The sequence below is a fragment of the Acinonyx jubatus genome, chromosome C2 (assembly GCF_027475565.1).
Source record: "Acinonyx jubatus isolate Ajub_Pintada_27869175 chromosome C2, VMU_Ajub_asm_v1.0, whole genome shotgun sequence".
Classification (NCBI taxonomy): domain Eukaryota; kingdom Metazoa; phylum Chordata; class Mammalia; order Carnivora; family Felidae; genus Acinonyx; species Acinonyx jubatus.
The window spans coordinates 148952125-149238650 of NC_069384.1; the positions used below are offsets into that span (position 1 = coordinate 148952125).

Here is a 286526-nt window from a genome sequence, read left to right on the forward strand (position 1 = left end):
CCAATTAAGGCGTGATTAGCTCCCAGGCAAGAAACTTGGGGGAAAAGGTTGTGATAGAGAATCAGGAGAATTCGACTCGGTAAAGCATACTGGAGCTTTGAGCATACTCCAGCCATCCTTCGTCTATGTTGCCCCGTGCCCGTGGCCCTGCCTCACAATTGCAAGAGGGAAAAAGGGCAAATATACACTTTCCAGATCCCTGGGAGTGCTCTGCATGCCTCCTCACTTCTGCCCAGCCCGCAAACCCTTTACAAATGTCATTCTGTGACCAAGGAGTAGGGCACCCTCAGAGACAATGTTGTATAGGAAGAAGAATGAAGATATTGGAATTAAACCCTTTAAATGTGAACCTTGCACTTGCTAGCTGAGTTGCCCTGAGCCCAGTATCTCCCTTCACTGAGCCTGTTTTCCTACGTAGAGAAACGTGAACCTGATACCTACTTGGCAACATTGGCCCAAAGCCTAGCATGGCACCAGTTGATATGAGTTGGATCTCAGCTTGCCTCACTCACTGTCATTGTCATTGTCCATTGCCTGGACGTGGCTAGGACTTGAGTTTGGAAGCCCTAACTTGGTTCAAGCCCCAAGCCATTTACCATTTGTGTGGGGAAGCTGAGACCCTGATAAGTGTCTTTCTCTCCAGTACCATTTAAAATACCCCCATCAACTGTGTCCTCTGTATGTCCATCAGGGCAAAGAACTGTTAGTGGGCAAAGTGTCAGGATTAAAAGTATTCCTGAAGGACTAGTCAGAGGGTGGTCCCCAGACCAGTGGTATCAGCATCACCTTGCACCTGTTAGAAATGCAAATTCGTAGGTCTCTTCAGGGACCTAGTGAATCAGAAACACTGGGGAGAACCCAGCAATCCGTGTTTTGCCAACTCTTCCAGGTTACTCTATTGCATGCTGGAGTTTGAGAGCCACTGGTCTGAGCAAGGACTGGAGACAATGCACACGCAACTTGGTGGTCTCCTCCCTGGGAAATGGAGGTGCCTGGTGTGCATACTGAGGGTCCCAGGCAACCATATGCAAAGCTAACAGTTCTCGCAGGAGGACCCCACTGAGAAACATGACACGACACATCAGCTTCCTCCTAGGAGTCCTGACCCTTTAGCCTGGCATTCAAGGCTCTTCAGGCGGCATCTTCTTCCTCTTAGAGAGACTGCAAGGCTGCTCTGGTCTGCTCATGTTTCCGCTGAGCTATGTTTATATACTACTATCTTTTACAGGCGATTCATACCTGGCATAGCCCTTCCAAGGTGTAAACATCCAGATCAGCATTGCCAAACTGTGTTCCTCTTGATGTCAGTGTAGGTTACTGAAAACAAGTTCTATAGTCAAGTGCATGTGGGAAATCATGGCTTTCATGGGTTCCCTGCTGTAAGATTCACCAAACGTTCAATAAATTAATATCCATTGTAAATTCCCAAAGGAGTGGATGCAAGAGACAGGATTTTCCAAACTGATTTAAACATAAAACCCCTTTCTTCAAAGTATTTTGAGGGACCTCTTCCGAGGGCCACACCTTCAGAAAGGCAGCTTTCGACTCATATATTTTCACAGACTTCTTTGCATAGATTTTATCCATGAATCCAGTCTCCACCTGGGCTGATGATTAAAGCTGTGCCCATTGTGCTAACACCAAACTCTGTGTATCTTAGGTGTTCGGTCAGATTTTCATGCTGCTGTTACTACGATTTTCCATTTGCATAACATTTCTCAAGTAACTATTTAACCTTCACAACATCTCCTTTTAATCATTGTACAATGAGGTCATCTTTAAGGTGCTTTACGGTCCAGGTAGGGCAAGGGCACCTGGGTGACTCAATCAGTTGAGCATCTGACTCTTAATTTCAGCTCAGGTCATGATGTCACCGTTCATGAGTTCAAGCCCTGCATACGGCTCTACGCTGACAGTGCAGAGCCTGCTGGGGACTCTCTCTCTCCCTGTCTGTCTGCCCTTCCCCTACTCACTTTCTCTCCCTCTCCGTCTCTCTCAAAATAAATAAAAAACATTAAAAAAAAAAGATCTAGGTAGGGCATTAGATTTCATCAACTGTTAAGAAGTGGTATTTGCAGGGTGAGCTGGACAGCAGTCCAAGTGCCTTGATCCCCAGTCCACGTTCATCTGGCTCTTAACAGGCTCTGGGGGAGGACCAGGTCTGGGACGTTCCCCTATGCTTGAATGGCCCACGGTCAACAGAGGGAGGAACACGAGGGTGTAGGTGGCAGCAAAAGTCTGTCTGGTTGTTCCTCCTCCTCACTGCCCAGCGTAAAAAAATATTTGATACAGAAGGTACAAACTTCCATTTATAGAGTAAGTCATGAGGCTGTATATACAACACAGTGGCTACAGTTAATAATACTCTATTGCTATCTGAAAGTTGCTAAGAGAACAAATCTTTAAAGTTCTCATCACAGGAACAAAATTGGAACCATCTGGTAATAGATGTTACTAGACTTCCTGTGGTGATCGTTTCGTTGTATCTACAAATATTGAATCATGATGTTGTACACCTGAAATGTTACATGTAGATTACACCTCAATAAAAAGAAAAAGATAAAAAGATTGGATTTCACAACACGTTGTACACCTTAAACTCACACAATGTTATCTGTCAGTCATACCTCAATAAAGAATGAAAAAATAATGGTCGTTAGCAAGCACAACGCGGTAATTCTGGCTTGTCTAGAAACCTGGAAGGAGCCTTTCCTGAAAAAATCTAATCAGAAGAGCTGATTGGCCCAGCAATAAACAAGTGGAGACAGGACAGTGATGAGACAGCAGCATGAAGCCACTGATTTCTCTGCTGGTTCTAAGACTTAGTTGGCCTCCCAGAAAACGAGACACCAGTCTCCCAGTCACAAGCCATTCAACAGAGGCAACGTGACATCTCAGCATCTGCAAACACGGATTCGCGGGGCGCTAGGGCCTTGAGATCCGGTCGGGGCGTGGCCACTGCCCAGCCATTAGGTCTATCTGCCTCAGTTTCACAAAGGCAAAATGATGATAATGTTCAAAATATTCCTTGACTTCTTTAAGTGAATCTATTTTTAGCACAATGGCGCAATAGGTGTTTTGCTCCCTGTCCCCACTTTCCCCAGAACACCCAGACCTTAAAGGAAATTTACTTTTGGGGTTTTGTTTGCAGGAAGTAGGGAAAATCTCTGAGGAACTCTCCCTCCTAAAGAAAGGGTGACAAGCTATGATCCAGAGCCAGAGCTGGAAGCATTGAGTGGTGAATAAGTTCCAGGAGGGAGGTTGCCCTGCGGGCGATGCTGGGATTTGCAGTTGTGACATTAAACCTCAGGCAAGGAAGGGGAGTTGAACAGAAATCTTGCAAGCCTCTGGCTACCAGCACCAGCAGATGAACGTTGTGTTAATGTGTTTCCACAGCTGCAAATATCGTCCCCCTGTGCCCCACGCTTCTTCCTTTCCAGGATTTTTGTGTTTATCCTTACGCGCGTATTTTTTAGATGAATTTTATATTGTGGTATCAAGTTCCAACGCGATTTTACAGATTGTTTTCAGAAAGATTGACATTTCTACAATGTCAGACTTTCCTGTGTGTGGACAGGATGTGTCTGGAGACGCTGTCTTCAGGTGACAGAATTTCTCAGCCCTGCTACAGGTTATCACTGTTCATTGACAAAGATGACTTTAATGAGGTTGAGAAGGCTGATCGGAGGGAGAGTTGGTTCAATATGTCATTGAAATAAAAAGGCATTCCATTTAAAAGCCTCTCACTGTGGTCATCCCCTGGGCCAGGCACCGTATCATGTGCTGTTGCGGAAAATACAAGGTGAGCCACCCATTAGGGGGGCTACTATCAAAAAGAGCAGAGGGGGACCTGGGTGGCTCAGTGAGTTAAGTGACCAACGCTTGATTTAAGCTCGGGTCATGATCTCACAGCTTGAGCTCAAGCCCCACATCAGGCTCTGCACTGACAGTGTGGAGCCTGCTTGGGATTCTCTCTCTCTCCCTCTCTCTTTCTCAAAATGAATAAAAGATCTTTAAAAAAAGAGCAGAAAATAACAAGTGTTGAAGGATGTGGGGAAATTGAAACACTTGCACAGCGTTGGCAGGGATATAAAATGCCGCCGTGCAATGAAAACCAATATGGCAGCTCCTCAAAACATTAAAAATGGAATTACCCTACGATTCAGTGATTCCACTTCCGGGTATATTCCCCAAAGAATTGAAAACAGAGTCTCAAAGAGACATTTGTACATCCATGCTCATAGCAGCGTTATTCACAATAAGCAAAAGGTGGAATCACCCCAAGCATCCATCGACAGATAAACGGGTGAACAAAATGTGGCATATACATAGCTTTTAAAAAGAAGGAAATTCTAGCCCCTGCCAAACATGCATGAATCTTGAGGACATGACCCTAAGTGATATAAGGCCAGTCGTGAAAAGACAAATACTGTGATTCCGCCTATGTGAGGTACCTAGAGGAATCAAAATCATAGCGACAGAAAGTCGAATGGTGGTCGCCAGGGGCTGGAGGGGAGGAGAGATGAAGAGCTGTTGTATAAAAGGTGTCGATCTTTCAGTTTCCCAAGGTGACAAGAGTTCTGGAACTGGGTGGTGGTGATGGCTGCACAACTGTGAATGTCCTTAATGTCACTGAACTACGCATTTATAAATGATTAAGATGGGGGCACCTGGGTGGCTCAGTCGGGTGAGCGTCTGACTCTTGGTTTCAGCTCAGGTCTTGATCTCACAGTTTCATGAGTTCGAGCCCTGCATCTGGTTCTGTGCTGGCAGTAGGGGAACCTGCTTGGGATTCTCTCTCTCCTCTCTCTCTGCCCCTCCCCCGCTCTCACTCTGTCTCTCTCAAAATAAATAAATAAACTTTAAAAAATTTTTTAAAAAACCTCTCTCTCCCTCTGCCCCTTCCTGGCTCTCTCTCTCTCTTTCTCTGTCTCTCTTTCTCTCCCTCTCTCTCTCTCTCACACACACACACACCCCGACAACAAATGATTAAGATGGTAACTTGTATGTGTGTGTGTGTTTACCAGAATTAAAAATCAAAATAATAAAAGTAATTTTTAGAAAGGTGAGCTAGAAAATGTGTATATGCTCAGGGAACTCAGGGGAGGAAGAACAGTGGCAGGAGTCACAGGACACAGGCCACCAGGAGAACAGCTGGGTGGCATAGGCCTGCTTCAACAGAAGACTCACTCCCAGGCTCCGGAGGTTGGAGGCCACAGGGAAGGACTCCAGGCTAACAGACTAATGGCCAGAAGAGGCCATCCCAAAGACCACCACCACATTGGCTTGGTCATTTGGTATGCTCAATGAGCTTCTGAAACATAAAAATCACTCCTGATTTAGGGGCGCCTGGGTGATGCGGTCAGTTGAGCATCCCACTCTTGGTTTTGGCTCAGGTCATGATCTCACAGTTTGTGGGTTCAAGCCCCAAGTCAGGCTCTGCACTGGTAGGACAGAGCCTGTTGGAGATTCCCTCTCTCCCTCTCTCTGCCCCTCCCCCACTGGCGCACACACTCTCTCTCAAGATGAATAAATAATAACTAAAAATATCTATATTTATAAAAAAGATCACTCCTGATTTGTGAATTCCCTCCTTTTCTCCTTCTCTGTGTTCACACTCACACATTTTTCTTAGCTGCTCTGACCTTTGGTCTTGCCACTGACAGATGTTGGAGCTCGGGCCGAGTTCTGGCCACCATCCACAGCACCCCAGTAAATGACACACATTTCCGCTGCTCCGGAGGCTTCCATGTCCCATTTCAGAAAGTCACATTGTTTATTACATCGGGCCAAGGCACATTTTGGAAGGTGAATCTGTTGGCCTGCAGGGACTGCAGAGTTGACAATTAATTGGAGAAGTAGATGCTGGCATTAAACATCCAAAGGAATCCATTAAAATGTATCTAAATATATCTAAATACTGAGGAACAAATGCGGCCAAAACGCTCTCAGCAGGATTCCTACGAGATCACGAAAGCCTATGAAACCAAGCTCGCATGTCAGTGCCAACAATAGTTCATAAAGGTAAAAAGAGGCCAATCTTCTTAGTGAAGTTTTTTTTGGGGGGCTTTGGAAATTATATTAAGTATGTCATGTATGGTAACATGTAATGAATGTATAATTGTTACTTTAAGATGAATAACTGAATACATATTTTTAATGTCTGGCTGTTAATTTCTAATACTCTAAATATCAGTAGCTATAGCCCATATATAAGCAAGCTCTTTTGTTGGGGTAGGGGGGTTCATCCATAACTTGTAAGGGTGTAAAGAAATCCTGAGGCCAAGCGTTGGGGGAACCACTGATGTAGAAGTTCCCCAGGAGAGGAAAGATGTGACCCAATGGCTACAGCAACCCAAATGGGGGGTCGTCAGAACTACCACCTGACGGATGTGGGCCATCAGGGAGGTGTCAGTCCCTATATGTGTCGTGACTTGTCCTGTCAATATGGCTGGTCAACCCCCGTTACATCACTCCCTCCTGTCCCACTAGGTCTCCTGTGAGACTAAGAACAGTGGGTTCTGAGTCCTCTCTGCCCTCATCTTCTGCCCTGGAGAGCCCCCCTGGAATCTGGCCAGGCTCTCCTCTTCAGTGAGTCCCTGTGTGACCTTGTCTTTGCATCAACCATCCACGGAGCCAGTTCTCCCGGCAAGACCACATGCTCTCCAGTACTTGCTCTCCACTTGATGAAGAATCATGATGACCATCAACATTGTTAATGTTTAGAAAATAACGGCCCCTCAATTCAACTTCCCTATCTGCAGAATAAGTATAGTATTTCCCGACTTCCGTGCCTCCTAAGGTTGCTTTAAGAAACAAACTGGTTAATGTGTCTGTCAGATAGGTGCTCGTGGCCCAACTCTTGAAAGCGGTCAACACAAGACACAGGAGGGAAGCTCAGTCTTCCTCTGGTGTCAGGCTGGTTGGTGGGGCTCCCGATGCCATCATGTACTTGTGAGCTTCTCTAGGTGACACTCTAACTTCCCTGTGCATCTCCATCTGTAAAATGGGAATGATGGAAGTCCCTGAAGTTCAGGTTGTAGCTAGGACGGAACAAGAGAAGGCGTGGAACACTGCGTGTCGGTGCCCTGAACCTAGCAAGCATTCAGTGGGTGCTTTTCCTTATAACATGAAGGGAGACACCTGGTTTTTATTACAGAGCTTCACCGGATGGGATATTGTCTCTGTTTCTGCATGTTCTGCCTGTGGCTTTTCGCTGGATTCTCACAGCAAGTCTGTGAGATGAGTCTCATTACCTGCATCTATCTGACAGATCAGTAACCTGAGGCTCAGGAAGGCCAGGGGACCAAGTCACACGGCTCGTGACAAAGCCAGAATGCCAAGTCCTAGCAGATGGAGTCCAAGACCCTCCCTCCTTCTCACCTCCGCCTTGGCTGTGGGATCTTCTCTGAGTACCCTTGGTCTCTGAACTGCTGGACAGCCATGGCCACCCCCTAAATCCAGCCCCACCCACCCAGGTCTTTGTAGATCCTCTGTCACCAGAAATACTTCTCAGGGAAGAGCATGTGCACCGTGGGTGGGCTTCTGGGGACACGTAAATTCCTGCCCGTGCTCAGGGTTCAGTCATTCAGTAAACATTCCCTGAGGACCGACTGTGTGCCAGGCCCTGTGTGTGGTGGTGAACCACACATTCACACACACACACACACACACACACACACACACACACACGAGAATTCTGCTCATTTTCCTCCCTTTATTAATACTAAGAGAACCCTGGAAATACTCATTTTGAACCTACTAAGGCTAATTTCAAAGTCGCCCAAGATGAGGCTGACCGAGGGGCAGCAGGTACTGTGGCTTTTTGATCCCCCACAGCCTTTGGGAAACGCCTTTACATGAATAAACAGTTTGCTGAGCAATGTGATGGTGTAAATGAAATTGTTAGGGAGGCTGTTAAACCTCCTCAACAGATTAACCCCCTGAGCATTCTTAAATGAAGCATTTTATAGAAAAGAACTCTATGGGGAGCCTAGGTGGCTCAGTCAGTTAAGTGTCCAACTCTTGATTTCGGCTCAGGTCACGATCGCACAGTTTGTGAGTTTGAGCTCCACATCAGGCTTTGCACTGGCAGCGTGGAGCCTGCTTGGGATTCTCTCTCTCCCTCTCTGTCTGCCCCTCCCCCTGCACATGCTGTCACTGTCTCTCTCAAAATAAATAAATATTTTTTTAAAAAAAGAAAATAACTCTATGTTAATTATAAATCACCCTTATCTATTTCTTAATGTATCTCCCTAAGCCCCACCCGCTTCTTTAAAGATATAGAATAATCCAGGCTTTCTCCGATTCAGCCTCCATCGCAGAAATGGTACGGTTTCTATGTTTGCACACACCATTCATCTTCAGAAAAGGGTATTTGGCCCTTATCTTTGTATCTTTGTCCTCTGTTACCAACACGTCAGCTGTCATTCTGCTTTGTGCAGACTTCCCGGGGTCCCATCACCACTGAGCAAATGACGCAATTCTACGTGAAAAGCAGTGATGGGAGAGTTGGCAGAGGGAAAACGCGTCGGGCAGACGTGTTCTTTGTGACCATGCTTTCCCTCAGCCACAACTGTAAGCGAAATGGGAGTACCATTAGGTCAGTTTCCAACAAAAACTGTTGCCAGGTCTCTGCGAACACGGCTGTCCAGTCTGCTCCTGTGCTCATCCGCCACGTGAGGGGGAAATACGACATCCTCGTGCACCACAATTACTAGCGATTTCCTGGAAGTCACTCCTACTGTGTTATTAACGTCAGCTAACGATTTGCAACAACGTGGATAGAGAGTATGAAGCGAAGCGAAGCGAAATAAGTCAGAGAAAGACAAATACCATATGACCTCACTGATAGGTGGAATTTAAGAAACAAAACAGATGAACTATGGGACGGGAGAGAGAGAGAGAGGGAAACAAACCATGAGAGACTCTTTTTTTTTTTTTAATTTTTTTAATGTTTATTTATTTTTGAGAGAGAGGGAGAGAGAGACAAAGTGCGAGTGGGGGAGGGGCAGAGAGAGAGGAGACACAGAATCTGAAGCAGGCTCCAGGCTCCGAGCTGTCAGCACAGAGCCTGATGTGGGGCTCGAACCCATGAACCACAAGATCATGACTCGAGCCGAAGTGGGACGCTTAACCGACTGAGCCACACAGGTGCCCCAAGACAGACTCTTAAATTAGAGAACAAACTGAGGGTTGATGGAGGGAGTCGGGTGGGGGATGGGCTGAATGGGTGATGGGCATTAAGGAGGGCACTTGCTGGGATGAGCACTGGGTGTTGTATGTAAGTGACACGTCACTGAATTCTACTCCTGAAACCAATACTACACTATATGTTAACTAACGAGAATTTAAATAAAAACTTTAAAAAATTAATGTCAGGTAACGTAGTAGCCGTGGTCTAAGTTCACGGAGCATTTACCATGACAATCAGAGTTCTAAACGCCTTTCACGCATCAGGCCATTTAATCCGCCAAAGATCATAAGATTGTAACTATGAATACAGCAGTCCCCGCTTATCCAGGGTTTCACCTGCCCGGGTTCATTATCATCGTAGTATCTGACGTATCATCAGAAAGTCATTAGCAGCCTAACACTTCGTCACATGCCTCCATCATTCGCCTGGCTCGTCTCATTGGGCAGGCATTCATCACCTCACACCCTCACAAGAAGGGTGAATACAGCACAATAAGATATTGTGAGGGAGAGAGACCACCCATGTAACTTTTTTTACAGTAATATGTTATAATTATTCTCTTTTATTATTAGTTAGTATTGCTATTCCCTTCCTGGGCCTCATTTGTAAGTTAAACTTTACCATAGGTATACACGTAGGGGGGGGGGAAACGTATATAGGGTTCAATACTACGCATGGTTTCAGGCACCTACGGGGTATCCCCTGCAGATTTGAGGGGACTGCCGTACTCCCCTTTGTCAGAGGAGGAAACTGAGACGACAGGAAGTTGGGCAACTTACCCAAAGTCAGTAAAAGAGGCCAGTCTCCCACACTCCCACTAAACACCATGCAACACAGCTTCTCTAGAGATCTCTTGGTCTGTCTCTCCATCTGGCATCTCGATGCCAACTTTCCAGTCGCCCTGGAGTTTCTGTGTTTGGGTTCTGTTTCAACCAACTCTGTAGGTCTTTGTAAACAAGTTCATGTAAATAAGTTAAAATACGTTACCTTGTTTAACTCAAATGATGTCTATCTTCTCGCACAGGTCACGTCAGCTTCATTTGAATAAGTTTGGGAAGATAAACAAATTTGCTCCTTGTCACATTGCTGTATTTTATAGTTCAGCCTCCACTCCCTCCCGCCCTGGGACACCAGCAGACACAGCTGTGTCGGAGAAGGGACACGGATATGGGGGAAGGGGGGGCTGGACAGCAGGAGCAGATCAGCTGGCATCATGCTCCCCCTGGCCTTTCTCCCCACCGGGACCCCGGCTAGGACTCCGGGCTCCTGAATCTGAGTCTGCCCTCTGACCCTGGCCCTTTCTATCCCAAGGTTTATGTATGGCAACTCTCTTAAGGTGGTGAGCAGTGACTGGCTTACTCCTGGGGGAGCAGGGGTCAGGACGCTTGAGAATAGAGAGGAGAGAACCAATCCCACTCGCAATACAGAACCGACCTCTGCCGGTCCCCCGGATCGCAAAGGAGAGCCGCCAAATGCGGCGATGGGCGTTAGTCATCAGAGAAAACGCACTGAGCTCTGGTGCCGTGTCATCAGCTTTACGTTTCTTCCCTGTCACTTTCCTTTGCTCTAAGTCTCTTTTATCCTCATCCCTTATTAAATCTTCTTGGTATTCTTTGGTATTGCCCATGCTTCTCCAACTGCCTCAAATCTCCTTTGTGAAAAGCTGAGTTGTAGGGAGATAAACGATGGTGAGGGACGCGCCCTTGCCCCTGTGACGCCTCCTGCCCCCTCAGAGAAGCGTTTCAGAGTCAGGAAGGGCCTGGCCCTGGAAACCTCTGCCGCCTGAGGAACAGCAATGAACCCGACTGCACGCTTCCTTTCACGAACTCAGCCATAGGTTTTGGGGCAGCTTGTTTCCAGTGGCCCAGCTAGGAGGCACCTTCCCACAACAGGGGACCCCAGATCCCCAGAAGCCTGTCTCTGGATCTCTGGTCAAGCCATTCCGGAGGGTGAATATCTGAAAGCTGACCATGAATCTGGCACCTCTCTGAGCGGGAACGTGTGCAGGAAAGACGTGGCTGCCTGTCCGGTCTGTTGGGCCAGAGAGCCTGCTTGGTCTCTTCTGCCTCTGCCAGCAACAAAACGTGTAATACTGTCAGTACAAAACCGTCTCTGAGCAGAGAAGGCCTTGGGCACCCGAGGCAGAAATCCTATAACGGGCAGGGCTCTTGGCCAAGACACATTTGAACAACGGTGATAATTGCGCGAGCACTTTTGTTTCCCCGACGTGGCGTTCTTTCTAAGCAGGGATCCTGCTAGCTGGGCAAGAAGCCACCCCATCGCCCCACATTTATAGAGGGGAAGTTCAAAGTGTGGACGCATCCGGGACACTAACCAAGGTCATGGTTACGGAGGGATGGTCGACGATAGAGGTGACTTCCCTCCGTAAGGCTGTGTCCTCTTTACCAGGACATCTGCCTTCAGGCAATATCAGTGCTGGATGCAAGTTGCATTCAGCTTGCAACGTTGCTGCAAAGGTGCTCGTTTGAAGAAAGCTCATGATGAATCCTGAAAAGGAAATAATCCTGAAAAGAGGCTCTAAATACACCTACCCGCCTCCGTATCAGTGCACGACGACCCAGCAAAGTCCCTCTCCTGGCTCAGTCAGCTGGCTTCCCCGCTGCTTATGGCTTCTGGGAGCACAGAGCTCCAGAGCGACGCTCCAGCAGGTGGGGCAGGTGGCGCCCTTAGATGCTTTTTTGGTGCCTTGGGAACGTGTCCTATGTTTGATAAGTTCCCGTAGGGCTGCCTCAAACAAATGTAGCAACATCAAAACCAGAAATTAGACCTATGTCCCTGTTCCTCTTCCTTTGTCATCACTGGTCACCCAGATATGGCCTGGTTGCCACAGTTAGGCTCCCATGGAAGTTGAGATTTTCCTTGAAATTAATTGACAGACTATGAAACCAGGCCCAGGCAGCAGCTTTTAGAGGTTCTCATGAGGGCTAAAATCAGCACTGTTCCTATACCGGGTAGGCCCCGTTGTTCCTTTTCTGCCCACATCACCTGCTGGTGGGGGAAGTGATCACATCCACAGGTCCTACTGAAGGGATAGCCTGAAGTCAGCCATAGTTGACTAAAGATAGACCTCAGACCAGGAGGTGGGGGAAGAAAGCGAGAGGGCAGTTCCCTGCGCTGGGTGGAGTCTAACAGGTTTCTCTATCAAAATGTGAATTACAAAACCCAGATGCTGTGATCAGATCCTGGGTCATGTAGATCCGGGCCCAAGCTGCTGCCATGATGAGCCAAAGTCACAGTTATCAAGTCATACACCCTTCGTGTCTATGATGGGAAGGAATCAGAAGCAGAAATGGGAAAGGCCTAGGGCCCAAGAGTTAGAGAGCCCAGGGTCTGACCTAACAGACTCTGTCCCATGAGACTTTACTTTCGGCCCTTAGAAGCCTGCGCAGTTACCTTCTGGGCCTTCGTGAATAATCTCCCTTTACTCAAACCTGCACAGAGCAGATTTTGTTTCTTGCTGCTCTGCGTAACCCAAACAAGGCAACTCCTTACCCCACTGTGAAGGTCAATCGTGGTGGGATGTGTGGTCAGGCCAGTGAGGCTGCTGCTGGAGCAGCCCCTGTCCCCTGAACTAATGCTGTGTCTCAGGATTGCAGGCACACACTGGCCAGGTGGTGGGGATGTTTATGGAGGCAGAGCTGCTATAGAAAGTTCTCAAGGAGGAAAAGCAAAATTGTTACAATGAAGCAGATCCGAGGTATTTCTTTGAGTCTGAAACGTATCTTTTTTTTATCTCAGTCCGGTTCTGTGCTGACGGCTCAGAGCCTGGAGCCTGCTTCGGATTCTGTGTCTCCCTCTCCCTCTGGCCCTAACCCACTCTCATTCTGTCTCTGTCTCTCTCAAAAATAAACAAATATTTAAAAGAAAAATAAATAAATAAACATTAACAAATCAAAAAATAATAAAAGTTAAAATTAAAATATATCAAGAAAATACATGTATATGTGTGCCCTTGATAAAGCTTCCCAGTCTAAAATACCTCCATTTGCACCTGTCAAGAATATACTTTGATGTACGTGGAGATTAGGAATCCTAAGATTGCATCCTTTCTGATAGAAAACAACTTAGGCCAGCATTGAATATTAAATAAACACCAGAAATGAAAAGCCAACTTGGCCGCAAATCGGTTCTCATGCATTCTCAGATTTGTATATGGATTCTGCTCTATCCCCACAGACTCCTAGGTTTACCATTATATCAGTTTCAATAAGGTTTATACGGTAAATTGTAATGGCTGATAAAGCACACGTGCAATCATCATTTTACTTCTCAAAAGTATCTTTGCTCTTCTTCCTTGTGAATGGTCAAGCGATTCGAACCAGTTAATTAAAAATGGTTGGGATTCTTACTGGAATCGTGTTGTGCCTGTGTGTGTACACGTATAGTTTGGAAAGATTAATACTTTCATATATATTTTCCCAGCCAGGTATCTAGCATCTCTCATTGTTTTTCCGGTTTATGTATTTATTCTGAGCGAGACAGAGACGGCGTGAGTGGGGGATGGGCAGAGAGACAGGGAGAGAGAATCCCAAGCAGGCTCTGCACTGTCAGCACAGAGTCCGACGAGGAGCTAAAACTTAACGAAACTGCACGATCATGACCTGAGCCGAAGCCAAGAGTCGGACTTTCTTGACTGAGCCACCAAGGCGCCCCCTAATCTTACATTTTTTTCTTATTTTCAATGATGTTTTATAGCTTTCTCCATTTGGTTTTGGTAGCTATGGTATTTTTGTTGCTACTGAGAATTGGGTATCTTTTCATTTCTGTTTCTAACTTAGTGTTGTTTGTGTAAAGAAAGCTGCTAGCACTTGTATATCGCCAACCAATCCATTCACCTCACTGTATTTTTTATTAATTCTCATATTGTCAAATAGATTCCCCGGATGTTTCTAACAATTTTCACACAGGCACGTAAAATCGTTTTTTCTCTTCTTTTCCAAAACTTGCCTATTATAATTTCTTGCACATGAATTAGCTAAAATCTTGAAAGCAATTTTAAATCATACAGCATCCCTTTCTAGATCCTGACTTTACTTACATTGGCTTTGAATTTCTTATGATGACTGGCATTGGTTTTTCGTGATGAGTTAGGAGGCTTATGTTTTACTTTTGCTTGTAAGTTTGCTTTTTTTTTCTTCTTGAGGTCAAGTTAATGTGCAGTAAAATGCTGAGAATGTAAGCATACAATCATGAGTTTTGCCAAAGGTATGTGCCCCTGTGACTAGTAGCCCAGAAGCTTTGGTTATTTACTGCTGCAGAACAAAGTGCTCCAAAACTGAGTACCTTAAGAACAATTTATTATTTCTCAAGATTCAATGGGTTGACCGTGGAGTTCTGCTTCACATGGTGGCAGTTGGTGATTGGGATGGCTGGAAGGTCCAAATAGGCTGGCAATTGGGACCCACTACCAGCTGAGACTACAGACCTAGGCCTCAGCTCTCTCTGACGTGGGCCTTTTCGGGTGACTGCTTGGGCAACTGGGCTCCAAGAAGCATTCCAAGAAGCCAAGACTAGAGCAATGCTCCGTTAGGGCCCAGCCTTGAAAGCTACGTGAAAGTTACCCTAATCGGTAACCCTTTCTTCGGTCCTTATCTGTGACAGTTTTACTCAGTAAGGCGAATTTTCACTGTTCTTCCTGTTCAGAAACTAAGCCGTGAGCACAGTAACACGTTTTATTTTCCGCAACTCATTCAGTCCAAGTCTTACAAACCGAAATAGCATGTGGTGAAAAATAAAGTTCAGTGATTATGAAAAGGATCTGATGGCTTCAGTTTTATCAGCCAAATCTCCTTGAAACCTAGGAAACAAAGGCCACCATCACTTCCTCACTGGTTGGTCAGAAAAGGTCATTGCACTGGACCACATCCAATGAAGAGAAGACTTATGGTGGAAGAGTGGTGAAGTCACACTACAAAAGAACATATGGAGTAGGAAGGACTGTTAAGACCGTCTTTGGAAGCACTGCCAAGCTGCTCTGGATATAGGACATGTCTGTCATCCTAGATAGTTTCCATGTGTTCCTTCTGGTCATTTCCCACCCATCACAACCAACCAATGTTCTGTCCCAATAGATTAGCTTTACCTGTTTTTACACATCAGGTGGGGTACCTGGGTGGCTCAGTCAGTTAAGGGCTGGACTTCAGCTCAGGTCATGATCTCACGGTCCGTGGGTTCAAGCCCCTCGTCAGGCTCTGTGCTGTCAGCTCAGAGCCTGGAGCCTGCTTCGGATTCTGTCTCCCTCTCTCTCTGCCCCTCCCCCACTCACACTCTGTCTCTCTCTCTTTCTCTCTCTCTCTCTCAAAAATAAACACGAAAAATTTTAAAGATAAATAAAAATAAATAAACATCAGGTACATGGAGCCATGTGCTTATTCATTGTACTATTGGTAGGTATTTGGGTTGGTTTAAGGTTTTGTCTACCACAGCCAAGGTAGCTATGAACGTTCTTGTGTGTTCATTTTTGGGGATGTATGTTTTCAATTCTCCTGGGAAACACCGAGGCAAGGAATTGCTGGGTTGTATGGTAAGGGCATAGTTAACTTTATGATACTCTAAAACTATTTTCCAAAGGTTACACCATTTTTTTACTCCCACTATGAGGTGTGAACGTTGCAGGTGTGGCACATCCTGGCCCGCATTTAGCGCTATCAGTCTTTTCCATTCTTTTAAGTGTCTTTCACAGAACACTTTTTTTTTTTTTAATGATGTCAGATTTATCAGTTTTTAAGAATGTCTATGGGGATTAAGGAGTGCACTTGTGATGACCACCGGGTGATGGATGGAATTGTTGAATCACTATATATTGTACACCTGAAACTAATATAACACTGTGTGTTAACTATTCTGGAATTAAAATTTAAAAATATCTTTAAAAATGGATCAAGTCTAAGAACTCTTTGCTTTATCCCAGCTCATGAAGACTTTGTCCTGTGTTTTATTCTGAAAGATTGATAGTTTCATATTTCCCATTTAGATCTGTGACACATGTTAAGTGTGGAGTTTAGGTCAAGATTAATTTGCATGTGATGTCCGGTTTTTCCAGTGCCGTCTGTTAAAAAGAATAATATGACTCCATTGAAATGTCTTTGCCCTTTTGTCAAAACTCAACTGGCCACATATGTTTGGGCATATTTCTAGACTCTCTGTTCTGTCCAGTGGATATTTGTGCCTATAGCTTTGCCAATAGTGTACTATTTTGATTAGAGTAGCTTTATATTAACCTTTAAAATTGGGTATTTGTAATTCCTCCAACATTATTTTACTTTTTCAAGTTATTTTGGCTATTTTACTTCCTTTGGCTTTGCAAACACATTTTAGAAGCAGCTTGTCTATATCCCAAAAACTCCTACTTGAATTTTTATTTAAATTCCATTAAATCTGTACACCAATTTGGGGGAATTGACATCTTTACTATGTTGAGCTTTCCAAATCATCATTACAATATATCTCTCCATTTATTTAGGTCTTCTTTGATCTCTTTCTTCAGCGTTTTATAAGTTTCAACACAGAGATCTTATACTTATCACAACACAGAGCTGTTGTTAGATTTATAGCTATGCACTTCATTTTTTGGAACCATTATAAATGGTATCATTTTTTACAATTTCAGTTTTCAATTGCTCATTGTCAGTATATAGAAATACAGTTGATTTTTGTGTGTTGTCTTTGTATCCTGCAAACTTACTAAACTCACTTATGTTCTAGGACTTTTTTTCTACAAGATTTTCTACAAAGGCAATTATGTCATCTGCAAAGAAGAACATTTTTATTCTTTTTTTCCAATCTGTATGCTTTGTTTTCCCCCCGCCTTGATGATCTAGCTAGGTCTCCTAGTGCAAAGGTAAGAAGAGGCATTCTTGCTTTGCTCCCAGTCTTAAGGGGCAAGTGTCTAGTGACAGATACCAAACCACAGATCCAAGAAGTTCAGAGAACACCAAGCAGGATAAATCTATGCATAAAAGGAAAAAGGAAAAAAAGAAAACACACATAAGCATATCATAGTCAAACTTCTGAAAACCAAAGACAAAGACAAAATCTTTAAAGCACCCCCCCCGTCCAAAAATAACAAGTCACCTATAAAGGAACAAGGATAAGAATGATCACCAATTCTCATCAGAAACCATGGCTTTTTTTTTTAAGTGCTGACAAAAACTACTGCCATTGCATGATTCTATACTCACCAAAAATATCCCTCAAAAGTAAAGACCTTCTCAGACTGACAAATATCAAGGGCACTCATTGTCAATAGATTTATTCTACAAGTTCTTCAGACAGGAGGAAGTTGATATAGCCAGAAACTACTATCCACACAAGGAAATGTAGAGCATTGGAAATGGAATAAATATAGGTAAAATAAAACATTTATTTTTAATTGCTTCTCTTACCTGTTTAAAATCTGTTTAAAGCAAAAGTTATAGCAATGATTGTGTGCTTCTAGCATGTGTAAAAGTAAGAGGTGTGACAGAAGGCACAAGGGATGTGTCTTAGTCCATTTGGGCTCCTGTCACAAAACACCACAGGCTGAGTGGCTTGTAAAGAACAGAAATTATTTCTTACTGTTCTGGAGGCTGGAAGTCTGAGATCAGGGTGCCAGCATGCGTGAGTGAATACTCTCCTCCATATCACAACCTTTCCGTTGTGCCCTCACAAGGCAGAAAGGGCTGGGAGACTCTGTGGGTCTCTTTTATAAGAACATCAATCCAATACATGAGGGCTTCACCCTCATGACTCAGGAAACCCCCAAAAGCTCCATCTCCAAATACCCCCATTGGACATTAGAATTTCAACATATGAACTGGAGGAGAAACACAAACATTCAGACCATAGCAACATGGGTGGGAGGATAAGGAATGTAAGAGTTTATACTACATGCAGAGCAGTATAATATTATTTGAAACCAGATTCATATTTTATAAATGTATACTGTAAACCCTACAGTAACCACCAAAAACATTTAAAAAGAGATGTAATATTCTTTATCCAATAGAGGAGATAAAGAGAAATCATAAAAATGTTCAGTTAAACCCAGAAAAATCAGAAAAGGAGGAAAAAAACACAAAAACAAATGTAACAAACGGAAGACAGCTAGCAAGCTGGTAGATCTTAATCCAACCATATCAATAATCATTTCTTTTTTTTTTTTTTCTTCCAACGTTTTTATTTATTTTTGGGACAGAGAGAGACAGAGCATGAACGGGGGAGGGGCAGAGAGAGAGGGAGACACAGAATCGGAAGCAGGCTCCAGGCTCCGAGCCGTCAGCCCAGAGCCTGACGCAGGGCTCGAACTCACGGACCGCGAGATCGTGACCCGGCTGAAGTCGGACGCTTAACCGACTGCGCCACCCAGGCGCCCCTCAATAATCATTTTTAAGTGTGAATAGTTTAATATGCCCATTGAAAGACAGGCATGATCAGGTTGGATAAAAAAGCAAAACTCAACTGTATGCTGTCTAAAGAAAACCTACTTTAAATATAAAGACATAAATAGGTTAAAGGTAAAAGGCTGGAGAAAGATACACCATTTTTTTAAACTAAGCCAACGAAAGCTGGAGTAGATTCATAGACTTCAGACAAAGTAGATTTTACAACAAGGAAGATTATCAGCAATAATATGAAACCGAAAATAGTAATTTAAAGTCTCATTTAAAAATGCATTATATCACAGAAGAAAAGAAAATTTAGTTTTAGGGAATCTTAACGTTCAAACGGAGCTTTAATTTCACATATGTTTTTACTTAGGTTGTCTTACCGTGTGCATGCATTTATAAATAATGACTGACATTTTGTCACTCAGAAATAAAGTCACATATCTTTCCAGTTCACACATATCTTTAACCAAAGTCACATATCTTTCCAGTTCACACAAACAGTTTGTTACTTTGCATGAAGATTTCATCTTTTTAGGCAAAGTGGTAGGGGAACATTCCAGCGGTTCATTGAAAATGTTTCAGGCTGTAGACATTGAATGTGTTCTCTTCCCATTGTTGCTAGATGCAAATCCAATTGGGAATCCAAGTAGGAGTGAACTGGGTTACATTCTCTGGCTATTGGGAATATTTTCTATATGCTTGTCTGAAGGTAGATAAGAGAAAGGAAGCTAGGAGTTTGTTCCCTATTCCTGCAGTGTTTTCTGTCTTAGAGGTATTAGAACTGGTGCAAGAATATCTGTACATATCCACCAGTAGATTTTAAGTCACTTTATCTATGGGTTAGAAGGTAATATTGCTTTATAAATTTATGTAGGATAAATTGACTAGTAATCCTTGATTTCAAGGCTGGATTATTTTATTGCTAATGTATAGTAATATTCAAAGGGCTTATAAATAATGAACATACATTTGTGACCTAGAGCTGTGATATCGCCCCAGCAACCAATTTCAGTTAATCTGATTTAATTGACATGATGTCAGGGGTTTTGAAGCTCTTACCAAAGAGACCAGAATAAAAGATTCCCAAGGTGGGCAACTCCAGGTAGTAATGATTCCAATATGTTCACTAATCCATTTATAATGAAATTGTTATTGGCTGGATATTATAAATGATTAAAGTACCTAAAAGAAAAGAATGCATGTGGGCAGATTGTTACCTTAGAACACCTTAAAATAGATTCCTGGGTGTTGATAACATTAATATTAATGAGCTTCATGCAGGACTGTAGGCAAATAGTTACTGCAGGTGGCACAGCACAGCCCATCTGGGCGGGGGAACCTGCCTGGCCGTGCAGAGCCTTGGCTTCTGCTTTGTCATTATCTTGTACAACTTCAGGCAAGACACGAAAGCTGTGTGCACGTGTGCCTCAGTTTCTTCGCCTGTGAAAAATATCAAATGATTTCCCAAAGTGATCTGTAGGCTCTCCTCAAATGAGAAGACAGCTAAGAATTTATGTGGGAGGGGCACCTGGGTGGTTCAGTCAGTTCAGCGTCGACTCTTGATTTTGGCTCCGGTCATGATCCTAGAGTCATGAGATTGAGCCCTGCACTCGGCTCCACACTGAGCGTAGAGCCTGCTGGAGATTCTCTCTCTTTCTCCCTCTCTTCCTCCCCCACTCGCATTCTGTCTCTCTCTCTCTCAAAATAAATAAAAATAGACATTTAAAAAAAAGAGCCTATGTGTAAGAGGATTAGAGAGAAACATCCCCAGTGTGGGTGAACAACAGGGGAATCACCTCATAATGCAGAGGCACAAATGTCTCCGTCTCAGTTATTCCGCTGCTTGCCTGGGCAACAGGACTCTTGGTGTCGGGCTTCATGTGACCAATTGTCTTTTTACCAGACCAGAAAATACCTGAGTAGTGTCAACACGTGATAGGGGTGTTCCTTTTAAACTACCTTCAAAATAAAGGAAATTTTTGCCTTCTTTCTGGGATTCTGAGTATACTACAAATCACCCCAAGTGCACCATTTGAGACAGGTGAATTTGAATGATATTCACAGAATCAAAGGATTAAAGTGATTGTTTGTTTTATCACATTTCCTTTTATTTTCGAAATGCATTTTTCTCTGGGGAGAAAAAAATCTATATAAATATTTTATTTTATTTTATTTTATTTTATTTTATTTTATTTTATTTTTTAAGTAGACTTCATGCCCAGTGCAGAGCCCAGTGTGGGGCTTGAACTCACAATCCTGAGATCAAGACCTGAACTGCTATCAACAGTGGGTCGCTTAACTGACTGAACCACCCCAGTGCCCCCATAAACATAATTTTTATTAAAAAAATTTTTTTATTAGTTTTTTCTTTATTTTTGAGAGGCAGAGAGAGAGAGAGAGACAGAGCGCGAGTGGGGAAGGGCCAGAGTGAGAGGGACACACAGAATCCGAAGCAGGCTCCAGTCTCCGAGCCATCAGCACAGAGCCCGATGCAGGGCTCAAACTCACAAACCACAAGATCATGACCTGAGCCGAAGTCGGAAGTTCAACCGACCGAGCCACCCAGGCGCCCCAACATAATTTTTATTTTAAAAATAAAAGAAGACAAAGATGCTGCAAAAGGAGGAAATTAACATTTATGGACCACTTTTTGCACATTATGCTTTGACTCCTGATATCATCCCCCACATTTTCACTGTGGAGCAAAGCAAAATTCAAAGAGAAGTAAAACCAGTTTGTCTAAGCTCCCGTGGTTGGCTCTCCTACTTGTTTTGACCAGCACCAAGCTCATTCTCTTTCCAACACATCACAGTCAATGAAAGAACCTAAACAGAAAGCCAAGAGCACAGTGAAATTCCTTTGAAAACGATTCAGTTTCCCCATGAAGAACACTGTCTCAAAATATTTACTTTTAGTATTTTTAGTCTTAATTCCCCATGGCAGACACTGAGTCTTGAAAGTTTTAAAGTCCTTTTAAACTTGACCTATTTCTGAAATTTAAAGAAGTTGATGTTGCAGTCAACAGACTCTTAGAAAATGCCATCTTGGAGGCGTCTGGGTGGCTGAGTCGGTTGAGTGGCAGACTTCGTCTCAGGTCATGATCTCACAGTTCTTGAGTTCGAGTCCCGCGTCGGGACCTGTGCTGACAGCACAGAGCCTGGAGCCTGCTTCAGATTATGGGTCTCCCTCTCTCTCTCTGCCCCTCCCCAGCTTGCACTCTGTCTCTGTCTCTCTCAAAAATAAATAAACATTTAAAAAATTAAAAAAAGAAAATGCCAACATGAATACCAACATTTCCGATGGCTCCCCACATGGAGTTACCTTCACCTATTTTAGCTGAATCTAAAGCAATCAGAGCTCTTTGATCAAAGCTTAGCTCACCCAAATTCCTAGGTGAAGTGAGAGAGAAACTCAGGACAGTAACAATGCCTTTTGTTTATCCTTGAAGTTTATAAAGTTCTAGGTTTGGACTTTGCAGCTACAAACTTCAAAATCTACTGCAGAACCAGGAATTCTGTTTATGATTAAACCAAGCTACAAGCACTTGATAGAGACTTCCCCAACCTAGAAATACTACCAAAATTTGGAAACTCACAACTGCACTGAAACCAGAAGTTGATGGGTAGTCAATTGCCAGGATCTAGTAAAAGTTTTCACTACAATAAGGCAGAGGAGTATAGCCAAACAAATGTCACTAGGTGGCCCCTGCTTTATCCCATGTACCAGCCCTGGTTGTTGGTTTTTTATTGTTGTGGTTGTTTGAAAGAAAGTAAAACTTCCTTCCCTTCTCCCTCTGTGTGTCTTCTGTAGCTTTCAGACATCAGAGTAGCTGCTGGTCTGCCAGCTGGGGGCTGTATCTTATGGTGACCGAAGTGTTGTTCCTGTGTCTTTATCCCATGGAGGCCTTGTACATCCACATGGAACCTAGAACTTCTAGAAGGTGTCAGGGCAAGAAGTGGTCGAGAAGGACTCTGAGCCTGGTGGCTTTCTAAGACGTTTGGGGTTCACATAGGGGAAGGGAAGGAAAAAAATAAGATAAAAATATAGAGGGGGGGCAAATCATAAAAAACTCCTAAATATGGGAGAACAGACTGAGAGTGGCTGGAGGGATGTTGAGTGATGGATGGGCTAAATGGGTGATGGGAATTAAGGAGGGCACTTGTTAGGATGATGCATCTTCTAGATTAAACTATATTGGAGAGTCTAACTAACTTGGACTTAAATAAAATTTAAATACATACATACATACATACATACATACATACATACATCTGGGAGTAAAAATAGAAGTTTGGGGTTCATGTTGTGAGAACGTGGGAACGAGAGAAATAACATTTTCCCTCCAAGCCAGATTGTAAATTCAGTGGGTGATGAAGTGGAAAAAAACCCACACTATGGAGTCAACACAGATCTCTATTTGGCAGGTTCTCACTCTAATCAGATCGAATGTATTGGCATCTAAAGGAGGAATCTCCATTAGAAGAGGGCTTGCTTAGCCATGCAGAAACAGGAGAACCAAGGCAAACAAGGATGGTGAGACGCTACCACAATCCAGCGGAGAGAGGTTCACACGTAGTAGACCTAGAGCATTAGGGTTGGGGGGTGAAGACATCTCTACTGTGATGATGGATGTAGACTTGGTAAATCATGGCTAACAGACTCTGAGTATTCTTGGATGGCCACTATGAGACTCTCCCAACCATAAGAAGAAAGCATCCCGCTCTGATGTCCTTAATGGCATTGAACATTTCTTTTTTTTTTTTACTCCCTTTGTTTTGCTTCTACCCTTACCAGTCGACCGTAGAATTACTTGGCTCCCTGCACAAGACCGCCCATGGGAAATTTATAGGCTCCCTTGGGCTTCAGAATTTTCTCTCCACAGTAGGGATTTCTCACTGCAAATCAGATTTGGGGCTCTGGTTATGGTTTAGCTTTGGGGTAACTCTTCTCCAGGGAAATAGCATGCTTCTCAGCTGGACGTGAAATATTCTACTTCTTGAGATGGTTCTCGTCAACTATTAATCTGGCCTGTTTATTTTCAACTTCGGTCCCATTCGTGAGCTTTGTTAATGTGAAACCTGCCTGAGAGATGAATCCATTCTCAGGGGTGCTGATAAAATGAGCGCAGATGAAGAAGCCGAGGATCAGTGAAGGGGAAGAGTGCCACCATGTGAAGCCTCTTTGGGAAGGACTTTGTGTCCCCTTAATACCACCCACCATCACCATAGGCCTAGAGCATGTTCACAGCCAGAGGTACGTCTCTGGAGGTTGGGACAGAGAGGGAAAGAGCACCGCAAGCCGTGTGACTCAGATTATCATTTCCATCACCCTTCATTCATCCCAGATCATCAGAGAACCAGACACTGGGATGGAAAAAGCTCCTGACTCACAGAGCAGTGATGCCTGGAAGGCTCTGAGAGGTGAAGAATCCTTGAGGCTACAGCACGAGTGCACAGCTGCATGTTGATAAAAATATTACAGAAGGAGAATACAGAGCATTAATGCTTGGATGAGTTCGTGTTAGAAGGAAGACCAAAAACAACATCCCATAATTGGTAAAAGAGCAGGTGTGCTTCAACAATGACACAGAGGGGAAAGGGGAAAGATGCTTCAATATGAATGTGAGTCTTCTGGTAGATGAGAAAAGAGTTAAAGAGACAAGGGGAAGGTCCAGAGGCAAGGGCTGCAGGCAACACCAGCATTGACTTGGAAGGATTCAAGGACAGGGACATACTTGTCACAGAAAGTCACATGACCCAGCCTCCCAGAGGAAGGCCCCCTCTCAAGTCACCACAAAAGAAGGAAACTAGGTTTGTTGGGTTGAATAGTCCTAGTGGAATTTTCCCGAAGTCTCCGGACATCCCTTTCCCCACTGGGCAAGTCTGCCATCAAAAGGCTCTCCAATATAGTTTAATCTAGAAGATGCAACTTGGTGAGTTTCTCTGGCACAAGGCGATGGCTGTTTCTTTCCCAGAGTGAGGAGGGCTTGGTCACCCAAGGGCATGGAGAAGAGATAGCAGGTCCACAGGCATCTAGGGACCTAAGGCTTGCCACTGAGTTGGTAGAAAAATAATTCAGACAAAAACCCGGGGAGACAGGGTAACACCCCGCCCAGGACACGTGATGAGAAGCTCCATAGAGAGATATTTTGGTCTTACAGCTGAAGAAGAATCTATTGTGCTTTACATCCTGGACTTGATTATGTGCCGCACGTTGGAGTGAGTGTTTTCACCAGAGCACATCCAGAACCTGTGCTATATTTGTTCAGCCAAGAGTCTTTCCATAAACCTGAGAGAAAGAGTGAAGTTACAAATATAGTCTCTAAATACACTTACGCGATAAAATTTGACTGAGAGGAGCCTCAAAGGGCAGGTTCTATTTATGTGCAGGGGGACAGAACTGCTTTCCATATGACAGCCAGGCAGCAGGACTTGGGAGAATTGATATGTTCAATGGGAATTTTTGAGTGGAATTCCAAAAACTACACAAAGTGACCCCTCCATGGCTTCAGACCTTTAGCAGAGGAGACAAACATCTTAAGAGGCTCGGTATAGACAGGAGCAAAATGGCTGCCTCGGGCAGCACAGGAAATTTGACCACTGATATCTGACTTTCACATTCAGAGCTCGCTTCAGGCAGCACATATACTAAAATCAGAAGGATGCAGAGAAGGTTATCATGGCCCCTGTGCAAAGATGACACGCAAATTCCTGAGTTACACACTCATTTGTGCAAATCAATACTTAGCGAACACACATGGGGCCCCGCGTCAGAGCCTGCTGGAAGCGTTCAACCATTCCTCACTGATAAAATCCGGGTGGGAGTTAAACAGAGACACTAAAGGATTGCCCCAGTGCAACCAGACTGAGATCAGTGAAGGGACAAAAGGAGTGACCTGAGAACGGTCAACCAACATCATAAATCCGTATATCAGTATCTGGATTTGAAGTCTTCCCATGAAGAGCACAACCCATGACGTTACCGGTGCAAGCGACCATGAGAACATGCAAAGAGTGTGTATACTTTTTAGGGGAAATCTTAGTATATTAGTTTCCGTTGCTGTTTTAACAAATTACCACAAACTCAGCAGCTTAAGAAAGAACACAAGTGTGTTACCTCAAAGTTCTGTAGGTCAGAAGTATGAGTTGGCTTAGCTGGGTTCTCTATGCTCTGGGTTTCGTAAGGCAGAACTCAGAGTGATGGCTGGTGGGTTCGAGTTGGCAGGCTCTGGAAGAATCTGCTTCCGAATTCATTCAGATTTTTGCAGAATCCAGTTCCTTGCAGCTGTAAGACTGAGGTCTTATTACCTTGCTGGTATTCATGTGGGGGGCCACCCTTAGCTCTTAGAGGCCACACTCAGGTCCCGTCCGCAGCCCCTACATCTCAGAGGCAAGGGAGTGTTGAATCCTCCTCATGCTTGGAATGCATTCGATTACTTCTGCTACGTTTCTGACGCCAGCCAGAGAACGTTCTCTGTTTTTAAAGACTCATGTAACTAGAGTGGGTCTACCCAGATAATCTAATATTATCTCTATCTTAATCTTAGCTACACAAATCCCTTTGCCATATTCATTAGTTCTAGGGGTTAGGGGTGGACACCTTTTGAAGAGCCATGATTTTGCCTTCCATACTAGACAACATGTCTAATTGGGTTCTGCAAAGGCAGACCTTGATATGAGAATTCAGATGAAAGTAGTTAGGAAATGCTTCTGAGAAAAACCTGGGGAGGTAAAAGAGAAGTAGGATCAAGAAAGGAAAAAAATGCCGGGGCACCTGAGTGGCTCAGTGGGCTCAGGTCTTGATCTCACAGTTTGTGGGTTCGAGCCCCAAGTCGAACTCTGCACTTAGAGCATGGAGCCTGCTTCAGATTCTCTGTCTCCCTCTCTCTCTGCCCCTTCCTTGCCTGCTCTCTCTCTCTCTCTCTCTCTCTCTCTCTCTCTCTCAAAAATAAATAAACATTAAAAAAAAAAATGAAAACATGCCAAGCAAAGTATGACATCAAGCAAGGTCCCACAGAGTGAAATTGGGCTCAAACTTGCAGGGGGCTCTGGAGACCGGTTAGGCACACCTCAGGGACAAGGAAGATGGAGTGTTCATACCCCGCATCTCTCAACAATTGGTCAAGGGCTGACCCTGGGTTGGGAGCACATGTCTGGCTCTTCATGGGCACTGGCCAAGGGGACCTGTAGCCCGAGGGCAGACTCTGACATAGCGCAGGTGCTGGCTGCTGGGAGGAAATCACACAGGGAGCCAGTGTGCACACAGTAACAAGAAGGGGGGATACGGGCACAGCGCGCTAACTATGGGGGAGACGCCATGTGCTACAACTTGGCTGCAGGGGATCCCAGCAGGAGGTGACAGGACCCAGTGCTCTGGAGAGCACCCCTGGCAGAATTGTTTCTGGGGAAACTAACAAGCTGGGAACCAAGTAGTCACAAGGCCCCAGAATCTGCAGAAACTATTAGCTACCAGCCAACCGGGGGCAGAAGTTAAACTCCAGAGATGGCTGAACAGCATCGAAATTGCTGGGCTGTCCATTGCTGAGTTTGAGGAGCCTTTAACAGATAAACTCCTTGCCACAAAGCCTCGTTCTTGTCTCTGTCCATGTGGCTCTTTCCTTCTGGAATGTTCTCATTCTCCACTTATCCAAATCTTACATATCAGTCTAAGCCTCCTCTGCCATGAAGAAATCCTGGTTCCCCCAGCCCCGGATGCCCAAGGACCTTGTCAGAATCTCTTCTGTGAAACATCTGACATTGTATTTCACACTGTGCTCTTCACATCCAGGTTTTGTCGACACAGCTAGACCCAGCTTCTAGGGAGCAGGGCCCTTACTGCTTCAGCTCCGTGCCCAGGGCCTGGCACAGCACCTCGAGGGCTGAGAGTTCGGGGGTGCTGAAAGTCACCTGAGTGAAGTCTTCCTGCTCCCCGCCAGCACATGGCAGTGGGGGGGGGGGGGGGTGGGCGCGCACATCAGCACGCGGTTGCCTTGGGAAGATGTGGACCCCCTCCAGCGTTCAGGCTGCCGCAGGGCCTTTGGGGATGCCCTCGCTTCTTTCCTTCCACCATCCCCGCCCGTCCACAGCCCATTTCCCGGCATTGAGCTGACGGCAACAATTCTTTCTGCAATTGCTCCCAATTCTGAATTTTCTGCCCTGACCAAGTAGATCTCACCAGTGATGTTTCTACATTTCCAGCAGTTTGGGCTTCCAGAAAGCAAACTAAGGACCGAGCAGAGAGGCACTTCATCTCTGTGACATGCCCGGTGGCAATCAGGGACACAGGCAGTCCCGATTACTGCCCATCATGGTTGACAGAGTGTGATGAGGAAGAGCCCCAAGCCCACAGGTTCCAGGCTTCCCTTCACTGACCCCTTTGCCAGGCTCCCCAGGCTGTGCGGATGAAGCGTCAGACCTCTGGACAGCAGAGAGAGGTCCAGAAGTTCGCACCGGGCTTCCCTGGCCTTCAGTATCCCACTGCCAGAGCTGCTCTCTGAGGAGCACACGTTCCCCTGAGCACGAGCCAAATCCGGCTAAACCGGGCCAGGCTTGGGAGGCCACGGGCCTCTGCCTGAGCCCTGCCTCTGCTCCTAACAGCCTCGGTAACCCTGGGAAAACCACTTAGCCTCTCTACCTCTGTGCAAAAGAGAGACTCAGTTTCCAAAAAGGGGCTCCCGAAGGTGTCTATCTCATCGGGGAGCGTGGGGTTCAACTGACATGAGTGGCATGCAAATGTGTTCAAAGCTGTTGGGGCGGCACATGTCAAGGAAGTTATTCCAAAAAAAAAAAAAAAAAAGCTAATCCAGTCCCAAGTTCAAAGAGAAGCAGCCCCCAAGTCGTTTCTTGGGTCTTTGGAAGACACAGGTCTAGACAGACGAGGCTCCTCTTGACATGGCTGAGTCACACACTCATGTGTGACTCTCATCGATGTAGAGTCATGTGTTCATTCCGTCTGCAATTAGCGAGGGCTGGCCACATGCCAGACACGGCTCTAGGTGCTGGGGGCCAATCTGAAGGTAGGGAGACTCCAAGAAATGTGATTTCTGTAACGCAGAGATGACAGATGAGCGATGATGATGCCCTGAGTGAATGAATGCAGCAGGAATGGAGGGAAGTGCATAGATCTGACTGACATTTGGGAAGCTGATGTGACAGAGTAAGAACTGGGGGACCGGGGGATGAGGGAGAGCGATGTTGGTAGGAGAAGACCTGAAACTAAGGATGCCTTCCATTTTCTGGTTTGGGCAAAGAGGCAGAAAATGGTACCACACACCGAGTAGGGGGCCCTGGGAGAGGAGCAGTTTGGGCAAAAGACACGATGAGTTCAGGTTTGGTCACGGAGAGTTTAAAGTCCCTGTGGGACATCAAATGAAAAATATTCATTAAAGACTAGGTCTAGAAATTGGGAAAGAAACATACAGATCAGGATGGATGGGACTATCCGCTGAGTTATCACCACACATGGACATACAGAGATGGAGGGTCTCTGCCCTCAGGAAGTTTACAGTCCAAGGGTGCCTGGGTGGCTCAGTTGGTTAAGCATCCGACTTGGGTTCGGGTCATGATCTCATGGTTCATGAGTTCGAGCCCCGCGTCGGGCTCTGTGCTGACAGCTCGAAGCCTGGAGCCTGCTTCGGATTCTGTGTCTCCTTCTATCTTTGTTCTTCCCCTGCTTGCGCTCTGTCTCTTTCCCTCTCTCAAAAATAAATAAAGATTTTTAAAAATTTCTTTAAAAGAAGTTTACGGTCTGAAGGAAGAGACAGACACAAGAGTTGATGCGTCACTTCTGCTCACAGCTTACAGCTAGTTACATAGCGCCATCTGCATAATCCCTGTCACGCCGTGTAATTAACCATACTGTAACTAGCCACGAATAGTTGCATGACTCCATTTAACTGAAGGGAGACCAGGGGATATGGCGGAGCCACAGATATTGGATGAATACTCAACATTTCGGCCACAACTTTCAATCAGTGGTGACTTACAAACTCTCTCGTTTATACCAAAAACAAACAAACCAAAAACCAAAACAAACAAACAAACAAAACCCTTGGTTGGGAGGGTTAACAGAATAACCAGAAATATTAAAAATAAACTAGGACCTTGCCTAGGGGTGTCAGCTTTGGTCTTATAGATGCAAAACATTTCTTACCTCACATTCAATGTGTTAACAATCCTGACATATCCTTTTCCTTTCCATATTGTAAGTTTTGAGCTGCTCACATCGGGTTTTTGTTTTTCTTTCCTTTGGGACAAACTAATGGAATTCTGGCACTTGACCTTGATACTTACAAACTTTTCTAACAACTGGTAAAAACAGATCCAAATAAGACGGAAAAATGTTCACCTCACCCTAGAGCTGCTGAAAAAAGATAGTAGCCTGCTTCATAAAAGTGTTATGCGGGGCACGGGGGAGGCTCAGTCGGTTAAGTGCCTGACTTCGGCTCAGGTCATGATCTCGTGGTTTGTGGGTTCGAGCCCCGCGTCGGGCTCTGTGCTGACAGCTCAGAGCCTGGAGCCTGCTTTGGATTCTGTGTCTCCCTCTCTATGACCCTCCCCCGTTCATGCTCTGTGTCTCTCTTTCTCAAAAATTAATAAACATCAAAAAAACTTTTTTAAAGTGTTATGCTATTTCTAACAAAGGACACTTGGAAGAAGGGTGAAGTTTAGTAATTGTTGCTATAGTCTATGAAATTTGTCCTTGACCTCTGAAAAGTCTAGAAGTATGCTTCATCAATTAATTAATTATTAATTGTTAATTAGTTAATTAGTAATTCTGTATCACATTGGTAAGAATATTTAAGTCAACATTCTGGGAGAGAGAGGTTGACTAGGAAGGTGAGATTTTAGAGTACACGGTATATGGTATAGAGTATCTTTTAAAATCTCCATAGTGCTCACTTTAATGCACCTGGAATTGACTCTTGTGTATGTTGTCAAGATGCATCAGATTCCTTTTTATTTTATTACATGGATAACCAGACCACACAGTATTTATTGAAAAGTCTTTCTTCTTCCACTGATTTTCAATGACTTTTCCTTATAAATGAGACACTGATATAAGAACGGGTCTGCCTCCAGACTCTCTCTTCTGTTCCACTGGAATATTTTTCTCTCCTCGGTTCAGTTCCAAACTGTCTTGACTGCTAAAGCTTTATAGCAATCTTGATATCTGGTAGGGCAAGTCCTATACCTCGTTTTTCTTCTTCAGAACTATCTTGGTTCTTCTTAGCCCCTTGCAATTCCATATAAACTCGACAATCAGTTTGTCAAGTGTTGTAAAAGACATCTTCAGAATATACAAATTCATTTGGAATGTCTATATCTAGATATATCAACATAGATACAGATATTCTGTAGCAAGTAAATTGCAAGATTTATTTATTAATTCTAATTTGTCTATAGATTTCTTCAGCATTTCCTGTGCACATATCTTTAAAAACGTCCACTTTGCTTCTTTATTTCCTTTCCGGCTGAGAACTCCAAAACCATGTCAACGCACAGTGGTGATGGTGGGTATCTTTGTCCTGTTGTGGACCTCAAAGGTGACGCTTTTAACTTTTCACCACGGAAAGGGGTATTTGCTGTGGCTACCCATAGATACTCTTTATCAGATTAAGGAAGTTCTTTTTTTATTATTAATTTTTTTAATGTTTATTTATTTTTGAGAGGGAGAGACAGAGATAGAGTGTGAGTGGGGGAGGGGTGGACGGAGAAGGAGACACAGAATCCGAAGCAGGCTCCAGGCTCTGAGCCGTCAGCACAGGGGCCGACGCGGGGCTCGAACTCACAAACTGTGAGATGATCATGACCTGATCCAGAGTCAGACCCTTGGACTCTTAACCAACGGAGACACACAGGGGCCCAGGAATCTCTTTGTAGTATAGATTTATTAGCTTTTTAATCACAAATCAATGCTGAATTTTATCCACATCAAACTGACAGGAATAATACAGGCGTGCCAGTACCTTCTACAACTCAGGCACAGAGCTCCTTTCCCAGGGTCCAGGGGTTATGACGGCAGAGAAGAGGTGACCGCTAATCCCCTGGGATGGGGGGGAAGGAACCAGAGCTGCATCTCCGAGGCCGAGTAGCTGGGAATCTCGGAAAGGTCTTCACAAAGCAGGGGAGTCACAGGCTCAGACCCACGGCCTGGCTCCCAGAGTGCTAGCAGTAGGAAAACAATCTGGGAGCTTCCTCCTGACAAATCGTCAAATGCTACGGCTTCTGTCATTTTTGAGCCACTTCGTCCTTGGGCAAGAAACAACAGAAGATGATACCCAAACCCCAACTGCCCGGGTGGAGAAAACACGCTCCCATCCTCCCAGTGAGTGCCGACGGAGACATCTGCTGGAGTGCATCCCACAGAGTTCCGACCGTCTGGAAGGGCCGTGCAGTCGGATCCCACTGGTTGCACGTTCGTCTGCACCCCTTTGCCATGGATCCATGCATTTTCCTGAACATCAAAACTGAGGTGGAGTGAATGTGTGCCTCTCCTTGAATGAATGTCTCCTCTTGGCGTTGAGAACAGAATTGCCTTCTGAGGCAATTAGTTAACATGGGAATTTAGCTAAAACTTGAGTCACGTTTATGGGACAATGAGCTAATCTATAAACAGTCATTGCCCCCCTAGAACACGGCGACTGAGTTACACTTCACATGGGTAACCTGAGCCCGACCAGCCCCCTGGGCAGCTGTACTCAAACCGTCTTGTTCACCCCAAAGATGTCATCGCTACGGATAGAGGAAACAGTGTGGTAGCAAAGCAGAGATGTGGAGGGGCCCCAAAGGGGGTTTATTCTGCGTAGCATATTGAGCGTGTCCCTTCATGCAGGTTTTGAAGTTGTTGTTGGTTTTTAAAAGTTGATGGAGGGGCGCCTGGGTGGCTTAGTCGGTTAAGCGTCTGACTTCAGCTCAGGTCACGATCTCACCGTTCATGAGTTCAAGTCCCACATTGGGCTCTGTGCTATCAGCACAGAGCCTGCTTCAGATCCTCTGTCCCCCACCTCTCTCTGCCCCTCCCATGCTTGCGCTCTCTCTCTGTCTCTCTCTGTGCCTCTCTCAAAAATAAATAAATAAATAATTAAGTTTATGGAGAGAATTTTTATTAAAGCTTTACGGACTGGAGTTTTATTTCCCATCCACTTCTCAGTAGGCTCTGCAGAAATGATAGATGGACTTATCTATGGGGAAGCAGGGTTCAACCCAATTCAGTTTCAAAAAGTGGTCGTAGTTCACACAGAATGTACACAGCTCTGGGTTTGGTCTGTGGGAAATTAGGAAATGAACCTCATATGATTCCTGCCCATTTTCCTGGAGCTAGGTCTAAATAGGGAGAGACACACAAAAGGGTATTTGATGTTCTTGACTAAGGGATCTGCACCCATCTGACCGAGAGCTCTGGAAACCTATTGGCAATTATTTTAAGATACGAAGGGACAGCGTCTGTCTTGGCACTCCGTCCCTTACACTGGCTCACCCCAATTTCACAAGCGATGGGGTAAACCAAAGACAGAGAATGTTGATAGGATCACACTTCATTTTCAGATTTCTCACTCCCGCCCCTGCCCCGACCTGCCAAGGAGGTCAAGGTCAAAGAAGGCAAGAGTGGAGAGGAAGGTATTTAGGAGCCCACTGATGCTGCCTTTAAAATATACAATTTTATGGGGCATGTGGGTGGCTCAATTGCTTAAGCGCCCAACTCTTGGTTTTGGCTCAGGTCATGATCTCATAGTTTCGTGAGTTCAAGCCCTGCACCAGGCTCCGTGCTGACAGTGTGGAGCCTGATTCTCTGTCTCTCTCTCTCTCTCTCTCTCTCTCTCTCTCTCTCTCTCTGCCCCTCCCCCACTTTCACTCTCTCAAAGTGAATAAATAAACTTTAAAAATGACTAAAATAAAATATACAATTTTATGATGGTGGAAGTCCCCCCGTCCAGATGCAAATGTTGTAAGTGAATAAAACCAGAATGCAAATTGTAGATAATTTGTGAGTAATACAAAGTTGAGCTCAAATTTTCCCTCAGTCACTTTTAAGCTACATTATCCTGGGCTAGATACTGAAACTCACTAACCTCGGTTTTCTTATCTGTAAGATGGGGAAGATAAAAATTAATCTCATAAGGTTAAGTGAGAATTAAATCACTCACTTAAATGAATGAAATGAGACCTGGTATCTGTAGTTTACTTAGTCCCCAAGTCTGCTGGCAATTAAATATGGCAGACTTATTTCCATAAGTTCCATAGTTCAGGCGACCAATTTCCATAGTTCAGGCAGGAGAGAAAGACTGACCCCTCACTCCAAATTCCTCCTGCTGATGACCCTATTTGTTGTCTTGCTTCTCTATGCACCTCACTTTGCCCCAGACAAGAAACAGCCACCTTCCCTTCATTCCTCAGATTAGCAGTAGCCCAAACAGGTGTGTATAATCTACTACCTTACTGAAGGTTCTGCAATTACAGTGGGTAAGGAGTCAGAGAGAGGACATTTTGCTACACTTGGCTCCCTCTTACTCTAAGATCCTGTGCTGTTGACTTCTGGTCACCCCGACCTCCTCCCAACCTTGTTGCCCTCTCCTCCCGGCTTTGTTCTGGTGTGGATAAGCCCCTCCCCATTTCCCAGAGTGCCCACGCCAACCTAACGCGTATTACAGACTTTAAGTGGTTAATTGGGAAAAGTGAAAGGTGACTGGAGGGACAGGAAACATCAAAAATAGAGTATTTGACATTTTACTATTCTTCACTCATCGCCCCCACAATCCATCCGTTGATGTCTTTTCCCTGGGACACTGTTTACCAGCGCCCTCCTTGTCACGATTTTCTCCTTCTCAGAGTTTCTTCTCGTCCTCAGGAGCCCCCAGACCTCCCTGTTGGAGGGCAATTCCTAAATTTGGTGCTTTGTTTCTCAGAGTAATTAATTCTCCTTCTGTTCTACTTTCCCAAGTCCTTCCATTTCACAACCATAAAACCCATGTTTTCCTAAACATAAGGGTTCCTTGTTTATACTCATTTTATTTATTATCCCTTTACAGCCATTATACTGGGGCTTCTTGGCGAAATGGAGATAATCATGCATGTTAAGTCTGCCATATTTAATCAAAAGCCTAAAGCTTCATGTTTCTAGATCCCCTGTACATTACCAGAAATCTGAAATAACATTTGATCACTTCCTGAAAGTCCTACAGGCTTTGGAGAGACCAGCATATTTGATGTTTAGTATGAGGGCTGCTTCTTCCTGGTGATACAGAAGAATATACTGTATCCCTATGCATAAATATCTCCAAACCATATTATAGGACATAATGGCTTTCACCTGCCCAGGAGTCTCTGGCTCTTGTCAGCTCAGCCACCCACAGAGTCAGTGGGTTGCTACTTTGCCATATGACATGGGGTGAGCTTCACTTTTGAACCCCTGAGCCCTGGTCCCTATTTCCGGTGAGCCAGTAGAAGTGAGGGGCATCTTCTCTTCCCATCTTCTCTGGGGTGAACTCCTGGGAAGTCCTGCCCGCTAGTCAGAAGAGGATTGACCCAGAGTCTAAAGACTGGGATTCAAGTTCCAACCTTGGCACTGACCAAAGGTGGGAACTTGAGCAAGTCACATGATCTCCCTGTGCCTTGGTTTCCTTGCTTGTGAATGGAGGCTTATGGATCTCACAAGAATTTTGTGAGAAGCAAATGGATGAAATATGTGCCTGGCATATAGAAAGTGTTCAGCGGATAGTGATCTGGATAGGGGCGCCTCGGTGGCTTAGTCGGTTAAGGCATGCGACTCTTGATTTTGGCTCAGGTCATGATCTCTCGCGTGGATTGCGAGATCCATGCTTAGCACAGAGCCTGCTTAAGATTCTCTCTCTCTCTCTCTCTCTCTCTCTCTCTCTCTCCCTCTCTCTTCCTCTCCCCCCCCCCTCTGTCCCTCTCCCCTATTCATGCTGTCTCTAAAATTAAAAAAAAAAAAATAGCGATCTGGATATTCTCCATGCAAGTCTATTAAAACTTACACCTGCCTTGTTACCTGTTACAGAAATGAATCCACTAAGTTTTATTCCTTAATTAAGACGGTGAGCTTTTAAATTGATGGTCTTTTCTCTTTTCTATTGACAATAGATCCCTAAAATTTGCATCGCCATCTAATTAGGTTACTTGAGTAGGTTTGAGCAGATTTCTCAAACCTTAATGCTCTGGCTAATCATACAGGGATCTTGCTAAAATGGAGATTCTGACTCAGTAGGCGTGGGGTGGTGTAGAACATGCTGCCACAATGTGTGGGTTATGGATCTTGGCTGCAGTTGGCATCCCCCAGTCACAGAGCTTCAGGCTGTGCCCAAAGTCTGCATCTCTTACCTGCGCCCCATTAGTCAGAAGGGCTGCAGGTAAGAGGGAGGAAAGCAGACGGAGAGTTTAGGAGAGATAGAGAATAGAGGAGAAGGGTGGTGTGGTGAGAAGGGCCCGATATGGGTGTCAGGTAGATTTGGGGTTAAAGTCTAGCCCTGCCACTGGCTAGTTTGACGACCTTTGGCAAATTCATGTAAGCTCTTTGAGGCTGACTTTTCTCAGCTTTAAAACAGGCATGGGGATCACCTGGATGGCTCAGTCAGTTGGTTTCAGCTCAGATCATGATCTCGGAGTTCATGGGTTTGAGCCCCATGTCAGGTTTGGCACTGACAGTGCAGAGCCTGCTTGGAATTCTCTCTCTCCCTCTCTCTCTGCTCCTACCCCGTCTCTCTCTCAAAATAAATAAATAAACTTAAGAAAAATAATAATAAAATGGGTACGATAATCCCCACCTCACAAGATTGTCATGAAACTTAAACATCATGTTCACATACCCATATGTGAACTGTCATTGTTTCAGCAAGATGTTCTTTACTGTTCTCCTCTGGCCACATTTGATCCATCCAAAATACATCTCAGATAGGCACCTGCCTCTTCTCCCTTACCCTCCTACTTCTTTTACTGCCCACCTGCTCCCTCCACAGGGACCCAGTTCCGTCTTGCCCCGGTCCCTTGGGGAGGACTGGTAAGACCTAATCTCAACTTCTTTCTAGGAGGGGTAGAGATTCTATGAGACCAGTAAACACACTCTTGATAAAAACTGATGGCCCCTCTTAGCAAAAGTTCAATATAAAAGTTCTCAACACCAGTAAGAATGAGATGGAATATAGGCACTGAGAGTAAACACCCTTCTCCTAAAATGTAAATGACCCTAGATATGGAAAGTCCCAGTAAACTGTGGCCCCCTACGCTTGTCCTTTCCCTTTTAGTCCCAAGCCATTACCACACTTAAGAATGGAATATGCAACGTTTCTCTCTAATTCCAAGGTTTGCTTATTCCGAGGTTTGCTTAACACTTTCCTGCATGTTCTCTTTCTTAGCATCTTTTTGTGAGTCAAGACTTTGTTGAGTTAGGGCCAAGCTAGCAAAAGGAGCTCAAAGCTATATTTGCCAGCAAAACACCATCAGCTGTTGTCTACAGAATCATGTGCTTGAGCAGAAATACCAGAATGCCGACTTAGCACGGCCCAGTCCATTCCCAGTGATCTGTAAATGGATTAACCACTTTGAAGAACTTTCCTGCTGACCCCAGCATTTTCTGTTTTCCTTCCATCTAGCCAGGTTCTAGGACAGTGCAGGAGCAGGAACAAGGCTAAGACCACAGAGCAGAAACTCACGGAAGCCATGCCAAGGGCATGCATTCTTGATAAGCAGCAAGGAGACTTGGTGTGAACGCAAATACATAATTAGCACCTTCTTCTTGACATGATGTATTTTCGGGACAATAGTTCGGAAGCAAAACTACAAAACTGCCTTCATTCAAATTTAGAAGTTTAATGTTAAGATGGGTGATGCCGTTTTGCTAAACGAAAACGTGGATATTGGTTTAAGAATAGAAAAATGTATTTGTGAAGTTGGTTTTTTTTTTCTACCTGTCGGCCTATTCTAATTTTCTTTTTGAGCATGCTGAGTCATTGCTTTCTTCTTTTAACAACGATCTATTATTATAACGAAACAATCGATAAAATTGTGCAGTCTAAAATAATGAGAACTTACTGAAAATCTTCCCAGCTACTGCTACTAAGCTGCTCTGAGTTGATGGCATAAAACCAAGATCTGTACAAGGTTTTTACTTTCTATGCATGTATTTCCGCCTGCTGTGATCCAGGTCTGAGTTCGGCTTGTCTATCACACAGTGTTGAAGGAGGACCGAAGGCTTCTTTTCTCTTTCCAACCCACCACCAACTTTCTAAAACTCTTTGTTGTATGTGGCTTGTTCAGTACAGTCTATTGTCATGTGGCTTTTACTTGCACAATGTCTTGGTCCCATAATATTGTTCTGTTCTCTTCTCATTAGCCCGAGAAGCGAAAGACAGGAAAGTAGTCGGTACATCATTCTTCTGCAATACTTTTTATTATGTCATATCAGAATCTCAGTTTGCAAAATGACTTATGACTCTGAAACCTTCTTGTATAACAATGCTTTCAATTGCATACAATCTCTGCTGAAGAGAAAATTTGTCTTTATAACACGAGTACAATGCTAATTATAAGCCAACTGTCGTCATTTTGATAACACCAACCTGAAGCTTCCAGAGAGGCTTAGCAACACATTAAAAGTTCACTGCTGTCACTTCAAGACAGGGATCACTCGGTACCAACATAACTGTCAACACATCTCAGGAACTGCAGGGCAGAAAGCTGGTTTTGACTGTGAGTGTATCATCCACGTGACTTTCGAGAACGTAACATTTTCAAGAAGGTTGTCTTTTGAAAAAAGAAATGTTTAAAATTCTCCTAACATTATTCCATCCACAGGTACTGATGTGTCGTAAACACTAATCTCTGTCATCTTCATTGTTCAGCAGAGGAAATAGGCCAGGGGAGGAGAGAGGTGACTGACTCAAGGGTACACATGATGTGGCTGGAACTCAGACCTAGCACCTTTCCCACCCCACCCAGCCTTGTCTCTACGTTGTTTTGGATCTCATGCCCTGTGAAGCAAGGGTGATCTCACTAAGGTCAAATATACAAAATGATGGTGTTAGAAGATACTTATTTGGTTTTAATTCAGGGTTTATATACATACATAGATATGTGTGTGTGTGTGTGTGTGTGTGTGTGTATTTATATATATTCTGTGTCTCCTTAAAAACATGGAAACTTGGAATTCCAAGTTAACACTATCAATTCATGGAGAATAATTTTGTTTCTACGCTGCAATCAGAGCTCCCTCTAATGGCTATCTATTTGGACAGCAAATTCTTGGGAAAATGAAATACCCCTGTTCTTTTAGAACCAAGGACTTTTTTTATTATTGTTGTGTAACGAGTCCTTATTTGCCTTCGCAATTAGATTTTCTATATCCATTTCAATCTACAAGTTCTAAAAATCTGCAATTTTCCAATCTCTGAAAACCGTATCAGTATAAGTGAAAACAAAACTTATTTGATGTAATGTTTAATTTTACATATCAGCTGGATTGGGCTACAGAATGCTGATATTTGGCCAAACATTATTTTGGGTGCCTATGGGTGTTTGGGGGTGAATTTAACATTTGAATAGTAGACTGAGTAAAGTAGATTGCTCTCCCTAATGTGAATGGGCCTCAACCAATCAGTGAAGGCCTACATGGAACAAATAGGCTCTCTCAAGTAAGAGAACTCCTGCGTGGATGCAGATTTGCCTGCCTTCTGGGTTGAACTGAAACATTGGCTCTTCTTGGGTCTTGGGCCAGCATTTGGGCTGAAACTTATACCGTCAGTTTTCAGGCCTTCAGACTCAGACAAGAACTACACCATCAGCTCTCCTGAGACTCTGGCTTACAGCCACAGGTCTTGGAACTTCTCAATCTCTATAATTGTGTGAGCCATTGATATGTGTATACACACACACACACACACACACACACACACACACATAATCGCTTGGTTCTGTTTCTCTAAAACACTTGCCTTCAAGGTGGTTTTGAAAAACCTAAAAATTTAAAAATGTTTGGATCCTTCTCTTACAGGCAGTAACAGTGTAAAGTTGCTCTCCTTGAAGCATCTATCTTTCTGCCATCATAGATGGTTTTGACTAATTCATTGTCAAGTCTTGCTGACAAGTGAGGAGCACAAAAAAAAAAAAAAACAAAAAACAAAAAACACCGAGATCTGTGATCACTGCATTTTAGAAGTACCACATAAAAAGAATGTCAAATATAAAAATATATACAATAGAGGCAATATCAACTCTAGCAATACTGCATTTTATTTACATTTAGTGTCACATTTTATTAGGTCCTCACAGCAATCCTGAGAGAAAGAGCAAATATCCTGAGCTCAATATGCAGATTCATAACTTGATCCCCCAGAGAGTAACTGACTCTAACACTGTGCCTTTTCCATTATAACCACATCACTCTGAGTCTTTCTCTGCCACAAACCATTAAGACAGCATCTCCAGTCATTCCTCTAACCACATAGGCTATTGATGATTTTTAATCCAAAATGTGCTACCCAATGGCTGTTTTCTGGCTGATTTGGTTCAACAGCCCAGAGCACAAGGTAAAAAATTCCAAGCTTAGGGTTAGAATTTCTGTTTAGAACAAGTGACTTTCCTCCATTGAATGGGCATTGAATATACCTGGTCACAGTCTAAGTAAGTGATTAGGATCTCCTATAAGTGATTTGGATCCGAAGTGATTTGGAGTCTGGATAAAACAGTTAAATTGTACCTCCCCAACAAAAATGAAACTTCCTAGAAGTCAGGAAGCATATCTTAGTCATCTCTGTCCCTCAGAGCCTTTGTGCAGAGCAGGTGCTCTATAAACACTAATTGTATAAATAAATGAATACTTAATAATTATTATTACCATCTGGTTATCATTTTGTGTGCACCTACTAGATGTCAGGACCTTTAATAAACAGTTTACATTTATTACTTGGAATCTTTTCAACCATCCTCTTGAGAGGATAATATTTTTTTATTATACAGATGAGGAAACTGAGACTCAGAGAAATGATGTTCTCAGGGTCTCACAGATGAAAGTCATGGTGCTGAAACCAATCCCTCAACTGCTTGGTTCCAAAGCCCACATAGTCTCCACACCACCCTGAAAGTTGCCCACCACTGATGAGGGAAAAAAAGGCAACTTCCAAGCCTGTAGAAAGTATATCAGTAGCATCATGTTGGTATATAATCTTCAGAAATGACCAAATAATTCATGGTTTGGGACCAGGGCCCTCCTAACTGATCTCAGTATCCTGGACAGCTCCTCCTTCTATGTCATCTGCTGCATTTGAATAAGGAGAGCATAAGGGCTGGGAGAAAAGCACACAGAGCTGGAAGAACAAGAAGAAGGTTAGGTATGCACTCTGGAATGTAAAAACGTCACTCATGAGAGTGCCTGGCTGGCTCAGTCAGAAGACCATGTGACTTTGATCTTGGGGTTATAATTTTGAGCCCCATGTTGGGGCCAAGAGCAGAAAGAGGGTCTGTTCCCTTTCCCAGTTGTGTGCCCCAGGCCTGTGCTGGCTCACCTGGTCTGAGTGCTCTTAGAGATGATGGCTTTGGGTAGTTGTTCTCAGAACTACTTTATAATATAAAAAAGAAAGTCTTTGTAAGACTTACTATTTGATTTCTAGACTTTAATAACAATCTGTAGAAGTCTAGCTTTATTTAGAAACTGATATACATCTTCAATGTTTATTTTCTAGGAGTTTTTTCTTGTTTCTAATCCTTCCCTTCTAAGTCACCTTTTAGCTACAAAGGTTATAATCATCAGCAAAGGTCAATAAATTTTCACTGCATTCCAGATAACATCAATACCTTGAGAAAGAATTTGGCAGGAAGAGGACCTTTCCTTCCTGGAGAAGGAAATTCACAAATTAGCTTTTTTAAGGTCAATTAAGATAAATTGTTACTGATACATATTAGAGGGTTGACCACTGAGTGAATACATATCGATGGTATTCTTAAAAACAATATTTTGCATCTTTCCTAATCTACTCCTATAAAATGAGCAAACTCTGAGACAGCATATCCCAACCTGTGCTCCATGGAGTATTAAGAGATGTTATGTATAAAAAGGATTCTGTGGTCAAATCACTTTAGGAGATACTGTAGAAACTTGTTTGCTTGGAAAGGTAGAATCCTTACCAGAGTTTCCTAATATGCTACTCGGAACTATTACTCCCCATAAATGGAATACAGTTTGTCGTGCATTAGTCAGGGCTCTCCAGGAAACAGAACCAATGAGGTACATATGTATGAGAGGAAATAAATTATGAAGAATTGGTTCACAGGATTGTGAAGGCTTAGAAGTCCCAGGATCTGCTGTCTGCAAGGTGGAGACCCAGGGAAGCCAGTGGTTTCATTCAGTCCAAGTCCAAAGGCTTGAGAACCAAGGGAGCAGATCATGTGTATCACAATCTGAGGGCCTGAGATGAGATGAGATGTCCCAGCTCAACCGTGAGGTAGAAAAAAGAAGGGCAAACTCCTTCTTTCCCTGCCACTGGCTCTTTCTGAGCCTTCAACAAAACGGATAGTGCCCACCCACACTGGGAAGGGCAATCTGCTTTCCTGAGTCACCAGTTCAAATACTAATCTCACCCAGAAACACCCTCACAAAAACGCCCAGAAATAATGTGGAAACTGGACACTCCATAATCAGTCAGCATAACACATAAAATTAGTTTTTTGCCCCAAACTATTCAACCACAGAACCAGTCTATTAAAATTGAGTGAGGTGAAAGGCTGGCATTTTTTCAAATACCTTTGAGAAAGGTGTTTTGGTTCCTTGAATTTTAATGAATTTCTTCTCAGCCCACAGCATCATTGGCATTGTATTGGTGCTCTGGCAAAGCACTGAAACAAATTCGATAAATGTTGGCTAAACACGTTCTCTTCCTAATCCATCAGGTTGCCAATTGGCAGTGAATTTCATTTGACAACATCAATTACCTTGGTATTTTTCTTCAGTTTGATGAAAGCTTGCGCCACATTTTTGGCCTGGGGTGCAATCATTATTTAAGCTCTCTGTGGACCACTCAGAAAACACTTGGTTTTCTCTTTTCCACTTGGTCAGTTTCTGCTTTTATGTTCATTGTTCCTTTCTTCTGCGTTTCTTTGGATTACCTGTTTACTTTTGAACATTTGAGTAAAGTGTTTATTTCACTTACTTTCATTCTTTTTTTCTTGAAATTAGAGTTTAAGGCCTACTTAGCTGTATCCCTTATGATTTGTAGTATTTTTATTGTTTTCTCAAAACACTGAAATTTTGGTTTCTATTTCCTCTTTAACCAAAAATTGTTTGAGAGAGATATGATGGTGGTGGTATTTTTTTTTTTTTACTTTAAAAAAAATTTTTTTTAGCAGGCTCTACCCCCAATGTGGGGATCCAACCCATAATCCCTAAATCAAGAGTCACCTGCTTCACCAACTGAGTCAGCCAAGCACCCTCCTTTTTTAATTTTTAAATTTTATTTGAGAGAGAGAGAGCAGGGGGTGGCAGGGGAGGCAGAGAGAGAGAGAATCTTGAGCAGCCTCCATTCCCAGTGTGGAACCCTACACAGGACTCAATTCCACGACCCTGGGATCATGACCTGAGCTGAAACCAAGAGTCCAATGCTCAACCAACTGAGCCACCCAGGCTTTAAATTCTTAATTTTATTTTTAGTAGGCTGTGGTGGTATTTTTAAATTGGAGGAGTGCCTGGGTGGCTAGTTGGTTAAGTGTTAGACTTCGGCTCAGGTCATGATCTCACAGTTTGGGGGTTCAAGCCCCATGTCCGGCTCTGTGCTGACAGCTCAGAGCCTGGAGCCTGCTTTGGATTCTGTGTCTCCCTCTCCCTCTGTTCCTCCCTGCTCACTCTCTGTCTCAATCTCTCTCTCTTTCTCAAAATTAAATAAGCATTAAAAATTTTTGATAAATAAATAAATAAATAAATAAATAAATAAATAAATAAATTGGAGAAGGAAAAGGTCTTTCTGGGTTTCATCATTATTAATCTTTTTCTTTTTTTCTTTTGCTTTTTTTTGTTTCTTTTGCATCGTGGAACTTATGGATTGTTTTCCAGCTTTAGCGAGGTATACTTGACAAATAAAATGCAAATTATCTTTAAAGCATACAGTGTGATAATTGGTATATGTATACATTCTGAAATGACTCCCACAATCAAGCTAATTAATATCTGTTACCTCACAGAGTTAATTATCCCCTCTTTTTTTTTTATGAGACTGTTTGAGATCTATTATCTTAGCAAATATCAAGTCTACAAAACAGTATTATTAATTATAGTCATCATGTAGTACATTAGATCCCCCAAATTTATTCGTCTTGTAACTGGAAGTTTGTATTGGCTAACATCTCCCCAGCTTCCCCACCCTCCAGGCCCTGGCAACCACCATCCCACTCCGTTTCTATGAGCTCGATTTTTTTTTCCACATATAATGTGATCGCACAAAGTATTTATTTGTCTTTCTCTGTGTGGTTTATTTCTCTTAGCATCATGGCCTCCAGGTTCATCCATCTTGTCACAAATGGCGGGATTTCCTTCTTTTTATGGTTGAATAATATTCGTGTGTGTGTGTGTGACATTTTTATATACATCCATCCATGGACAGACACTTAAGTTGTTTCCATATCTTGGCTACTGTGAAGAATGCTGCAACAAACAGGGGAGTACACATCTCTTTGAGATGGCGATTTTGTTTCCTTTGTATATATATTCAGAAGTGGGAATGCCAGATCATATGGTAATTCTATGTTTAATTTCTTGAGGAAGCTCCATACTGTTTTCCGGAGTGGCTGTACCAGTTCACATTCCCACCAACAGTGCACAAGTTTTCCCTTTTTTTTGCAACCTCACCGATATTTGCTATCTCTTATCTTTTTGAGAATAGACATCTAACAGGTGTGAGATAATATCTCATTGTGGTTTTGATTTGCATTTCCCTGATGATTAGTGATGGTGAGCATCGTTTCATGTACCTGTTGACCCCCTGTATGTGTTTAGGAAATGGTCAATTTTCTTGATCTTCCATAGTCACCTATATTTTCAGGAATAATATCTGTCAATTACATCCATACGTGACAATGACATCTATCTCACTAATTGTGTTAATAAGATTTCTATACTCCGGCTTATTTCTTCTGCCTACTTGTTCTGTTATGGATGAGAGAAGTCAAAGCCATCTACTATACTTTGATCATTATTTGCTTTCATATCCTGTAGTTTCAGTGTAACAAATGTTAACGTTATATTGTTTTGTGAGTAGATATTCATTACTTTTGAATCAAGCCCACACTACTGTTATATAAAAAGCACTAGTCTCACTTAATACTCTTTGGCATGAACTAATATTCTTGTTTGATATTGAGATCGTGACAGTGCTGGTCTTTTCTCAGTCGAGGTGGGGACCTGTTTCAGTGTAACTTTGCCCTTCCTTTTATTTTTAGTTTTTCTGAATCGCTCTATTTTCGATGTTTTGCTGGTATAGTTTGCTTTGTGATTTAATCTGAAAATATTTTTTAATAGGTGATTTGAACCTATTCACATTTAGTAATATAAGAAGTATACCGGGCCTTTGCTCTATTTTATTACTAAACCTTCTTGAGTTTTGCAGTTTGCAGTTGTTAATTGTTGGTGTGTATTTCTTCCGCAGAAGGTTTGTGGGAAAGATGAGGTGACAGTGGTCTGACCTTGCCCCTCCCTTCTCGGGGATGCCTGAGGCCGTTTTGACTCCGGCTGGAACTTACAAACGTTCGCTGATGGAATTTACTGATTAAAAGGAAAACGAGGGTGTGTTGGAGAAGGTCATGGAGAGATTAGAACTGCGGGCTGACCCGTGAGCTGGACCTGGGCACTCAGAGTTCCTCACCCCCCACCCCCGTCCTCGGAATGCGCTTCTCTGTGCATTTCCTGCTCCCAGACCCTGCGCCAAGAAATAGCGAGGTGGTATTGAGGACACCTGCAGGGTACGTGTGACCAAACCCAACTAAGGCCTCTCTCTGTGTAAGCTTTTAAGGTTTGGCAAGCGGGCGCAAAAAAATCCGTTCGTCTTGCTGCCTACCAAGACAAGCCTCATTCGTTAAGTTTCCTTCCGTATTAAAGCAGCCACCTACCAACCTGGAGTGGCTGCCCTGCCTCTTGCTTTCTCTTCTCTCCCTGCCCTCTGCATTCAGGGCCCAGATCTACAGGAAGTGCATTGTTGACATCCGCTACCAGAGGGCCACCTTTCTACTCACTTCTCTCTCTCTCTTTTTTTTAAGTTTATTTATTTATTTTGAGGGGGGAGGGGGGACAGAGAGAGAGGGAGAGAGAGAATCCCAAGCAGCCTGATGCTGCTCAAACTCACCAACTGTGAGATCATGACCATTCATGACCGATAATGACTGATCATGACCCATCATGACAGAGCCGGAGTCGGACGCTCATCCAACGGAGCCACCCAGGCGCCCCTCTACTCACTTCTCTCCAGCAGCCTCTGTGCTTATTTCGGTTGCCTTCGCAGCCCCAATTTCTTGAAATTTAGATCTTACTTGTCTCTTTTATTTGCTTAGGTGATATTTAACACGTTCCCCCCTCATCCTTCGTTCTCATAATACACAAGACAAGATCACCCTCTCACACAAACAAGCTCATATTGGAACTGCAGGTATATTTTTCTTTAAGGAGATTTATTTTGATTTTTTTTTTCTTTCTCAGAAGTTCCTGAGTAGAAACCCAATTATGTGGCTCTCATAGAAGACTTGGCTTTCTCTCAAAACAAAACAAAATAAACACAAAAGGGTTGGCTCTCTCTTTGGGAAGGGAGCAAAGTCTTCCCATTACCCTCCATCTGAAATTGAGCAGGCATTGCTAGGAATATCAACCAGGACTTGCTTTAACGTCCCTGGACCTCACTTTCTTCATTCAGGTGTTGGAGATTACTCAGTAACAACAAACAAAGCTTTAATTCTTTTTTCAATATTACACATTAGTCTGATACATGAATTTCCATTAATTAACCTGACAAGTTTTACTAATGAAATTCAAGTCAAGAAATCTCGTTTTCTTTTTTTTTTTTTTTTTTAATTTTTGAAGTTTATTTTTCCTTGAGAGAGAGAGGGTGTGCACAGGCAAGTGGAGTAGGGACAGAGAGAGAAAAAGAGAGAGAATCACAATCAGTCCAGGGGCTCAAACTCCCAAACCGCAAGATCATGACCTGAGCCAAAGGCAGATGTTCAACCAACTGAGCCACCCAGGTGCCCCCAAGTCAAGAAATCTTTATTCAAGACTGAAGGTAGAATGAAGAATAACATTTCAAGGGAAACGAGAAAGACCCTGCCTTTTTTTATATGGAATGTTTATAAATACAGTGATTTTTATTGGCTCTGTCTTCATGAAAAAAATCCGTAACTACAATTCCAGATAAGCATGGATGTTCCCTTCCTCAGTCATCTACATCTATAATGTGCCTGGTCTCATGAAGGGTATCCGGTTACCCAGATTACAATTATAGAAATATCAATAAAGAAGTGAGCAACGTCCAGGGTGCATCCTAAGTCCTGTACGATCCGGCACGTTACCCATATGTAGCCCTTTCTTCAAAACCCAACAACCTACTATCTCCCCATGTTCCCTTCCACAGATGGATGAAGAATCAGGCATCCTCTTATACTTCATCATACATTCTTTGTACCGTCACTCACGTACTTAATTTCTTTCCTGCCACCTGCCACAGACCTAAAAGAACAAACCCACTCGATGAAGTAGAAAACTATAAATACATAACAGTTGAGCCCTGGAAAACTCAGAAAAGCAAACTGAAGAAGAAAGTTAAAGCACGAAGATGCAGACTGTTACTCATCAGAAGGGGACCGTGGCAGGGACAGTTTATTGTTCATCAAAATCAGGTTTTCTTCTTGGGCACACGTCTAACTTGCCTTCCCCAGCCTCCTCTGGGTTGCAAGAGCTGTGGTCAGTGTCTGGAGTTAGGCAAGGTGGCAAAATCAAGAACCTCAGGGGATGGCAGGTCAATACGGAAGTCAAGAAAGCCAGGGTCGGGTCTGCTGGGTTCAAATCCCAGCTTCACTCCTGACTAATTACGGAACCTTGAGTGACTTATTAATGTCTCTGGGCTGATTTATTTCTTCTCCTATAAAACTTGGATAACAAAGCTATGTGTCTCAAAGGGCTGTGTGAAAATTAAATACAGCTAAAGTTCGGTATCTGGCCCATAGTAAGCCATCAATAAATGATGACTTTTTTTTGTATTTAAATTAAGATGAACGAGACAGATGATGGAGCATACCTGGGGAGAATAGGCTGTGGCCCAAATCAGGAGCAAGGCCGGAAGGTGTGAGAAGCAGGGTTTTGGCCAGTACAAATTCCCATGTGAAGCTGGGGCCTCTGATCTTTGGTCTTGCTCCAAAGAGCAGACCACGTAGGAGCAGCATGTAGGAGCAGGTCAGCCACTTCCACGGGGGAGGGGACAGCAACAGCGGGAATCACCCGTCCCTGAGGGAAGGAACCCCAAGGCCTGGCAGCCTCGGAGGCGGACACCAGGCAGCATCAGCTCTCTGAGATTTACCGGGAAAAGAGGGCATGCCCATGTGTCAGAATCTCGGATCCTCTAAATGTCAGCTATGTGACTTCTGGGCGGGTCTCTGGACCTTCTTTTCTTCTCATCTAAAATATGATGTTTAAAGAGCTTGAAGTATGACTAAGTAAGGTAGCCTGTCAGCTTATGAAATACCTGATAGGGCGTAGCTCAGTAAATCCTTAACACATGTCAGTGAAAGGGGAGAAATGGTGGCTATATGGTCTGTGCTGATGGGTAAGTGGCTCGGCCGGGCATGGGAACGATCGGTTTGTTCTGAAAACCACATTCGGAAGCATTACTCATTGTGAGTAAACACTTAACAGTGTCCAGTGTGTGCTGAGTTGGCTCTGACGTATAAATACATTTAAGACTCTGTGAACGAGTGTGTGCTCCATCCAGTGGGGCAGCCTCAGACCCTCCTGTTTCCTCAGCACTATTCCCCCTGTTCTCAGGACTGCTCTTGGCCATGGTCTGGGACACCCACTTCCTCCCTGCTCCAGGTGTCCCCCCATGGCCTCCATCATCGCCTCCTCTGCCCACTGTGCTATGGCTCCCGGTTCTCAGACGGAAGCTGTGGTCGTTGTGTTTGCATTCTCTTTAGGTGGAGCTTTCAGTAGTTCCAATCTGTGCCGGATCCTCCTCTGGAAACTTCCCAAGGGCTGAGCCCTTGGGTAAAATGAACATCTGTTGCAGACTTTGCGAGGAAACTCTAATTCCACAGAGTGGATTATCTCCCCCTTTGCTCCTACATGCATCCTACATGCTACCCATGCTGAATCACCTGGAGATCCCTTTCATGGTTCCGTATATACAGCATGACCTCGGCTTGGAATGGTTGATCCCTGGGAATGGTACAGATGGGGTAGATGGATCTTTGTGTCATTTGCGGGTGAGGAAATTCGAGTCCAATGAATGAATGACTGTCTACTCCTTCAACATTAGCCTCCATTCCCTCATCATCTCTTTCCTGGACCTTCAAAACAGCCTCCTAGATGTTTTTTCTGCCTCCCTCCCTACTCAAAGTTGTCCTCACGATCTCCAGAATGATGTACCTTACTAAAGCATTCTTTTTTTTTTCATTTTTTTTTACATTTATTTATTTTTGAGAGACAGAGACAGAGCACAAGTCGGGGAGGGGCAGAGAGAGAGAGGGAGACACAGAATCTGAAGCAGGCTCCAGGCTCTGAGCTGTCAGCACAGAGCCCGAGGCAGGGCTCGAACTCACAAACTGTGAGATCGTGACCTGAGCCGAAGTCGCACGCTTAACCGACTGAGCCACCCAGACGCCCCCTAAAGCATTCTTAATGATAGAAAGTGTCTCGAACAGTGGGCCAGGAAGTGTGGCTGCCAGTGAAGCTTTTCTGAGAGACTCATGGCAATTCATCTACCCTCTCTGGAGCTCGTTTTTTTCTTTCCCCTGTTAAATTAGGCTCGTTGGACTATAGACTGATGTCTATACTCCTTCTACAGGTCTGTGGTTCTAAGGAATTGTTTTAGAACAGGAGCTCTCTTACAGACTCAGATGACGCCTATGCATGGGAACATTTCTTATTCCAAAACTTCACCCACTCTTGTAAGAAACTGTAGGATCCATTCTGTGTTACACTAATATTAGTGAAGAATTAATTCAAGCAAAATTCTTTCTGCAATATAAGAGAACAGAGAAAGATTGACCCACGATGAGAGAGATGAGTAATCTGGTCCACTTGTGCCTTGGGATGGGGGCATGGAGGCCCATGGGTATTAGAATTTAGTCAGAGGAGCAAAGCCAAGCAGATGGCCCAGATCCTCAGTGCCAAGTAGAAGCCATGGCCCAGGACCTAGAGGGAAAGCCACAGCTGGGCCACAGAAAGGTCAGATAGTGATGGCAAGAACCAGGAAGCAGTGGGGCATCATCAAAAAACTACATAATATAAACCCATTCAGTATGAATAGAGAAGCAAAGAAGGGAAGTGGGAGAGTGAGGGTAGGAATGAGTGCATTTGTAAGTAGAGCATTATTCGAATTATCGATTCACCAGCCTATGACTACAGAAAGGAGACAGCATTTACATATCTGTTCCAAAAACAACTTCAAGTCCCCAATCTGTGAAGCAAAGAATTTGAACTCTTCAAAATAGCCCTAAGTTTTTCTGAGTGTACATAATGGGGCTGACAACCCAGCCTTGCTCAACAATCACCAATAAGTCAGCCTTTTCTTCTCTTCAAGTTGCTGTTCACCGCCTGCAAATGTCCCTGTTTCTCCCGCTTATAGAAGGCCTAGGGAAAGAGCCTTCTGGATTTTTTTTTCACGTACATCCATGCAGTAGGTGTTCAGTGGGGTCCAGAACAATATCCCTCAAATTGCTACACGTTCTGTTCAGTTATTTAAAGAATCAGTAAAGGAGGGATGTTCATATGCTGACAGCCTCCCTTTTTACCCTCTCTCCAGGAGTCCCACTTGTCTCTCAGAGATGGTGGGAGCCAGGACAGTTTATTTAGAGCAGTAGTCTTTCTCCATTACCATGAAGCCCATCTGACTTGTAATCCTGACGGTGACCCCCATGGCGGAGAAGTCTAAACAAAGAGAACCTGCCAATCCCAAGTCATTGACACTGACCATGGATGGTGCCCACAGGCTTGAAGCCCCCCTCCTTGGATCTATGTGTTCTACAAAGCCAACACCCTCTTTCCTTTGTTCCTCCCTTAATCCCACTGTGTCTTCACCGGGTGGCTCCATCACACATCCATCAGACTGTCCCACAGCGCTGCTGACTTCTTGCCCAAAGCACACCTCCATTACCACCTCCTTTGGGGAAAGTGGTTTGACCCCCTACTTGCATATTGCAGGCAACTGTGCCATCCTTTCTTGATGATAAATCTGTTGTTAGTTGGTCCTATTCCAATTTTGCAGAATAAACCACAGTATGTGTCTCAGATACAAATTTTGCTAAGAGCGGGATGTTATCAGAGGCACCAACTGGTGTCAAATGACCTTTTCTTCACTGGTTTCATCGTACCTTTAATTCTTAGTTACAGACACATCAACCCTCATGGTGTTGACCCATTTTCCACTTGGTTTTGGTACTTTTGGTTGTTTTTAATGCAAGAGTCTTTTCCCTCATATATTTATGACCAAACTTACTCCTTATCATTGTACTTTCTGTTCCTTCACTTATTTCTTTTCCTTCTTTCTTTATTTTTTTTCCACATCAGACGGGTAATGTGCCAACATCGTAACAAGGTTTAAGGGAGGCACATGTCACACAACGGCGTGAACATCCAATCGTCACACTATGAACTACAAAAGGATCTCTTTTCCTTCTTTAATTTTAAAATCTCCTTAGAAAGAAAAGCTCGGTTAAAATTTACATTTTTATGGCATATTTTCCCTTTAATTTATCATTTTCCTTTTTAAATACCTTTGATACTTTTTTACCAGCATGCTTTTTTTTTTGTTTGGTATTGCCCACTCAAAATTTTTTGTTCATCAGTGTCCATTTAACGTTTTGTGACACCTGTAGGATTTTCTCCCCTTCGGGTGAGGCTTAGTCAGGTAGAGAAGCTGGCTCCGATTTGCTATCCAAGGCACATAGCCACACGGTAATAAAAGTGATACAGAGATAGGATGTAGAGCCCCTGCCTGTGCACAGTGAATCCTTGTTGGATAAATGGCCAGCACAACATGACATAATTTGCAATAGTGCACATATGCTGGCTAGTTGATAAAACTTCGTGTGAATTCCAGGGGATGCCTCTATCCACCGTGCAATCGCTGCTGGCAACGCTTAGGGAAGATCGTGATTTACTACTGGAAAGATGAGGCAAAGAACTCTTACAGGTCATTGCTGGAATATCCAGAAATCCTGGTTCTCTCCAATCTGCTGGCATCCTTGACTAATCAAGCCAACCGCATCTCACGGAGATCTTTGGCACACTGATAATGTCCTGCGATACCCCTTCTGACACCCTCCTGCTACCGGCCCATCTCTTCATAGAGAAAACCAGCATCTGGCATTTTCCAACTGTTGGTTTTAAAACCTCAAGCGTAGGCCTCACATAATTTGTAGTCATCAGCACACAGCTTTTTAAGTAAACAATTTCAGAGACCAGGTATGTTTCTCAGCCAGTTCTGTTTTATCTTTTTTATTTATTTATGTATTTTACATCATTATGGACTACAGTTCTCTGATACCCTGAGGCAACCTTGTTTTCTTTCAACATCCAGGAGCCGCAAACTAATCCTGATTTTTTTCCCTGCCCAGAAATATGAAATCAACTATCCTCCAAGGGCATTTGTTTTTTTCACTGGAGAATAGCTTTAGAAGCCACAGGCTCTAGCTTTACAAATAAGCTTCTTCCACATCCTCACTGGAATTTGGCAGGATGATAGCAAAAATGTCCAACAGCGTGAATCACTGTAGGGACAAAACAGATAAAGCCTCCCTTAAAAAATGCTTATCATTCTTATTGAGATTTCCAGTTCACCTCTATTTTAATAAGTTCTTCTTGCCCTGCCCTTACAGAAGAGTTTATTAATCCATTTCATTTGTTCAACAACTAATTTTCCTTGTTTGTATTACTATCAACGTAATTTAATTTTTTTTAATTTTTTAATGTTTACTTATTTTTGAGAAAGAGAGAGAGAGCGAGCCAGTGGGGGAGGGACAGAGAGAGAGAGAGGGAGACACAGAATCCGAAGCAGGCTCCAGGCTCCGAGCTGTCAACACACAGCCCAATGTGGGGCTTGAACTCACGAACCGCGAGATCGACTTGAGCCGAAGTCAGACACTCAACCGACTGAGCCACCCAGGCGCCCCTCATCAATATTAATTTTTTCAAAACCCACCACATTCTCATACCAAACCATGGGTCTAAATTGCGTTGTCTCCCCCAAGTTCAGAAGGCTCCATATTTTTTCTTCTGTCTTGAACCTCAGCTCAGCCGCCCCGAAACTGGCTTCACGGTAAGCAAGTGCCATTGCTTCTTGGGTCATATTGACTTCACACCGACATCTGGAAGGGAAGAAGCCCTAGCCTTTGTCTAGGAGAACACCAATGAAGCAGAGTTCCGAACACTCAGTGTGATACATCGATACCCCGTTCGCATAATAAAAGATAATAAAATGCGGAAGATACACAAATACCGCTTCTTAAAAAGAAATCCACTGTCAATAATCACCATTTGAGCTCCCAACTTGAATTTATTTTATTTTCCCTTTATATATTTTTTCTTTCACTAGTGCCTTTGTCTATCTATGGGGCAGAAGTTTTAGTAAAAAACTGCAGTTTCACATACGCCCTTGGGTACATACAGTGGCCTACGCCAACTTACAAGGGTCGGCGGTATACATGGCTCCCGATTCTGCATTCAGTGACATCACGCGCATGGCTTGCAATCAGCCATGGTGGACATATTTCTGCCACGGAAATTGGCAAACGCTGCAAATCAGGGCTTTCCACCCAAAGAGCCAGCTGTTAAACATTTACCAGCACAACTCTGGGTTCAACTTTGGGACAATTCAGTTTTCCCCAAACCAGTCAAAACGTCAGAACATGAAATCAATTAACATACAGAATTATCAGAGTTAATATACCAAAGATTATGGTCAAAAATCCCCCACTCAGGAAGTTTACATAGAACAGCTTTTGGGGCTTTATGTAATTTTTTTTGCATATTCACTGCACGGTGCTTGCCAAAGCCAACCCTTAGAAGACAAAAAAATACAGTTGGATTATAGCACATTTTAGTTGTAACATCCATTTAGTTATCCACCGGTTTCAAGTAATTTCCAGATATTTTTCATCCATCCCCAGGGGGTTTTATTTCCACAACAGACAAACACAGAGAATTCGGTAATTTCTAGTTATAAACATTTCTGTGCTAATATCCAAAGTTTACATGAATTAATACACACCAATGTATTGGCTTCTCAATTTTGCATTCCTTTTTTTTTTAATTTTATTTATTTTTTTTATTTATTTTGAGAGAAAGTGAGAGACTCAGCAGGGGAGGGGCAGGGAGAGAGGGGACCAGAGGATCCGAAGCAGGCTCCACACTGACAGCAGAGAGCCCAATACGGGGCTCGAACTCAAAAACCGTGAGATCATGACCTGAGCCGACATCGGACGCTTAACTGACTGAGCCACCCAGGCACCCCAATTTTGCTTTCTGTAATAACTGTATCTTCTGGATGATATGGAGGATAGAGCCAAGCAAGCTCTGAGTACGAGGTCTGGCTTTGCCAAAATCTAAAATGGGCCGAAGGAATATTAAGTTTCCTTATTGGATCTGAGTGGGACTGGCCCACTAATTTGTCTGTCATGGCACCCCTTGGTGTCATTCCCAGGAATGTAATGGCCTCGCATATCTATCATTGAAAAGTGTTCATAGTAGAGGTTCTCATTTTGTTGTTCGTTTAGCACCTGAGTTTAGGCAGGAGAAACATTTGTACCTGAAGGCTCTGTGTAGTTCAATTCCCCTGCCTTGTTATTGCCACTTGCCCAGAGAAGTGGCCTCCTCTGGCCTCACCTTCCAGCTGCCTTGGGACAGCATGTGGCCTGATCCTTCTTTGTGGAGGTATGGGCTTCTGAGCTGTATCTCATTGGAGTCCAGCATTCTTCCTCCCTAATCTCTGGTTTCCCTCACCCCCCAGCCCCACACCTTGAGCAGACTTCCTCTGGCATTACCCCCGTATTCCCACTTGCCTTTGAAACTTGGCTGGATCGGGCTGTGCTCGCTCAAGGACACAGAGCCACGGCCTTGTTGGAGCTACAGACATCTGCCTGTGCTTGGCCACCCAGACCCCAGCACAAGACTGTTTCGGATGCCCTCACTCTCCTGTACTCTGAGCTTCCCTCTCCTAATACTGCCCATTTTACATCCCTCCACATTCTACAACATTCCATTATCTTCTACTATGCTTTCCCACCTATTACTATAGGAAGGTTGGGAAGGAGGTTATATTCTAACTCTACGCCTTTGTCCCTATGTCAGACACCTGCTGAAGCCACAGCACCAGCCAGGTCCAAAATGGACTCAGGGAAAAGGTTCTGTTTTCTAAGACCTGTGACCTTGGAGAGACCCGAGGCTGATCACTAGTCTCCCACTTATCCCTCCAAACACATTTGTGTCTGGCTAATAATGTTGACCGTTTCTATACAGGTTTTAATTTCTGTTTACTTAATTTTTGTTATTTCTTCAAACCAGGAATCATTTCAGATCTTCCTTTTGACTTCCAGGGGGATAGATATTTCTTGGATATTTCTTGGATATTTCTTGGATAGGTTTTCATTTTGTTGTCATTTTTTAAAAGTTGATTCCATTATAGAGAGCATTTGAGAGCTCATGGTTTCTGCTTACTATGGAAATATAGTACTCTGGGTGGTTAAAAAGTACACAGAGGGCATCAGATTGCACTTACCATCTACTATTTGCTTTTTCTATTCCTCATTTGTCTTCCAAATTTGTTTATCTGGTGTAGGTATATATGTTTCACTTTGTCTTAACTGCTGTTCAAAATTTTATTTATGAACATACCATCATTGATTTACTCATTCTCCTATTAGTGGACATTTTTATTAATTTCTTTCCCTTTCTCTCTCTTTTTTTTTGCCAATGGCAAACAAGGCTTTGCTGAACAGCTGTATGTGTGCCTCCTTTTCCTATAAATGCAAGTTTTCTCCAGGATCCGTACCTAAAATTATAATTGCTTTTTTAAAATAATTGCTTGATCATAAGTTATACAATATCCTGTTTTGCTAGCATCCCCAGATTGCACCCCAGAAGTACCACGATAATTTATAAATTTTCATCGATGGCTTATCAGAATTTTCCCCAAATCTTTGCCAACACTTGATAATTTTTAATTTTTGCCATTATGATGGTTATACAACAATCTCTCTCTTTTTTTTCATGCATCCCTGAAGAAAGATATGTATCTTCAAATTGAAGAAACTTGAGTCCTGAGCAAAATAAATAAAAATAAATCCGTATTTAATGACATCAGAGTGAAACTTCAGAAAATGAAAGACAAAGAGAAAAATCTTTCAAAGGGAAAATACGGTTTACTTACAATGGAAGGACAGGCAGACTGACAACGTATTTCCCATTGGCCGTCAGAAGACAGTAGGATGACATCTTCACAAGGCTGTTGGGGTAAAAGAAACCTGTCACACTAGAACTCTATATTATTCTCCCAGGATTGTATCTGCATGGCCTCGATCGGCCTCCCCCCACCTTTTTCAGAAACAGGTACTGCTCCTTGACCACGGTTGGGTAGGTGTCTGAAGCTGGGCAAATCCTAGAACCTCATGCCCTCTGGTCACATGATTGGGTCAAAGAGTATGTATATAAGCAAACATATAAGCTGCATCCTCTTTCTTTTGGTCGCTTCCATCTGAAAGGAAGCTTTCTGAGGAAGAGAGAGAGACGCACAACTTAAGAGGTTCCAGTCAGAGCTCATTTTTTACTTAAAAAAAATTTTTTTTTAAGTGTGCATTTACTTTTGAGAGAGAGAGACACACACACAGAGTGCAAGTGGGGGCCGGGCAGAGAGAGAGGGGACACAGAATCCGAAACAGGTTCCAGGCTCTGAGCTGTCAGTCCTGAGCCCGATGTGGGGCTCAAACTCACGAACGGTGAGATCACAACCTGAGCTCAACCAGGGTGCCTGGCTGGCTCAGTCGGTTAAGTGTCTGACTTCAGCTCAGGTCACGATCTCATGGTTCATGGGTTTGAGCCCTGGGTCAGACTCAGTGCTGACAGCTCAGAGCCTGGAGCTTGCTTCGGATTCTGTGTCTCCCTCTCTCTCTGCCCCTCCCCCACTTTGCTTGGTCTCTCTCTCTCTCAAAAATAATAAACATTTTTAAAAATTCATGCTCAACACGTTAATGCATCCCAAAAAGGAAAAGAAAATCCTACTCAAAAAAAAAAAAAAATTGGAGATTTCAAGAGGCACTGAAGCAAAGACTACCTCACAAGCCATTTGGTAATACTTAAATTTTGCCATCAAGTCTATTGTATTCTCTTTCCAAAGTCTTTCTCTTCATCCATCTTATTCCTTTGGAGTTTCTTCCTGCTTCTTCTGTCCCATAATTCCTGAACTCCCCCTGCTTTGTCCAGAGCCCTTTGGCTCCACAATCCTACAATCCTACACTAACATTGTAAACCCCACTTGGCAAGATAAAGTGTTTTGCTTTGCCAAATATCTCATGTTCCTCAAGGCCGTCCCACCTCAGGGTTTGTTTAGCCGGTGGGGGGGGGGGGGGGGGGGTGGTTACAGGTAGTGCATGCAAGGTTCTCTGTCCAGAGTATGGAACCAACACATCCTTCTCCCAGTCCAAAGTGCCTCCAAGTATTGTCCTATACCAATCAACAGGCCACCTAGACTCTAATCACAGTACTGAGGTTCCTGGAGTTCTATGTGACTAAAAATGCAAAAGCTGACCTCTGTCAACTAGCACCCTTTATAATATTCCTTCTGAAAGCTTATTTCCATGTATGTGTGCTAAATCTTTTAAACTCAAATTTTTATCTTCTTTAGTCCGCAAGGCAGCCCTGAGAAGGGAACGTTGGCTTAAACGACTTGTCCAAAGTCATGCAGCTAGTGAGAAACAAAGCCATGTCCCTGCTCAATTTCTTTCCTGCACACAAGTGCCCTTTCCAGAATCCAGTGTCCTTGCTCATTTTCCTGAAACTTTCTTCGAGGCACTGCTTTCAACACCAACAATTGGAAAACAGGCTAATTTACTATATTTGCTCTTATCTGAAGGTATTGAAATTTTGCAAAACAGCCAAGATGTAGATGACACGATAAGAAATACCAAGAAATTGAGATAATTTTTTAAAAATCAAGATATATATTAAGTCAGATTATACTGAGAGGTTAACGTATTCAAATGAAGTCTTACCTTATAAATATTAATTGTGGATAAAACCTAAATAAGAATACCCGTATACTATTGCTCGGGGCAGAGGAAAAATGATTTGGCCCATACCCATACACTTCCCACCGCGACACTATCAACCAATAAAGCAAGCACTCGTCAACACAGGGCATGCTCAATACACCTTGTGAACCCTGGGCTCCAGTCCCGGATGAATGGAAGAAACGGCAGCTTATACTTAGGTGAACTCAGTTATCCTCTGGAATAGTTGTGTGAGCTTGGGCTCTCATGCTCTGATGGTTGGAAATTTCATTTCTAAGTCTTTACTAAAATACTCAATAAAACTCTAAATGATATTTTTCTTCAATATATTTTCCTTATGTATTCGGTCAACAAATATTGGCCTTGTTGGCCAAGGACACTTGTGATGAGTACATTTGTCCCTGGACTTGAGGGCACTTTTATTTTGATCTCTTAGATACAAGCACAAAAGTGCTTACTGCTCCAAGGTCCCAAAGAAGGAGGGCTCCTAAAAAAACACGGGTGGAGAGCAAAGTCCAAGTAGTCGCCTAAACATTTTAAATGGGGACTCAGAATTTAAGACAAAATGAGTTCTATATCTAGGAAGAAAACACACACACACACACACACATGCCTGATTTTTCTCTGGTGTAAATAATGTCCTAGGTTAAACGGGTTTGTTGGTATAATGCACCCTTGTATGAGAAAGTCACTAGATTACATTGTTCTAAAGGAGTCATATCCCAGAGAGGGTTAAAAATGTTCAGAACACAGAGCTGCCTTAAGAAGCAGCTATATGAAGCTTTCTTGGGTGATGTATGTACATGAACGCTTTTTCATCTCACAGCAACTTGCATTTCACAAGTCAGAAAAGAGAGGAAATTGGAATGACATGCCAACCAAACCTCGTTCTGCATGGGTAAGAGGCATCACTAGGTTTACCCTTGCCACGGGGCCTCTACCTTCCACCTGCATATGATTTTGAGCAAGGGGAAGACAAGGAATGGAAGAGAAAGAAACCACCTCTCCCAAGGCACATGAAGCCACAGAAGGAAAGAAGCCACAAAAAGGGAGGAATCTCTCTCCCTCTCCTCTCCCACCCACATGCACATTTGGTGCGAAGTCCTTTGGACTCCAGAGATTCTCTTATTAGGACTCCAACAGTTCACCGAAGTGAAACTTACACCAGAAGAAAAGGGTGGGGATTGCATGAGAACCTGGGTTCAAGTATGTGACTGAGGACTTTTGGAGACATGAGACAATGCAAGTACCAGCAAATTAAAACCGCAGGGGAACGCAAGTTAAGGAGGTAGAGTCGGCCATGATGTAACCATCCCAACTCGGATGACCACATTTGCAAGGCCTGGTGGCACCACGCCATGTGGGAAGATGAGGAAAACTGGAATTGGAAGGACATGGAGTGAGAATGAACCGTCTGTGGGTCCCCAGCCCATTTGGATCATCCTTGGTCTCCTGACGGTGGGGATCTGGGTGACTCAGGCTTGGGCAGAATCTCAGCAGCTGGGAACAAAAGCTGGGGCGGGGGCGGGGGGGAGGGGCAGTGAAGATAGCGTGAAACCAGAGCAATAAAAATGCACGGAGGCTGTTGGTAGCCCTGCTAGAAATCTCAAAACCCGGGGCGCCTGGGTGGATCAGTCTGTTGAGTGACCAACTCTTGATTTTCAGCTCATGTCATAATCTCGTGGTTGGTGAGTTCGAGCCCTGAGTTGGGCTCTCTGCTGTCAGAGTGGAGCCCACTTCGGATACTCTGTCCTCCTCTCTCTGCCCCTCCCCCACTCATTTTCTTTCTCTCTCTCTCTCTCTCTCTCTCTCTCTCAAAAATAAAATAAACACTTGAAATAAATAAATAATTGCGGCACCTGGGTGGCTCAGTTGGTTAAGCATCAGACTTCGGCTCAGGTCATAATCTCACAGTTCATGAGTTTGAGCCCCACATCTGGCTGCCTGCTCTCAGCTCAGAGCCCACTTCGGGGGCTCTGTCAGCCCTCTCTCTTTGCGCCTCCCCCCTCTCTCTCAAAAATAAATAAGCATTAAAAAAATTTTTTTAATAATAAAATAAAATAATATTAAAAAAAGAAATCTAAAAACCATGGTCCTTTGGGGTGGCTGCCTGGCTCAGTCGGTAGAGCACACGACTCTTGATCTCAGGGTCGGGTTTGAGCTCCGAATTACACGTGGAGCCTACTAAAAAAACAAACAAACAAAAAAGATAAAAATAAATAAAAATAAAAACCGAAGTCTTTTGTGAATGTGAGTTGTAGGAAAACAGATGAGTGACAAATGAGATGGAAACCGGAAGACATGAGCTGAAGAGGAAGGCGTAGCTGTTGGGGGAGGCGGAGTGGAGGGAAGGCTGTGGTCCCCCCCACACCCCTGGTCTCTACCCTCCCAGCCGTACCTACTGAGATCAGCAAGCAAATCAGGAGAATCTCCAGGCTCAGAGAGAAGCTGTGGCTTAGGAAAATAATGAAGCTGAAGTTCTGAATAAATGTGCTCTGCATCTCAAACCACTCGCCGTTCATCTTTGCATCAGCGGAGAAAAATCACAGGGAGGGAGATAAACAGGGTCATTTTAAAAATAGGAGCGAATTGGCAGATTCCCACAGGAAGAAGGGAGAGAGTCAGGGATATCAGATGGCACCAAAATCCACAGTAACAAGAGTTGAGGAAAACAGACACCATTTGCATTCCAAGCCAAATAATGAGGTGTCAGCAAGACATCAACTGGAAGACAAAAGTTGGAAAATTATTCTTTTTCTTTTTATTTTTTTTTTACTGCTTGTAGCCAAAGCTCTAGTTGAAAATTAAATGCAAAATCTTGCAGCTGGCAGTAACGGTCCTTCATGATCTCTATCAGCAGAAGACTAAGATTCCATCAAAGGGTCTGACTCAGAAAGCTTATAAGCCAGAGAGAAAGAACAGAGGCTGTCAGCTGCAGAAAGGGATGTTTACCGAGAATTCGAGAAACAGAGGGCGAATGCAGTGAAAATAGATTATGTAGCAATCTGTTGGCTCACCACGTGGCGGTAAAGAAAGCCTAAGAGACCAAACTCTTTCCTTTTGATGCATTAAGAATTCTTCCCGGATAGGAAGAGAGTGCTGCCTTCCTGAGACAGGAATTGCAAGTAACAAACCCATAGACTGGTGTACTTCAGAGGTCTCAGAAATAAAACCAAACCCAGGAAGATCACCAAGGAACTCCTGTCAATAAGAGGTCCCTAAAGCCAGGCTGGCTCCCATGGGACACTCCTTGTGAGTGACTGCCCCGGTACTCACTGCCCACTGTGCCATTCGCCTTTCTCCCGCTATGGAAGAGGCATGCCTAGGACTGAATTAGCTGTGAATGGGCTGCCACTTGGGTAACCTATGAGGTGTCAGGAAAAACTCACCCTCTGATCTGCAGGCAAACATAACTTCCTTGATGGAAAGTTGCCAGAATGTCTACTGAGTCTCACACCCACTGAAAGACAGACTCCCCAACCCTCCTCGATGGCATGGTGATGGCGGTCACAGTAAGGGTATCTTCACTTCAGCATTAATCAAACAGATTTGCCTGGAGGTCAACAGGGGGCTGTGTGTGAACCACCACCTGGGCCCATTTTCAGTATCTGTTAATATATCTGCCTTTAATAGTGGCCCTAGAGGCTTCATTAACAAAGGCTGGCCCAATATCTCTTACTTTCTGCAGGGAGGGCGGGTTTGGCTAGCGCTGATGCAAATCACTTCCTATCTTTATAAGGAACATCCGTCATTAATCAACACACGAAAGACTTCCAGCTGCCATCACCACCTTCTCAAGCGTGGACCCAGACACTCCCAAGCTTTCCTCCTTAGAAGGAAAGGAAACCTTAGAAACCTAGACCCTCTTGCTGTAAAAGTACCTTCTTTCGAGATCCTAGTTACTTGAGGTTATCTACTTTTCTCTCTACAAAATACTTACAACCTTTGGGTTCTAGAGGGAAGTGCACCAGCCTCTCAAGATTCGACCCCTGGACCTCGCAGCCCCCAGCTGTGGTTACAAATGGACTCTTGGGAAAATGAATGTGCTTCAAACTCCAATGTGAATATTACTTTGGTACTTAGATTTAACACTGTTTTAGAACTTAGTTCTATTGTGCAGAGATCTTTTTGAACCAAATGATTCAAATCTGATAGATATTTGATTTGCGATGAAGACCACCATTTACGCTATGGCTTCCCATTTTCTCCACTCTCCGCAAACCTATTTTATGTATTATTAATGTAGTCTATTTAGTTCACGTAGTTTATGCAACAGAAATGGATTTTTAGTACCATGTTGAATAGAATACTTTCACATAAATTTGCTTAAAAATAAAATACAGGTATAATTATCAAGACTCTTTGCTAATCTAGTACTTTTGCTCATCTGTACTTTGGATAAACCTAGCCAGTTGATCAAAGGTCAAAACACTCAACTTGGTGGTGGGTGAATTGTTGCCTAAAAGGAAATGTTGTGACTGAAATAGCAGTCAATTAAACCCAAACCTATGATGCAATGCCAAATAGTACACTCTTTGATTTAAAAAATCATATAGAAAGTCACTAGCATAATCATTTTACCAGTATTTGATTTCAGTCATGACGGTGAAGATTGTCAGACTCTTTTATCCCAGTGCAACCCTTTATCTATATGAAATTGGAAGTCAACATAGACCTTAAAATCTGCCTAGTCGATGTGGGGATGCAGATTGGAGCCACGTTGGCTCCACCTCCTTCTCATCTCATAACATGGCACCCCAAGCACCCCTAAGGCTCCATCAAACTCATTTTGGAAATTTCTAGATCGCAGCATGATAGCAAGAAGGCCAAGGTCATGGTTCCATGGCAGCCATTTACAAACACAAAACGCTATGTAGTATAGGATGGATGCATAGTTGATATTTAATAGAAAGAAGATATTTTTATCACTACCCTTAACCAACACTCCTACAAGTGTGTACCTATGTTACAAACAAGAAGAGTGAGTATGCAAAATCTCTCCAAGTTGCAACTGCACACTGTACTGTTGGGTCAATGGAATCATCTTTATCCATTAAGAACACTTCATTTTGTTTAAGCAGAGCTAATAAGTACCTCTTAATGGTATTATTAATGAGACGGAGACTTGTGCTATGGAGTCAGTCCAGAAGCCTCCCTGGACCCTTCCAGGCCTGAGTTTCTACATCTTTCTGGTGTTAGAACAGAGTCCAGATGGACATTCAGCAAATTACTGTCTCACAGCACAGCCCCATCTTGCTATGATTTGTCAGAATTTTTGCAGCTTCCCCTTGTGAAAGCTTCCTCGTGATTCTTTATTCCTTGAGAAGATTAGACTCTGCCTTTCTTTCTCCTATTCCTTCTTCTTCCATCTGAGACCATATGGGACTCAAGTTGAGGCCTAGGATTTACGTCTAAATATGAAGTTGTATGCAGTGACTTAGTGGCAAAATGTTGCTTTGAATTGTTAATTAATTGGTTAATTAGATTCCTCTGGCAAAGGGTTTTTTAAAAAAATATGTATATTTCAAAAGAGATGAAGTGATCTCTTTATAATTGTCTCCACCATCCTCATATTTCTGACCCCTGACACCACCACTAACCCCGTTGTGAAGAGGTCACTTCACCTCCAAGTTCAAGAGAAAATCAAAGCCACAGGCAGGAACTGCCCTCGAGCCCCTGCCGCTGACCCTGCCAACCCACCAGAATCTACACACTCCTTTTCTCCTTCCCCTTTTCCCACTGAAAAGGGACTCCTGCTACATGCCTGATCCCCTCACCTGTGCCCCAGATTCTCCCTCCTGCCTCCTCAGTTCTTGACTCAGTATATCCTCCTCCTTCGCACACCTCTGCTGTTTCCTTCCCACCAGACTTCACCAAGCTCAAGTGTCTCCTGAGTTCATGGGACACCCCAGCTACTGCCCTATGCCCTGCTTCCCTTCATGGTCACATCGCCTCCTATTTACTCCAAGAGCGCCCTCAAATGTCACCAATGGTTCCTTGTTACTAAGTACAGTAGACACCTTTGACTTTTCAAAAGAATCTAAACTTCTGAAAAACCATTCCTATTTTAAAAAAACAACAAGCAAACATCTATTCAGTCAACAAGTGTTTATTGAGTTCCTCCTAGCGCTGGGAACTGAGGATGTGGCAGGAAACAGGTGTTGGTGGTCATGGAAGTTACATTAGGAGCAGAAGGACAGCCAAGCAGTAAACAAGCAAATAAATGAACAAGATAATTCCCGAGGGTGATGAGTGCTGTGAAGACAAACACAACTGACAAAACTAGAGCGACGAGATAGAGAGTAACTATGGAAACCACAGTGAGTTTCCAAGGGAAACATCTCCGAGATGATATTTGAGCTGAAGTCACCAGTGCAGAGATCTTGGACGAGAGCATCACAGGCAGAGTGCATAGTAAGAACAGACCCGAGTGAGTATAAGCACTGAGTAGCTATGACAACATATTATTTACACATACAAAAGGAGACAAAAGAAGGAAGACAGGAAAGTGTGGTCTTGCTGGGTAGGCAAAGGGCTTCTGAATCACAAGTGGGGTGGGCCAGACCTGGAAAGGCAATGAGCCTTATGCCCTAGGGACTGGGTCATGGCTTCAGCTTCCCTCCACTGGCCTCCTAATAGAAAGCATTGGAGGGGTTGAGCTTGGATCTATTGCCTGTATTTCTCACCCTTCAGGCCCAACTTTAAAGCCAACAAACAAATTAGCCAAGCTTGGGCTTAAAACAAGCAGGGATGGCTTCTGGAATGGATCCCACTGGAGACTCAAGAGAGATGAGCCTTCTCCAACCCCTCTCCTTCCATCCCCCAGCTCTGAGGTGAGTAGGGAAAGTGATCCATGATGAAAGACTCTTTCAAAGCCACTGCCAGGCAAATGGTGGAACCCTAAGTCAAAGTCAGGTCCCTGAAGGGAATCTATTAGTGTTCAGTCTTCTCTCATAATCAGCTTCAGTGGTCAGGGTCCCCAGGGAGCACGGAACTGAAATGAGATTTGGAGGGTCTCTCTAGTATTTGTGCCTGGGAAAGAACATGAGAGCCCAAAACTATTCCCCCAAAGCCAAGTTTCCCAACATATACACAAACACACAAGCCAGTCCACAGGAAAGCAAGATGATCTGAAAGTCCTCCACTTAACCCAGGGGCAAACCCCACCAAGCATCTGTGTGTGTGTGTGTGTGTGTGTGTGTGTGTGTGTGTAGGGAACGTGATCTAACCAAGGCAGAGTCAGGGGATTATTTCCTATGTCCCTGATGGATATCCCATACTCAAGGTCAAAGTTCTTTCCACGAGTTTGGGGCTATAGATAGTGGGAGCAAATCAGAGATGAAAAATCAAACCCTAACCCTACTCCGTTACAATTGGTTTCAGACTTACACATATCATGGGATAACCTCCCACATAGGGAGAGAAGTCTTGGACTGCTTATCTACCCTAACTTCCTCTCCTCTCCCACACTTAATTCTCCTCTCCTATTTTGCCTGACCCCACTATAGTATGTGGAGGCACCAACCAGGGACAGCATAGAGGGATTCAGCCCTCCCCAAGAATTTGGGGCATTGTGGCCTGGAAACAGCAACTCTCTGAGTACCCCTTCTGGTCCTGTGAAAGGCCCTGGGGCCACCTGCTGGTGTCCTGAGGTGGGAGGGTGGGAGAGTAGCAACTTGGCCTCACAGAGGGGCCCTCTTAGCAGCCTGGTCTCCAGGAACCTTTGGGAGAGGGGCAAGGGTAAGTCATTGAGTGAGCCCAGATAACTTTCCCAAGGTTACAACGAATTGAAGCAATTAGTTCTGAATCTGGGACTGTCCAGATGAATTGGACAAGGCTCAAAGGTAGTACCTGAGAGTGTATGCTCTCACCCAGGCAGGGATCAGAAGAAGGCATTCACAAATCCCTGTGTGAGGTTGGAGACAGGGGCCTGGGGAGTGGGAAGGAGCTACTTGTTCACAATGTTACTCTCAGCTCTGACACAGCACGTTGGCTGCTTCCGACATGTGGACTTGGACAACCCCTACCCTCCCTGGGAATTTCTTTGCACACCTGGTTCATCTGCTCACCTAATACCTTACTCAAAAGAACTTGGATCTTCCCCAGAGCTAACTGTGTCTCTGGCTGTGTGCCAGTGCGGGGAACTGATTAAGGAGGTCAAATGGGAACCCGAAGGCAGAGGGGAAGAGAGGAACCAGGCAGAGGATTAATTACAAAGAAGAAGGTCAAGGATCAAAAGTCAGATTAGGCAACAGGATGCCAGAGAGGGAGGAGAACAGAGGTTGGAGGACAATACAAGGGCTGTCACTTGACCATCCTGATCCAAAGACCTTGAAACCCTGTTCTCAGGGAGAAAAGACCGCAGCTGAGACCATAGAAGCCATGCACTGGGCTCTGGAGCCCGAGGGCCACTGCTGGGACCCGCCAACTGGAACATGACGCACAGAGATGCCCCCTCTCACCTCCAGGCGGCCCCCGCACCGAGGGGCCTGTGGGCATCAGCTGTTGCCACATCAGCCAGTGTCTGTCCCTGCATCCTACTGGAAGCCAGATAACTTGCCCAAGGGCACGGGGGTCAAGAAGCAGTGAGTCCAGGTGCTGAGGTGGTCCATTCGCTTGAAACTGCGCCCTCACTTCTTCCGTGGGGTCGGCTTGCTCCTCCTTTTCAATCTGGTTTACAAAGAGAAACAAAATCCACAGTGTTGCTAAGTGATGAACAAACACTCTCTGTGCTCAGTTAACATAATTGTGAATTTGTAGACTACCTTTGGGGTTGTTATTCTCCCGGGAAATCTAACCTTAATCTCCCTTTGCTTAATTTCCCAATTCTGGCAGCACCTGGCCAAAATAACGTAATTTTTCCCCCCCCGGCTCAGGCTAGGAAGAAGATATTCTTTTGAAGTTCTTCTACGTTTATGTACAATAATTCTTGCTTTACACTTTAATCATTGCAGATAATTTTAAAATACATAAAGCCACAAAGGAAATCAAAATACCACTCCACTCCAAAAAAAAAAAAAAAAACAAAAACAACAACAAAAAAAAACACCTAGTTTTACCGGCCATAGACATAAAGAAATGAATGTATACATATATACACTTAGGGTATATGAACTCACATTATGAAATTGTGACCATATTGACATGTTCCTGTTTTGACGGGGAACAGACTGTGTTTCAAATAACACCACTAAAACCATTATAGGTGCAACTGGGCAGTTCAGTCTGTTAAGCATCCGACACTTGATTTTGGCTCAGGTCCTGATCTTGGGGTTCATGGGATCAAGCCCCACGGTGGGCTCTGTGCTAACAGCATGGGATCTGCTCGGGTTCTCTCCCTCTCTCTCCCTCCCTCTCATCCCTTCCCCTGCTTTCTCTCTCTCTCTCTCTCTCTCTCTCTCTCTCTCTCTCAAATAAATAAATAAATAAACTTACACACGTGCGCATGCACACACACATAAATATGTGGCTCTTGACAACAATTGCTTGCAAACTTGCTCTCCAACTGAGGGATTGCATTATATTAACCACAATTTATTTAGACAGCAGAACTCTATGTGGCCACCTTGGAAATGAGGCCATGTCAAATAATTTCAGAACGTCACCAAAGTTCTTAATTTAAAAAAACCAAATGAGGAAGAAACCCCATCAAGATACGTGCATCAGGAATGCACAATACTTTCACACTGAAAACTAAGCTTATGAGAAACACAGCTTTTCCTATAATCTGGGGGGGGGGGGGAGGGTTAAAAATCAGAAATAAACTTTGTATTCAGGTGTTAGCAATAACATGTTTCAAAACCCCTAATTACATATCAAGCTAACAAGGCTGGATACCGAGAAAAATAAACGAAGAAACACTCGGCTGGAATTCGTAGAATGAGAAGGCTGGAATGCATCCCTTGAAATTTGAGAAGAAAATCACTGTACACTTGCTGGATCGCCTGCATGCCCTTCAGACGGGGGACTGCCCGCTCATATTAGACCCCCCCATAAATCATGCCAGATACAAAACCCCGGGTGCTGGCAGTCATATGGAAGCCCACAGATCCCAGGCATCACCTGTGCAGGTCGCACTGCAACCAGCCACTGCGGCATCTTAGATGGTGTGAGCACCTAATTTTTTTCATTAGCACTCCACTGACAATGGCAGCCACACGGATGCCGCGGGGGATGGCCAGTTTGGGCAGCAATCGCCCCTGAACTCCATTTCAACCAGAGGAAGCAACGGAACTAAGGAGGATCTGCTAGGCGCCACGATGAAGTGACACAATGTATCTATTAAATAACAGTTCTAATAACATCAACTTACCTAATAGGATTAGATGATGAACTAAGTCCTTCACAATGATAACTCACGAGGAAGATAACATCCTCATTTTACAGATGGGAAAAATAGAGCTTTCCAAGAATAACTTTGACAGAAGAGCTCAGACTCAAACCTCGTATCAGAGTCCTTGCCCTTCCCGCTGTGCCAGAATGACAGCTAGGTTGTATTTCCAGGTCTTATTCAGTCAATAAGATCAGCCAAGCCCTGAGTCAGACTCTGGGGATATAAGAGTTTCAGGTCCAGACTCAGGCACACTCCAGCAAGAGGGATGCACACTATTGGGTCTGAAATGTAGCAGTGGAAGGTTCCAGATGAGCCAAGGGGGGAGGTGGCCATCTGATCAGCCAGAAGTGTGAAGGCTCTTAAATCAAAGGGCTATGCAAAGGCTCCCTAGCATAATGATGATTCTGCAGACACAGGAGGGGACTTCTTTGCCTACATGAAATACTCTGCACATCATCCCCACTGACCAATTCACAATAGGAAAATAACACGTAGTTATTACACAAGAGTCAAACCCTATATATAAAATGCCCTAGTCATCTTCTTGTAGCACAGCTCTGAAGAATGAAAATTATAAAGACTGTCCACATAACTGATCATCTAATTTGGGCTCTAACTCCTTTTAGTAATCCAGAAAGCCAATTTGGCAAGGACTTAAACTTGTTAAACTATTTCTCTAAGAAGAAAATGTTCTCAGTGAAATAATAGTTTAAACCATACAAAAACTAGGCATACATATTGAAAGGGGGATAAAAAAACACCTCTCTATTCACAGACAACATGATTGTCAATGTAGAAAATACCAGAATCTACCCCAGAAAAAAGCTATAATAAGTGAGTTTAGTAAGATCACAAGATACATGATCAATATACAAAAATCAATAATATTTTATATACTGGAAATGAACAATGGGAAATTGAAATAGAAAAAATATTATGTTAATAGTACCTAAAACATAAAGTGCTTCATTATAAAGCAAACAAAATATGTACAAGATCTATATGCTAAAACCACAAAACAAAAAGGATCTAAATGAGTGGAGAGATATATACTATGTTCATGTATTAAATATGGTTGCAATCCTCACCAGGTTGATTTATAAACTCAATACAATCCCATTCAATTCTACCAGGATATATTACATAAATGGACACAGTGGCCCTAAATTTTGTATGAAAAAGCAGAGGAACTAGAATAGTCACAACCAATTTCAAAAATAAAGCACAATGTTGGAGAATCCACATTAAACTGATTTCAATATTTACTATAATGCGACAGTAATCAAGTTGAAATTTGAAAGGAAAGATACATAGGTTAACAGAACAGAATAGGAAGTCCAGAAATAAACTCACACATTATAGTCAACCCATTTTTTACAAAATTGCAAAAGTCATTTAGTGGAGAATCTTCTAAAAAAAAAATGGTCTTGGAACAATTGAATATCCATATGCAAAAAAAATTGAACTTCAATCCGTACTTCACATCATTTACAAAATATTAACTCAAAATGGACAACAATGTAAATGTAAACCTAAAGATTTAGATTTCTAGAAGAAAACATCGGAGAAAATCTTTGTGACCTTGTGTTAGGCAAAGAATTCCCACATACAATACAAGAAGTGTGATCTATAAAAGGAAAAAAATGATAAATTGGACTTCATCAAAATTAAACCTTTGGTTCTTCAAAAGATGTTGTTAAGAAAATGAGAAAGCAAGCCAAGCAAACCACAGACTGGGAAAAAATATTTGCAAAACATGTATTTGATAAATATATTAAATTTGATATATTTGCATATACAGTAAAATATATCCAGATATATTTTTTAAACTTCCAAAACACGATAACAAGAAAATAACCACCCACTTTCTAAAATGGCCAAAAGATTGAACACACACCTGACCAATAAACAAATATCACCCATCTTTAGTGGATGATATATAAGTTCATTTAAAGATGCTCAACACCATTAGGCATTAAGGAAATACAATATTAAAACTACGATGAGATAGCACTGCACACCTATCGGAGTGGATAAAGTTTTTAAAGCTGACAATACCAAGTGCTGACAAGCACGCAGAGCATCCCACGTTGCTAATGGGAATACAAAATAGTACAACCACTTTGGAAAACAATTTAGCAGTTAACATGTGGTCTAGCAATACCAGGTTTAGGTATTTACTCAAGAGAAAAGAAAATTTACACTCACATGAATGTTTACAGCAACTTTACTCATCAAAAATTGGAAATAACCTAAATATGCTTCAACTGGTTAATGGAAAACTATGATAGGCACATGCATATAATGGAATGCTACCCAGAAATAAATATGAAAATAGAACTGCTGATTTGTGCAACAAATAGTTCAATCTCTAATGCATTATGCTAAGTGAAAGAAGACAGACTCAAGAGGGTACACACTGTATGATTCCATTTATATGACATTTTAGACTTATAAGACAAAACCGTAGGAACAGAAAACAGATTGGTGGTTGTCAGGGGCTTGGGGATTGACTGCAAAGAGGAAGTATGAGGGAAATTGGGGGGAGAGGGTGATGAAAATACTCAACATCTTGATTGGGATGGTAGTTACATAATGGTGTGCAGAGAACTGTTTGCTGAAAAGGTCGACTTCTGCTGCATGCAAATTATGTTTCAACAAACCTTCTATACATAGGGTATGTGTTTGGGTGGTGTATTTCACATATATACATGACCCTTTTGGGGTCCATGGCTTCCTCCTTTGTCTGCATGCAGGTAACTTAACTATGACTGCACAAAACTAACACTTAACAAGCTACGTGATTTTATGGGCATAATTCTACTTATGCCCAACTACCACTGCCCTGCTATGTGTTATTTTCCAGTGAGACTCAGCTGCCTGGAAACCGACATGGTGAAGACAGATGGCTGGGTTCATCCAAAGTTAGAGTTTTTCCAAAAATATGAGACGGATATTCAGAGGGTAGGGGGGTGTAGGGTATTTTTAAAGAGATTAAAATGTTGAGCCACAGCTTCTAATCTGCAGAGGGAGGAGAGGGAAGAAAGGAGTCTGAATGGACATTTTTTCAGAGAAGAGATAAGATGACCAACAGGTACATGAAAAGATGGTTAACATCACTAATCATCGGTGAAATACAAGTCAAAACCCCATGAGATATCACCCACACCTATGAGAATGGCTATTATCAAAAAGACTGGAAATAACAAGTGCTGGTAAAGATGTGAAGAATAGGCAACCTTTGTGTACTGTTGGAGGGAATGTAAATTGGCACAGCCACTATAGAAAACAGCATGGAGATTCCTCAAAAACTCAAAAATAAAACTACAATATGATCCAACAATTTCATTTCTGGGTATTCATCCAAAGAAAATGAAAACACTAACTCAAAGAGCTATATGTAGCTCCGTGTTCATTGCCATATTATTTATAATACCCAAGATATGGAAACAGCCTAAGTGTTCATCAATGGATGAATGGATTAATAAGTGTTCATCAATGGATGAATGGATTAATAAATGTATATATACAATGGAATATCATTCAGCAATAAAAAAGAATGACTACCATTTGCAACAACATGGATATACCTTAAGGGTATTACACTAAGGGAAATAAGTCAGAGAAAGACAAATACCAAGCTCATAGATAAAGAGAACAGATTGGTGGTTGCCAGAGGTGGAGGGTGGGGAGTAGGGGGCAGGAGAAATGAGAGAACTTGGGTTCCTTTTAGTTTCATAAATTGAATAATTTACAATACAATACAATGCTATACAATATAATAAATATAAAAATCAAACCACCTAGAGAACAAAAGGAGAGTCTGGTGAATGGAGAAGGAAAAACAAGGGTCAGAGCACTAGGGGTTCCTGGTGAAGTTTAAGAACAGTTGCTGTGGGAACGTTTGGCAAAGCAAACTGGAAGAAAAGAAGACTTGATGTGGAGTTGGATGATACTGCTGGAGACTGTGGAGATGGTAACTGGTTTCCCATCCTGGAGAATAATCTCCATAAGAACAAAAGATTCATATGCAGCTCCATGGATCAGAGCTCAGCTAACCCTCAGTACTTTCCCCAGCCTGGTCTCTGGTGCTCAAAACTCTAACCTTCTCACCCACCCCCTGGCTCTCTCATCCTTGAGTAGGACTTGCCTTCATCTTAATGCCCACTAATGGGTCTTTCTCATTCCTTTGCAAAACCAAATGGCTTTTCCTGCTCCCATCAAAGGCCAATCCCTCCACACATACTATGAAGGAGCGTTACTCTATCAACAATCTCCATGCCCCCTCTTTTGTTTCCAGTCTCATTCTCATGTCCATACCCCTTCCCATTGGCCCTTAATGTGGTCTAAGTTATAGGGGAAAAAAATCTAGAAGTAAAATTGGCAGTCATGTGTTAGGGGGGAAATTTGGAAGTTAAGATGGCGCTTAGCTTTTCAATGTGGATGCTGGGAGGGGTAGTAGCGTTACTTGCTGAGATAGTAAATAAGAGGAAGAGCAAGTCTTCGTGGGAAAGAAGTCAAGTGGAGATGGTTGGGTTTGACAACATCCAAGTTGATCTGCTGGGCAAATGGGCCCAGAGTTTAATGTCAGGACTCAAGTAAGGTTTGAAAGTCATCAGTGTGCCCATCATGAAAGAACAAAAAATTACCCAGGCAGCAAGCTCAGGATAAAACCCCAGAGGATCCCAAGGTTTCACAATTAGCAGAAGAGCAAGGATTCACAACGGAGGCAGAAGAAAAGTTCACACGGTAAACTAGGAAATAGAAGGGTCATGGAAGGCAAGCAAGCAGAGAATTTAAAAGTTTTTTTTAATGTTTATTTATTTTTGAGAGAGAGAGAGAGAGCAGGGGAGGGGCAGAGGGGGAGGGGGACACAGAATTGGAAGCAGGCTCCAGGCTCCGAGCTGTCGGCACAGAGCCCGATGTGGGGCTCGAACCCACAAATAGTGAGATCATGACCTGAGACAAAGTCGGATGCTTAACTGACGGAGCCACCCAGGCACCCCTAAAGAGAGCAGAGAGTTCAATGACTGAGTGAGTAGTCAACAAATTTGACAGACAGCACCATCGATGTAAAGACTGGGTTGAGCATTCATCTAGCAAAGCAACACAAAGACCACAGGGAAGCTGTTAAAGCGGGTGCTGCTAGTACCTGGCCTATGGCCCCTCGCCTTTACCACTGTGTGCACACTGGCTGAAATTCCAGATGCCTTTCTCTGCCTGTGGGCTCTTTCCTGCTACAGCAGCTCACTTTGCCATCTGCTTGGCAGGCCAGAAGTGTCAAGGAATTAACACTATCCTCAAAGCAGCATTAGTTGACCAATGACTGATGGCCTGGTGTATAAATACCCCAGCTCTTTCACCCCTTGGCTGGGAAAACTGAGTGCACGTCCTACGTTAGCAACTAGGGCTCCCTAGCAGGACTAAGCCCTGGGAGCCCACAGTGAGAACTGGTTTGATAACACACTCTCTATCAGCTGCTTCTGTCTCACTTCCCCGTTCCTCCAGCATTCCCTCCCTCTGCCTCCCCCCAAATGAACTGCTTTCCCGAGCATTGTTGCTTCTGGAGGAACCTGCACAGGAGAGATTTCAGTGAGGTGCTCTGGGAAGAATCAGGGCACAGTCAGTTGAGGAGTAAATGCAATTTAGAGAAGTAAAGGTGATAAATTTACGCTACTTTTTTTTTTTTAATTTGCCTGAGAAGAGGAGAGACCAGACAGGGCCAGAGGCGAACTCAGTCATTATGAGACGACTGAGCATGTTTAAAAGCTAAAGCACTTTCTCTTGAGACCATAGAAAAAGGCTGAAGCTGTTGGGGAAGTGCAGCAAGACCCCGGAGGAAACACGAGTTGGGGGAGGAAGATCACGCAGATCACACATGAGTGGCAGAAAGGATTTAAAGACAGATGCATATCCTGATAAGCATGTTGGGGCTGGTGGAGGCAAACTAGTCTGGAGAGAGGCTGGTGCTCACCATTCATGGTGGCACCAACCCTTAAGGCTACGGGCTTCTCCTAGCTGTCTGCAACCGTGGAGCCTTACTCTATCAACAATCAGCTGGAGGCTGGAGTAGTGCATGTAGGGCATCAACTTGATCTAGGTGAGGGATTTGTGGGACGAGCGTGGCCAGAGGATGGGCAACAATGGCATTAAGGTTGTTAGAGAGAGTGGTTAACCATGTGCTCTAGACTGGGGACATGGAACCAGGCAGGAGCTGTCCAAATGGAAGAGTACCCACAGCTCATGGGACCAGAGGCCTCTCTGGCTAACCCCGGCCTCTGTGACAGCCTGCTCTGCTCAGGCACCATGCTATGGGGACAGCCACGATGTGTAGAAGCCTGCTCCTGGACAGGAAGGGATCTATGCCTCAGGTAGAGCAAGACTCAAGAGTTCAGTCATCCAAACTCATAAAAGCAATGATGCAATCTGAGAGGCAGGCAGACCAGAGCCCGATCCGAGAGTTACCTTTCCCTAACTCCACTGTTACCTGGGAAATGGTAGATGCATTTCTGATTCTGTTTGGCTGATGAGCCCAAAAATAGATTGCCAGGGTGTAAACACTGGGTTGTGATTAAGCATAATATATGCCTGGGTGCGATTTTTCCACAAGCACGTAAGGAATAAATTCTTTCTAAGACATGAATACAAAGTCAATGCTTTTGCTTGTGTAAACTCAGGGAGGGCTCAGAAAAGGGACCAGAAGGGTTAGTTTGGCCAATCCTGCACAAAGAAAGAGAAAATGGTCTGCGGTTTTCCAGAAGTACAAAATGGCAGAATGTACCTCTTGGCATGAGGAAGGACAAAAAGAGGACAAAGTCATGTCGTAGAAGGGTCTGGAATAAACTTGGGTCTGCACACCTGAAAAGCAGGCAGATGCCCCTTATCTAACAGTCTGAACCCCAGCCCCAATACGTGGTTCTGTCAGTGCACACTCTCAGACCCTCAGAGTAATTGCTCTGGGTCAGCGCTCTTTGGAAGTAAGTCCCAGCTTGTCAAGTATGTAAGTATTTAGAATTGGATTGTTGTTTGGCAGTCCCGATAATTCCAAACAAACTCGAAACTATACTATTATAGATAGATAGATACAGATATAGATAGCATGTAGTCATTCAGTGGGTGTGTTTGTCTTAACCTTTAGAAGCAATGCCCTGTCACGCCTCGGCCAATAAAATACCGAACCCTGTTTGCTTCAACTTGAGACTCAAAGCTAAAGCACCCTGTCTCCGAAAGACCAAATTCTGTGGAGAACCTGAGAGCCACTTAGAACCTTTACCCTCTAGCAATACGGTTGTCTTTCTTGGGCTTTGAATTTATCACCTGCTGAAGTGAGACAAGAGAGTGAAAAAGCAAGCTGGGGAAGGAGATGAACCAGGCAGGTGGGACCCCTGAATGTGGGCTGGGATAGAGACGCCGAGCTCAGCGTGGTTCCTGGAGGGAAGAACAACATCATTGAGGGAGGGGCCGCTCCGAAATCCCATCCGGGTGGCCGGACCAGGGGCGAACGTCATTTCCTTTGATTGCCCAGAGCTTGGTGCATTGCTGTGCACATGGTCTTGATGAATAAGCTAGAAAATACACGTGGGAAGAGATCGGTCCTCCAAGCTCCTGGTGTGTGGGGCCCAATGTGGTACAAGAAATTCTGTGAAAGAATGAGTCAAAGGCGCACACGGCACTGCTCGAAGATGTGCACTTGGCCCCAGTCACTCACAGGCCACAGTGGCTTTCAGAGAACCGCAGGTCCTTCGCTCCCAAAGCAGAGCCCTGCGGGGCCAAAAGAGGCTTGGCCCAGGAAACATGTGTCAACGCTAAAGGCAAGGGTGACCTGTGAATCCTAAAATCTTGAGGAATTGAGAGTAGGCTAAATTAAGAGGGAGATGCCAGGGTTTCCTCCCATCAGATATGAGAATGTTCAGTCGGGCTGCAAGGAATTCTACCAATCCTAAGTCTTGAATATTCTCTGATTCTTGAGATCTACCCAAGGGGGTTACTAAGGATCCGAAAGGCCTTTGTCAATATCTTTTTTAACCTTTAAAGGTCAGAATTCAGGAGTGGCACCATTTCAGAAGGGAAGTGTGCTTCAGAAAATCTTTTTTTGAGCCTGTCTTTAAGTGCAGCTTAGTAGCTCTGCCTAAGAGTGAATTTTTTTCCCATTAACCTTCCTCCCACCCCTTTGATTTGGGATAGCCAATGAGTGTCAACAGGGGGAATAAACTCGTGGCAAAGCAATGGCTCTAGTGCATCTCCTCAGGGAATCTGAGAAGGAAAAATGAGGATCTCAGGAAGGGCTCAAATCGCGTATCCTCAGTGTCGTGGGATCCTAGGAACAGAGGCTTGTGGGTCCCCCATCCCAGGGGAGCGACAATGGCTGAGGAGGCAAGGACAGCCTGATACCCACTGAGAACAGTTAACTGAGGGAAGCAAATCACACCAGCCTCTTGAGTTCCGCTGGGCAGAGACAGATGAACTTGGCATTCATGGTCTTCCTCTCCTATCCATGTCCTGCTTGAACTCCCAGCCACCCAAGTAGCCATCACACAACTCACTACACATGGTGTGGCTTGAAGCCACCCCCGCAGATGACAGGACTCATACCCAATTGGTTTTCTCTACTTCTCACACTTCCTAACCACTTCCATATATCACAACTTACCTGGCCAGGCCCCCTGGACTCAGGCCCCTTGGGGGGCCCTCATTAAGGACTCGGTAACCCGGCACACAGCTTCCTATTCCAGAGTTAGACACTGGCGGGCTCTTACCTCCTTCACAAACTAACCTCACCCCATCTTGCACCTTTCTAATGCTCTCACTTTTAGTGCCACGCGTGTGGCCCCTTCCACATGTCTTTACTGCACATCACAGACAACGTGGGTCACTTATTTATGGATGACGTAGGTCAGCGCTTCTCAAAGGGTGGTCCGCGTACCAGCGGAGTCGCTATGCTGGGGTGGAGGTGCTGCTTGTTGGAAAGGCAGATCTCCAGATCTCATGGGTCACCCAAGGAACTGGATTCTTTGGGGGGGGGGGCGTCTTTAATCCGCTCCTCCGTGGATTCTTCTGCATAGTACATCAGTAAACAGCAAGTGACATGCACCCCGAGTAACGGGCTATGCAGAGTAAGGATGAGAATCTCAAACACAATTAGCGCCCGCCATTAACCTACAAAGCAGCTTCATTTCCACATATTAAAAGAACTAAACAATTGGCCTGCCATGCGTGTGGGCAGGGACTATATGGGAAATCTCTGTACCCTCCACTCCATTTTGCTGTGACCCTAAAACTGCTCTAAAAATGAAGTCTATTAAAAAAAAAAAAAAAAGCTGACCCTCCTAAGATGAGACAGACAAACACATCTCTGCCTCACCTTCTCTCTGCATAGGTTCCTTTTTATTCTCTACTTACCCTAGCCTAACCTCCTCTGTGAAGCCCAGATGGGTCGAACCCTGTTCCAGGCTCCCATAGCCCCAGCGTACTTACTGATTATGACAACGTTAAGGTACATACACCCTACATTGTGACCAACTACTCCCTTGTTTCATCCTGGTGAGTCACAACCTGACTTGTTCACTGCCGTATCCCCATCCCCCCACCATGACATATGGAACTCTGTGGAATGCTATCAAGTTTGTTGGATGAGTGCACGAGTGAATGGATGATGTTGCCGCTGAGATTAACAGCAGCTGAAGTGTGTCAGGGGGACGGGTGGATGAACTGGCTGAACCTCTCCTTTTCTACACGTGTGCAGCTATCCCTAGAGTCACCCTTCTTATCTCTGAGGCACAGCGATGGAGGGCCTCATTTGCGTGCTCTGTTTCTGGGGTGGCTACTCTGAGTTTATACAGTAATTGGTTGCAGTCCTCTCGGACCAAAGAAGCAACAGCTACTGTCCCCTGAAGTACTACACCCACAGCTCGATGAGGAAAACAGAAGCCACACTAGGTATTTCAAACATGGGGATTTAATGCAGGGAATTGACACGGGTTGGGTAAGGCCAACAGAGGGCCATTGAGGTAGCCCAGACGTTAGTAAACACAGGACGCAGCTACTAACCTTAGGGCTGGGGCAACAAAAGGGAAGAGATGGTGTTACCAGAACCTAGAAGCTTTGATGGGGGACCCCCCACGGCTGGTGCCCGGCCCTCTGTGGGGGCTGCTGCGCGGCGGCTGCTTGGACTTCTGAGGGGGGCGCTGCTTGGCTGGTGGTGGTCGGACCTCTGGGCGGGGGCGCGGTTGACGCTCGGACCTCGGAGGGGACCGTGGCTTGGCCGGTGCTCTGACCACCGCGGGGGGTGCCGCTGGCTGTTGCTTGGGCCTCTGAGGGGACGTTGCCCGGCGGCTGGTGCTGAGGGGGCCAAAAGAAGCTGGAGGCTGGAGCCATGGCTCTCCTCTGCTCCTTAAGGGATGCTGACAGGAGCTGGAAACAGGGAGGCAGGCCCTGCCCCCCCCTCCCACCTTCCAATCGCCCTCTGGTACCTTCGGAACCTAACAGGGAGCGGACCGCAGGGCACTGGGGGAAGAGCGGCCCAGACTCGCGGAGCAGAGCAGGACTGGGCATGGAGCCAGCGCCCAGCCGGATGCCCAGTGGGCAGTGCAGCCCACTTACCTGGTCTTCTGGCAAGCACAGCAGATCCAGTCCTCTTCTTTCTTCTGGTAGAAGCAGCCACTTTTACAGATGCTGTACTTCCGATCCACGATCTCCCGTTTGGAGTTGAGGAAGGTGAATGGCGGGCAGCAATGTATGCTGAAGTGCTCCGAAAACTTCTGGTTCTTGGAGAGTCTGGGGCCCTCCTTAACCGTTTTCTGACTCATCTCACTAGAAGTCATTGATGCGAGGAGAGGTGGGGAGACACGAAACAGCACGTCAGGGGGGAGCTTTCTACTCCAGGAGCCTAGCGCCGGCCATTCCCGCGGTCCAAAATTCACATTCAGCCTTGTCCTACACCCTGAATCTGGAAGCTCAGTTTCTGGCCCGGCTCTACAGAAAGGGATTCAGGGCTTATTAATTATTTATTGGCCTACTTTTCAATCATGTTTTCCGAAAACGGACACTTTTTAACTTACGTGTCGATGACCCGTTTAGGATAGGAAAAATATTACAAAACCAAACGCACTTGTGGAAAAATAATATTCTAGGTTTCAGAAAGACCTTTTCTTTAAAATAATGATAATAATAATAATAATAACAGGTTGGTACTAAAACCGTGGTCACTGTTCATACAAAAAAATACTACACGGTCATGAAAAAGAATAGTCGCCATGTTTCCATCTCATGAACACAATGTTGAACCAACAAAAGACTGAACACAAAGGAATATAAGCTGTATGATTCGATTTACATGAGGCTCAAAAACAGGGAAAGCTTAGTCTACAGTGCTAGAAATCCGAACATAGCTATGTTTGGAGAAGGTGAGGTCTGGCTAAGAAGGGGCATCAAAGTGCCGGCCGGGAGCAGATGTTCTGGGCCTTGATCTAAGAGGTGATTGCTTGGGTGCACGTGTATGTACAAATTCAGTGAGCTACACACTTAATTTTTGTGCATCTCACTATTTACTTGGGTTAAAAAGAAAGAGGAGAAGGAGGAAGATGGGGAGGAGGAGGAAATCAAAGAGAAGTTTGAGTCTTGAAAAAAACCTCCCAAACAGGGGTAAAAAATTGAATCACTACAACACCCTTTTGGACAAATACAGTAAGTGTCCCACCTAACACCACAACACTGTAGCACGCAGGGCATGTAAATGACTATTAATCAATTAAGAGTCAACAAATACACACGGTGACATGCATATATTAGACACTGAGAAAGTCCTTGCTCTCAACAAACCCAAGGTCAAGGTAGACACACAGCTGTGCCATCCGTAATTACAAACTGTGATGGTGATCAATAGACGTATGTACAAAGGCAAGGGAAGCACACAGAGAAGGGATGAATTGTTTGAAGACAGAACAGATGATCTGGGTTTTAAGGATGAATACATTAAAAACAACTGCGTTACTCTGAGGGGATATGTTCATTGTTTCAGGACATTCATGTGGAAGGTGGGTGGGTATCCAAAACACAGCAGCTACAGCCGCCATCTTGAGAGTCCCTCACCTCTGGAAGAAGCCCAGCCTTGGGAATGGATGTGATGAGTAGGAACTGAGCAAGAAGCCAGGCCAGGGAAGGCTCCCAGGAGGGGTAGTGGGCCTACCTTCACACTTCAGGGAGAGGGGCAAGGGAAGAAGGAACAGCAGAGGCAGCCAGAGAGGTGGGAGGAGTAGCAGCCTCTTAGAAGAGAAATTTCCAAATTTGCAGAGGAGATGGGCAACAGTTCTCAAAGAAACCCTTGGTGCAAACAGGCATTTTTAGAACAATGAGAAACTGAAGTTGATTTTTAGGGTCTGATTCATTGTAAAATCCTTAAAGACGTGCCAAATCCTTACCCAAACCCTACACAATGTGGCAAAAAGTTCAGCCCAGGGTTGAAAATAAAGAAACACTGCAAGACTAACCTGTAGGAGTCATTTCTTTTCACTCCTGGCACATGGAGACAATGTTATCCGGCTTTTCACAGTCAACCCAGACACCCCCCCCCCCAATTCCTCCAGCTTTCTGGAATCCTCTTTTCCCAAAAGGGTCAGGCATTCAACACAAACAGCAGAAAATCTAGCACTTGCCCCAGATTTTTAAGAATGACTGGCATGGGGTAAAAGGGGGACTTAAAATCTCTTGTGACTCTGAGCCCCCGCTCTGACTGAACTCTCAATTCCTACCCACCTGACGTGATACCTTGGCCCACGCCATGCCTGTCCAGACCCGCACCCAGCCATTTCTTCCCCCAGCACATCAAGGGAAATTTTTTAAATTCTCATTCCATGACATTTCTCACCCTCTGCCTTCCCCAACCATGTCCAGCAGGGGGCAGCCTCACCTCCTGCTACCCTCCGTGTGTGATTCCCTAAAGGAAAAGAGGTTCTCTTCCGTGGAACCTTGACATTCTTCCAGGGCAACCAGCTAAAAATCCACCCCTCCCCCCCCTTTACCTTAGTATAATATTTATAGTCTGTGGAAAGGCTCTGGCTACTATTTCTCCTCGTAGTGGAAATGCAGCGTTTAGCTGGGGTACGTGATTAATTGCATATGCGCACTGCCTCTCCAACTCTGCCCGCACCATGTTCCAGTTCAGGAATGTTGAACCCCACACGCTAAGCAACAGCAATACACACGCGAGTCATTCTTTCCCAACACTCCAGGCTTACTAGTATATTAGTTATAACCACAAATAACAGCACAGGAAAGAACTCACATTTACTGAGCACCCATTGTATGGTGGTTGCTTTCTATACCTCCTTTTATAACATGGGTATTATCACCAACAAACTAAAGACGGGAGAAGCTAAAAATCATGACCAACTTCATAAAGCCAGAAAGAAATAGACAGGGGATATGAATCCATGTCTGTGTGACCCCAACATCCCTGTCCTTTGACGAGGTCCAACACTATCTGTGCCTTGCTGTGCTCAACCCTCCTCTCCCCCAAAAGTCTGGACCTTGGGGGGCTGGAAATGGGCCAGAGAATGGGATAAGGCTGCATAGATGCAAGGGTCTGTGTCTTGGGGTGAGAAAGACTGTAAGTTGGGAAAACAGTTCACCGAAGAAGGAAGGATAGAGACTGGGCTTGGGGACATCACACAATATGGCGGCCTAGACCTCCCTGCCAGAGCAAGAAACACATGATGGAGCACTGGGATGTAAACCCCTAGTGTCCTGAAGACAGTGTGTCCCACGGGTGCTTCCTCTGCCCTTCCCCAATTGGCCCCTTAATGGGTTTTAAAATCTATATTTACTGTTGAAAATTAGAAAACTTGTATGGATAAAAATAACAAAAATCCCATAGTTAACCACTTACAAAATATTTGGACATGTTTTTTATTTGGTAATATTTAGAGACAAATATATAGTTAATAAAAAGCAGGACCATACCTTACATACTCTTCAGATTTATATACCTGGAAAATCATCCATTTTAAGTTTTACAGATATACACATTATTTATAGTATTCTTATGCTTTTTAAATCTGTGATAAATTTTATAGTTACAGCCCCCTTTATAGTTCATATCATTTATTTGCATCTTGTCTCATTTTTCTTAATTCATCTTGCCAGTAGTTTTCCTACTATGTTATTCTTTTCAAAAACAAGCTCTTGGTTTTCTTGCTTGTCTTTGCTCTTTTTAATTTTTTTCTAGTTCATTAATTTCTGTAGGGATATATTATTTTCTTCCATTTTTTTCTAGGTTTATGTCCTTGGGTCTTTTTTTTTCTATATTCTTTTTTTTTTTAATGTTTATTTATTTTTAAGTAATCCCTACACCCATCATGGGGCTCAAACTCATGACCCTGAGATCAAGAGTCACATTCTCTTCTGACTGAGCCCACCAGGCACCCCTCTCTATTCTTGAGTCAAACATTTCTCACATAGGCTTTTATGGCTACAACTTTCCCAGTAAGTACAACTTTAGCTGGATACCACGAGTATTACCTTAAGCCATTTTCACTTCATTTTAAATATGACTGAGTTCTTTGATTCATCCATTGTTTTTAAAAATCTGTTGCAAAATTTCCAAGTGTGCATTGACTTCTAACTTTAATGCATTCTAGTCAGGGAAAGTGGTCTGTATGATAATGACTCTTTGATAATTGTTGAGATTTGCTTTATGACCTCGCTCATAGTCAGTATTTTTAAATGTCCCACATGTGCTTGAAAGGATTGTCTTTTCCAGAACAATTTGGAATTATCTATGCTTGGGCACAGCATAGATAGTGGACCATGGCTCAGCCCGACAAGGAAGCCATGTTGAGGAACACAAAGCCTGAAGGAGCCTGAGTCTGAGGACCGTGGAGCTGCTGTTCTAGGCCTGACTCTCAAACACTGAACATCTTTTACATGAGAGACAAAGTTGCATCTCCTTTAAACCACTATTATTTCAGTTGCAAGTGTGTACAATTCAAATTAAAATGCTCAGTTTCCTCATCTAAAAGAGGGTGTCTTCGTCCATGTAGGCTACCATAACAAGATACTATAAACTGGGTGGTGTACAAACAACGAAAAATTATTTCTCAAAGTTCTGGAGGTTGGGGAGTCCAAGATCAAGTTGCCAGCAGATTCCATGTCTGGCGAGAAGCCCCCTCCTGGTTCAGAAGTGGCATTTTTCTTGCTGCGTCCTCATGTAGTGGAATGAGCAAGGGAGCTCTCTGGGGTCTCTTGTATGAGGACTCTAACTCCATTCATTAGGGCTCCAACTCTCATGAAGTTCTTCCCAAAGGTCTACTCCTAACACAATCACATTGGAGATTAGATTTCAACATATGAATGTGGGGGGACACAAACATTCAGTCCGTAACGGAAGGGAAGAACAAATAATAATAATGCTTAAGAGATGCCTGGCCGGCTCAGTCAGTAGAGCCTGTGACTCTTAATCTCAGGGTGGTGAGGTTAAGCCCCACGTTGGGCATGGAGCCTACGTAAAAAGTTTTTTTAAAATAATGCTTAAATCAGCAGCCCTTTGAAGATAATAAATAGGAAGAGAACCTAGCACTGTACCTAATGCAAATAATTTGCTTAATAAGTTCCATTTCCCTCTCCCGAGAATTCCTTCGAATGGTCTAATTCTACAACTTTGTCAGACACATTCTCTAAGAATCTCAATGTGTATCTCTGATGACATTTAGTCCAAACATGAATTACATCTTTACTGACATTAGTGGCTAATGGCAAATCTTTATAAACACTACACGATGTTTTCACAAAAGATATCAGCTACTTGTGGGGCGCCTGGGTGGCTCAGTCCGTTAAGCATTCGACGTTGCAGCTCAGGTCATGATCTCACAGTCCATGAGTTTGAGCCCCGCATCAGGCTATGTGCTGACAGCTCAGAGTCTGGGTCCTGCTTCGGGTCGTATGTCTCCCTCTCTCTCAGCCCCTCCCCCACTTGCACTCTGTCTCTCTGCCCCCCCCCCAAAAACATTAAAAAAATAAATTTAAAAAAACATTTAAAAAAAGATATCATCTAATTGCACAGCAAAGATAATATGAACTATCTGGCAGGATGAAGAATTTTAATTCAAAACTGTAAAATATTGTCTCAAGGCTTTCCAGATGTTTCCACATACTCTAAAACTAAAGAGGAGGGAGTGCCTGGGTGGATCAGTTGGTTGAGCAACCGTCTTTGGCGCAGGTCATGATCTCCCAGTTCATGGCTTTGCACTGGCAGTGCAAAGCCTGCTTGGGATTCTCTGTGTCCCTCTCTCCTTGCCCCTCCCCTGCTTATGCTTTCTCTCTATATATCTCTCAAAAATGAATAAACATTAAATTTTTTTTAAAGAATAAAAGAGGAGGGAAAGTAAGACAGGTATTTGAAGAAGAAGGAAAAGGAAAGGAAGGAGAGGAACCAAAGAGAGGGGAACAAGAACCCCCCCCACCCCTGCCACTATTTATTGACTACCTGCTATGTCCCAGATGCTTTATAGCCATCATTTCTAATTTCCAAAGTAACCCTTCTAGCTAGTCCCTACTTAACCCATTTTAGAGATGAAGAAATCAAGGCCTGAAGAAGTAAGCTCTCCAAGATCATATAATACTACTAATAATAAAATAGCAAACTCATTTCTGTCCATTTGACTAGTTGACTGCCAATATCCACTCTTCCCTTCAGTAAGAAACCTGGATTTTGTTTGGCACCCTAATAATGTCGAGTTAAGTACATACAACTGTGTGATCACACTGTAGCCAATGAGATATAGACAAAAGTCCATGAAGAACGTGACCTTTCTTTAATAATAAGCTTTATTCAAGAAGGGACTGCCCCCTGGTGAATGCATTCAGCCCAACTCAGCTGTTCCCCCGTTCCCAAGTGGTAAGATTATTTCAAGCCCTTGGACCTTGGTCCATAGGGCTCCTTCCCGCTGCTTCCTACCCACCCAACAATTACACAGCAAAACATCTCCATCATCTTTGCTCAAAAGCAAGTCACTCCGAAACTTTGCAGAGCCTTCCCTTCCCCCAAAAAGAAATGATAGCTTCTCCCTCTTTCCAGCGCCAACTTTGTGTGCTATACATAATTTTAAGAAAGCATCTGGAAATTTTATGTTACGCCTGCTTCACCACCTCTTTAAATTTTCTGTCCTTGGAGGCTTGTTCAATGCCTGATTCAGAACAGGTGTTCAGTTGATACTTGATTAAAATGAGAGAATGAATAAGGACATTTCTCACAAGTGCTGCCTGTCCCCCGATGCTCTTTAGCAGTCCCCTCGTCCCCGCAGGGACCTCTGCTCTGGCTCAGGCAACAGAATCTGTTCGATGAGAAGGGCAACACAGGAAGGGACCCTTCCACCTGACCCTGAAAGTTATAAAACTGGGCTCTTTAGAAAGAGCATTTCCAAAGACTCTGTGAACCTGCTACATCTTTTCTTAATTTATGCAAATTAATTAGCAAGCTTTAGCCAACACACACATTTAATTACACATCTTAGAGATGGCACTAGCATCTCTGTATTTAAACATGTGTTTAAACATGGCTTCACTTTTCCCTAAGGGGACTGCAGGTGGATACTAGGACCTTAAACGTAAGTAACATGGATTTTCTTGGATGGAGCTAGAGTGCATTATGCTAAGCAAAATAAGTCAATCAGAGAAAGACAAATACTCATATGTGGAATTTAAGAAACAAAACAGATGAACACATAGGAAGGTGGGGCGGGGGGAGAGAAGAGAGGGAGACTCTTAACGATAGAGAACAAACAGGGTTGCTGGAGGGAGACGGGTGGGTGATGGGCTAGGTGGGTGATGGGCTAGATGGGTGATGGGTACAAAAGGAGGGCACTTGTGATGAGCACTGAGTGTTGTATGCAAGTGATGAATCACTGAATTCTACTCCTGAAACCAATATTGCTCTGTATGTTAACTAAAATTTAAATTTAAAACATAGATCCAAAAACTAAAATGGATTTCAGGGGCGCCTGGGTGGCTCAGTCGGTTAAGCATCTGACTTCAGCTCAGGTCATGATCTCGCAGTTTGTGAGTTCGAGCCCCGCGTCAGGGTCTGTGCTGATGGCTCGGAACCTGGAGCCCGCTTCACATTCTTTGTCTCCCTCTCTCTCTGTCCCTCCCCTGTTCGCGCTCTGTCTCTCTCTCTCTCTCTCTCTCTCAAAAATAAACAAACATTTAAAAAATTTTAATACTTAAAAAATTAATAAATAAATAAAATGGATTTTCTTCCTCCCATCCATCTGCCCTTCCTACCATGTTTCTTAAAAGAGAATTGTAGGTATTTAATAGAAGTGGAATGTCGCCCTTGTCCCGGGCCGTCCCTCTGGCAAGGAAAGACAATGCAAGTAGTGAGCTGATGTGGCAGCACAGGAAGTCAAATGTGGAAATGGGTGCAGGCTCTGTGAAGAGTGGACACAGGTCAGCACTTGGGAAACACACTAGTCCTTCACTTCTTAGCAGTCAGATCCTCAGAGCCATGAGCAAAGATCTGCACTTATCTTGTTTAAGGAACTCAACATGCGAAGCACAGGAAGCAAGCCTTCACCCCGATCATCTAGGGCAGGAAGCCCATGTGAGAACAATACTCTGGCTTCAGATATCAAGACTCCAAAAGGGAGACAATGATCCGTCCCGAGGACTTAATGTGTCATATGGATTAAGGAATGGGATGTTTAATATGCTCTTAGGGAAAATTTTTCATTAAAAAATGAAGCAAGAAATTCTTAATTTATTTAAAATCAGCTCTCTTGTATCCCCCAGAAAGGACTTTTTTCATCTCACTATAATGGCATAATTGGTATAGCTGTATTGGCTGGGAAAGAAGAGAGAAAACTAACTTCTGAATTCATTCCACCGTGATCACTTCTGGCATAAGTTATCTCTTCCTAGTAAGTGGTCAGTTAAAGTTCAGCTCCCGGGCAGAACTATTCCCCACCTCCCTCTGATCCTTCTCATGGTGGATAAGGGTACAGGGAGGCTGACGGTCCTCATGGTGGCGAGGGAAGGGGTGGCTGGTCTGGGTAGTGTCCTCGTCTGCTAGCCATGGGGTGCCATAGCATTAATGACACAAGTTACTGCTGATCCCACCAAGCCACTGCTCATCAGCGTCCCTGCTCAGTAACCCCCTATTCTGGTCGAGCTGAACAGGTGGACCTCTCAGCTTCTCCATGTCTACTCAAGGTAACTCCTGGTTCCCATGCATGAGCTACAGGTGGGGAACGGAGAACCCTATCTTGGGGCCATTGGCCTAGACAGCTCCCCAGCACTCACTCATGGGCCACATTGGACATGGCTGATGGCAGGCCTCTCCCAGAGACTTGAAGCCTCTCCTCACTGTTCCTGTGTGTCAGTAGGTCCTCCCCATCCCCCCCACACACACACCCCACACGCATACACACAATTTCACACCTATCTGGACCTTTCTACGACACCCTACCACGTCCCCTGCTATGATTCTCAGGCTTCATCTGGAGAAAAGAGAAAACATGAATCCTTAACTTTCCCTCTCTCCCCCAACCTTGAATAAGCTTCACAAGGTGAAGAGTTCCTGCAGATATTTGCAAAGTGGAGAAGGCTTGAGCAAATAAGGACATATTCTTCCTAGACCTTTTCTTTCCTTTACTCAACTCCTCCTGATACATGGTTATAGATTCTCATTAAATCCCACCCCCCCCCCCACCGCCACCCTCTCTGCCTTCAAGCGATTAGGAAATCGGTAAGGAAGAGATGGAAAGTACCAGCAATTGTAATTCTCATAGACTAGTTTCGAGAACAAGATGAAATGTCTGGTATTTTTTTCTTAATTTTGTTTAACTTTTATTCATTTTTGAGAGAGCATGAATGAGGGAGGAGCAGAGAGAGAGAGAGACAGAGAGACAGAGAGACAGAGAGAATCTGAAGCAGGCTCCAGGCTCTGAGCTGTCAGCACAGAGCCCGACATGAGGCCCGAATCCACAAACCATGAGATCATGACCTGAGCCGAAGTCAGACGCTGAAACGACTGAGCCACCCAGGCGCCCCTGAAATGTCTGCTATTTAAAATACTAGGGGCACCTGGGTGACTCAGTCCATTAAACGTCCGACTTCGGCTCAGGTCATGATCTCACGGTTCATGGGTTTGAGCTCTACATCACATTCTGCACTGACTACTTGGATATCTCTCTTCCCCTCTCTCTCTCTCTGTCCTTCCCTGGCTCACACACACTCTCTCTCTCTCTCTCTCTCTTTCTCTCTCTCAAAAATAAGTAAAAATAAAAACGTTAAAAAAATAAATAAAAATAAAATAAAATACTAAATTTAGGGGCACCTGGCTGGCTCAGTCAGTGGAGTATCGTGACTCTTCAGGGCTGTGAGTTTGAGCCCCACATTGGGTGTAGAGATTAGTTAAAAATAAAATCTTAAAAACAAAACAAATAAAATAAAATAAAATACAATACTAAATTATCTTGGAGCATGGAGAATTAACTTCAAGTGCTTAAAATATTTATAAATCTTGAATGAATTTCTGTTAAACTTACCTCCACTTTACAATTTAACATTTACTCTGAAAAGCAAAGCCCTTGAGAGCAATAAACTCTTTTAACCTTTCATTCCTTCAGAGGAGACAGACATTAAATACATTTTCAGTAATAATGTAAGAATATGGAGGGAAAAAATTGTAAATGGGTTTTTACTTACTGGGAGGGACATTCTCTGGGGACAATGGTAGGAAAACCCCCAGCTTCATTCCTGCATATTCCCCCAGAAACAGGGGAAGGTCTTTCAAGAAGTTGTCAGAACAGAAAAAGGACAGCATTCATTATTCTACACATTTCTTAAAATCAGACTGGCTTTTTTTTTTTTTTTTTTTTAATCAGGCTAGCTTATTAGAAAGAGAAGGGAGGCAAGGGGATTTCCTAGCGTTTTTGTGCAAATACAGTGGAATCAGTCACACTTTGATTTTTGTTGAATTATTAATATTTTATAATTGATTAATCATGGAATTATTCATTGGCCATTTGAAGATTGACTGAATATTAGGCAGCCCTTTCACAAGGTGAAAGAGATTGTACTGACATAGAAAACATGTCCAAAATATCCAGTGAAGGCCACAGGAAGCTAGATTATTTATTGCATGGCATTGACTCGGGGCACCCAGCCAGCCCAACTAAAACCAGCTGATGATCTATATGATAGTCTCTCAAGTACCCCCGGACACCTCCAAAGCTAGCAGCCTCAGTAGGGGCTGGGACAAGAGCTAGGGGGCCCTCAGCAAGGTGGCTGCACACTCAGACCCTGCCTTTATTTATTTTTTAAGATTTTATTTTTTAGTAAACTCTACAGCCAACGTGGGGCTTGAACTCACAACCCCATGATCAAGAGAGTCACATGCTTTTCCAAATGAGCCAGCCAACCACCCCGTAGACCCTGTCTTGAAGAGATGAGATACTGGTCCTCTGGAGACCTCAAGCAATCTTGGGCAAATCTTCAAGCTGGCGAGCTCCCTCTGACGTGTAGGAGGGAGGGGCTTTTAGAACAGTTTGTGACCACAGTGGACTCCAATGACAGAGGGGGCCAGGTGACATCAGGCTGCCACATGTAAAAATTATACACAGCAAAAGACCCGAAGTAAATGTGGCCAAACACAACACCACCCCTCAGCCATCCATTCGAACATTTACTGAATGCTGAAGTGCTGAGGCGAACAAGACAGAGAAGGTCTGGGTGCCCATAGAGTGCAGGGGACAGGGATGGAGACTGGCCAGCCCATCTCATGAACAAGATAACACATGTATGACTGCAGTGTAATGAGGGCTCTGAAGGAAAGGAGTGGGATACTAAAAGACAATACAGCAGCGAGGCCACTTTAGACTCAGGGGCTAAGGCGGGGCTCCTGAAGGAGAGATCATCTGTCTGAGATCTGAAGGATAAGTGGGAGCCAGAGGAGGACAGAGCTCCAGACAGAGGTCCCGAGACTTGATGTGCTGGAGAAAACAGAGAAAGGAGATGGCTGGAGCGTTGCGAGGCTTCAGGGGGAGGCGCGGGGAGGCCATGAAGGGCCTTGAAGGTGAGATAAAGAATAGGAAGAATGGAAGGCATTGAAAGATCTTGACTAGAAGAGGTAAGTCTTCCTGTTTATGTTCCGTGAAGATCCCTCGGGCTTCCTGCAATGTAGACTGGAGGCAAGGGGGAGTGGAAGCAAGGAGACCAATGACAGAGGACAGGGACTTCAGCCGGGGCAGGGGAGCAGAGGTGGATCTTAGAGGCAAAACCAATAGGACTTGAGGATGGGTCGGATGTGGGTTTGTTGGCAGTCATCCTTGCCATGCCTATGACTTGAGCGAATGCCCAGTGGAACCATTTACTGAGGTGAGGAAAGCCGTGGGGGAGCGGGGTAAGGGTACCGTTGTGAACACTCATTTATTCAACATATCAACTGAGCGCCTACTGTGCCCCAAACATGTTAAATCGGAGATGCTTATGAGGATCTAGGGGTGATGATGACACACAACAGACTAGAAGGATTGGCAGATGCCTCGAAATTGTTAAGGATCAGAGCCTAACTAGTTTCCTACAAGTGAACAGTCTGGTTGTTTCCCATCTGTTATTATTGCAAATGGTGCTGTAGTGAAGAAAGCGATACACCCTTCATTTCCCACGTGTGCAAATACCTGAGGGGTGAACCGCTAACAGTGGGATCACTGACTCAGGGAAGACTACGCATTTGTAATTCTAAAGACTTTGATGGATTTTTTTCTAACTTGCTCCCCATGGGATTTGTACGAATTACTATTCTATAAACAATGCATGATGGAGCCCATTTTCCCATCACCTCAGCAATAAAAGTAGGTTATTACACCCTCAGATTTTTGCCGATCTGATAGGTAACATGTTTCATAGCGCAAACCAAAGATGCAAATCTCAAAATGTTTTAGATTTGGAAAGGCTATACGTCTGATTTACCATATTGACAGAATAAGGGGGGAAATAAACACTAAGTAACAAACACTAAGAAAGCATTCACTAAAATTCAATATCCAGTCATAACAAAAAAACTCTTAACAAAGAAGGAAGGGAAGGGGATGTTCTTAATGTTATTAAAAGCTAGCTACCAAAATATCTATAAATAACGGCTTACTGTGGGTGAAATCTTAGAAACATCTTCATCTGAATCAGATACCCCAGGAAGGATGCTCTCACTACCACTATCCACACCGTGCTTGAAATCCTAACCAGTCAAACAAAACACCGTGAAACTCTACAAACTGTTAGAACTGAAAAGAAAGTTCAACAAGATTTCTGGACACAAGATCAATATTCCAAAATCAGAACCATTTCTAAAGAGGAAGAAGATTGAATCAGAAATGTAAAATGAAAGAATCCATTCAAGCCGGACACAACACCACAGGACATCTACAAGTAGAAGGATATCTGATCAAAGAAATGCAAGAACTTTATGAAAAAAACTTGCAAATCTTTTTTTGAGGGCTGCAGAAGAAACAGTATAAGCAGGCTGAATATGTGCTAATAAATATCAAATTTTCATGTCATTGACAAGACGATTTCATACTTCTTACGGACCTATAAAGACTGAGATGAGCCAAGACAATTTTGAATAAGCACTGGGCCTTGTTCTACAAGATGGAGACACTTATCATAAGCTATACTAATTAAGACAAGAGAGCGTTGCCGTGGAAATAGAACCAACAGATCAAGGGGACAGAACAGAGAGCTTAGAAACAGACCCACGTAGGTAGAGTAACATGGTTCATGACCAAGGGGGCATTTTTATTTTTACCGGAAAATGGAAAAAGGGAGACGAAACGAAAGCAGACCAATAACCCCAACGAGAATAATAATCGCGAACACATGTTAGGAGATACCAGCCAGGCACTGTTCAAAGGCTTTATGTGTGTAACTCACAGAATCCTCACCCCCTCACAGTAGCTCTCGCGGCAGCAAAGATACAGAGAAGTCAGAAAACCAACCCCAGGACACAGAGCTAGCAACTGGATCCCCAGGATCCCAACCAAGGTAAGCTAGTCCATGTTCCTAACCTTGACACTCCGTGGCTTCTAACACAGCGGACGTGAATGGAAAGAAGAGAAATCATAAACACAACGATGTCATAGAACAAAAGATGCCATGAAGTTACAGGGCAAAAGACCTGTGCCATGACAGAAGAAAAATACAGGAACACAATGAAAGGGCAGTGTTTTCATAATCAGAATGTTAAAGGAAAAAAAAAAAAAAAAACAGACAATTTTTTTTTAATATGAAAACAGGCACAAAACAGGAAAAAGAGGACACTTTAAAAGCCACTAATTCTATACACACGTGGGGCTGGAGGACTCAAGAAAATGACAGCGAGGAAACGTAATAGATGCCCATTCCAATTGACCTCCCTCCAAAAAAAGGAGTGATAAGGGACTCCCAGAAGCGCACAGGGATGGGAAATCGGGGAACAAGGTCTGGGCTGGAGTTCAAGGCGCACCAGGGAGGAATGCACGGGGGCGCTTTGCGGAAGAGATGTTTCTGGAATAAAACCCGGGCGGGGGGCAGAGGCCTCACTGCAGACCACGGCTTCGTTCGCTACCACAGCCTTCCAAAGCTCCTCCGCTCTGGAAAACAGTTATCACCGCAGTGCTTAGCCATTCCACGCTTAGCACCTTCCTCACAGACCTTTAACGGTTCCTAAAGCCTTGCTCATTGTCTCAGGCCGAGGGTAATGCTTTCCTCTGAGTGTCGATTTGCGCGCTAAAAGGCAATGGCTTCCAAGTGGCTTAGTTCGCAGCAGCAAAAATACATGCAGAAAGTAAACTTGGGTTGTAACCACTGCGTGCTGTCTCTAAGGAGGCCTTTATCCGTTTGACCTCATTTATCCATGTGTCTATCTCCTTGGCAACCAAGATGTCTACAAATCGGTAGAAGGAATGTTGAGCGGTGGATTCTTGAACTGGGAAACCGGTTCCCGGTAATGGAAAATTTCATCTAAATATTTATTTTGATTCAGGGTGCTTTTCCACAGAGAGCATCATCTTGCCAAACTCCGACACTGACTTGGGGAACGGCTGACGCTATAAAAATAACAGCATAGAAGTGCCTCGATTATCTTGGGGTTGACAACCCATCTGGGGAGACAGAGCAAAGCCCGCATTGCTTTGCTCTGTGCCAGGGGACAAGGACAAAGGACAGTGGCCCCAGGACCACCCTACTCACACACCACTATCTCGTACATTTGTGCAGAGCCCTTTCTGACAACAAACGCTACCTGACTCCAGCTGTTCTAGGAAAAGGAACAAGTGTGACCCAAGTTTGATATCCTTAGCACATAGATAATATATTTAGCAAATGTTTTGGGGGTAAAAACCTTGCTTATTATAGCGGAGCCACAGAAATGTGTAAGAAGTACAGTAGTTTTCTGAATGTAATTTTAATAACATGATATTGTTTCTTCTAAAAAGTATGCAACACATTGTTTTAACTTATGGGTATGTGAACTTTACACTAGAATTTTATATAGATCAATAAGTCCACAATTTCCTATAACTGGGGGGGGGGGGAGGGGGGTGGTGGGCAGGAGGGTCCAGGAGAAAGAACCAAAGGCATGAGTTTGTCTCCTCATGTATCCATTTCCCTACTCAACAGAGTCTTTCCCCAGTTACAAGGCAAACGCCTTGCTTCTTAGTTAATATGTCACACAAGACTCCTCATAATTTGGTCTTTGCCTAACTTTTCCCTGTACAGAGAACCCATCTTCCAGATTTGCATTATCTTATAGAGAAACCTAAATGTTAATTTGGCCTGTGGTCACAGCAAGGGGGTAAAAGGAAGAACCTGGATTACCTGATCAGCTGATTTATTGTTCCACTGACCACTCGGGGAAGGTGAGAGCTGTGAAGCTGCCTTGGGTTCTCCAAGGGCATCAGTTTCAGGGAGACAGAGAAAAGAACCAGCCAGAAAGAAGCTGAAATAAGCACTGGGCTGTTGACTACCCTTTACCTAAATTTTGTGTCCAAGGACACAGTGTGAGTCACCCAACAGCAGCTATGCTGGTAGGCTGCCACTTAGCTTTGTTCCATTTTGCAATTTATTTCCTTCCATCTTTATATTTACTTATTACATTGAAATCACTCATCTAACCAAAGAAGCAGGAAGGGGAGTCAAGGATGAGTCCAAGGTGTGTAGTTCAAGGAACTGGCTGAGCAGCAGAAGCATCTACCAGAAGAGAAGTTTTAGGGGAAGAGGCTGACTCATGAGTTGAGTTTTAGGTGCACTTGAGTTGGGGTGTTTGAAGGGCATCTAGGCTGAGATGTCAAGTGAGCATTTCGAAGAAGATGGAATTTAAGTTGTGGGAGTATAGGGAACAAGTGAAGCCCTGGGATGGGATTGCCCTGGCATCAGACTGTGGAGTGAGGAGAGGGTGGGGTGTGCCTGGGTGCCCTCCCGTGTTTCCAGGCAGGCAGAGGAGAGGTGATCGGCAGAGGGTAAAGAGAAGAATTGGGGGTGGGGGAGGTAAACTGGGCTGTGTGGTATTGTGGGAGCCAACGGGAAGGAGGGTTTCCAAAGAGTGAGTGGACACCTTGGTGGAATGATTCTGAGAGGTGGTGTAGTAGGAGGACCAGAAAAAGCGCATTGAATTAAGTGATACAGAGGTAACTGGGGACTTTGACAAGAACTGTTTCCATGGCGTGGTTGAGACAGAAGGTAGATTAGAGGATTTGTGGAGAGAATCGGGGCTGAAGGCATGGAGAGACACTGTAGGCAACTCAGGCCAGAGATCTGAGAATGAAGGGCAGGAGAGCAGTGGCAGGGAGAGGAAGATGTAGTTTCCAGACTTTGGGCAAGTGGAGGGGTGACTGGTCAATTTGTTGATTTGGGGGGGGGGGGTTGTTGTTGTTATAATGAGACAGATAAGAGCAGCATGAGTGCTGATGGGAAAGGAGTAAGAGAGGAAGAGACTGAAATCAAACAAGAGAGAAAGTAATTAGTGTCCTTGAGGAAACCCCGAGGAGACGGGAGTGCAGAGCACACACAAGAGGCAAGAGGGAAAGCAGCTGGCTGTATGAAGTTCCCACCGAATGGATTCCATTTTTCCAGTGAAATGGGAGGCAAAAGGAGCTGAGAATGAGACGGTTGGAGATTTGAGAAGAATAACATGCGTTTAAAAGAGATTTTGTAGGGGCACCTGGGTGGCTCAGTTGGTTGAACATCCGACTCTTGACTTTGGCTCAGGTCACGATCCCAGGGTGATGAGATTGAGCCCCACTGTGGGCTAGATGCTGAGCATGGAGCCTGCTTGGGATTCTCTCTCTCTCCCCCTCTTTAAATAAATAAATGAGATTCTGTAGACATTTGAAGGTCAGGCTGCCAGGTAGTTTAGATGGCTTGGGTGGGGTCACAGACTATTCATGTGTAGTGATAGAGGTAGCCTTCTGCCTCACTGTGTTTTTCCCCAGTTGTTCTCAGTAGCCAGGGCACAGACAGGGCAAAGACACATGGTTCATCTAAGGACGGGATTTGCCAGAGAATTTGCAGGAAAATCATTGACATGATGGATTCCAGAATCTACCAGTAATAGGAAGAAAATAGATAGAAAGGGGCAACTGAGGAATAGATACATAGAGGGACGGGGAGACGAAAGGGAAAGTCAACTCAAAGCACCTGGCCAAAGAACAGTGGTCGTGGGGAACGTAACAGAGCAGGTTGAAAGAAAGGAAGGCTGTAAATGAAATGCTAGATGTTGGCACCATTTGATTCAGAAATGGAGTCGTTTCGAGTATTGTTGAGTGCCGTAGCATGCGATGGACAGATGAGGCAGACTGGGTAATTGACTGGAGTAGTGAGTAGTTCATTCACAGGAACATTGAAGTCATGTGGGCTGATGGATGGAGTCGGAGCGGAGAGGGATGGGGAGGCTGACCACAAAAACATCGGTGGAGGAGGCGTGACTGGAGGCCAAGTGAAGACGGGCACAGGGAAGGGAGCACGAGCTTCCAGGGGGGGAAGACCAGCTAGGGAGTGAAGGAGTAGTGGTCTGAAAGTGGCAATGAGGAGGACACCAGCTCACTCAACTCTGGAGCCACTTGGAGCGTATATGTCCCCCATTTGACCGGCTGACAGATGAAGCCTTGTTATCAGAGGACTGTCCCGGTTCAGTTAAGACAAAGAAATAGAAGGAATCCCCCGAGTAGGGTGTAAAGACAGGGGAAGGAAGTCTCTTTTTCACAGAATGGCTCCTCCCCCATGCATAGGACATGAGTTTGCCAAAAGTGGACAAATGGTGGCCAGGGTCATGGTCCCTTTGCTGTAGAGAAGTGTTTTTGTTCTTTTTTTTTTTTCATATTTGTATGTCCCCAAATCCAGGATACCGTGAAACACCTGCAATAGTTTCTTTTTTTTTTTTTTTTTAAGCATTCAACTCTTATGGAAAGTTTGATTGCTCAGTCTTTTGCTGATTCTGCTTTGACGTTTTGAATACTAGGAATCATTATACAATAATTTAGATGCAGACCCAAAAGAGTGTAAGAAATTCATTTTGTACCTGTGTTTTCATCCGTACACGTCTGGCGATTAGATCTCTGTTATGAGCTTGTCTTGGTATCATTTGCTCCTTTTTTCCCCTGAAAGTGAAGCAATAGAATGCGTTCTGGTTAATTTGGTGTTTTGATTATTGAAGCTGTCATAAATCCAAATGTGCTATACACAGAGCTTCACTCTCACCGCCCTAAGAAGGATTATGATGTTCAATTTAGATGTGAACTGTCAGTTGGGGGCTAGGGAGAGGACAGCATTACAAAATGGCAGGCAAACTTTTTAAAGACCATCTTATCATTATAGAGGAAAAGTGCTCCAGTTGATTCACTGTCATTAAGGAAAAACTCTTCAGTCACTTCTAGTAAATCTGGAGCTTTACGACAAACCTGGTGTTTTGCTTATAACACTAATGAATGAAATTCCTAAAATACATGAAATGTTGGAGTCTGGCTTTAAAAATGCAAGCCATAGCAATTAAGCGTCTCAGGAAGAGAGTTAGACTGTCCTCCTCCAGTACAGCTCCTGAGGAGAGACGTTGAAAACTCAATGAAGGAATCCAATTTGATACGGCATTACATTGAGAATTTCAGAATATCAGTTTTGTTTTCCCATGCAATATGGAAATTTATGACCATCCATAACCATCTGTGCCCTTCTTTCTTAATATATATCAAATCCTGGAAGTGTCGTTTGAACAAAGGGGTCTTATAGTTCCAAAAAATAACCTGCAAAAGAAACCTGTAATTCCCATTAGTTGTTCTTTTAAGGTTCCTGGACCCAATCCCAATGTTGTGGGGGGAGGGGTGTCCTCCCACCAGGCACACAACACCAAGCAATTCTTGGACATCGGCAGGGTGTCGGGGAATTCAAGTCAGTTCTGACGCTACTCGGAAACAGCATCAGATTCCACAGGTTAAGAGTTCTGTTCCACAAGACTGTCTCTCACCCCCCCATTTCAGACTCCAGACCCGTGGCAAACCCCAGGATGTTACCTGTGCTTCTACAAAGTGGCTACAGCTTGGAGGTTTTAACAACCTCTTTGGTAAGTTCCATTAATTTGCTAGAGTGACTCACAGAACCCAGGGAAACAGTTATTACATTTCAACAGCCAAGTGAAGAGATACAGAGGACAAGGTTTGGGGGGAAAGGGGTGGAGCTTCCCTGCCCTCTCCAGGCACTTTGCTGCCCCACATCTCCAAGCATTCACCAACTGGGAAGCTCTCCAAGCCTTTGGGGTTTTAGAGAGGTTTAGTTATACAGTCATGGTTGACTAAGTCACTGGCCATTGGTCAACTCCCTTTAGCAGCTCTCACCCCAAGGTCAGGGAGTAGGACTGAGAGTTCCATTCCTCTAATCACCTGGTTGGTTCTCATGGCAACCAGGCCGGTCCTTAGGGTACTTAAGGGCTTTCCCAACTCACCTCATTAACATAACAAAAGACACCTTTATTGCCCTTATCCTAGGAAATTCCAAACGTTTTAGGAGCTGGGAGTCAGAAACTGTAGATAAAAACCAAATACACAACAAAAATTTATTTTGGCCATTTGAATGACCAAATGTATATTTCTTGTAAATCACAATATCACAGTTGTCTTGGTTGATAATTTGTCTTAGTTGACAGCTAATCATTGTAATAATGATGCAATTGACACTTCTGTGTCACTAACTGTAAAAATTATTGTAAGATTGCTCCGTCAAATCAGATGATCATGTTCCTTTTAAATTTAAATTAAGTTAAAAAAAAACTTTTTATTTTTACATTTATTTATTTATTTTTGAGAGACAGAGAACAAGTAGGGGATGGGCAGAGACAGAAGGAGACACAGAATCCAAAGCAGGCTCCAGGCTCTGAGCTGTCAGCACAGAGCCCGGACAGCCCCACGCAGGGATCGAACTCAGAAACCCGTGAGATCATACCTGAGCTGAAGTCGGATGCTCAACCGACTGAGCCACCCAGGCGCCCCAATTTAAATTAAGTTTTAAAAAGTACATTGCAAAGGGGCGCCTGGGTGGCTCAGTCGGTTGAGCGCCTGGCTTTGGCTCAGGTCATGATCTCATGGCTCATGAGTTCAAGCCCTGAGTTGGGCTCTGTGCTGATGGCTGGGAGCCTGGAGCCTGCTTCGGATTTGTGTCTCTCTCTCTCAGTCCCTCCCATGCTTGCACTCCCTCTCTCTCTCTCTCTTAAAAATAAATAAACATTAAAAATTTTTTTAAAGTACATTGCAAAAATAAACTATTGAGACTACACTAAAATAAAAAGCTTTTGCACAGGGCAGGAAACCATCAACAAATGAAAAGCCAACATACCGAAAGGGAGAAGATATTTGCAAATAACATACCTAATGAAAATGAGATTTCAAGATACAGCAAGCGAGCCAAGATAAAGGGATCTCTTTAAAAAAAAAAAAATAGGGCAGGGATGCAGGTACCTACCTAGCTCAGTCGGTAGAGCATTCAACTATTGATCGTGGGGTTATAAATTTGAACCCCAAGTTGGCTGTAGACATTACTTAAAAATATAAACCTTTAAAATGAAATAAAATAGGGCCAGGAGGCCATAAGGGAGAAGGAATTTATGCACGTTCTCCTGAAGGAACTGTGAACTCTTCACCAGCTACAAGACCTAGGGCTGGACTCCTTCTCACCAAGACACCAGAATCTTCACCATTCTTCAACTCCCAAAGGAGCCAGTGAGATTTGACACATCTCAATCCCTCATTTGCATATTAACCCAACCAATCCCAGTTCACCTCGCTCCAATCCCTGTTTTGCATAACAGACCTGACTGAGAACTGCACTTGTAACCTTTTGCCTTTATAGCCCAGTCCCCTCTTAGTCTTTCTCTGAACATAATTCAGGTTTCTATCTGAATCTGTTTCCCTTATCACAATTCTACTTGCTCGGATACGTGCCTCTTAAATTTTCAGTGAATTCTTATTTGGTCAACACCCATGAGGGGTTAATATCTTAAATACAAAGAGAACTTATGCAACTCAACACCCCCCCCCAAAAAAAAGAGGAATAATCCAATTTAAAAATGGGTAGAGGACCTGAATAAGCATTTTCCCAAAGGAAACATACAGGTGGCCAACAAGACACATGAAAAGATGCTCAACATCTCTACTCACCAGGGAAATGCAAATCAAAATTGCAATGAGATACCACCTCACACCTGTCAGAATGGCGAGTATCAAAAAGACAAGAACAGGTGTTGGTGAGCGTGTGGAGAAAAGGGAACCTTCCTGCACTGTTTTGGGACTGCAAATTGGTGCAACCACGATGGAAAACAGTACGGAGTTTCCTCAAAAAGTTAAAAATAGAAGTACCATACGACCCAGTAATTCCACTAGGGGTTATTTGCCCAAAGAAAATGAAAACACTAATTTGAAAAGGTATATGCACCCCACACTTATTGCAGCATTACTTATAATAGCCAACATATGGAAGTAACCCCAGCGTCCCTTGATAGATGAATGAATAAGGATGTGGTATGTACATATCCATGCAATGGAATATAACTCAGCTATAAAAAAGAATAAGATCTTGTCATTTGTGACAACATGGATGGACCTAGAGGGTATTATGCTGAGTGAAATGAGTCAGAGGACGACAAATATTAAATGATTTTACATCTAAATGTGTAATCTAAAAAATCAAAACAAACGAAGAGATACTCTCCCTTAAAGAATATTTCAAATGAGTACATGTAGAAGCAACGAGGGAAATAGAAAATCATCATTAGAATACCTGGGGACGCACAGGACTTCTCTATGAGTATGTCTTTCATACACAAACCAACCAATCGAGAGCCTACCCTTGTCAATTACCCTCTTTATCAAGGTCCCGCAGATTAAGCCAGCATTCCTATCCTAAACACCCCAAGGCCAGGAACCAGACAAATCAGAAGAGCCCTTCTCAACAGGCCTTCCCAGAACGCACTGAAATTATTCAAACTAGCTCATCCTGAATTTACCTAGCCTGTTTACATTGCCTTACCCAGTCCTCCCTCCAAAACACACAATAAAGCTCTTGCCAATATTTTCCCCTCATTCCCTCTGGCTTCTGATCACCCTGGTGCTTCCTCATGTGGCCCTGCATGGTCAGGCATATGCCCTCCTTTTGGTAACTGTGAGTAACAATCTTATCAATGGCAATCATCTTCTGATCTGCTGCCCTCCTCAAGCCTAAATAAAAACAAAATCCTGAGTACACTTTTAAACAGACTGGTCTTTTACTCACCCAGAGCACAGCTAATACCTCCAAGTTTTTACCTGTACATTAGGGGTAACAGGGTTACAGAAATCAGAGAGGCCTGCACAGCCAAAAAGAGGTCACTTTTGGAGCCTACACAATGGAACCTAATCCTAGGGTCCCAGCCCAGCCCAGCCCAACAGACTTCTATATTGTGGAAAGAAACTCAATTCCCATCCATAAGACTCTTCTGGCCTTCCAAGGCTTCCATGTACTGGCCCCCAATTCTTTTGGCTAAGTGAGAGAAGGAGGACCTCATTTTTCAACCCAGGATGGCTCATTATGGGAACACATAATCCTCTAAGTAAAAATCATTTCTTCAAACTCCAGGGTGACTTCCAGATAAGACAATCAAAACAGCTAATGCTACATTTTCCCAAAAGCTGAGTTCCTCCATAGTAAATAGTTGTATGTCCAGAACTCTAAATTTCTAATCTAATTCCATATTTAGGAAAGAAAATATCTATCTACCTCATCTATCTATTTAACAGTCCTGTTAAAGCCATAATACATTTACTTGACTACAAAGATCATATAAGAAGTTAACAACTGCTTTACATTTATGTTATGATGACTTCAGCATTTTCTCTAGAGGGAAAAAAATGGATGCTTTCTATTTGGAAATCTTAAGAATCTATTTAAATAACTTTCCCAAAAGAGAGGAAGTCTGTTAAGAAGTTAGTCTCCACCTTCAGAATGATAAAACTGTCAGTCACCTCCAGACAGAAGTTTTCTCACAAATAAAATGAAATTTCTTTCTTTTCTAGCACACTGCCAATGTGCTAAAGGTCACCAGCAGGCCTGGAGTGGCTATCCAAGACCACTCTTTGTGAACTGTATGTTTTCAGTGGATGCTTAGAAAGGAACGATCACATTCACGAAATGAACACTCATAAAGCAGCAGACATGAACCTAGCACATGCAAAGAATGTACGTTAAAAACTTCACTATATACCTACCAAGTTCATGTACATATTGTTGCAATGTTATTTTTAACAAAAGGGCAGCACTTACACCCTTTTGGTGAATACTTGAGAATTATCTGTAAAAGCTGTAGATTTTAGATTTTGTGTGTGTGTGTTTTCTTGTAAGATTTTAGGTACTCCTTTAAATTTTTTTTGATGTTTATTTATTTTTGAGAGAGCGAAAGACAGAGGTGAGCAGGGGAGGGGCTGAGAGAGAGGGAGACACAGAATCCGAAGCAGGTTCGAGACTATGAGCTGTCAGCACAGAGCCCAAAGCGAGGCTTGAACTCACGAACTGTGAGATCATGACCTGAGCCAAAGTCAGACACTTAACCGACTGAGCCGCCTAGGCGCCCCTAAGAACTCACTTAAAATTCTAGTTACCATTAGCAAACCCAGACCCCGAGTTAGAAGTCTGTACAATCAGATTCAAGGATAAATTTGGAGACATACAGTCTGAAATGCAAGGATATTCCTTACAAAACGGCCTAATCTGGACCCAATCATGTGAAGACATCAGATCAAACCTATACTGAGGGACATGTAACCAAAGAAAAGGCCTATACTCTTTAAATTTCTCTATACTCTTTAAATTTCTAAATTTCTCAAGGTCATGAACGAGAATGACTGTCTCAGGTGCTCTTCCAGACTAAAGGACACTATAGACACATGGCAAGTAAAGTGATGCATGATCTGGAACCGAAACCTTGGACAATTGACAAAATCTACGTGAAAATAACAGTATTTTCTCAATGTTGGTTTTCAGTTTTGATCGTGCCTGGAAATTCATCTCAAATGGCTTAGAAAAAAATACATATAGTGTATATAGAGAAAAAGGAGAGAGACTGACAAAGAAAATGTGGTAAAATGTCAACATTTGGGTGATCTGAGTACATCTGGAACTTTTGTACGGTTTGCAGTTTTTCTGCAAATCTGAAACAATTTCTTAAAGCAGACTCAACACTCAACCTGGGGCTCGAACTCACAACCCCAAGATCAAGAGTTGCACACTCTACCGACTGAGCCACCCAGGCACCCCCGAAACAATTTTTAAAATCTACTCACGAAGGCATTCTCCCGCTAATCCAAATAAACATAAAACAGCATAGCTATACATATAACAGTGATCTGTTCTTTTCCTTCCTGTTTGATTTCACAAAGCAGTAAAAATGATTTTCCCTATTTTTCACCTAGTACTCTAGCCAAGTTAATTGTTTTATTCCCATGACACATAATCTTTTCTTTCCTTGTTCTACCCCCCACACACTGGAAAACTCTGGTTTCTAAGAGATTCTGCACAAGATTGAGCTTTAGCATCTTTCCATTTAAGGTTGTTAGTCTACAGGGAGCAAAATTCTAACACAATTTGGGTTTTCTTGTTCCATAAGTATCCCCCATACGTAAACCCAGCTGCATGAAGGAAGACTTTTTCCTAGATAAGAAGAAAACAACTCATTTTCAAATCGTGACAAATAATAAACGCATACATAGAAAAAGAAGCTAATGGCTCCATTAATCTAGTTCCCGGAACATCAATCTTTAAACCTGAAAGAATCTGAGTTAGGGTTTGGAACCTCTTTCCCAGGCTCAGACAATTCCCATTCCAGGAGGGCCCTCTGCTCACATTAGAATAACCTTGGTGTCCTCTGCTCTTGCTTTCTCCACCATCTTATGTTCTCCCGATCTTGACTGCTATTACGCCAAACTGCCCCTGGAATATAATGAAATGGCCCATACCAAAATGTGCACTTGCCACTTGAAGATGAAGTACAACCTGAAGATGAAAACCTATGGAATTCCCTTACCTTCGAGTAGCAGTTGTATGAAAGAGGCTCCACTGGATCGGGTCCCTGGGGGGGGTTGAGGCTACCTCAATGCATGCAGAATATATAGGGAGAGATTATATATCCGGGTTTTTCATTACACAAGGTATTTTTGATGGGTTCTCAGCCAAGATCCACTTAAAAACAAAAGCCACACAAAGACTACAAAAAGGCCACACAAAGTTTAAACAAAAGGCTAAAGAAAGACCAAACAAAAGCCAAAGAAAGTTTAAACAAAGAGTGAAACAAAGACAAAACAAAGGCCAAACAAAGACAAAAACAAAGACAAAAACAAAGGGCAAAGGAAAATCTAAACAAAAGCTAAGCTGAGCTGCAGCCATACTATACACACACACAAACCCACACATATGCACACCCCACATCCACACTATATCTCCACATACACTCGAATATTTCAGTCCCCCACCTTCTTCATCCCACATAATCAACACTCCATGTCAAAGCCCTCACCAAGGCTCACTCCATACCAACTCCACGGCACATCAAACCACAGGCCAGGTCCAACCAAACCAAACATCAGCTCCAAACCACACATCCTTTGGTGTGTGATTTGGAACCAGAGACATGCATAGAGGAGAACATGAGAAGACATGGGGAGAAGATAGTCAACTACAAGTCACAGAGAGGGACCTGGAACGGATCTTCTCTCACAGGCCTCAGAAGAAACCAACCCTGCTGACACCTTGACCTCAGACTTCAAGCCTGAGGACAGCAAGGCAATACATTTGTTACTTATGCCACCTGGTTTGTGGTACTTTGTTACAGCAGCCCTAGCAAACTAATATGCCACAGTCCCCGTAAGTACTATTTTAATTAATTTTCATATTTATCAAAATAATACGCCACCTCACTCCGCTCCATAATCCCACTTACCAGAGGCAACCACATTGCCACATTTAACTTTTTTTTTTAGCTATTTTTTCTAGATTTATTTGCACATTGCTAAATAATTCCACAAACAGCCATTTATATACTTATTATTTATTGTAGGTTTTTGACTTCTTAATGAGGGTTTCATTTTCTTACTCTCTACTCTTTGCTCTCTCTTCTCCTTCACCCACTGAATGTATTCTTGTCAGTCAGTTTATCTATTCCTATAAATATTATTTCCTACGAGGGTGTCTGGGTGGCTCAGTGGGTTAAGCGTCTGACTTTGGCTCAGGTCGTGATCTCACGGTTCTTGAGTTTAAGCTCCGTCAGGCTCTGTGATGACCACTTGGAGCCTGGAGCCTGGTTTGGATTCTGTGTCTCCCTCTTTCTGCCCCTCCCCTGCTTGTGCTCTCTCTCTCTCTCTCTCAAAAATAAATAAATATTTAAAAATAAATAGATAGATAGATAGATAGATAGATAGATGATAGATATTATTTCCTACAGAACTCATAATCAACTCTATTATTTCCTTCCTCTTTACAGCTTCATTTTTTGGGGGAGTTAATAATTATCCTGTTTTTGCTTTCATTTATTTTAATTTGCTTAGTTTTTTATTTATGTATCATTCATTTTTTTCCAAATATTCCAGCAGATCTCTCAAATATCAATCAATAATTTTCTCAAGCATTCCTAGCCATCAAATAATCATTTCCATCTATTGTCTTCTGTGATTGTCTATTCTCTAATTGTTCTGTTTTTAGACTGGATGCTCTCAAAGCCAGTGCAGGGCGGGGACTCCCTTTCATTGCTTTCCTGTAATAGATCACCAGTGCCCTGGATCCCATGTCATTCTCATTTTTGCTTTGCCCCCTCATTTTCCTGAAGCACAACCTCTAGTATCTTCCTTAGAAAGGATATATATGTATATACAATAAAACCATGGTTTGCAAGCAAAATCCATTCTGGAAATATGCTTGTAATCCAAAGCACTTGTATATCAAAGTGAATTTCAGGGACCATTGGCTCAGTTGTGATCACGTGACATTCGGTGTCACCTACTACTCGTATTGCAAGACATCGCTCATTTATCAAGTTAAAATTATTAGAAATGTTTGCTCATCTTGTGGAAAACTCACAGAACAAGTTACTCGCAATCCAAGGTTTTACCACATATGTAAAATGAATCTTTTCGAGTGCTCGAATACCTGAAAACTGCTTTATTCTATTCTCACACTTGGTTGCTTGTTTGTCTGGGTATAGAATTCTGTGTTGAAAATTAGAGTTCTGGGGCACCTGGGTGGGTCAGTCATTCGAATATCTGACTCTTGATTTTGGCAGTCATGATACAAGAATCATGGGATTGAGCCCTGCATCAGGCTCTGTACTGAGCCTGGAGCCTGGTTAAGATTCTCTCTCTCTCTCCCTCTGCCCCTCCCATGCTCTCACTCTGTCTCTCTAAAATCAAATAAAAAAAATTCTTTTTAATTTGAAATTAAAGGAGCACCAGTTGATTAAAGGTCTGACTTCAGCTCAGGTTATGATCTCATGGTTTGTGGGTTCAAGCACTGACAGCTCAGAGCCCGGAGCCTGCTTTGGATTCTGTGTCTCCCTCTCTCTCTGCCCCTCCCTGCTCCTTCTCTGTCTCTCGCTCTCTTTCAAAAATAAATAAACAGTAAAAAAAAAAATTAAAATTAAAAAACAGAAAACTAGAGTTCCTCAGAATTGTGACTGCATTGTTTTTCTGTGTTTTTTTCCTACAGGGCAACTTATTGTTGAGAAGTTCTAGGCCTTTCAGATTCCCATTCTTTTTGTGATTTTTTTAAAAAATATTTTATTTATTTTTTTGAGAGAGAGTACAAGCAGGGGAAGGGAAGAGAGGGACGGAGACACAGAATCCGAAGCAGGCTCCGGGCTCTGAGCTGTCAGCAGCGAGCCTGATGCGGGGCTCAAACCCATGAACTGTGAGATCATGACCTGAGCCGAAGTCGAAGACTTAACTGACTGAGTCACCCAGGCGCCCCTCCTTTTGTGATTTTTAACAAATGTCTGGAAATGTTCAAGGTCTTATTTTCACCCTAATTGTCCTGAAACCCCTCCATTCCTTCAACGTGAGTGTTTTCTCATCCCCACTTGATAGTTCATTTTCCCCTGGAAATTCCTAACACTCTATTCTTTAATTTTTATGTAGTTTTTATTCATTTTCCCTGTCCACTTTCTTTCTTCTGCCTGAAAACTTTTATTGGTTGGCTCTTAAAAAGTAATGATAGAAAACTAAATGGATCCTCCAAATTGTTCCTCATTCCTCTCTTTCCTAGCTTACAGTTCTTTGACTTTTGGTTCCACCTTTCATGAAGTTTTCTTATTTTATTCATTGTATACCATTGTATATTTTCTTTCGGTGATCAGATTTTTCAATTCTTTCTTGTTTGCTGACGTTCCCTTTTTCAAAGCACATAGTCTTTTCTCTAAGCCCCAGGAAGATAGTAACTATACTATGTGGGATTTGTTCATTACTTTTGTTTTGTTTGCTTCTTTGTTGGCTTTGTTCCTTAAATTGAATTAGCGAGCTTATTCCAGATTCCTTCATCCTTCTTTTGTTTTCATCTCTCCTCTTCCTGTTGAAAGCTCTCTCCTTTGTCTGCTGACCTTCACTGTCTCTTTCTGTCCGTTAGGCATGCAGGGGGTGACTGGATGCTCCAAGTACCAGCACAGGGCTTGTTGACGAGTGGTCCAATGGGAAGCCACTCTGGCCTTTATGTGGGCAGATTTGAAAACCTAAGTAGCTGGAAGATTTTCCTCTAGGGTCATTCAGTTTGTTCAGGGAGGAGCAATGCGTTCTCCAGCCTGGAAGGAGTAGGGATATTAGGGGAATTTGAATACCTTGCTACTGATTCTGTGATCAGGAGAGGCTAGGGACTGCACGACTCTGTGGATGTGTCCCCTTTCCAAGCCCTGCCCATCACCTCTGCTCTCCACAGATCCTGAGTCTGGAAATTTCTCCATAATCAACTTCCAGTGACCGGAGCAAGTTGGTGCAGTGAACCTGGAAATCCATTCAGGATGTTGACTTTCATGACTAGTACTTCCCATGTGGACACTCCCAGCATTCTAGCACATACATTTGTCCTGCTTTTTCTGGCATCGTCACTGAAAGCAGTTAAAAATTTTTAAGCATATTTATTTATTTTAGGGGAGCCTGGGTGGCTCAGTCGGTTCAACATCTGACCGGCTTAAGTCATGATCTCACAGTTCGTGAGTTCGAGCCCCACATAGGGCTCTGTGCTGACAGCTGAGAGCCTGGAGCCTGCTTAGGATTCTGTGTCTCCCTCTCTCTCTCTCTGCCCTTTCTCCACTCGTGTGCTGTCTTTCTCTCTCTCAAAAATAAATAAACATTAAGCTTATTTATTTATTTTGAGAGAGGGAGTGCTCCTGTGCATGCAAATGGGGGAGGGGCAGAGAGAGAGGGAGAGAGAGAATCCCAAGCAGGCTCCGTGCTGTCAGCATACAGTCCCATGTGGGGCTCGATCCCCTGAACCGTGAGATTGTGGACCTGAGCTGAAATCAAGAGTCGGACGCCCAACCAACTGAACCACCCAGACACCCTTTGAAAGCACTTAAATTGGAATCTCTTCCACTCTGCCAGGTCAGTTACTTCCTCCACCAAGTCTGTATATCCCCAAAATGGGTTCTAATCGCTCACCTTTTGGTGTCTCCCTTTCTTGGGGGGCTAAAACTTTTAAAAAATTCTCTACTGCCCCTCTGGAATAAAATATTTTTTTTAATTCTTTACTTTTTAAAAGGATACTTTTTACTACTATAATTTTAATAATTTTTTGGAAGAGAGAGGAAATAAAATAAGCATGTGGAGTTAACCTGGCACTTTTCTACAATACATTTTTTTTTTAATTTTATTTTTAAGCAATCTCTACACCCAGTGTGGGGCTCGAACCAGCAATCCCAAGATCAAGAGCTTCATGCTCCACCAACTGAGCCAGCCAGGCGCCCCTAACCTGCCACTTTTAAGCAACAAATGCAGTAATTGGTTTAATTGAGATATAATTTACATACCACGGAATTCACAATTCTGTAATGTAAAATTCGGAGATTTTTAGTATATCCACAAGGGTGTGGAGGCATCACCACTACCTAATTCTATAAAATTGTCATCACTCTAAAAACAAACCCCAACTTATTAGCACTCAGACATAACACTATTTTATATCAGCACATAGAGAGTCAAGCGTTCAATAGGTTAGAGAGTATGGCAAATATTTTGTTAGAGGGATTACTGACAATGAGTATAAAATGAGTGACTCATCTATAGGAGAAAATTACTCTAGGAAAGTCATCGGTGAGATAAAGACATCCCCATGTTTCACCTAAAAACTGAAATGTATGAAATGTACATAAAGTCATATCCACTGTTAGATAAGCCCTTCTCCCTATCAAATTATGTATCAAAATATGTGTTGTAAAAGCTGCTTTTTGATTAAAAGGATAAAAGACAAGCGAGAGATTTTCAGATTCCTAACAAGAATGCTATTTTTTTCCTGTAGAATATGGGGGGGGGGGTGGAGTTTTATAAATAACTGTAAGACCATTTAATTATTACAAGACAAATAATTCATTGATTACATCTGAGAGAAACAAAAGTCAATGGTTTCTAGTCTGCCCTTCAATCCTCGTTTTCAGAGCAAACCTGTCTCCTCCAAGACTTTGACTTTGGTCTTGTAGATCTTGGACTACACAGAGCCCAACTTTTGATGGTAAACAGAGGATTATGATACCAACTGAGCCGCCAGCCGCTCAGACAAAGCCTTTGTGTGTTCCCAGGCTCCACACCCAATCCCTCTCTCCCTCTGCACTATGCCAGGGGCCAGTCACAATTGTGTTCTGGCCAGTGGGGACCTGCAATCATGTACATTGTGTTCCCTAATTGAGGGTCTGGTTTTGTCCAAGTTGCTGTGTTAAAACCCGGTCTGCGGCAGACATGCCTTTACTACTCAGCTTCCTGGGCCCTGTGCATGGATTTAGTCCTTGTAATATTACCGCTAGAGCGGGAAAAGGTGGACACAGGGTAGCAAGATGCAAGGCTTCTAGCAAAAGGAGAGACTCAGAATATGAATGTGTCGGTGTGATGCGTTAAAGAAAACCGGAGCCTAACAGTAGGGTTAAGGATAGATTTTATTCAGGAACTATTGCAATAGGGGGAAAGAGACTTTGATATAAACCTGGGTTCAATTCCAAATTCAATAGGGACGGTGGGGATTTATAGCCAAGGAGCAGGTTGGAGGAACTGGTGGGTAGAAAATTACCAAGAGGCGAAAGAGAAAGAAAGAAAGAAAGAAAAGAAAGAAAGAAAGAAAGAAAGAAAGAAAGAAAGAAGGAAAGAAGGAAGGAGAGGAAAGAAAGAAAGAAAGAAAGAAAGAAAGAAAGAAAGAAAGAGAAAGAAAGGGACGCCCCGATGTCTCAGTTGTTTAAGCATCCAACTCTTGATTTCGGCTCAGATCATGATCTCACAGTCGCAGAGATGGGTACCCAGCGATGGGGTACTTCTGGCTGAAGCAGCTTGTCAGTGTCCTTGCTGCAGGTGAGCCAGGGAGATCAGGCATCCACCTGGAGGTGGTGGGGGTGAGGAATTTGGTCAGAGATGGGCTGGGGGATTCTCGATAAACTGACTTAGCCAGATTCTTGTTCAAATTGGTCAAGGCAAAGACAGACTTGGAAGTCCCAAGGTCGAGGCCTAATTGGAAAGAGGCACCAAAGGAGCCTGACTGAGGTTGGTCAAGAAGGGTGTCTGTCACATGTCAGCGTGCTGCAGTGAGGGACCCCTGATTCTAGTTAGTGATGTCAATTATCTAGAGACAGGAAATACACACAGTGAGATGTGACCCAACGTTAATGGGAATAATCTTATTAAAAACAAAAAAAAAAAAAACAACTGTCTTTGTTTTTAATTTTAGGCTTGCCAAACAGCCAAGAATGTACCATTTTGTTACCTGGTAGTTTGTTGAGAAAGTGCCTTGAGAAAATCACAGTTGCCATGTAATCTGCTTCAAAAATAAAAGTGCCTATCACACTGCCCACACTGTATTATTATACAATAATACCTCTGGCTTCTCTAACTTATTGCCCCTTGACACACTAAAAATCTGGTTTATGATCCTGTAACTCTGAAGTCTACATTAAGTGTAGACAGCACACACGTGACTGAGAACAGACGATCTTTAACACAGTCTTTACTGCAGTTTGCATCTAAAGTTCCAAGTGACCCTCCTCCTCTTCTCTTGACTCCAAGTTTGGTTTCCGGGCAAGTGCAGCCTCATTGGAGGAAAATCTACATCCAGTTCCACGGAGCCCGTGCTGTGCCCTCTCATGGGGCACAAGAACCCTGAGATCACGACAGGAGCCAGAGTTGGCTCTTAACCGACTGAGCCATCCAGGCCCCTCCTGTAAATGAATTATTTTAAATTTGGGTTGTGTTTTTGTTCAAAATCCATCATAACTCTGCTCAATAGTCGATGAATGGAGCACCAAACGACTTCAGTGTTTGAAGCTTTAGCAGATCACAATTATCATTAAACCTGAGGAACTTGGTAATCAGTTCCCACCCTGCCCAGCACCTCTCTGTTGAGACCTGCCTCCAGAGTCCCCAGTGGATGGATCACCCACTTGGCCACAGCACTTGCCTGCCCAGTGATGTCCCCAGTTTCCCTTCCCCACTCTGCTAAGTGCCCAGGCTTCCTGAGATGGCCCCCCACCCCAGTAAATTACTTGTACTAGATTCCTTGTCCCTGGGTCTACTTCAGGGGGATCCCAACCTAAGTACAGACCACAGGATGGTCTTCCCATGAGCCTTGCCCTTTATTCCTTCATAAAATATGGAGCCTCATCAAACCTGGAAGGTGTATCCGCCTTGTAAGGGAAGGCATTCCCCACCTGGACCAACTGAGCCCTAGGTCATCCTAAACTTTTGGCACCATTCAGCCAGGTGTTTGCTTCTGTTTGCTGCTAAGGCAGATGCCACGACAGTCCTTGGTCCTACAACCAGTTCCTGCTCCAACAGGTGCATTAGCAGCTTCTGAGACTGGGGCCTCTCCATATGAAGGTGCTACCCATCACTCAGTTTTAGATTGTTATTAGCTTCTAGATATTCTCTTTTTAAAATAATATGAACACGGGGCACCTGGGTGGCTCAGTGGGTTAAGCGTCTGACTCTTGATTTCGGCTCAGGCCATGATCTCATGGTTTGTGGGATTGAGTCCTGCGTTGGGCTCTGCACTGACAGTGTGGAGCCTGCTTGGGATTCTCTCACTCCCTCTCTCTCTGCCCCTCCCCTGCTCGCTTACTCTCTCAAAGTAAATAAACCTTAAAAAACCTTTTTTTAAATTTTTTTTTTCAACGTTTATTTATTTTTGGGACAGAGAGAGACAGAGCATGAATGGGGGAGGGGCAGAGAGAGAGGGAGACACAGAATCGGAAACAGGCTCCAGGCTCTGAGCCATTAGCCCAGAGCCCGACGCGGGGCTCGAACTCACGGACCGCGAGATCGTGACCTGGCTGAAGTCGGATGCTTAACCGACTGCGCCACCCAGGCGCCCCAAAAAACCTTTTTTAAAAAATAAAATAATATGAACCGATTATGGATACAGTATATGTTAAATTCTATAAATGTGCAACACTGGTTACTAAAGGAAAACCACTTTATGCTTGAACATTCGGACATTGCAGATAGACACATATCCAACCGTAGTGATCCGTAGCAAAGCCGTGAAGTCCACACTCGTGAGGCTATAGACTTGGTCTCGTGGAACCAGTGACTGGAAGAAATAAATACTGAAGGGCAGGGCACCCAGGCATGCAAATAAGGAACGTGTAGTGTCTCTCAACATCTGCAGTGTCTTTGTTAGTCGCACAAAGTGTGATTTTACACTCTAAGGACAAATGCCCTCAGTCTTTGTACAGATTTGACCATAGTGGGTCACAATCAGAGTTATTTTATAACATGAGATTCTAATCTCTCTGCAAATAATTAACATTTTGAATATGACTTACTTGCAGCGACTGGTTTAGAAGAACAGAAAAACAACAAGGCCCCAAACCAAGATTCCATGAAAACTTTGGTTGAACACAGTCTTTATTTCAGGAAACATGCTGAGGAGATGGTATTTTACGGTCAGTGTTTTCATTTATTCATTTAAATATTTAATATTGATTTGGTTTTTTTTCTCAGTAGATTTCAGTGAATCACAGTGTTCAGCATGATAACTTGGTAACTTGTTTTTATTATGAAGAATTTTTTAAAATATACACAAAATTCAGGGAGAATTCTGTATTTGTTTTTACCTACTTCCAGTAACAGTATTTTCCTTTCTTGTTTCATTTACCCCCCATTTTCACTCCCCCCGCCCCAGACCCACACACACTATTTTGGTGGGGAAAGAGGGAAAGGATCAGAAGTTTAAACATCAAATTCTAGGGTTGCCAAGTGGCTCAGTCTGTTAAGCGTCCTCAGGTCATGATCTCGCGGTTTGTGAGTTCGAGCCCTGAATCAGGCTCTGTGCTGACAGCTCAGAGCCTGGAGCCTGCTTCAAATTCTGTCTCCTCCTCTCTCTGCCCCTCCCATGCTCATGCTCTGTCTCTCAATAATAAACGTTAAAAAAAAATTTTTTTTTTTTAAGTCAAATTCTAGGGGCACCTGGGTGGCTCAGTCGGTTAAGCGGCCGACTCTTGGCTTCCGCTCAGATCATGAGCTCATGGTCCGTGAGATCGAGCCCCAGGTCAGACTGTGCTAACAGTGGGGAGCCTGCTTGGGATTCTCTGTCTCTCCCTCTCACTCTGCCCCTCCCTCCCTCATGCTGTCTCTGTCTCTCTCAAAATAAACAAACACACAAAAAAGATATGGTTAAAGAGAGAGCACATAAAAACAAAGTTTCTCCTATCTTTTTTAAGTTTTTCTTTTTAAGTTTATTATTTTTTTTTAATAACCTCCACACGCATCGTGAGGCTCAAACTCACACAGCAGATCAAGAGTCACATGCTTTTCTGAGACAACCGGGCACCCCTCTTATTTCCAATCTATTTTTTTTTAATGTTTATTTATTTATTTTTGAGAGAGAGAGCGCACAAGCTGGGGAGGGGCAGAGAGAGAGAGAAAGGGAGAGAGAGAATCTCAAGCAGGCTCCTGTCAGCACTGAGCCAGATGTGGGGCTTGATTTCACAAACCACAAGATCTCGAGCTGAAATCAAGAGTCAGACGCATAAGTGACTGAGCCACCCAGGCACCCCTCTAATCTTTTTTTAAAATTTTATTTATTTACTCTCTCTCTCAAAATTAGACACTAAAAATTTTTTTTAAGGTTGGGGGGAGGTAAAGATTGGGTAAAAATAGGGATATTATAAAATAGACTATCCTACTTATGTGTTTCTCACATCAGACACGATGGTTGGAAGCAAAAATAACACCATTTGGTGTTCTCAATGTATATAGTGGGAATACTTAAGACAATTACATTTTAAAAGTGGGAAGCAAAGGGTCGTAAATGGAAGTAAGGTTTCTGCACTTGGCTGATTGAGAAGTTATGTATATATATTGTCACATCTAGAGCAACTACCAAACAAATTTTGACAAAATGATATACTAAAGCACGATATAAATCAGGGTGGAATTATGCAAATGTTACGAGGAGCCCAAGAGAAGGCCAGAAAAGAGCAACAGAAGAACAAGGGGGCCAGAGATACACTGAAAACAAACAAAAAATCCTCAGTCTCACATTAATCAAGTGGCTCTCAAGAGGCTAGATCGTGACTCTATCTCAAGGTTTTGTGTTTTCGTTTTTCATTTTCGGATAAGAGTAATAATAATTGTGAGGAAAACACGCTGCTGTAATAAGCCAGTCACAAAAAAGACAAATAGTGTATGGTACCATTGCGAGGTCCCAAGACCCCCTGTCCAGTAACAGGAAGGTGATTTTTATATTTCTGGAACTTTGATCACTGGAAGGCAGGACAAAGCAAGCTTTCTAAAATTGCCTTAAAAATTTTTTTTTTAATGTTTATTTATTTTGGAAGGAGAGACAGAGTGGGAGGGGCAGGGGAGACAGAATTTAAAGCAGGCTCCAGGCTCCGAGCTGTCAGCGCAGAGCCCAACGTAGGGCTCCAACCCACGAACCGTGAGATCGTGAGCTGAGCCGAAGTCCCACGCTTAACTCACTGAGCCACCCAGGCGCCCCTAAAATTGCCTTTTTTTTTTTGACAGGAAGTGTGGGATTGGAATTTGTCTTCTGTGGAGGGCTTTTCTAATTCTGAGAGGAATCTCCTTATGTGACATGCGGGAGTGACTCACTCGATAAATTATTATACATAAAAATAAATGGCCCCTTAGCTTTACTTATATTGCTAGTTTATTATAAAGGACCTACCAACTCAGGGGGCACCTGGGTGGCTCAGTGGGTTGAGCGTCTGACTCTTGATTTCAGCTCAGGTCCTAACGTCACAGTTGGTGGGATTGAGCCCAGCGTCAGGCTCTGTGCTGACAGTGCAGAGCCTGCTTGGGATTCTCTCTCTCCCTCTCTCTCCCTGCCCCTTCCCCACTCTCTCTCTCTCTCTCTCTCTCTCTCTCTCACTCTCTCTCCAAATAAACTTTAAGGGAAAAAAAAAAAAAAAAAAAAAGGACCTAACTCAGGAATCGTCAAATGGAAGAAAAATGGGGAAGAGATATTTCAGTGCAGGGGGTGGGGGGTGGTCTGTACAGATGTCATGTGTCCTCTCTGAGACAGCCACATTCCGATGAGTCTTTCAACCCAGAAGCACTCTACGTTTTTATTTTATTTGTATTTGTATTTGTATTTTTAAGTAATCTCTATACCCAATGTGGGCTCCAACTTGAGACCCAAGATTGAGTCACATGCTCTCCCAACTGAGCCAGCCAGGCACCCCCACCCAGAAGCTCTTTAAAGGATACTTTATTTTCCTTTTACCTTTTTTTTCTTTTTCTTTTTTTCTTAAATTTATTTCTTTATTTTGAGAGAGACAGAGACAGTGTGAGCGGGGGAGGGGCAGAGAGCGAGGGAGAGAGAGAATCCCAAGCAGGCTCTGCACAGAGCCTGATGCGAGCTCAAACTCACAAAACTGTGCGATCATGACCTGAGCTGAAACCAAGAGTGGGACGCTTAACCGACGGAGCCACCCCGGTGCCCCTCTTTTTCTCTTTATTTAAATCAAGGTTTCATCACTTAAGCACGATTGATTAAATTGTCCATCATTGCTGATTGAACACAATCTCTGGTCCCTCTTGCCTCCCTGGAGGTCACAGGGTTAGGGCTGTGCTGAAAGTTCTGGCCTTCTGATCACCTGGCTGCTTTCTGGGTGAGCAGCTGCCATCCTGAAGTGATCTAGGGGACCCCACTTTGAGTCATCTTAGCATACAGGGCACTCTTCTTCTCCCTCAGGAATTGCCAAGGATTTTAGGAGCTCTGTGCCAGGAACTGGGGACAAAGACCAAATATATACATATCTATATTTTATTAGACCAAACAAGAAGGGTAGGAAAATTCTGTTAAACTCATTTATCTGCATAAAAGTAGGTAGATACCTCTTCCTGGCCCACTTCTAGACCTATCTAATACGACTTCTATTGACTTTCTATCTAATGGAAAGAAGAGAGAGCCAAAGTAAGACCCCACAGTGGAGACATACCTCTTACTCACAGTGGGTTCCAAGGGCCAAAGCATCCGCCCAGGGCTCCCCGGGGACAGAATTCTACACAGACCGTTCAGAAGTTTCTCCAGCTCAAGCTGACACCTAGATCTGTTGTCAGAATTCTGTATTTAACAATCTATCTTTGACAAGACCTACATTAAGAATGCATTTAGCATCTTGAATTTGTTCACTCATGCTATAAATAACTGAAACGCAATTTCACCAAACCCTGCTCAATCACATTAGGAGTGATTTTCTGGTGTTTTCTATTTTATTACATCGCTCATAATGCTATTCCCTTTCTTTATAAAGATGCTAGGTGGACTATTTCATTTGAAGAAGGATTAAGAGTTTATTCTGTGTGGTTTGGCCAGTACTTTCTTATATTCATAGGAAAGTGGAGAAATCCATAGCTGTTTCTATAATCAGAATCAGGGAACTTTGCTCTGAGTTTTTAAGTTCCTTTTCTCCGTGATGTACAAAGTGATAATCCTCCTTGGTGAAATCTGAAAGCATTTTCCTATTTTTTTTTCTTTTGAGAGAGAGAGAGGGTGCAAGTGAGCAAGAGGCAGAGAGAGAGAGAGAGAGAGAAGAGGGGCTTGTGTTCTCCTGAAGCGGGGCTCAAACTCACGAACTAGGAGATCATGACCTGAGTCAAAGTCAGATGCTTAACTGACTGAGCCACCCAGACATCCTCCTTCTCTTTTAATGATTATTTTCCAAGATGTAAGTAATCTTTCAGTGCTCTGACGCGGGGATACAGAAGACAGGACTGATCAAGGAACAGTGGGAAGTATTCGGAATAATCTTGTGACCTCCCTTTAGGGGGAAAGACCACAAGAAGGAAAAACAAAGGATCATGGAGAGTCCTGTTTGCACCCCAAGACTTTACTCCTTTTGTTCTGTACCACGAGCCCTCTGGCCAATCCTGTATTAAGTGTTCTTTCCAATCACAGCTATCGCTTTACCTGGTGACAATGGATCTCCCCATTTATTCTGATCCATGCCTTTGGTATATACCTTGACCCCCACCATGCAAAATATGATCTTCCTCTAACCAAAATGCAGAGGTAAAAAAAATCGGCCCTACCTTATGTCATGATAAAGCATAGAGCTTTAGTAATTAGGAGCATGTAGCATTGGCCCAGGGACAGACTCATAGAGCTAGCTGGGGGAAGGACAGAGAAACCAGGATCAGACCTTGCATGCATGGACCCTGGATTTCTGAGAGGTAATAGTTCTACACAACGAAGAAAGGATGGGGTTTTCAACAGAACGTGCTGAGGGTTGTGGCCATTCATAGGATTTCATATACGGTGATGAAACCATTTGACGTAAGTTAGAGTTTAAGACCCACAGTGGAGAAATTCTAGCACACCAGGCCCTATCCAAAATGTTCAAACACCCTTATGGGTAATGGCCAGAACCTAGAAATAATTCAAATGACCATTGCAGTTGCTACGGTCTGAATGTTTGTGCCCTCCAAAATTTGTATGTTGAAATCCTACCCTTAAATGTGATGGTATTAGGACATGGGGCCTTGGGAGGTGATTAGGCCATGGGGTGGAGCCCTCAGAAATGGAATCAGTGCTCTTAACAGATAGATGTCACAGAGCTCCCTAGCCCTTCTACCCTGACCCAGAAGAGGACCCTCATTTGACCATGCTGCCATCCTGATCTGTAACTTCCAGTCTCCAGAGCTGTGAGCAATACATTTCTGTTGACCATAAACTACCCAGTCCATGGTGTTTTGTTACAGCAGGACGTGTCGTGAATGACTCGACAGGAGCATGGCAACTGTTGACGGAAGCACAAAAATAACATCGAGGAAAGGAAACAGATCACACAAAGCATAGTAAACGTGCTATGCTTCCATTACAGGAAACTCAAAAACAAACGGACCCAATTCGAAAGCGGGCAAAGGATCCGAATAGATAGCTCTCTAAAAGAAGGAAAACAGATGGCCAATAGGCAGGTAGTCATCAGGGAGATGCACGTCAACACCGCAACGTAAAAGGCAGATAATACCAGTACTGGTGGGGACGTAAAGAGAAATCATCACCCACTGCCAATGGGAAGGTAAAATGGCCCAGCCACCTTGGAAAACCGTCTAGTAGTTTCTTAAGGTATAATCCAGCAATTCTACTCCTAGGGATATGAGCAAAAGAAATGAAACCATATACCCACACAAACACTTGTACACAAACGTTCGTAATAGCATTATTTATAACAGCTCAAAAGTGGAAACAACCCAAATGTCCATCAACTGGGAAACAGATTTTTTCAGTGTGGCATATCCATACGATGGTAGGTTATTCTGCAATAAAAAGAAATCATGCACTGGGGTGCCTGGGTGGCTCAGTTGGTTCAGTCACGAGTCAGACGACTCATGACTTGGGCTCAGGTCATGGTCTCATGGTTCATGAATTCGAGCCCCTGACGGTGTAGAGCCTGCTTGGGATTCTCTGTCTCTCCCTCTCTCTCTATCCCTCCCCTGCTCTTGTTTGAGGGCACTTTATCTCCCAAAATAAATAAACTTAAAGAAAAAAGTCCTGCCACATGCTACAATATGGATGAATCTTGAGAACATTATGCTCAAGTAAGAAACCAGTCACAAAGGGCTAAGGACCATATGTTGTATGATTCCATTTATATGAAACGTCCAGAACAGAAGGTATCTATAGAGACAGTCAGCACATTAGCAGTTGCCTAGGGTTGGAGAAAGAGAAGGGAGGTGGGAAAGGGAAATAGGGGATAAGTGCTGATGGGCATGGTTTCTTTTCGGGATAAGGAAGCTGTTCTAAAATTGAGTAGGAAGAAGGTTGCACAACCGCTTGAGTATATTAAAAAAACACAGAAATCGCACCCTCTTAATAGCTACATTGTATCGTACATGAATTATATCTTAATAACGTTGGTTTAAACACATACACACACACACACACACACACACACACACACAGGAAAACTGAACAACGTATGAATCAAAGGGGCATGTTTAGGGGTAAAACAAAGTCAAGTCAACCAAGCTATCCCCAGAGTAGGAGCTCTGGGACCATGCGAGAAAGGAAAGATCAGAAAACAATTCACACAGTATGTTTTGAGGAAAGCATCTCTATATATGTAGTGAGAGGAAAGCAAGAAAAAAAAATAAAGAAATCACTCCAGCCCTCCTGGGAAGATAAAGCCACCTGCTCGCCCTCCCGCTTCCTTCTGCTGTGAATCAGAGCAGGAGCAGGCCCAGAGCCCAGTGGGAATACGGCCAGCCCCTCACCCCGGGCATCTGCACACCGGTCACGCACCTGCACCGGCGGGCACTGTCCCCTCCCTTCCACACAGACAGAGGGCCTGGCCAGAGCTGGAGCCGAGCCCCGCGTTGTTCTCAGAATCCCCCGCCACCACTAACTACTCAGTGCCATTGGGCCAGCTCCTCAGCCTCCGGCCTCTACACCCAGCTTTCCCCTCACCATGTTAAAATTAACACCCTTCCTAAAAATGACAGCGTCCTTCGGGTCCCTCTGCGCGGGCACCTGCCTCTCCCCTCCGACCCTTGGGTTTCCCACCTGCCTCTCACAGCCACCCGCTGGCCTCTCTGCATGGTTCAATATGTTCTTAGAAGAATGCTTCGAGGGGATGGTTATGACATTTCACGTTTTCCAGAACTTCCTTTACTTCACGCGCTGCCCTGGTAGAATTGTCCTTCGCAACAAACGTTCTGACATCTGGGGCAAAAGCATACAGGTTTACTTCCCAGCCAAGGCCAGAAGGGGGCGTCCTTAGTTGGGATGGGAAGAAGCTAGGATGTCACAGGGGAAACAAGGGCTGGGGGGAGGGGCTTAAAGAAGTGAGGGGGGAGGGTTCACAGGGGACCACATGGCAGATACAGGAAGTGGGGGGGGGACCACAAGCCCCTGGCCTGCTGTGATCACCCCAAGAGTGACCCTCCCATTCCTGGGCACACAGTTGAGTTGGAAAGGCTTCAACTTGACCCTCTCCCTACCAAGACTCAGGGCTCCAGCTCCCCTCCAAAGGCACTTTTAAAAAACTACCCGGGCGCAGCACGGCGGGTGGTAGGAAAGGGCTCTCTTCCCTGGGAAAACGTTTCTGAGGCCTCAGTAAGCATCCTGGGGCCTGTCGGCCACTGTGCCCTCTCCCGGAGCCCTCTGGGCAGCCCCGTGAGCTTGGTCCGAGGGAAGGCGAAAGCATCTCTTTCTCCTCCACTCCCTTCAGAGGTCTCCACCTGGGGTCCCCCCATGCCCACATCTGGGATATTCAGTCCCCTCAGCTAAATTGAGGACCTCTCCCCTTCCTTCCGCTAAACACACCGGCTTCTCCAGGACGGCCACGCCAACAAACACACATCCACACACTTAAGACACTCACACAGACACGCACTGTCCCTCCAAGGCCTGTAGATGAGCAGGTGGCCGCCAGAGGACAGAAGACGCCTCTTCCAGAGTGGAGGCATCCTGTCCCGAGGCTGGGCTTTCAGCTGCCTTGATCTTGTGTGCAGCTGGAGAACTGGGCAAAGGACAGAATGAGCGGGGATGCCGGCCAGGCTGGGGGAGGGCAGGAGGGGGGCTCCAAGTCAGCTCATAATCAAGAAGACGCCCCCCTCTTTTCTTTTCCTTTCTTGGGCATAGACTACAAAGGTTCTCGGCCTTTTGCAGAGGTCGGTGGGGGCTCCAGTGTAGACAGAGGAATGGTCATCAAGGAGACGCAGACGGGCCCCAAAGCTCCCACCTCCCTGGGAACCCTGCCTCGGCCTGCTTGAAAGCCTGCCGATCTGGGAGTAAAGAGGCTTATGCCTTTTTGCATGATAGGTCCTTTTATTTTTATTTTTTTTAATGTTTATTTTTGACAGAGACAGAGAGTGGGGGCGGGGGGCGGGCAGAGAGAGAAGGAGACACAGAATCCGAAGCAGGCTCTAGGCTCCGAGCTGTCAGCACAGGGCCCGATGCGGGGCTCGAACCCACCAACCGTGAGGTCATGACCTGAGCCAAAATCGGATGCTCAACCGACTGAGCCACCCAGGTGCCCCATCATCATAGGTACTTTTTAAAAAAATACTTGTTTGGGTACCTGGGTGGCTCAGTGGGTTAAGCCCCTGACTTCGGCTCAGTCATCAGCTAATCCCTGTGTGAGTTCCAGCCCCGCATCTGGCTGTCTGCTGTCCGCAAAGAGCCTGCTTCAATTCAGATCCTCTGTTCCCCTCTCTCTCTCCACCCTCCCCTGCTTGTGCGCTCTCTCTCTCTCTCTCAGAAATAAATAAAACATTTTTCAAAAGTTAAAAAAAATACTTGTTTACTTCCAGTTAACTGGAATACTTCCAGTATTGTGTCATTTTTAATTATACCAGTAACTTTGCATCTGCCTATTTTCTTTGTTGGAAATCGAAGTTCAAATCCTCTTTGGTATCACTGTAAACCCCTGTGACCTCAAGTCCTGCTCGGTATAACCGCTTCTGGGGTATCTCTCTCCAGGCCCATCCTTACGCTTTATATTCATATACATATACCCCTTAATACATAGGAGTTTTGTTGTCTTTGTTTTAAGTTTATCTGAGAGAGAGAGAAAGCGCAAGCAGGGAGAGTGGGGAGAGAGAGAATCCCAAGCGGGGCTCGATCTCACGAACCTAAGATCATGACCTGAGCCGAAACCAAGAGTCGGAGGCTTAACTGCTTAACTGACTGAACCACCCAGGCGCCCCAGGAGGTATTTTTTCATTAAAAAAAAAAAAAATGTCCACGTGACTATATTCGTATACTTTTGCTTGTTCAGCAGTGTTTTTAGAATCTATTCAGATACATAGGTATGTGGATTCCTGGTTAACCGGCGTATGTCCTGTTTTTATCACATGCACGGACCATCTCTGGTTTTGCCTCTCCCCTGTGGATGGACATGTAGGATGTTCCCAGAGTTCCTGTTATAAACAACGCAGCGGTAAGGTTAGCACTAGCCCCGTGCCCAGCCGGAGGGGCTTAAGGCAGCGGGGGGCTAGAGTGGGGGGGCTCTACCAAGGCCTTTGGTCAGAACTCCTATTGAATAATGATAATTAGAAGCAGACACGCTTTTGGTCCGATAGCTCCTTTTAAATTCTGCCCAACACACCCCTTATTATTGCCCGCAGGGATAGACTGCTCCCTCCCTCTGTCTTCCTGGTAGAATGACATTTCGATTTTCACGAGTGTGGCCGAATATCTACTCCAAACTCCATTCCAAAGCAGATTTTTTTCCATCAGCCTTTAAGACACCTTTACTTTGGATTTTCTTCTCTCGCCTGGCCCTCTCAGCCTCCTGGGAACTTTCTCTCCCTCTACCTGGCCCTGGGACGGGGCTGAGCCCAGCTCTCTGATTTCATCCAGTGGCTCCAGTACATGTTGGTCAATCCAGCCCATATCAGACCCCCATGTCCACAGCCTGGACCCCTCTCCCTGTGAATCCTGGATGGGCTCAGGGTATCTCTGCTTACAAACAAAACGTTCCCAAATTGAACTCGGCATCCCACCCCCCCTCCCCACCACAACCCTACCTTCTTTTACTGCTGCTTCCCCATCTCAGGTAGGGGCAGGGGCAACTCAGCCACCTTCACCCTTGGCCCACTGTCTTCAAAGCCCTGTCCCCACTGTCCCGACTGGTCTGTGATGTATGTTCCTCTTACTTATAGTTTTAAAAACAAGTCCACAATTCTCCACCCGAAAGGACCGTCTTCTAAACCAGGCCACCTCCTCTCCTTGGTCGCTCAGCCACACAATCTCCTGGCCAGCTTCCCACCCTGGACTTGCCTAGGAACTTCATCCATTGACACCCCCCCCCCCCCCCGCCGTCCCCAGAGCTTCCTTCCACACCACACATCTGACTGCACCACTCGACCCTCTCCATTCGAGCATAGAGGCCTCCTGACCCGCTTCCACTCTCCTACCCAGTGCTGTCCACGCCCCTCTCCCCCAGCTCTAAGCTGCACACTAGCTAACCAGAGAGGCTCCCCCAAGCTATGACTTCTCCAAGCACCTTCCTCCCCTCAGCCTGCAACACCCTGCAGACCTTCCTCGTCGGCAACTTAAATACAGCCTTCCTGCCCCCACTTAAATACAGTGTCCCCTAGGGCCCTCCCAGCGCCAGCCCCACCCCACCAGTGATGGAGATTAAATTCTGAATGCTGGGTCATTGAGGGCTATTGGAGGCTGATCTGGGTTGGCTGGGGACCGTTGGAGATCTGTTGGAGGCCTTTGGAGGCTGGCAGGGGACCACTGGGGATTGGCTGGATTCACCTGGGTGCTGACAGGGTGCCGTTAGGGATTGGCTGAGTGTCGTTGGGGATTGGCTGGAGGCCTCTGAGTGCTGGCTGGAGACTTTTGGAGGACCCTTGGGGACCCTTGGAGGCTGACTGGGGACCCTTGGGGATTGACCGGATTCACTTGGGAGCTGACTGGGTGCCATTGGAGACTGGCTGGAGGCCTTTAAGGGCTGACTGGGGGCCTTTGGAGGCTGACCCAGAACCCTTGGGGATGGGCTGGCTTTACTTGGGGGCTGACTGGGTGTCGTTGGGGATTGGCTGGGTGCCCTTGTGAACTGAGTGGGGGCCTTTGGGGATTGGCGGCTATTGTAGACAGTTGCTGAGAGCACTGAGGGAGGGAGGCCTGCGCTCAGTGTGGGTGGCCCGAGACAAACAGGGCTGGAAGGTGGGGTCCAAAGGGTAGGCGCCAGGGGGGCCCGCTGGTGCCCTGGACCTGGAGTGAGGAGGAATCCGACGGGAGCCCCCAGTCGCCAAGGCCCCGGCAGATGAGGGAGCACTGTGGTGCCCTGGAGCAGCCCCCGGCTTCAGCGCCCCTGTGGTCTGCAGGGCGAGGGCGCCCCCGGGGGCAAGGAGCAGGTGTGGTGGCGCAGGGAGCCCCCTGGCATGTCCTGGGCGGGGGGATGGGGGGGAGGGGGGATGTCAGGTCGCTGTAAGTCCAGGGCCCCCCCTGCCGGGAGCGCGAGAGGCCGCGCGGGGCCGCGAGGGATAGGGGACTGCACTCAGCTCCCCACATTCCTGTGCGCCCTTCCCGACCTGTTTGAGCACAGGCTCCAGTGTTAGAGGCTGTGGGGGACTGGGGCAGGGAACTTCTCTGACCTCAGCTTCTGACAGCTCTGCTTTCTGAAACCGTCCCCCCAGGGCAGCTGCGTCCTAGTGGCCTTTGTCACCCTGCTTGCTTCCTGAGGTCAGGGCCCGGATCCCCTGTGCCGCCCAATCTCAGGAACTTCCCTAATTTTTTATCTTGCGGTTAGTTGCCTTTTGTCTCTTCTCATCCCTCCACGGGGTCACCGCGGCCCCTGCATGTGCTCATGCCTTCCCGTACCCAGACTTGGGGAACCTTCACATCTTGAGACTGGGCTTGGACGGGGGACTTGCTTTGGCCAATAAGACAATAGCAAAGGTGATGCAAAAGGAAACTCAGAACTTGCCTGCTCCTCCTGAAAACCTGCCTCCCTCCATTCGAGCAAACCCTGACTCTTCTGATACATGGCATGGTGCCCATAAAGACCCGGCTGAGAGAGAAGCCTTCAGGAATGATCCACCTCCCAGCCGTCCTGCCACCTGACCCCAGACATGTGAGGAAGCCCAGCCCAGGTCTGCTGAGCCTGGCCCGGACCAGAGGAAGCACCCGGCGGAATCTCGACTTCAAGTGTTACTGAGTTGAGGTACAGTGCCCTGTAGCAACAGACGGCTTGTATACTATTCAAACTATTTGTTCTCCCCAGTCTTCCCTCTTCCACCTCTCTGTCCGGACCCTGTCACAGCACCTCCACATGAGAGTTTCTAAAAAAGCATTTCCCCAATTATTATTATTTTTTTACATGGAGCCCCCTGTGTCAGAGTGGCCTGGAGAACCTCTTGGAAATATGGAGTCCCGGGAATTGCCAGGAATCTCTGGGAGTGCAGGATGAGAATCTTCAAGGTGACAAGTTCCTCTGTGCCTTAAGACAGGGTTGGTTTTTTTAATTTTTGTTTTAGTTTTTAAAAAAGTTTATCCTAAGACATGTTAAAATTTTTTTTTAATATTTACTTACTATTGAGAGAGCGCAAGCCAGAGAGGGGCAGAGGGGGTGGGGGAGAGAAATCCCAGGCAGGCTCTGTGCTGACGGTGCTGGGTTGGAACTGGCAAACTGGGAGATCGTGACCTGAGCCAAAATCAAGAGTCACACGTTTAATGGACTGAGCCACCCATGCGCCCCTCATGAGACATGTTTGGACAGGTCCCCTTCCTCATCCACAGTCGCTGCAGGGGTCCGATTGCCCCATCCAGATGTTGACCTCAGAAGATAACCCTGGAGAGTCTGGAAGACGTCAGCAGTACAGTGTGCGACCCTGAGAGCTGGGGGCGCCCAGCTTCCCCTTCTCCTCTCCGTGGCTCCGTGCTCTGCTCTCTCCACTCCCAGGGCTGACTCACCGGGCCAGCCTTCTCTCAGGCTGATCTCTCAGCCCAGGCACTTCTGAAGACTGAAAATGAAGCGGGAGGAGGAATCAGGGCGAGGTCTCGGAAAACGGTCCTCCCATTCGATTGACTTCGCGTTCAGGAGTTCACTCAGGACGTCAATTTTACAATAATTCTCTTTCTGCGGCGCTCCTGAGCTTGCTTTTCTAAGAAAAGGGGCCCCGGATCCAGGCCCTAAAGAGAAGAGAGTCAACCTTCTCTCCACCCTCTGCTTTACCATCTCACTCCTCCAGAAGGTGAGTCCCTAGGAGAGCGCCTAGCCCAGGCCCACCACCGCGTCTTTTCCCTCCTGCGGGCTCTTCCCGGACTGGCCGAGGGCGAGTGCTCAGAAGGTCTCGCCGGCTGCCCAGCCAAGTGCTCGCTCACGGGCTACCCGCTTGTGGCTGGAACACTGAAGACCGAGGGCTGACCTCAGTGAATTAGAACAAAGGGATCGTGTGAGCCGTGAAAACCCTGAGGTGTCCTGATCCCCAACACGCAGCTCCTGAGTAAAGGGTTCCCCACGTCCAGGCTTAGACCAGACTTGGCCGCTTCTACCAAGAGCTTGTCTGACAAAGACCTTGACAGACGCGGTTGGATTTAGCCCTTCACCAGTGGATTTAGCCACCACGGAGGCGGGACAGGTGAGTTTCCTAAGCCCACGCCGTGGAAACAGACAAATGCATGAACGTCAGCAAAGATGATAGAATTATGAAGGCCCGGTTGTGACGGTAGCCGGGACAGGGACGACCCTTAAATCCTCCGTAGGTGGCCCAAGGTTCGATGCCTATATCCTACCACTGCCTGTTTCTGGATGAAAGAAGAAGCCTTAGCTGTTTGTCGGGCACTGGGTCCTTTTTCCTTCAAATATTAAGTGTCCCCCCAAAGCTACTTTTCCCACCAAACTCCTTCTTGCTGTTCTTTTTCCCCAGCAGTCACTTGGACTTGGGATTTACACTTGAGATCCAGCATCCGTAGACAGACGCCCTTCTTTTTTTTAGGTAATAACCAAGCCCAGAGAAGAGACCCAAAGAGGAATTTGGGGAGGTGACATCTGAACTCTAAGAATGTTATTACTCTTTCTTGAGAAGGAAGGAAACAGTCGCTGGATGCCTGCCACGTGCTGTACCTCCTGTGGCTGGTCATTTCACAAAGATGTCCTTTGTCCTTGAACGGCCTCGGGTACACATTCCCATCCTTGCATGTGTGAGAACATGGACAGAAAATGCATTCCTTTCTTTGCAGGAGATGATGGCCAGTAGGTGCCAGTGGGGTTACAGGTACTTTAGCTAAATTGCCTCCAATTAGTTCTCACGACTCCTGCTGGAAGACCACCGGATTCGATTCCAGCTTTAGCTGTCCTGCTCCGGTGGACTGAGGTTAACAAAAGATAATGGCTACAAAAAATGGAAAACTCATCCAGTGGCTTCATTCTTGTAGGGGTCAACTCCCTTCCAGGATCCACTTTCCACTTACTTTTTTTTTTTTTTTTTTTTTTTTTTTAGTGTCTTACAGCAACAGTTTTTGACATTTCCCCCACAGAGATTTTAATAGTCATCCGTGCGAGATCGTCTGATAGGAGCAGCTTGGCCATTCCAAAAGCGGGTCCAGTGTGTTAGCAAAGTTCTGTGAAATATGGGTCGAGTTTCATGACTGACCCTTAAACTACAGATGGCACTTGCACAGGAAGGTTGCCCTTTAGGTGCCACGTTTAGGGGGGTGCCTGGGGGGCTCAGTCAGTTAAGCGTCCAACTTCTGCTCAGGTCATGATCTCACAGTTCGTGGGTTCGAGCCCCGCGTCGGGCTCTGTGCTGATGGCTCAGAGCCTGGAGCCTGCTTTGGAATCTGTGTCTCCCTCTCTCTTTCTCTGACCCTTCCCCGCTCAGGCTTTATCTCTCTCTCAAAAATAAATGAACATTTAAAGAAACAAATAAATGATTAAAAAAAAAAAAAAACGCAAAACATGTTTAGGACTCCTCACTGGAAATAGCTTTTGGAACCAGATTAGAAGTCATAGAACCTGGTCTCGTTCCTAAGAGCCAATTTCTATTTTCTATCCCAAGTGGTAATGTGCAGTTTAACTGCCCTTTTATTTGCCTCATTGATTCCAAACTTCTTTCAGTTTTTATGAGAAATTTAGTTCATTCTCTTGTAGGGATTTCTCACCTTGGAAAATATTTCAAAGCCCCTTGAGCTAAGGACTTTGAGAGGGGGGCACCCCAGAGGAGTTCCAGGGTGGTAATGAGCTGTCACCCCCCAAGTGGAGTGGCTACGCTGCTGCCCAAGGGGATTCTTTAGAAGGCAAGAACAAGAACTCAATTAGATTTATCTGGGTTGTTCCACAAAAGCAGACCTCAATCTGGGATGTGTATAATAGGCACCAGGTTCTTTGTGCAGAGTTAAACTGGATATTCTTTACTTCACTGAAAATTTTCAGTCTCATATTTAAGGTGCTGGTCTCCTGAACAATGGTAGATGGCATTTTAACAACTGGTTGGGGTCTGTGCTTTGGTAAGTAATGTACTAGCGTGGGTCCTGGAAGGTTCGAACGAAATGAAAACGTCTAAGACAAAAGACAAGAAAAAGCAACCCAAGATAGGGTCATTCTGGGCCTGCTCAGACTGGGATGGCAACCAGGATGGGACAGTATGTCCTTCTCAGCCTCAAGAAGGTGTGGTGAGAAAGACGCCCGTTCCCAACCACACCTTCTCATTGTGAATGTCCCGCTCATCCGAGTTGGAGGAAGTCCTCTGGTGATACTGAGTGAGCCCCTTGGATTGCCCATCACTGGCAAGATACGAGGGGTTCCCAGCAATTCCTTATGAATCTGTCACAAAAGGGACGCTTTCCCCCCGGCCTTTGACCTGTCTCTTGGTGGATCCCTTGTGAAGGTGAGAGCCCGAGTGACAGGTGAGAAGCCACGTTTTAAGCACCGGGTGTCACGTTCTGGTCCTGAGCACCAGATCTCAGATGGTGGGAAAGGCACAGATCCTCACCAGGGTTTGGAAAATACTAGCGAGGAAACGACACGTGCAGCGTTCCTCTGCCCTCCTGTGGTTAACAGGATGACTGATAGTGACCTGTCAGGTGCCCTGCTTAGGTTTGTGGATTTAGATGAACTAAAGCCATAAATTCCTCCACTTTCCCAATTTAGATGGTAGTCTCTATTACAGGCATGGGTAAGGTGAAAGATACAAATTCTTTGAAAAAGCAAATGGAAGGTTTTTCTCAAGTACTGTATCTTTAATTCATAAACCAACCGTTTTACAGGAAAAAAAGAAGTGGTATAGATCTCTCTCTTTCCCTCTCTCTCTCTCTCTCTCTCTCTGCTTTTTAGTGCCTTCACATGATAAATGCCTTTCTATTTGTCTTCTTTCCAAATTGCAGGGTAAATTCCTGGAGGGTAGGGAATGTTACTAGCTCTTTGTTAGATCCCATGTTCCTAGCTCAAGGAAGAGCACATTGTTTTCAGCAAATATCGTTGAGTAGCAAAATTACAAGGTGTAAGAGTTTACAGTATTTTCCTCTTTGTTTTTGCAGCACTGGCAGGCAGTGGCTTTTTTATTTGATCACCTTAGGCACAGATTATTGCCGGTAGAGGGGATCGTATGCTACCAAGACCCATTTCCTTTAAAAAATATATATTTTTTAACATTTATTTATTACTGAGAGACAGAAAGACACAGAGCATGAGCAGGGAAGGGGCACAGAGAGGGGGAGACACAGAATCCGAAGCAGGCTCCAGGCCCCGAGCTCTCAGCACGGAGCCTGACGCGGGGCTCGAACCCACAAACTGCGAGATCGTGACCTGAGCCGAAGTCGGACGCTTCACCGACTGAGCCACCCAGGCGCCCCTACCAAGACCCATTTCTCGTGGCATGGCGAAATGCTCAAAGCAGTGAGCCTTGCCGCCTCTCCCTGGATACTGAAATCAAAACAGGTCAGCAATTGCTCTCCACCTAAGGTGAAAGGCAAAGAAACAACCATGAATCAGAGTAACAAAAGTCAGTGCTTTGTATGGTGGGCGATGATACTCTGAACCCCGAACTCTGTTTTGTCGCTACTAACCCTGCGAGTTCAGAAAATGTCCCTGTCATGTGGTCCCCGAGCCGCAAGGATTTTCACGATAGCTGTGTTTGTAAAAGGAGAAATTTTGTGAAATGTGAAAAATAGGAAAACAAACACACAAACTACGTGGTGGCCACGTAACAGTTCATTACATAACTCACCGATGCAATAGGTACGAACGCTAAAATATCACAAAGTGCTTACCGTCAATTCTGTAGGAAAGAGTGCTGGCTCTTGCGGTGTATAATTGCCTAACTGCATCGCGTGAGAAGTTCATTGCTATGATACAAAGGAGCGGCGATAGCGGGCATCCGTTTCTTTCTGACCGTGGTGAAAATGCCTCTAGGATTTTCCATCACAGCAGCTGTCTGTTGTGGAATAACCAACTTTCCCAAAGTGAAGCTGCTTTTTCATTTCTTCTGCTCACAAACACTCAAGTGTCGACAGAGCCAAAGTTCCACCCAGGTTAAAGGAGGACACAGATTCCACCCATGAGATAGTGGCAAAGGTAGCATTATATAATGAGTGGGGATGAGATACATTCTTCTATTCTAAATTATTTTTAGTGTTTCTTATTGAGAGAGAGAGAGACAGAGTATGAGGGGGGTGTGCCGAGAAAGAGATAAGGAGACACAGAATCCGAAGCAGGCTTCAGGCTCTGAGCTGTCAGCACGGAGCCCAATGTGGGGCTCGAACTCACCAGCTGGGAGATCCTGACTTGAGCTGAATGAAGTCAGACGCTTGACAGACTGAGCCACCCAGGTGCCCCGACATTCTTCTAGTCTAAAGTTGACATTTTAACCTCTCTTATTAACAAAGACATTGAAACGCTTTATCTTCGAAATGCCCCCTCTGCTCTTTGTATATATTTTATTGAATGCTTTTTTCCCTCTTTTTGGTTTTTACCCCAGAAATTGGATGCTTTCTTCGTTTCAATAATGTTTACCACCAAGGAATGCATCTCTAAGGATGTTACTAAATAAGGCCAAACTGTACCAATTTATACGCCCACCAGGGAGTGTGAGAGCTCCTGTTCCAAGCCCTGTTACCATAATCTGATTTTACCAGATTTCTTTCTTGTTGATGGTAGGTTTGTAATGGAAAAGAACACGTGGATCCTACTTTACTCTCGCCTTCCTTCATGCCATCTTCCCAAAGAGTGAGAATGTTATCTCCTTTAAAGTCTGCCCCTTCAGATGCATAGCTCGTAACTGTTTGACTTGGTTATACAGAAATATCTGTATATGGAGTATCTGTATATGGAGTATCTGTATCTGTATATGGAGACCAGAGGTAGAATGTGCCTATATTAGCAAAACTCTGGATCCTTCCATTTCTGCTTTAGTGGCTGGCTAGAATTAGCTGGAGTTCTTGTCTCTCTCATGACTTTGCTCAAAGCAGTCAAAAAATGGTCAACATAAGCCATCATTCTGGATCTTTCCTACCATTTCCCTAATGCCACATAATTGATCCAATTGTAGTCCACCCTCCAAAATAATGCAGGTAATAAAACCTGACCAAACATTCTACCACCGGGTAATCTGAGGTACCAGTTTCCCAGTCTACGCCCAGCTACAAAAATCAGGGGACCTATTACTATGGAAGAAGGAAGGATGGACATTGGTGGACCACGAGCACTCTTGCCACAGCCTCCTTCTGGCATCACTTTTGCCCCCCTTATTAACTTTTCGTTTTCTGGAAAAGTCTTTAGATTATCCCAGTTCTTGGATAACAGAGCTGGGTGGACCAGTCATGTTTCTCATTCGACCGTCTCCTGTCACCATTGATGGGCACACTCGGGTATTCTTGTCTCCTTGGCTGCTTTCAAGAACACTTTCATTTTTGGTGTTTCCATGATTCCTCAACAACGTAAAGGATACGTTTTTAAAAATTGATCCTACTTGGTACACAGTGGGATTCCTGAATTTGTGGATGCATGAGAATTTCAGAACGTTCTCAGCCTTTTCTTTTTGACACCGACTTTCCTCATTCTCTCTCTCCTCTCCTGCTGCAATTCCCAACTAGATGTTTGACGTTTTCATTTTACCTTCTGTGTATCTTCTCTTTCTGATTTTCTGTCCCTCTGTTCTCCTTGTAATTTCTTCCTATGTTTTTCTAGTTCACCAGACTTTTCTCCAACAGTGTCTTATTGTTAAATCTGCTGTTTCTTTTAAATTGTGATGATCATATTTCTTCATTTCTAAGTTGCAAATGCAGAGTAGTCATAGACATTGTTTTGAAAACCAATTTACTTAACCATATGAAATGATATACACTAATACAAAAACAAAAACAAAAGTCCTCTATAAGGGATTTTGAAATAAATGTCAAACCAGCCCTTCATTCCTTCAGGCTTACAAGCCTGTGAGGCCCCGGGCACGGTCGTATGTATGGCCATGGTGTTCTGGAGAACTACTTTCCCAGGCTGAAGGCTGCACCTTTCTCTTGCAAAGCATAAATTGAAGACACCTTTGGGTTAGGATAGGGCATTGGGTAGAAGGGAAAACAGAGGTCAATGGCTGAGTAGGTGGTGGAGGGCCTTTTGCTGGGGACATGATCATGGGCACTTCCTGGCGATGTGGGGTGTGCCTTGTGCCAGTGTGAGCTGAGCCAGCCGCCATGGAGAGGGGAAAGTGCTCCCTGGGCCGTTGTCTTTCATTAAGGGTACAGCGGGGGACAGAACTGGGGTACATGTCTATGCAGTTAGAGATTTTTTCCTGGTCCCCAACTCATTTCCAGACATATCTAAAGGAGAAGGGAGAAAAAATGTAGGTGAATTTTCCAGGGGGGCAGACAGGATCTACACCTTTCGCATAGCAAGGGCTCCAAGAGACTCGATGGCCTCTGGTAAAGGCCCCCAGCCCCCCATGAGAGTAAACCTCTCTCAGCTCCACTTGGTGAAGCTGCGTGGAGACTCCTTCCAGAGGGGTTTCTTCGCGCTCTTTTTTTATTCTCCCCCACGATTCTCTCCATTTGTTTCTCTTTTCTATAGCCTAATGCCTAGGATTCTTGTTTTAGGCAAAACTTCTCCGTGTTCCCATCACTTCTGTCCCCATAGAAAATGGTTTCCTTGTTAACTAATGACTCGCCTCCCCGATCAAAATATATGCCACAAGGTCCCAAGCTTTGATTTCATTCACTACTCTATCCCCAGTGCTTAGCATAATGTCTGGTCTGGAGTAAGTCCTTAATAAATATTTGTTGAATGTTGAATTCTGATTTTACTTGAGATTCTTGGCAGAGATAAAACTGATTAATTCTTGGGTTATTCCTAAGTGAAGCCTGCTGCACTTAGCACCAGAAGTATGACAGGCTCTGCTCTACTCAAGGAGTACAATGTGTGGCTTGGAGGTTTGGCGGTTTTTCATGGATGGAATTTAGTAATGCCATCCTTGCCTTGCACAAAAGGTCTGGACTGCTCAGGCAGGGTCAGAAGCCCCATGGCAACGGTGACATTTACCATCGGATATCTACATTATTTAGAATATGGATAAAGTTGTTACGAGATCCCTAAGAGTAGTTTCGGAAGGGGTACAGCTTAAAACATCTTGAGTATCTAGGAGTAAATTTACCAGAAGATGTCCAAAACTTCTCCAGGAAAACTTATAAAATTCCATTGAGGGGAGGACATAAAATGAGAAACTGGCAAGAGATAAAGGTTGTTCATGGATCAAAAAACTCAATGCTGTACATCAGTCAGCACTGCCCCAAATTATAGAATCAATGCGATCCCAACTGGGTTTATAGTAGAACCGTGCTAATTGTTTTAAAAAACGTATATAACAAGGAACCGATCAATAATAGCCAAGACCCTCTTGAAGAAAAGAAGGCAGGAGGATTGCCATACCTGTTGCCATAATAGATTATGAAATTCCAGTAAAAAGGAAGGACAGCGGGGCACTGGCCCAGGGACTGACTCACAGAGCAGAGGGTCGAAGAGGGAGGCCATGGGATCCTGCATGGATGGACCCTGGACTTTGAGAGGCAGGGGTTCTGACCACTGAGGAAAGGACGGTGTCTTCAATAGAAGTTACTGAGGTTCGTGGCTGTGTTTTTATAGGATTTTGTATACGGTTGTGAAACCATCTGACGTTATCTGGTGAAGTTGGAGTTGAAGGCCACTGTGGGGAAATTTTGGTGCACTGGGATCAAAAAATGTTCAGAGGAGCTGTGTTGACAATGGCCAGAACATGGAAATAACCCAAATGGTCATTCAGGATATTGATGTCATGGCCGACTCTGTAGGAACATGGCAACGGGGATGAAAGGCACAGAAATAACACTGAGGACAAGAAGCAAATCACACAAGATATGCTATGTTTCCATCTACAGGAAGCTCAAAAACAGGGAGACTAGAAACAATCCTTGAAAGGGCCTACTTAGCTAAAACAATCAAGTGAACCAAGGGATTGCAGGAGAGGAGCCCTGTGACTTCTCGGGACAAGGAACAGGACGTTCCCATGGCAACCTTCTCAGGTCCCGGCACCTTTCTGTTTCAAAACCTGCATAAGGATTGCAGAGGCCTTCGTTTGATTCTTATTCAAGGATATACAAGTATGTCTTTCGTCATCATCTGCATATATGGTGCATTTGACAATTAAAAATTATTTTTAAATTCTGTACTAACAAAAGACAATGTGACACGGAGAATGTTTACTACGTGCCCGGACCCAGGGTAATTGCTGTGCACAGCAATCCCCGAATCACATCCCTATGAATATCCCCATGCCGGAGTCACTTGGGCCACTTGATGACATCGTCTCTTGCCCAGAGCCACACAGGAGGGAGGGGCTGAGCAGGGCTTTCATCGTCTCAGGCGTGTCTGATTCCAAAGCCCGCTTCTGCTATCCTACCTAGCGGCACATGAGGTCAAGAGTAATCAATGGCCAGGGTCCCTTCACGGGTCACTGGGATATATGAGGGTGTCCTTCGTGCTCGGCCATGACCCAGACCAGACCCAGTCTCACCCGCCCACTCCTCAGAAGACCACAACCCAAGCCAACCTCAGGGAGCGCAGCCCGTTCCTGAAACGCCACGTGAGCCCGCGGCTCTGATGTAGGGGAACGACTAACACCCTAGTGAAGTTCAAAGCAGGCGACGCAGCTGCCTGTGCTGAGCCACGTGCCACTGGACAAGGCGCCAGAGAGTGGGCACCTCAAGCCTTGGTGGGAGCCTCAGGCTTGCCAAATGGAGTTTGCCTCTCCAGCTCCTTCTTAAATGCTCAGTAATCCCTACCATTTATTCTTAACCACTTGCTCTGTTCAGAGAGTGCTTAGTGCTATCTCCCAAGTGTCAGATTCGGTATTAGGCTGAATCCAGTGGGGATGCCAATTTGCCCTTGCACTGGGATGCAAGACACGTGTCCTAGGGAAGGAGAAGTCCCCAAGGTACTTAGGAAAGCGGGGGGAGGAGGGAGGAAACTCTACAGACCTCTGTATGGAATTGTTTCTATGAGTTTAGAAGACAAAACCCGAGACGTGCATCCAGAGCTGGAAGCTATGGTAAGAACAAGAAAATCCTGAAGCCGGAGGCTTAATCGCCGCAGGTTAAGCATTGTTTCCACAATAAAGAAAAAAGCCGTGTATTATTCACAGCAGTTTCCAGGGTCAGGCGGGACAAGAGATCTGTCTGGGAAGACCGTGCCTGGGTGACTAGAGGAGGCCCACTCGGCCAACTCAAGCGCAGCACCGGGGAGGGAGGGGTCTCCCTCCTTGATCCAGTAGTAGTCCCTGAAGACTCAAGGCTGCCAACGCCCATGGGGGAAAGCCCCAGTGGCAGGTTGCAGGGTGAACACTTGGAGGGGGAGATTAGTCACTTAGATTCAGCAGCGCTCGGGCATGACCATCAGGTAGGCACCACTGAGCCGAAAACCGGGTGTTTGAATTAGTTTAAGATGCTTTTCCACATCGGGCTGGCTCAAAGGCACTGGCCTGCAGCCGTATTGGCCCGGAGTGGAGTGACTTAGGTCTGGGCCACCTTAGGTCCTGGGTTGGGGCAGAATCTCAGTTGACATGAGGAACAGAATCTAATTCTCCTGGAGGCAGCAAGGAGGGTGTGAGGCCAAGTAGGATCTGTGAGAAATTCCATCTGGGATCTGGCTGCATCACATTGGGCATCAACCAACTGTGCCAAGGGAATCCCGTCTCTGGTCTTTTCAGTCTGGGGTTCAAGTTGAAGAAACTTAGATTCTAGGGGGAAAAGGCTGTTTGTGGAACTGCTGTGGGAAGCCAGGAGGCAAGGGCCAGAGCAAGGAGCAAAAGCAATGCAGACAGGTGCCCATGTTGGAAGGCACGGGCCCCTAGTACACACGGCTTGAGGGTAGGGATGGGAGCTGGGCCAGCAATTACCAGTCAGCATGTGATGTCAGGACTATTTTCTGGAATACAGACTAAATTGCCAGGAAACCTAGTGTTTTCCTAGTCCTTTCGGGAACAGCCTCCTCCACCTCCTCCACCGCAGAATCTGATAAATGAGCTCTTAGCACCATTCACGCCTCCTCTGAACCTAAGGTCTTCCCCGTCCTCCTCCCGCACCTGTCCCTCACCCCAGCCATCCTGAATCCAGGAATAGGTGGGGCTGACCGTTTGGCAGTACTTAAAAGTGCCACGGGTTCAAGATCTAAGCACATCAGAGCATTGCAGGCCAACGGCAGAGGCATCCTTGCTCTGAACAGTCAGCGCAGAATCCCCACGAAGCTACTGATGCTTGGGCTACGGGATCCCTTCATTGCCCCTCCACCCCGGAAGGAGCCCTGGGAATAAGGGAACGTGAACACACACAGCTCTTCCAAGAGGGGAGTGAACCGATGTAAATTCAGGCTCCTCAAAACCTGGGCCCACCCTATTTCTCCATTCTCATTTTTTTTTAAAAGTTAGAGTGGGCACGTGAGTGGGGGAAGGTGGAGGGAGATGATCCCAAGAAGGCTCCGCTCAGCACTGCTGGTGCAGAGCCCCATGTGGGGCTCAAACCCACAAAGCTGAGATCATGACAAGGGCCAAAACCAAGAGCCTGACGCTTAACCGACTGAGCCACCCAGGGATTCCCCTTGTTTTAATGGGTCAAATGTTATTGTGAAATCAGGAAAGCTGCTAGACATTTTAAACAATTGAAAATGTGTAGTAAATGGCAAATATGGAGAACATCATCTAATGCCCTTTCCATACACCCATAAAACCCTCCTAGAACCTGTAGGCAAGCTGACCTGGTGACAGGCTGGGGGCCCTCTGGTGGCTCCAGAGTAGAAGGCACCCCACCCGGGCCCCAAGCAGGCTTTTCAAATGCCAGATGTTATCCAAGGTTTGGCTGCGTAACTGGCACAACAGCAGGGTGGTGACGGAGAATCAATTTCCTTCAGAACTGACTCGACACAATTTACCAACGCAGATGGTAATACAAGAATATTGGGTCGGACCTAGGGAAAAATATTTCCAGGATTACCACCTATTTACAATTATTTAAATCTGCTTTCACAACAGCTGTTCCCTACGCAAAAGGGAAGTGCAGGGAAACTCCCAAGAAAGCAGCACTGTCTTCTAACTAACGTGGACTTTAAGATGTATATACGTACAACGGACTACTTGGCAATGAAAAAGCATGACATCTTGCCATTTGGAACGTGAACGGAACTGGAGGATATTATGCTAAGTGAAGTTAAGTCAAAGACAGGTACTTAACAGAAGACCACAGGGGAAGGGAAGGAAAACTAAGTTACAGAGAGGGAGGCAAGCCCTAAGAGACTCTTAAATACAGAGAACCGAGGGTTGATGGAAGTGGGGGATGGGGGGGGGGGACGGGAACTGAGGAGAGCACTTCATGGGGTGAGTACTGGGTGCTGTATGTTAAGTAGTGAATCACAGGAATCTACTCCTAAAGCCAAGACTACACTGTAGACACTGTATGTTAGCTAACTTGACAATAAATGACCAAAAAACAAAATTTTATTTAAAAAAAATGGAAAAAAAAGAGTGGGCTTTAGAAGTAAAAGGAACATCAAGACCTGAAGTAATCCCAGGCATCTTGATTTGGAATGCAAAACAGACAGACATGGACCCAACTTATAGAAACGGTTTATTTTCCGTCAACCTTATTTCCATTTTGCTTCTCCGCAGAAGAGCAGCTCAAGACCACTCGGTGGTTGTTCCCACCCATTCGGTGGCCTGAGCAGTGGGGGCTGCAGACCAGTCTTCCGTGGCGGGCTGAGCGCTCCAGTCCTCTGTTAAGGAAACACCAAAGAACAGTCAGGCCCCTTCAGTGTTCTCGTCACCCTACCCCCACCCAGCACCGTGCCCTGAATCCCACCAGATACGCATTTCAAAGGACAAACAGCGGAGGCCCAACCACTTCAAAAACACCCAACTCCACAATCTGTCAAGTTAGCAGCTCAGCTATATAGCACCCTGGGATGAAAACCAGCCTGAAGCATCAGGACCCGTACCAGTGGGGAACTGCTGGATAGGCACGGAGGGCACCTGCACGCCTTCGGACCAGTCTGCGACCTCAGGCTGAGTAGCAGTGAACTCAGGAGCTGGAGCAGTCCATTCACCCTGAAACTCCTCCTTGGTCACAGCCTTTTCGGCAGCAGCCTGCTCTTCCTTTTCAATCTGGTGAAGACAAAGCGTACAGGGACCAGTAAATTTTACTTCTGGAGCACAAACCAAGAGGTCTGATTTACTTACGTGTCCACAAGCCTTTGGGGAGCAAACTTACCTCTTCAGGATCCCTATAGAAGTAGAGGTCAGGCATGACCTCCCAGGGGTGTTCACGGGAGATGGTGCCACGCATGCGCAGAACTTCCCGGGCCAGCATCCACCACATCAGACCCACCGAGTGAGCTCCCTGCGGGAGCGCCAGGTGTTAACAAGTGACGCTTGGTCAATCCCCAACAGCACGTCCTTCCCCCATCCACCCATCTGTCCCATCATCCAGGTCCTTGGTACCAAGAGACAGGAGACCCGTCTCTTGGTTTGCAGAGAGTGTACTTCTAACAGAGCACTCCAGAAATTCGTCTCAATCTTGATGGTCACTGGAACCAGGGGGATTAAAACACAACTATCAAGACTCCACCCATGAAATGAAATACCTGTGAGTGCCTGGACACGGATACTGCTATCAAAACATCTCTTTGGGGGATTCTTACACGGAACCAGGGTTTTGAGACCCAGGAAACCGGGCCAATTTGAATCACAGGCAACCCACCTTTTTAGGATTTCATAGCAGTTCATCCAGTTGCTCTGAAAACAGAAAGGCCTAGTAATGCCCGAGAGGCCAAGCAGTTAAGAAATACGGAGAAGACCAGACGAACACACACGCCACTTAAATGGTTTCTCCTTAAAGTTCTGACACACTCGAATTATACTTGTAGCAAGAATTACTATCAAACTCCACTCACTGGGCCAGAGACCCTTGTGGTGTTAGCGAAAGACTTGCCCCTCGTGTAGCACACTACCTACACTTGTGAGTTCATCGGCCAGAGCCTCAACTCCAAGCTCTAACAATGTGCAGAGGAATGCCCAGCTGTTTCCGTAGCGCTCCCGTGAGCTCTGGTGACGTCACAGCGTTATTACCTTGTTGTTGCAAGGGATGGCGATGTCCACATAGCGCAGAGGAGAGTCTGTGTTACACAGAGCGATGGTAGGCAGGTTAACGTAAGACGCCTCGGTGAGAGGCTGGTGGTCAGCCCTGGGATCGGTGACCACCAGAAGTCTGGGCTCCCGGAAGGCTGCCTGGATCTGGTTAGTGAAGGTTCCGGGAGTAAAGCGGCCAGCAATAGGAGTGGCTCCGGTCGCAGCAGCAAACTTCAGCACAGCTCGCTTGAAGAACGAACATCGAGAGTTACCAGCGCTCGAGAAATGGCATCGCAGGAACTCCCCCAAGCGTCCGTGTGCTGACACCCGGGTCTGTAACCGCCGAAGCGGCTCCCTTCCAACAGTGAAAACATCAAAGCACTTCAGACACCCAGTAATTCTTTGTCCTCCGCGTTACCCGACAACTACTTGCAGAACTGGGGCCCAGAAACAGTAAGCACGCCCCACCCTCTGATCCTGTCTGGAATGCTCTCCCCACTCCCACCGGCTGGTTTCAAGAACCGGGCAGGTCACTCGTATGCTTCCACATTCTTCACGGGGCCGTGATGACGAGTCAACACAGCACACAACAGTGCCCGACACACCAATAAGCACTTCTCTGCTCTGGCCGAATTCCATCGCAGCTACCCTATGCACCACAGCAACATACCCTTCCTTTTTACCCCGTAAAACTTATTTCCTGCATCCCTAAAAAAGGCAGAGTTACGTTTTTTCTGCTACATCCCAAGCCCCCTGCAACACTGCCTGCCCAATACGGATGCTCAGTAAATCTTTGCTGAGGAAAGCCATGAGAGTGGTCACTGGGTCCATTCTACAGCAATCCTTAAGTCTTCTACCGTGCACCAAACTAGGGGTCCTGATACAAGCCAGCCTCTGGAGAATAACCCCCTGCGCAAAACACATCTTCGGTTCGTGGCAATCAATTTTATGGTCAACCTAAACAATACAAATGAACCTGTCTTACTACACGATTTAAACATCTGTCAAAAATCCAAGTCAAACATCTTTTTCAAATTAGAATTGGGGTCAATGAAATCCTTGCTAAACCTCCTGTAGTGGACTCTTGGACACATGTTTTAAACTCTTCAGGGCCACTTACATGTGGTTTTAACAGCACTCTACAGTATTTTCCCTTCTGGCTTATTCTTTAAAATACAGTAATACATACAGCATACAAAACGTGCTAATTGACTACTTAGGCTATCGGTAAGGCTTCCAAAGGTATTGAAGGCTATTAACAGCTGAGTTTTGGGGGAGCCAGAAGCTAAAACAGATTTTTGACCACGTTGGGGTTGGTGCCCCTAATCCACCGTGCTGTGCAACGCTCAACCATAAATCAATTTTTAAGGAATCCACTGGTTTTCTCCACAGAAAAACAGAATTGTCAAAACAGAAATGGGGCAATACAAGTTTTACCCATTGGCTATTACAAAAACTAAGTTATTTATGTTAGCAAAGATTTCTACTCTTGCTTGGAGACTTGGATGAGGACTGGCACCCTGTTAAGAAACCTTTCTGAAAAATCCTGGAGTTGACACCAAAGCTTGGACCCAGTGTTTCATCATCGTCAAGAGAAAGGTCTGACTACAGAGACACGTGATAAGCCATTTTTACAGGATTATGTCAGTACCTAGCGGCACAAGAAAACACACAGGAAAAACAAAGCTCAACACTCTACCAGATGCCAAGTAGCGTGTAAACCGAAAACACTGAATCCAGGCAATTCAAGATTTCTAAAAACCAAGCATATTGTTTCCAAACCTGGCCAGTATTCCGGGATGATATGACACTGACATCAGCTGGGTTTTCAATGGCAACAATGGCCCGAGCTGCCAGCAGAAGCTTCTCCCAGGTTCTCTTCAGATTGATGATGTAGATACCTAGGTGATGGCAGAAAGCTTTGTAGTACCAGACTTAATTTTCAAGTGGACTTTGTTCTAAAAGGCCGAATGTGGCAGCGAGTACTATCAATCTCCAGTCATAGAGGCAGGCTCTACTGGTGTTAGCGAAAATCCTGCAATTTATCTAGCACACTTCCGACACTCAGAAGTTCATCGGCCAAGGCTGGCCTCCACCTTGAGCTTTAATAGTGTGCAGCCTTAATTCGGTAGACAAAGTGCATCTTCTCGGTCCTTTCCTGCCCTAAGCCTCCATCAAGGCCCCATCCAGATTCCTGTAAGTTCTCACCCACCTCCTGGTCTCCAGCCCCACTTTCCTTACAACCTGTCTCAATGCCAGATTTCACCCCAAACTGCTTCACAGCACACAACCCCCAGGCTTAAGTTCTTCAGTGGCTCCATCTGAGCTTGAAGCACTGCCTTGCCCAACGTACCTTCCAAAGTCTTCACAACCTACCTTCCCTTTTCTAGTACCTTCCAAGCCTCCTCATTAAGGTCTTAGCTCTTGCTCAACTTTACTCTCAGAATTCAGTTGAACGAAGGGAACGCCTGACCGGCTCAGTTAGAACATGCGATCCTGGGGTCAGGAGTTTGAGCCCCACATTAAGTACAGATTACTCAAAAACAAAGATCTTAAAAAAAATAAAATTCAAATGAACCTGCTTTCAGTACCTGTGAAATACAAGACACTATGGAAGATAAACTAATGAGCTTCCTCATCATTTATACATCTCACAGCTCCTTCATGGCCCAACCTAAGTCCCAGAAACTATCAACTGACATACTCTTGCACTGGAGCTCAGAAAGCGGTCCTTCCAAAAACCACCAGTACGCTTTTGTTTTTTGCAAGAAAAATTAAAAAAAAATTTTTTTTTTAAGATTAAGAGATGCATGCTGTATCAACTGAGTTGACCAGGTGCCCTACGTTCACTTAAGTCTCAAAGCTTACTTCCGATGTAGACATCTGGTTTCATTTATTACTTAGTTGGAATGCTATCCCTCCCAAATCAAAGCAACAACTGACCATCACTTTTCCTTTTGTAGATGTACTGTTCCATCTGGAAGTCAAGGTTGGTGCCACCTAAGTGGGTTCCTGCGGCAAGAAATTTGAGGACATCCTCCTCCTTCATTTGCAGGACATCAAGGGCTCCGGACATTGTGAAAGTTTCCCTTTAAGTTACGACGGGAACCTGGAAAACAACGGTTAACCATCCAGCTATTTTCATTTCATTTCAGTGGGTTATGGGACCAGGTGCATTCTAACTACCCTGGCGAGCCAAGCAACTTATTTGAACACAACCCAAGGACCACACCTTTTACAGTAGTGTAACGGAAAAAGACCCAACAGAACAGACCAATCCCACACATTACACCATTGCGGCACATCTTGAGTGCGTGGAGATGGGAAAAACACCCAAATAATTAAGCAAAATGAAAACGGTGATTTGCCACTTAACATTCCAGGGGGCAACCGGGAGTCGAGTTACCGATGAGCAAAAATAACCAGATGCGAACAAGTTTATTTTCAAGCGGATTGAAGGCAGGGCGCTTCTCAATTATTTCTCTCTACGGTCACAACTGATTTTCTACAAAACCTTGCCAGGTATCTTAACGCGAACGGGATACATCAACCAGCCCAAATAGCTGTCGTAAACCGGGACCGGGGCCTGAGCTCACGGCCGGGGTCCGAAGCAACTGCAGCGCGGTACGCTGATCCTGTTTGCTGCGCCACGGCCGCCCAGCCGCAGCCCGGCCCGCACCCTCACCCGGTGCCCTGGCTCCAGCACGACCTCCGCGCGCTCCGGGGACACTGTGGGAACCCGCGGGCCCGAGTTCGGCCACGTGCGGGCGGCTGGGCGCAGAGCCGGAGATAGATCCGCTTTGCCTGCTGGCTTCCATCCCCAGTCCTCGCACCCCTCACTCCAGCGGAAGGCTATTTAAGTCCTTTGGAACTATTTGGGGGACGCCGGGAACCCCACAGGGGACTCACGCAAAACAACGCCGTATGGACCCCTCTCTGGGTAGCGCGGAAAAAGGCCGGCGGCCGGAAGTGACGTCCTTATATACTCCGCCGCCAGCCAATGACAGCGAAAGCTAAGCGGAAGGGTGAATGGGCCGCCTAATCCAGCGGGGCCTTTTGCGACGTTAGTGCTTTCCGGCGCCGCAAAAGAGTACCGCGGCGCGCGGCCACCTCCGCTGTAATTCATCAGGGACCTGCAGTTGGAGGCCGAATCGGCTTTCTGGTCCCTGTCGTAAGTTGAAGTGTCTTTACGTAGGGAGCCATGTTGAGCACAGCGTAACAAAGTATTCGTTCAACAAAAGCCGGAGAAGTTATTTTCGTTTCTTGGAGAGCAATTTATCAGTACGTAATTCAGATTTTGAAAGTTCGCTTACAGGAAATTTTCCTGAAAAACTTAAAAGGAAAACACTACAGATGGCAGGTTTCTTTTTCTAGAGGAAAAGGAATCAATGTCGATAGATTAGTAATTAAAAATTCATTCCGTTCATATAGTACTATGCAGCCACTAAAGACCTGCAGGGTGGGGGAGATTATTTTAAAAAATTGAAGCCAGTATTAACTAAACTTCAATAATAAAAAAAATTGAAGCCCTGCACATTAAAAGATGATGGTAAAGAGACGGCCAAGTTATTGACTTATGTATTGGGTTTCCATCTTTGCTGCACTTGCGAATCACGTGGAGAGCTTTTAAACATGTGCCCAACCCAGATTTTAAAAATCTGATACATATATATATATATATATATATATTTTTTTTTTTTTTTTTTTTTTTTTTTAAGAGAGTGCATGCTCGGGTGAGGGGGAAGGAGGGGAAAGGGGGAGAAGCAGAGGGGGACGGAGAAGCAGAGGCAGAGGGCCTGAGCTGGGGTTCGAACTCCTCAGCGGTGACCTGAACTGATGTCAGAGGTTTAACTGGCTAAGCTTCCCAGGCACTCCAAAAATCTGATTTTTTAAAGTGAAGTATTGCCATAAAACATATTTGTATATATTGTGAAATGATCACCACAATGAATCTAGTTAAAATCTGTCACCGTCCAGTTACAAAAAGTGTGTTTTTCTTGTGATGAGAACTTTTACCCTCTTAGCAACAGTGAAATACACAATATGGTATTATTAACTATATTACATTCCCAGGACTTAAAAAAATCTGATTCTCATAAGTACCTCCCTAGGTAATTTTAATGTGTAGCCAGGCTAAGAACCACTAATATACTAGTAGAGAAACTGGGTGAGTTTTTTTGGTCTCATTTTTAGCATTTTTGAAATTTTCTGAGGAACACAGGTCAAAAAATTAAAAAAAAAACAAAACCCCATTGCAGCTGATAGAGAAGGAATGAAAACTTAGGAATGGGTTTAAGCATCCTTAGAAACTGCTGAAAATATCTGGAGACATTTTGGCTCCCAAAGAAAAAATAGCTATGTGTAAAATAGAACAGGAGGCTTTTAGGGGCAGTTTTCTGTCACTGTATTGCATGACTGGAGGGGCTTCCCCAGCCACCTCAACAGCTCCCTCCCATATGCACGCTGGAGTCCCAGGACTACTTCCTTTGTTGCAAGAAGGACATTGTACTGTAATTATGTTTGGGTGTTTGTCCACAAAATAGTATTTTTCTCACAAAACAGCTTTGCTCTTGAGAACCAATCCGCGTAAGGAAAATCCTTGGTGAGGAAATGAATCAACAAAAGTCCAAAGATGAAGAAGGTACTATAGTAAACCACGGTGGGGAGCCCATGGCCCAAGAGGCACTTGTCAAAGAAAATCTGTAGCGAGCAGCTAAGTGTCCTCCCCACCTTCCAGGGTCCCTGGTCGTCTGCACAAGTTTCTGCAACATTTTTTATCTGTGCCTGTTTTTTTTTAATTTTTTTTTTTTTTTTTTTTTTTTTTGAGACAGAGAGAGAGAGTCGGGGAGGGAGACACAGAATCCAGAGCAGGCTCCAGGCTCTGAGCTGTTAGCGCAGAGCCCTTTGCGGGGCTCAAACTCATGAGCCATGAGATCATGACTTGAGCCGAAGTTGGATGCTTAACCAACTGAGCCACTCAGGTGCCCCCTCCCCTCCCCCTGTGCCCTTTTTAAATAAAACTCTCGGAATTTCCTTTGGCAAACTTTTGATCTTGGGCATTCATATTTAAAAAGAGAAAAACTCAGCTTAAGTTTTTTTTCCAAATGCAAAATTGTGGTAGGGACTGTAGTTTTGGGGGGATACACTTCATGTGTCATTGGATGGCTAGAGGAGACCCTGTTCTGGTTTACAGCCGAGAGAATACGGAGGACACCAAGTTGGCCCCAGGCTTCAAGTTCATCTTGGGCACCTTCCCACCTCCCTCTCTAACCTGACTTCCTCCTTGCTCCTCCTTGACCTGTTTGTCTGGTATCCAGCCATGCTCCAGTCCTCTCCAGGAATCTTACCTGCCGTGGCCTGAGCAATGTTCCAAAATAACTGTTCCCTCCTTTGCCCCAAAGCTCATTCATTCCCTTAGTTAACTGGCATGGCCCTGTTTGTTGAAAGGATTCTGTCTTACAACTTTTCTCTCTCACTTGGCCCTTTTGTCTTGTATTTTCATGCACTGGAATGTATTTCATGCACTGCCGCATTGCTAACTGGGACTCTGAACTAGTCACTTAACGTCCCTCAGGAAACGAGCTATCGCCTGTGTTAGCTGCTGCCGTCCCCCTGAAATGAGTCCCTGGGCCTGGAGTCCCAGGATGGCACAGGATGCAAAATGAACAGAGAAGGCTCACCTGATGTTCATATTTTATGAACCGAGGTGACATTTTAATGGTCTATAAAAAAAAAAAAAAGCAAAGTCACATATCAAACATCAAAACTCAAAAGTTCTCAAAATTAAATCACATGTATATAGACTTGAAAAATCACATTCACTAAAAAGGACACAATTGTTCCTGAAATGGAGACAGGCCTGGAGATTCCGGGATGCTTCAGTCATCGTGACCCTCAGTCTTCAGAGCATTTTCACCGAACACCTGTATCCTCATACAGGCCCAATGGTCTCACACAACTGCCAGCTTGAACCTCTAGGATCAGGAATAGCCACACCTGCAGCATATTCATGAACAGTTTATTAAGAGGCCAAAGTTCAGGGAAGTCCAGTGACTGGATGAGTTCTCAGCCGAGCCAAATCTCCTTTTATGATGTGGAAACCAGGGTTTAGTATAGTCCAAAGTTACACGAAAAGTGAGAACACAATCACAATGAAAGCTCATCTTCGGCCCGGAGTTTGTGAACTCTAAGTAAACGCTAGTCTACATACAGTGTTCCTTCTGGTGGGATGGGACCCAAGCCGCCCCCTAAAGAATGTGTGGTGTAGAGAAAGCACACAGTGAGAACAAAGGACGCTTCAGGCAGAAGGGAGAGAATGAACCATAGTTCATTGTTCAAGGAACATAGCCAAGAGCATTCATTCAACATTCATTAACCCACAAGCCTGATGCTATGAGAGGGGATGCCTGAGGGGAGGACAAATCATCCTGTGGGGTCAAGACCCAGGACAAACGAGCAGTACAGGCCTGACAGAGAAGGACTTGGAATATTCTCCTAGGGCAATCTGAGTATATTCCGAAGGCAGTGGGGAGTCAGAGGATTATTCACAATGGGATGGGTTTTGTAAAGAGATTTAAGGGAAATGTAGGTTGACTTCCAATTTAGGGAGTTAAAGACGTCACACGACAACCAGCCAGGTGGGGATGGCCAGAAGGTGGCCAGATGCGCAGAGGTAATGAGGCGAGGTCTGATGAATGGACAAAACAATTAAAAGACAGAGACTAGTCATTCACCAAACATTCATCACATCGCTTCTGTATGTCTTAAGGCACCGATGGAAGCTGGGATACGGCAATGAAAGAGACACACAGCCTCTGCCTCTTGGAGCTTATGACTGAACTGGAGAGAGATTGGTGGCCACTGCACAGTCCTTTAAGTACAGTGGTGCTAAATGCTGCAGAAGAAAAGCACCGGGTCTGTGAGCACTCAGAAAGAGCTGACCTAGCATGAGGCCTTGGCGAAAAACTTTCCCGTGCAAAGGGTGCTTGACCCAAACCCGGAGGGGCGGAAAGGACTGGAGTGGAACAGAGCATCCCAGGCAGAGAAAACAGCATTCAGAGGTACCGCGCAGCAAGGGAGAAGCTGGGGAATGGGTGGCGGGTGGAAACACGAGGCGTCAAGGGCAACAAAGTACAAACGAAGACACCCGGGTCAGACTCGAGAATGGCTTATGGAGTCAAAAAGGAGACGAGTCTGGCTGCAGACAACAACATGGGAGAAATCGGGCGAGCCAGGACAGGACTACACAGAGACAGCTCTTGAAGACTAAGCCAAGAAAACGAGGGTGAACGCCAGCACCAAAGTAGGAGAGGGTGGAGTGTCATCAGTAAGGGAAGCACGTTCTAAAAATGGTCCACAAATCGAGCTGGGCTTCCCTGTTTTGGTAACAGCTCAGGAAAGCCCATTTTCAAAAACAGTGATCTTTTCAAAGAAGTCAAATTATTTACAAGCGCCAACTACACGTGGCCCAATCTTGGAAAAATACACATATATGCAAAACAAACTGGAGAAGTACAACTGGTGACAGAAATAACCCCAAAGGATAACCATTCGAACTGCGCTACAGACGCTCTCTGTTCTTTACACCGTCAGTTATAAAGCAGCCCTTAGTTTTTCATCCTCCCGACGTCAAAAGTACACAGATTTAGTTAAAGTCGATTCCATGACAAGTGACACTTTTATGGGTTCCTCGTGTAGATGAAACTCAGTGTGCACCACTCTGTTATTCACCTGGAAGATTAAAGTACAGACTGTTCAAAAGCCCTGAGCGAAAGCCTTTTAGTCAACCCTACGGCGTGAAATGGGAGAATTCTATGCATTTCAGAAAGCAATATGCAAATGGCGGTGGAAGGAGCATGGCCCCCCCAAGTGCCTGGAATGCAGCTCTCTGGACTCCAGGGTCCACAGACCTGGGTTTGGTCTCAACTTGCCCCTGGGGATTAGTAGGCAAGAGAACCCGCCGTAAAATGAAAGGGTTGCGTTATGTTATGTCCAAAGCACCCCGTGGCCCTATAATCCCAGGGTTGGTTGTGAGCACATCAGTCACCCTTCCATGTCACTGGGCCGTGAGGGCCTTTAATGTAAAGGCCCCATCATACTCATTTATGGATTTTTTTTTTCTTTGCCAGTGTTTACTCAGCAAGTACTTTAAAAATAAAGGGTGTTCGGTAAAGGCTTAATGAACGTCGGTCAGCCAACCAATTTTTCAGCTAGCCTTAGCTACGATGGATTTCCATTTACAGTTGGCCAAATCTGTCTTTATTATAACATTGCTGAGAAGCTGACAAGAAACTGTTTTCTCAGAGAAATTGAGCAATAGAAGATACTCGGGCATATGGTTCGAATGGGTGTCAAAATTGTCTGTGGTCCCTCCCTTTCACGTCCCACCCCCACCCAACTCTGACCTCAAATGAGGTGAGAAGGAGTTTGAAGGGCTGTTAAGCATCATATGTAAATTATTAAAATTAAATCTTTCTATTTTAAAGAAACAAAAATAGTTACCATACCTTGGGCAGGTGTGGAGTAATTCATATGTAATTGTGATTAGGGCATGAACTCTAGAAGCACTCTGCCCAGGCTGGGGTGCCAGCTCGGCCACCGACTCACCCCCATCTGTCACAGGGGATGTGAATCCCAGGAGGTCCCTGAGGGGTGTTGGAAAACTTAACTGGATTCGTATCTGGGAAGCGCAGAGAATGGTAACTGGCGTGGAGTGGGCCACGCAATCGATGTTAGCCTCGCTGTTACTGGGCGCTTCTCTGATCTCTTCTCATTAGCTCTCTGTGGGCGTAAACCTCTTCAATCCTGATATGATAAACTACAATAATTGGGCCATTCTCCAACTAGGGTTCGTGTGCAAATCAACCGCCATTACCGAGCACGTGTTCATTCAGTGAATGTTTACTATGGGCTACAAGCTGGGGAGACAAATGTGAGCTGGAGTCTGTCCTTAGAGATGTCCTAAGGCTCTGCCCTCTCTAGGGGTGCTGAGTCGGGCCAAAGCTGGCTGCCATGGTGGGCTACACAGCAGGCAGGGTCTTTAAAGCTCACCTAATATCCAATGCCCTTCTATTACCAAGGAACGGAAGGTGTCATTCTGTTTCCCTCGGCAGGTGCTCAACCATGTTTTCTGAATGCTACGGTCATTGTAAGTCATGATCGGCCCATCACTTCCAAGCAACTTTTCAGTATCTCTCCTATTTTCATGGGTAAAGCCAACCTCATGAAAATGCTCTGATCAAGTACATGAATGAAGCACGTGTTCACTTAGAATCTACTTACTTTGGTGAAAAAGTCAGCGATGTGCCACTTATTTCCATGCTGTTTAAAGACCTCAGCCATCGCTTCAATCATCACCGAGCCCGTGCGAGGGTGCCGTAAAGCAACGTGATCTACAAAGTGAAAATATTTCATGTGTTTTCCTCCTCTGGTTGCACCGAACTTTTCTTTTACCCATAGTGAAACCTGTAAAATGGTTTTGAACTGAGAATACGGAAGCATTCTTGTATTAATAGGAGTGGGCCTGGGTCCATAAGAGACACAGACACAGAAAGAGGAAGCACTGAGCCTCCCAGGGGACTCCTGTGACCAACAGCACGTAACCCCTCAAGAGGGCAATTCTCTTCTATCAATCAATTTTTAAAATAAAACTTTTCAAATATTCACAAAAGGAGAAAGCAAAGTTTAACAAACTCCCATATGATCATCCCCCAGATTCAACAGTTATCGTTTTGCCATATTTCCTTCATTTATCCCTTCTTTCTATATTTCTTAATGTTTATTTATTTTTGAAGGCGGGGGAAGTGAGAGAGACAGAGACAGAGAGAATCTTAAGCAGGCTTGCACTATCAGTGCAGAGCCCAATGTGGGGTTCAAACTCACCAACTATGAGATCATGACCTGAGCTGAAATCAAGAGTCAGATGACCAGCCAACTGAGCCACCCAGGTGCCTCGTCTATTTTTTTTTTTTTTTAATTTCTGACTTTTGCTATAGGATCTTAAGCTAAATATCCCCCAAATACATCAGTATAGAATTTATTTTGGGGTCCTCAAAAAAATTTAGTGGAATTGTTTTTATTAGTAGTTAGTAAAAAACACGAAACGTGTCTTTTTTTAGTGTGGAAATTTGATGGGAATATCAAAATCGTACCCTCTGATAATAAATCTAGGTTGGAACAGAAAAAAAACATGGATACACCTTTGCAATCTCAATATAGGCAAAGGTTTCTTAGAACACAAAAAGCATAAGCCACAAAAGAAAAAGATGCCAATTTGGACTTCATCGAAATTAAAAACTTTTGTTTTTTGAAACACGTTATTAAGAAAATGAAAAGCAAGCCATAGTTTGGGAGAAATATTTGCAATACATACCAGGCAAATAACTTGTATCCAGAATATATAAATAATTCTCAGGGGTGCCTGGGTGGCTCAGTTGGTTAAGCGTCCGACTCTTGGTTTCGGCTCAGGTCATGATCTCCCAGTTTGTGAGCTCGAGCCCCACTTTGGGCTCTATGCTGACAGCACAGAGCCTGCCTGGGATTCTCTCTCTCCCTCTCTCTCTGCCCCTCCTCTGTCTCTCAAAATCAATAAACTTAAAAAAAATTAAAAAGAAAATAATTCTTACAACTTCATAAGAAAACCAACAACCCAATAAAAAATTGGACAACACACATGAACAGACATTTAGCAAAAGAAGATATGTGAGCGGACAACACGTACGGGAAAAGATAATCACTAGGCCTCCAAGAAATGCAAATTAAAACTACAAGGTGATACTATTCTATACCCATCAGACTGTCTAAAATTTAAAAACAGATCAAACCAACTGATAATGAGGATGTGAAGCAACCGGAACTCTCATACGCTGCTGGCGGAAATGTAAACAATACAACCACATTGAAAAAGAATTTTCAACTTGGCAGTTTCTTTAAAAGTCAAACACACCTGCTATGTGAACCAACCATTCCACTTCTTCGTATGTACCCAAGGAGAACAAAAACATATGCCCAAAGATGTACACACATGTGTTCACAGCGGCTTCATCTGTAATAAGCAAAACCTAGAAACAACTTAAATGTTCAGTAACAAGTGAATGGCTGAGCGCATTGTGTTAACATTGTGTTATATTCACACAACTAAATACCACTCAGAAATAAAAAGGAATGAGCTACTGATATACAAAACGACATGGGTATAACCCGAAACCATTATGCTGAGTGGAAGAAGACAAGAAGGGAGGGAGGGAGGGAGGAAACCTACATGCTATATAATTCTAGTCCTATAAAATTCCAGAAAATATAATCTAATCAGTGGTAACAAAACACAACCGTGGTGACTCAGGGATGGGGATGGAGGTTGGGACAGATTCAAACATGAAGAAACTTTTTGCGGTGACAGCAATATTTGCTTTATCTTGATCATGGTGATGGTGTCATGAACATATACTTCCATCTGTTCGAATGGTACACGTGGAATATGTACAGCTCATACTTCAACTATATCTCCATAAAGTTGTAAACAAATCCACAAAACGTATCTGTTTAGTATAGGAACCATACAGCAATTTCAGCATTGTCCCTCTTGGAGTAAATCTGAGTTAGAAACACCACATCACGATGTTTGACAATCCATCCAGTATTCTTCAAACTGCAGGTTGCGGCCCAATTATCAGCCAACAAATCAATTTAGCATACTGAAACTGTATTTTTTAGGGGCGCCTGGGCAGCTCAGTTAAGCATCCAACCCTTGATCTCTGCTCAGGTCATGATCTCATGGTTGGGAGTTCAAGCCCCATGGCTCATCCCATGCTTGGGATTCTGTCTCTCCATCTCTCTGCCCCTTCCCCGCTTGTACTTTCTCTCTCTCTCTCTTTCTCAAAATAAATTAATTAATTAAAAAAAATGAAACTGCCTTTTTTGAAAATGGGATAAAATGGGATATAGTAGAAAATATTAAAGTACATCAATGCAGCAAGGGTAGCTATAATTTATAAAACTAGTGTGTTACATGTGTATTTATACTTTTACATAAATATATGTGATAGACTATAATGAAGTGTAGATTTTATCAACTCTAATATTGAAGTTTTCTGCCCCCCTCCCCCCACTTAGGCATCTCTGAAATCTGGATGTGCTATATAATCTCTTCCGTGTCACAGAGTAATTAATTGGTAGCTCCCTGAGGACACAAAATAATGGTATGTCTTACAATCAAGGCATTAGATTTGATGCAACACAATAGCTCTTTCTTCCTGTAGGTTGTGGCAAATAACATTTGAAAGCCTCTAACCTAACATGGTCTGCAACCCCGTGGAGGATGTGCCAGTCAGCAGAGCGAAAATCAGTGTAGCTTCCAAGCATCTTATTAAATGAAAGATTATACATTTCTTGTCACTTTGAAAATAATCAGCTATTGTCGTCCATGGCCACGGGTTCAGTCCTCAGGACAGACTCTAGGCCACAAAAAAATGAGTCCGATGAGTAAAACTGGAGAACTTTAGACTCGGGCTGAAAGCTAGTGAATTTCTGCAGATTTACCAAACAGGGTCAAATTAAAAAGTCATCAGGACCGGGATTCCCCCAACATTGCATTAGATGATGACTCTGGCCATAGAACAAGAGCTCCAATCACTCACAAGACTGAAAACAAGTAGCCAATGAACACATGAACACTTTATAGCTTCTCTTATATATAGGTGAGATGGCTTGGTCACAGGCCAGGAGGGACAGGCTCTAGAACTCACAGGGGTCAGGTAGCTGGTATAAACTTCAACGGTGAACTAGATGTCGGAAGCCCGAATTTTGTCGAAATCTACTTTCTAAAAGAAGATAACTTTAAAATGTTTTAAACCTTTTTTTTTTGCCCTTGATCTTAGTCAAAAGTCAAGCCGTGATTAAATCCATTGTTTGAATAGATAATACATTCAAATGGTTCACAATTCATCTATCAATAGATGAATAGATAAAAATATAGATGTATATTTATCTTACATGGACACCCATGCGCGCACACACACACACATAGGCACAAGAGAATATTACTCAGCCATAAAAAAGAAAGAAATCTTGCCAACATGGATGGACTAGAGGGTATGCTGCTAAGTAAAGTAAGCCGGACAGGGAAGACCTGCCATATAATTTCATTTGTATGGGGAATCCAAAAAGCAACAAAAAATGGACTCAAACACAAATGGTTCACAATTCAAATTATAAAAGGAATCCATCAAATTCTCCCTCCCGCCTCATCCCACGCCCAAGAAATCAAACTCACGATCTGTGAGATCACAACCTGAGCCACCCAGATGCCCCACAGCTGTCTTATTTTCATTAACTGTTGCATTTGAAACTTCATGATGATTCTTTTCAACTGCGGCACAGTATCCTACAGTATGAATATACCACTCCCAGTGGCTTTAGATTCCTGCCCCTTCATTTGCCCCACTAAGCAACTTCAAAGAAGTGCCCAGAGTAGAGTGCTCGACTCAGCCCCATTCACCACTTTCCTGGTATTAGCACTGAAAAGTCCAGTATCCCAGGAGACCCCTCCATCTCGGGCAAACTGGGACAGTTGGTCGGCCTTTCCATGTGTATACGTGTGCAGAAGATTCCTCTGTGCAGAAGCTCCCAAACTTTCTCAGTTCATGGTGCCCTTAGTGTCTCAGTAATTTTTTCACAGCACTCCTAGGCCAAAAGAAATACCTAAGAGATCCATTTACTAAAGTAGTTAGTTCCAAGCTCAGTATTAATATCTTAATAGCTGGGGCACCTGGGTGGCTCAGTCAGTTATGTGACCGACTGTTGATTTCGGCTCAGGTCATGGTCTCACAGTTTGGTGCATGAGATCAGGGAGGGTCTCTCTCTCCCTCTCTCTCTCTTTCTTTCTCTCTCTCTCTCAAAATAAATAAACACTTTTTAAAAAGTTACATGTTATAATGTGAGGGATACAGTAAAAGCAGTACTCAGAGGGGATTATTTGAAAATGCTTATATTTTGGGGACGCCTGGGTGGCTCAGTCAGTTAAATGTCTGACTTTGGCTCAGGTCATGATCTCACAGTTTGTGAGTTCGAGCCCTGCGTAGGCCTCTGTGCTGACTGCTCAGAGCCTGGAGCCTGCTTCAGATCTGCGTCTCCCTCTCTCTGCCCCTCCCCTACTTGTGCTCTGTCTCTCAAAAATGAATACATGTTAAAAAAAAATTTTTTTTAATGCTTATTTTTTGAAAAGAGAGAAAATAATGAGCCAAGTATCTAACCAAAATAGTCGGGAAAAGAAGAGTAGAATAAACTCCCAAATGAAGAAAAATGGAAATTTTAATGAAAATTTATGAAATCAAAATTAACGAAATCAAAAACCCATACTAGAGAGAATGAACAAAACCAGAAATAGGTTCTTTTTTTTTTTTTTTTTTTTTTTTTGAGAGAGAGAGAGGGCACAAGTGAGCAAGGGGCAGAGAGAGAGTGAGATTGAGAAAATCCCACGAGGGGCAGAGAGAGAAGAAGAGAGAGAGAGAGAGAGAGAGAGAGAGAGAGAGAGAGAATTCCACTCAGGCTCCGAGCTGTCAGCACAGAGGCCAACTCAGGGTCGAACTCACAAACCGTGAGATCATGACCTGAGCCGAAGTCGGATGCTTAACCAGATGCTAAACTCGGCACCCCTAAAAATAGGTTCTTAATGAAACCACTGGCAAGACTGATCAAGATCAAAAGAAGGAAGCCACAAATATTAGAGATAAAAGGAGCATTACTACAGACTTACTGGACATTTCACGTGATTAAAGATACAACAAACCCTATGCCAAGAAATAATTTTTTGTTTGTCTCCCACGGAGAAGCCAGTTTTCCTAGCAGTACATATTGAACAGCCCATTTTTTCAACACTAATTGGTGATGGCTTGTCACATACCTAGTTGTCCTGCATATCTGGTTCTGCGTGTACAATCTCTATTCTATTCTAGTGGTCTGTGTATACATAGAATTTTTATTATTGTTATATACTAAGTATTCTTTTTTTTACTGTTGATTTATTTTTGACAGAGACGTAGAGACAACAAGCAGGAAGGGACAGAGAGGGAGACACAGAATCCAAAGCAGGCTCCAGGCTCTGAGCTGTCAGCACAGAGCCCGATGCGGGGCTCGAACTCACGGACTGTGAGATCATGACCTGAGCCGAAGTCGGATGCCCAACAGACTGAGCCACCCAGGCGTCCCTATATCCTAAGTATTCTTATGTCACAAGTTCTCTCAAACATCTGCATAGGTCCCTCTCTCATGTCCCTCAAAGGTCCACACAACAATCAGCTGCTCCATGGGGACATCTCTACACATCTCTTTTTTAAAACGGCCATCTCCACCCCTCTCCCTCGATACTCCCTATAACCCTCATCCCTGCATTATTTTTCTCCATAGCACTTATCAGCATTTAACATATTTTATTTTATTTTATTTTATTTTATTTTATTTTATTTTATTTTATTTATTTTTGGTAAACATTTCACTGAAAGGGAACCATGCCATAGCAAAGTGTGCAAAGCCTTAGGGGTACAGAAGAGCTCCATAAACTTTCATAAAGTGAACACACCCCATAACTAGAAACATCTAGAAACAAGATGATGCCGGCATTCCAGAAGTCCCCTCCTTGCCCCCTCTGGTCATCACCACCCCCAACACTCTGCAGCCCTGAGGGCAAATAGTATCCTGACTTCTAACACCACAGATTAGTTTTGCCTGTTTCAGAGCTTTATATAAATGGTATCGTAAAGTAGCACAACATATAGTTTCTGTGTTTCTCGTCTGTCTCCCCCACTAGTGCAGAAGTTCCGTGGAGGCAGAGAGTTTTAGTTCTTCTGTTCAATACTGAGTCTCTAGCCCTTAAATGTATATACAGTCCAGCAGTCATAAAACTCATTTGTTCCATAAAACTGGAGCTTGAGGTTTCTCGCCTTGACCCTGAACTGTTCCATAATAATTCTGCAGTTAGTTTATATCAGGAGCTCATTTCCTTTTATTGCTGACTGGTAGTCCACGTGGGGCACACCGGGATTTGTTTATTCGCTCACCTGTTGATGGTCACTTGGGTTGTTTTCAGTCTTTGGCTATTTCAAATCAAGCTGCTATGAACTTCTGTGTGCCAGTCTCTGTGAGGCCACATGCGTTCATCTCTCTTGGAGAAACAACCAAGGAGTGAGATCTTTCGTCTAACCCTAGTGGGGAAGTTTTTCGCATCTTACCACTAAGGATGGTTTCATTTTAAGTGGTGGCCCTTAGTTTCCTTTGCCTGCATTTCTTCGCTCACATTTTATATCAAATTCCACATAGAGATTGAATATATATATATATATATATATATATATATATATGCAAGCTACTTTAATCCTCTTTTCAAGTCAAGATAAAGCAGTGCCTGGGTGGCTCAGGCAGTTAAGCGTCCAACTTCAGCTTGGGTCGTGATCTCGCAGTTCATGAGTTCGAGCCCCATTATCAGGCTCTGTGCTGACAGCTCAGGGCCTGGAGCCTGCTTCAGATTCTGCATCACCCTCTCTCTCTGCCCCTCTCCTACTCGCATGTGCTCTCGCTCTCTCTAAATAAACCAACAAACATTTTGTTTTTAAATAAAAATAAGCCTAAAAAAAAAAAAAAAAAACCTAAAGAAATGTCCCGGACCCCTTAATTCTATCTCTCCAACATTTTTGTTTCCCCTCACAAGTGAATCAAGTCCACCCTCGCATACACAGATTCTTTTGGACTTTAACTTATTATCAATAATAGTATTAGTAACACTGATGATAATATTATTAGCAGAATATATTAGTAGTAATAGTATCTAATTTCTTTTTTTTTGTATTCACTATGCCATTAATTATGATAAGCACATCTGCTTTATAGAATTCAATTTACATAACATCCCAAAGACATAAGTGAATTCTATCATTCCCGTTTTACATGAAGAAACTAACATAGCTAGCAATTAAAAAATACTGAAGGTCTCAAATATAGTAAGTGGCAGAACTAGCTTTTGGGCCAAGATCTTTTTCACAGAAGAGCCAACCATCTCATTCACCATGCAATACTTTGCTCGGGGGCCTGTGCGTTCCTGGAAGAATGATCTGCTTCTTTTGTTTAGAGATGCCAACCTGCCATCTCTAAAAGTGGGAACATTTGTAAACGGAGATGGAGAGGTTAACAAAAGATTCTCCTTCTAGATGTCAATTTGTAAGGCACAAATAATTTAAGGGAGGCCTGGGTGGCTCAGTCGGTTAAGCATCCGACTTCAGCTCAGGTCATGATCTCATGGTCTGTGAATTCGAGCCTCACGTCGGGCCCTGTGCGGACAGCTGGGAGCCTGGAGCCTGCTTCGGATTCTGTGTCTCCTTCTCTCTCTGCCCCTCCCCAACTCACACATACTCTCTCTCTCTCTTAAAAAAAAAAAAAAAATTAATTAAAAAAAAAAAGATTCTGAGAATCATCACGAATAACTTAAACCTTCTGGAAGAAAGTGTGTGTCACTGGCATCTACCCTCACTGTCTCACCTGCCTGGGTAGGATAGATGATGAAGTAATCACTGAACGTGGGCAGCCTCCTCTTCTCAGATACGTCATCAGACTCCATGGGTTCATCATCTGTCTCAACACCATTATCTCTTTTCTCTATTTTTTGGAGAACAAAAATACACACTACAGTAATGCGCCATTGACACCAGGAACCCTTAATCAATGTCCCAACAAGCTTGCACCTCCAGAAGAGGGAGGAATAGCCACAGAAGCTATGGAAGTCGGATATTGGCCCCTCAGGTCGCCTGGCATCACATGGACGGCGGGATGGCCCTTGGAAAGTGCACACATCTCTCTCAGATCTGAGGCTCCCTGGCCTACCCCATGATGTGAGTGACTGGGACCATTCTTCAGCCAGAGTTAATGATTCCATCCCAGGTAAGTGTCCCTTCTGTCCCTTCCTCCCAGCCCAAAGTCTCTAGTACCCCACACAACTAAAGTCACATCAGCCGAGGGGCCTCTGATCGTAAACAAACGAACAAATAAATATTTGTAACTTATTTTTCTTTTCTCAGTCATCCATATGAGAATGCCCTAGACACAGGACTGGACCAAGAAGTCTCCACTCACCTCCTCTGCAGGCCTGGATTATAAAGATCTTTGGTTTCTCTTGAAGTGCCGGACAATTTTTATTATTAAACATTTCAAAAATGTCCTCCAGGCTGACTCTCTCACCATCTTTCATCTTAATAAAGCCTTTCTCCCCGTGGGACATAAGAGTAACAAGGCAACAGCCAACATCATCCTTAATTTCATTGAGTCCATCCCGAAATGATGATATTTTCCCAAGTAACTCCTGTAAAATAGGATCACATATTCAAAATAACTGGAGGGAAGTAAAATCAGAAATGCCGGAGATGGTTCTTTTCAGTAGGCAATCCGAGGATATGACAAGTACGAAAATAACTACATCTCAGGCAGGGTTCGTATAAGGTAAATATCAGTTCCTGAACTTGTCCCTTCCCTTTTGGCTGCTCTCAGAATTCCCGTAATTTCTGTTTGTGCCATTGGTTCTTGTTTAACAGAATTAGGGCATTTCTGATTCTCTACTGCAAAAAAAACAACATAATGATAGCTCCCCAAAGGGTTAGTGTATGTAAATTTTATATTATTAACTTATTTTAACATATAAAGTTATTGTTTTCTAAAATTAATGCCCTCAATAAGCTAGAAATGGAAGGGGATGGAGGGATCTGCCAATAATATACACCTGCCAGAACCTATGGAGAGGCGTCATCAGAATCGAGCCCCCTAGAGAGAAACGCAAGACGGGAATGGCGGCCATCATTGCTCCCGTAAACCTTGTAGCCAAGATTCCAGTCCCTTCAATAAAGCATGTAAAAGTGAAATGAAGTCTAAATACGGTAAACGAAGAGCCAAAACTCATTTTTTACACATATCATGACTTTCTAGAAATACGAAATAATCAACCAACTAACTACTGGAACCAGAGGCCAGTGAGCTGACTGGATACAAGATTAACTCACAAAGATCAAAGATCCTCATCCCCCCACCCCCCACTCCGGTTACCTGGCAACAATCTTTTAAACCCCATAACAGAAAAGGGGGTCCCATTCACGGTCACACCCAAACTAGGACAATACCTAGGAATAAACCTAAATGAAGAAAGGATAAAGCTTTAGGGAAGAGGCGACAATAAACCATGACATGCCCACGCTTCTCTTAATACTACTGATTTGCTGATTCACTCCAAATGAATCTCAATTCAATGTCATGGCAATCAAAATCCCAAAGGGTTTCAGTGGAAATTAACCAGATTATTCTCCAGGTCACAGAGGACAGACAATCCTCAAGAAGAGCCAAGCATATTCATAAGAAAAAAAGAGAGAGAGAGAGAGAGAGAGGGAAAGAGAGAGAGAGAGGAGGGATAGCCCTATCAGGCATCAAAATGTCCTTAAAAATCATGGTGAATGAAACAGGGAGATACTGGCTTAGGTATAAACAAATATATGAATGGAATATTTTAGATTCTAGAAACCAATTGAATTATATATGGGAATTTATTTCACAATAAAGGCAGAGTTTTAAGTATGTGGGGGAAGGACACATTATTCAATAAATGTTGAGACAACAGACTATCCATCTGGACATAAGGTGAGGCTTCCTACTTCACACTGTTCCAAAAATAAGATTCCGGAGTAGAAAGGAAAACCTTAAGCTATAGAGAAAAATAATTTAAGCATTTTCTAAGTTGGGAAGTCATGGGGTTTAATCAAGACACAAACAACAAGAAGCTGACAAGAAAGACTGACAAGTTTACTCACAAAAAAATTAAAAGACTTCCATATGACTTAGGACAACAAAAAATCAAGTCACAGGGTAAGAGAAACATATCTGCAGTACGTTTGTAAATGAATAATATCCAGGAAAATAACTATAAGAACAAGAAAAAGACCACCCAGTAGGAGAAAGGGCGAAGGAAGACAGAACAGATAATTTACAGAAGGATAAAAATGGCCAAAGGATGTTTAACCAAACTAAGAATCGGAAAAACGAAACTCCGAACAATGAAATACTTTTGCCAGTGACATTGCTAAATATTTATAAACGTTGCCAGGATGCAGGAAAAGTAGCCACTTAAGACCCTGAGGAGCATAAACTAAAAGAACATTGGCAGTTTCTGCCATTTGAATGAAAAGGACAGGATTAAAAACCATGCAAAATGAAGAGATTCTGGTCCAATCCTTGGGGAAAGGACATTTGGGGCCAGAAAATTCTTTGCTGTGGGGGCTGTTCTGGGCATTGTAGCACCCTCCAGTTGTGACAACCAGAGATGGCTCCAGATATGGCCAAATGAGGGGGACAAGTCACCCTCAGATGAGAACCAGATTTAAGGTAACAACTAGCAAGGGACAGGATTCCAGCCGAGGCAGCCTGTGTGGCATCCACAACCCCATGCTATGCTGTTCCTTGACATTCATTAGCAGTGACTCCTGGGATCTAAGAAGGGCTTTCCTATGTTACTGTCCCTAAATAAGGGCAGGTCTGAGTCATGTCTCAGCTAAGGTCAAAGAGATCAAATGGAGTCCCACCATCCTCTTCCACCCTATTTTTTTCAGTACAATCTAGTTAAGTCACAACGCAATTCTGCCCAGTGCTATCGGCTCCCTCCCCACGCTTCTCCCAGGGTTCCAAGTGAGTCCCACAAAGACTCATGCTGCTGGAATCCCTCTGGCCTGCCTCCTGATGACCTCTCAAAGGGGTTTCCTTGGTCTTTCCTGCTCCTAAATGCTCTGGAACTTGCCTACTCCAGACTCCGCCTTGTCCTTGGCCCCCTTGCCCATCTTGCCAAGGATGGCTTCTGGGGTTCCCTTCCCTCTTCAACTGCATGGCCCTAGCCAAGACTGGAGCCCAAGAGGTCCCTGCCTGACTGGAAGGGGAGGTAGGGTATCGCACACGTAAAATTACAAAAGCATCAAGAGTTTTATCAGGACACACATGTCATTGAGCAGCAGGTAGGTCCTGATTCTTACCAGGTGTTAAAACCCAATTTTTTAAAAAAGAAAGGAAAATTGGAAGATCCAAGTTAGGTTCCTCATTGTTTTTTATTTTTACCATTTTGTTTGGATCGATGCACGAAGTATGCTCAAACTGGCATTGGCCAAGCCATTCGGTCATTAGCATGATGTCCCGGTGAGCCCCGGGTCTGTTCTTCTCCACACACATGAGGAAAGCCTTCCGCTTGCCACTCAGGTCATAACAGTCCTATTTTCCAGAAAAGCCAACAATAATTAAACCAAACCAAACTCAGAAATCCAAATGTGTCATAGATACAAAATAATGAGTTTCTCTAGGGATCAATGGTGAGGTTTCCCAGTTTGGATCAGGGATGCAACACTGATTGTCTCTCTTATTAGTTATGGAACGGGGGTGGGGGGAGTCATGACTTGATTTATAATCCTTTCAAATATCTTCCTCAGACTAGGACTAATAGGCCAATCTCAGTTTTAAATTCCTACGTATAGCTAGAGTATCAGTTTAAGGAAATATGGCGGACAGAGGAAACGGTAAATGACCACACAAGGCTGCAATCATCAAAATCCAGAATGTGGGACATTCTACAGACAACTTGGTTTCTTTAATAGATAAATAACAAGAAAAAAGGCTAAAGAAAGAAGAAGCATCCTAAGTTAAGAGTCTTAAGGCACAAAGCAAACAACTGTAATTGTGTAGGCCCTGTATGAATCTGTATCCTGATTCAAACCACCCACCTGCAAAAGACATAGGAACGAGTCAAGGATATCTGAATGCTAACCGCCTCTTTGCAAACATTAAGGAAGTTGTTTTTAGGTAGAATAATGGTATTGTGGTTATGTTTTGCAAAACCTCTTTCTCCTGCTAAAGATTCAGAGATCCACACGAAAGTGTCCATAGATGAAAGGGACAGGATTATCTGGATTTGCTTCAAAATAATGGGAGCGGGAGCACACGAAACAAGATTGGCTCTATGTTTCTAATTTGCTGAAGCAGGGTCATAAGTACGTTGGGCTGGAGTTGGGGAGATTCGTTTTTCTATCCCACTTTACTATTTGCTCAAAATTTCCGCAGTAAAACTTAAAAAAACCAAACGCTAGAACCAGCAATGTACGTAGTCGTCCAAGGCCATACAGCCAGGCATTGAACTTCCATTGAAGTTGCCTCACTTTTCTTGACTTGTCAAACAGAAATAACAGCAGTTCCTACCTTGTTTGGTTAATGCACGCACAGTGGTTGTAACTGGCTAAAGTTTATCTTCCACTCTCATAACAAAAAGCAGTGAGATATGACCACTTGAGAAAACCATACAGATAGTCTTTAACCAACAAGAACAGCACACAAAAAAATGTTAAAATGGCAGTTCAAGCGGCTAAATAAATACCATCCTTCCTAACCAGTGTGCGGTGCTGGAGTGAGAGCAAAAATATTTACCAGTTCGCCATCCACACAGTCATAGCTTCTCTTTAGAATCTTTCTTGGAATCTCTGCATGAATTTTCATGAAAAGAGAATAAAACAGGAAAAACACATTATTATTTTCCCATTTTTTAAGTTTTAATCAAGATCCACTGTCATCCCTACTAACAGGAAGCTCCTCCCAAGGAATTCTGTTGCCTCTTACGTTTTGGGGGTCCAGCAGGCTTCAGCCTCGCTTTAGAACAGGTTCCCTGGATTATGAACACCTTCCTGCAAACTCATGAGGCTGGAAACTTAAAACCGGCTTCCCGTAGGCCACAGTGGGATACAAGGGCAGGAAGAGCCAGGCCAGAGATAAAAAGGGACAAGGTCTAACTGACATATTACTGCACATGTACTTCCTGGAGAGGAGATTAAGACATCGATAAAGGGAAAATTGAAGTAAAGGAACTAGGCATTAAAAAAAAAAATAGCATAATCTCTTAGCATTTAATTCCAACATTTATTGGGTGCCTACAGTGTAGAGCCATAATATTGTGTAGGTTGGATGACTCTGGAAAAAAAAGCCCACTTTGCCAACAGTCTAAAGAGGTGATAGCAAAAGTGATACATGACCAACGAACCTGGGAGGGACGACACAAGTGCTTTGTAGGTGCAGTGAAAGCAGGGAGAGTCAAGGCTCCACAGGGCCAGTATTCTGCCTGTAGGCCATGTGTGGTGGGCCATTACAGTTGTCATGCATTACAAATCTAAACAAAATCAGCAACAGTAACACACCTAGAAGCTCAATCAGATCATAGGCATGCCGATGGCAGAAGTCACCGACGGTACATTTTACTGTCTATCTCAATGGCTCCCATGTACGTGCTGCTTCCTCTCCCTCCTCTCTCTCACATACGTATTATGTACACATCCGTTTATCAAATCGGGCCGGCGGGGGGGGGGAGCCCCACCTCCCTCAACCTGTTCCATACTACATTTCTTGATCATAAGCCACATCTTCCCAGATTGACGGCAAATGGTCTCATGGTGTGCAAGAAGAGCCACCCCTTCCGTAAATACACCCCCTGGAGGTGTGACAGTGGGGTTTCCAACACTGGGCTTCTCACTGCACCATTTGGAAACCTCCCACATCATAATCTCTTGAAGGTAGTCGTTAACGAAGCATCTCAGGCCTGCTGCTGAGTCGATCTGCTCTTTGAGCCGACCCCCCAAACGTGCTCGTAAACCCTGATGGCCGCTCTTCGACGGATCACTCGGATTCCGCGCCTGGGGATGGCGATTCTACGGGCTGCTTCACCCAAGGTTCCCACCTCCCACCGCGCGTCACCTGGGTCCTGGGCACCCGCCAGCCCCTGGCTCCGCTAGCCTCCGCCCCGCGGGCTGCCCGGCAACCCGCCCCCAGCCCCGGCAGCCCCCAGATCCCCCGGACCTCTCCCCCCAGCCCGGCTGTCCCCACTCTCACCCAGGCTCCGCCCCTCCGCCGGGCCGCCGGCCGCGCACCCGGGCCCCGCCCCCTAACCCGGCCGCCACCACCCCGCCCCCCATCCGGGCCCAGCCCCCAGCCCCGGCTCGCGGCAGCGCCCCCGCTCACCCCGGCGGTCGTCGTCCTCCGCGCTCTGCCAGCGCGGCAGCAGGTCGGCGCGGCGCAGCTGCTGCAGCACCTTGATGAGAACGCGCGACACGGCGGGCAGGTAGTAGTGCTGGGCCAGGAGACGGGCCAGCCCCGCCTTGCTGCCGCCCTCCAGCTCCAGCCGCAGGGGGCTCACGCGCGGCCCCTCGTCCACGGTCTTGAGGAGGACGCGGAAGTGGCTCAGCTCCCGCGGGGACAGCAGGTCCAGCGTCTCTTGCACGCGGCTCTGCAGCTCCTCCACGGTCGGCGTGATCTTCGGAGGCGCCTGGCGGCCGTCGGACCCCCAGCGCCAGCCGCTCCCAAGGCTCGTCGCCATGGCCACCCAAAGATGCTGCAGCGCCCGGGCCGGAGGGGCCAACCGCCGAGGTCTCAGCCCCGCGGGCCGCGCACGCCTCCCGTTTCTCCCTTTGTTTTGTAAAACGGAGGCGTTTCCGCTCGTCTTAGCTACGGCCGGGCGGGCTGGCGGCGGCGACCTGGAGATCCCGCCAGGCTTCCTCTGCGGCCCCGCCCCTGCCTCGAAGCCCCGCCCCCACCCGCCCGTTCCCGCTTAACCCTCGGAGCCCGGGTAGGGAGAGCTTGGTGGCGGGGGCTCCTCCGTGGTTCTCCGCCGTGGCTGCGCGTTAGGGTCACCTGGCTAACTAACTCCTCGAGCTCAGGCCACAGTCCCGGCTGATTACAATCGAATTTCTGGGTGGCAGACCCAGGCATCAGCCGTTTTGAAAGGTCTTCGGGTGAGGGGCGCCTGGGTGGCTCCGTCGGTTGAGCGTCCGACTTCGGCTCAGGTCATGATCTCGGGGTCCGTGAGTTCCAGCCCCGCGTCGGGCTCTGTGCTGGCAACTCGGAGCCTGGAGCCTGCTTCTGATCCTGTGCCCCCCCCCCCCGCCCCTCTCCGCCCCACCCCTGCCTGTGCTCTGTCTCTCTGTGTCTTTCAAAAATGAATAAACATTAAAAAAACATTTAAAAGCTCTTCCGGTGATTCCAATGTGCAGCCTAGTTAGATCCGGAGTGTTTATCAGCTACCGAACCCACTGGCTCCACTTGGACGCTGAAATAACACCTAGAGGCTATTTGCCTGGAGCCAGCTTTCATTGGAGAGGGAGAGGTGAAAAAGGTTGAGGCTTGAGAATTTGAAGTCAGCAAGAAGTTGGAAATGCACACTGCTCAGCCTGGGAGTCGTGGAAGGGACATTGCCTTGGGGAGCAGATCTCAGCTTGGCAACGGCCCGTTACTGTCACTGCTGCTCAGTTCCCTGACTTGCTGGGGACCTCAGGAGCTCACTCTAATTGTGATTTGCCTCAAAATTACTTACCCTGTGGAAGATCTGGTGAAGGAAACTCAAGACCTTGTTTGCATCCCGATTCTAGTAAGCCAACGGTAAAAACTCGCTTTTTAAAAAAGATTTTATTTTGGGGGCACCAGGGTGGCCCAGTTGGTTAAGCCTCCAGGCTCTTGATCTCTGCTCAGGTCATGATGTCATGATTGGTGAGATTGAGCCTTGCATGGGGCCCCCATGCTAACAGCTTGGGGCCTGCTTGGGATTTTCTCTCTCCCTCTCTCTGCCCCTCCCCAATCACAGGAAAACACTCAGGTGTGCTCTCTCTCAAAATAAACTTAAAAAGATTTTATTTTTCAGTAATCTACACCAACTGTGGGGCTCAAACTCACAACCTGGAGATCAGTCTAGTTCCACAGACTGAGCCAGCCAGGTGCCCCTAAAAAGTCCTATTTGAGATCACTGGAAATGTGAATATGGGCTGGGTTTTGGAGGATATACAAAAAATTTGTTAGCGTTTTCCAGGTGGGATAATAACATTGTAGTTATGTGAGAAACATGTCCACCATTTTTAGAGCTGCAGATTTTTAGAGATGAACGATGGGAAGGGTGAAATAGTCTGATGTCTGAAATCTGCTTTCATAAAGGAGAAAGTGGAAAGACAAGAGTGGCAAAATCCTGATCGTCGGTTTTCATTTCAGTGATGCAAATGAAGGGCCAATGTACCATTTGCCCTACTCTGTGTTTGAAATATTTTGTTTATATATTTATAGAAACTGAATGTAACAGCAGCTTGAAATCTTTGCTTCTGTCCTCTTTGGGCCCATATGCCTTACTAGGTCTTATCTGTAGTGGCCAGACAAGTGTTTGCTTCCACAAAGCTCTGCCTCTAAATAATTTGAAGTCTGAGGCAGCCAAGAACAAGTCAACTTGTTAAAGAGGCACTGGGCGGAGTTTCCAAAGCCAGCTGAGACTCACAAACTTTAATAGCTGTGACAGACTGCAGGAAAGACAAATTCTTGGGGCCTGGAATATGCAGATGTCCAGAACCACATCCCTCTGGAATCAAGGTTAAGGGCAAATTCCAGTTTTACCCCATGTTTAGAGAAAATTAGACTGTTCCTCCAAACCTCATTTGCCCCCAAAGAACAAATGAGCATGGAAGGGGACTCTGGTGGCCCAAACTCACCAACCAAGTAGAAGGTGAGCAAACTGGGGGGAAGCCTGTACCTCTGGGCCTCACCTCTGCCCCTCCCCTCCCAGGGGCTCTTGGCAGGTCCCCCACTGACAAGTTAGGCTCCCCTGGCCCAAGATGAGGGTCAAAGATGACCCGAACACCCTAACTCAGGACCCAAGTTCTTAGGAGGCAGACACTATACCTAGGCCTGTAGTGACTGGCCTGCGTTCCATTCCTGTCCCAGCACACATCTGTCCTACGTGACCTCCTACTTTCCCCAGCACAGGGCCTCCCGCACCTAGGTCACCAAGCCCTGGTGGCTTCAGGGTCACTGAGATTAGGATCCTCCTCTGCCCTCTCCCATACTCCTCCATTATTTTGAATAGGATATTTATTTATTTAACGTTTATTTTTGAGAGCGAGAGAGACACAGCACAAGCAGGAGAGGGGCAGAGAGAGACACCAAATCCAAAGCAGGCTCCAGGCTCTGAGCTGTCAGCACAGAGCGGACACGGGGTTCGATCCCACGAACTGCAAGATCATGACCTGAGCTGATGTCAGAAGCTTAACCAACTGAGCCACCCAGGTGCCCCTTGAATGGGACATTTCAACCTAAAGCCTAAAGTATAAACATCATTAAATTTATATGCATCACAGGTTGAATTGTGTTCCTATGAATGTGATCTTATTTGGTGATGGGTCTTTGCAGATATAATCAAGTGGAGGTCCTTCTAGAGTAGGGTGTGCCCGAATCCAGTTACTCGTGTCCTTCAAAGAAATTTGGACACAGAGACAGGTGGACAGACGGGAGGCTTTGTGGAGACGGAGGCAGATTGGAGTGACGAGTGTCAAGAATTGCCAGCAACCACCAGAAGCCACAACTGTCCTCCCCTAGAGCCTTCAGAGAAAATTATGTCCCTGCTGACACTTTGATTTGAAGACTCTTAGGCTCAGAACAAATTTCTGCCAGAGGCTACCCATTTCTGGTCACTGGTTGTGCAGCCCCAGAAACCTACCACAATGCAGCAGAAACATCTGCTCTTTTAACCCTCACCATCGCCCTAGGAGGTAGGGAATATCCCGATCCCCGCTTTACAGGAACAGTTGCAAAGTGTGTCTAAATAAGTAGAGAACCAGGCTTTCCATCTGGGCCACCTAGATCACAGCCCATATCCTTAACCAGGAGACCAATCTTCTTTCTGCTGTCTGGATAAACGTGTGGCTCTTTCCGAAGTTGAAAAGTTGATAGAAAAGCCTGGGTACCCAACTCGAGTGGCTACAATAAATAAAACAAACAATAACGTGTGGAGGAGGATGTGGGGAAATCAGAACGCTTCCGCACTGCTGGTGGGAACAGAGGATGGTCTGGAGTCTGGGAGTTTCTCAGACGGTTAAACACCGCCACCACATGATCCCGCAGTTGTCCTCCTAGGCACATACTTCCAGAAGAGCAATGAAAAGCTATGTCCACACACTTGTATGTGAACGTTCACAGTGGCATTATTCCTAAAAGCCCCAAAGTGGAAACAATTCAAGCAGTCCTCAACTGAGGAATGGATAGTACGATGTTATGTGGCCACGCGCACAACAAAGGACAGTGCTGAACGTGCCACATGGATGAACCTCAAAAGCGTTACGCTAAGCTAAAGAAACCAGATGCAAAACTACAAATTGTACGACTGCATTCATAGGAAGCGCACAGTAAAGGCAAGTGATGGACGGAAAGCGATCAATAGCTCCCAGCGGCTGGGGCTCAGAATGAGATCTTTAAATCTGAGATCTTGGGGGCTGAACGTGTTCCAAAACGGATCCGTAGTGATGGTTGAGCCCCTCAGTGAAGTTACCAAAAATCACGGATTGGTTTATTTGAAATGAGGGGATGGTACAATGTGTGAAATAAAGCTTTTTAAAAGATGTTTAGGTCGTAGGACCTATATGGGTCAAGAGCCAGCCGCCTCGGATTAATTTGGTTATTTTAGAACACAGAGGGGACACTATTGAGGTTTTCCAAACAGTTTTCAGTGATAAAGTGCTTCACTTTATTTATGTGAATTTTAGCAGCAGCAAAAAAAAAATGCCAGAACAATTCAGAATTAAAACAGGGCTGAGGCCAAGAACAAAAAAACGTTATTTGGACACTTAGAGGCTAAGAAGCCACTGTCCCCACCTCTTTAGAGGCTCTCCAGGTGATTAAGTAACCACCAGTTAAGTAACAACATCTTTTTTCCCCTCGTCCTAACAGCACCCCAGACACAGCCTTCAGCCTGGTGACAAGGACCCCTCTCCCAGCAGATGGGCTTCCCCCACTGGAGCGCCTCAGCCACAGCGCCAGTCCGCGGATTCTCTGGCAGTGCGATTCCTTGCCCAAGGACAGATCCAAACGGCAGCCTGGTGTAGGTGGGTGTAGGTGAAGCGGAGCCACCTGACAGAGCTCTCTCCAGAAACCCCTTTGTAAGAAGTCCTGCAGGATGGGCAAACCCTCTCCTAACTCCCTAGCACGCGGTACACATCAGTAACACCTCTTTCGGGAGATCTTGAAGGCTTGAGTCGGGCCCATCTATTCTCTACTCAAACTGGGTAACTGAAGGTGACGTAGCTGCCTGGCTTTCCAGACAGGACATCCTCTAACTCCGGGACAGTGAGACGGAGCAGCCCTTGGCAAGAGCCGGGCAAGACAACAGAGCCCATCTGTCCCCAGGCCCCTCTCGGTCAGGACTTCAGGCCCATCTTGGCCATCATCTCCTCGTAGACTGTCCATGCCATTGCTGCCATCAGAGTTCTGCGGAGGGCCCGGGGGACGCCACCTTGGAAGAAGCCACGCAGCCCATAATCCTACAAGGAAAATGAACGTCAACACTCTGGAAGCAAAGCAGCAATACAATGAACACCCCTAGCACACAAGAGCGAGGGTCTCCGCTACCCCATTATTGAGTCTTCATTTTCAGACTTTTATAGATAATGCCAAGAGTATGAATAATGGACCCAAGAAGGCAATGAACTTGAAAAGGTTTTTTTTTGGCACAGTTGCGAAGCTTTCTTGCTTTATCCAGGGGAATGCGTTTCTCGGCTGAAAATCTTCATCAAGGGTTGCCCTATACCGCTGTGCAGCTTACACAGCTCACAGAGGCACCAAGCGCCAGCTGGCGGCTGAGTCCCAGACCTCGGTCTGCATGCCAAGCCCTGGGCCCTGGCTCCAGGCTAGAGAAAAAGGTGCCTTTATGATGATTTGTCTGCCTGGAGGGAGCTTCTTTCCATAGTTTCGTAATATAAGAATTAGAGACAAAACGCCTGTTACTCCTCTAGAGCAAATTTCTAGAAACAAAATAATGTGTTTGTGCGGTTTTTTGGGGACTCTGGTTCCTCCTAGGTCCTTGATCGGATGACTAGACCCTCCCTGCTCACCTGATTCAATAGGTCTGGGGTGGAGCCCAGCAATTCCAAGTTGAACGAATATAACTGGTTGTCCTAATGTAGTCAGTTTCCCCCACCCACCACCAAAAAATCCCCACAACCAACCATAGGTTTTTAGCAGCGATTTCAACCTTGGCAACACCTTGGAATCACTAGGGAACTTTACTGATCCGGGCTTCACCTGCTCCCAGGCATTCAGATATCACCAGCCCAGATTATGATCTGGAAGTGAGGACTTTTCTTTTTTAGTTTATTTATTTATTTTGAGAGAGAGAGAGAGAGAGAGAATGCAAACCACAGAGAGCGAGAATTCCAAGCAGGCTCCACACTGCCAGTGTGGAACCCAAACTCATGAACTGTGAGATCATGAGCTGAGCCGAAATCAAGAGTTGGACACTCAACTGGCTGAACCACCCTGGCGCCCCAGGGAGTGGGGACGTTTTTAAAGCTCCCCAAGTGATTCTATTATGTAAAGGGCACAAGATACTGCTCTAGAGAGAGCCGTAACCCCAGTAAGAACCAATATTTACTCCATAGCCTTACTTTGAAAATGAGGGTCACCGCCTGGCCAATCCACCGAAATTTCATTGGGGTGAGCTGCATATGAGTTTTGATGACATCCGCAGGTTGAGTTACCAGGGAGGCCAGAATACCAGCAAAGATCCCACAGCTGAAATTTACCACAGGAATAAGGACTGCATCCAACTGGTCTGAAATAGGACAAAGGCAACATTCGGTTACAAATAAATCCCACACTCAACTGGGAAGTATCCCTACTAAGTTGACCACTAATCCTTCCCCAAAGTTAGAAGGATGTAGATTCAGACAAGGTTAAGAAATAGGCATTTAAAGGTACACTATGTGTAGATGGAGTAGTGGGAGTTAAAAATCGTTTTTTTTTTTTTTTACAACTATCGCCATCATAATTCATTCGGGCAAGAATCACGGGCTAAAACATATGAATGAAAGGAACAGGATGTTTGATATAGATGTATACAGACTCCAGGTATCTCCCCACTGAGACGCTTACAAATGACAAAAGAAAAAGTGAGTTTTCAGTGGAGACACTATCTTGTCCAAGTGATAAAAAGTTAGTATCGCCCACAGTGGGTCAAACCAATGTCATGAGCTTCCTGACATGGAGATATTTAAGGGTAAAGGGGCATCACTCCTGCAACTTGCTCTTAAACAGACGGGAATAAACAATTATACATATAGAGAAATCAAAAGTGTACATCCAAGCTCCCTTACTGCCCTAACTTCCCATGGCAAAATGAAGGCTGTGACCTGCAGTGTCACGGCCCCCGGTGCCTTGGGCGGAGCAGGAAGCCTCCTAAAAAGCACCCCAACTGTACTTGATCACCACTGTCATGACGGCATGCCAGCTTTCCCACTTACGTGACCTTGGTTGCATATCCTTTCTCGAATTATCCAGAGACCCCTTACTGAACACAGGTTCATGCCACAGAACGTGTTTCCATTAGCACCTGGCTCCGCTTGGGTGAACGTTTGCTGCCCACTGATTGTGTCCTTGTCGTATCCAAATGAGCATGCTGGTGGGGTGGGTCTGCCAGAACGCCTGAGGTTTGGCACCTTTCTCTCCACCCCAACAGAGGCTCAAAACCACTCTTAACTGGGAACACAGCAATGGAGGTGAAATGGTACTTTCCTTCCAGCTCCTACCCCACTGGCGTTTCCCAGACTTGTCTGATGAGAATCCCACCAACTGCTTCTTGAGGAATAGACTCCCAGGTCTTGTTCCAAAGCTTGTGATGCAGGAGGCCCTGGGCAGGACCCAGCAATCTAAAGATGGGGTAACTCTGCAAAGTATTATGGCAGGACTTCTGCGAAACACGCTTTACTTCACCGCCTACCCCACTCAAGAATTTTAGTACTACCAGTACTCTGCCATAAGAGACTATAAACTGGAGGGGGCAGGGACCAAGTCTATCATGACCACCACTGCATCCCAGCACCTGACATGGCTCAGTTCCTAAAACTCTGCTAAGAATCTGGAGTTGCTAAGAACATTAAACAGTGTCACACAGCAGAGGAAGCAGGGAGGATCTGCGGTCCCGGAGCTCTCTCTTCCCCGCCACACCTTCGACCGTCCGTACCGTGGGTCATGATGTTTTTGGTCTGGTTGTAAAACATCAGGTAGATTCCAGAAAAGGGTGCGTCACGCAGAAGTGTCGCTGTCAGGCCACTGAAGAGTCCCCGGTGGCCCTCACTGCGATAGATGCTCTTCAGGGCTGCGTAGATGCTCTCATAGCCATACCTTCCGCTCTGCAAGGGAAGCACAGGACCAGTGGCTGGCAGGGCGGTCCCGGGCTGGAGTAACAACCAATGCGACTCCAGGGTATGTGGCATTACCGGGGCACCGGGGGCTCTGGTTCCCACGTGGCTTGGGTTCTCTGACCACAGCAGCCTCTATTTTCGATTCTAAATCGGGGGTGGACATCGGACGGCAGCCCAGTGCCTCTGGTTACCCAGCCTTGAGGCCTAGAGCAGTCAGACTCACCTCGTAACGGGTCTTGATCACAGTGATGGGTGACATGCAGACCCCTGCAACTGAGCGAGAGCCCACTCCCAGGATGACCGACTCCAGGGCGGTTGGTGGATGGCCTCGCAGAAAGTACTGCTTCAAGGAGTAGAGGGTGCCGAAGTAGATACCAATGCCAGGGACACACCTCACAATGGACTGCAGAAAACGTCAGAGGGGGGGAAGAAGTCAAAGGCTGACACGGTAAGACACCGTCTTAGCCGGCTTTTCCCAAAACAAGGCCAAGGTTTGCGTGCCAGTAGTCGACTGAAGGTGCGGAGGGACACCAAGAAGAGAAAGGGGAAGTGAGAGACAGGCGGGAAGGCGGCCGACAAAGGGCGTGTTCCCTAAGCCACTACTGCCCCGGGCAACTCAATCCCTTTGGGGAACTCTGGGAATCTTGGTGTAGGGCGCCTCCCTGTTACCCCGCCATCTGAGGAGGGTGAGTGAGAGTTTTAAGTATCCAGTGTCATCTTCCGTCGACTAAAGGGCTGCTGCGGGCCTGGGTGAGCGTTAATTCCCTGGCACTTCCGGCAAAGTGACTTCCTCACTTCCGGCAAAGTGACTTCCTAGGGCCAGGAAAGCCGGCAGGTAAAGAAATGCAGGTGTGGCCTGCGTGCTCTGAAGGGCAAGGACAAGGACATGCTGGCAGCTGAGGGCACCAGCTGCATCTGCTCTGCCGCTTGCCCCCAAAGGGCATACAGACGTCCCATTTCCTTCCCTGAGCCCTCAGAGCTAGCAGCAGGAGACCAACAGAGGACCTCGTAGGACGCTCGCCTATCCCAACGAGAGGATACGTGAGGTGCATGAGAAATGGCTGGCTATTACAGCAAAGGGTGCAAGAGAAGACCCAAAACGCAGCTTACGGGAGACATCCCTTTCCAAAGGCCCAGAATGCTCTCCGTGCGAACCACCTTCAAGAGAAGAGCCAGCATCCCAACACGCCTGGATCTGAAAGCAGACAGAACGGAGACACAGATGAAAAAAAAAAAATGACTTAGACCCCCATCCTCGTAAAAGAGCTCCCCACCCAAAGACCGCTTTGCGGGACTTCTTTCCTAAGAACGCTCGGGAGTCTCGGCAACACCTCTTGGGGTAACTCCGAGTTCGGCTACGTTCGTGGTTCGGCGCGTGCATGTCGATCCGTGCATTCGCACTGGAAGGATGACCTCCCATTTTGCATGCGTGTCGAATACTTCCCACAGTGCCAGGCCCAGTAGGGGCATAAAAGAGCCACTTAACATTTGTATTATTTCCAGAAGACCAGCCACACGTCTCGTAGCAGACAGAACAGTTAAAACATTACAGGCTAGCACGAGAAAATGCGAATGTCCCCCATTCAATTAACAGGAAATGTCGAAGAAAAGGTGGGCGAAAAGTTGGGCCTGGCCTGGGTGTCTCTCGAAGCATCCAGCAGGATGCGCGTTGACTTAACACCGCTGAGAGGCACGGGTGTCTGAGAGAAGTTGTTGAAACCAGTTCCTCAAAGAAATGGGGGGCGGCAGGCCTTACCCATGGGCTGGGGGCTGGAGAGTCTGCAGGCGAGTTTTGAGGAGGTCTAGGGGCTGGAAAAGGAGGGTGGAGCAGGTCCCGCTGATGGAGCCACACAGGAAAGCTTTGATCACCGGATGCAGCTGCAGGGCAAGAGAACGCGGGGTCAGCAACTCTGTCGCCACGGGCCTCAGCCTTCTCCACCCGAGACCAGTCAACTGCTCTCTAGGGGTGGCTTAGAAAACCGTCCGGGGGTGCTCTGTATTACCTTCCCACTTCAGACAAGGGAAAAGTGTTCCCAGGAATGAACAGCACTGGCATGTTGTGCAGAACATAACATCCTGCTGTTGGGATCTCTCCAGCCCTAGTGCTGAGAAGGAGCCAGGAACATCCTGCGGGCAATGTCTATCCACGTTCATCTGTGAATCAGGCCCCCAACCACACCTCCCTCGGTCTAGCTAGAGACAAGTTATTGGCCATCTCCTCATCTTCACGGAGCAAAGTCAGCCGAAGGGGAGTGTCTGAACCAAGGTCACCGGGGTCTCTTGGTTATCAAACCTGTAGATATTTACAGGAGCAAGACAGAGAAATGAAACCGCAAGTTCAGTTTCAATGTAAGACATGGGCTACTTCCTGAAAAACCTATGAACTTCCTTAACTTAAAGCTTTCCCTTTCTCTCTCCTATCCACGCATCTCCCTGCCACCTAAGCAGATCACAGACAGTGCACTGGACCAGCAGCCGCCCCCGGGTTTGGTGGCTCTCCTTTAAACCAGGACAGTCGCACACGCTGGCTAATTTAGAGGCACCACCAGAAGGGGCAAGGGCTAGATGTACTTCCTCTGAGCCCGACACACTAGAGGTCTCAAAGCTTGCCTCGGAATCCACTCGATCACAAATGTGTGAGAAAGGCACTTTAAAAAACCCAACCACGGCAGAAAAGCCCTCTTTTCCAAAGGAGACACTGGGCAAACTCCATCCTAAAAGACCTTCCTTCTCTCTCTCATTAAATGGCATTCGCACTATTATTTTTCAATAAATGGTACGCTGTGGCCCTAAGACGCTATTAAGATGAAGTCACCGGTTATACACACAGAGCCACCAACCCAGAACGAAAATGTTTGTAACCTGTGGTTATTTGTCCCCCAGGGGACAGAGATCACCCCACGTTTCTAGCAGACGAGCAGGTCTCCCATGATCACTGAACCCACTTAAGAGACGAAATTAGTTCAGATGATAAATACTGGAGGTTGTAACTCTGTTCAAACGGCTTGCAAAATATCGAAGGGGTGACAGAATTAGTAAGACAACACGTACGACCAAGCAAAATGTATACCTCACCGGTCTGCTGGCACACCATTCCCTGTCCCGCAAGAAGGGGTGTCCTGCTCCTTCCGATAACTTGGAAGCCATGTGTAAAGGGCACAAACAACTGGCATCCTCTACTCTGCCTGGCAGTGAGCCTCGAACCCCCGTCTTTCCAGCCTGATGCCACATCACCTCCCCTCCTCTTGGCTGGTCACCCCTCAGCCCCCACGACTTGCCATCCAGCTAAAGGTACCCCTCTCACGCTCACCAAGGATCCCTTTCCCACCCCGGGCCTTCTCTTACTCTTACTCGGCCTCCTCTGGGGCACATTTCAAACAGCTGGCTGCCTCTTGGTTTTCGGCTCCCCTCGCCTTTTCCCTCAGCCAGGGTGGTGGTGGTTCCTCTTATCTCCTCCAGCCACAGCCCCTCGGGGGCCACCTCACCCACACCCAACGCCCACGGCCAAGCCCGGCACTTCCCCCAAACGCCCCCAGGCATCTACAGCTCGCACTCCAAAATGGAAACCCAGCCAACTGTTGGCCACACTCTTGCCCCCACTCCACCCCACAAGATATCCCAGCAGCACATTTGGGAGTCGCGTAAGACTCCTCAGCAAATGCAGAAGGAAATGGCAGATAAAATTAAATTTCCTTATAACCTGCAGCCCATTGACAGTTGAGGCCGGCAGAGTTCTCCAGGAACTCCCTGTGGTCTTAAAGATGTTAACACTTTGCTGGAGGGAAAAACAACCCTAGCTTGACAATAGCTAGGCCTCCAGGCTCCGGTGCGCCTTTTTGCCCTGAAGATGTCTCAGGAAATCTTTCTTGGCCGTCAGCTCCGGACCCCACCACCACCACCACCACCGCTCCAAAATCCCATCAGCTGTACCGACTGCTTCAGGACTGAGTCTGGCTGATGACCCTCAGCGTCCCCAGAGCCTGCCCCCGTGGATCTCAGTGGCCTCCTCGGCAACCTCCAGCCTCAACCCTACGAAGCCACCCTCCCCTGAACTGGAGAAGCACTGGATGAGGCATCTGTGCATAGCACCTCAAGATCTCACAGCCCTTTGAAAAGCTAAATCTTTAAACCCATTTTACAGACGGAACTGGAGCTCACAGCGGTTATGAATGTGTTCTAAGTCACAGGGTTTGAAGCCACTGGCTAGGCTTACAAGGCCTTCCATGAATCGGGGGGCCCCTGCTTTCCTTTTTGGCTTGTGTTCTCAGCCTCCTCCTCCCTCTTGCATAGGGCGCAGCCGGAAGGGATCCTCTGCCTTCCTCTAGCCTCGGAAAACCCCATCCTAGCTCCTCTTGCCTCTGATTCATCTGGGGAGGGGGGGCCTCTGCCCAGATCTCCCCTGCTGTGGGAAAGCCCCGAATCCCTGCCCCCCACTGGCATTCAGGCTCCTCCTCCAATACTTCCACTGCACCTGAGCCCACCTCCCTTGGGTCGAGGACAGAAGAGGCCACTAGCTGTCCTGTTCACGATGGTACCTCCAGCACCGACCACCGATCCTGATGCACAGTCAAAATGGGGCCCCACAGCCAAAAATAGATGAGTCATGTCATCTACAGGAAATCTGCATATGGCTCTCCCTTGAGCACAATTCCATAGGATAAGGCTTAGTGGGCTCAGCCCGCCCCTTCCCAGGACAGGTTCCCTTCAGCCCTTTGCTCCAGTAAGGCCGCAGGAATGACAAGGTGCTTACAGCTTCTGAGAAGTTCTCAGTGCGGCTTCCCCAAGGCTCTCGCAGGTATTGTCCGGAATTTGTTTTCAGGCTGCTGTCCTTCACATGCATGCTCCAAGTACACCCCCTCCCCCCACTGTAGCAACTATTGTTTATGGTTGTCTTTATTTTCACAGCACAGAGCTTGGAGATGTTATTGGTTTAATAAATATTTGAATAAAGAATAGAGTCCGTAACTTCTTTAACTTTGTAAATTTCCAGGTCCATTAGCACACAGCAGATGCTAAATATGTACCAGCAGTATAAACTAACCTCTAATAGTTAAAACACACACACACACGTAGTAGCATTATTTAAAAAACAAAAACCAAAAAACAGAATTGGGGCACCTGGGTGGCTCTGTCCTTTGAGAATCTGACTTCAGCTCAGGTCATGATATCACAGTCCGTGAGTTCGAACCCTGCCTCCGGCTCTGCTGTTAGCCCAGAGCCCGCTTCAGATTCTCTGTCCCCTTCTCTGCTCCCTCCACCCCACTCACACTCGCCCTCTCTCAAAAATAAACAAACGTTAAAAAAAAAAAAACTAAAAAAAAAACAACCAGAATTTACACTTTTCATTTGAATAGGCTTAAGATCTTGTCCTATGGCAAGCACATCCTTTGAAGGCATGTTTGATTTTCTTTTCAAGTTATTCAAGTTAACAACAAGGAGTAACAATTTGGTTTTTTGAGGAACCGGGGCAAAAACAACCAAATGATACACAGTACACAAAAGCATAAGCATAGGAGTGCCTGGGTGGCTCAGTCGGTTGAGCATCCAACTTCGCTCAGGTCATGAACTCGCAGTTCTTGAGTTCCAGCCCCGCGTCGAGCTCTGTGCCGACAGCTCAGAGCCTGGAGCTGCTTCGGATTCTGTGTCTCCCTCTCTCTCTGCCCCTTCTCCGCTCATGCTCTGTCTCTGTCTCTCAAAAATGAATAAACGTTAAAAAAAAAAAAAGTACTTAAACAGATAGTAAATAGATTCCCCAAGCAATTTACTCCCCTTTAGAAAACTAAATCGTAAATCCAATTCAGATCTCGAGGTCAGAGCTGAAAGGAGATGTAGAACCCCAGTGGTGGCCTTTTTTAAGGATTAAAAAAGAAACGAAACAAAACACCTCTGACCCCGCCCGCCAGAGCTGGTAGACGAAACCACAACCTCAGGGTGAGGGCGGACAGCGCCCCCGCCCCTCCCAGCGCTAAACCACGCGGCTTCCCGCCTGCACACCCCGCGAGCGGTAACTCCGGCGGCCCCGCCTCCGTCTCCACCAATGGAGGCCCGGCGGCACGACCACTGCAGCCAATCCAGACGCAGGGGGCGTGGCCCCGCCGCCAGGCCTGCTGCTCTAGTCCCCCGCCGGCCGGGAAGCGGAGACCCAGACCGAGATCTCCCGCCCGAGCCGCGGGCGCAGTGGACACACGTCGCTCCAGCACATCCACCTCTTCTCAGGCTTGTTGCTACCAGCGGTCTTTGCGACGGTCCAAATACCTGCCCGAGCGCCCTCCCCACCACGGTCACTCTGGGAATCGAACTCAAAAGCAACGTCCGGTAGCGCTCTCACGTCGTTCATTGTCGCGCGGGCACACTCGCCGACACCCTCAAGACCCCGGCAATTCCTTGCCCACTCTACCCAGACATCAAACATCAGCGAGACCTTCGCCAGCCTGTCCTAAGGAGGGCTGCAACTGCTCTCCTCCCTCGCCCCACCCTTTTCAGTTCCCTTAGTCAATCCATCCCTCCTGCGCCACGTCCCCAACCTGTTCTGCGCGCATCTGGAGAGCGGAAAAGGCTCCCAGAGGGCCGCTGACCCTTGGCAACCTCCAGAATATCCCCCCCCCCTCCCCGCCACGAGCCAGCGGTCCCGGAGCGGCCAACCCCTGCCTCCACTCCCCGCAGTTTACCATAAGCGTCTCCACCCTGTCTCCGACATCTTGAGGCTGCAGCAGCGCCGGGCGTGACTTCTGAATCATTGGAGACGAGGCCGGCAAGTGCGCCGGGCTCAGTGTGCCGTCAGTGGGAGCTCGGGCCAACGCTGGCGACCCCGGGGGGCGAGGGTGACGCGGCCGCAGTGCTGGGGCGCCACGCGGTCAGGCGGCGGCTCTGCCGTCCGCGCCTGTCGGGGGCCGGGCCCGCGCTCCCACCGCCCCTGCGTGGCTAGGCGCGCCGCCCCGGGAACTTCTCGCCGCTCTTCACTCGCTCCGCAGAGGCCGTGGCTCTGCTCTCCCGCCCATCCCGCCCTGTAACACGCTTCTGGACCCCAGAACAGGCAGGATGCACCGGGACGGGGGTGGAGAAAGCCGGAGGAACCGCACGGAACCGTGGGATTTCGCTTCCGGGGTTGGACGCCGCGGGTCTGGAGCGGGTGAACGGGTTCGCTTTAGTGCCACCTAGCGGAGACGTCCAGAACTGCAGGGCCCGCGGTTTCCCTGAGCTTGAAGGCGCGTCTGCGCGGAGGCCTCCCTCCAGCTGCAAGATTTGAGCTGAGCTCGTTTGCAGTAGAGACTTGCCCTGCCCCATAAGGTAGCCTGTGGCCTTCCGTGCCTATTGAACTTCAAGTGTGGTTCGTGTGCTTGTGGACCAGCATTTTACATTGTATTTAATTTTAGTTAATTTGTATTAAAAAACGGAAGCAGTGTGGAATAACTTTCCGTTAAACACTTTATTGTCTTGGCAGACGCGCGTTTCCTCTTGAACACTGGGAATGTAGCCTAGGAATTGACCAGTGTTGTTAAGAAATCCGTGCACCACATTTCAAGACTTACAGCAATATGGTAAAATAATTTATTAATAATCGTTATATTATTACGTTATAATAATTATATTATTATTATATTAACCTGATATTTTGGATATATCAGGTTAGGCATATTATTAAAATTAATTTTGCATGCTGCTTCTTCCATCTTTTTTTTTTTTAACATTTATTCATTTTTTGATAGAGACAGAGTGTGAGCAGGGGAGAGACAGAGAGAGAGGGAGACACAGAATCTGAGGCAGGTTCCAGGCTAGAACTCATAGACTGTGAGATCATGACCTGAGCGAAGTCGGACACCCAACCGACTGAGCCGCCCAGGCGCCCCAACTTTTTCTGTTTTTTAATATGGCTACTAGAATTTAAAATTACACGTGTAGCTCACACTACATTTCTTTTGGACCACGCTGGTCTGGATGTTTCAGATCATGGTTTATCTCTCATCTGGACTGCGGGAATAACCTTTATGGTCTCCCACCTTCCCATCATTCTTTGTCTGGGAAAGGCATGGGAAAGTATTGCTACTGGGATCCTGACACTCCTGTTGAAAAAAGCAGGCACACAACTTCAATGTACCTGGTTACCTGCAGAATAACTTTTCAGGACAATTTTTGCTACTTTCTAGCATTCATTCTCCACTGGGGGGAAATGTAGGTCAGGAAAGATACTTATAATTTAGGGAGCAAGATGCTGTTATTTTAAGGCTTCATTTCTGTGTCATTAAGGCACAAGGAACAGCAAGAAAGTAGTTCTTTATCTCCAGAAGGGATTAAGCAAAGCATAAACATTAAAAAATTACATATACAGGGGCACCTGGCTGGCTCAGTCTGACTTCGGCTCAGGTTATGATCTCACAGCTCATGAGTTCGAGCCGCATTGCTCTGTGCTGACAGCTCAGAACCCGGAGCCTGCTTCCAATTCTGTGCCTCCCTCTCTCTCTGCCCCTCTGCCACTCATACCCTCTCTCTCAAAAAACGAATAAGTGTTTTAAAAAACGTAGAAATACATATACAAATCTGGCTGGTGATTGTTAAAAACTTTCCTATCCCTCGTTCTAAGGGCAAGGCTCATTTTCTTTGTGCAGTGTCAATATCTAAGCTAAAACTTTTATTTTTAAGTAGAAACTTAAAAAAATTTTTTTTAACGTTTATTTATTTTTGAGAGAGAGACAGAGCCAGAGCATGAGCAGGGGAGGGGCAGAGAGAAGGAGACACAGAATCTAAAGCAGGTTCCAGGCTCTGAGCTGTCAGCACAGAGCCCAACATGGGGCTTGAACCCAGGAACTGTGAGATCATGACCTGAGATCATGACCTGTGAGATCATCATGAAGTCAGACTCCTCACCGACCGAGCCACCCAGGCACCCTGAAACTTTTATTTTTCACTAGAATTCACGCCCAGTGCAGAGCCCAGCGTGGGACTTGAACTCGCAACCGTGAGATCAAGACTTGAGCTGAAATCAAAAGTCAGACGCTCAGCTACCTGGGTCACCCAGGTGCCCCTGAAACTTCTTTTTAAAGCAATAGCTACATTTTCCCCCAGAGGGCAAGGGTTTCTACTTTTGAGAAACAGAGTGGATTGGCGTATTTCAGAGACTGCTCTTGGCCACTCTGGGAATGGGGGCCCAGAGTGAAAGCCGCCTGCCCGCTGGCCGCCCTACCGCCAGCAGGTATGTGGGCTTGGTTCCGGGCTCAGAAGAAGTGGGCTGGCTTTCAAGCGTGGTACGTGCCTTCCAGCTTTTCCTCCTCGGTATCTGTTCCCGCCACACTCCCAACCCTGGAACCCAGAGTCCTGCCCCGCCCCCCAGCCCCTCCAAACCCCCTCCCATGTTCTTGGAGATTGGGAAATGCATGAGATAATGTGCAAGAAGCATTACCCATTAGCAGATGAGGAGGGTTTTGGAGCAATACTTAATGGCAGAACTTGGAGCAGTGAGTTAAAAAATAGAAGAAAAATATATGGTGAAAACATGGTGTGTGACCTGAGTTCAAGACAAGGTCATTGGGGCGCCTGGGTGGCTCAGGTGTTTGGGCGTCCGACTCTTGATTTCGGCTCAGGTCATGATCCCAGGGTCTTGAGATCAAGCCCCGCGTCGGGCTCTGCGCTAGGTGTGGAGTCTGCTTAAGATTCTCTCTCTTTCTCCCTCGGCCCCTCTCCCCAGCTCGTGCTCTCCCTCTCAAAAAATAAAAAAATTAAAAAATTCCAAAAACAAGGCCATTAACATCAGGCATAGCTTTCCTGACTTGTTTGCAGTCGGCGGAAGGTGATTTTTGCTTCTATGACCTAACATCCCCCAGTTACACAGTAAGTCTCCCAAACCCCATCTGGCCCCTTTTGCTGAGTTGGGTGTTAAGATTTCACATGATGCTTGGGGCACCTGGGTGGCTCAGTCGGTTGAGCGGCCGACTTCGGCTCGGGTCATGATCTCACGGTCTGTGAGTTCGAGCCCCGTGTCGGGCTCTGGGCTGACAGCTCGGAGCCTGGAGCCTGCTTCGGATTCTGTGTCTCCCTCCGTCTCTGCCCCTCCCCTGCTCATGCTCTGTGTCTCTCTGTCTCAAAAATAAATAAAAACCCTTTTTTGAAAAATTTAAAAAAAGAAAAAGATTTCATGATGTTTTCCCATCCCGGTGACTGTAGTCACTCTCTATCCAGGTTACATAACACCCTCTTAAAGTTTTATTCACAAGTTTTATTGACATCTGGAGTTTCCACCATCCAAGAAGGAAAAGGCTGGCAACCTGGCATAAGCATGGGAAACTGGATGGGAGAGGCAGAATCTGCTCCCAAGGCCGCTTTGGTTCCCTGCCTTCCAGGGCCTTCCGGGGCCATGCACCTGTGTCACTTCCTTGGGGACAAGGTCGCTGGAAGGGTGAAGAGTCCATAGTGAGTGGTCCCCCATGCTTCCGGGAAAACCAGCTCAGGGAGACTTTTCCTGTCTGCCTGGAGCCAGAGCTGTTTCTGGAAATGTCTAGATTCCCTTTACTGTTGTCAAGGCAACCGGCCCCCTTTTGCCCTTGGAAGCCGGGAGGGGTCAAGAGGGGAGACATGATGCACGTGGCAGGCCACAGTCCCCTCCCCTCTGATGTGGAAAATATTGAGGTTAGGAGCCCACAGTCAAGAAAGAATTCTTTTTTTTTTTTTTTAAATAAATTTCTTTAAATTCAAGTTAGTTCACATACAGTGTGTTACTGGTTTCAGGAGTAGAATTTAGTGATTCATCTCTGACTTACAACACGGAGCGCTCATCCCAGCAAGTGCCCTCCTTCATGCCCATCCCCCATTCAGCCCCTCCCCCCACCCTCCTCCCCTCCAGCAGCCCTCAGTTTGTTCTCTGTATCTAAGAGTCTCTTAGGGTTTGTCTCCCTCTCCGTTTTTTATCGTATCTTTCCTTCCCTTTCCCTATGTTGTGTGTCTTCAATTCCACATACTTCTTGAGACGCCTTCGGTGAGAAAAGATGGTTTTACTAAAGCCCGGGGACAGGACTGGTGGGCATAAAGAGCGGCGCTGGGATCACGAAGAAGAGTTGACTATAGACTTGAGAGTTGGGGGAGGCACAGACAAGGGGAAGTTTCCAGACAGGCTTTTCATAAGCTACAGAAGACCTAGGGGGTCCTGGAGGCCCAGTCAGCCTCGAGCCAAGGCTGTTCTTCCCCCTCGCAAAGCATTACCAGTCAAACAGTGAGGGGTTCCTGGAGAGACATGCCTGCCTCGGCTGTTTGCCAGTGGGTTGCAGGTTATAAGGAAATGTAATGACATCTCCGTGTTTTTGCCTTTGTTCTTCACATCACCTTCCACCTTCTTGAGCCTCTTTACAGCCAGTGGCCTCCCAGAGAGGTGAACGGGTGTTATGATGGTTCCATGGCATAGCCCGTGGAGGCTCCTCTCCATTTGAACGTCCCCTCCCATCCCAAACAGTCTGAAAGAACATTCTTCAGAATCTCCAAGGGCCCGGGGCTGCCCTCAGCAGTGGCGGAAATCATCCTCTGTGCCTGGTCTTGAAGATGGGCACAAACCCACAGGGGAAGAAAAAGATTCTAATGGCTTTCCCAGAAGCTCTGGCAAAGAGAATGGTCCTGTTGCTGTCTCGGGCTTTGCCAAGAGAGAAATACCTTTCTTCCTCCCGTGCCAGTGATAAAATTATGAACTGGGGTTTGTGAGCAAATGGCTATGAAAGAATTCTTAAAAAGAACTTTTTTAATGTTTATTTATTTCTGAGACAGAGAGAGACAGAGCATGAGCGGGGCAGGGGCGGAAAGAGAGGGGGACACAGAATCCGAAGCAGGCTCCAGGCTCCGAGCTGTCAGCACAGAGCCCGATGTGGGACTCGAACTCACAAACCGTGAGATCATGACCTGAGCAGAAGTCGGTAGCTCAACGGACTGAGCCACCCAGGCACCCCAAGAAAGAATTCTTGAGACGTCTTTGGTGCAAAAAGGTGATTTTATTTAGGCCCGGAGACAGGACCCGTGGGCAGAAAGAGCAGTGCTGGGGTTGTGAGGAGTGACTGATTACATGCCTGTAAGTCTGTGGAGGGCAGGGGGACAGAGATAGAGTTGGTTTCCAAGGACTTTCTGGATGCTGATAGCAGGATCTCACAGGGCCCCAAAGATTTAGCCATTGTTAAGATAAAGTTGCCCTTAGTTTTTAATGACATGGAAACATTAAGGCATTAAGGCAGCCATAGACTTCTTGAGGAGGGTCACACGCTGTGGGTCTCTGGCATCTTTCAGTGGGCTGCAAACTGTAAAGGGACTTAATTTAAGCTACAGTTTTCGGGCCTTTGTTTCCCACATCGCCTGCAGCCTCACCACTGAGCGGAGGATGACCGGGCTAGGAGACAGAGCAATGCGGTACCGCTATTCATGGGCTGGTCTCCGAGAAAGCAGTGAAACAGTAGGCTCTGTGTGTGTGTGTGTGTGTGTGTGTGTGTGTGTGTGTGTGTGCATGGAGTGCCCCTGCAGAGTGGGAGTCCTGGGATTCTACTCCAAGGGCCGAGATATCAGGGGCAACGGAAGAAAGAAGCTATAAAGCAAACCCAGGCTCTGTGGCATTCCGTGTTTAACCATCCCGTGGGAGCCACAAACCTCTCCCTCAACATTGCCACGAACCATTTCCCCGTCTTCTGCACCCATCAAGCCCCTCTTGCTTTCCTGCCATCTTCCCAGGGAGGAAACAGAAACTACATTTTGGCTACAAGTTCACAAACACAAGCACCTGTTTTCTCCTGGTCCCTGCCCAGCCTGAATTGCCCACAGGGGTGAGTGGGACCCACCCACACTTTGTGAACTGTCGAGTGGCCCTACCCACGCGTGGCGAGTTATCTCCGTCTTTGGCAGGACGGCCCTGTCAGTAAACAAGTATTCCCTGTGAGATGGTGAGTTTTACGGGTCAACTTGACTAGGGTTATAATTCCCAGTTATTCAGTCCTCACTATTCTAGGAGTTTCTGGGCAGGTAAATGTTCATCACACCTACGATCAGTGCACTGTAAGCAAAGGAGGTTATCTTCAATGATCTGAATGGGCCTGATGTAATCAGCTGGAAGCCTTGAGAACAGAACCAAGGCTGCCCTGAGGACGAAGCAATCCTGCCCCAGGACGATAGCTTTAGTTCCTCCCCAAAGTTCCCAGCCTTGATGGTCTGCCCCGTGGATTTGGGACTCACCAGCATCACCATTGCTTAAGCCGATTCCTTGAAATAAATCTATTCTATCCATCTATCTATGCATTGATATTATATATATAATAGCTATGTTGATTAATATATTAATATAGTATTTTATACGTGTGTATATCCACGTAAATACACGTTTCTCTGGAGAACTCTGACCAATACACCTGGCTTCCCCTCCTTGCAGGACAGAGACTGTGTCCTCCTCCTCCCCGTGTGTCCTTGAGACCCCACGGAGGGAGAGTGCTAGTATTCAGAGAGAGTGGCCTTTGGGAGCAGGCCAGGCCACCGGCATCCGATCCTGGTTGTGTCACCTGCTAGCTGTGTATTCACCGCAGCTTCCCCGTTTCTCAAATTGGAGATAAAAGTACCTACCTCCCAGGACTGCAGCAAAGATCAAATGAAATCACGTGTATGTAAGTGTTAAGTAAGAGGCTAATTAAACGTAGGCAATTATCATTTCAGTGGGGGCCCAGTAATTATTTGCAGACTTAGGTCGTTACAGGCACGTTGGTTGGTGTTCCCTAAGTCAGGGGTGGCCAAACATAGCTCATCAGCATCCCACGTAGATTATGTTTGAACCCATAACCCATCTTCAAGCTTGTCACCTTGTCCTTGTATGAAAAAGGAACATCTGAGATTGGCCCATGAGAAGAGCAAAAGTAGAAAGTCCTGGGGCACGTGGGTGGCTCAGTCAGTCAAGCGCCTGACTTCGGCTCAGGGCATGATCTCACAGTCCATGGGTTCGAGCCCCGCGTCGGGCTCTGTGCTGACAGCTCGGAGCCTAGAGACTGCTTCGGATTCCGTGTCTCCCTCTCTCTCTGCTCCTTCCCCATTCCTACTCTGTCTGTCTCTCCCTTTCTTAAAAATAAATAAACATTAAAAAAAAAAAAAAGTAGAAGGTCCTCTTTGCAATCGGGATGGCTACACGAGCCCTTATTTTCCATCATAATCCATGGAATAACTCCACACCCGCTCACTCCTCACTTGGACCCAGGCAAGGAAACAGACCTCTTGAAGTGATGCTCATGGTTCCTGTAAAGACCACATCGACACTGTCGTGTGTCGTCATGAAAAACAGTGGCGCCAGGGTGGGTTAAGTGTCAGACTCTTGGTTGGGGTCAGGTCATGATCTCACAGTTCATGAGTTCGAGCCCTGCGTCGGGCTCCTCGCTGATAGTACGAAGCCTGCTTGGGATTCTCTCTCTCCCTTTCTCTCTCTCTGCCCCTCCCTGCTTGTGCTCTCTGTCTCTCCTCTCTCTCTCTCTCTCTCTCTCTCTCTCTCTCTCAAACAAACAAAAACAGTGGCGTCTATCATAGTGCCCAGATAATCCACTATGGATATCCTGTGGGGCCAGATGAGGGGAGAAAAGGAAAGAAATAGTCACCCAGGGTTTCACTTCACACAGCCAGGTGCCGGTGAGCCGAAATGCTGGAGGTTCCCCGCCATCCGGGATCGGATTCTTGCCTCCCTCCTGCGCAGCCGAGAAGTGAGAGAAACACACATGCAAGACAGACAAGCGACTTCTGAAGCGACTTGCACCTGCTTAGGAGGGAATGAGCTGTTGGACGTGGCAGAAGGCTTTCACTCCACCGCCAGCCTCAACTCAAATTCTGCTGAATCCGGCTTTCTCTCCTGGGTGAGAGCCCTGACTCTGAATCCCACACTTGTAGCCACGTGCCCTCAGGCACGTGACCACCTGGGGTGTCTGCGTCTTCACCTGTAAGAGGGGGAAAATGCAGTATCTCCTCCTAAGAGTTTTCGTGAGCAAGTAATGCAACCAAACTCCCGGTACCGGGTCTGGCACGTGCGAGGACTGAAGATGCGGACTTTTTGTCCTTATCACTTTTAAAATCCGCTGCAGTTTCCACTGCTCTTTAGGAGGCTCGGGGATCAGAGATGAGGTCCCTAAATAGGGTGGGTCGCTGAGGGGGCAGGTGGAGTCACTCTTCTCCGGGGAGTCCGTAGAATGGCGTTTATGTTCCTCTGGGCAGCAGTCACCGAGGACCTGCTGGGAGCAGCCACGGACTCACCAGCTAGCCTCGGGCCCCCTCCCTCCTCTTCGGCCAAGAAAAAGCCCATTCGAGCTGCTGGCTGGGAGGGTCCCCCGGCTTCACCCAGATGGGCCTTCCAGGAGGATCCCAGGCTCTCACAGGCAGACGCACTTCTCTGAGTCACTGTGAAAGATGCCATCCTCCAAGCCGGGGTCTCCCCCTGTGTGACCCCGGGGAAAGAGGTGGGAGTCTTCCACCATTTGGACGAGAGAGGAGAGCTGGGACAGGGAGGGGACCTCAGGCCGGAGACTGACCCTCGGGGTGGTGCGTGTCTCCAGGGCAGAAGGCACCTGACCCAGAGGGGGGTCCTCAGGATACCCCACTGCCCTAGCTTCCCACCTGCACCTCTTGGAATGGCCCCACACACCTCTCAGGGAGGGGAGCAGCTTCCAGGGAGGAGAAGAGGTTAGCTGCGTGAGGAGCAGACCGCCCACGAATTCGGGATGCCACGCTCTCTATCGACCGAGTAACACACACTAATGGGCAATGCACTGATTTGGGGCCGCTCCGGGGATTAGCCGATGAAAATCCTTCCCATAAGATAAGCAAACCCGTCCCCTCCTCTGACTGCCAAGGTCTGAGATTTAGGTGGGATTTTCCTCTACGGTGTCATCTCCAAGGGAAATGGGGAGGGTCTCGAAGACTTCATCAGAGCGATGACTTCTGATGACTTCATCATCTGACGACTTCATCAGATTGGGTGAAGCCTCCAGTCATTCATCCAACACCTGCAGTTGCACTGAGAATCTCAGAGCAGGATTTCTCACGACAGGTTAGATGTATAAAATCAGAAGTCTCCCAGGGCCACCCGGGTGGCTCAGTCTGTTGAGCGTCTGACTTCAGCTCAGGTCGTGATCTTGCGTTTCCCGAGTTGGAGCCCCGCATCAGGCTCGCTGCTGTCCGCGTGGAGAGCCTGCTTAGGATCCTCTGTCTCCCTCTCCCTCCGCCCCTCCCCTGCTCACGCTCTCTAGCTCAAAAATGAATAAACGTGAACAACCACCACCAGATGTCTTCCAGTGATGTCCTCCGTCCCTTCTAAGCTTCTACCCTTTTCCATTTGTGCTCCTTCAACCCACTGGGGAAACCTCAGCTCAAACTGACCGCTAGGGGGGAGCATGAGTGCCGTCCCCAGCAGGTTCTGGCTCCCGGCCTCTGGGACAGTAGGATATGTGGCTGGTGGTGTTATTCTCATTTCACAGACTTGAAAACTGATGCTCAGAGCAGTGAAGGGACAAGCAGCCAGAAGTGCAGTGAAATAATGGGAAGGAGTTGCGGAGAATGAATTCAAATGCTCCACTACCATCTACTTGCTGGCAAAAGAGCCCCCCACCCCCCCAACCCCGCAGGAGGGCAGGGAGGATTGGAGATCATTACCAGGCCTTTCCCCAGACTTAAGAGGCTGTCTGTCAGCGCGCCCGGGTGGCTCAGTCGGTTGAGCATCCGACTTCAGCTCGGGTCACGATCTCGCGGTTTGTGAGTTCGAGCCCCGCGTCGGGCTCTGTGCTGACAGCTCGGAGCCTGGAGCCTGCTTCGGATTCTGTGTCTCCCTCTCTCTCTCTCAAAAATAAATAAACATTAAAAAAAATATGTATTTCTCTCGCCATCTGTGTAGGTAAGAAAGGGCATATACATGTAACTGTGAGTCAATAACCCAGCCAAGAAAAAAAATAGCGACTGTGTAAGCACAGGGAGGACTGACTGGCACCAGTGACTAGGAACTCGAACCAGGTAGAAGATACCAAAAGGTGTTGCCATATCATGAATTATCCAGAATTCCTGGCAGGAGGGCTGGGCACTTGCCTCTGGTTTTCTCCTCTGTCTGCTAGAAAAGGGAGTCTCTGGTTGAGCCTCTGGTTGTAATGTGGCAGGAAGGAGGCATAATAAAGCGGGTGGCCGGCCAAGGTGGGCCATCTCAGGAGTGAAGCCTGGAGGACCTGGGGGAGCAGGACAGGGAAGAGGCAGGCAGAAGACTGTGTGTGTCTTTGAATCCCGTACCAGCCATCTCACCAGGAGCCTCGAGGTTTAACCAGGCCGCAAGTTCCCATGTGCAAGTAGGCATCCTTCCAACATGCAGATCTGACCATGGCCCTGTCCTACCCATGACTCTTCTGGATAAAGCCATAATTCTTTAACTCGAGAGCTCAGTCCCCGGGCTTGCTTTCTGATCAGCTCCCCTGCTGCCCTTCCCTACCACGAAGCATTTCTGCTTCTGCAGTCCTGGGAACCTGACACGGTCTCTCTCATCTCCGGACATTGGTACTTGCTCTGCCTGGCGAAAACAGGCTGAAGTATTAAATACAGGCATGAATCAACGAGTCAGCTCCGGATAGCATCAGGCGCAGTCTGCCCCCTTTTCTTGGAGTTTTCGGGTTTCCAGCAGTCACTTGTGGTCCAGTGTAAGGATTATTCCCTCCCCAATGCCGGCTGGAGCCCCACCATGATGGAGCTTTATAACGAACTCATGGAGAAGACAGTGGATGGGTCATGGACAAGGCTATCGGGGTCCTGGTGCTTTGTGCAGTCTCTTAAAGGGCGGACCTTGGAAGGACTACTAACACTGTCCCTAGTAAGTTAGAACCCCTATATCAAGATCACTTACCCTGGGCTGGAAGGGGGGCTCTAATAATGCAGAACTGTTGGCAAAACTTAGCTTATGTGTGGGCATTTTCCTGAAGGTGCTCAGTGCCCCAGAAAATCTCCCACCTCTCTGGTGTGGCCTGCATTAGCCTGAGAGTCAAGTACAAGGCAGTCTGAACATGATGATCCTAGACTCACGTGGTATTAGGCTAGGAAAGGACCTTGGTGGCCACCTAGTTCAACTTGCTCATTTTACAGGTGAGAACAGTGAGGCCTTGAGGGGAGACACAGTGAGGTTTGGGCAGAGCCTGCACTAGAATCAGGAATCCTGCCTCCTGGTTCCATGCTCTCGCTTTCCCATGTGCAGTCACTCCTGCAGTCTCCTTATACCCACCCGCTGAATCCTGTAGAACAGACAGGTGCAGCACAAGTGAGGAAGTGGGAAGGGGCAGTGGCTTCACCCTGGCACAGCCAGCCAGGGTCACCAGGGTGATGATCAACAGTGACCAGGAAGAGAGCAAAAAACTTCAGCATCTGTGTATGAGGACCAGGGGTCCTCACCTCGTCTTGTTTCAGGAACCCACTCCTTTATTCATGGAACAAATGTATATATTTTGAGTTAATTTATTTTGAGAGAGAGATAGTACAAACAGGGGAGGGGCAGAGAGAGAGAGAGAGAGGGAGAGAGAGAGAGAGAGAGAGAGAGAGAGAGAGAGAGAGAGAACCCCAAGCAGGCTCCACACTGTCAGCACAGAACCTGACTCGGGGCTCATACCCATGAGGCCTCGAGATCGTGACCTGAGCCGAAACCAAGAATCGGGCGCGTAACTGATTGAGCCACCCCGGCGCCCCTCGTTCAACAAATATCAATCAAACACGTATAATCACACTTACTGGCATCAATGTAAGAAATCACTCTAGGAAAAGAGGACTTACGAAGCACTGGGATGACAGCATGCCGAAAGTTCTACAAAGACACAGACTACCAGGAAATTGCTGCTCGGTTCTAGTTCAACTGGAATTTCAGGGTCTGGACATTCAGAATGAGGAGCTAGTCTTTTGTTATTAGCGACCTAACATAATAACGGAACTCACGGGATGTCCAAAATAAAGTAAATTTGTGTCTACACCAGGAGAAAGAAGCACAGTTCTCATGTTTTTCAGAAGTTACACGCTTTGGAGGAGCGGTGTGGCTATCCTCAGCACAGATTTAAACATTTCAAGATAAAGCTGTCCGGACGCTTTCCTAAAATGAGTAGGCAGCCCTCCAGGCATATATTTGCAATATGGTCAATATGATGGGTGTCAGTTTTGCCGAATGAGCCATCTGTAATTGAAATTATGTTGTTAACTTGGAAAAGAAAAGAAAAAAAAACTGCTCTGAAATTGGAAATTAACGTTTGGTATACTTTTAATATGTATTGCAGAATATTCTATCTGAAGGATATTTTTTAGATTTTATACGTATTCGGCATCCTCGTGGTACTAAAACCCCGTCTGTAGAAAGAGGAAAAGAAGCAAAACCCCAAATAATTTCTGTTTACAAGAGAGAAACTAAGTATAAGCAAATAGTTTGAAGGAAAAGAGAACACACACGGTAATTAAAAGAAAGCTGCCATGACTGTATTAATGCTGAGCATCGAAGACTTTCAGTCAAGGAGTACTGTTGGAGGAAAAGACACATTTTTTTTTCAAATTTTTTTTCAACGTTTATTCATTTTTGGGACAGAGAGAAACAGAGCATGAACGGGTGAGGGGCAGAGAGAGAGGGAGACACAGAATCGGAAACAGGCTCCAGGCTCTGAGCCATTAGCCCAGAGCCCGACGCGGGGCTCGAACTCATGGACCGCGAGATCATGACCTGGCTGAAGTCGGACGCTTAACCGACTGAGCAACCCAGGCGCCCCAAAAAGACACATTGAATGATGACAAAAGAGGGCGCCTGGCTGGCTCCGTAGGAAGGAGCACATGATTCTTGATCTTGGGGGTCGTGAGTTAGAGCCCCACCTTGGGTGTAGAGATTATAAGTAAATAAACAAACAAACAAATAAACTCTTTTAAAAAGGTTAAAAAAGTCAATTCAATAGAAAGATGTATAAATCTGGGCGCTTGGGTGACTCAAGTCTGTTGAGCATCAGACTCTTGATTTCAGCTCATATCATGATCCCAGGGTCAAGGGATCAATCCCTGCTTAAGATTCTCTCGCTCTCGCTCTCTCTTCCTCTGCCCCCTCCACCTCTCCCGTGCTCGTGCTGTCTCTAAAATAAAAAACAAAAAATAAAAAAAAAAAAGGACTTAAGAAAGGTATACAGATCTTCTATTTGTGTGCACCGAATTAACATAGCTTCAAGATATATGCAGCAATACTAAACAGGATTAAAATGAAAAATACACTGGCAATCACAGTTAGAGATTTTAGTGTACCTTTCACAGTGACTCGTAGAACAAGCAAACAGAAAAACTCAGCCGAATGGAGACTTGACCAATCTGATTAACCAGCTCCAGGCAACAACCACACAATATACCCATTCTTTTCACATGTACGTAGCACATTTACATAATAAACCACGTTCTGAGTCGCAAAACAATTCGCAATAAATTTCAGAAAAGGAGCATCTGGCAGCGCAGTCGGTTGAGTGTCAGACTCTTGATTTCAGCTAGGTCCTGATCCCCAGAGTCGTGGGATCCACGCCGCCTCTACAGGGAAGCCCGCCTGGATTCTCTCTCTCTCTCCCTCTGCGCCTCCCACGCTTGTGCGCGCGCTCTCTCTCTCAAAATAAATAAACTTTAAAAATTTTTTCAGGGTGGCTCGGTCGGTTGGGCGTCCGACTTCGGCTCAGGTCCTGATCTCCCAGTCGGTGAGTTCGAGCCCTGCGTCGGGCTCTGTGCTGACAGCTCAGAGCCTGGAGCCTGTTTCAGATTCTGTGTCTCCCTCTCTCTCTGACCCTCCCCTGTTCATGCTCTGTCTCTGCCTGTCTCAAAAATAAATAAACGTTAAAAAAAAATTTTTTTTAATAAAAAAATAATAAAATGTTCAAAAACCTGAATGTACACCTATGCATTCTGGAGTCAAACTAGAAACTAAAGCATAAAGAAATCCCTGTATGTTTGGAAATTTTCAATTAATTTTTTTAAGTTTATTTATTTATTTTGAGAGAGAGAGAGCGCGCACTCGTGAGTAGGAGAGAGGCAGAGAGAGGCAGAGGGAGAATCCCAAGCAGGCTCCTCGCTAACAGCATGGAGCCTGATGGGGGGGTGGGGCTCTATCCCACCAACCATGAGATCATGACCCGAGCCAAAATGAAGCGTTGGAGGCTCAACTGACTGAGCCACCCAGGAGACCCTAAATTAATTTCTGAACAACTCATGATAAAAGGAATTCACAGTGGAAAGTGGAAAATAATTTAAGTTGAAAATCAGTGAAAATCTGTTGTATGAAAATGTGTGGGATGCAGTGGTGCTGAGAGGAAATTTTATAGCTTTAATGGCATCTTTCAAAACTGAACAAAGGTTGGAGCACCTGGGTGGCCCAGTCGGTTAAGTGTCCAAGTCTTGATTTTGGCTCAGTCGGGCTCTGTGCTTAGTGTGGAGCCTGCTTAAGAGTCTCTCTCTCTCTCTCCCTCTGCCCCTCTCCCCCACTTGCACTCTTCTCTCTCTCTTTCAAAAAGAAAAAAAAAAAAAGAACAAAGGTTGATAATCAGTAATCTCAGTTACATTTCAAAAAGCTGGAATAAAATAGAAATCAAACCTAAGGAAAGCAGGTAAGATAAAGCTAAGAGTAGAAATCAGTGTAAACACAAAACCAGAAGATCGACAAAGCCAAAATCTGGCTCTTTGAAAAGATTGATAAAATTGATAAACCTCATAAGACTGATCAGGAAAAAAAAAAAAAAAGAGGGGAAAATACAAACTGCCAATAATAGGAATGAAAAAAGAAAAGGACATTATTTCATATTCTCGTGTATCAAAAATACTGTAAGAAGACATTAGGAACAACTACATGCTAATTTGACAATTTAAACTGGGAAAATGCCTTAAAAAGCACAACTTTCCAGAACTGAGACCAAGCAAAACCAGAAAATCTGAATAAACTTTACCTGCCGAAGAGACCGAACCCATCATGTGAGATCTTCCTACAGAGAAATTGCAGATGATCTCATGAATGGACCTCGCCAAGCAAACCTTGAAGGGGGACATCACACCCAATATTTTACACAAACTCTTTCAGAGAGTAGTGGAAAAAGGAGCACTTCCCCACACATCTTTTGGAGGCCACATCTGACCAGGACATTTTTTTTTTTTATTAAAGCATAATTAACATACAGTGTCATATTAGATTCAAGCGTACCATATAATAATTCAAGAGTTCTATACATTACTCAGTGCTCATCATGAAAAGTGTAGTCACGACCCGTCACCAAACAATGCTACCGACTGTATTTCTGAAGCTGTGCTTTTCATCTCCGGAACTTGTTGATTTCACAACTGGAGGTTTTTACCCCTTAATCCTCTTTATCTGTTTCTTTCACCCATCCACTCACCCGCCGACCTCTCCTCTGACCACCAGTGGTTTGTTCTCTGTATTTAAGAATCTGGTTTTGTTTGTTTGTTTGTTTGTGTCTTTTTTCTTTGTTCATTTGTTCTGTTTCTTAAATGCCACATATGAGTGAAATCACATGGTATTTGTTTTTCTATCTCTGACTTATTTCACTTAGCATAATACCTCTAGGTCCATCCATGTTGTGGTAGATCAGACCAGGATATTTTATTTTATTTTATTTTATTTTGAGAGAATGCATGCACACGGCAGGGGAGGGGTAGCCAGAGAGGGAGAGAGAGAATCCCAAGCAGGCTCCACACTCAGCACAGAGCCCGACTCAGGGCTCGATCTCACAAACTGTGAGATAATGATCTGAGCTGAAAACAAGAGTTGGAGGCTCAACCAACCGAGCCACCCAGGCACCCCACGACCAGGACATTTTATAAGGAACATTATAGGGCAATATTTCTTATGAACACAGATACAAAAATCCTGAGAATCCAATTATTTATTAAAAGGATCATGACCAAGAGGTCATTTTTCCCAGGTAAAATGCAGGTTGATTTAAGATAAGCAAATCAAACAATGTAGTTCACCAAATTAGCAGAATAATAGAGGAAAACTATAGGTTCACCTTAATAGATAAGAAAAAGCATTTGATAAAACTTAAATGGATATATGATACAGACTCAACAACAACTAAGAAAAAAATCCCAAAGTTAACATTATACTTAAAAAAATTTTTTTTTAATGTTTATTTATTTTTGAGAAAGAGACAGAGTGTGAGTGGGGGAGGGGCAGAGAGAGAGGGAGACACAGAATCCGAAGCAGGCTCCAGGCTCCGAGCTGTCAGCACAGAGCCCGACTCGGGGCTCGAACTCACAAACCGTGAGATCACGACCTGAGTCGAAGCCAGACACTCAACCTACTGCGCCGCCCAGGCGTCCCCGTAACCCCGGTTCTCAGAGTCTCCCTTCACGTAGCCTCAGACTCTAGCTTGAAATCACTTGTGTCCCCTAAAGGCAGAGCAGGGAGGAAGGCAGAGGCCTGCTTCCGGGCCCCCTCCTCACAAAATGTAGTCTATGCTGGAGGATCGGAGGGGGTTCTGGCAAGAGGAGGAGGACCTGTCCCAGCCCTCCCTGGGGATTTGTCTTCCTGCGTAGAGGAGGATGTGGCCGCAGCTCTTCTGGAATATTTCTGAGAGGTGTTTCTTGAACCTCTCGCCCATGAACGCATAGATCACAGGGTTCACGCAGCAGTGAGTGAAGGAGATGGTTTCTGTGACATGGGTAGCATAAATGAGCCGCTGGCTCAGGACACATCCGTCCAAGATCTTCATGTTGAACAGGGACGTGAGGAAGAGGACCACGTTGAACGGGACCCAGAAGAGCAAGGAAGTGACCACGACAATGAGCACCAGCTTGATGGCCTTGGTCTTGCTGTGGTTCTGGCAACGCTTCAGTTGGTGCACGATGCTCACGTAGCAGAAGATAAGGATGGTGAATGGGACCAGCAGACCTAAGATGTTAATCTCCAAGTAGATGAAGATCTTCCACTTCAGAGTCTGCTGACCGTAAGACGAGTAGCACTGTAGAACGCCGTCTTCGGAGGCCACTTGGTACAATCCCAGTAGCGGGCTGGTGACCACGATGGCGATCAGCCACATGACCAGACTCAGGGCTGTGCCCATTCTGGCCGTCCTCACCGTCATGGCATACACAGCGTGGACAACTGCCAGGTACCTGTCCACACTCATGAGGGTGATGAAGAACATGCTGCTGAAGAAGCCGATGTAATAAAAACCGGAGACCAGCTTGCACATTGCAGTCCCAAACACCCACTGGTCCAGCTGATAGTGGGTCTGGAAGGGGAAGGAGAAGACAAAAAGCAGGTCCGACAGGGCCAGGTTCAAGAGGTATATGTCTGTGATGCTCCTCAGCCTCTTGCAGGCGACGAGGACCAGGATGACCAGGCTGTTCCCCAGAAGACTGAATACAAACAAGACACAGTAGAGGATGGCAAGTAACAACTTGTTATCTCTTTGGATAAGTTCCCCGTCGCAGGGGCTCGACGAGATATCAGGATAGTAGTCGTCAGTTACTGTTGTCACGTTGGGCTCCAGGGTGTAATCCATCGAGGCGGGAGGACCAGGTCAAAGAGGCACCTAAGAGAGATTCGTTCCTTAAAAATATTTTTATTTAAAAAATGTAGTCTGAGTTGTAACCATCCCTACCCCTGCCCCATTCATATGTTGAAGCCCCGAAGTCCTGTTACGGACTGAACATTTGTGTCCTCCCCAAATGCATATGTTGAAGCCCTACCCCACCTCGTGATGGTATTAAGCAGTGGGTTCTTTGGGAAGTAACTGGATTAAATGATGTCGTGAGGGTAGAGCCCTGGTGAATGGCATGAATGCCCTTCTAGGAATCACGAGCCCGCTTGCTTCTCTCTGCTCTCAGCCATGAGATACAAGGAGGAGTTGGCTGTCTGCAGCCTGGAAGAGGGTTCTCACCTGAGTTTGCATTTCCCAGCCTCTAGAACGGTGAGAAACAAATTCCTGTTGTTTATAAACCACCCCTCTATGGTTTTCTGTTATAATAGCCCCGAACTGGCCAAGACACCACCAATGTCATCTTTGGAGATGAGCCATTAAGGCGATAATTACAGTTCAGCGATATCATAAAGGTGGGGCCCTAATCCATAGGCCTGGTGTCCTTATACGAAGAAGAGGCACCCAGGCACTCAAGCCGTCTCTCTCTTTCTCTCTCTTCGTGCACGGGGAAAAGACCGTGTGAGGGCACAGCAAGAAGCTGGCTGGTTGCGAGCCAGGAAGAGAGGTCTCCCGGCAACCAACCCTGATCTTGGACCTCTCGCCTCCGGGACCATGACGAGAGTAATTTCTGTTGTTTAAGCTTTGGAAGTGCGTGGAAGGCAGGCGTCCTGAGGCACATGCTAGAAAAAGCCAAGGCTGCCTTGAGCGGACTGTTGGTGGAAATTGGGATAGTAAAGGTGATCATGCCGAGGGCTCAGCAGGAAGGGAGGAGGCTGGAGAGAGAGCTTCCCTCACCTCAGAGAACACATGTATCATCGTGAACAGAAAATGGGTAGAAGCTGGCTCTTGTGGATGGTAGAACTTGCGAACAATAAGACTGGATGTTTGGCTGGGGGCAGCCTGGACTCTCTGTGCAGCTTCCAGTAAAATGGTAGGGGAGAGAGGTGAGCTGAAGGAGTTGTTAAAGAGGAATCAGAGCCTGAAGATTTGGAAAACTCTCAGCCCGTCCATAGGGCAAAATGAGGAATTGTTTCTGGAGAGCACGCCTCAGGTGTGGCTGGGCAATCACCCCACACAGAGATCACCCGCGGAGTCAACCAGTCGTTTCACCAGCAGCCAGGGGTAGAGACCCTACTAGTTTGGACAAAAGCTGCAGAGACAGAACAAAAGAAAACCAACCCCCTTGGACTTCTAAGATTCTACGAGATAGGACGAGAGAGCCATGTGCCTGCGAGTACATTTTATCCTTCAAGGAAAGGGAGGGACGTCCCTGAAGATGGAGAAGTCATCAGGCCACCTGCCCCGTTGGAGGGCCAGGGCTGTTTGGAGGCCAACCCCGCCCAGTGCCATGGGGGGGGGGGGGGGCGGGGTGAGGCCACAGCCTGGGGCCCTGAGATGACGCTGCCACCTGGTGGGCAGGGAGGGCAGAGCGCCCAAAGGAGATTATTCTTGAGCCTTACAACTTTTGGGCTTGCCTGGGACCCACCATCTCGCTCTTCTTTCTGATTTGTTCCCTGCGGAATGGGACCGTCTGTCCTAGGCCTGTCCCACCGCTGCCTTTTAGAAGCGCATAACTTGTCTGGTTTCATAGGTTCACAGCGGGACAGGAATTTTGTCTCAGGATGAATCACACCCCACGTCTCTCCCATACCTGATCTGGATGATATCCAGGTAAGACTTTGGATCTAGAAATGAGGCTGGAATGGGGTAAGGCTTTGGGAGCTGTTGGAGTGGAGTGACTGTATTCTGTGCGTGAGAAGGACATGAATTTTGGGAAGCCAGAGGGCAGGATGTTAAGGGCTGACTTGTATCCCCGTATGTCGAAGCCCTAATTCCCTCTGTGATGATATTTGGAGACAGGGCTTCAGGAGGTAAGTAAGGTTAAATGATGTTGTAAGGGTCAGGTCCTGATCTGTTTGCACTGGTGACCTTATAAGAAGAGGAAGAAAGACCTCTCTCTTCCTCAGTTCATGCCCAGGGAAAAGGTCATACATGAGGACACACAGAAGGTTGGCTGTTTGCAAGCCAGGAAGGGGCTTTTACCAGGAACTCAATATGTCAGCATCTTGACCTTAGACTTCGGTCCTCCAGAACAGTGAGGAAATAAATTTCTGCCATTCGAGCCACCCCAGACTGTGCTATATTGTTACGGCAGGTCAAAACGACTTGGGAGCTGTCAATATTTTCTGTCCAAATTTTCTGTAAACCTAAAGCTTCTCTAAAAAATAAGGTCTATTAACATGTTTTAAAAATTGAAAACTGCCTCAGCTGACCAATACGGGGGTGGGGATTAGCTGGGCTCAGAAATGCCAAATTTTATGAAGAAAATTTAAATACCTATCGTGCCGCCACCCAGAATGAGCAATTGCTAACATATTGCCAGGTTTTCTTTTGGTTCTTTTTTTTTTCTTTCTCTTTCCTTCCTTCCCTCCTTCCTTCCTTCCTTCTTTCCTTCTTTCTTTCCTTCCTTCCTTCCTTCTTTCCTTCCTTCCTTCCTTCCTTCCTTCCTTCTTTCCTTCCTTCCTTCCTTCCTTCCTTCCTTCCTTCTTTCCTTCCTTCTTCCTTCCTTCCTTCCTTCCTTCCTTCCTTCCTTCCTTCCTCCCTTCCTTCTTTCCTCCCTTCCTTCCAGGCTGCCTGCCTAATGCAACAGAGATGAAACTAAAGCTCCCTTTAACTGCACGAGTCCCCATACCCTGGGGGCAATTCCTGAAACCAGTATGTTATGGTTCATTCTGAATAGTTTCCCCCTGTACTTTTACAGACTTAAATGCACCCATAAAGAATATATAATATTGTTTTGTGCTCCCTGTTGACTTACACAAATGGTGTCCTGTCTCTCATTACCTATCTTGCTTTTCTTCTCCCAGCTCTGCTGTTCTAGAAAGGTAGCCACGCTATTCTAAAAAGTTCAGTTTCTTCTGTTTACTGCTTTTATAAGCACCATACGTAACTATTTTAAAAGTTCAACAGAAAAAGATCATTGAAACCATACCGGCCACAGAAATTACTAAGATTTCTAAGAATAAATGTGATAAAAACTGCAATTCAGTTATGTAAAATATTGTAAAATTTTGGTGAAGGGTAACAAAGAAGACATGATTAAAAGGGAAACGTATGCTCTGTTTATGCGAGGGAAGACCCAACAATGAAAACATGATAATTCTCAGCCTGATAGATACATTCAAGGAACTCTCAATTTAGACATTATCTTTCCAAGGTGTTTGGCTGCGGAACATTCAGACCCCCCTGTCCACTAGGCCACCTTTCTGTAATTTGAAATGCTAACCAAGGTAGCCATTTTTAAAGGTATTAATTTCATTTAAGTATGTACCCCCAAATAAATTTAAAAACATACTTCCTGAAGTATGAGGGTGGGCCTTTTTTGTTGTGGCTAGTATCTCTCAAAGTAATAGTCTCTCCTCCTACATCTTCCTTCCTACTTGTCTTGCAGTTATTTAAAAAAAAATTATTTTTTCAGTTTGCCATCCTTCTGTTCTGCCCTCTGAATATCCTAGAGTAAGAGGGGGCCTCAACTCATTCCTTCCCCAGGTCCTTCCTGCTGACCCCCCAATCCACACTTCCCCCACGCTCCCTCATCGGTAAAATCCAGGCGAAGTTTTAAGAATGTGCACCATTTATCACAGGGGGCCAGGCGTTTCAGACGCATGACTTCTTTTGTTTCTCTTGAATCCCTGTGAAACAGGCACTCAGACCTCCTTTCTGTTTCTGGAGTTCGGGTTGTATCTGAATCTCAGAGAGCGTCAGTCCATTGACTAACGTCACAGAGAGGAAGACCATAGAGCCAGGCCTCAAAAATGCATCTCCTCCAAACCCTTCATCTCTTCCATATCTATTTTGTGGGGAGAGTAAAAACACTCCAGTCTTTTAGAGTTCAGGCCACCTGACTTCCAAGTTCTAGACTATTTTGCACCCGAGTGATGGTTGTCTGACAGAAGCCTTGTAGCCAGCAAAATTACAGCCTCCTCCCAGATGCCTGGTGGTAAGAGGTATTTTCTTATCTACCTTCCCACTCTTTTGACTTCCTCCTACTGTCCTGCAGAGAAAATGGCACGGCTTGCTTCCCTCAGTCAGAGCCAGGGCCAGCCGCTAAGACATCTGCAGGTTTGCGGACTCAGGACATGCAACGATGAAAAAAACGACTCACCTCTCGTGCCCAACTTCTGAAAGCTTGGCCCTCCCTTTCTTTTTCTCCTGAGGACATAAAAGAGTCCTTGCCTAATATCCTTCTTCCCCGGGGATGTTTATTAACACATACCTTAATTTGAGCCTTTGTTCTGGAGATTTCAGTGCTGCTATTTCCTTCTTTGCAGAACCTGCCTCGTGTGTGTGCAGCTCAGTGAACAAGAGCTCCCCTGGAGGAAGGTGTCTTATCTATCTGTGGTGAGTGGCAGAATAGGGGTGGACCTACCATCCCAACAGTGACTTAAAAAGATCTCACCTGAGGACACATAAGAGCTGACAGATTAGCATATGAAAATATGCTCAACACCTTATGTCATTAGGGAATGGGAAATTAGAACAGCAGTGAGGTAGCCCTCCGTAATTATTAGAATGGCTAAAATCCCAAACACTGACAACACCAAATGCTAGAGAAGATGCGGAGGAATTCTCATTTATTGCTGGGGGGAATGCAAAATGGTCCTGCCACGTGGGAAGATGGTTCGGCAACTTTTTAGAAGGTTGGCAATTTGTCATGAAGCTAGAATAGGTTTATCATATCATCCAGTAATCGTGTTCCTGGGTATTTACCCACATGAGCTGAAAACATATCCTCCCCCCCAAAACCTGAGCATATGAATTTATAGCAGCTTTATTTCATAACTGCCAAAAGTTGGAAGCCACCAAGATGTCCTTCAATCGAGGAATGGATAAAAGCTGTGGTAAAGTGCACGATGGAATATTATTCCGTGATTAAAAAAAAAAAAAAAAGAACTATCAGGCCACACACACACAAAGACACCTCATGCACATATTGCTACGTGAAAGAAACTCATCTGAAAAGGCTACATCTGAAATGATTCCGACTAGGTGACATTCTGGCGAAGGCAAAACTGTAGAGACCGTAAAAAAAGATAGGCAGTTTTCAGGGGCTCTCGGGGAGGGGGGCAAAAAGGTGAAGCGCAGGACATTTTTAGGGGGGTGAAACTATTTTCTATGAAACTGTAGTGGTGGATACATGTCCTTATGCATTTGTCAAAAACCAGAGACAGTACAACTCAGAGTGAGCCCTGACATAAACCGTGGACTTCGGGTGATAACAATCTATCGATGTTGACATAATCAGTTATAACAAATGTACCAATCCTAATGCAAGATGTGAATAATAGAAGAAAGCGTGCAGGGTGGGCAGGTGGTATTATGGACTGAATTACGTCCCCCCCAAATTCAAGTGCCGACGCCCTCACCCCCAGCGTGATGGGATTTGCCTTTAGAGATGCAATTAAAGTCAAATTAGGTCACAAGGATGGGCCTCTGATCTGGTAAGACTGGTGTTCCTATAAGAAGACGAAGATGAGCACTTGGCCGTCAGTCAGTAGAGCACGCGACCTTGATCTTAGGGTCAGAGGTTCTGCCCCTCCCCTGCTGGCCCTTGCTCGCTCCCTAAAAACTGAATGAATAAATAAATAAATAAATAAATAAATAAACAAATAAATTAAGATGGCAATTTTATCATTCTTTTGAAGTTGTATAATTTCTACCTGCACCTGCTTTCCTTCACAGCATGTAGCATGCACAAGTGTGATAGGTACGTGCGTGTATATGCATATATATTGGAATTTCAGTGGTAGCAGAGACAATTTCTGAGAGTCATTCCATTGCTTCCATGCTGTACGTTGAAAATATGATCATTATTGAGTGTTCCCTCTTTTCATCCTACGGTGAGCAGAGCAATAATGTGATGGCCATGTTGCTCATGTCTGTCAACATCCTTTCTTTAGACGAATCTTTAGATCAAGGGGCATCCGTCTAACTCCCATTCCGTGCATTCCCCGTTGGGCCGCCAAGCCCACCGATGCAACGCACACACACATGTACACACACCAGTACAAGGACGGATGGCTCCTTGACTCAGGTCTGGTCAAGGAGGATGTTTCATTTTCCCATCCACGGTCATGATTTATTTACAGACTCTCACATCTTGAGCCCCGTGTGGAAACAAGAACATCTTTGAAGGATGAAACCGAGCAGGGGAAATTAGAACCAAGAAACAGAGAAAATATATAATTCTGATGAAATTGTTTGTGCTCCTGGAATGACAGTTGTGTGATTCATTAGTGTCCACACACACACACCCCCAGCACCACCCTTTTATGCATCGGCTAGTTTCCAGGGGGGTTTCTGGCACAACTAAAAGTGTAGACACTGATTCAATAGCTCTGGTTATTGAGCGCCTTTTATGTGCCAGTTCCTTTGCACATTTCATCCTCATTAGGTCTCATAAAGATTATGCACAAGAGTTATTCTCACTTCGGTTTGAGGAAACTGAAGCTCAGAGAACTGAGGCGGTTTGGCAGTGGTCACCCAAGTAGTTAACGGAAGGCTAGTCTTGAAACTCAGGTCCAAGGGATTACAAAGCCTGAACCTTTAATTTCATCATCTTGAAAGTGGCAAATGTCAGAGCCCTTGGGTTCTGGCCTGTGTTGCTGGGTCAAAACTGAGCTTTAGGCTTTCAAAGTAAACTCTTTCAAACAGCAAGCCATTTGAGGCTCACCTTCAAGGAATTTCCCCTGGCCCAAGGGAGTGAACAGGTCCCCAGATGTTGGGAGGGAGCTATAGAAGTTCTAGACACTCCCCACCTACAATCCATGCAAGGACGCAGTAGATTCCTCACATTCGTGGTCCCAGTGTTTTATGGGGCAAGCAGAGACCTGAAGGCACATGCTCATTCTTGTAACTCCCTATTACCATGAAAATATGCCCCAGCTCATCAGCTGGAGGAGAATCAAGTTACTTCACGCATCCTAGTCAAGACCAACCCAGATCTGTCAGCCGACTCCATGAGCTCAGTGTGTAAGTGAGCCAATCCGAGATCAACGGGGCTGCCTCGCTGACCACCACAAATGTATGAGCAATAAACGTTTTGTCATTAATACCTGAGACTTCCCCCCACCATTGTTTGTTACACAGCATTGTTGTGTAAAAAAAACTAACCGATACAAGCAGTCTTGCCAGATTAGGAGGCAGAGAAGCCCATTGTGGCTGGATACATTCTTTGTGTGTAGAATGAGGATGATAGTTTCCTTCTGGAAGCTTGTGAGGAAGAAAGTGAGGTACCAGCAGGAAGGTGGAGCAGAGCACAGGTCGTCCTCTAATCCTCACTCTTGAATTTACCCCTCCTCCCATGTTTTCACCCCAAATATGGAGTGGAGGCAAACAGGGGTTTCCGCCATTCTGTTGGACACGGTAACTTGGGAGACACTTTGCACAAATGTGCGTTAAGGAAGTCAGAGAACATGCTAAGAACAGAGGGTGACAGGAAAACCACCAAGGCGACCAGGAAAGTCTCTGCTCGCTGCCTCCACCCTGCAATACAGCATCTGTGCAAAAGGGCACAGGACCTCAGCTGAAAGGAGGCTGAGAAAAAAATATAAAGTGTCTGCGAGAACCTTGGGGCCACCTTTTGGAAATCAACTTAAGGTAGTAATCTGAAATGCAGGAGGGAAAGTAAGCTATCTACAAAGATACAGTATGATATAATTTATAGTAGGAACAACTTGGAGGGAAGGAAAGAAGGAAGGAAGGAAGGAAGGAAGGAAGGAAGGAAGGAAGGAAGGAAGGAAGGAGATTAGGGGCGCTTGGGTGGTTCAGTTGGTTAAATGCCCAACTCTTGATCAGGTGGTGATCTCACGGTTTGTGAGTTCAAACCCCGCATAGGGCTCTGTGCCGACTGCACAGAGCCTGCTTGGGATTCTGTGTCTCCCTCTCTTTCTGCCCCGCCCCCCTCGGCTCTCTTTCTCTCTCCGTCTCTCTCTCTCTCTCTCTCTCTCTCTCTCTCAAAATAAATAAATAAACTTAAAAAAAGAGAAAAGAAACTAGATGGCTTCATTCTACTGTGGTACGTGCACAAATATTCAGTCGTTGGAAGAGTACAATGTCAGGTGGAAAAAATACCCCGGGTTGCAAACTTGATCTTCCGTGCAGTGATGGCAAGAGGCATTTCAGGGACAGAACTGGGAAGTGATGAACAGTGTTTATTTCCCCTGGTTGAGATCACACCAGGAGGGCCACTGGCATGGGGGATTGTATCTTGCCTCACCAGGAGACACAAAGACCTAACTGGGTCTGCCGAAAACAGACCCGCTTCGGCCACAAGGACCTTCTCTGTGGAGTGTGGACCACCCCGAGGAGGCAGCAGAGAGATGGGGCACAGCTCCAAGGAGCAGTAAGGGAGGGGTGAAGAGGAACCAGAGCTGTTCTCCTTACAGCACCCCCCCCCCCGGAGGTATGTGGGACTTCCTCTCGCAAACAGCGAGGAGGAAGGTAAGCGTTCCCAGGACAGGTGACATCCATGTCGCTGTTACACTTCGATGTAGCTGCAATTTTCAAACGCGCGCGCATTCCTCTAGATCTTGCTTCACGATCCCCGAATCCAGTCTTTTTGCCTCCCATATTTCATCTCTTAGAAATACCTGCTGGTGCCCGTGTTGGGACCTGGGTAACCCCCCTTACCAATGTCATTCATGCTTTGACGCAGTCTGGGGAAAACCCCGGATACTTTATGTGAGTTTTGTACCTGATAAGCAAAGATCAATGGTTCACCAAGTGGTGACACTCAGGGCCCCCAGGTACTGCTGACTCACATCACAATGGCAAAAACTACGATACCTGTTTCGCCCGCAGTGGGGGGAAGGAGCCGTGGGCAGCCTTCCCCGGGCCGGCCAAGCGGGCCTTGAGGGACTGAGGTGGAATTTCCCCACGCCCGGGTTCCAGGTCGGCCCAGAATGACAGCACGGCACCTGGCCCAGAGGGAGTGCTTTGTAGGTGGTGACTGAGCCGCGGGCCAGGGAAGTCACGGGGGGCGGTCTGGTTTCCATCCACCACCTTTCCAGAACCGCACAAAGCCGCTCACCTTTCTCACCTTCGGCCATACATGGGGAACCCCAGCGTTCTAGAAGGCAGCAGAAGTCAACTACACACCCCAAGTCACATACAGCCTCCAGAACTGACAGCCTGTTGGGTCCACCTCCTGCTGGACAGACACACTCAGTGCATTCTGGAAGGAAGATCCTCTGGGCAAACATATTTCAAAAGGTACTTTTTAAAGTTTATTTATTTTGAGAGCGTGCACGCACGTGCGAGAGAGAGAGCCCAAGAGAGGAAGGAGCAGAGAGAGAGAAGAAGAAAGAGATAATCCCAAGCAGGATCTGCACTCTCAGCACAGAGCCGGATGCAGGGCTCGATCCCATGAACCACGAGATCATGACCTGAGCCCAAGTTGGACACTTAACCGACTGAGCCACCCAGGCTCCCTCAAAATGTATTTTTAAAAATATTTTCCACTTCTGTCGTTGATAGACTTCCCAAAGCTTTGGGGAAGATCTTAATTGAAATCCATTGTCTTTTTCTTCATCTAGTCTCCAAAACTTAGAAAAATCCTCTCGGCGGTTTCAGTAATCACCACATACAATAGTTAATTTTATGTGTCAACTTAGCGAGGTCACGGTATCCAGATATTTGGTCAAACATTCTAGATGCTTTTATGAAGGTATTTTTTAGATGAAATTAACATCAAATCCACAGACTTTGAGCAAAATAGATTACTGTCTATAACGTGGATGGGCCTCATCCAATCAGTTGAAGGTCTTAATAGAAAAAAGACTGACCTCCTCAGAGAGGGAATTCAGCAAACCACCTGAACTTGAATCACAACTGCCCTGAGTCTCCGGCCTGCTGGCTGACCCTGTGGGTTCTGGAGTCGCCAAACTCCGCAGTCACGATGGCCAATTCCTTAAAAGAAATCTCTCTCTCTATGTATGTACACATCCAATTGGTTCTGTTTTTTTCTGGAGAATCTTAATGTACCATGCGAACCACAAAACAAAAAACACTATAGTTAATGGTGTAAATAAATAAGCAAGATTAGGAAGGAGAAGTACTGAGTCTCCAAGTACTGGGTTACTGGGTTACATGTCTTATTAGTCACGGATGACTCCTTAGATGCACCATTATATTGAATCACCACCAATCCCTCCAAAGAAATCGCTTTAGCTCAGTCCCATAGCTGGTTCAACACAACTTCTCTGACAACTAAAGAACATTGCAGAGTTCAGAGGGTTCTCTTTAGGAGAGAACCTGGTTTGGGTGTTGAGGAATTTTATAGGTTTAAGGTGAAAGACTTTCCACTTCCATGTACCTCGATATTTTGTCATTTGAGATGGAGCTTGTGCAACCAACTTTTTTTTTTAATATTTATTTATTTATTTTGGGAGAGAGAGAGAAAGAGAGAGAGAGAGCGCATGCTTGTACAAACAGGGGAGGGACAGAGAGAGCAGGAGAGAGAATCCCAAGCAGGCTCCACACTACCAGTGGCAGAGCCCGACCCAGGGCTTGATCTCATAAGCTGAGAGATCATGACCTGAGTTGAAACCATGAGCTGGACACTTAACCAGCTGAGCCACCCAGGTGCCCCTGCACCACCGACTTACGTGATATGAGCACACCTGCTTTACATAGTGAGTTTGGGTCTAATTTTTTACAACTTAGGGGACCTTAATGGACAGGGGACCTGTCTAACCATGTCATATGCTTTGATGGGATATACTATAATAGAGCCTTCTGTGACTTTGGGAATGGACTTTGTTGGGGAGAAAAATTTTTCTCTACCTTTAAAATTCTTATAGCTAGTCTAAAAATTAAATTGACATGAGACAAATTAACAGGAGAAAAAAACAAGGTTTAATTATGTGAACATACAGGCTCAATAATGAAATTGAGACCCTTCCCCACCAACAAATGACCAAGTTATGGTCAGTTTTTATACATTTTATTTATTTTTGATTGATTGATAGAATTTATTTTTTATTTATTATTTTTTTAATTTAATTTTTTTAAATTTATATCCAAAACAGTTAACATATAGTACAACAATGATTTCAGGAGTAGATTCCTCAATGCCCCTTACCCATTCAGCCCATCCCCCCTTCCACACCCCCTCCAGGAACCCTCTGTTTGTTCTCCATATTGAAGAGTCTCTTCTGTTTTGTCCCCCTCTCTGTTTTTATATTATTTTTGCTTCCCTTTCCTTATGTTCATCTGTTTTGTCTCTTAAAATCCTCATATGAATGAAGTCATATGATTTTTGTCTTTCTCTGACTCACTAATTTCGCTTAGCATAATACCCTCCAGTTCCATCCACATAGTTGCAAGATTTCATTCTTTTTGATTGCCAAGTAATACTCCATTGTATGTATATATACCACATCTTCTTTATCCATTCATCCATTGATGGACATTTGGGCTCTTGCCATACTTTGGCTATTGTCGAGAGTGCTGCTATCAACATGGGGTGCATGTGCCCCTTCGAAACAGCACACTTGTATCCCTTGGATAAATATCTAGTAGTGCAATTGCTGGGTCACAGGGTAGTTCTATTTTTAGTTTTTTGAGGAACCCCCATACTGCTTTCCAGACTGGCTCCAGCAGTTTGCATTCCCACCAGCAGTGCAAAAGACATCCTCTTTCTCTACATCCTCACCAACATCTGTTGTTGCCTGAGTTGGTGGTTTTGATTTGTATTTCCCTGATGAGGAGTGATGTTGAACATTTTTTCATGTGTCAGTTGGCCATCTGGATGTCTTCTTTGGAGAAGTGTCTGTTCATGTCTTTTGCCCATTTCTTCACTGGATTATTTGTTTTTTGGGTGTTGAGTTTGATAAGTTCTTTATAGATTTTGGACACTAAGCCTTTATCTGATATGTCATTTGCAAATATCTTCTCCCATTCCGTCAGTTGCCTTTTAGTTTTGCTGATTGTTTCCTTCGCTGTGCAGAAGCTTTTTATTTTGATGAGGTCCCAGTAGTTCATTTTTGCTTTTGTTTCCCTTGCCTCCAGAGACATGTTGAGTTAAGAAGTTGCAGTTGTTATACATTTTAGACAGACATAAATCTGTGATGAATTGACACTGTAAAGAAACCTTATGTTTGGGAGCTTCAATTAGCAAAGAATTGTATCCTTTTTAAAAAATGTTTATTTATTGGGGTGTCCAGGTGGCTCAGTCGGTTAAGCAGCCGACCTCGGCTCAGGTCATGATCTCACGGTTCATGGGTTCTAGAAGTAGTGAGTCCATTCATATGTTCATTTTTTTTTCATTAATCCTATGAATATTTATCAAGTGCTTACTACGTGAGAGTCTCTGTGCTGGGTTGTAAGGATACGCTGGGGGATGACATAGCCAGGGCTTCTGTCCTGTAGGGTGATAGGCAAAAAGCTAATTTTACAAGTGTTTGAATCTGTGATAGTGTGAATGGGCAGTACCCATACTGAGGATGTTTAGAACAGGCGGGCCCAATCTGCTGTGTCTGTGTGTCTGTGTGGAGACAACCAGAAAGGTGTCTTTGACAGTTTGTATTGGAGCAAAGCCAACTGCTGAGCAGCTGTTCACAAGGTGAAGGGTGGACGACAGAAGGGATATAATTATTTTTTTTGAGAGAGAGAGAGAGAGATAACACGTGAATAGGGGAGGGTCAGAGGGAGACAGAGAGAGAGAGAAAGAGAGAGAAAGAGAGAATCCCAAGCAGGCTCTATGCTGTCAGCGCAGAACTTGACATGGGGCTCAGTCTCACAAACCGTGAGATCATGACCTGAGCTGAAATCAAGGGTCAGATGCTTAACCGACTGAGCCACTCAGGAACCCCGATAGGAATAGTGTTTTTATTGATTTTTTTTAATTTTTTTAATGCTTATTTATTTTATTTTGAGAGAGAGATGGAAAGTGGAGTGGGCAAGGGGCAGAGGGAGAGGGAGAGAGAACCCCAAGCAGGCTCCTGGCTGTCAGCATAGAGCCCCATGGGGGGCTCGATCCCATGAACCATGAGATGATGACCTAAGCTGAAATCAAGAGTCACATACCCAACCACCTTAGCCACCCACGTGCCCCAGGAATAGTATTTTTAAAGTCCCTGAACCTAGAGGGAGCATAGGAACTTCAGGTAATATGGCAGACAGAACATAAAGGCCTACTTTTGCTCCCCCTGGAAACACTCTGAACTACTGTAGTATTTTATTTTACTTTATTTCATTTTATTTTATTTTATTTTATTTTATTTTATTATTTCATTTTATTTTATTTCATTTTATTTTATTTTATTTTATTTTATTTCATTTCATTTCATTTTATTCCATTTCATTTCATTTCATTTCATGAGAGAGAGTGGGGGAGAGGCAGAGAGAGGAAGAGGGAGAGAGAGAGAGAGAGAGAGAGAGAGAGAGAGAGAGAATCTCAAGCAGGCTCCATGCTCAGTTTGAAGCCTGACTTGGGGCTTGATTCCATAACCCTGGAATCATGACCTGAGCCAAAACCAAAAGTTAGTCGCACAACCAACTCAGCCACCCAGGTGCCCCTTGTTTTGTTTGTAAAGTAAGACATAACATCACAATAATGGAAAGAATAAGTCAACAACAGAAGTTAGAGCCAGGAAAGCAGATGGACAGGTGATAACTGGCAGACCCCAGAACACAAATGCTAGAAGAAGCAGACCCCAAGAAGCAGCCCAGTTTACTCTGGAGACTTTTCAAAGGTCTCTGGAATGTACTGGGCCAGGTTCTCTAGACTGGTGTCTTCAAGGGGATGAGGAGATAGTTTAAATGAGGGGAGTTGTAGAAAGCTATTTAAGAAGCAGCCTTGGGGTGCCTGAGTGCTTCAGTCAGTTAAGCCTCCGACTCTTGATTTGGGCTCAGGTCATGATCTCAGAGTTCAAGAGATCAAGCCTTGAATTGGGCTCTGTGCTGACAGTTCCAAGCCTGCTTGGGATTCTCTTTCTCCCTCTCTCTCTGCCCCTCCCCCACACGTGAGCACATGCACTCTCTTTCTCAAAAATAAATAAGTAAACACGTGTGCACTCACTCTCTTTCTCAAAACTAAATAAGTAAACATTAAAAAAAAATAAATAGCAGGCAGCCTCATCCCTAGGACCCCTTCTTTATTCTGTGCAGCAGGTGGCTGCCCCTTCCTCACCCCTGCAGAAGACTGGCATTCTCTGGAAAGAGGATTGAGTGACCATATGCACACCCAGCTAAGGCCCTCTGGCCTGCATCCCTCACCAGATAGAGGTGGGAAGAAGTTCCTCAGCAGACTCTGATGGGTCATTAAGAAAACACTCAAGACCATGGGCACCGTGGACCTCCCACCCAATAGTCCAAACAGGCAATACTTGGTGGTGAAGCTCACAGCTGACAAAACCCCCCAAGTGCTCAGAGTTTCCAACAGGCAGACTGCTAAGAACCACTACCCATGAGAGGAAAAGGGCTCCAAAATGAAAGACGAACACCAAACACACTGACAGGAAACACAGATTTTGAGGAAACAGAGGTTATGCGGAGAGAAGAGAACTTTAAAAATAGAAATGCCACTATCCTCAGAGAAAATAAGAAGATATGACATCCACGAAGCAAGAATTGAATGCTACCGAAAGGACATTTGTAGTACAAAAGGGATTCTGGACATTAAAAGCATGCCATCAGATTCTAAAGATTAACAGAAGGTTTAGAAAGTGACATTAAGGATGTCTCCCATGAAGGGCAGCAGAAAGACAACATACGGAAAAACAGAGAGAAAAAAAATCCAAGGACACTCCTAGGGTTTGGCAGCCAAGTTATGGAAGTTCCACAAAGAGCACAGAGAAAACAAAGGAGAAGGAATTATCAAAGACGTAATTCAAGAAAATCTCCTGGAGGTAAATGTCACCGGCTTCCAGAGGGAAAGGAGCCGGTGTGTGCGCAGTGCAATGGATGCAAATACACCCAAGCTAAGGTGGCGGTGGATTTCAGTTCCAGGCTGGTACATTTAACTGGCTTTAGCTGAATTGCTGTCTCTTACAATTGAAAGAATTCTGATCTGTACCCTGACCTAGAGATGATCCAATCAAAATTGTCTGGCTAACAGTAATCAACGTGGACATCTGTTTTGTTTGCTGACATTGTCGTTTTTATTCCCATTCATTGTCCATTTTCCTTCTCTTAGTATGAAAACCCTCCTTTTCCTTTGGGGAACTAAGAGACTGTCAAATGTGGTGCCTCAGCTTTAATCTTGACCCATGATTGAGCCCAGGAAAACCAATTAGACTTTGTCTCCCGAGATTGTACATCTTTAGGAAAATGATCACAGCAAAAAAGGGGTTCTGCTGTTCTCATAGTGTTCTTCAAAAAAGAGATTGCCCACGGGTTCTGAGAGACGTCCACAAATGCCCTAATTCATCCCTGAGTCCTGATTTCACAGAATGTTGAAAATATTTTGCCTTTGGTCACTAAATACCAGTAGCGACCCTCAGCTATTCTGACAAGGGGACTACCATCAAGATTTCCAAATGTCCCTTCGAGAACGAGCACCATCTTCGGTTGCGAACCATTGGCAAAGGTAATGGAGGACCTCCCTCAGAAACAGATTCAGTGGGTTTCTGAATCACAATAACAATTGTGTGTATTGTTTCTCTGGGTCTCTTTGCAAAATATAGAGCACTGTGTGGGGCAGCTGGCTGGCTCCGGCGGTTGAGCGCCCGACTTTGGCGCAGGTCATGATCTCACAGCTTGTGAGTTCGAGTCCCGCGTCAGGCTCTGTGCTGACAGTTCGGAGCCTGGAGCCTGCTTCGGATTCTGTGTCTCCCTCTCTCTAGGCCCCTAACCCACTCTCATTCTGTCTCTGTCTCTCTCAAAAATAAATAAACATTAAAAAAAAAAAAAGAAATATAAAGCACTGTGCTTTTTAAAAAGTAGGGTTGTATACACAAAAATAAACTCAGCAGGCAAAAACCTCTTTGATCTTGGCCGTGGCAACTTCTTACTCAACACGTCTCCAGAGGCAAGGGAAACAAAGCAAAAATGAACTATTGGGACCTCATCAAAATAAAAAGCTTCTGCACAGTGAAGGAAACAATCAGCAAAACTAAAAGGCAACTGATGGAATGGCAGAAGATATTGCAAACGACATATCCCATAAAGGCTTAATATCCAAAATCTATGAAGAACTTATCAAACTCAACATCCAAAAAACAAATAATCCAGTGAAGAAATGGGCAAAAGGCATGAACAGACACTTCTCCAAAGAAGACATCCAGATGGCCAACTGACACATGAAAAAATGCTCAACATCAGGGAAATACAAATCAAAACCACCATGAGATACCACCTCACACCTGAGAATGGCTCACATTAACAACTCAGGCAACAACAGATGTTGGCGAGGATGAGGACAAAGAGGATCTCTTTTGCATTGTTGGTGGGAATGAAAGCTGGTGCAACCACTCTGGAAAACAGTATGGAAGTTCCTCAAAAAACTAAAAATAGAACTACCCTATGACCCAGCAATTGCACTACTAGGCATTTATCCACGGGATACAGGTGTGCTGTTTCGAAGGGACACATGCACCCCCATGTTGATAGCAGCACTATCAACAATAGCCATAGTATGTAAAGAGCCCAAATGTCCATCAACAGATGAATGGATAAAGAAGATGTGGTATATATACAATGGAGTATTACTCAGCAACCAAAAAGAATGAAATCTTGCCATTTGCAACTACATGGATGGAACTGGAGGGTATTATGCTAAGCGAAATTAGTGAGTCAGAGAAAGACAAAAATCATATGACTTCACTCATATGAGGATTTTAAGAGACAAAACAGATGAACATAAGGGAAGGGAAGCAAAATTAAAATAAAAACAGGGAGGGGGACAAAACAGAAGAGACTCATAAATATGGAGAACAAACTGAGGGTTGCTGGAGGGGTTGTAGGAGGGGGGATGGGCTAAATGGGTAAGGGACACTAAGGAATCTACTCTTGAAATTATTGTTGCACTATATGCTAACAAATTTGAATGTAAAATTTAAAAAATAAAAAATAAAATGAAAATAAATAAATAAATAAAATATAAAAACAAAAACAAAACTCAAAATGGATGAAAGACCTAAATGTAAGACAGGAAGCCATCAAAATCCTCGAGGAGAAAGCAGACAAAAATTTCTTTGATCTTGGCCGTGACAACTTCTTACTCAACACATCTCTGGAGGCAAGGAAAACAAAAGCAAAAATGAACTATTGGGACCTCATCAAAATAAAAATCTTCTGCACAGTGAAGGAAACAATCAGCAAAACTAAAAGGCAACTGATGAAATGGGAGAAGATATTTGCAAATGACAGATAAAGGCTTAGTATCCAAAATCTATAAAGAACTTATCAAACTCAACACCCAAAAAACAAATAATTCAGTGAAGAAATGGGCAAAAGACATGAGCAGACACTTCTCCAAAGAAGACATCCAGATGGCCAACCGACACATGAAAAAATGCTCAACATCACTCCTCATCAGGGAAATACAAATCAAAACCACAATGAGATATCACGTCACACCTGAGAATGGCTCACATTAACAACTGAGGCAACAACAGATGTTGGCGAGGATGCGGAGAAAGAGGATCTCTTTTGTACTGCTGGTGGGAATCCAAACTGGTGCAGCCACTCTGGAAAACAGTATGGGGGTTCCTCAAAAAACTAAAAATAGAACTACCCTATGACCCAGCAATTGCACTACTAGATATTTATCCAAGGGATATAGGTGTGCTGTTTCAAAGGGGCACATGCACCCCCATGTTGATAGCAGCCGTATCAACAATAGCCAAAGTATGGCAAGAGCCCAAATGTCCATCGATGGATGAATGGATAAAGAAGAGGTGGTATATATATACAATGGAGTATTACTCGGCAATCAAAAAGAATGAAATCTTGCAACTATGTGGATGGAACTGGAGGGTATTATGCTAAGCAAAATTAGTGAGTCAGAGAAAGACAAAAATCATATGACTTCATTCATATGAGGATTTTAAGAGACAAAACAGATGAACATAAGGAAAGGGAAACAAAAATAATATAAAAACAGAGAGGGGGACAAAACAGAAGAGAGTCTTCAATATGGAGAACAAACAGTGGGTTACTGGAGGGGGTGTGGGAGGGGGGATGGGCTGAATGGGTAAGGGGCACTGAGGAATCTACTCCTGAAATCATTGTTGCCCTATATGCTAACTAACTTGGATGTTAATTAAAAAATAAATAAAGGGGCACCTGAGTGGCTCAGTCAGTTAAGCATCCGACTTTGGCTCAGGTCATGATCTCACAGTTTATGAGTTCGAGCCCCATGTCAGGCTCTGTGCTGACAGCTCGGAGCCTGGAGCCTGCTTTGAATTCTGTGTCTCCCTCTCTCTCAGCCCCTCCTCCACTCACATTCTGTCTCTGTCTCTCTCAAAAATAAATAAACATTTTTAAAAGTAATTGATTGATTGATTGATTGATTTGAAAACAAAAAGCGGGGTTGTGACAACAGGAATGATGATACCCTGGGAGATTCTGAGGGTGTGAAGGACCTGGATGAATCCTCATGCCCCATGCATCTTAGTGAAAACCTCCCCCCAGGCCCCACTTCTCCAGAGTCTGAATTCATCCTGACCATGGGGGTAAAACAAGAACTCAGAACACAGTTTGGCCCTCTGAAGGACCTACAAGAATTTGCCTTTAATTATAAAAAGTCTAGGAAATATGTGGGAATGGCTGCTGAATCAAGGAGGGCAGAATCAAAGTGGGGATTTCGATGGATTCGTTGATCTGTCTACTTTCCTGAGAGATCAGCTTTGGGGTCAAATCCTAACCCTTTGCTGAATTGGCTCATACGAACCTGGACTCACTGTTGGAGCCTCCTAAGTGGCACTGAATGCGGGGGGAAGGTCTCTTGGCGGAGACAGAAGAAAGAATCTAAATTCACCAGGGCACAGAAATGTTGGATTGGATTTATCAGGGATGTCCCATATCAATCCAACTCCACCATGCTCCCCCAAGGGTCAAGAAGGTCTTCCTCCACCAGAATGAAAAATAAATTGATGAAGGAAGCCCCAAACTCTTTAAAAAGTGCCGTGCTAGGGATTGGCCGTAGCTGGAATGGGCTCACTGCACGGCCCTCAGTGGGGACAGGAAGAGAGGCTGGCAGCTAAGGACTGTAGTCTTCAAGACAGACTGTGGGGCGGGCACGTCAATCACAGATGGGGCGATCACACCTCGGGCCCGCATCTCTGGCCAAGTGATTTTGTCACGGATTCACAGGAACAAACGGATAAGCAGCCACAGATGTGTTATTTGATTTGTGTACCCAGGGAAGTCTGTCTAGTGAAGGGGCCTCACTTGAGCCTCTGTCCTATGGAGGCTCATGTGATCATGCAGTTCCCAGATGTGCATCCGTGCAGAGTCAGAGTGCCTCTAAAGACAGGACAGAGGGGAGGAAAGATGCGAGTTATCTCCTCAAACTTCTGAGAACCTTGGACCACTAATTTCCCTTGCACTCCTTTGTGGCATTGCACCTCCTTTGACTGAATAGCCCTCTCTCTTGCTTAAGATCATATCACGCCCTCATTTTGGGGCGCCTGGGTGGCTCAGCGGGTTAAGCTTCCGACTCTGGATTTTGGCTCCAGTCCTGATCTCACCGTCCTGAGATCAAGCCCCGCGTTGGGCTCTGCACTGGGTGTGGAGCCTGCTTAAGAGTCTCTCTCTCTGCCCCTCCCCCACTTGTGCACATGTGCGTGCTTCTCTCTCTCTCTCTCTCTCTCTCTCTCTCAAAAAAGAAAAAACAAGACCTCATCTTAGGTAGCTGTGTAGCAACAGGAGGTCAATTCCCCACCTGGTAACCAATAAATGACATCACGTTCTGCCTCCTTTCCCCCAGAATAAAGACAAAGAAAAGACTGTTTAAATCAACTCTCAGTGTAAATGTGTACATAAACTGCTGTCACAGATGCTTGTCATAGAACATCAGGCAGAAGATGCCCTCAGGCCATGTAAACTGAACTCTATCTTTGTAAATGGGGATATTTAAGTCCAGAGAGGTGAAGTAACTCTCCCCAAAGCAGATGGCGAGTCTGTAGTCGAGGCAGAGCGGGTTCTCAGGTTTTCTGAAGCACAGCCCAGGGTGCTTTCTGCATTGCACCGTATTTCAAAAATTCTCCCATGGTAACGTTACAGAGAGTTGTGGATAAAACTAGGGGGAATCTTTAAGGGAGTTCTGTATTTTCCAGTTGTAAGTCCACCAGTAATTTTCAGGGCACAAAAGCGTTTGCTTGGCAAAATAGCAGACAGAAGGAGGAGTTCAATAAAAGCATATGTGTTAATAATAAAGTCAGTTTATCAGAAAAAGCTTTTCCCGTGCATCTAAGTCATTTATATATAACTTAATGATATAGAATCTAATATATATGTGTGGCTTTTATATAATTTAGTTATATATAATTTAACATATACGTATGATTTATATATGATTGTATATTAAATCAATTACAATAATTATGTATAATTATATGTACATACATGCATATAATTGGATTCTTCATAAAGAGGGCCAAAAAAGCTACAAAAAACAGGTTTTTCTTACTACTAAATATTTATTTCCTGTGTGAGAGTCGCCAGGAAGAGTGTCTGCATATAATCAAAGGCACAACCAACGACCACAATATTGCTTTGAAGGGTTGAACACGGAGAAGTGTGTGCAATTAATAGTACAACATTGCATGTTCAGGAAATGTATGCTGTATTGTATGCAAGAGGAACTGATTAAATCTCTCAGCCTTTTGATGGTCCTTTATTCCTAGAATTTATCTTCTACCAACATCCTTTTATTAACGCCCCCCCGCCCCGCCCCACTGCTCAAGGCTACAAACACTGAGGACCCAGCATTGCTCTGGTCAATAGATGAGTAAAAAGGTGACATTATATGAATTTCCCCTTAAACAGCTTAGCAGCGACTCTCTGAAGAATGATAAATAATGAAAGGGAAAAATCATTATGAAAACTAAGTAGAAACCCCCAAAAATCTTTAAGATCAAAAAAGCAGATTAAAGCGGTGCGTATAACATTGATGGTCTGTGCCAAGACCTGGATGTGCATGATCACATTCCAGAATGAAACAGGCGGAAATGAAAACAGTCAGGTATTAGGTTATTCCTCTTTATTCTTAAAGTTTTCTTTAATGGTGGTATCTTGTCTTCCCAATAGTAAGTGTTTTTTAGGAAACAGACAAAGGGCTGTCAAGGACAAACTCAAAGAAGAGAAGTTTCCATTTTATAAATGATTTAATGATTACATTGTAGATGAATTTACTCGTCCACACTTGGGCTTCTCTCCCGATGACTCGCTGAACAAAAAGCAGCTGCCTGACAAAAAAGGGGTATACAAGGGAAGTCTGGGTTGATCAAGCAGATTTATGTTTATGATGAAGTCTGGGCTGAAAAAGTGGTTCTGGTTTATGAAGCACATGTTGGGGAGAAAAATGTATTTCCCTCTACCCTCGTAGGTTTAGAACCTGGGGGTCTGTGAATTAAACTAACAAAAGACCGATTAACAGAGAAAAAGGGTACCTAATTTTTATTAATATTTACACGCATGGGAGTTCACAGAAAAGACATAAAACTCAAAAGTGGTTAGACGTGGGTGTTTTTATGCCATTTTAACAAAGGAAAGGAGATTTGGGTTTCAGGGGATGAAAAATTATGGGGAAGTGGCAAGGAAATGTATGAGAGAACCAATGGAAGACGGGGACTATTGTAGTAAGGTTCATTTATGCAAACTCGTCTTGGTGTTCAACTCCCCGTCTTTGATGATGAGAGTCACTCTCGGGTACCAGGTGGGTCCCTTCATCTAAGGGAAGTTTATCCCCCGCTTTTAGGCAGACGGGGAAGGGCAGCGAACTCTTCCTGCAGGGGTTGATTCCCAATTGCTTTTAGTTCAAAACGATGCTTACACCAAAGTGACATAGTTTTGGGGTGGCATATTCTGATTCTTAACAATGATAATCCTCATTTTGTAAGTACCCCTTATAGACCAGTCATTGCTTATATATTGGGCACTTTGTGGGATTATGGGAATGCCTTGGGCTCCTCTCTTAAACCTCAGTTGAATTTGCTCCAGGATTGGATACCCACCTGCATGCAGGCAATGGGCATTTCCACCTCTGGTGAGAACCTGTGCCCAAGATGTGTTGTCTTATGGAGGCCACCTTTGCATCTCTGTACCTACGGATATTGTCTGATGTATTGATTCCAACTTCTGAGGGGGGCACCTAGAGACCAGGATGTCTGGCAAAGACAGTGTTCTTCAGAGCTCACGGGCATATGAAGGACTTTTAAGGAGACTCTAGGAACCCTCCACTCCTTCCCCCCTCCAAAAAGAACCCTCCCAAGTTAAGGGTGAAGGTAGAATCTTACCAACAGTGCTTCTCTTTTCTCTGTCCTGATAATATTCATCCCTGCTCCTTGCGTACGAGAGGGGGTTGTGAAATCGTGTATTAGTCCTCTTTTATTTCTGTATGATTTCAGCTTGGTTCAGCATATCCATTTTGGAGCCAGGCTGGGCTCACCTCTGTCCTGGTTTCCTGGATGACCGGAAGATACAGTAACATCAATATAATCTCCACCACACCATGGCTTCTTTTGACCACCTCCAGGGTCTCCAAAGGCCACAGCTCCTAAAAGAGACTATAAAGCAGCCACATCGGCATTTCACCTCCACTAAATGCAGTCCTTAGAATCACCCTGCAGGTATTTAGATAACTTTTCCAAGATCTGCAGGCTCCCGAGAGGCAGAACTGGTACAAGGCCAGGTTTACCATCCACCTGGATGCGGATGACCCTTCTCTATACTTCATCAATCCTCACCAGAATGGGAGAGAGCTACCTAAAGCCACCTGCAGCCATCAGGGCTGGCAGAATTGACTTCTTTCTAATCTGTGCTGCCAGAACCCGTGTTCTCACTGTAGATCTTCTCCGCGTTCTCCATCTCCTTTATCCATTCGTCAGTCAATGGACATTTGAGTTCTTGCCATGGTTGATAATGCTGCTATACACATCGGGGTACATGTACCCCTCTGACTCTGTATTTTTGGGTAAATACCGAGTAGTGCAATTGCTGGATGGTAAAGTAGTTCTATTTTTAGCTTTTGGAGGAACCTTCATACTGTTCTCCAAAGTGGCTGGACAAGTGTGCATTCCCACCAACAGTATAAGAGATTCCCCTTTCTCTGCATCCTCACCAATACCTTTCTTGTGTTTCTTGTGTTTCTTGTGTTTCTTGTGTTGTTAACTTGGGCCATTCTGACAGGTGTGAGGCGGTATCTCGTCGTGGGTTTGATTTGTATTTCCCTGATGATGAGTGATTTTGAGCATCTTTTCACGTGTCTATAAGCCATCTGGATGTCTTCTTTGGAAAAGAGTCTATTCATGTCGTCTGCCCATTTCTTAACTAGATTGTTTGTTTTTTGGGTGTTGAGTTATCAGATGTGTCGTTTGCAAATATCTTCTCCCATTCTGTAGGCTGTCTTATAGTTTTGTTGATTGTTTCCTTCTCTGTGAAGAAGCTTTTTATTTTGATGAAGTCCCAGTAGTTCATGTTTGTTTTTGTTTCCCTTGCCTCTGGGGACATGTAAGAAGTCAGACGTTGCTGCAGCCAAGGTCAGAGAGGTTGCTGTCTATGTTCTCCTTTAGGATTTTGATGGTTTCCTGTCTAACATCCATTTTGAGTTTATTTTTGTGAATGGTGTAAGAAAGTGGTCTAGTTTCATTCTTCTGCATGTTGCTGTCCCGTTCTCCCAGCACCCTTTGCTAAAGAGACTGTCTTTTTTCCATTGGCTTTCTTACCTGCTTTGTTAAAGATTAGTTGACCATTGTTGTGGGGCCATTTCTGGGTTTTCTATTCTGTTCCATTGATCTGTGTGTCTGTCTTTGTGCTATTACTATACTGTCTTGATGACTACAACTTTGTAGTATAGCTTGAATTCTTTTTCAGGATTGCTTTGGCTATTCAGGGTCTTTTGTGGTTCCATACAAATTTTAGGATTGTTTGTTCTAGCTCTGTGACAAATGCTAGTGGTATTTTGACAGGGATTGCATTAAATGTGTAGATTGCTTTGAGTGGTATAGACATTTTAACAATGTTTGATGTTCCAATCCATGAGCATGGAATGCTTTTCCATTTCTTTGGGTCCTCTTCAATTTCCTTCACAAGTTTTCTGTAGTTTTCAGAGTACAGATGCTGTACCTTTTTGGTTAGGTTTATTCCTAGGTATCTTACGGGTTTTGGTGCAATTGTAAGTGGGATCGATTCCTTGATTTCTCTTTCTGCTGCTCCATTAGTGGTGTATAAAAATGCAACAGGTTTCTGCACATTGAGTTTATATCTTTCCACTTTGCTGAATTTGTGTATTAGTTCTAGCCATTCTTTCAGGTTTTCTATATAGAGTATCATGTTGTCTGCAAATAGTGAAAGTTTGATTTCTTCCTTGCTGATTTGAATGCCTTTTATTTTTTTGGTTTTTTTGTTGTTTATTTTTTGTTGTTGTTGTTGTCTGACTGCTAAAGCTAAGACTTCCAGTACTATGTAAAATAGTAATGGTGGGAGTGGACATCCCTGTCTTGTTCCTGACCATAGAGAAAAAGTTCTCAGTTTTTCCCCATTGAGGATGAAATTAGCTGTGGGTCTTTTGTATATGGCCTTTATGATGTTGAGATATATTCCATCTATCCCTACTTTGTTTTTTCTCAAGAATCGATGCTGTATTTTGTCAAACGCTTTTTCTGCATCTATTGAGAGGATCATATGGTTCTCACCCTTCCTTTTATTAATGTGGTGTTTCATGGTGATTGATTTGCCAATACTGAATTACCCCTGCAGTCCAGGAATAAATCCCGCTTGATTGTGGTGAATAATTTTAATTCACTGTTGGATTTTAACGTACTGTTGGATTTAATTTGCTAGTATTTTGTTGAGAATTTTTGCATGCATGCTCATCAGGGATATTGGCCTGTAATTCTCCTTTTCAGTGGAATCTTTGTCTGGTTTTGGAATCAAGGTAATGCCGGCCTCATGGAAGGAGTTTGGAAGTTGTCCTTCCGTTTCTATTTTTTGGAACAATTTGAGAAGAATAGGTATTAACTCCTCTTTAAATGTTTTGTAGAATTCCCCTGTGAAGCCATCTGTTGGGAGATTTTTTTAGGTTTATTTATTTATTTTTTGGGGGAGGGGGGGAATGAGCAGGGGAGGGGCTGAGAGAAAAGGAGAGAGAGAGAAGGAATCCCAAGCAAGCTCTGTAGTGTCAACGCAGAGCCCTAGGTGGGGCTGGAACTCAAAAACTGTGAGACCATGACCTGACCTGAAATCAAGAGTTGGGTGCTCAACCGACTGAGCCACTCAGATGTCCCAGTTGAGAGATTTTTTTTTATTACTGACTCAGTTTCTCTGCTGGTTTGGGGTCTGTTCAATTATCTATTTCTTCCTCTTTCAGTTTTAGTAGTTTGTTTATTTCTAGAAATTTGTCCATTGCTTCCAGATTTCTCAGTTTGTTGGCGTATAGTTTTTCATAATATTCTCTAAGGATTATTTGTATGTCTGTGGTGTTGGTTATGATCTCTCCTCTTTCACTTGTGATTTTATTTATTTGGGTTCTTGCTGTCTTCTTTTTGATAAGCCAGGATAGCAGTTTATGAATTTTATTAATTCTTTCAGCTTAGTTTCATTGATCTGTTCTACTGGGTTTTTGCCATTGTTGTTGTTTCTATATCATTTATTTCTGCTGTAATCTTTATTATTTTCCTCCTTCTGCTGGCTTTAGCTTCCCAAAGGTTTTGAACTGTCATGTTTTCATTTTCATTTGCTTCTATGTACTTTTTAAAAATGTCTTCTTTAATCTCCTGGTCAACCCATTCGCTCTCTAGTAGGACGTTCTTTAACCTCCATGTATTTATGGTCTTTCCAATTTTTTTCTGGTGGTTGATTTCAAGTTTCATAGTGTTGTGGTCTGAAAATATGCATGGAATGACCTCAGTCTTTTTGTACTTGTTGAAGGCTGATTTGTGACCCAGTATGGGATTTATTCTGGAGAATGTTCCATGCGCACTTGAAAAGAATGTGTATTCTGCTGCTTTAGGACGAAGTGTTCTGAATACATCTGTTAAGTCCATCTCATCTAGTGTGTCATTCAAAGCCATTGTTTCCTTTTTGATTTTCTGCTTAGACGATCTGCCCATTGCTGCATGTGGTTATCAAGGTCCCGTACCATTATTGTATTATTATCAATGTGTTTCTTTATGTTTGTGATTAACTGATTCATATATTTGGGTCCTTTCAAATTGGGGGCATAAATATTTACAATTGTTAGCTCTCGATGGATAGACCCCTTAATTATGATATAATGTCCTTCTTTATTTCTTGTTGGTCTTCGTTTTAAAATCTACTTTGTCTGATGTAAGTATGGCTACTCCAGCTTTCTTTTGACCTCCACTAGCATTTTAGATGGTTCTTCACCCCCTCACTTTCACTCTGCAGGTGTCTTTAGCTCTAAAATGAGTCTCTTGTAGGCAGCATGTAGATCAATCTTGTTTTTTATCCATTCTTATACCTTATGTCTTTTGACTGGAGTATGTAATCCATTTACATTCAGAGTAATTATTGAAAGATATGAATTCAGTGCCATTGTGTTACCTGTAGAGCTGGTGTTTCTGGTGATGTTCTCTGTTTCTTTCTAGTCTTTGCTGCTTTTGGTCTTTTTTTCCCCCACTCAAAGAGTCTCTTTTAATATTTCTTGCAGGACTGGGTTAGTGGTCACAAACTCCTGTAGTTTTTGTTTGTCTGGGAAACTCTTTGTCTCTCCTTCCATTCTGAATGACAGACTTGCTGGATAAAGTATTCTGGGATGCATCTTTTCCCCATTCAGCACGTTGACTATATCATGCCACTCCCTTCTTGCCTGACAAGTTTCAAAGGACAGATCTGCTGTGAACCTGATCTGTTTTCCTTCCTAGCTTAAGGACATTTTTCCCTTGCTACTTTCAGGAGTCTTTCCTTTTCTGTGTATTTTGTTAATTTGACTATGCTACGTCTTGGTGATGGTCGGTTTTTATTGTATTTAGTGGGAGTTCTCTGAGCTTCTTGGATTTTGATGTCTGTTGCCTTCCCCAAATTAGGGAAGCTTTCAGCTATAATTTGCTCAAATGAACCTTCTTCCCCTTCTTCTCTCTCTTCATCTTCTGGGACTCCTATGACATGAATGTTATTATGCTTTAAGGAGTCACTGAATTCCCTAAGTCTATCTTCATGATTCAATATTTTTCTTGCCCTCTTCTTTTCAGCTTCATTATTTTCCATAATCTTATCTTCTGTATCACTGTTTTGTTCCTTTGCTTCATCCATCCTCACTGTCATAGCATCTATTTGGGTTTTCATCTCCGTTATAGCATATTAAATTTCAGACTGACTATATTTTAGTTCTTTTGTCTCTGAAGTAAGGGACTCTGTAGTGTCTTTTATACTTTTTACAAGCCCAGCTAATATCATTATAATTATTTTAAATTCTAGATCAGGCATGTTATTTATATCTGTATTGATTAAATCCTTGGCTGTTACTTCTGCTTCCTGTTCTTTCTTTTGGGGTGAATTCCTCTATCTTGTCATTTGTCCAGAAAAAAAAAAAAAAAAAAAAGCTAGACCCTGGGTGTGTTTTGGTCTCCTTGTTAAGAGAAGCTAGATCCAAAAAATAAAAGTAAATATACATACAAAATAAGAAATTTAAAATCGAAAAAATTTTAAATTTAAAAATGAAAATGAAAAGGAAGCTAGATCTTATTTCCCTTAGAGCTAAAGCTCTGCAGAACATTAAGGTCAGTATACCAGCCAGACGTTTGTGCTGGTCCTCTGAGGGAGGGTCCTGCTGCCATGATTCTTGGGGCTGGCTTGCCCTCATAGAGATGCACCTACAAGGTATTGGGGGCCGGGCTTGGTGTAAGTGGCTTTGGTCTCCACTTGGTGGCTCTATTTACCTCCCTGAGATTGGTCAGTGCTGATGTGGGGGGGGGGGGAGCAGGGGGGCGGCAGCAAAATGGCTTTGCCCCACTCTCTGGTCCCTGGAACAGAGAGCTGTGCTCTCCACTCTTCAGGAAGCCTTCACAGAGGACCAATCACTCCTCTTATGTCCCCAGCTTCTGTCGGATCCCTGCCTTCATCCTGTCTGTGTCTGAGCTGTTTTATCTCAGGGGCATGGTTTCTAAACTCCAAATGCTAGGGACTCGCCTGGTGTAGCCCTGTGTTGCTCCTCTAAGGGAGGGTTTTGCCATGCTTTTCCAGCTGGCTGGCCCGTCCCGGGAAAGTGGTTCCATGACGGCGCAGTGGTTGGGAGGTTATGGCAAAGTGGAGCAGAAAGCTAGCTCAGGACTCACTGCCCTCAGCCCCTGTCCTGCCCTCAGCCTAGCTCCTATGCCTGGGAACAGTGCAGTAGGTTGGTGCCACCCATTCTTCTGTCCCCAGAGAGGCCTTGCCACTCTCCCAAATGCACTCCAAGCGGGGAACGGTTGCTCCCCGTGTGACCCAGGCTCCTCAGACCACACTGTCGACTCCCAGGTCTCTGCCTTGCTTCCCCACAGGAGCACGGCGAAGCCAGCCACGACCCCTGGGGTGATGGGCTTCTAAAACCTCAGACTTTGTGCTCCACTGCCTATAATACCTGTGGTAGTCTCCATAAGCAGGGCTCCCTCTCCTCTGCAACACCCACAGTTCTTACCTCCCCCAAAGCAACTCTGCAGCTCCTACCCTCCACGATTCTACTTGTAGATTTGCTGTTGTGTTCTCTCAGTCCTCAGATTGCTTTCTGGGGGGTTTAGAACGATTTGATATTTGTCTAGCTGTGTTTTGAGGGACTTGGCGAGCTTAGGGTCCCCCTGCTCGTCTGCCATCTTAACTCCTCCTCCTAGCCCCTGAAGGCTTTGGAGTGGCCCAGACCCGGGTGACTCCCAGGCCTGTTGCTTATTCGCTGGGTGACCTTGGGTGTTTTATTTCACCTCTGCTTCATGCTCATCTGTACAAGATGGGTGGTGATCCCTATCTCAAAAGGATGTTAAAAAGAGAAAAGCTTTCCTCTCGAGAGATCTAGTGCCAAACACGTGTTAATAACCACACGTTATATTCCTAACCACCAAGGTGACCCTTATCATTTTACCGTTGCGGTTTCCCATTTGTGAGACACGGAAGTCTTTTTTTTTTTTAAGCTTCTTATTTCAAAATAATATTCAGTTAAGGAAAATTGTGAGACTCTACAAAGAACTCTGGCATATTCTTCTCCCAGATTCATCTAGTGTTAACATTTTGAAACACTTGCTTTATTATTCTCTCTCTATGTGATAGCTGCATAATTTTTTCTGAGTCATTGAAGAAAAATTATAGGCATTGTCTTCCTTCATCCCTAAGCCCTTCAGCATGAATTTCCTAAGAGGAAGGACATTCTCCTTTGTCACCATGATACCATTATTACGATCAAGAAATTTGGCAGGTCGCAGTAATCCCCTCAAAGGAGTCTATTTTACAGTGTCACCAATTGTCTCAGTAATGTCCTTTATAGAACCTTCCTCAGGGTCCAGGATCAAAGCCAAGACCATGCCTTGGATTTAACTGTCTAGTTTTTAAACTTACCTTTGATCTGAAACTGTGTCTCTGTTTCTCTTTCTTTTTCAAGACACTGACTTTTTTTTTTTTTTAATTAATGTTTATTTTGAGAGAGTGAGAGAGAGCACGAGCAGGGGAGAGGCAGAGAGAGAGGGAGACACAGAATCTGAAGCAGGCTCCAGGCTCGGAGCTGTCGGCACAGAGCCTGACGCGGGGCTCGAACTCATGAGCCCTGAGACCATGACCTGAGCCGAAGTCGGATCCTCAACCAACTCTCAGTTGGCGCCCCTCAAGACACTGATGTTTTTAAAAGAACATAGGCCAGTTATTTTTCAGAAGGCCCCTCATTTGGGGTTTGTCTGATATTTCCTTGCCATTAGGTTCAGATTAAACATTTTTAGCAGAAACACCACAGAAATGATGCCAGATGGTCCCAGTGTTGGTGCCATTAACCTTGCCCACTTGACTAAAATGTCTACCAGTAGCAAAACTGTTCTTTTTTTCCCCTGTTGTTAATAAGTCAGTTGTGGGGAAATTCCTTGAGACCATGAAAATATCCTATTTCCTTTCAAACTCTCATGGGTGCCCTTCTGGAAGCATTTATGGAAGAAGTTCTCTCAAAAACGAAACATTGAAAATCTTTCTATACTGCTTGCTCAGGAGGCATAAATTCTTATTTTCACTAATTGCCTGTGTGGGAACACTGTGGTTAGTGACTGGGGAGGGCGGGGGTGGGGGGGGTGGCGAGCTTTGGCCTTGTGGTCCAGGACTTCATCCTGCCCCGGCCCCACAAAAGGTGTGGGCAGGATAACAGGAGAGAATCTGCCCACAGCAAAGTGGAGGCATTTTAGAGACATCCGGTGCCAACACAGTAAGATGGGCCTCAGGTTCATGAATGCAGAGCCTTTCTCCCTCTGTCCCTACAATCTTGTTTTCCATTCATTCCTTGTGACTGTCTGAGATCTCAACTAATTCAGGGGCTTTCGCAGACAAACATACATCACCAAGGATTCCTGGAGGAATTCATGGCAGAGCCGAACTTCATTCCTCTGGCTGGGAAATGCATGGCCGAAGCCCTTGTCGTGTTAACACGAGGAAGTCTAGTTTTCTGAACAATATGGAAGAATCTGGAAATCAAAGATTGTTAAAGACAGGCTTTCAAGTGTTTATCTTAACAATCATAACCCTTCAGGAGGCTAGGATCATTCCTGAAAGAAAATAGAGCCCAGCCCCACCAGTGAAGACCGAGGTAAAAACTATAAACAAGAGTATGGTCAGTCAAGCCACATACAAAGCAGTTTGTACCTCTTGACCCAGTTGGATTTCTCCCAAGAATGAAAGACTGCTTTCTTATTGGAAAAACCGATGAGCGTAATTCACCACGTTAGCAGATTAATGGGAAAAAAAATCAGATGATCAAATGATCGTCTCAATAGATGCCGGCAAATGGATGAAATTCACCTTTTGTTGTGAGACTCTTCCGCTCTCCTGGTGGGAGTGTGTACATCACTGCAGACAGTTTGGGAAACAGTTTGCCTTCTTCTGCTGGAGCGGAGCATGGACATATTTATTGGTTTATCAGTTCTACTCTGAGATATGTATTCCTCACACATGTATATTTCACACAACGCATGGATTGGAATATTCATAGCACTTTTCATAATAGACTATCAGAAACCACCAAGTGCCCATCGACAGTAGGACAGATAGATTCTGGTAGAGTCACACAATGGAATACACTGCAGCAACGAGAATGAATGATCTACAATTCTACAAAATAGTGTGGATGGATTCCACAGACAAGGTTGCACAAAAGAAGCCAGACACAAGGACGGCATGCTATAAGATTCCACTTATCTAGGGACCAAAAAACAGGTAAAACTGTTCCCTCTGTGAGGTAACTGATAAGATGGAAAGGGGCCTCTCAGGAGCTAGTAATATTCTGTCTCCTGATCTGGGTGCTGATCATAAATACGAGTCCAACGTGTAGAAATCCATGCATTGATGACATAGGTCTGTGCCACATGTATGTTGCACATCATTAAAAATTTTAAGAGAAAAAAAATCTTCATGAAACCAGTCTTAAAACTTTTTTGACTTAAAAATATAGCTTCAGGGGCGCCTGGGTGGCTCTGTCGGTTAAACGTCCGACTTCCTTTCAGGTCATGATCTCACGGTTCGTGGGCTCGAGCCCCGCATCGGGCTCTGTGCTGACAGCTCAGAGCCTGGAGCCTGCTTCAGATTCGGTGTCTCCCTCTCTCTCTGCTCCTCCCCGCTCTCGCTTTGTCTCTGTCTCTCTCAAAAATAAATAAAGATTAAATATATATATATATATATATATATATATATATAGCTTCAAAAACCTGTACCAAATACCATTATCAATGAGGAAATGTTGGAAGTAATCTCTTTGAAATTAGGAATAAGAAAAATATGTCTACTCTATCACCACTTCTACCTGGTATGAGAGACACTAAGGAGCTAAATGGCATCGGGACAAAAAAAGAAGAAACAAAGATGTCATTACTTACAGAGGATGTGGGGAAAAAACCCCAAATGTATCTACAAAGGTAGATGGAAAAGGCAGCAAAAGAGAGTCCATAGATGAAATATTAAAGTTAGCGAGACGATTTTGTAAGATTCCTCAATGAAAAGTTGATAGTGATAGTACTAAATTCTCCGTTGGATTTCTGTATCTCAGCGACAGACGTAAAATGTAATTTTATAAATGATTTCTTTTATTCTGGCGTCCATAGATACGAAGTATCAAAGTAAAGACCTCATAAAAACAGAACAGGGGCGCTGTTTTTATGGGGTCCAATTATAAAACTTTAATAAAATTATAAAACTTCAATAAAAGACACAAAAGAACTCCTAAATAGGTGTAGAAATAGGTCATGGTCATGGTTTAGAAGACTAAATAAATAACAAAAGATGTCAGTTCTTCCCAAACTGATTTAAGGATTTCACATAGTTCTCAAAAAACCTTCACAATATTTGCCTGTGGCTGAAAAACGGGTTCTAATGTTTATTTAGAAGTACAAATGCCTATAAACAGCCAAGATACTACTAAAGAAGGATGATGTGGGGTCTCACCATGTGAGATATCAGTAATTACTATACAACTTTGGTAGGTTAAGACCAAATAAGTTTACACAGAGAATGATACATCAAAGGACCAAAGATGGGGTCTGGAAACAAACAGGTTTGTGGTTGGAATTTGTTTTATGACCCAAGAGGCATTGCAGCTCAGTGAGAAAAAGAAAAAATTTTCAACAAATGCCCAATCAATTGATTAGCCATATGAAAAATATTTAACCACCTACCTCACACCTCACAAAAAAGATATTTCCAGGTGTATTAAAGATGTAAACATGAGAGGAAAAGCTATACAACCTTAAAAAGTTAATGTAGGACAAAATAAATCACTCAAATTAATCACTCAAATCACTCAAATGCCGTATGATTTCACTCATCTGTGAAATTTAAGAAACAAAACAGTTGAACATAGGGGAAGAAAAGGAAAATCAAATAAGATAAAAGCAGAGAGGGAGGCAAACCATAAGAGAATCTTAAATACAGAGAACAAACTGAAGGTTCCTGGAAAGGAGGGGGGGGTGGGCTAAATGGGGGATGGGCATAAGGAGGGCACTTGTTGGGATGAGCACTGGGTGTCATATGGGACTGATGAATCACTAAATTCTACTTCTAAAACCAAAACTATACTACATGTTAACTAGCCTGAATTTAAATAAAATCTTGGAAGTTTATAGGAGTTAATATAGGAGAACGTTTTCATAATCTCCTGATAGGAAAGGGTATTGGATTACTCTGCTTGGGCCACCAGAACAAAATGCCACAGACTGGGTGGTTTAAGCAACAGAGATTTATTTCCCACCGTTCTAGAGGCTGGAAGTCCAAGATCAAGGTGCCAGCCAATCCCTTTTCTGGTGAGAGGTCTCTTTCCGCCTTCTTCCTATGTCTTCACACAGTCTTTCCACAGAGATGGAGAGTTCTCTGGTGTCTCTTCTTACAAGGACACTAGTCCTATTGGATCAGCCCTTCTTCATTTTCTCACTTAACCTTCATTCCCTCCCTATAAGCCCCAGCTCCAAATACAGTCATCTTGGAAGTTAGAGCTTTAACACATGAATTTGGGAACAGGGTTGCCCACTTCAGTCCAGAGCTGATGTCTTAAGTCAGACACAGATTGTTAGTCTTTAAGAAAAGCGTTGGCAAATCGGAATAGATTAAAATGAAGAACTTCTTACCGAAAGACACATAAAGAAAGAGAAAAAGGGGTGCCTGGGTGGCAGTTAAGTGTCTGACTTCGGCTCAAGTCATGGTCTCATGGTTCACGAGTTTGAGTCCCGCATCAGGCTCCGTGCTAACAGCTCAGAGCCTGGAGCCTGCTTCAGATTCTGTGTCTCCCCCTCTCTCTCTGCCCCTCCCCTGTTCGCACTCTGTCTCTCTCTCTCTCTCTCTCTCAAAAATAAATAAAACAAAATAAATAAAACAAAAACAATTTTAAAAGAGAAAAAACTTTTCCCAAATCCAAAAATTTTGCAACACCTATAACTTCAGACTTTTATCTAAAATTATATATAAAGACATTCTGAAATCTATAAGAAATAGACACAACATTATTTAAAAACAAAGACTTGAATAGTCTCTTCACAAAACAGAAAATCCAAATGGCCAATAGACATAGGAAAAGATGCTTGATCTCATTAGTAGTTAAGGAAATTAAAAATTTAAATGTACTGAGGTGCTATCATATTATAAATTTCTTAACCTTTAAATGTTTTATTTATTTTTGAAGAAGAGACTGTGAGCAGGACAGGGGCAGAGAGACAGGGGGACAGAGGATCCAAAGTAGGCTCCACGCTGACAGCCGCAGATGTGGGGCTCAAACTCAGAAACCGGAAGATCATGACCCTGAACTGAAGTCGGACGCTTAACCGACTGAGCCACCCAGGCGCCCCAATATTGACGAATTTCTACAGCTCTCATTCATTTGTACAAGAAGCATTTGGGGAACACGGACTAGATCCCGGGCGTTCTGAGGATGAGAGAACCTGGCCCACGGTCGCGGTGTGGTCCACGACCTGCTGAGGCCTCTCGCCTCTTGGCCCGCGCCACCCCCCAGCTTCGGCGTGTCGCCCCAGGTATCCGCTGTGTGCAAAACACAGCCCATTCGCCACTATCCACCAAAATCGGAACCAAAACGAAAAGCAGCCCACTTCCACCAAGAAGTTAGACACTCGACTGCACAGCCTCTCTCAAGAAGTCCTGGTACTTTCTCCTCTTTTTTCCTCTTCCCATTTTCTCTGTCCGCCTTGGTCGTTTTCACTCTCGGGATCACCCTAAGTTCCTCCTTTCACACAGCAGTTCGTTTCCCTTTGTTTCCCCATCGCTCAGGTATGTCCACTCCAAGTGATAGAGCTCTTTCAGACAAGTCCCGTGCATCCCAGGAAGAGGCTTGGTGACTCCCTTTTCTCCGCCGTGTGACAAGACCCAGTGCATTCACAGAGGAGCACATCAAGGGCTCAGGAGCAAAAGCAGGGGTGCCCGAGTGCTGGGCCTTCCAGGTGAGAATGCGGAGGTGACCCGGGAGCTGACCTTCAAGGCTGGGTGTGCCCCCAAGCAGAGAATAAAGCATTCTTGCCAGAAAAGTGTTTCTCTAGGAGTCTCAGAGCCTGGGTTCTTGTCCCAGCTGAGCCGCCATGTTGCCCTGAAACTCTGGGAAAGCCATTGCCCCTTCCAGAACGTTAATCCAGTGCTTGGACACTTCACTGTGTAAACAAATCGCCTGGGAATCCTCTTCAAATGCGGATCTTGGGGCGCCTGGGTGGCTCCGTTGATTAAGTGTCTGACATCAGCTCAGGTCACGCCCGATCTCACGGTTCGTGGGTTCTGGCCCCGCGTCGGGCTCTGGGCTGACAACTCAGAGCCTGGAGCCTGCTTCTGATCCCTTGTCTCCCTCTCTCTCTGCCCCTCCCCCACTCACATTCCGTCTCTGTCTCTCTCAAAAATAAATAAACATTAAAAACGTTTTAAATTGCAGAGCACGCTGTAGCAGGGCCCGAGATTCTGCACGTCTAACCAGCTCCCGGGCCACACCAACGCTGACTGGTCTGCAGATCACGTTTGACAAGGGGTTAGGCTCTTGGCCTGCAAAATGGGCATAAAGCCTCCATGAGGAGGTTGGGACTTCAGAGGATACTCCTAGGAAAAAGCTGGGCTCCTTAAAAATGTAACGGATTATAGAAATGGGCTGTTCCAGTGGTAGAGATGGGATGTTCGAAGGTTTGTCCAGTCGAGTGGAGTGGGACCCCTGTATCTTCTGGACACCTGAAGTGGCCCCACCCAAGCTCAGCCCATCAGAAGTGTCGGTGGTAGTAAGAGGGCACAGCAGCAGCTCAGCAGGGCCGTCTCTAGAGAAGAAAGAGTAGAGAACAAAGCAAGGATGTGTTGCAGCAGCTGACAGATTTGTGAGTGCCCAGTGACTTCCAGAGCTAATAAGGTGGGGGAAGAAATTTCTACAGAAACAGGAAGTCCTGCAAAACAGCAAAGGAAGTACACATACACACAAACACTGTCCAAACCCAGAGAGGGGCCCTTCTGCTGGTTTCACATTTTCTTTTAAGGCTACAAACCAATGAACTCTTGGAAGCTCCATAGGGAGCGTTGAACAAAACCCAGTGAAGACTGGGGCAGACGGTAGGGTGGAGCAGGTGAGCTCAGGGCCACTTTGGTGTTGAACTCGGGACAGGGACGCTCCACAGCCACATGGCCCAGCATCTGAGGGTCTCTGCACCTCCCAGGCCCTGGGGGTGCACTTTCCACCCTGGCGTGTTGCTCTCAGATGCTGCTCATGCTTGAGGTGGCCGCCGGATGGAAGGACTTTAAAATGACTTGCCCAAGTCCCAGTGGAGTTATTGGCAGAGCTGACCCCCCCAGTCTCCTGCTCCGTGTTGCCCATGAGCGACGGGGGCCCCTGGCTGGCTCAGTCAGTAGAGCATGAGCCTCTTGATCTCAGGGTTGTGAGTTTGAGCCCCACGTTGTGGGTAGAGGTTACTTAAAAAATAGATTCAATGTAATTTAACTTAATTTTTTTTTTAAAAAAAAAGAAAGAAATGCACAGGCAGGTAATCCAGGTGACTCTGCTTAGGGAGTGGGCAGGAGTGTCAGAAATTGCCAGCACCTTGGCAGCAGGGTGGGAGGCAGGTAGAGTGAAAAGAACTAATATTTGTTCATCATCAACAAGGCATCAGGCTATGTTAACTAACTTATCCTCACAGCTTCATGAGGATGATATTTTACTTCTCAAATAACGACTCTAAAGGTTCTTAGATGGGGTGTCACACAAAAGAAAGTGTCCAACAGATGTTTGGTTATCTCCCCCATTGGCCCATTTTACAGATCCCGAGAGTAGAAGCAACTGAACCAAAGTCACGTAGCTAAGTGGAGACTCAATGCCAGGTCCCCTAGGCTCCTCGTTCTGCCTTCTCTCCAGTGCACCGAGCAGCTTAAGACGTCGCTGGAAAGGGAATGGGCTGGGCTCAAGTGTTAGATGGAAGACTCCCATTTATGAGTCATTTTGGAAGGTATTTGAGCAACGAATTTCTAATATATACCTATGATGGCCTTAGGAACCTTTCCATTTGCTGGTAAGAAGAGCGTACTGAGTTGGATCATATCCTCCCCAAATTCACGTTCTTCCTGGAATCTCAGATGTGACCTTATTTAGATATAAGATCCTTGTGGATGTTAGTTAAGATGAGGTAATACTTGAGTAGGCTGGGCCTTTAATCCGATAGGATTGCCACGGCCCTGCCAGCATCTTGGTTTGGGGCTTTGGGCGCCGGAACCACGAGAGGGGTAAATCTCTGTCGTTTTAAGTCACCCAGTTGTTGGTGACTCATTACTGCCACCCTAGGAAATGGATACAAAAAGCACTTGAGAACTTCACAGAGTGACTGACCTCAAAGCATTGCTGTCATCGCCTTGTATCAAATGAAGAAACTGCTGTCCGGCTGTGAGACTCGGGGAGGAGGGCTTCACCGGTGGCAGGGGCGCGCCAGCCGACGCGGTCGTGCAGAATTCCCATCACGGCTGTGTAGATGGTTCCCACACACGCTGCCTCCCCTCCTGCACAGGCAGCTCAGAGCAACCACAGACTACTCGGTGGGGTCGTTCCCAACCTCTGGTGCAGCACTGTCTGCCCCCGGATGGTGGTCGGGGTGGAAGGGGGCTTTGGTTAGCAGCCTTCTCAGGCACCGGTGTGAGGTGCCAGCTGAGGGTGGGATGGAACTTTCTGGGCGTTTTCAACTGCATCTGGAGAGAATTAGATCGATTTCGTCCTTGGGCCATGCAGGCATTAACTCTTTTTTTTTTTTTTTTTTAGTTTATTTAGTTATTTATTTTTAAATGTTTTTATTTATTTTTGAGACAGAGAGAGACAGAGCATGAGTAGGGGAGGGGCAGAGAGAGGGGGAGGCACAGAATCTGAAGCGGGCTCCAGGCTCTGAGCCGTCAGCACAGAGCCTGACGTGGGGCTCGAACTCACGGAGTGTGAGATCATGACCTGAGCTGAAGTCGGATGCTTAACCGACTGAGCCACCCAGGCGCCCCAGTTTATTTATTTATTTTGAGAGCGAGAGAGACAGACAGAGGGGAAGAGTCCCAAGAAGCCTCCTCTCTGTCAGCGCAGAGCCCGACGTGGGGCTTGATCTCGCGAACAGGCATTAACTCTTCAACCATGTTTATCTTTCATAAATAAAGAACAGCTATGAAATAAATAACCAACAGTTACCACTCTCACACAGTCAAAATCGGTATTTCTCAATCTTGGCACTTCATAGAATTACGGGAGAGTTTAAAAAATATCGGTGTCAGGGTCCACACCAGACTGATGAATCTGAATCTCTGTGTTTTGCAAATCCCCTCATGTGATTCTAATGTGCCACTAAGACCGAGAACCACTGTTCATGGACCACAACCATGCACTGACATCACCTAGGAGCTCGTTAGAAATGCATCATCCTGGGGCGCCTGGGTGGTTCAGTCGGTTAAGCGTCTGATTCAGTTCAGGGCGTGATCTTGCAGTTCGTGAGTTCGAGCCCCACATCGGGCTCTGGGCTGACAGCTTGGAGCCAGGAGCCAGCTTAGGATTCTGTCTCTGTCGCTCTCTGCCCCTTCCCCGCTTATGCACTGCCCCCCCCCCCCAATATAAATAAACATTAAAAAAATTAAAAAAAAAAAAAAGAAATGCGTAATCCTGGCCCCACTCTGGACCTGGTGAAGCTAACTAAGCATCTTAACAGCAGCCCAAGTGATCTGTGCACACGACTTTGCAAACTGTAAGCTAGACGTCCCTTCAATAGAATTGCCTCAGGTTCGAAGGCAAATCCCTGTGCCACCCATCGCTGAGCCACCAATAAGCATGCAGGGTGCAGCTTTTCTCAGAGATGATGTGCAAGCTGTTTAATAACTGTGCCAGCCATAGACCTCTGGGATCGCAGTACCACTGTGCCCTGGCCGATTGCCAATTCCGGCCTTACTATAAATATTCTAGTTCTTAGAGCTTCCTGTCTCGGATGTGTGATTATATCTCAACCTCTGTGGTCCCCCTGACGGGGAGTGGCTGCAGCAGGCACGTTGGGGTGACTGCTCAGCCCCCGACCATTCTCTTGGCTTTGGAAATGGTGTGGGGACAGCGCTCACCGGCTCATGGGCATCTTGAGGGTGCCAGGTCCCCCCCCCCCCCCACCTCTCCTCTCTTCCAGGTTCTGAGCAAATTGTAGAATTCGCATACAGAATTTCAAGGAGTGCCATTCTGGCACATTTGGGCAAAGCTAGAAAGGACGTTGTAGGTTTACTGGATGAGTGCACCCAGGAGGGCTGTAGCAGAAAATGGTGCAGGGCACCACTGCCCCTGCAGACAAGTTGACTCATTCTTCCCCAGGCGTTTGAGTGCTCAGGCAGACCCCTACCTTCCTGACTCATACTTGGCTGTTAAAACTCTGCTTCTATCAGGTATTTAAAAAGCCCGACCCAATCACCCATCACAGTGGTGCTCTCTTGCCCACTTAGCACCTTCCCCTCCTCCAGCCTGGGCCTTGCTTGGGGAGGAAGGAGAGGTTGGCTTCCTCTGGGCTTCTCCTCCCTACCCCCTCTGCTGCCTCTCTCTCTTTCAGGGGTGCGTTGGGAGAGGGAGGAAGGGAGGGACCAGAGAGGGTCTATCGGAACTGCTCCGGTCACAGCCTGGCACCGATGCCCTGTGACGTGCATGCCCAAGGCCGCCTCTTTCCCATGGAGCACTGGTGGGGGGTTTTCAGGAGCCCCCATCATGGACTGGGTGAGACCTTGTACGTCCGGCTGCCTCCCCACCCCCCCCCCTGCCCCGGGGCCCAGGCTTCTGACAGCGTATCTCCCAGACCCTCCCCCCCCGCCCCCCCGCAATGGTCTTCTTGAGTGGGATGCTTTCAAGGGGAGTGAACTCCAGCTCCCTTTCCTGGGGTTCACCTCTGGCCTGTGAGAAGCTCTTGCCCCCTGCCCCCGCAGACTGCAGTCGCCCGCCTCTCTCAGATAAGCCACTTCCCCCGGAGGGTTTCCCAGGCTGAGGTTGGCCACCAGTCCTGGCATCCCCCAGATGCCAGGGGACGTAGTCAGGTGCTCTAAGCGTGTCTTCAAAATCTTCCTCCAGGAGGAAGATGCAAAAGCCTTCCCTGAACGCTGCCTTTGAACCAATGCGCTCTTTTTTCTTTTGTCAAATGTTTATTTATTGTTGAGAGAGACAGAGAGAACACATGCATGCAGGAGAGCAGGGGAGGGGCAGAGAGAGGGGGACAGAGGATCTGAAGTGGACAACGTGAGGCTTGAACTCGTGAACCGAGAGAGGTCGTGACCTGAGCTAAAGTTGGGCGCTTCACCCACTGAGCCACCCGGGTGCCCCTAAATGCTCTCTTTCTCCTGACATCCCAGCCTGCGTGCCCTCGCCTGGGCTCTGAGCTCGCCTCCTCTGTGGCGGGTGCCTCCGGGGAGGCCAGCAGCTTCCTCCCCAACTGTCGGCCTTTTAGCTGAGTGCCAGGATGTAGTGACAGTCAGCGGGGACAGGGCCGGGGACGAGATGCCTCAGCTTCTCGTGGCTCGGTGGGCCGTTGTGAAGTGAGTGCAACTGAGTTTCTCACAGCAGGGTGAGGACGAGGGCAAGGCAAAGGTTCGGGCAGCCCTTACCGTCAGGGGGCACCAGAACCAGCCAGACCCCTGGGAACAGGTGCCCCCTTGAATGTGGCAGTCCCGAGTGCCTCCCCCAAGCCTTGGCCCTGGCTTAGAGGGTTCCCGGCGGAATTAGGTCCCTGGCGCTCACATCAGAAGCCACTCAGTCCCGTCCTGGGCTGGCTTCCCTTCCCTTCCCCGTGCCACCTCCTTGCTTCCTCGGTCCCGATGCCTGGGATCGCCTCCCAAATAAACGGCCTGCACCCACAGCCCATCTCAGGCTCTGCTCCTCGGAACCCAGACTAAGACCCTTTCCCGTCTCTCCTTATCAGCTGCGGGCCTGATCTCATCTACCGTCACGGTGGGCGGGGAGGAAGTTCACAGAACTGGGTGGGTGTTTCACCAAGTCCTGCGTTTAGGGACCATCTCAGACCGGAAACTGGCTTTTCCTTGGTGGCAGCCTGTGGCTGCTGAGGGACCCCCCCCCCCCCCCAGGCTGTCATTCGGCAGCAGCAGGAGCAAACTGGACAGATGAAGAGCCCTGGGGACACAAGTCCCTTGCTGCCAGGGGCCCCTGGGTTCACCCCTTGCTTCCTCCAGTTCTGTTAAACAGCTTTATTAACATAACAATCCGTGTGTAACTCACCGCTTTAAAGTGTACCATCTAATGGTTTCTCACATCTTTTTTTTTTAACATTTATTTATTTTTGAGAGAGACAGAGACAGAGCATGAACGGGGAAGGGGCAGAGGGGGAGGCCCAGAATCCGAAGCAGGCTCCAGGCTCTGAGCTGTCAGCACAGAGCCCGACGCGGGGCTGGAACTCACAAAACCGCGAGATCGTGACCTGAGCGGAAGTCGGACGCTCAACCGATTGAGCCGCCCAGGCGCCCCACATCTGCTTTCTTGAGTCACTCCTGGCGCTGTTGCAAGCCAGGTTCCCTGCGAAGCAGACCCTGAGGTAAGATTAGGGTGCAGGGAGTTGATTAAGGGGTCAACATCTGTGGAAGGGAGGGAAGGAGGCGAGAACTGAGGAGGCAGAGAAGGTGAGCTGTGATGTCTTCTCAGTGAAGGCCTCAGCTCACCCCACTTGGAGCTCAGACGCTGGGATGACCCTTCTGAGATGTCTCAATTTGGATTGAGGAAGCCGGGCCTTTATAACCTGGCGTTGACCAGCTTGACCTTTGGCTACGGGGCTGTTTTTAGCCAGAATGATTCCCAGGAAGGCTGACGGTGGGGGCATCTCCCAGAAGCTGAGGAATAAGTCCTTCAGTCTGAATGGAGACCGAGGGGTACGCACCAATGCCCCCCACATCTTTTTCACCTGGGTCAGCCTCTCCCTGCTGGACCCAAGCTCCTTAGGGCCGAAGACAGTGGGAGCCGACCTCCACATCTCACAATGGATCTAACAGATAGGAGGGCCTGAGAGCACATTCGGTGACGGACGGACTAGGTGCTGAACAGAATTTTGTCTGACTTCGACGAGGCCGCATTCTAAGAAAATCAGCGCTGGCACTGGCATGCGGGGGGGAGTCTTTGTTAAATAGACAACATCACCATTACCGTGCCTTTGAAGTCTGGTTCGTTCTTCTGGCCAAGCTGGCTTGTGGGCAGGATGAGAAATGGAAGGAGGAGGCAGGAGGCGGGAAGAAGGCTGAGGCCCAAAGGGGTGAATGCGGCGAGCAGGGCAGGGAGACTCTCGAGGCGCACAGAGAGGGAAGGCGCCAGTGAGGACTCAACCAGCCTTGAGAACAGGACCAGGGTCTGGGGCGGCACAAAGGAGACTGTGATTCAAGGCAGCCTCAAATCTCCCGCCGTCTTTTCCCCTCACACTTGCCCAACCAACCCTGACTCCCCTAAACCCACGTCTACCTGCTTCGCATGTGTACCCACTTCTCCTCTTCCCCTCTCTGTTGACCCAACGAGGTACCGTCACCCATTCTCATGTTCCAGTGCCATCAGCAGTCCGGTTCGGGTGCTCATCGATTTTCCTAGTCTCACCTGCGTGTCTTCCTTAAACTCGAGTCATCCATACGGCGACAATTCCATTTGGGACACCACACATCCAAGCCAGTGGCGCATCGGGTTGCTTCTACCTGCAGAGCGCATCCGAATTCACCGGCCTGTCTCCCTCAAACTGTTGGGATAGCTTCCTCACCCTTCCCAGTCACCCATAGCTTGACGATCGGCAGCGGGTAACACTGTCAACTTTTGGATCTGCCCCGTACAGGCCGTTTCGGGGGGGGGGGGGGGGACAGTGGCAGGCGGGGGTCAGGGTGACACACACCTTCAAAAGCCACCTATTGTTGGCCATGTGCCCTGAGCCGATGGGGATTGAGAATGAAAGGGAATCCTTGTCCCTAGGAGCTCGAAAGTGCAATCTTGTACTAAGCACCTGTGAGACACCTACCCAGCACACAACACGTTCTCGTGTCTCACATTGGATACTCATACGTCCCTGGTGACAAGTGGCAGGGGGCAGGGGCAGTCGAAGCCACAAGATAAATACAAGACAATATTTCGAATAGCGTTGACAGTGGGGAAAGATGTTCCCAGGAAGAGGGACCATTTGTTTCACAGCCTGTCAAGAAGACTAGCCAGGACTGAATTCGTACTTTCCATCTCGGGCATTCTCCAAGGCACTTCACAAATATCAATGTATTCAATTTCTTTTTTAAAGGTGTGTCTTATTATTTATTTTGAGAGAGGGAAAGAGGAGAGCGGGGAGGGGCCGAGAGAGATAGGGAGAGAGACAGGGAGTCCCAAGCATTGTCGGGACAGAGCCCAACGCGGGGCTCGATCTCACGAACTCCGAGATCGTGACCTGAGCTGAAATCAAGAGTCAGACGCCCGACCGACTGAGCCGCCCAGGAGCCCCTCATTTATTTAACTCTTACAACAGCTCTATGAGGCAACTCACTTTCTTCCCATTTTGCAAGTGAGGAGTGTGAGGGAGAGGAGGTTGTGTAACTTGCTTAAGGGCATCTGGCTCCTCACGGTCGGATTTGGAATCGGGCAGTGTGGCTCCCGTGTGCTTTCCTGTCACCCCTGCTTTACGGAGCTTCTCTATGAAATGGCTGCCAGAGGACAGCCCTGAGAGGACACAGCTTTCGCCAGAAATGAGCAGCTGGAAAAGAATGAATGGATAAGAAAATAGACGGCGATTAGAAAATCATGGCTGTGGGGGCACCTGGGTGGCTCAGTCGGTTAAGCGTCCGACTTCGGCTCAGGTCACGATCTCACGGTTCGTGAGTTCGAGCCCCGTGTTGGGTTCTGGGCTGACAGCTCAGGGCCTGGATCCTGCTCTGGATGCTGTGTCTCCCTCTCTCTCTGCCTCTCTCTCTCTCTCTCAATGATAAATAAATAAATAAACACTTTAAAAAAAAATCATGGTTTTGTGTGCTCTCAACCTGGGCTTGGACCCCAGCTCTGCCACTGACTACCTGTGTGAACTTGAAACCTGCACATGTGTCGTTCATCTGCAAAAAGAGCTCCAACCTATATCTCAGGCTGTCTGGTACAGAAAGAGCGCTCACTGCTTATTAGACATTCTTCCCTTTCTTTAGAGTCTTCTTCCTGTTATCATCGAGGAGGTAAACAAAGTGACTACTTGAAAGCAAATACACCTAGGCTTCTGCCTCGGGGACGATGGTGTAAATGTACTTTTCCTTATTCCTCCCTCTAAACGCAGTGAAAACCCCTGGACATTATATCTGTAACATCTAAAAGGTGGAGTGGAAAAGGTGGACCAGGCAGGCCCTTGGGAGCCAAAGTATAACAGAGCAGTGGGAAGAAGCAGCCAGCTGACTGGAAGCTCCTAAGACAAGCAGATTTTGTCAAAAGCCCCCTAAAACACCCATTCTTTCTAGCCAGAGGACCAGGAAAAAGCAGCATGCATAGCAAGACCGAAAATGTTTCGATAATAACCTCCCTTTCCTGGCCAATAACTGCAGAAAACACTGTGGCCCCATCTCCACCCATTCCAGCTAAACGTTGAGGGGAGCCCAAACGTCTGCACATTCAAGGCTGTTATGAGGCACCCCAACCTCCTTCTGACTCACTTTACCCAGGGGGATGTCAGAGAAGGCCTAGTGGAGAGTCAGGACTTTCATTATTGCCTAGCAGTAATGAGGCCAATACCTGGGGTGTCAGTGGAGGCCACATGGGCAGCAGTATCTAGGCATCCTTGACCCTACAAGACAGAAGGGTCTCAGCGGGGGAACTCAAGGAAAGCCAGAACTAATGAGGACCCCCTCCCCTTTCAATGTCAAAAGAAGGCAAGTAGGAAACCCGGACCCCTACCCTCACTGGGCAATAATAAGGCAGCATTCTCTCTCCCCCTGACGGAACGGTTTGTGAAGAAAACCAGCTGAAACAGAAGGCTTCAATAAGATCCAGATTCTCATAATACAATATCCAAAATGTCCACGTTTCCATGGAAAATCACTCCTCCTGACAAAAACCAGGAAAATTTCAACTTGAATGAAACAACAACAACAACAACAATGAAAAGAAACCAACATCAGGATGATGGAGCTATCCGAATTAGCTGACTAAAATTTTAAAGCACCTGTCATAAAGACGCTTAATGAATAATTACTTGAAACAAATGAAAAAATAGAAGGTCTCATCAAAGAAGTAGAGGATATAAAAAAGAACCAAGTGGGATATTTAGAATGAAAAACTATAATAACAAAATACAAAACTCAAGGGGTTTTGTATTCCTCAACAGGAATATTGAGGAGATTCGGGAAAGCCCCATCTTAAAACAGAGAGAAAATAGAAGCAAAAAAAGAACAGAACTTCAGGCCCTTGTCAGACTATAACAAGATATTGAACATTTGTGACATCAGAGCCTTGAAAAGAGTGGAAAGCTGAGGGAGAGGAGGAAGCTGAAAATGTATTGGAACTCATAACATCTGAGAACTCCCAAAATTAGCAAGAAAAAAATAAACCCACAGATTCAAGAAGCTGAGTAAATCTCAAACAGGATAAAATCAAAGAGCCCAAACCAAAATGACACATCATAGTTGTACTTCTAAAAAACTAAATACAAAGAAAAAAAAGTCCTAAATACCATAAGAGAAAAACAACACCTTATCTACAGTGGAAAGGCAATTCAGATAGTGGCGAATTTCTCATCACAAACCATGCAGGCCAGAAAGAGTTGGCACAACATGTTTCAAGTGCTAAAATCAAGACATTTTTGTTTTTCTTTTATTTATTTATTTAGTTTTTGAATCTTTATTATTCAGTCTCTACAGTTTTTTGGGTTTTGGTTGTTGGTTTTTGTTTTTTGTTGTTGTGTTTTGTTTTTTGAGAGAGAGTGAGAGAGAGAGAGAAAGAGAAAGGGAGAGTGAATCTCAAGTAGGCTCCTTGCTCACTGTGGATCCTGACATGGGGCTGGATCCCATGACTCTGGGATCATGACCTGAGCCACAATTAGGAGTCGGACGCTCAACCGACTGAGCCACCCAAGTGCCCCAACACATTTTTAGAAGAAGAAAAACTAAAGAAATTTGTCATCAGCAGAACTACCGTAAAGTCTGTTTTACGGAAGGGGAAACCTTGAGACATCAAGAAGGAAGAAACGAAAGAAAGAGAGTAAAAATATGGATAAGCACGTTTTCCTTCTCTTGTTGAGTTTTCTAAGGTGTTTGATGATTGAACCAAAATTATAACACTGTGCCATGTGGTTAGAAATGTATATAAAAGGATTATTTAAGACAATTATATTATAAACAGGGATAGTAAAAAAAAAAAAAGTAAGACTCCTACACTTCACTTGAACCAACAAAATGTCAACACCAGTAGCTTGTGATGTTACAGATACATAATGTAATATTAAACAAACACTAAATAAGCAAACACTAAACAAACTATATCAAGAGATACCAAGAGACACACTCAAAAACTCTACAGAGAAATCAAAACAGAATTCTAAAAAATGCTCAATTAGCCTACATGAAGGTAGGAAAAAGAACACAGAAACAAAAAGTAGGAAAACAAACAGAAAACAAAAATCAAGTGTTTAATAAAAAAGAAACACTTAACCCTTAAGAGATGAACAATTTCATTAAATGTCAATGGTTTAAAAACACTAATTAAGCGGTACTGGCTGGCTTAGTCAGTAGAACACGTGACTCTTGATCTCAGGGTTGTGAGTTCAAGCCCCAGTTTGGGCACAGAGCTTACTTAACAATATATATGTACACCAATTAAAACACAAACTAGAAAACATGATCCAACTATATGCTGTCTATAAGAACCTTACTTCAAATATAATGATATAAGTAAGTGGAAAATAAAAAGATGGATAAAGAAAATTAATAATAAAGTTGATTAAGGCAAACATTAATCAAAAGAAAGCAGAGAGACCATATTAATATCAGATAAAGTAGACTTCTGAGTGAAGAAAATTACTAGAGACCTAGAGGGACTTTATATTAAAAAAGAGTTCATCCTACCAAGAAGACATAGCAGTTGTAAATGTGTATGCACCAGTCAACATAGCTGCGAAATATGTAAAGCAAAACCTCATGGAACTAAAGGAGAAAAAGACACATCACCAGTTATAATTATAATAAACTCTAACATCCCTCCCCAACAACAGGTAAAACAACTAGGCAGAAAATAAAGATATAAAAGAACTCAACACCATCAATTAATAGCATCTAACCGACAATTATAGAATACTCAACGACAGCAGAATACCCACGCTTTTTAAATATGCAAAGATCAAATACTAATAGAGATCCTATTCTGAGCCATAAAATAAGCCTCAACAAATGTAAAAGAATTTAAATCATACAGAGTATATTCTCTGACCACAATGGAATCTAACTAGAAATCAGTAACAAAAAATGGAAACAGCTCCAAGCACTTGGAAACTAAACAACACATTTCTAAATAACTCGTGGGTCAAAGGAGAAGTCTTAAGGGAAATTTTTTAAGAACACATTGAATTGAGTGAGAATGAAAGTGCAATCATCAGAGTTTGTGGGACACACTAAAGCACTGCTGAAAGGAAAATTTAAAGCACTAAATGTTTACATTAGACAAGAGGAAAAATTTCACATCAGTAATCTAAGTTCCCATCTCAAGAACCTAGAGAAAAATAAACTTAAAGCAAAACAGAAGGAAGGAAACAATAAAGATAAGAGCAGATATCAGTGAAATTGACAAAAAAAAAAACAGTAGAGAAAATCAAGGGGAAAACATGGTTCTTTGAAAAGGTAGATGAAATTGACAACCCTCTATTCAGGCTAGCCAGAGCAAAAAAGGAGAAAACACAAATCGCCAATATCAGGAATGAAACAGGACATCACTGCAGATTCTGAAGACATAAGAGGTTAATGAATCAATATTACAAACAATGCTACACATATACATTTGACAGATTAGATGAATTTTGAATTTCTCAAAAAGCACAAATGGCAGCTTACTCAATATGAAATAGCCCTAAACCTATTCAGCAAATGGAATTCATAATTTTAAAATTCTCAAATAAGGAATTGGGACCATGATTACCTTCACTGACTTTCACATCCGACTATGATGGTTTCACTGCAGAATTCTCCCAAACGTTTAAAGAAGATTTAACAGCAATTCTAGACAATATCTTCCAGAACACAGGAAGGAATACTTTCCCAAATCATTCAATAAAGTTTGTGCGACTCTGATATTCTAAACTTTATTTTATTTTATTTATTTATTTTTTTACATTTATTTTTTTCTGAGAGACAGAGAGAGACAGAGCACAAGTAGGGGAGGGGCACAGAGAGAGGGAAACACAGAATCCAAAGCACGCTCCAAGCTCTGAGCTGTCAGCACAGAGCCCGACGCGGGACTCAAGCCCACAAACCACGAGATCAGGACCTGAGCCGAAGTTGGACGCTTAACCGACTGAGCCACCCAGGTGCCTCCGATATTCTAAACTTTATACAGAGAGGCCAAGGAACCAAATATGTTACCTAATTTGAAAAAGAAGAACAACCTGGGAACCAGAGGAATAAATGGATTCCAGGGCTTCAGAGAGAGCCACAGGAATAAAAACGGCGTGATATTGGTGAAGAAATGGAACAGATCAGAGAACAGAGAAACAGACCCACACAAACGTGCCTCACTGACTGTTGACAAAGGTGCACAAGCAATTCCATGAAGAAAGGATGACCTTTTCAACGAAGGGTGCTGCAGCAATCGGGTATTCCTAGGCAAAAACATGAACCCCAACCTACATCTTACACTTTATGCAAAATTAACTCAAAATGCAGGACACACTGAAATGTAAAACTCAAAACAATAAAACCTTAAAAAAAAAAGAAAAAACCAAGAGAAAAACCTCAGGAGGTAGGCAGGGCTAGGCAAGGAGCTCTTAGACTTGACACCAAAAGCACAATTCCAAACAGAGAAAATGGAAACAAGGCACTTAATCCGATAACAAGCTTTTGGTCTACGAAGGACCAAGAAACAAGGAGGGAAAAACAAGCCACAGAGGGTGAGAAGATCTTTGCAAACCACACAACCAACAACGGACTAGTATCCGGAAAATATAAATAAAGAACTCTCAAGGCAAACAATCCAATTAGAAGCTGGGCAAGAGACATGACGAGACATTTCACCGAAGAGAGTAAATGGACGGCCACCAAGCACGTGAAAAGATGATCGGCGTCACTAGTCAAGTGGGAGATGCTAATTGAAGCTCCAGTGTGATACCACGACATGCCCAGCAGAATAGCTAAAAGGAAAAAGTGCTGCCAAGGATGTGGATGTTTTATACACCGCCGGTAGGAATGTCAAATGGCACAGCTGTTCGGAAACACGATTTGTAGTTTCTCGTAAAACTTGAGACATGCACCTACCACACCACCCATCCGCTGCTCTCCTTGACATTTATCCCAGAGAAGGAAAAACGTGGGGAGACACAGAATCCGAAGCAGACTCCAGGCTTCAAGCTGTCAGCACAGAGCCTGATGCGGGGCTCCAGCCCACAAACCACGAGATCGTGACCTGAGCCGCAGTCGGACGCTTAACCGACTGAGCCACCCAGGCGCCCCCATGTATATAACATTCTTGGCTGTGGCTATAGAAAGGCAACATGAGGGATCCTTAGAGTGATAGAATTGTTCTACGTCTTGACTGTATCAGTGTCAATACCCTGGTTGTGATATTGTACTATAGTTTTCCAAGAGATTACTATTGGGGAAAACTACGTAAAGGGTACATGGGATCTCTTTTTACTATTACTCACAACTCCATGTGTATCTATGATTATCTCAAAATAAAAAGGTTAAGAAAAAACAAACACTAATATCGATTTGTTTCCTGTATCCCAGAATCCACAAGTTATATCATTGTTTTATTTTGCATTTATTTGGGGTTAACATTTATTTCTTTTTGTGGGGGGGGGGGGGGCAAGTGCGTGCACCAGCGCATGTGCGTGAGTGGGGAAGGGGCAGAGAGAGAGGGAGACAGAATCCCAAGCAGGCTCCGCACCGTCAGCACAGAAGTCGATGAGGGTTCCATCTCATGTACTGTGAGATCATGACCTGAGCTGAAATCCAAAGTCAGATGCTTAACCGACTGAGCCACCCAGGCGTCCCATATTTTGCATTTATTTGAATGTTGCAGGTTGGGGATCTTTTCATATTGGTATCATTCTGTTCTATTTTTTCTGGTATATCCTTTGCCTGTGTTTCTATTTAGTTGCCTTTTTCTTATCAACATGTAAGAACTCCTTATATACTATAGGTGTCTATCACATTGTACATATTATGTATATGGCTCTAAGGCGAGAGTTGATTTCTGTTCATCAAGTTCCAAAAATGTTAACAAGTCAGTTTGGGCCTGGTCATTCTAGACACAGCTGTGTGAGATCTTCACTGACGTGAGCCCCAGTGGGAGGCACTGAGCACCTCGATCTTGTTTGATCATTCCATTCCATCCACGTAGAAGGCGAGTAACTGAGCCCGGGTCAGAATTCCAGTCTATCTGATACCAACTCCATGATTTTTTTTTTTTTTTTTTACTATGTTATATTATTCTCATTGCCACTTACGGCTAACTGCATATACAGGTGATTTGCATAGGTCAACATTGTTGTCAAAAATACTACTGATCACAGCGAATTTATTGACCGTGCCAACTAAGTAAACCGCATACGTTGTCGTGTGTAATCCTCACCAAAACTTTAATTGTTACTATTCCCATTTTGTTAATTGAGAAATCAGATTCTTCTTTTTAAAATTTTTTGAATTGTATTTTAGAGAGAGAGAGAGAGAGAGCACGAGTTGGGGAGAGGGGCAAAGGGAGAGAGACAGAGAATCTCCAGCAGGCTCCATACCCAGAGTGGAGTCTGATGCAGGGCTCATTCCCATGGCCCTGGGATCATGACCCGAGCCGAAATCAAGAGTCAGACGCTCAACCAACTGAGCCACCCAGGCACCCCGAGGAATCAGAACCTTAAATCAGTTAAGTAACTTGTCCGAGGCCACAGAACTAACAAATGGTGAGCTCAACTCAAACCCAGCTGCCCAGGCACCAAAGCGCTAAGAAAGTGTTGGGTTCCAGCTACCACTGGGAGACCTGCTATAAATCAGATCCCTCACCCAAGCCAACCCTTGTGCGTCCAAGTCATGTCTCAACACTTGCCAAAACAGAATGCCCACTCTCTGGTGTGGAATGGGCATTCTCTCCAGCTCCTGATAACTGTCAGGAGACGGGAAATTCAAAGAAGGAAGAGAAAAGTCACAAATTCCTTCACGTGAGCAAGAGAGATCTAGAAATCTCTGAGGTCATATATGCAAATACCTCTCCAGGTATGAGTCAGAGGGTTCATTGAGAACATCAGAATAGATTTATTTCTAGATAAACACCAGAGCAGAAGAAAATATAGTTATCTGACCTATGAAACACATAAAAGCGAGTTCATATACTTCTTCTGTGTGTGTGTGTGGAAAGTATGCAGGAAGGCTTTTTAAAATTGTGATTAATTTGGGGGTGCCTGGGTGGCCCAGCTGGTTTAGCATCCGACTCTTTTTTTTTTTTTTAATGTTTATTTCTTTATTTTCACACAGAGAGAAAGAGAGAGCAAGTAGGGGAGGGGCAGAGAGAGAGGGAGAGAGAGAATTCCGAGCGGGCTCCACACTGTCAGTGGGGCCCAAACTCACGAACCGGGATCATGACCCCAGTTGAAATCAAAAGTCAGATGCTTAACCGACTGAAGCACACAGGCATCTGACTCTTGAGTCCTATGTCGGGCTCTGCGTTGAGCATGAGCCTGCTTGAGATTCTCTCTCTCTCCCTCTGCCCCTCTCCCTGGTTCATACTCTCTCACTCTCTCAAACAAAATTTGTAATTAATTTTTTTTAACCTCAGTAATACAAATAAAAATTTAGAACAGTGCTAAAAGTTTATGACAAAATACAGCTGTTCCTTATCCCCAACCCTCATATCAGTCCCACATTCCAGAAAAGATCACCGGAAATACTTTTGTTGCTTTTCCCCTCTGGCATTTATCATCCAAAATGCTAAATAGTATGCTTATTCTGCTATTTATCAACTCGCGAATTTTAGTTGTGATTGACTTCCTGTTGAGATGGTTGGGGATTTAGTTCTCTTATCCCTCTCCCATTCCTCTCAAAACAATTGTAACATAAAAAGTGTTGTATGTTTCTTTCTTTGAACTGCCTTTTCTCTTTCTTGGGTGTTTTCCTTTATATGCTGTATTCGCTTACTCTTCAATGTGCCTATAGTTGCATTTTTCCAAATGTCCCTATGGATCTTCCCAGGGACTTTACCGAATCCCCACTGTGCCGTTGATTTCTTCTCCCATTTTATCCTACCCCAGACCACCCTGCTGCACCCTCATTCCTCCTGCCCCAATCTGCTCTTTTGGCAAAAGTTATTATCCTTGGATTTCCCTTTTCTACCCTCCTGACAGGAACTCTTATTTCTTGGACCCCACGTCATAGTTTCTTAGTTTCTTCTGTTTTGCTAAAGCATACCCTGCAGTAACTTTCTACGAAAGGATGCTTGGGAGGGGAGGTCTTTTAGTGCTTGCGTGTCTGAAAAGTCTTCACTCTACTCCTACACTTGCTTGATCATTTGCTGGGTAAGGAAGTCTGAGCTGAATCTCATTTTCTTTTAGAATTTAAAGACATGGCTCCAGTGTCTTCAAGCATTTACTTCTGCTGTTGAGAAGTCTGAAGGCATTAGGATCCTTCGTCCTTTTTGAAATGACCTCTCCTTCCCTTGCTGCCTTTCTCCCTCTCTCTCTCTCTCCACCCCTCTGTCCCCCTTCTCCGGGATTTTTCCTTTATCTTTAAAGGTTTGAGATTTCGTGATGTGTGATTCTTTTTTTTTTTTTTTCATTCATACTCCTTTTTAAGTCTATTTATTTACTTATTTTGAGAGAGAGGGAGAAAAGCAGGGAAGGGCAGAGGGAGAGGGAGAGAGAATGTCAATCAGGCTTCACCCCCAGCTTGGAGCCCAACTTGGGACTCAGTCTCACAACCTTGGGATCATGACCTAAGCTGAAACCAAGAGTCGGTCGCCCAACCAACTGAGTCACCCAGATGCCCCTTTACTCTTGTATTCATTTGGCATTTTCAGTCTTGAGAGTCAAGGCTTTCGGTTCTGAGAAACCTTTTCTGTAATGTAGTAGGTTGAATCATATGAAATTGCTTATGTCTAACCTTTGTTGAACCTATAAAAATGGCAATTTCATATTTTTCAAGCCAATATCTTTGATGATTTTCCTCCCTCTGTTTTCCCTTTTCCTTTCTGGAACCCCTTATTAATCACAAGTTGAATCTCCCCTGTTGAAGTTCCCCTGTCAATGCCCTAGATCTTCCAGTGGGAGCAAATCTGTTGCAACCTTTCTGAAAACAGTTTGTCTGGTGGTATTAAAGATTTTGGAAACACATACGTACTTTGATTTATTAATTCCATGTCTAATCTCCAGGAGATGTCGAAACATGTTGTAAAAAATGTATGTTCAAGACTATTTTTGCAATACAATTTACAGTGGAAAAACATTGAAGTAACCCAAATTCCGAATTGAGGAAGCAGTTAAATACAGTTAGAGGTTCTGTATGATGAACTGTTATGCACTGAAATGGCATTTATGAGGAAATTCTCAATTGCAAACAAGGGAAGAGACTCCTCTCTGCCTTTTGTTTCAGAATTTGTCTTTTTCAAATATATGTAAATCTTCGTAATGACCGGTCTCACAACTGAGGACCCATTTCCTCCAGGACCTGAGAGCCATCTTTTGGAAATGCTCACGTCATCAAGGGAGATAGCTCCTAACTTTGGGAAGCTGAGAACCTATCGCTGTTGGGCCCCTTGTTCCAATTTAAAATGAGCAGTTCGGGGGCGCCTGGGTAGCTCAGTCGGTTGAGTGTCCAACTCTTGTTTTCTGCTCAGGTCGCGATCTCGAGGTTCATGAGATCGAGCTCCATGAGATCGAGCTCCGTAACGGGCTCTGCGCTGATAATGCAGAGCCTGCTTCAGATCCTCCTCCCCCCTCTCTCTGCCCCTCCCCATCTCGTGCTCTCTCTCTCTCTCTCTCTCTCAAAATAAATAAACTTAAAAAAATTGTTTTTAAATAAATAAATAAAAATAAAATGAGTTTTCCTCTGGATAAAGCCAACACAAGGGGTCTCCCCAGTTAGTTTGATAAAGTTAGAATGAACTACGTGTGACAAAAGGTATCTCTTACTGGAGGACTCGTTACTGTTTACCTCGAGAACATCTGTGTAATGGGTTGTATCTGCCGGGCTGTGTAAAGGGGGCGAGATCACTGCCTTTGCAATCTCTTGAATGCATTGAGGCACAACACATCCTGGTGTCATGCTTATTCAATAATGAAACTGCTTCCATTCTTTCCATTCTTCCCTACCTTTGCAGAGAGATTCTTGGGGTCAGGAGAAGATTTTGCTTTTTTAAACTACCCTTCCCCAACAGGGGCGCTCTGCCAAAATGGCGTCAGGGATTGCCTCTGGGTGGAAGCGGGATCCCATCTGTTGAGACGCCAGCTCCGCGATGAGTTTTTCATACCAGGGAGCAAAACTTCGCGTGCGTGCCCGACCTCAGAAATCTCATGGCTCTCTTCAGATCCTCTTCGAGATCCTTTTCAGCCTGGCCTGTGTTTCATGGCCCCAAACATTAGAGATGCCACGGGACGTCTGGCCCGTTTCTTGCCTTGTCTTCCCACGGGCAACAGCAGCTTCTCACTACTTGAAACAGAGGCAGTTGTCACCTCCTCCTGTCTGAGGATGCCTCGCAATCACATGATATGATGAGTTTCCAAGATGCCCCAGCTGCCATCCCTGATCAGACCGTGTGGGGAGCCTACCCAGAGTCGGCTGGCAGATGTGACAATCTAAAGTGGCATAATTCACGGAGACGACATTCCATCACCTTTGCCACATCCACTTACCGCTGGTGAGAAGCATCTCCCAGGTTCTGCTCACACTCGAGGGCAGGGGATCACAGCGAGAGGGGCTCACGGGGACCGTCTTCAACTCTGTCAGCCAGACTGTCACCTCTGAGACCTTCATTACACACAGGCACCCATTGCTTCCCTCCTTCCCAGCCAGAGTGCCCGGTGCCGGTTCATGCACTCACCACCATTGTGACCCGCAGGCCTCCAGCCCAGCCTCTGCCCCTAATACTGCCCGCGTCGGCCTCCCCAGGGACGACAGGAAGGCTTCAGGGCATCAGGCCCACAGCACCAGGAGACACAGCAGCTCTGGGTCTAAGTGTGACCTGCTTGCACCCGTGGAGACTCGGGCTTTCCCAGCAGCTCCCCAGAGAGCCCAGGTGACACAAGCTGGGAGTGCAAGGAAGTGAATGCCCCACGGAGGACGTGTTGACCCAAGAGGAGAGAAAGAGCTGAGATGGAATTGCTTGCTCTTCGTCCCTGCTGCCGACAGTTCTAAAGCCACGTGGCTCCAGCTTCCCTCACCTCTCCAGATTTGCCTTCTGAGCTCAGAGGATTTCTCTTGCCTTTCTGCCAAAGCCACTTATTTCAAAAGATGCTTTCAAATAATTATCCAGCGTCTTAGGTGTTCTGTACCAAGAGCTTGCCTCTAGCCATTCTTGCTGCCTATAATGCCTAGAAATCGCTTCTTTTCTCCTTCAATTTTTCTCTCTCCCTCTTTGTTTTTCCCTCACATCCCTCCCAGAATATGACGTAGGTGCGTCTCTGGGAAGTTTCCAGCCCAAACCTCTGGGATTCAAATCTCTGCCACCCCCACCCCAGTCCCAGCTCAGGGTTCCGGGTAGTGTATCTCCAAGAGAATTTAATCGCTCTGTTAGAACCGGCAAAGAATGGCAAGGACGCTAGTACAGAGCTGGGAAGGTCTTAGGGGAGGAGACAGTCACTCTTCCTTATCGTGCAGCATTGGAAACTGAGGCACAGCGTGTGGGCTCAGCATCCAGACAGCCAGCACCTTCTTCTCACACACAACTGTAGCGAGGTTGGAAAGAATGACTGAAACACATGTTTTAAATAGCTGTCAGCAACCACTACCAGTCAATCTAGGTATGGCTTATTCACGGCGGAGAGAAGGCATACTGAGTCGTTTGCTCTTCGTGAAACTCCACATGAGGTCATCCAACAAGACCCAGCATCAGCCTGTGTGCCCTCCAATACCTATACTTCAGAATCAATTATCCTCAACAAATGGAGGGTCAGGAAAAGAGCAGGTACTACTGGGGTTTGGGGGGTGGGGGAGGATTCCTGAAGATCTTCCCGACTGTTCCTCCAGCTCAAGATGTCACCAGCTCAAGATGACCTCCAGATGTCACCAGTGGGCATTTCTCTGTGGTCTGGCCACCCATAGTGCAGCCCAAGCCTTTGGAAGCAAAGCCTGCCTTTGGAATGGGGACCTTCCACGCAGAGCCCAATTAAAGGAAGTCTCAAGATGGTTCAAGAAGTTTTTCCACCCGGACCTCCAGTGAAAGCTCCACACGGGACGGGCTCAACCCTTGGCCCCCTTGTCTGGCTGCCTTGCCGCACTACCCCCTCAGAGCGCAGCCTCAGCCCTCTCTCACAGCAGTCCTTCTGACTAGGCTACTCCCTCCTGAGTCTGGGAGTTCAGCTCCGTCTGTCTATGTACCTGAGAACTCTCTTGCCGGTTCAATCCGCTTGGGAGAGGGAAAGGGGATAGTGGGCACCTCAGAATGCTATGTGGGGCCCCCCCACAATGTCTTCAGCCTGGACAGAAGGGACGACACCTGCCTTATGGAGTCTGCCTGGCCTTGCCCAGCTTGCTGGCCCTTCTGAGCACAACTGCTTGAGGTTCCGTGCCCCCTTGCCCCTGTTCTCTGTCGGGGAGAACATTTCCCCCACTGCCCTTAGTTCTTCGGCCGGCCTAATAATTAAATTGACATAGGACAGATTGATAGAAGCAAAAACATGTCATTAAGAATATAGGGGGGGCCCTCAGAATATGAGACTCAAAGGAGACACCAAAGCAGGCATACCCTTTAGACGAAAAAACAATACATTTATGAAGAACTGACAAGACAAAGAAACTTAGTTTTGGGTGCTAATCAGTGAAGAAACTAAGCAAGGTGTTTACATAGCCTTCTTGGCCCTGAATTCCTGGACTCTGGTCATAAGAATGTCTTTCTACCTCTTGGTGCCTTTCATATGGGAAATGCACTTCCCGCTTTCGGGGGGACAAAGAGTGTCCTTCTTGCATCAGCTATTTCTCAAGGAACTTTGATTCAAAATAATCAATACACCAAAGTGGCATTCTCTGGTGGCCTGCCCTGAACCCCACTGATGAGAACAAAGGCCAGAGCACTGAAGCTTCCATTAAATCTCCTAACAACCTGCAGCCCACTGATAAATACTTGAGACACGCAGAGCTGATGTCTTTCAAGAAACTCATGGTTGCCTTAATGTTGATGTTTTACTAGAGACTAAAAACAACCTTATCTGGACAACAGCCAGACCTCCAAGTTTCTGTAGACCCCGCTGTCTGCATACAGAAATTCCTTAGAAACTGACATTGTCTGTACCTCCCCGCCCTCCACAAACTTAAAAGTATACAATCAGTCACTCCTCATAATGTCCGTGTGGCTCTTTCTGCCCCTGGGGCTGTACTAAAAACACCCTTCTGTACCAAAAACATCTCAAGAATTCTTTCTCGACCATTCATTCTAGGACCGAAACCTCAAATCACATCACCGTCAAATCATTGCCTCTGTAGGGGGAGAAAATTTGTCGCCTCTTCGCTTCTATGCTCTTTGGCTGGTCTAATGATTAAATTGATAGGACACAGATTAACAGGAGAGAAACAAACAAAAGTTTAGTAACATGTATACCTCCTGTATGCAGAAAAAACTAGTAACTCCCCAGAATGGTAGAAACCATCACCTTAAACGCCATTTTTAGCCAAGGACAAAGGAAGATGTTGGGGGCCAGGGAGGCCAGTCTTGGGAAGTTACTGGGAAAAGCACAGTGAACATGGATAAGGTTGTTATGTAGATTTCAGTCCTTGCTTCTCCGTTGAGAAGAGTTCCAGAGATTTAAAGTCACCCTCCTCTTCATGGTACAGTGAGGGAGATGCCCTTTCTTTTGTTTCTTTCTTTTTTATGAATGTGTATTTACTTATTTTGAGACAGAGACAGAGAGAGAGAGAGATTGAACAGGAGAGGGGCAGAGAGAGTGGGGGAGAGAATCCCCAGCGGGCTCCGCACGGACAGTGGCTTGAATCAACATGAGCTGTAATCAACTGGGCCACCCAGGCGCCCCAGGGAGATGCCCTTTCAAATTGAGATTTCCCCGTATAAAGGTCAATGTCTCACAAAAGGGTAACTTCTATGTCAATGTCTCTCACAAAAGGGAAACTTCTATCTGGTTTTAGAGCTTCTCCAGTGTTTGCAGGTTCTTAAAAATAATCAGCCTAACACAATCCATATTTGGGGTTGGCAAATTCTGCTCCCTTTTGCGGGCACCCACGGGCCATCTGGACCTTGTAGTCTCCTCCCCTTGGCTCTGTGTGGGTCACCAAGACAAGCACGAGCCCTCTGAGATTTCAGGGCTTGGACACTGCCCACCTTGGGAAGCACGGGATCTCCCACAGAACAGAGTAGGGCCGAGCTTGACCGGATGACCGCGGTCCCTCCGAGATGGAAACTGAAAGCAGGGACCCCCCCCCCCCCCAGTGGGGTGGAAGGCACCGGTGTGGGAACTGACCAGGCCTGGCTTCTAGTCCTGCTCACGCACTCACACCACGGGTGACCTTGGGCAGGCAGGCGGCTTCCCCTCCCCAACATAAGTGTGACCGTAGCTCCTTCTGGGGGTTGCCATGGAAAGTGACGACAAGGTGACCCAGTGCCTAGCACAGAGTGGGTGCCAGCCAAAGAACCACTTGACCCCTAATTGTGCCTGGAGCCAAGGACAAATCCTCGCCCGGAGTTGACCGTGCTGGTACCAGCCTACGGCAGTGGACAGACACAGTCCCCGCCCGCATGACGCTCCCGTTTACTGGGCAGACGTTAGGCACACCCCAGACACAAGAGGGGAGTGATGCAGTGTCACTCTGTCGAGAGGAAATGATGGACTGAGGGAATCGACGGGGTGGGAGACCTAATACAGCTTAGAGGGACCGAGGGTTCTCTGTACGGAACCAACTTGCCATCTGGAGAGAGAGAGAGGTGGGGAAGGAGGGCGAGGGGAGGGGAGGGGAGGGAAAATACTCTAGAGGGAAGGAGCCTAGGCTGGGGAGAGCTTAGAGTCTGAGGACCTGAAATGAGTTCTAGGGGCTGGAGTATAGGGTAAGTGGAGTTTAAGCCCAGGGATAGTGCCTAAGCAAGAAGTGATTTGCATACTGTTCCCTGCTCCAGGAACTTTTCAGTTTGCCCATCCGCCGGAGACCAGGTCGCCACTCTTCTGCCTCCACTCCCACTGGCCACCCCCAAATACTTCAGCAGAGAGTGAAGCAAGCAAGCCTGTGTTGGGGGATAGTTCCGGGGCTTCCGACGTGTCTTAAGTGCGTTAAAAAGAAAACCACAGGCCCAAGATGGAGTTACGTGGGCTAAGCAAGTTACCAGACTGGGTCTTAGTACCTAACCTAATTACAGTTTCAACCTCCCTGAGAAATGCAGGCTGAACCGGTCAGTCAGGAATTTTCTGGTCAGCACCAGTGAGGTCATCGGTCACATGGACTCTCCATCCCTTCAAGGAAGATAACATACTCTGCATGGTAAGACCCTCCACGCTTCTCCGTAAGTGAAGGTGGCCTTGCCTGGGACAGTCCCTTCTTTCCTTCTCCTAATAACACCTTGCCCCACCCTCCTTCCTATAAAAACCTTCCACTTTGTACAGTTCCTCAGAGCATCTCTCTATTTCCCAGACAGGCCCCATTCACGAATCACTTAATAAAGCCAATTGGAGCTTCGGATTTACTTGGTTGAATTTCGCTTTTAATAAGGATCAGCCTACATTTGTCAGGAGGCAATAATTAAGCAAAAGCATTGATCTGGAATCAAAGAATCGCAATTCGGGGTACAGAGGTTTAGGCAGCAACCAAATTGTGTCCCCCTTGGGGAGCAAATATCCCGGGTTTGGGGAGCAAAAGGGAATTGCTTGTATATGTTTGTTTACAAAGAATTGTGATTGGGGCTGGTGGCCGGGTCAGCACTCAGCAAGCAAAAGCCCACATTGTAACAGGCTGCAGGGGCTCAGAGAGTATTTGTGGTATTTGTGGTTTCGAGCAGTTCAAAAGTTAACGCTTCCACCTGATCAGGATGCGCACATGGCCCATCTCCTTGATGGCCTCCTGGCCATCTATTGTATTTATTTCTGTTTTCAAATTTTATTTAGATCCAAGTTCGTTAACATATAGTGTACTAATGATTTCAGGAGTAGAATTTAGTGACTCATCACTTACATAGAAAGCTCAGTGCTCAACCCAACAAGTGCCCTCCTTAAGGCCCCTGGCCCATTTAGCCCATCCCCCCCCCCCACCCAACACCCCGCCAGCAACCCTCAGTTTGTTCTCTGCATTTAAGTCTCTCTTATGGTTTGCCTCCCTCTCTGTTTTTATCTTATTTTTCCTTCCCTTCCCCTACGTTCATCTGTGTTGTTTTCCTAAATTCCACATAGGAGTGAAATCATACGATTTTATCTTTCTCTCACTGACTTACCTCACTTAACATAATACATTCTCGTTCCGTCCACGTTGTTGCAGATGGCAAGATTTCATCCTTATTGATCGCAGAGTAATATTCCATTATATCTATATCTACATCACATCTTCTGTATCCATTCATCAGTCGATGGACATTTGGGCTCTTTCCATACTTTGGCCATTGTCGATAGTGCTGCTATCAACATGGGGGTGCACGTGTCCCTTATAATCAGCATTTTTGTATCCTTTGGATAAATACCTATAGTGCAATTGCTGGGTTGTAGGGTAGTTCTAATTTTAATCTTTTTTTTTTTTTTTCGAGGAACCTCCACACTGTTTTCCAGAGCGGCTGCACCAGTTTGCATTCCCACCAGCAGTGCAAGAGGGTTCCCGTTTCTCCACATCCTCTCCAGCATCTATAGTCTCCTGATTTGTTCCTTTTAGCCACTCTGACCGGCGTGAGGTGGTATCTCAGTGTGGTTTTGATTTGTATCTCCCTGATGAGGAGCGACGTTGAGCATCTTTTCATGTGTCTGTTGGCCATCTGGATGTCTTCTTTGAAAAAGTGTTCATGTCTTTTGCCCATTTCTTCACTGAGTTATTTTTTGGGGGGTGTTGAGTTTGATAAGTTCTTTACAGATTTTGGATCCTGGGGTGCCTGGGTGGCTTGGCCGGTTATGCCTCTGACTTCGGCTCACTGTTCATGAGTTTGAAAGCCTCACCGGGCTCTGTGTTGACAGCTCAGAACCTGGAGCCTGCTTCAGATTCTGTGTGTGTGTCTCTCTCTGCCTCTCCCCTACTCGTTCTCTATTTCTGTCTCTCTCTCAAAAATAGATAAACATTCAAAAAATATGTTTAAAAAAGATATTAATCCAATTAATCCAAAGATTAATTAATTAATTAATTTAATTAATCCAAAGCTACTAATTCCTTCATCGTATATATCATTTGCAAATATCTCCTCCCGTTCTGTTGTTTGCCTTTTAGTTTTGTTAATTGTTTCCTTTGCTGTATGGATCCCTTGCCTCCTGAGACGTGTCGAGTAAGCAGTTGCTGCTGCTGAGGTTTTCTTCTCTAGGATTTTGATGGTTTCCTGTCTTAAGTTTAGGTCTTTCATCCACTTTGAATTTATTTTTGTGTATGGTGTAAGAAAGGGGTCCAGATTCATTCTTCGGCATGTTGCTGTCCAGTTTTCCCAGCACCATTTGGTAAAGAGACGGTCTTTATGCCACTGGATACTCTTTCCTGCTTTGTTGAAGAGTAGTTGGCCGTATAGATGTGGGTCCATTTCCGGGTTCTCTCTTCTGTTCCATTGCTCTCTGTCTGTTTTTGTGCCAGTGCCATACTGTCTTGATGATTACAGCTTTGTAATACAGCTTGAAGTCTGGAATTGTGATGCCTCCAGCTTTGGTTTCCTTTTTCAACGTTACTCTGGCTATTCGGGGTCTTTTGTGGTTCCATACACATCTTAGGAGTATTTGTTCTAGCTCTGTGAAGAATGCTGGTGTTGTTTTGATAGGGGTTGCCTTGAATGTGTACATTGCTTTCACCAGGACCAAAAGCTCCAGGTCAGTGATATCCGATAGTAATGTAATGCAAGTCATGTGCAGAATTCAAATTTTATGGGTAATAACTTCAAAAGTAAAGAGTAGTATTGACATTTTAACCATATTTATTCTTCCAGTCCATGAGCGTGGAATGTTTTTCCATTTCTTTATATCTTCTTCAATTTCCTTCATAAGCTTTCTATAGTTTTCAGCATACAGATCTTTTACCTCTTTGGTGAGGTTTATTCGTAGGTATTTTGTGGTTTTTGGGTGCAATGGTCAATGGGATCGATTCCCTGATTTCTCTTTCTGCTGCTTCATTATTGGTGTATACAAATGCAACTGATTTCTGTACATTGATTTTATATCCTGCAACTTTGCTGAATTCATGTATCAGTTCTAGCAATTTTTTTTAAATGTTTATTTATTTTTGAGAGGGAAAAAGAGCACAAATAAGGGACAGAGGATCTGAAGCAGGCTCTGCACTGACAACAGAGAGCCTGATGGGGGAGGGGGGGGCGATGGGGGTGGGGAGGGGGGGCTCAAACTTGTGAACCGCAAGATCATGACCTGAGCTGAAGTGGGACACTTAACCAACTAAGCCACCCAGGCGCCCCAATTCTAGAGGCTTTTTGGTGGAGTCTTTCGGGTTTTACACATAGAGCATCATGTCATTTGTGAAGAGTGAAAATTTGACTTCTTCCTTGCTTCTGGGTCCATTTTAAAACCCTCGGACACAGGTGCACCCGGATGGCTCAGTCGGTTGAGTGTCGGACTTAGGCCCAGGTCATGTTCTTGTGCTTCGTGGCTTCAAGCCCCGTGTCAGGCTCTGTGCTGACAGCTCAGGGCCTGGAACCTGCTTCAGATTCTGTGTCTCCCTCTCTTTCTCTCTGCCCCTCTCCCACTGTGTCTCTCTGTCTCTCTGTCTCCCCAAAATAAATAAGCATTAAAAAAAAAATTCTTCAAAACCCTTGGACACAAATGACCTCATTTTACCTCACCCTTTCACATATAAGCAAATTCACCAGGACCAAGAGCTCTAGATCAGTGTTATCCAACAGTAATGTAAGGCAAGCGATGTAGAGAATTTAAAATTTTCTGGGTAGTAAGTTTAAAAGTAAAGAGAAACAGCTAAAATTAATTTTTATAAATATTTTTTAAGCCAAATGCCTGCAAAATAGTATCATTTTAGCATGTAGCTAACATAAAATGGTTACCTACATATTAAATGTAATACATTCTACGTATTATATTACATTGTATTATATAAAATATAACATGTTCTATTATATTATACATTATACATATATTATATTATACATCGTATTATACTGTATATATGGCGTACGTTCTTCTTCATACTTAGTCTTCAAAAAAATCTGGTAAATATTTTACATTGATTTCACACTGAGACTAGCCAAATTTCAAGTACTTGGTGGCTCACACGTGGCCAGTGACCAGTATATTGGACAGTGTTGCTCTGACGTGGTAATACTAAAACCATGACTTCCGGGAGACCCTGGTCCGTCAGCACCGGCCTTGGTCCCCTGCTGGAGGTGCTCCCGAACCAGACTCGGGGAGGCAGCCAGCACGTGTAGCAACTGGTGTGGAATTACAGGGAATTAATTTCCTCCCCTCGGGACCTGCAGCCAGGCCCGGAGAGCTGCCCGGAACTCAGCCCCCTCTTGCAGGCACCCCTCCCCAGGGGCCCCGAGTCTGCCCTCATTAATCTTTCCAACTTGTTTTTCCTCCCCCAAGAACTGGCTACCACTGTTTTGGTTTTTGTTGGTTCTCTCTCTGAGCTTTCATGTGCATTGTTCCCTGCGGCCATTAGGACGGGACAGCAGAGGCAGCGAGCGTGAGGGGGTAGAAAGAACAGTATCCAGGGTGTCAGAGAAGATAGGTCCCAGGCCCTGCCCATCTTTTACCAGACGTTGGTAAATAGTGATTATTATTACGCTTTACCTGTTATTATCTGTGAGGCCTACAAGAAATGACAAATGTGAAAACACATTGTAAACCTGGGACGCCCTTTCGAAAGCCTGGAAACAGCTCCTCGGTTCCACTGCCTCGTCCAGGGTCTGACTCTAAAAAGCCATTAAAGTTCACAGTTGGGACGGGGAGTCTGTGCGATCCCGGTAGCTCTGGCCCCTGGACGAGGCCGGAAGCCCGAGCTTCAGCACCCCTTTCCTAAGTAAACTCTGACTTCAGTTCTGTTTTCTCATTTCTGTGATGGGCTAAGAACACCCAGCTCGCAGGTCCACAGGCTGAGGCTCCAATGAGCCCCTGACTGTGGCGTGCCTGGAAGATGGCCTGACTGAGGCCGGGAGCCCTTGTGGCCGTGCGGGGGGGGGGGGGACCTTGCCGCCCTCAGTGGTCTCAGCCCAGGCCTTGGCCGGCGGTTCAGGTGACAGCCACTAGGGGGAGCCCCGAGCCTTCCGTTCAGAAAACGCTTCCACCTGCCATTCCCTGTTGTGCCAGGCCTGGCTGCTCTCCCAGGACCTGGAGGAAGGAGCCGTGGTTGCCCCCCCTGAGCGTGCCTGGAAGGCATCTGCTCTGAGTTCCGTAACCCGAAGAGAAACAGCCGGACACTGCTTGCAGGTAAATTTCTGACCGGGGTGGACTCCCTGCCCACCCACTGACCTACCAGCCAAGCGGCCCCGAGTTACTCTCCTCGCCTCCTCGCCTGAAAGGGGGCCGGTGCCTGTGGGCCTGCTTTGTGAACCGTGGTCTTAGCGAACATGCACGTCTTGGGGGGGGGCCTGTTCACTGTCCCAGCCGTGGGCTGTATGTGCTGTGTGGGATTCCCTCGTAGAAGGAAAGAGAGCGAAAACTCTGCTGTCAGCAGCCGCACCATGAAGTCCCCGCCTGAACGTCACAGATGCTCGGACAAGTTCACGCCGTAACCGCAAAATTACTAAAACACCCCTCGTCCCTGACCAACGTCAGTAATTGCTACCTCTTTACCAGTGGAGACTCTACCCAACTCCAATCCACTCCCCCCGCCCCCGCCCCCCGCCATCCCCCAGGTACAATTTGCTGAGATACCCAGCTACTGAGTGATTCTGCTTCCTCACGGCATCTGTCCAGAACCGACGTGTCTCCCGTACCCCTTCTGACACTCTTCCACGCGAGCCTGGATCCTATAGGTCCTTCCCGGTCCCCCTCACAGAGGTGCTGCCCGGTTCCTCTGGCCTGTGCCCTCCCTTGCCATGGCGAGCCACACGAACCTAGTTTTGACCACGGCAGTTTCTAATGATCTTCAGTCTGTAAACTTGGAGAAAGAATCCCCTTCTGATTCATTGACATCAACCCTGAGGTATTTGTTTGGTAGTGCTGTCATGACAAAATGCCATAGACCAAGCGGCTTGAACAACAGCATTTATTTCTTGCGGTTCTGCAGGCCAGAAGCCCAAGATCAAGGTGTCGGCGCGGCTGGTTTCTCCTGAGGCCTCTGTCTTCAGGTTGTAGACGGCCGCCATCTTGCTGTGTCCTTGTGTGGCCTTTCCTCTGTGCGCGTGCATGTCTCGGGTATCTCCTCCTCATCCTGTATGGACGCCAGTCCTACAGGATCTGGGCCCCACTCCTGTGACTTAATTTAACCTCAATTACCTCCTTGAAGGTTATATCTCCAAACGCACTCCCTTTACAAGTTGGGGCTTTTACATGGATTGGAGGGGGCGGGGCACACAAGCATTCAGTCCATGACACTTGGATTGTAATTTTTCTCTAAGCACAGTACAAAGGTCATTTGGGGGGGGACCAGGAGAAGACTGCCTGAGAGTCTGAAGCAGAGACGTCCCTGTGCCCTAGAAATCCTTGCCAAAGGAACAGCATGGGATTGACAGGACTTCTAAGGGGACAGACAGCTGCACGCCGACAAAGTCCCGGAGACTCCGGGAGAAGGGGGCCACATTGAAATGACTCCCCACGCGTGAGGCCTTTAACCCTCTTGACCATCTATACGGCTTGGTCCTTCCCCCAGCATGTCCTCCCCGGGCGAACGCGTCCGCCCAGACCCCTTGGGAAGAGAGGGCTCCTTCCTCCATTGGCCCCAGCGTGCAGATTCATATTCCTCATGACCTTGTTTGGGGCCCTCTTGCTTTGAATAGTCACTCATCATTTCCAGGCCCCATGCAAGGTACTTGCGCTGTTGCTAATTCTCCTACCACCTTGCCACGCGGGGTTTATTATCTTGATTTTCAGAGTAGGGCAAGCCCGGCTTGGAGAAGTAACTTGACCGAGGCCGCACGGCTTGAGAGTGGCGGGCTCACGACTGGAACCGGCACAACGTGACTCCCAATAACGGCAGGTCTGCAGGTTGCTCACAAAACTGTACTCCAAAGGCTTGCCAACGTCCCCGGCCCCTACCACTCACTCCTTGCTTCCTGGGAAACGCGGCCGCCACAGGCATTCTGTGCAGCAAAGCCATGAGCTCTGGAAGAGTCCCGCAGACAAAAATCGTCTGAGCAGCCGGGCCACGTCCACTGATGGCCTGATGCTCCTGACCCTGGGGAGTGCTGCAGGGAGGCGGAGACACCGGGGGGGGGGAGACAGGGCTGGGTGGACAGAGGCAAGGCAGATCGCTCCCGTCTCCTTCTGATACTTGCCTGTTACCTCACACTCCCCGAGCTGTCTCTTTTTGCAACCACAAGGAGTGCAAGGCCGAGACCGTGGAGGGGCTCCGGCAGAAAACCTGCCCTGTTCCTCTCTGTGTCGTAAGCAAGCAGACCCGAGCACAGGGCAGGGCATCGATAAACACCTGATGAGCGGACGCGTGACCAGAATCGGAGATGTTGCCCGGCCTAACGGCCTAACGGCCAAAAGCGTAACGGAGAAGAGCCCCGGTTACCAGCAACTGCTTAATAGTGAACGTGCAAATGATTACTTTGGTTCGGAATAAAGGGGTGCTCTGGCTTTAGTTTGCAATGAGCCTTTAGGACCTCTGCCTCCATCTACTGGGATGTAGAAAAAATTTCAACCCCCGGGGCGCCTGGGTGGCTCAGTCAGTTAAGCATCCGACTGCAGCTCGGGTCACGATCTCACAGCTCGTGAGTTCGGGTCCCGCGTCAGGCTCTGTACTGACAGTTTGGAGCTCAGAGCCCGGAGTCTGTCTCCCCCGCTCTCTGCCCCTCCCGCACTCGTGCTCTGTCTCCTCCCCTCTCTCTCAAAAGTAAGTATTTTTAAAAATTAAAAAACAAAAAAACACTTTAAAAAAAGAAAAACTTTCAATCCAAATGAGACTCTTGGAGAACAACAGACGCGTTTTCTTTTTAAAGACATTTCCAGTATGTTTTCCAGCTTTATTGAGATATAATTGACGTGCAAGACGATATCAATCTCCAGTGTACGATGTGATGATTGGATACACATATGTCTCACATAATTACCATTTTGTTGTTGTGATGATGAAACATTAGCAACTTTCAAGTACAGGATACAGTATTGTTAACTGCTGTCACTATGCTGTGGATGAATTCATCTTTTTTTTTTTTAATGTTTGTTTATTTTTGAGAGAGAGAGAGAGAGAGAAGGAGTGCCAGCAAGGGAGGGACAGAGCAAGAGGGAGACACAGAATGCGAAGCAGGCTCCAGGCTCTGAGCTGCCAGCACGGAGCCCGACATGCGGCTCGAACTCACAGACCGTGAGATCATGACCAGATCAAGGGCCGGGTGCTTCACGGACTGAGCCACCCAGGCGCCCCGCAGAAGAAATGTTAAGTCAATTTTCCATTTAAGCCATTCAAGATATTTGAAAGGGATGCCTCCTTGTGCCCAATTCAGAGTTGAGGATGCTCCAAATTTGTCGGAGTTGCACGTGCTCACGGTACTGAAGCAGCCTGCGGTCTATTCGCTAAGCAGAATGCTGGAGCCTCTGGAGGAAGCCTGGCGTCAGCGCGTGACTCTTTTTAAACCGAGGTGTTCCTGCAGGTTCCATCTCCCAGAAGCGTACCAACTCCGTAAAATGACTCAGCACTACTTCCTGGACTCCAAGCATGCCCTTCTTGCCAACTGTCGCTTGAGGACCTATCAACACGTCTACGGGATAGTAAACAGTCAGACAAATGTCCTCTACCCAAACCTTCATTACCTGCAAGCGTGGCTAGAAATGTCACTGGAATTTGCTCAGAATTGATTGTTGGGGTGGCTGGCCCAAGCAGAAATAAATATTGATATTCTGGTTTAGAACTGAGATTAGAAGCTGGCTCTGAATAAAATACAGATCGATCTATTGTGTTCTGTTTCGTTTTGGGGGTTTTTTTGCCATAAGAGGGGCAAAGTCTGGAAAAGTACCTACGAAGAAAACTTCTCACTGTAATAAGAGGTTCGTCGTGCAGAAACTCTCCAGTCTGCTTTGCCCGTGTTCACCTGCAGCCACAGCTACAAGTTCACACGGTCCAAGTTTGCAGTGAAGGGTAGGCCAACAGCCGCTCATCTCAGATACTCTGCGTGCTGAGAAAGTAGACGGTCAAATGTCTCTTTCCCAGCCTTTGCTAACGTTGTACCTTATAGTGTACTTTTGAGACAAGCGTCAGTCACTTCAGATGACATTCTTGGTCCTGAAGGATTCAAAAGTTGTACCCTAGGGGCCCCAATTCTTGGTTCAGGTGCATCCAATGGAGGACGTTCATCAGGAGGTAACCTGGTCCAATCGTATGTGAAACAGGGACCTGCTACAGCCCTCAAAGCACAATATGACCCTGTCAGACCCCGGCGTGAGCTTCTTAGGGTCAAGGGGACCTGATGCAGGTGCACAGGCTAGGACCAGGCACCGCTGGATTTGCTTCTCTACATTTGTACTTCACTATGAAGCTTTGTCTATGTTTCCAACGATAGCGTTCAAATTAAAGAAGATTTTCTTGGAAATATGAGCCTGTCCGCCACTAGTCTAGTCACTGAGGCCACACGCGAGGTTACCTTGCAGGTGAGCATATACAGGGGCAACTGGCTGGCCTGACAGCTTCTTTTCTTTGTTTTTTTTTTTTTTTAAATATTTATGTATTTATTTTTGAGAGAGAGAGAGAGAGCAAGCAAGCAAGGGGCAGGGAGAGAGAATCCCCAGCAGAGAGAGAATCCGCACTGTCAGCGCACAGCCGGCCACGGAGCTCGAACTCACAAACCGTGAGATCATGACCAGATCCAGAGTCGGGTGCTTAACCGACTGAGCCACCCAGGCACCCCGCCGACAGCTTGTTTTCAACAGCTGATCAACGAGAGGGACCCAAGAGCTCTATTTTATCACTCCTGGGTATTGAGCACTACATCCTCTCTACAGCAGCAATAGAAGAACTCCTTTAAGGGTGTTGCTCGTAAAAGACAACTATTATTTTATTTTGTCCTAACGCAGACCCTCCAGAGCCTCAGAGAGCGATAGAAAGACATTCTAGGAAGTCATCTGAATTACTTATGCAGTTCAAAGGGCTAAGATGGAAATATTTCTGTAACTCAAGGTTGCAGCTAATTTGTTCATTTTCCACTGAGTTGTGTGTGATTGGGAACACACGCCGAGTTTGGGGGGAGGAGAGTGGAATGTTTCATTATTTCAAAGAAAATAGTTTAATGGTGCCTAAAAATATCGTGTCCAAAACTACTCCTGGAGATCTTTGCCGGGTCCTGTTACCTTCGTACCAAAGAGGAATGCTTTTTATCCCCGTTGAGCAGAAATTATGAAATAAGCTAGGAAATTGCAACCGGTGGTGTTAAAATGTAAACATTAGGGCAGAGGGGAGAAGTAAGAACCAGTAAATAGCATTTGTGTTGTCTAGGTTGACTCCTTTCCAACTTCCCAATTTTCTGTGTCTGATCTTCTCTTCGGAGAAGAGGAACGAGTGAGGGACTTCTGCCTCTGGGTCTTTGGCGTGTTGGGGTTGAGCTGTTGGTGGCGAGGCTCCTGGCGCGTTCCGAGACAGGCCCAGTCTTTCACCAGTTCTGTGCCGTCTCCATCAGCCAAATCACCCTCTCTCTTCTGCTGTCCACTCCCTCCGCTCAGACCTGTCTCCCTGCCTGCATTCAGAATCAGGAAGTTCAAGTCCTGCCCCGGCCCTTTTCCAGCTGCTAGCTGTGGCCCCCTTGCTCCTGTCTCTTCATTTCGTCATCTGAAAATGGAAATAACAGTACCTAACGCGAAGGGGAAGACCAAAAGGAGACCTTACAGGCCACGTGCCTGGCACGGAGAAGCACGTGGCCCGCGTCTGTTCCTTCCCTCCTACTCCGGCAGCTCCCCCTCCCCTCCACGCCACCGCTGCTTTATTTTTCTGAAGATGTCACTTTCATCCTGTTGCCTAACCCGGGCTTTAAGCATGAGACTCAGCTCCGTGGTCTGATTAAGAGCAGAGACCGTGGTTTCTCAACCTTGATCGTGCCCCACGTGGGTCTTCTTAAACATCTTATTCTCTTTTAAAAAAAAAAAATTTTTTTTTTTTTTTTATTTGAGAGAAAGAGAAAGAGACAGAGCAAGTGGGGGAGAGGGGCAGAGGGAGAAAGAGAGAATTGCCAGCAGGCTCCACACACAGTGCAGAGCCTGATGCAGGGCTGGATCCCACGATCCTGGGGTCATGACCTGAGCTGAAATCAAGAGTCAGATGCTCAACCGACTAAGCCCCCCGGGGACCCCGACATTGTATTCTCAATCTCCTTTCATGAAATTTTTTCAACATAGATGTGCTATCGGTTTATGTACTGTGTGTGTGTCCACACCGTAGAATCGTCACCCCCTTGGAGGCATCGTCACCCCCACTGAGAATGCGTGGCATAGACCAGGAAATCTAAATGCTAAATTCAAATCCTGGCTTTGCCACATACGAGCTGGATGGCCTTGAGCAAGTTGCATAACCTCTCCTCCCCTCAGTGTCCTCACCTGTTAGCGTTACAGCTGATTCTGGGGTCACTGGGTTACATGAGTTCACATCTGCTGTGCTGCATAAAGGTTTGCTGTGGTTATGCCCAAGCCCCCCCTTCTTCTATCCCCCCCCCCCCACCGCCACCAGCCCGTAGCAGAAAGTGGGAATATCCTAGACTAGTATTCAAGGCATAAGCATATCCTTACCTCCTTTTGCTGGGTCTCCCCCACAAAGCTTTATTCAGACCAAGTCACCTGTCTTGTGTGTCTGTGCCTATCACTGCCACGCTGTTCCTGCCAGCCTCACGGCGTCTCCACTATGGCTCTTGCCTGGAAGCCCGCCCGGCACCCTTATCCCTCTACCCAACAGAAAGCAGGCTACTGTTGTCAGTTACCGTCTCCACTGGAAGAGAAACTGAGGGTGATAAGGACTTGCAAGCGAGTGTAGGGAAGACAAATCTCTTTTTTTTCCCCTTAGTTTATTTATTTATTTTGAGGAGGGGGAGGGGCAGAGAGAATTTCCCAAGCAGGCTCCATACTGTCAGTACAGAGCCCGACGTGGGGTTCAATTTCAAGAACCAAATTGTGAGATCACGACCTGAGCCAAAATCAAGAGTCGGACACTCAACTGACTGAGCCACCCAGGTGCCCCAAAAGGACAAATAATTCTTATCCTTCACTGGATTCTGCCAGTCTTCCCAGGGTCCCATCTGTAAGGTGTCTCAGAGGTCCCGTCCGAGTCACCCGAAACAGTTGGGGAGGAGGAAAAATAATTTCCCCTCTACCCTTCTGAGTTCTTGGCCGCCCCAAAAGGACAAATAATTCTTATCCTTCACTGGATTCTGCCAGTCTTCCCAGGGTCCCATCTGTAAGGTGTCTCAGAGGTCCCGTCCGAGTCACCCGAAACAGTTGGGGAGGAGGAAAAATAATTTCCCCTCTACCCTTCTGAGTTCTTGGCCGCCCCAAAAGGACAAAACATCTTTATCCTTCACTGGATTCTGCCAGTCTTCCCAGGGTCCCATCTGTAAGGTGTCTCAGAGGTCCCGTCCGAGTCACCCGAAACAGTTGGGGAGGAGGAAAAATAATTTCCCCTCTACCCTTCTGAGTTCTTGGCTGAGGCCTCTGTAACAAACGACTACCAAAAGAAATGCAAATAGGTTATTAACATGTATGCATCGTATATACCTGGGGGCTAGGCAGGAAAAATGAGTGTCTCCTCACGTTGGCTTAGAATTCAGGCTTAAACACCCGCTTAATAAGGAGAAGGCAGGGGTATGCGTTCTTCTCGGGAGAGAGTCAGTGATTTGGAGGAAAGACGGAAGGGTCTTTGGAAGAAGAGATGGGAGGGGTGACAGTTTGTGACCCAGTGTGTCCGGATGTGGTGGGGACTTCTAGTCTCCTCTCCTGTGACAAGTGTCAGTGCTCCCCGGCGGGTGGTAGAAACTCCAGGGGAGAGGATCTATGGCACCCGAGCTCCTTTTGGGGACTCTGAGTTCAGGCAGATCGGGAGGGTCAGAGACAGCCTCCCCCGTATCTGCTCTTTCTCAAGCCCAAAATGATCAACACATCAAAGTGGCACATTTGGTGACGTCGCATTCTGCTGCTCTTCACAAGGAACAGCTCAGGCGAGGGGGAGAAGCCAAAGGGTCTGTGAGAGGGAGGGGTGAAGACCGGCCCAAGGAACGGGGCAGCACTGTGGGGGAGCCCTGGGGAGGGGTGAGCAGGGGCCCAAGGAGAACCTGTGCAGCCTTTACCGAGGTCTGTGGAGGCATGGCCCGTGCGGGAAGGCAGCTGGGACTCTCCCGTGGCTCGGAGTGGACAGAGAAGGCAAAGCCCCAGCTGCACTTTCCTTGGCCCATTTCTCAGGGTGGTGCTTGCGGCCTCAAGGATGAGGTCACGTCTCCCTCAGGGCCGCCGGGCAGGCTCGCTCGCCACTGGCCATGAAACGGCCTGTTCCTCAAGCCCAGGATTCCTCTCCCCTGGTGCAACCTCCTTCGTGTGCAAGCTGTGCGTGCGGGACTGCCACGTGCGTCACCCTGTAGGACTGGGGAGGCGAGGGAACCGGCACAAAAAAGCATCCCACTTGCTGGGCCGTGACTCACGGTCCGGTCTGCTGCCAGCTCCTGTGGGACAGCGAAAGCCGCTGTGTTAGCGTCTAGGAGGTGGGCTGGCAGCCGGGCCCGCCAGCCGGGTGAGGTGCGAAGGGGAGCGCAGCCCCCACAGGCACTGGTGGGGAGGTGGTTAGAGCAGGGTGGGACCTCCGGAGGGGAAGGGGAAGGGGAAGGGGCAGGATCTCGCCCGGGGCCGTGCTTACTGGCCTGGGGCTGAAACTCCCAGTGAGCAGAACCCACAGAGGGGTCAGGCGCGCAGTTTGCATTTTGGAAAGAGCTTTTCAGCTCCCAGGCGGAGAATGGTCAACAGGGGCAAATGGCAAGAGGTGTGAGGGCCACGGATGGGCAGGGGAGGCGATGCAGACCCTGGCTGGGGACAAAGACGCAGAGCATCGGATCGCAGAGGTGGTGGCTGACGGGCGGTGGGAGAGGCTGTCCAGGAAGACGGGACAGCTGATGAGGATAACGGTGCAGTGGGTGAGGTTGTCCGGGAAGACTGTGTGACTGCAAGAGAGAGAGAGAGAGAGAGAGAGAGAGTCTTGGCAGGATCCCAGATAGGCGCTCTCAGAGAAGCAGGAGGGGAGTCACAGGCAGGCGAAGGGAGGCCGAAGCAGCTGGCCCCGCCGGGTGGCCCCGAGACAGGTGGCTCTGGGGTGGGGATGAGGAAGGGCAGGCGTGGGGGTGGGGTGCCGCAGCATCCTGGCCAGAGGGAAAGGAGGAAGGGAAACCGAGGCCGCAGACTTCCTCAAATGCCAGCAGGTCGGTCGCCCAGCCGGCAGCACCGCCGTCCCACCCATAGCTAGGTCCTGGGGTCCTGGCGGCCGGGACTGAGGAGGCCGGGTGGGGAGTGCACAGCACAGCCCTGCCTGCAGAAAGACACAGCTCCGACGGCCACAGCAGTGCAGGGGCACAGGCTGCAAGATGGGCCGTGAGGAGCCAGGCAGGCCTCGGAGGAGTCCCCTGATCCTTTAATAAACGTGGCCCACAGGTGCCAGACCCCAGCCAGGCCCCAGGGGAGGCGAGGGATGGCAGTAGAATTTGCCTGGTAGGTGAGCCGGGCAGGTGGGTCCGGGCAGGCACCGGCTTCGAGCCAGGGCGGGCAGCGGGAGAGTAGCCCGGAGAGTCAGGCCCAGCTGTTCCACGTCTGGCGGACCGGGGCGGGCTGTGGGAGATGGTGGGGACAGAGCCTGCCCCGGTTTGTGGGTGAAGCTTGTGCCCGGCACACATGTGCCTCCGGCTTGACCGGAGGACCTAGGGAGGCCCTGAGTGCCTTGATGGAGGGAGGCGAGGGGAAAACAAATCAGAAGCCCCTACCAGGTGCCAGGCACTCACTAAGTGCCTTTTGTGCCAATGCGTCTCAGAAGCCACGCACTTGCCAATCTCCTAAGAATTTCATCAAAATGCAGCCTGATTCAGTGGCGGGGCCCGAGGTGCCACATGTCTGTAATTTCCCGGTGCCTGGGGCCTCGCTTTGGAGAGAGAAGCTGTACTTCGTTTCATCCTCACCCCAGGGCAGCCGGGTGAGTACCGTGGGCTCTCTTTTCACACGCAAGGAAACTGAGGTACAGTGGCTTTTGGTGGCTCACGAGACCTACACTGTTTCCTGTCCTCCCCGCCACACTGGGGGCAAATAACACAGCCCCCACACCGTCACGTCCTCCAGTCCCCTGCTTTGTGTGTCTCCCCAGACCCAGTCCCCCAGGTTTGTGAATTCAGACCCTCCTGCCATCAGCTGGCCTCCGGCCTGGAGCTTCTGAGCTCGCCTGCGGCGGTATCTAAAGAAACCAGGCAGGCCTTGGAGTGAACCTCACAGGAAACCAGAGACTATTGGCTAACTTTGCAAATAAAGATGCCCTCGGGGGGGGGGGGGGTGGTGGGAAGGGAAATACTCCGTGACAGACAGACAGAGGGACCGGGTGGCTGATTGTCACAATTGCCAAGTCCAGAAGTTCCCTTCCCAGGCCCAGCCCAGGTAGGAAACAGAGAACTGGCCAGCACCTGTGGGCTCGCGGGGTGGGGCACGGTGGTCAGAGGTCACCGTGGGTTACAGATGCTGGTTTTCGCTTTACGTGCTAAGAGGGACCACTTTCCGGAAGATGTTGCTGCCGAAGGGCCAAGGGGCTTGAGGGGTGGCGGGCAGCGTGTGATCAGACCATTAGGGACGCGCTCAACACGGGGTGCGATTAGAAGCATCAGCACTTACATGCCAGGGGACGAGTAGACATTCCCTGAAAACAAATGGCATCTGGATGAGAGTGAGGAATTATTAGGCGCTTTTTAAGGTAAATAGTAAGGAAGTTGTTATTTGGTATAAAAAGAGTTCTTATTCTTTTAGAGACTCATACTTACCTGTTTATGGGTGAAATGCTATGATGCCTGGATCTGTTTTTAATTAATGTAGTAGGGTATGAAGTAGGATTGCATGGGACAGTGACCATGAGTTGCTAATTGAAGCTACGTGATGAGCCCGGGGGCTCTCTCTGCCTTTATGTAGGTTAGAAAAGTTTGTAATAAAAAATGTTTAACGTAGAATCTGCATTTTAGTTTTTATTTATTTTTTTAATTTTTTTTCCATGTTTATTTATTTTTAGAGAGAGACAGAGTGCAAGCGGGGGGATGGGGGGCAGAGAGAGAGGGAGACACAGAATCCGAAGCAGGCTCCGGGCCCTGAGCTATCAGCACAGAACCCGATGCGGGGCTCGAACTCATGAGCCACGAGCTCATGACCTGAGCCCGAGTCAGATGCTTACCCGACTGAGCCACCTTGCATTTTAAATGTAAATATAACTATGCTTAATACGGATATAAGAATATGCATGGACATTGGATGGGAAAGGGCAAAAAGCTAGCTGTGGTTGATTCTGGGAAGTTGGATGGTGGAAAGTTTGGTTCTGTCTTGTTTTTCCTTTTCTTCCCGTGCTTTTGCGGTGCCTCCTATGTTTTTTTATAAAGCGCACCACTGCATTTCCAGCGACAACCATTTTAATGAATAAATCGCTGACACAAATTCGATGTCCAATGCTGTTGTAATCACTCTGAGGACACGGCCTCAGAAGGTTCGTGCCGTGGGAAAACCATCTCAGAAATTATGAGCGGACACACACATGGGTGCAAGAGAGGAGGAAACACGTTGAGGTCCGGTTGACGACTGGCGGGACCCGTCACTTCTCATTACTTGACCTTTATCTCACAGGTTCTGTAGTCTGCGCTCTGTAGGTTGACAGCCGAGCTCAGAGAAAGGCCAGGGAGCTTTAGGATTTCCCCTCCTCCAGAAAAGTTCATTTTCTTTTTCAAATGCGTTAAAGTTTATTTGTGTGTTTAGAGAGACAGAGAGTGTGCGAATGAGCAGGGGAGGGGCAGAAAGCGAGGGAGAGAGACCAAACTCCAAGCAGGCTCTGCACTGCCAGCACGGGAGCCCCACCAAGGCCTCGAACCCACAAACTCGGAGATCATGACCTGAGCCAAAGTCAAGAGTCTGACGCTTAATGGACTCAGCTGCGCAGGCGCCCCCCTTTTTCCAAGTACTTTCTTCTCGTTTTAAAATTTTATTTATTTTTGAGAGAGAGGGCACGTGCGCAAGCAGGGGAGGGGCAGAGAGAGAGGACAGACAGAGGATCCCAAGCGGGCTCTGCGCTGACAGCAGACAGCGGGGGCTCAAACTCACGAACCGCGAGGTCATGACCTGAGCCGAAGTCAGACGCTCGAGCGGCTGAGCCACCCAGGCGCCCCCTGAAATGCTTTACACAGAAAACTCAAGGTAGAAAACAACCTGACCCCAAAAGAAAGAAGAAGATTGGATTGTGTGAGAAGCAGACGAGAAAGTTCCCTGGGGAAGCTTCTGAGGGGCAGGTCAGCCCATGCCCGGGGTTGCCTGGGAGGGGACTGGGCTCTGTAAGAGGACGCAGGCAGGAACTGGGCTGCTGAGCCTTGGGCACCACTGTTTGTCTGCCTGTCTGTCTGCATGTCCGTCTGTGTGTATGCACGCAAGTATGGTTCCGCGTCTTTTGCCTGCCTCTTTGCTTGGCTTCATTTTCACGCAGGGAATCAGGGCAGGACGTGGCTCTTGCCCGCCCCCCAGGGAAGGGGGCACCGACTGTGTGTCAACCACACACCCAGCCATACCCTAGCCGGGCTCCACGGCCGTCACTCTCTGCGTCACAGTAGGTAGGAGAGGCAGTTGGGCTTTGGAAGCCCTGACTCTGCACCTGACCTTGCTAAGCCTAGAGTCCTGCTTTAAAATGAATACCAGCCATGAGCTGAGAATCGCTGAAGGCGAGTGACGGGTGGAGGTCGAATATCTGTATCAAGGGCAAGGTATATCCAGTTCTGACCACACCGTCTGGCCCGTATTTGGTGCTCAAGAAACAATATGGGTTGTCATTGTGGGAAGCCGCGGATCGGAAAGTTTGTGCGCCTTAAGACCACTAACCACGTTCAAATGCGGTTACGAGGGGCCGGGAGGAGGACGTATGCCAGAGCCCATCAGGTCGGAACCAGCATCCACTCCCCAGCCCATCCTCCCCCAGGAGACACCTCATCGCCCACCCCCGCCTCCCTCCCACCCCCCTCCCGCCCCGGGCCGGGTTGTAGAAAGGCAGCAGTATTGGGGAGGGCCCCACACCAGAGACCCTGGCCTCAGAGACCGTCCATCTCAGGGTCTGGGCCATTCAGCTACCCCCTCCCCAGCTCAACCTCTGACCTGGAACAGAGGCCTCGGCTACCCGTTTTGTTCAGGCTCAAATATTTCCCGCTGAAGGTGTTCAGAGCCAGCGCCCTCCGTGCACGAGCCAGACAGGGAGGCGGACTCCTGCTGTCCAACAACGGGTCACAGTTACGAAGAGGCACAGCCACGGTGGCACAGGCCAGGTCTCCGCTGCCTTTTCCGGGAACTTGCTCTCGCTCCCAGCAGCACAGTCCAGGGATTCCAAGGGCTTGCAACACTGGCTCTGCCCAGGAGGGCCAATGCTGGCGCTTCCGGCCGAGTCGTGATCCTGCCCGCCCTCCCTAGGGGCTCAGAAACCCGCTGGCTGCCGAGGGCTGGAATTCTCTAGGCCCTGCAGCCACACCTCCTCCTCAGGTCTGGCCAAAGAGCAACTGTTTCGGATTATGAACCTTCGTAGGGAAGGAAACCTAGCTCGCGTCTCTTTAAATGTTTTTCTAAAGTATTTTTGCAGGCCCTCTTTTTCCTTTTCCTTAAACCTAAGTTCCACGTCAAATACAGCACGCTCAAAGAACAGTGTGCAGGCTCACAACTTACAGATCAATCTCGCACCCAACCAGCAGCCAGGCAGCAGGAGAGACCCAGGCCAGCCCCCACCCAGCAGCCCCCCTCACTTGCCTTCCTGACTGCCACCCTGCCTTCCCCGAAATCCCCACAACCCTGATCGTGATGGCCATTGCTCCCTCACTCGTCCTTAGGGCTTTACCCACCTAGATATGCATCCCTGGACAATATGCATTGCCGTTGCCCGCTCCTGACCTTTATATGCATGGATTCACATAGTTGGTCTGCTCTGGAGTCTGCATTTTTAAAATGCATCCGTGCCGTGGGACATGTGGATGAACGCGCGCAAATGTTCGCGGTGGCGTTGTCCACAGAGACCTCGCCCTGCAAGCCAGCCAGGAGTACGACGGTGAGGTAGATAATCGTGGACCGCTCACACACTGCCTGCCTATACAGCAATGGCAATGAGCGGGCTTGACCCTAGGGAACATGCCTGTGCTCAGTGCCTTCGGCTTCAGCGCCCCCCCCCCCACCCGCCCCTGCTCCCCACCTCCACCTTCGTTTACCTGGAAGATTGCCCCGGCTTCAAGACTCAGCTGAAATGATCCAGTCCCTGGGTCTCCCCCCAGCTTTTCTTCTGATAGTCTGCTACTGAACAGTAACCACAATTCCCAGAGACTGTATCTTAGCCACGTTTACCTCCATAGAATTCAGCACAGCACCTACTGTCAAATAAAAACTAAGATCTCCAACCCAGAAAAAACCTCTCACAGAGATAACAGGGAAAACACGGTTACTGTTAAACAGACAGGCCACCAGAATGTGATGGGCATCGCGGACAATCCGCTGAGAGACGGCAGAGATGGGCGGAGATGGAATCTCACCCTTTCATAGGGCCCAGCGGTTAGGATCCCTGCCGTGAGAGAGCACACCTAGTTCTCAGCCACACACTGTCATCCTAACTCTACCGTGATAACTGAAGGGACCGTCTGTGATAGCTGGCTGGCTTCTTCCAGAGAAGAAATAGACTCCTATCTTTAAGACGGGAGTATGTTTGCAATTTGAAGCAGAAGGGCACCCACCCAAGTTAGGCTCCTACCCTTCCACAGAAACTGGGAGACACAGGTGCTAATTCTTGATGTTTATATTTCCTTTTTTTTTTTTAAGTTTATTTATTTTGAGAGAGACAGAGACGGCGCGAGCGGGGGAGGGGCAGAGCGAGGGAGAGAGAGAGGCCCAAGCAGGCTTCGTGCTGTCAGCGCAGGGCCAGATGCGGGGCTTGAACCCATGGAACCATGAGATCATGACCTGGGCCGAAACCTGGAGTCAGGGCTCTACAGACTGAGCCACCCAGGTGCCCCTTGATGTTTATATTTCAAAGAAAGGAGCCCCAGGCCCCTGAGAAAGATTCCTGGGACATAAAGCAGACAAAACACGTGATCACATTCCCAAAAGGACGCATGTCCTCATTTCAAAGAGAGGAGAAAACACTCCAGTGATGAGTTCCCTTTTGTTTTGTTTTTCTTTTTAATGTTTTTTGTGTTTTATTTTATATTTGAGAGAGATAGCGAGCATGAGCAGGGGAGGGGCAGAGAGACAGAAACGGAATCCGAAGCAGGCCCCAGGCTCTGAGCTGTCAGCACAGAACCCGACTTGGGGCTCAAACTCACGATCGGTGAGATCATGACCTGAGCCCAAGGCAGATGCTTAACCGACTGAGCCCCCCAGGCGCCCCCAGCGACGAATTTCCTAAAGCAAATGCCCTAGGAATGAGGAGGCAGAGGACAATCTCTTCCCTTATTTTCAGCAGGGAGAATTAAGCCTCTTATTTTGAATTGTTATTTGCCCTTACAAAGATACATAATTAGCTTAGTTAATAATTTATTTAAAATCCATCTCTTCCTCAATTGCCAGAAAAAAGCCCTAAAACATTTCCTTTCAGAATTTCACAGTTGGGCAGGGACGGATAAATACCACAATGTGCTCGTAAGACGAAAGGAGAGGGCGGTGTGTCCAACCCAGAGCAAAAGCAGCTTCCGGAAAGGGGTGGCTCACCCAGGAGGCTCTCGCCTCCGGTCTGGCTTTCTCCTGTTGCTGCTTCTGGCTTGGGGTGTTTGGCCTGTGCAAACGCTGGAGGGCGGGTGAGGCCCTGTGGTCGCAGGTGGATTGGTTGCTGAGGTGTAGACAGCCGCTCCATTTACTTGCACGGGGGACGGGCTGCGAGGTGCAGAATGTGCCCTTCTAGCTCCTTGGCATGCAGTTCAAGGCCCTTCCACCTGCCCCTGTTTTGCCCTCTCATCCTTACCTCTCCCTGCATCCCCCAGGGTGTCTCTTATAAAATCAGCTGTCTTTGTAAGTGGGAAAACCATCAGGACCTGGGAAAACCCTGTGCCCAAGCGGCCAGGGGTGTGGGCTTGGGGGCCACACTGGAAACCTTCCTCTGTAGGCCAAGGTGAAGACTTGTCAGGGCTGAAATCGACTGATCCAGCTCTCTGCCTCCAGATGGAACCTCATCTGAACTCGGGCAGGCTGTGAGCCCAGAAGCGTCATGTTCCCTGGGCAGGCCACTGAAGAGTCACCTCTCGTGACACTAAGCCGTGCTTTTACCGCCCCAGGACGCATGTCGTGCTTAAAGACTATTTCCTTCTGTTTGGTCCTTGTCGAAAAATTAAAACACGCCAGAAGGTCTGGTGTTGCGTTTTGTGAACGACATCCGTGTCACCGTGTGTTTGAAGGCAGGAAATGAGCTGAGCCTACAGCCTTCAGCCTCTTCTTCTCCAGAGAAAAGGACTCCAAATTTCCTTGCCACCATTGATGAGAGCTAGATTCGGGGGTCCGGCCGTGAGGACTCCCTAGTAGTGGCTGGAGAGGAAATGTCCCCGCCTTCTTCATTTCCTGACTGCCTGCCTTTTGCCTGACGGTCAGACTACCGGGTTCTGAGTCCCGAGGGGAGAGACCCAGGGAAAGTGTTCAGGCTCGCATCGTGGACCATCTTCTTTGGCGGGGGAGGGAGGGGGCTGTGACTACTATTTCTTGTTCCAACTCTAGAGAAGTGGTCCACAATAGCCTGCACACTCCTCCTCCAAGAGGGGAAGCCTGGGGGCGAGGCGGGAGCATGGCTGTGTGGAGAGGTACACCTGGTTCTGCTGTTCCCTGGACAAGCTTCCCCGATCTCCCGGAGCCTCTGCTGGCTCATTTGTATGGGAGAGACGACCATCGCATGCGGGCCTGTAGACAGAATCGAAGAGGGGCTTGTGTATGGAGTGGGCTAGTCCGTGGGCACCGAAGAAGGGCAGCCTCCTCTCCTTCCACAGTGGGCTCTCCAAGGATAACTTCAGGCTCTGGAACATTCTCAGGCTCAATGGCACCCCCACAAAGAACGATGGGGTCAGGGCTCTAGCAATCTGTACTTTCCTCTAATTCCCTTTGGTTCAAAAGAACAAAAATGATGGGGCACCTGGGTGGCTCAGTCGGTTAAGTGTCCCGCTTTGATTCGGGTCATGGTCTCACGGTCCGCGGGCTCGAACCCCGAGTCGGGCTCTGTGCTGACAGCGCAGGGCCTGGAGCCTGCTTCCCATTCTGTGTCTCCCTCTCTGTCTGCCCCTCCCCAGCTCTCACTGTCTCTCTCTCTCTCTCAAAAAAGTAAACAAACATTAAAAAAGAAAATTAAACCACAATTTTATCAGCATTTAGACAGAGCCTCTAACCCGGTCTTCACTCAGGGGCCTAAAAAGCCATCAGCGGAGACCCCAGAGGGAAAACCACCAACTGGCCAAGGAACGTCAAACACAAGAAGACGCACAGGATCCAGCAGGCAGTGAGCAGGATGTGAAGGCAAAAGATGGGGGAAGCGGCCCGAAAAGGATGTGGGACTGAAGAGGAAAGTGGACTTGGGCCACTTAAATGAAAAGGGAAGTAGAGAACAGGGAAGCTGATTGGAAACACTGGGTAAATGATGACCCCAAAAAAGTTAAAAAATAAATGAGCAGGCCTGAGAAAAGGAAGTGGGCCTGAGTTGGAGGAGGGGTGGGGGCGGGCAGCAGGGCAGGATCGGAGAGGGAGTGAGTTTATACTTGGGTGGGAAGCGCATGTGCGCTCAAAGCTCTGCTTCTGGGTTCAGCACAGACTCTTGTAGCTGGACGGCATTTAGCAAAACCTTGACTTACGGGAAGAGAGGACGAGGAGGCCTGAGAACGGCCGGGAGGGGTTGTGTGCTTGCTGGCCACAGCCCTCAGCGGGTGCTTCACCCCAACACCTGTCCTTCCTCTCGCACCCCCATCTGTATGACACCCGGCTGATGAGGCCCCGCAGAGAAAGTTTATCTGCTTGGATCCCTCACTCGGTTCCTGGTGGCCTCGGGGGCCTGGAAAGCCCGTGTCCAGCCCATCAGACCCCCGGCGGCCCTTCAACCTGCCCCGGAGACCACCCTCGAGGACTGTCCCCAGCTTTAAGCTCATCTCCCAGTCCTGGGACATCTCAGAAGCTCCAGGAATTAGAGGATCCACCTTTCCCAAAAAGTTCCCTCCCTTGATAAGGCTACCAAATTCAGAGGAACATTCAACGCACGAGGCATCCACTAAGCGCTCAGGGTTCAAGCAAGGGCCGCTGGCCTGGGATCAGGAAAGACACTGTGTGCCCTGTCGGCACGTCTGGGAACCGGACAATTAAAAGGCCACTGTCATTACCAGCCCCACAGGGCAATTTGGAATGAAGGTCTAGGATACAATACTTGTATTCCTACAAGTATTCCTGGGGCATTGGCTCTGTGCCAGGCCCCTCCCTCTGTTGAACACTGGTCCACAGAGCTGAAGGAGACACCGGTCCTCGCTCAGGAACTCCCAGTCTCGGGCAGGACACACAGGCTGGCCGCGTGTGAGCCCCCACTGCAGCCGTGCCACAGGCCAGCTGTGCGGCCTTGAGCAAGTTACTTGCCTTCTCTGAGTACATCTACTTGTCCATAGAGATCATTATCCTTTTATGTGTCAGCTCCCTTTTATTGAGCATGAACCACAGGCTTCCATATTAGACTGTCTGCTTACTTATTTCATTTTCCATGTAACTCGTATTTTTGTTCATTTTTAAAATGTCAAGTGAATTAAATGAAAATTTCCCCCCACACAGGTAATATGTGTTTAGCAATGAGCCTGAGAACTGAGTAAAAATTCAGTAAAGGTTTGTTTACTCTCCCCTTTCCCCTCTCCCCCCAGAAAATCTGAAAAGAAAATACCTGTTATTTCAGGGAAAAAAATAAAAAGAACTTTACAGATGGGATATCCACAACGCCTAGGGTGGGAGTGAACAGCACAACAGTTCACGGGAGACCCGGATGGTTGCAGAGGTCCAAAGTGCTTCTGTTTCCTCACCAAATGCATTTATTTGAGTGCCTGCTGTATGCAACACACTGTGCCGGGCGTAATCCTCAGAATGGCGCTGTGGGCAGACGTGAGAATGAGTCCCAGTCTTGCGATGAGGGACGTCAGACTCAGAGGTTCCAAGTTCACCCGAGGTCACTTGGCCAGAGGGCAGACGTGAGATTCAGCCAAGGGAGATCCCGAGCCTGCCCACCTCCCCGCTGTCCCTCCTCAGTGACCCAGGGACTCCTGCTCGATTTAGAGGAGATCCCTGTGGGTAGGGCACAGTGCCCAGGGTGGAAATTAAGCCTATTTCATGCAGATTTGGCAAAATCAAGCCAACCCACCAGCACAGTTTCTGGGCTGCTGGCCCCAGCACAGGCACGAAGAGATGCCACACAGTCTCATTGTCCTTGGCCTCCTGTCAAGGCCAGCTTCTCCAGCTCCTTTCCCTGGGGGAGAAGGGGGAAGGGAGAGGGTCGTAGCTCCAGGATCCCTGACTTACGACCACTGAGGGCTTGACTCATTTGCTCCTACACGGCTGCGCGTCTGGAAAGACGTTCAGCAAGCCACCTGCACGCAGGTAGGAATTTCCCCGTCTCCCCATATCTCCGCTCGAGCCATTTCAACCTGACATTTGTGTAGCTCACAAAGGGTAGCATCTCAGCCATTTTCTGTGGTTGAACTTAAACATTATTTTTGTTGTTTAAGTTTATTTATTTTGAGAGAGCGAGAGAGCAAGAGGGCACATGCAGGAGGGGCAGAGACAGAGGGAGAGAGACAATCCCCAATGGGCTCTGTGCTGACAGCATGGGGCTCGATCCCACAAACCCATGAGCTCATGACCTGAGTCGAAATCAAGATTCAGATGCTCGCGGCGCCTTGCAGTCGGTTGGGAGTCTGACTCTTGGTTCCAGCTCAGGTCATGATCTTGCAGTCCTTGAGTTCGAGCCTCACACCAGGCTCTGCGCTGACAGTACAGAGCCTGCTTGGGATTCTCTCTCCCTTTCTCTTTGCCTCTCCCGTGCTCGCTTGCTCACGCTCCCTCTCAAAATAAATGAATAAAAACTTTAAAAAAAGAGAGAGAGGTGCTCGACTGACTGAGCCGCCCAATCACTGCTAAATTTAAACGTTATTGATTAAGGTCACAGCCAGAGATTTATCTCTGAGAAAAGGGTATTGGCTGCTGAAAGCCAGGAACACATACACTCTCCCTGGAGATGCTGGGAACGTCAGCCCAGACTGAGAGGGCCCAGGGCAGAAAGGCTTAACCCCCTTCGTCCCAGAAGAATCTGGATAAGATGCAAAGATGGGCCAGAACACAAAGCGGAGGCTGCGAGGGCGGGCCCTCACTTTGAAAGAGACACAGTCTGGGCAAAACCAGTGTGAAAAGGAGGCAGCAGGGTGTGGACACTCCCTTGGTTAAAAAGTGCGAACTTTGCTTTTGGTTGTGGTGGGGAGGGAGGCAGTGACAACCAGGAGGCGTGCTATGAACATGCTTAGGGTTTCTCAGGGGCCCGTCTGTGGCATCACAAGGAAGAGGAGGAGGCCTCCGAGGGCCAGGGGGAAAGGGGAGCCCTTGCAGCCTCTGGAGTGAAGAACAAGCGAGCCCTGGCTAGGGAAGAGGGGGAGGAATGCGAAGTGTGACTTCCCAACCCGTGCAGAAACGTCTTCCCCTTCAATTTTTGTTCTGAAGGAAGCGGGGATTAAGAATCATGGGGAAGACCAGGCCAAAGTGAGGGCAGGGCTGGTAATTATGGGGTGAATTCACCACCCGGGCCCAGCACAGCAGGCTACTGGAGCACGGTCCCCCAGACGGGCTCCGCACCCCTTTCATGACCCTGTGATGGCAGTGGTGACACCCTCTTCACTTGACCTTGAGGGGTGGCCGTCTGTGGCTGTCTGCTTAGAACTAAGGCATTTCTGACTTTTGGTGCTAACCCCAGAAAAGTCCTGGGCAAACGGAGACGAGGTGGTCACTCTAGAGTGTATGACTCTGTCTTATCCCTTCAGGAAGAGAAGGACCTGTTGGTTCCAAAAGGAAGGGGAAGAGAAAGGGATCTCAAAAACAAAGATGAGGGGCTCCGCGTACAGGTCTGCTCGAGGCTGTGGAGAGTATCTGAGACCTCTCTCTTCAGTCTTGGCTTCCTATGGGACAAATTGGGGTCCAGAGGGTGGAGGGGTGGGGATAAGGAAGGAAGCAGAGAATCGCTTCGGGGAAGTTTGGACTACAAGTGTGAATTATGGCTGCACCCCCCACCATCCTACCCCCTGTTCTCCACACCCATAGTCCTCTCTCCCGCTATTGACACCCTGGTCAACCTTTTGGGTAGACGTTTGACGATCCAAGAAGAAAAGATCTGCCTCATGCTTTAAAAGGTCTAGATTCAAACGTTAGCTGAGCCATTCACTGCACAGCTCTGAACAAGTCCCTGAACCTCTCAGAGACCTGACTTCCTCTTCCGTCAGGGGAATCCTCTATGGCCTCCGTCAGGAGTCTGTCCGTCTTGGGGATTAAACAAGATGACGTGTGACACTGGGAAGTGTATCAGTTAGGCGCCCGACCGATACTTGTTTCTTTCAGCCTGCCCATGTGTGGGGCCAGCTAGAATCCCAACTGTTTCTCTGAGAACTAATACTGTTATTTGTTTTCCTCTCTGATCCAGGCCGTCGCCATGCCCACCCACTCCCCCAAATCAACTTTGGAATACTTTGAGTACGATGAGTCGGCCGAAGCCTGTGATATGGGGGACGTTGTGGCCTTCGGGACCGTCTTCCTGTCCATACTTTACTCCCTTGTTTTTGCCTTTGGCCTGGTGGGAAATTTGCTGGTGGTGTTTGCCCTCACCAACAGCCGGAAGCCCAAGAGTATCACCGACATCTACCTCCTGAACCTGGCCTTGTCGGATCTGCTCTTTGTAGCCACGTTGCCTTTCTGGACTCACTACCTGATGAGCGAGCAAGGCCTTCACAACGCCGTGTGCAAACTGTCTACAGCCTTCTTCTTCATCGGCTTTTTTGGAGGCATATTCTTCATCACTATCATCAGCATCGACAGGTACCGGGCCATTGTCCTGGCCGCCAACTCCATGAACACCCGGACCGTGCAGCATGGCGTCACCATCAGCCTGGGTGTCTGGGCGGCAGCCATCTTGGTGGCAGCACCTCAGTTCATGTTCACAAAACAAAAAGAAAACGAGTGCCTTGGTGACTACCCTGAGGTCCTGCAGGACCTCTGGCCCGTTCTCCGCAACGTGGAGGCAAATTTGCTTGGTTTCCTGCTCCCCCTGCTCGTTATGAGCTACTGTTACTTCAGAATCATGCGGACACTGTTTTCCTGCAAGAACCACAAGAAAGCCAAAGCCATTAAGCTGATCTTCCTGGTGGTCGTCGTGTTTTTTCTCTTCTGGACACCCTACAACATCATGATTTTTTTAGAGACGCTTAATCTCTATGACTTCTTTCCCAATTGTGACATGAAGAAGGATCTGAGGTTGGCCCTCAGTGTGACTGAGACAATTGCATTCACCCACTGTTGCCTCAACCCCTTTATCTATGCGTTTGCTGGAGAGAAGTTCAGAAGATACCTTTACCACCTGTATAGGAAATGCCTGGCCGTCCTGTGTAGTCGTCCTGTCCACGTCGGTTTCTCCCCGTCTGAATCACAAACGAGCAAGCGGGAAAGCATTCTGAGCAGTAATTTTACTCACCCCACCAGTGATGGAGATGCGTCCATCCTTCTCTGAGGGGATCCCCAAAGCCTTGCCCCTCTAGAGAGCCCAGAGTTCCCAAGCCTGCCACTGAATAATGAAGACAGATTTTTTGTTTGTCTGTTTCTTACGTGCAAGACATGACGGACCGAATCCTCCAAAACAACCCTGAAGCGTTTCTGAGCGTCGTGCCCAAAATTTGAGGGTGAGGGGTAGGCATGTCTCTAACTGCAAATGTCAGAGCTTTCTGTTCACAAAGGACAAAAATTCAACTCGCTGTAGCTTAGCTAAAGAGGAGGCGGGGCATATTATTCACATGGTAGTGTGAGCAAAAGAGTGGCTGAGCCCTCAGAGTATGTAGAAACTAGGGCTTGAGTCCAGCTAGAATTTTCCTCTCTAGGGCTCTCAAATCTCTGAGTGGTGACAGAGATCCCAGACACAGCTTAGCCAACAGAGTGGGACTGAGAACCACTCCTCTCTGCTCCCAAGGTTAAAATTCCCAGGGAAGGGCTCTCATTGGCCGAGTTTGAATCAGATGCCCCTCCCTGGTCCAGGTTGTGGTATTTACGCAGGGGAGAATAGATAAAATGGAGGCGTCCGTTCCAATCTCATGGTTAGAGGTGCAGGAAGACATATGTCCAAGCAGCCGGGGGCAGGAGGGGGGGGGGTGCTATTTTGACCCAATAGAACAAGAGCTGCCCACCTACCTTCCCATGTATCTGGCCCAGCCTCCTCACCAATCACACCAGCCAGCACGCACTGCCAGCCTGCTCTTCCTTAAACCCTTCTCTACCATGCCTCCAAACCCGCGAAGGCAGTCCAGTGCCCCCTGCATCCAGTCCGAGACCCTCCATCATGTGGTCGCACCAACAGGTTCTCCATTTCGTCCCCTTCCCCAAAGAATCCAGCCTCTCGGCCAACCGGATCTCTTCCATCACGCATCATCACCTGCTCCTGGGTGCAGGGAGATGAAGAGAAGGGACCCTGACCCAAACTGACAAGGGATGGTTTCCAATCCCACCTTCATCACTTGCCAGCTGGGTAGCTCGGGGCCAGCCCAGCTTCAGCTTCCTTATCTGTAGAATGGAAACCATGGTACTTTTCTCATAGGGAGCCTCCTTCCCGGCATGAGGAACCAGCCACCAGCCCTGGCAAGTGCCACCCCTCTTCTCTGG

General features: G+C 45.9%; 6 protein-coding genes, 2 long non-coding RNA genes and 4 other non-coding genes across 27 annotated transcripts in view; 4 read left to right on the forward strand and 8 right to left on the reverse strand.

Moving 5' to 3' along the window:
* Window positions 1-25207: 25207 nt before the first annotated feature.
* Window positions 25208-25315, forward strand: LOC113594177 (U6 spliceosomal RNA). The gene has a single exon (XR_003414506.1). It is a non-coding gene; the product is annotated as a U6 spliceosomal RNA (small nuclear RNA).
* A 26015-nt stretch (window positions 25316-51330) lies between these two features.
* On the reverse strand, window positions 51331-51433 carry LOC113594184 (small nucleolar RNA U13). The gene has a single exon (XR_003414513.1). It is a non-coding gene; the product is annotated as a small nucleolar RNA U13 (small nucleolar RNA).
* An 801-nt stretch (window positions 51434-52234) lies between these two features.
* MOBP (myelin associated oligodendrocyte basic protein) lies at window positions 52235-104082 on the reverse strand. 3 transcript variants are annotated; one of them, XM_027040747.2, is made up of 7 exons: window positions 103940-104082; window positions 96926-97004; window positions 78982-79191; window positions 78475-78720; window positions 66512-66719; window positions 56195-56269; window positions 52235-56084 (listed from the first exon to the last, which is right to left on the reverse strand). In XM_027040747.2, the coding sequence occupies exons 3-5, from the start codon at window positions 79185-79187 to the stop codon at window positions 66680-66682; spliced, it is 492 nt and encodes a 163-aa protein (XP_026896548.1). In that variant the 5' UTR covers window positions 79188-79191; window positions 96926-97004; window positions 103940-104082; the 3' UTR covers window positions 52235-56084; window positions 56195-56269; window positions 66512-66679. The 3 variants fall into 3 exon arrangements, with proteins under 3 accessions (XP_026896548.1, XP_014918270.1, XP_053077615.1); XM_015062784.3 differs by having other exon boundaries at window positions 78469-78720; window positions 103940-104081; XM_053221640.1 differs by lacking the exon at window positions 103940-104082 and adding an exon at window positions 103759-103798.
* LOC113594132 (uncharacterized) lies at window positions 92108-113030 on the forward strand. Its single transcript, XR_003414433.2, has 3 exons — window positions 92108-92415; window positions 97878-97960; window positions 112910-113030. It is a non-coding gene; the product is annotated as an uncharacterized LOC113594132 (long non-coding RNA).
* A 25090-nt stretch (window positions 113031-138120) lies between these two features.
* RPSA (ribosomal protein SA) lies at window positions 138121-142712 on the reverse strand. The gene is made up of 6 exons (XM_027040745.2): window positions 142578-142712; window positions 141417-141535; window positions 139635-139880; window positions 138778-138906; window positions 138506-138671; window positions 138121-138283 (listed from the first exon to the last, which is right to left on the reverse strand). The coding sequence occupies exons 1-6, from the start codon at window positions 142708-142710 to the stop codon at window positions 138189-138191; spliced, it is 888 nt and encodes a 295-aa protein (XP_026896546.1). The 5' UTR covers window positions 142711-142712; the 3' UTR covers window positions 138121-138188.
* LOC113594182 (small nucleolar RNA SNORA62/SNORA6 family) lies at window positions 139425-139573 on the reverse strand. Its single transcript, XR_003414511.1, has one exon. It is a non-coding gene; the product is annotated as a small nucleolar RNA SNORA62/SNORA6 family (small nucleolar RNA).
* Window positions 141603-141753, reverse strand: LOC113594183 (small nucleolar RNA SNORA62/SNORA6 family). Its single transcript, XR_003414512.1, has one exon. It is a non-coding gene; the product is annotated as a small nucleolar RNA SNORA62/SNORA6 family (small nucleolar RNA).
* Window positions 142713-143779: 1067 nt separating the features above from the next.
* LOC113594131 (uncharacterized) lies at window positions 143780-158965 on the forward strand. Of its 2 annotated transcripts, none has more exons than XR_003414432.2 (4): window positions 143780-143915; window positions 152745-152830; window positions 158287-158555; window positions 158706-158965. It is a non-coding gene; the product is annotated as an uncharacterized LOC113594131 (long non-coding RNA). The 2 variants fall into 2 exon arrangements; XR_008298075.1 differs by having other exon boundaries at window positions 158716-158965.
* LOC106966703 (caspase-14-like) lies at window positions 146321-165239 on the reverse strand. Of its 8 annotated transcripts, XM_053221641.1 has the most exons (9): window positions 164685-165233; window positions 163107-163159; window positions 161754-161903; window positions 158748-158973; window positions 158157-158273; window positions 151579-151677; window positions 149916-150025; window positions 149141-149313; window positions 146321-148364 (listed from the first exon to the last, which is right to left on the reverse strand). In XM_053221641.1, the coding sequence occupies exons 1-9, from the start codon at window positions 165037-165039 to the stop codon at window positions 148361-148363; spliced, it is 1287 nt and encodes a 428-aa protein (XP_053077616.1). In that variant the 5' UTR covers window positions 165040-165233; the 3' UTR covers window positions 146321-148360. The 8 variants fall into 8 exon arrangements, with proteins under 8 accessions (XP_053077616.1, XP_053077619.1, XP_053077618.1 ...); XM_053221644.1 differs by lacking the exon at window positions 161754-161903 and having other exon boundaries at window positions 164685-165239; XM_053221643.1 differs by lacking the exon at window positions 151579-151677 and having other exon boundaries at window positions 164685-165228.
* A 3949-nt stretch (window positions 165240-169188) lies between these two features.
* On the reverse strand, window positions 169189-179946 carry SLC25A38 (solute carrier family 25 member 38). 5 transcript variants are annotated; one of them, XM_053221648.1, is made up of 7 exons: window positions 179551-179937; window positions 174639-174760; window positions 173993-174071; window positions 173106-173285; window positions 172702-172870; window positions 171128-171294; window positions 169745-170005 (listed from the first exon to the last, which is right to left on the reverse strand). In XM_053221648.1, exons 1-7 carry the CDS (start codon window positions 179617-179619, stop codon window positions 169883-169885), a joined length of 909 nt encoding a protein of 302 aa, XP_053077623.1. In that variant the 5' UTR covers window positions 179620-179937; the 3' UTR covers window positions 169745-169882. The 5 variants fall into 5 exon arrangements, with proteins under 5 accessions (XP_026896540.1, XP_053077623.1, XP_026896539.1 ...); XM_027040738.2 differs by having other exon boundaries at window positions 173993-174077; window positions 179551-179936; XM_053221647.1 differs by lacking the exon at window positions 179551-179937 and adding an exon at window positions 176228-176437.
* Window positions 179947-195469: 15523 nt separating this feature from the next.
* On the reverse strand, window positions 195470-201911 carry CCR8 (C-C motif chemokine receptor 8). Its single transcript, XM_015062848.3, has 2 exons — window positions 201791-201911; window positions 195470-197406 (listed from the first exon to the last, which is right to left on the reverse strand). Exon 2 carries the CDS (start codon window positions 197374-197376, stop codon window positions 196309-196311), a length of 1068 nt encoding a protein of 355 aa, XP_014918334.1. The 5' UTR covers window positions 197377-197406; window positions 201791-201911; the 3' UTR covers window positions 195470-196308.
* Window positions 201912-271799: 69888 nt separating this feature from the next.
* CX3CR1 (C-X3-C motif chemokine receptor 1) overlaps window positions 271800-286526 on the forward strand; it is a 15206-nt gene continuing 479 nt past the window's right edge. Inside the window, exons 1-2 of one of the 2 annotated variants that reach the window (XM_027040735.2) lie at window positions 271800-272586; window positions 284308-286526. The exon at window positions 284308-286526 is cut by the window's right edge and continues 479 nt beyond it. In XM_027040735.2, the coding sequence (XP_026896536.2) occupies window positions 272341-272586; window positions 284308-285387 (1326 nt within the window). In that variant the 5' untranslated portion in view covers window positions 271800-272340 and the 3' untranslated portion in view covers window positions 285388-286526. Of the gene's footprint in view, window positions 272587-272934; window positions 273039-284307 lie in introns of those variants that run through there. The other variant, XM_015062780.3, reaches the window with a different exon arrangement.

Coding starts and splice junctions, on each gene's coding strand:
- MOBP (XM_027040747.2), bottom strand. CDS start 79,187: ATGAGTCAGAAAACGGTTAAGGAGGGCCCCAGACTCTCCAAGAACCAG. Junction 78,721..78,981: donor TGTGCTTGCCAGAAGACCAG/GTAAGTGGGCTG, acceptor TGGCCCCCTCAG/CACCAGCCGCCGGGCAACGT. Junction 66,720..78,474: donor TCCCCCATCAAAGCTTCTAG/GTTCTGGTAACA, acceptor TTTGTAAACCAG/ATTGAAAAGGAGGAGCAAGC.
- RPSA (XM_027040745.2), bottom strand. CDS start 142,710: ATGTCCGGAGCCCTTGATGTCCTGCAAATGAAGGAGGAGGATGTCCTC. Junction 138,672..138,777: donor TCTATAGGGATCCTGAAGAG/GTAAGTTTGCTC, acceptor TGTCTTCACCAG/ATTGAAAAGGAAGAGCAGGC. Junction 138,284..138,505: donor TATCCAGCAGTTCCCCACTG/GTACGGGTCCTG, acceptor TTTCCTTAACAG/AGGACTGGAGCGCTCAGCCC.
- LOC106966703 (XM_053221641.1), bottom strand. CDS start 165,039: ATGGCGACGAGCCTTGGGAGCGGCTGGCGCTGGGGGTCCGACGGCCGC. Junction 161,904..163,106: donor ACTGTGTGGATGGCGAACTG/GTAAATATTTTT, acceptor TCTGGAAAATAG/GACTGTTATGACCTGAGTGG. Junction 151,678..158,156: donor CATCTATCCTACCCAGGCAG/GTGAGACAGTGA, acceptor TGCTTATTACAG/ATGAAGCCGCTGTGAACACA.
- SLC25A38 (XM_015062781.3), bottom strand. CDS start 176,422: ATGCCTGGGGGCGTTTGGGGGAAGTGCCGGGCTTGGCCGTGGGCGTTG. Junction 173,286..173,992: donor TTTGGAAAGGGATGTCTCCC/GTAAGCTGCGTT, acceptor CGTTTTCTGCAG/TCCATTGTGAGGTGTGTCCC. Junction 170,006..171,127: donor CGGTGACCCTCATTTTCAAA/GTAAGGCTATGG, acceptor TTTTCCTTGTAG/GATTATGGGCTGCGTGGCTT.
- CCR8 (XM_015062848.3), bottom strand. CDS start 197,376: ATGGATTACACCCTGGAGCCCAACGTGACAACAGTAACTGACGACTAC.